Source organism: Nerophis ophidion, linkage group LG28 (genome assembly GCF_033978795.1).
Source record: "Nerophis ophidion isolate RoL-2023_Sa linkage group LG28, RoL_Noph_v1.0, whole genome shotgun sequence".
Taxonomy (NCBI): Eukaryota; Metazoa; Chordata; class Actinopteri; order Syngnathiformes; family Syngnathidae; genus Nerophis; species Nerophis ophidion.
In genome coordinates, this window is record NC_084638.1 from 25,818,975 (window position 1) to 26,046,474 (window position 227,500).

A 227,500-nucleotide genomic window follows, 5' to 3' on the forward strand; every position below is an offset into this window, starting at 1 on the left:
TTCTTTTGTTAGCAGCGTAGACTTGCTTCTCTCTAAACCGCTATTTGTCTCTGTCTCTCTCTTCCGCCTTTTGTTAGCAGCGTAGACTTGCTTCTCTCTAAACCGCTATTTGTCTCTGTCTCTCTCTTCCGCCTTTTGTTAGCAGCGTATACTTGCTTCTCTCTAAACCGCTATTTATCGCTGTCTCTCTCCCTCCTTTTGTTAGCAGCGCAAACTTGCTTCTATCTAAACCGTTCTTTGTCTTTCTCTCTCTTCCTTCTTTCGTTAGCAGCGTAGACTTGCTTCTCTCTAAACTGTTATTTGTCTCCCTCTCTCTTCCTTCTTTTGTTAGCAGCAGACTTGCTTCTCTCTAAACCGCTATTTGTCTCTCTCTCTCTCTTCCTTCTTTTGTTAGCAGCGTAGACTTGCTTCTCTCTAAACCGCTATTTGTCTCTCTCTCTCTTCCGCCTTTTGTTAGCAGCGTATACTTGCTTCTCTCTAAACCGCTATTTATCTCTCTCTCTCTTCCTCCTTTTGTTAGCAGCGCAAACTTGCTTCTCTCTAAACCGTTCTTTGTCTTTCTCTCTCTTCCTTCTTTCGTTAGCAGCGTAGACTTGCTTCTCTCTTAACCACTATTTGTCCATCTCTCGCTTCCTTCTTTTGTTAGCAGCAGACTTGCTTCTCTCTAAACCACTATTTGTCTCTCTCTCTCTTCTTTCTTTTGTTAGCAGCGTAGACTTGCTTCTCTCTAAACCGTTATTCGTCTCTCTCTCTCTCTCTCTTCCTTCTTTTGTTAGCAGCGTAGACTTGCTTCTCTCTAAACCGCTATTTGTCTCTCTTTCTCTTCCTCCTTTTGTTAGCAGCGTAGACTTGCTTTTCTCTAAACCGCTATTTGTCTCTCTCTCACTTCCTTCTTTTGTTAGCAGCGCAAACTTGCTTCTCTCTAAACCCTTCTGTCTTTCTCTCTCTTCCTTCTTTTGTTAGCAGCGTAGACTTGCTTCTCTCTAAACCGTTATTCGTCTCTCTCTCTCTCTCGCCCTTCTTTTGTTAGCAGCGCAAACTTCCTTCTCTCTAAACCGTTCTTTGTCTTTCTCTTTCTTCCTTCTTTCGTTAGCAGCGTAGACTTGCTTCTTTCTAAACTGTTATTTGTCTCTCTCTCTTCCTTCTTTTGTTAGCAGCAGACTTTTTCCTCTCTAAACCGCTATTTGTCTCTCTCTCTCTTTCTTCTTTCGTTAGCAGCGTAGACTTGCTTCTCTCTAAACCGCTCTCTCTCTCTCTCTTTTAAACTTCCTCCTTTTGTTAGCAGCGTAGACCTGCCTCTCTCTCTCTCTCTCTCTTCCTTCTTTTGTTAGCAGCATAGGCTTGCTTCTCTCTAAACTGCTATTTGTCCCTCTCTCTTCCTTCTTTTGTTAGCAGCATAGGCTTGCTTCTCTCTAAACCGTGATTTCTCTCTCTCTCTCTCTCTGTTCCTTCTTTTGTTAGCAGCGTAGACTTGCTTCTCTCTAAACCGCTATTTGTCTCTCTCTCTCTTCCTCCTTTTGATAGCAGCGTAGACTTGCTTCTCTCTAAACCGCTATTTGTCTCTCTCTCTCTTCCTCCTTTTGTTAGCAGCGCAAACTTGCTTCTCTCTAAACCGTTCTTTGTCTTTCTCTCTCTTCCTTCTTTCGTTAGCAGCGTGGACTTGTTTCTCTATAAACTGTTATTTGTCTCTCTCTCTCTTCCTTCTTTTGTTAGCAGCAGACTTTTTTCTCTCTAAACCGCTATTTGTCTCTCTCTCTCTTCCTTCTTTCGTTAGCAGCGTAGACTTGCTTCTCTCTAAACCGCTCTCTCTCTCTCTCTCTTGAACTTCCTCCTTTTGTTAGCAGCGTAGACCTGCCTCTCTCTCTCTCTCTTCCTTCTTTTGTTAGCAGCATAGGCTTGCTTCTCTCTAAACTGCTATTTGTCCCTCTCTCTTCCTTCTTTTGTTAGCAGCATAGACTTGCTTCTCTCTAAGCCGTTATTTCTCTCTCTCTCTCTCTCTGTTCCTTCTTTTGTTTGCAGCGTAGACTTGCTTCTCTCTAAACCGCTATTTGTCTCTCTCTCTCTTCCTCCTTTTGATAGCAGCGTAGACTTGCTTCTCTCTAAACCGCTATTTGTCTCTCTCTCTCTTCCTCCTTTTGTTAGCAGCGCAAACTTGCTTCTCTCTGAACCGTTCTTTGTCTTTCTCTCTCTTCCTTCTTTCGTTAGCAGCGTGGACTTGTTTCTCTCTAAACTGTTATTTGTGTCTCTCTCTCTTCCTTTTGTTAGCAGCAGACTTGCTTCTCTCTAAACCGCTATTTGTCTCTCTCTCTCTCTCTTCCTTCTTTTTTTAGAAGCGTAAACTTGCTTCTCTCTAAACTGTTATTTGTCTCTCTCTCTCTTCCTTGTTTTGTTAGCAGCGCAAACTTGCTTCTCTCTAAACCGTTCTGTCTTTCTCTCTCTTCCTTCTTTTGTTAGCAGCGTAGACTTGCTTCTCTCTAAACCGTTATTTGTCTCTCTCTCTCTCGCCCTTCTTTTGTTAGCAGCGCAAACTTGCTTCTCTGTAAACCGTTCTTTGTCTTTCTCTCTCTTCCTTCTTTTGTTAGCAGCGTAGACTTGCTTCTCTCTAAACTGTTATTTGTCTCTCTCTCTCTTCCTTCTTTTGTTAGCAATAGACTTTCTTCTCTCTAAACCGCTATTTGTCGCTCTCTCTCTTCCATCTTTCGTTAGCAGCGTAGACTTGCTTCTCTCTAAACCGTTATTGGTTTCTCTCTCTCTCTTCCTTCTTTTGTTAGCAGCGTAGACTTGCTTCTCTCTAAACCGCTATTTGTCTCTCTTTCTCTTCCTCCTTTTGTTAGCAGCATAGACTTGCTTTTCTCTAAACCGCTATTTGTCTCTCTCTCACTTCCTTCTTTTGTTAGCAGCGCAAACTTGCCTCTCTCTAAACCGTTCTGTCTTTCTCTCTCTTCCTTCTTTTGTTAGCAGCGTATACTTGCTTCTCTCTAAACCGTTATTTGTCTCTCTCGCCCTTCTTTCGTTAGCAGCGTAGACTTGCTTCTCTCTGAACCGCTCTCTCTCTCTCTCTCTCTTAAACTTCCTTCTTTTGTTAGCAGCTTAGACCTGCCTCTCTCTCTCTCTTCCTTCTTTTGTTAGCAGCATAGGCTTGCTTCTCTCTAAACTGCTATTTGTCCCTCTCTCTTCCTTCTTTTGTTAGCAGCATAGACTTGCTTCTCTCTAAACCGTTATTTCTCTCTCTCTCTCTCTCTCTCTCTCTGTTCCTTCTTTTGTTAGCAGCGTAGACTTGCTTCTCTCTAAACCGCTATTTTTCTCTCTCTCTCTTCCTCCTTTTGATAGCAGCGTAGACTTGCTTCTCTCTAAACCGCTATTTGTCTCCCTCTCTCTTCCTCCTTTTGTTAGCAGCGCAAACTTGCTTCTCTCTAAACCGTTCTTTGTCTTTCTCTCTCTTCCTTCTTTCGTTAGCAGCGTGGACTTGTTTCTCTCTAAACAGCTATTTGTCTCTCTCTCTCTCTCTCTCTTCCTTCTCTTGTTAGCAGCGTAAACTTGCTTCTCTCTAAACTGTTATTTGTCTCTCTCTCTTCCTTCTTTTGTTAGCAGCAGACTTTCTTCTCTCTAAACCGCTATTTGTCGCTCTCTCTCTTCCTTCTTTCGTTAGCAGCGTAGACTTGCTTCTCTCTAAACTGTTATCTGTCTCTCTCTCTCTTCTTTTGTTAGCAGCAGACTTGCTTCTCTCTAAACCGCTATTTATCTCTCTCTCTCTTCCTCCTTTTGTTAGCAGCGCAAACTTGCTTCTCTCTAAACCGTTCTTTGTCTTTCTCTCTCTTCCTTCTTTCGTTAGCAGCGTAGACTTGCTTCTCTCTTAACCACTATTTGTCCATCTCTCGCTTCCTTCTTTTGTTAGCAGCAGACTTGCTTCTCTCTAAACCACTATTTGTCTCTCTCTCTCTTCTTTCTTTTGTTAGCAGCGTAGACTTGCTTCTCTCTAAACCGTTATTCGTCTCTCTCTCTCTCTCTTCCTTCTTTTGTTAGCAGCGTAGACTTGCTTCTCTCTAAACCGCTATTTGTCTCTCTTTCTCTTCCTCCTTTTGTTAGCAGCGTAGACTTGCTTTTCTCTAAACCGCTATTTGTCTCTCTCTCACTTCCTTCTTTTGTTAGCAGCGCAAACTTGCTTCTCTCTAAACCCTTCTGTCTTTCTCTCTCTTCCTTCTTTTGTTAGCAGCGTAGACTTGCTTCTCTCTAAACCGTTATTTGTCTCTCTCTCTCTCTCGCCCTTCTTTTGTTAGCAGCGCAAACTTGCTTCTCTCTAAACCGTTCTTTGTCTTTCTCTTTCTTCCTTCTTTCGTTAGCAGCGTAGACTTGCGTAGACCTACCTCTCTCTCTCTCTTCCTTCTTTTGTTAGCAGCATAGGCTTGCTTCTCTCTAAACTACTATTTGTCCCTCTCTCTTCCTTCTTTTGTTAGCAGCGTAGACTTGCTTCTCTCTAAACCGTTATTTGTCTCTCTCTCTCTTCCTTCTTTTGTTAGCAGCGGAGCCTTGCTTCTCTCTAAACCACTATTTGTCTCTCTCTCTCTCTTCCGCCTTTTGTTAGAAGCGTATACTTGCTTCTCTCTAAACCGCTATTTATCTTTGTCTCTCTCCCTCCTTTTGTTAGCAGCGCAAACTTGCTTCTCTCTAAACCGTTCGTCTTTCTCTCTCTTCCTTCTTTCGTTAGCAGCGTAGACTTGCTTCTCTCTAAACCGTTATTTGTCTCTCTCTCTCTTCCTTCTTTTGTTAGCAGCGTAGACTTGCTTCTCTCTAAACCACTATTTGTCTCTCCCTCTCTCTTCCTTCTTTTGTTAGCAGCAGACTTGCTTCTCTCTAAACCGCTATTTGTCTCTCTCTCTCTTCCTTCTTTTGTTAGCAGCGTAGACTTGCTTCTCTCTAAACCGCTATTTGTCTCTGTCTCTCTCTTCCGCCTTTTGTTAGCAGCGTAGACTTGCTTCTCTCTAAACCGCTATTTGTCTCTGTCTCTCTCTTCCGCCTTTTGTTAGCAGCGTATACTTGCTTCTCTCTAAACCGCTATTTATCTCTGTCTCTCTCCCTCCTTTTGTTAGCAGCGCAAACTTGCTTCTATCCAAACCGTTCTTTGTCTTTCTCTCTCTTCCTTCTTTCGTTAGCAGCGTGGACTTGCTTCTCTCTAAACTGTTATTTGTCTCCCTCTCTCTTCCTTCTTTTGTTAGCAGCAGACTTGCTTCTCTCTAAACCGCTATTTGTCTCTCTCTCTCTCTTCCTTCTTTTGTTAGCAGCGTAGACTTGCTTCTCTCTAAACCGCTATTTGTCTCTCTCTCTCTTCCGCCTTTTGTTAGCAGCGTATACTTGCTTCTCTCTAAACCGCTATTTATCTCTCTCTCTCTTCCTCCTTTTGTTAGCAGCGCAAACTTGCTTCTCTCTAAACTGTTCTTTGTCTTTCTCTCTCTTCCTTCTTTCGTTAGCAGCGTAGACTTGCTTCTCTCTTAACCACTATTTGTCCATCTCTCGCTTCCTTCTTTTGTTAGCAGCAGACTTGCTTCTCTCTAAACCACTATTTGTCTCTCTCTCTCTTCTTTCTTTTGTTAGCAGCGTAGACTTGCTTCTCTCTAAACCGTTATTCGTCTCTCTCTCTCTCTCTCTTCCTTCTTTTGTTAGCAGCGTAGACTTGCTTCTCTCTAAACCGCTATTTGTCTCTCTTTCTCTTCCTCCTTTTGTTAGCAGCATAGACTTGCTTTTCTCTAAACCGCTATTTGTCTCTCTCTCTCTTCCTTGTTTTGTTAGCAGCGCAAACTTGCTTCTCTCTAAACCGTTCTGTCTTTCTCTCTCTTCCTTCTTTTGTTAGCAGCGTAGACTTGCTTCTCTCTAAACCGCTATTTGTTTCTCTCTCTCTCTTCCTTCTTTCGTTAGCAGCGTAGACTTGCTTCTCTCTAAACTGTTATTTGTCTCTCTCTCTTCCTTCTTTTGTTAGCAGCAGACTTGCTTCTCTCCAAACCGCTATTTGTCTCTCTCTCTCTCTTCCTTCTTTTGTTAGCAGCGTAGACTTGCTTCTCTCTAAACCGCTATTTGTCTGTCTCTCTCTCTTCCTCCTTTTGTTAGCAGCATAGACTTGCTTTTCTCTAAACAGCTATTTGTCTCTCTCTCACTTCCTTCTTTTGTTAGCAGCGCAAACTTGCTTCTCTCTAAACCGTTCTGTCTTTCTCTCTCTTCCTTCTTGTTAGCAGCGTAGACTTGCTTCTCTCTAAACCGTTCTTTGTCTCTCTCTCTCTTCCTCTTTCTGTTAGCAGCATAGACTTGCCTCTCTCTCTCCCTCTTGCTTCTCTCTAAACTGTTCTTTGTCTCTCTTCTTTCTCACGCTTCTTTCTCTTGTTAGCAGCATAGACTTGCTTCTCTCTCAACCTTTCTTTGTCTCTCTCTCTCTTCCTTCTTTTGTTAGCAGCTTAGACTTGCTTCTCTCTAAACCGTTCTTTGTCTCTCTCTCTTCCTTCTTTTGTTAGCAGCGTCGACTTGCTTCTCTCTAAACCGCTCTCTCTCTCTCTCTTCCTCCTTTTGTTAGCAGCGTAGACTTGCCTCTCTCTCTTCCTTCTTTTGTTAGCAGCATAGGCTTGCTTCTCTCTAAACTGCTATTTGTCCCTCTCTCTTCCTTCTTTTGTTAGCAGCGTAGACTTGCTTCTCTCTAAACCGTTATTTGTCTCTCTCTCTCTTCCTTCTTTTGTTAGCAGTGTAGACTTGCTTCTCTCTAAACCGTTATTTGTCTCTCTCTCTCTCTTTTCCTTCTTTTGTTAGCAGCATAGACTTGCTTCTCTCTAAACCGTTATTTCTCTCTCTCTCTCTCTCTCTTCCTTCTTTTGTTAGCAGTGTAGACTTGCTTCTCTCTAAACCGTTATTTGTCTCTCTCTCATTTCCTTCTTTTGTTAGCAGCGTAGACTTGCTTCTCTCCAAACCGTTATTTGTCCCTCTCTCTCTCTTCCTTCTTTTTTTAGCAGCGTAGACTTGCTTCTCTCTAAACCGCTATTTGTCTCTCTCTCACTTCCTTCTTTCGTTAGCAGCGTAGACTTGCTTCTCTCTAAACCGCTATTTGTCTCTCTCTCACTTCCTTCTTTCGTTAGCAGCGTAGACTTGCTTCTCTCTAAACCGATGCTATTTAGAGATGTGAAATCAATACTTGACAGACCTGAATTTTCTCTGGACATGTCTTTATTGAACAGGAGGACTCCCGAGTCACTGGTCGTCAGGGTGGAAGGTGAAGGGTTTATCGTAGCCCATCAGGTGGTTGTAGTCCTGGGGGGCGGCGAAGAGGTCGGGGTTGACCAGCAGCCCCGTGTTGTCGGCGCAGAAGGTGGTGAACATCTTGCTGATGGCCGGCACCCGGACCTGGTCCTGACGGAAGACCGTCCGGCGCTCGGTGAGGATGACGCTGTAGGTGACGGCGGTGTAAGTGTCCGTGTCGGGGTTGTGGTAGAGGCGGACCACGTAGCCCTTGGTGATGAAGTGGAGGAACACCGGCGTGAAGAAGGTGAAGAAGCCGATGACGCCGCAGAAGGCCGCCTGCATGGCCAGACTCTGGACTCCCAGGCCGGTCTTTAAGAGGATCTGCGGCATGAGTAAGAGACTCGCCCCACTGGAGCTGTAGGAGAACGCCTTCACACCTGGAGAAACCACAACACTGTTACCTTTAGTATACAAAAATATGTTTGCAACATAATGATAATAATAAATTTTATTTGTAAATTAAAGCTGCAAGCAACGATGGACAGGACCGACTTTTGCTGGTGTTTCCTGCCTTTACCCATTCAACATATCTTTACCTGCACATTACCTACCTTCCCTGCATCCTGGGGTCACACTGGTGCTTCTTTCTTTCACCCAGTCAACATGTCTTTACCCGCACATTACCTACCTTCTCTGCATTGTGTGGTCACGCTGGTGCTTCCTGCTTTTAAGCAGCCATCTTGAAACGGCAGCCGCGCAGCAGCATCGGCGCAACAGTTCTTTGAAGGCTCGTAAAATCAAAACCGGAGCAGTTATTAAAACTCTTTTCTCAACTTTTAATCAGAAGATTTCCATCTCTCTCCTGTGCGAGTTTGAAGCCGACACTACAAATGCGCTCAGAGGAGATAATGTTGGAAAAAAGGTGACATGTTTTAACAAAACATCTGTTTTGAAGGGGTAATTGCCAACTTCCTGTTGATTTTTGCTGAAGGATGTAAATTAATAAAATGTAGGTCTAAGTGAGACCTACATAGAAGTTTTTGTTTCATGTCTCTATGACATTCCTACCGGAAGTTACACACAGTTTTGTCTGTGTTTTCTTCCTAGGAGCAGTTTTGTCTGTGTTTTATTCCTAGGGGGCACTAGAGCGCAATTCAGAGTTTTGGGGTTTGTTTTTTTTATTATATCGCAATTTTTGCCAGCCCTGATGTGTGTGTCCAGTTTGGTGAGTTTTGAAGCATTTCAAGGGGGTCAAATTACATCTCAAAGAGGCAAAGGTGAGTGTTTTTTACAAAACTTTTGTTTTGAAGGGGGAATTGCAAACTTCCTGCTGAAGGATGTCAGTGTATGAAATGTAGGTCTAAGTGAGACCTACATAGATGTTTTTGTTTCATGTCGCTACGACATTCTTACTGGAAGTTGCAGGCAGTTTTGTCTGTGTTTTCTTCCTAGGGGCGCTAGATCGCAATTTTTAGTTTTGGGTTAGGTTTTTTTGGATTAAATCGCAATGTTCGCCAGTCCTGATGTGTGTGTCAAATTTGGTGAGTCTTGAAGCATGTTAAGGGGGTCAAATTACAGCTCAAAGAGGCGGCGATATAATAATAATAAAACCTTAGAAATACAATAGGGTCCTCTGTCCCAAAGGGACAGTCGGTACCTAATAAATAAAATATAAAACTAGAAACAGCCCATTAGCTAGAACCAGCATGCATTATCTATAAAAAAGGCTTTTTTTAAAAAGATGGGTTTTTAAGCCTTTTTTAACAGCATTCACAGTCTGTGGTGCCCTCAGGTGGTCAGGGAAAGAGCGCTCCACTGAGCAGAAAGCCCGGTTTCCCAAAATTCGTTAGGACTTTAAAAAAAAATGTTTTGGGGGCGACACCTACTGGTAACAATAATCCATGAAGTTGAGGGCTATACGGCTAAACCCTTAGCGCGATGTCAGCGTTTTATATGGGTCGATATCAACAATCATTGATATTTTTTTATTACCTTCCAAAGAAAAAGACTGAAGTAGAGGAAAAAAACAAGCGTGGGTGCGGGTGTGTGGGACTCACCACGGACTGCAGCCGCCAGAGAGCCGGTGTAGATCAGGTCCCCGGGGTCAGACCGAGGCGCGGTGGAGAGACTGGCGGTCCATGGCGTGTGGGAGCGGGTGTGCTGTGATACAATGATGATTATTAACACTTTGTTGATGTATCGCTATGGGTACACCCTGGACCAGGACCAGGTCTTCAACCGTAGAACTGGTTACAAAGGCTCTTAGTTTTGGTTGTTGACTTCTGTGATACCATGTTTACCCACTGTAGTATCAACCATATAGTGATACTGTACTTGGTATCATTAATGTCCAATGATGTCTTTTGCAATATATATATTGATATCGTTTGGGCACCCAGTCCTATACAGCTTTGTTCTGTATATTTGTATTAATGTTGATTATACATGTCTATAGAAATCTATATTGATATTGTTTTATCACCCAGTCCTATACAGCTTTGTACTTTATATTTGTATTAATGTCGATTATACATGTCTATCGCAATATATATTGATATCGTGTTATCACCCAGTCCTATACAGCTTTGTTCTGTATATTTGTATTAGTGTCGATTACATGTCTATAGCAATATATATTGATATCGTTTTAGCACCCAGTCCTATACAGCGTTGTTCTGTATGTTTGTATTAATGTTGATTACATGTCTATCGCAATATATATTGATATTGTGTTATCACCCAGTCCTATACAGCTTTGTTCTGTATATTTGTATTAATGTCGATTACATGTCTATCGCAATACATATTGATATCGTTTTATCGCCAACCCCTAAAGTGCTTTTTTCAAAACATTTTTTATTGATATCAATTACGTGTCGATCACAATATATATTGATATCGTGTTATCACCCAGTCCTATACAGCTTTGTACTTTCTATTTGTATTAATGTCGATTATACATGTCTATTGCAATATATATTGATATCGTGTTGTCACCCAGTCCTATACAGCTTTGTTCTGTATATTTGTATTAATGTCGATTACATGTCTACCGCGATGAGGTGGCAACTTGTCCAGGGTGTACACTGCCTTCCGCCCGATTGTAGCTGAGATAGGCACCAGCGCCCCCCGCGACCCTAAAAGGGAATAAGCGGTGGAAAATAGATGGATGGATGGATACATGTCTACCGCAATATGTATTGATATCGTTTTATCACCCAGTCCTATACAGCTTTGTTCTTTACATTTGTATTAATGTCGATTACATGTCTATCACAATTCATATTGATATCGTTTTATCGCCAAGCCCTAAAGTGCTTTTTTCAAAACATTTTTTATTGATATCAATTACGTGTCGATCACAATATATATTGATATCGTTTTATCACCCAGTCCTATACAGCTTGTTGTGTATATATGTTATTAATGTCGATCACTTGTCTATCACAATGTATATTGATATCGTTAATTCACCCAGACCTATACAGCTTTGTTCTTTCTATTTGTATTAATGTCGATTACATGTCTATCGCAATGTATATTGATATCGTTTTATCACCCAGTTCTATTGTTTTGTTTTTTCTTTTTGCATTAATGTCGATTACATGTCTATCGCAATTTATGCTGATATAGATTTAACGTCAAGCCCTAAAGTGCTTTTTTCAAAACATTTTTTTATTGATATCAATTACGTGACCAACACAATATAAATAGTGATATCGTTTTATCACCCAGTCCTATACAGTTTTTTGTTTTTTATATTTCTATTGATGTCGATTACCTGTCTGTTGCAATATATATCGATATTGTATTATTGCCAAGCCCTAAAGTGCTTATAAAAATGTGTCCCAATTTTTTTTTGATATCAGTTATGTGTCTATCACAATATATATTGGTATCGTTTTATCACCCAGTCCTATACAGCTTTGTTCATTATAGTTGTATTAATGTCGATTACATGTCTATCGCAATATATATAGATATCGTTTTATCACCCAGTCCTATACAGCTTTGTTCTTTATGTTTGTATTAATGTCGATTACATGTCAATCGCAATATATATTGATATCATTTTATCACCAAGTCCTATAGTTTTGTTTTTTATATTTGTGTTAAAGTCGATTACATGTCTATCGCAATATATATTGATATCATTTTATCACCAAGTCCTATAGTTTTGTTTTTTAGATTTGTATTAATGTCGATTTCATGTCTATCACTGTATAAATTGATATCGTTTTATCACCGAGCCGTAAAGTGCTTTTTTCAAAACATGTTTCATTGATATCAGTTTGTGAGTATGTTGCAATACATGTTGATATCATCACCAAGCCTTACACTGTCAAGTTAAAAACAGTTTTTTTATTTTATTTTATTGACGTCTCTATCGCAATATATAATGATATCGTTTTATCTCCCAGCCGGATAAAAGCTGTTTTCAGTTCCCTTTTTTGTTGATATCGATTGTCGATGTATAAATATTGTTTCATCATTCATCCGTATCTTTTTTTTAAATTTAAACACAATATTTCTTTATTTTGTATTGATATCAATTATGTGTCTGTCAGTCCTATACAATTTTGTTCTTTACATTTGTATTAATGTTGATTACATGTCTACCATAACATATATTGATACCGTTTGATCACCGAGCCGTAAAGTGCTTTTTTCAAAACATTTTTCATTGATATCAGTTATGAGTATGTTGCAATACATATCGATATCATCACCAAACTTTAACGTACCAAGTTAAAAACTGTTTTTTGTTTTTTTTAATTGATTTTATCGACATCTCTATCGCGATATATAATGACATCGTTCTGTCACCCAGTCGGATAAAAGCTGATTTCAGTTTTCTTTTTTATTTATATCGATTGTCAATGGCGATGTATAGATATTGTTTCATCATTCATCCATATTTTTTAAAAAATTTAAACACAATATTTCTTTATTTTGTATTGATATCAATTATGTGTCTATCACATTACATGTTGATATCGTTTTATCGCCCAGTCCTATACAGCTTTGTTCTTTATATCTTTTATTAATGTCGATTACATGTCTATCGCAATATATATTGATATCGTTTTATCACCCGGTCCTACACAGCTTTGTTCTTTATGTTTGTATTAATGACGATTACATGTCTATCGCAATATATATTGATATCGTTTTATCACCCAGTCCTATACAGCTTTGTTCTGTATATTTTTTATTTATGTCGATTACATGTCTATCGCAATATATATTGATATCATTCTATCACCCAGTCCCATACAGCTTTGTTCTTTATGTTTGTATTAATGTCGATTACATGTCTATCGCAATATATGTTGATATCGTTTTATCGCCAAGGCCTGAAGTGCTTTTTTTCAAAAAAATTAATTGATATCAATGTGTCTATCACTATATACATATTGATATCGTTTTATCACCCACTTTACAGCTTTGTTCATTATAGTTGTATTAATGTCGATTAGATGTCTATCGCAATATATGTTGATATTGTTTTTTGCTTTTTTTCAAACATTTTTTTCCATTGATATCAGTTATGAGTATGTTGCAATACATGTTGATATCATCACCCAGCCTTATAGTGCTAAGTTAAAATAGTTATTTCATCTTTTATTGATTTTATCAACGTTTCTGTATCGCGATATGTAATATCGTTTAGTCGGCCAGCCCATTAAGAGCTGTTTTCACTTTTTTTTATTGATATCAATTTTGTGTCTATCGCAATATATATTAATATTGTTTTATCATGCAGTCCTATACAGCTTTGTTCTTTAATTTTTAATAATGTGGATTACATGTCTATCGCAATATTTATTGATATCATTTTATCACCGCGCTTTTTTTTTTAATTGCAATTTTTATTGATATCATTTATGATTATTTGGCAATATGTATTGCTATTGTTTTATCACCCAGCCTTATTTATTTTTGTATTTTATTGACGTCTCTATCGAGATATATAATGATATCATTTTGTCGCCCAGCACTGTATGAGCTGTTTTTCATTTGTCTTTTTTATTGATATCGATATCTACCACAATATATACTGATATTGTTTTATCACCCAGACTTATACTGATCTGTTCTTTACATTTTTATTAATGTGGATTACGTGTCTATTGCAAAACATATAGTGATATCGTTTTATCGCCCGGTCCTATACAGCTTTGTTCTTTATATGTTTTATTAATGTCGATTACATGTCTATCGCAATCTATATTGATATGGTTTTATCAACCAGTCCTATACAGCTTTGTACTTTCTATTTGTATTAATGTCGATTATACATTTCTATTGCAAAACATATAGTGATATCGTTTTATCGCCCGGTCCTATACAGCTTTGTTCTTTATATTTGTATTAATGTCGATTACATGTCTATCGCAATCTATATTGATATGGTTTTATCAACCAGTCCTATACAGCTTTGTTCTGTATCATTTTTTAAAATGTGGATTACATGTCTATGGCAAAATATATTGATATCATTTTATTGCTTTTTCGAACATTTTTTTTCCATTTTTCATTGATATCAGGTATGAGTATGTCGCAACACATGTTGATATCATCACCCGATCTTTTAGTGCTAATTTTTTTATTTTTGTATTGATTTTATCGACGTCTCTATCGAGATATATATTAATATCGTTTTGTCGCCTAGCACTCTAGGAGCTTTTTCCACTTTTCATTTGTACTGATATCGATTAAGTGTCTATGGCTATGTATCGATATCAGTTCATCGTTTAGCCGTACAGTACTTTTTAAAAACTTAACATTGTTTTAGTGATATCAATTATGTGTCGATCACAATATATGTATTGATATCGTTTTATCGCCCAACCCTATTGTAAGACACAAATGATATCATAATCGATATCGGCCAACAATCAAGCAAACGACACGAGACGAATCACATAAATGCTGCAAGATAAAAAATAAAAAAACACTCCTGTTTTGATTAGTGATCCTGCAGCATTTCTTTCATGCGTTTTTTTTTTTTATTAGATTGTGTGTGTTTTGTTTGTATTTTGCATCATTTTTCTTTCGCTTTTGTTTCTGATCCTGCATCTTTTCTTTCACACTGTTGTTTCTTAGTTTGTGTGCGTTTTGTTTGGCATTTGCAACATTTTTATTTCACTTTTGATTAGTAAACCTGACGCTTTTCTTTCATGCTGTTATTTAATAGTTTGTGTGTGTTTTGTTTGGCATTTGCATTGTTTTTATTTCACTTTTGATTAGTGAAGCTGCAGCTTTTCTTTCACGCTGTTATTTATTAACTTGCGTGTGTTTTGTTTGGCATTTGCATCGTTTTTATTTCGTTTTTGTTTCTGATCCTGCATCTTTTCTTTCACGCTGTTGTTTATTAGTTTTGTTTGGCATTTTCATCATTTTGCTTTTGTTTCTGATCCTGCAGCATTTCTTTCACGCTTTTATTTATTAGTTTACGTGTGTTTTGTTTGGCATTTGCATCTTTTTTTATTTCACTTTTGTTTCTGATCCTGCAGCTTTTCTTTCACGCTGTTTTTTATTAGTTTGGCATTTGCATTGTTTTTATTTCAGTTTTGTTTCTGATCCTGCAGCATTTCTTTCACACTGTTGTTTATTAGTTTGTGTGTGTTTTGTTTGGCATTTGCACCGTTTTTATTTCGCTTTTGTTTCTGATCCTGCAGCATTTCTTTCACGCTTTCTATTTATTAGTTAACATGTGTTTTGTTTGGCATTTGCATCTTTTTTATTTCACTTTTGTTTCTGATCCTGCAGCTTTTCTTTCACGCTGTTGTTTATTAGTTTGTGTGTGTTTTGTTTGGCATTTTCATCATTTTTCATTTCGCTTTTGTTTCTGATCCTGCAGCATTTCTTTCCTTCTGTCATTTATTAGTTTGTGCGTGTTTTGTTTGGCATTTTCACCGTTTCGTTTCGCTTTTGTTTCTGATCCTGCAGCATTTCTTTCACGCTTTCTATTTATTAGTTAACATGTGTTTTGTTTGGCATTTGCATCTTTTTTATTTCACTTTTGTTTCTGATCCTGCAGCTTTTCTTTCATGCTGTTTATTAGTTTGTGTGTGTTTTGTTTGGCATTTGCACCGTTTTTATTTCAGTTTTGTTTCTGGTCCTGCAGCTTTTCTTTCACACTGTTGTTTATTAGTTTGTGTGTGTTTTGTTTGGCATTTGCACCGCTTTTATTTCAGTTTTGTTTCTGATTCCGCAGCTTTTCTTTCAGGCTGTTGTTTATTAGTTTGTGTGTGTTTTGTTTGGCATTTGCACCATTTTTGTTTCTGATCCTGCAGCTTTTCTTTCACGCTGTTTTTTATTAGTTTGGCATTTGCATTGTTTTTATTTCAGTTTTGTTTCTGGTCCGGCAGCTTTTCTTTCAGGCTGCTGTTTATTAGTTTGTGTGTGTTTTGTTTGGCATTTGCACCATTTTTGTTTCTGATCCTGCAGCATTTCTTTCACGCTGTTTTTATTAGTTTGCGTGTGTTTTGTTTGGCATTTGCACCATTTTTGTTTCTGATCCTGCAGCTTTTCTTTCACGCTGTTTTTTATTAGTTTGGCATTTGCATTGTTTTTATTTCAGTTTTGTTTCTGGTCCGGCAGCTTTTCTTTCAGGCTGTTGTTTATTAGTTTGTCTGTGTTTTGTTTGGCATTTGCACCGTTTTTATTTCAGTTTTGTTTCTGATTCCGCAGCTTTTCTTTCAGGCTGCTGTTTATTAGTTTGTGTGTGTTTTGTTTGGCATTTGCACCATTTTTGTTTCTGATCCTGCAGCATTTCTTTCACGCTGTTTTTATTAGTTTGTGTGTGTTTTGTTTGGCATTTGCATCTTTTTTATTTCACTTTTGTTTCTGATCCTGCAGTTTTCTTTCACACTGTTGTTTATTAGTTTGTGTGTGTTTTGTTTGGCATTTTCACCGTTTTTATTTCAGTTTTGTTTGTGATTCCGCAGCTTTTCTTTCAGGCTGTTGTTTATTAGTTTGTGTGTGTTTTGTTTGGCATTTGCACCGTTTTTGTTTCTGATCCTGCAGCATTTCTTTTACGCTTTTATGTATTAGTTTACGTGTGTTTTGTTTGGCATTTGCATTGTTTTTATTTCAGTTTTGTTTCTGATCCTGCAGCTTTTCTTTCACGCTGTTGTTTATTAGTTTGTGTGTGTTTTGTTTGGCATTTTCACCATTTTTATTTCAGTTTTGTTTCTGATTCCGCAGCTTTTCTTTCAGGCTGTTGTTTATTAGTTTGTGTGTGTTTTGTTTGGCATTTGCACCGTTTTTGTTTCTGATCCTGCAGCATTTCTTTCACGCTTTTATGTATTAGTTTACGTGTGTTTTGTTTTGCATTTGCATCTTTTTTATTTCACTTTTGTTTCTGATCCTGCAGCATTTCTTTCACGCTTTTATGTATTAGTTTACGTGTGTTTTGTTTGGCATTTGCATTGTTTTTATTTCACTTTTGTTTCTGATCCTGCAGCTTTTCTTTCACGCTGTTGTTTATTAGTTTGTGTGTGTTTTGTTTGGCATTTGCATCTTTTTTATTTCACTTTTGTTTCTGATCCTGCAGCTTTTCTTTCACACTGTTGTTTATTAGTTTGTGTGTGTTTTGTTTGGCATTCGCACCGTTTTTATTTTAGTTTTGTTTCTGATTCCGCAGCTTTTCTTTCAGGCTGTTGTTTATTAGTTTGTGTGTGTTTTGTTTGGCATTTTCACCGTTTTTGTTTCTGATCCTGCAGCATTTCTTTCACGCTTTTATGTATTAGTTTACGTGTGTTTTGTTTTGCATTTGCATCTTTTTTATTTCACTTTTGTTTCTGATCCTGCAGCATTTCTTTCACGCTTTTATGTATTAGTTTACGTGTGTTTTGTTTGGCATTTGCATTGTTTTTATTTCAGTTTTGTTTCTGATCCTGCAGCTTTTCTTTCACGCTGTTGTTTATTAGTTTGTGTGTGTTTTGTTTGGCATTTGCATCTTTTTTATTTCACTTTTGTTTCTGATCCTGCAGCTTTTCTTTCACACTGTTGTTTATTAGTTTGTGTGTGTTTTGTTTGGCATTTGCACCGTTTTTATTTCAGTTTTGTTTCTGATTCCGCAGCTTTTCTTTCAGGCTGTTGTTTATTAGTTTGTGCGTGTTTTGTTTGGCATTTGCACCGTTTTTGTTTCTGATCCTAAAGCATTTCCTTCACGCTGTTTTTATTAGTTTGCGTGTGTTTTTTTTGGCATTTGCATTGTTTTTATTTCACTTTTGTTTCTGATCCTGCAGCTTTTCTTTCACGCTGTTGTTTATTAGTTTGTGTGTGTTTTGTTTGGCATTTGCATCTTTTTTATTTCACTTTTGTTTCTGATCCTGCAGTTTTCTTTCACACTGTTGTTTTTTAGTTTGTGTGTGTTTTGTTTGGCATTTTCACCGTTTTTATTTCAGTTTTGTTTCTGATTCCGCAGCTTTTCTTTCAGGCTGTTGTTTATTAGTTTGTGTGTGTTTTGTTAGGCATTTGCACCGTTTTTGTTTCTGATCCTGCAGCATTTCTTTCACGCTTTTATGTATTAGTTTACGTGTTTTTTGTTTGGCATTTGCATCTTTTTTATTTCACTTTTATTTCTGATCCTGCAGCTTTTCTTTCATGCTGTTTTTCATTAGTTTGGCATTTGCATTGTTTTTATTTCAGTTTTGTTTCTGATCCTGCAGCATTTCTTTCACGCTTTTATTTATTAGTTTACGTGTGTTTTGTTTGGCATTTGCATCTTTTTTATTTCACTTTTGTTTCTGATCCTGCAGCATTTCTTTCACGCTGTTGTTTATTAGTTTGTGTGTGTTTTGTTTGGCATTTTCACCGTTTTTATTTCAGTTTTGTTTCTGATTCCGCAGCTTTTCTTTCAGGCTGTTGTTTATTAGTTTGTGTGTGTTTTGTTTGGCATTTGCACCGTTTTTGTTTCTGATCCTAAAGCATTTCCTTCACGCTGTTTTTATTAGTTTGCGTGTGTTTTTTTTTGGCATTTGCATTGTTTTTATTTCACTTTTGTTTCTGATCCTGCAGCTTTTCTTTCACGCTGTTGTTTATTAGTTTGTGTGTGTTTTGTTTGGCATTTGCATCTTTTTTATTTCACTTTTGTTTCTGATCCTGCAGTTTTCTTTCACACTGTTGTTTTTTAGTTTGTGTGTGTTTTGTTTGGCATTTTCACCGTTTTTATTTCAGTTTTGTTTCTGATTCCGCAGCTTTTCTTTCAGGCTGTTGTTTATTAGTTTGTGTGTGTTTTGTTTGGCATTTGCACCGTTTTTGTTTCTGATCCTGCAGCATTTCTTTCACGCTTTTATGTATTAGTTTACGTGTTTTTTGTTTGGCATTTGCATCTTTTTTATTTCACTTTTGTTTCTGATCCTGCAGCTTTTCTTTCACGCTGTTTTTCATTAGTTTGGCATTTGCATTGTTTTTATTTCAGTTTTGTTTCTGATCCTGCAGCATTTCTTTCACGCTTTTATTTATTAGTTTACGTGTGTTTTGTTTGGCATTTGCATCTTTTTTATTTCACTTTTGTTTCTGATCCTGCAGCATTTCTTTCACGCTGTTGTTTATTAGTTTGTGTGTGTTTTGTTTGGCATTTGCATCTTTTTTATTTCAGTTTTGTTTCTGATTCCGCAGCTTTTCTTTCAGGCTGTTGTTTATTAGTTTGTGTGTGTTTTGTTTGGCATTTGCACCGTTTTTGTTTCTGATCCTGCAGCATTTCTTTCACGCTTTTATTTATTAGTTTACGTGTGTTTTGTTTGGCATTTGCATCTTTTTTATTTCACTTTTGTTTCTGATCCTGCAGCTTTTCTTTCACGCTGTTTTTCATTAGTTTGGCATTTGCATTGTTTTTATTTCAGTTTTGTTTCTGATCCTGCAGCTTTTTTTTCACGCTGTTGTTTATTAGTTTGTCTGTGTTTTGTTTGGCATTTGCACCGTTTTTATTTCAGTTTTGTTTCTGATTCCGCAGCTTTTCTTTCAGGCTGCTGTTTATTAGTTTGTGTGTGTTTTGTTTGGCATTTGCACCATTTTTGTTTCTGATCCTGCAGCATTTCTTTCACGCTGTTTTTATTAGTTTGTGTGTGTTTTGTTTGGCATTTGCATCTTTTTTATTTCACTTTTGTTTCTGATCCTGCAGTTTTCTTTCACACTGTTGTTTATTAGTTTGTGTGTGTTTTGTTTGGCATTTTCACCGTTTTTATTTCAGTTTTGTTTGTGATTCCGCAGCTTTTCTTTCAGGCTGTTGTTTATTAGTTTGTGTGTGTTTTGTTTGGCATTTGCACCGTTTTTGTTTCTGATCCTGCAGCATTTCTTTTACGCTTTTATGTATTAGTTTACGTGTGTTTTGTTTGGCATTTGCATTGTTTTTATTTCAGTTTTGTTTCTGATCCTGCAGCTTTTCTTTCACGCTGTTGTTTATTAGTTTGTGTGTGTTTTGTTTGGCATTTTCACCATTTTTATTTCAGTTTTGTTTCTGATTCCGCAGCTTTTCTTTCAGGCTGTTGTTTATTAGTTTGTGTGTGTTTTGTTTGGCATTTGCACCGTTTTTGTTTCTGATCCTGCAGCATTTCTTTCACGCTTTTATGTATTAGTTTACGTGTGTTTTGTTTTGCATTTGCATCTTTTTTATTTCACTTTTGTTTCTGATCCTGCAGCATTTCTTTCACGCTTTTATGTATTAGTTTACGTGTGTTTTGTTTGGCATTTGCATTGTTTTTATTTCACTTTTGTTTCTGATCCTGCAGCTTTTCTTTCACGCTGTTGTTTATTAGTTTGTGTGTGTTTTGTTTGGCATTTGCATCTTTTTTATTTCACTTTTGTTTCTGATCCTGCAGCGTTTCTTTCACGCTGTTGTTTATTAGTTTGTGTGTGTTTTGTTTGGCATTTGCATCTTTTTTATTTCACTTTTGTTTCTGATCCTGCAGCTTTTCTTTCACACTGTTGTTTATTAGTTTGTGTGTGTTTTGTTTGGCATTTGCACCGTTTTTATTTCAGTTTTGTTTCTGATTCCGCAGCTTTTCTTTCAGGCTGTTGTTTATTAGTTTGTGTGTGTTTTGTTTGGCATTTTCACCGTTTTTGTTTCTGATCCTGCAGCATTTCTTTCACGCTTTTATGTATTAGTTTACGTGTGTTTTGTTTTGCATTTGCATCTTTTTTATTTCACTTTTGTTTCTGATCCTGCAGCATTTCTTTCACGCTTTTATGTATTAGTTTACGTGTGTTTTGTTTGGCATTTGCATTGTTTTTATTTCAGTTTTGTTTCTGATCCTGCAGCTTTTCTTTCACGCTGTTGTTTATTAGTTTGTGTGTGTTTTGTTTGGCATTTGCATCTTTTTTATTTCACTTTTGTTTCTGATCCTGCAGCTTTTCTTTCACACTGTTGTTTATTAGTTTGTGTGTGTTTTGTTTGGCATTTGCACCGTTTTTATTTCAGTTTTGTTTCTGATTCCGCAGCTTTTCTTTCAGGCTGTTGTTTATTAGTTTGTGCGTGTTTTGTTTGGCATTTGCACCGTTTTTGTTTCTGATCCTAAAGCATTTCCTTCACGCTGTTTTTATTAGTTTGCGTGTGTTTTTTTTGGCATTTGCATTGTTTTTATTTCACTTTTGTTTCTGATCCTGCAGCTTTTCTTTCACGCTGTTGTTTATTAGTTTGTGTGTGTTTTGTTTGGCATTTGCATCTTTTTTATTTCACTTTTGTTTCTGATCCTGCAGTTTTCTTTCACACTGTTGTTTTTTAGTTTGTGTGTGTTTTGTTTGGCATTTTCACCGTTTTTATTTCAGTTTTGTTTCTGATTCCGCAGCTTTTCTTTCAGGCTGTTGTTTATTAGTTTGTGTGTGTTTTGTTAGGCATTTGCACCGTTTTTGTTTCTGATCCTGCAGCATTTCTTTCACGCTTTTATGTATTAGTTTACGTGTTTTTTGTTTGGCATTTGCATCTTTTTTATTTCACTTTTGTTTCTGATCCTGCAGCTTTTCTTTCATGCTGTTTTTCATTAGTTTGGCATTTGCATTGTTTTTATTTCAGTTTTGTTTCTGATCCTGCAGCATTTCTTTCATGCTTTTATTTATTAGTTTACGTGTGTTTTGTTTGGCATTTGCATCTTTTTTATTTCACTTTTGTTTCTGATCCTGCAGCATTTCTTTCACGCTGTTGTTTATTAGTTTGTGTGTGTTTTGTTTGGCATTTTCACCGTTTTTATTTCAGTTTTGTTTCTGATTCCGCAGCTTTTCTTTCAGGCTGTTGTTTATTAGTTTGTGTGTGTTTTGTTTGGCATTTGCACCGTTTTTGTTTCTGATCCTAAAGCATTTCCTTCACGCTGTTTTTATTAGTTTGCGTGTGTTTTGTTTGGCATTTGCATTGTTTTTATTTCAGTTTTGTTTCTGATCCTGCAGCTTTTCTTTCACGCTGTTGTTTATTAGTTTGTGTGTGTTTTGTTTGGCATTTGCACCGTTTTTGTTTCTGATCCTAAAGCATTTCCTTCACGCTGTTTTTATTAGTTTGCGTGTGTTTTTTTTGGCATTTGCATTGTTTTTATTTCACTTTTGTTTCTGATCCTGCAGCTTTTCTTTCACGCTGTTGTTTATTAGTTTGTGTGTGTTTTGTTTGGCATTTGCATCTTTTTTATTTCACTTTTGTTTCTGATCCTGCAGTTTTCTTTCACACTGTTGTTTTTTAGTTTGTGTGTGTTTTGTTTGGCATTTTCACCGTTTTTATTTCAGTTTTGTTTCTGATTCCGCAGCTTTTCTTTCAGGCTGTTGTTTATTAGTTTGTGTGTGTTTTGTTAGGCATTTGCACCGTTTTTGTTTCTGATCCTGCAGCATTTCTTTCACGCTTTTATGTATTAGTTTACGTGTTTTTTGTTTGGCATTTGCATCTTTTTTATTTCACTTTTGTTTCTGATCCTGCAGCTTTTCTTTCATGCTGTTTTTCATTAGTTTGGCATTTGCATTGTTTTTATTTCAGTTTTGTTTCTGATCCTGCAGCATTTCTTTCACGCTTTTATTTATTAGTTTACGTGTGTTTTGTTTGGCATTTGCATCTTTTTTATTTCACTTTTGTTTCTGATCCTGCAGCATTTCTTTCACGCTGTTGTTTATTAGTTTGTGTGTGTTTTGTTTGGCATTTTCACCGTTTTTATTTCAGTTTTGTTTCTGATTCCGCAGCTTTTCTTTCAGGCTGTTGTTTATTAGTTTGTGTGTGTTTTGTTTGGCATTTGCACCGTTTTTGTTTCTGATCCTAAAGCATTTCCTTCACGCTGTTTTTATTAGTTTGCGTGTGTTTTGTTTGGCATTTGCATCTTTTTTATTTCACTTTTGTTTCTGATCCTGCAGCATTTCTTTCACGCTGTTGTTTATTAGTTTGTGTGTGTTTTGTTTGGCATTTGCATCTTTTTTATTTCAGTTTTGTTTCTGATTCCGCAGCTTTTCTTTCAGGCTGTTGTTTATTAGTTTGTGTGTGTTTTGTTTGGCATTTGCACCGTTTTTGTTTCTGATCCTGCAGCATTTCTTTCACGCTTTTATTTATTAGTTTACGTGTGTTTTGTTTGGCATTTGCATCTTTTTTATTTCACTTTTGTTTCTGATCCTGCAGCTTTTCTTTCACGCTGTTTTTCATTAGTTTGGCATTTGCATTGTTTTTATTTCAGTTTTGTTTCTGATCCTGCAGCTTTTTTTTCACGCTGTTGTTTATTAGTTTGTCTGTGTTTTGTTTGGCATTTGCACCGTTTTTATTTCAGTTTTGTTTCTGATTCCGCAGCTTTTCTTTCAGGCTGCTGTTTATTAGTTTGTGTGTGTTTTGTTTGGCATTTGCACCATTTTTGTTTCTGATCCTGCAGCATTTCTTTCACGCTGTTTTTATTAGTTTGTGTGTGTTTTGTTTGGCATTTGCATCTTTTTTATTTCACTTTTGTTTCTGATCCTGCAGTTTTCTTTCACACTGTTGTTTATTAGTTTGTGTGTGTTTTGTTTGGCATTTTCACCGTTTTTATTTCAGTTTTGTTTGTGATTCCGCAGCTTTTCTTTCAGGCTGTTGTTTATTAGTTTGTGTGTGTTTTGTTTGGCATTTGCACCGTTTTTGTTTCTGATCCTGCAGCATTTCTTTTACGCTTTTATGTATTAGTTTACGTGTGTTTTGTTTGGCATTTGCATTGTTTTTATTTCAGTTTTGTTTCTGATCCTGCAGCTTTTCTTTCACGCTGTTGTTTATTAGTTTGTGTGTGTTTTGTTTGGCATTTTCACCATTTTTATTTCAGTTTTGTTTCTGATTCCGCAGCTTTTCTTTCAGGCTGTTGTTTATTAGTTTGTGTGTGTTTTGTTTGGCATTTGCACCGTTTTTGTTTCTGATCCTGCAGCATTTCTTTCACGCTTTTATGTATTAGTTTACGTGTGTTTTGTTTTGCATTTGCATCTTTTTTATTTCACTTTTGTTTCTGATCCTGCAGCATTTCTTTCACGCTTTTATGTATTAGTTTACGTGTGTTTTGTTTGGCATTTGCATTGTTTTTATTTCACTTTTGTTTCTGATCCTGCAGCTTTTCTTTCACGCTGTTGTTTATTAGTTTGTGTGTGTTTTGTTTGGCATTTGCATCTTTTTTATTTCACTTTTGTTTCTGATCCTGCAGCGTTTCTTTCACGCTGTTGTTTATTAGTTTGTGTGTGTTTTGTTTGGCATTTGCATCTTTTTTATTTCACTTTTGTTTCTGATCCTGCAGCTTTTCTTTCACACTGTTGTTTATTAGTTTGTGTGTGTTTTGTTTGGCATTTGCACCGTTTTTATTTCAGTTTTGTTTCTGATTCCGCAGCTTTTCTTTCAGGCTGTTGTTTATTAGTTTGTGTGTGTTTTGTTTGGCATTTTCACCGTTTTTGTTTCTGATCCTGCAGCATTTCTTTCACGCTTTTATGTATTAGTTTACGTGTGTTTTGTTTTGCATTTGCATCTTTTTTATTTCACTTTTGTTTCTGATCCTGCAGCATTTCTTTCACGCTTTTATGTATTAGTTTACGTGTGTTTTGTTTGGCATTTGCATTGTTTTTATTTCAGTTTTGTTTCTGATCCTGCAGCTTTTCTTTCACGCTGTTGTTTATTAGTTTGTGTGTGTTTTGTTTGGCATTTGCATCTTTTTTATTTCACTTTTGTTTCTGATCCTGCAGCTTTTCTTTCACACTGTTGTTTATTAGTTTGTGTGTGTTTTGTTTGGCATTTGCACCGTTTTTATTTCAGTTTTGTTTCTGATTCCGCAGCTTTTCTTTCAGGCTGTTGTTTATTAGTTTGTGCGTGTTTTGTTTGGCATTTGCACCGTTTTTGTTTCTGATCCTAAAGCATTTCCTTCACGCTGTTTTTATTAGTTTGCGTGTGTTTTTTTTGGCATTTGCATTGTTTTTATTTCACTTTTGTTTCTGATCCTGCAGCTTTTCTTTCACGCTGTTGTTTATTAGTTTGTGTGTGTTTTGTTTGGCATTTGCATCTTTTTTATTTCACTTTTGTTTCTGATCCTGCAGTTTTCTTTCACACTGTTGTTTTTTAGTTTGTGTGTGTTTTGTTTGGCATTTTCACCGTTTTTATTTCAGTTTTGTTTCTGATTCCGCAGCTTTTCTTTCAGGCTGTTGTTTATTAGTTTGTGTGTGTTTTGTTAGGCATTTGCACCGTTTTTGTTTCTGATCCTGCAGCATTTCTTTCACGCTTTTATGTATTAGTTTACGTGTTTTTTGTTTGGCATTTGCATCTTTTTTATTTCACTTTTGTTTCTGATCCTGCAGCTTTTCTTTCATGCTGTTTTTCATTAGTTTGGCATTTGCATTGTTTTTATTTCAGTTTTGTTTCTGATCCTGCAGCATTTCTTTCACGCTTTTATTTATTAGTTTACGTGTGTTTTGTTTGGCATTTGCATCTTTTTTATTTCACTTTTGTTTCTGATCCTGCAGCATTTCTTTCACGCTGTTGTTTATTAGTTTGTGTGTGTTTTGTTTGGCATTTTCACCGTTTTTATTTCAGTTTTGTTTCTGATTCCGCAGCTTTTCTTTCAGGCTGTTGTTTATTAGTTTGTGTGTGTTTTGTTTGGCATTTGCACCGTTTTTGTTTCTGATCCTAAAGCATTTCCTTCACGCTGTTTTTATTAGTTTGCGTGTGTTTTGTTTGGCATTTGCATTGTTTTTATTTCAGTTTTGTTTCTGATCCTGCAGCTTTTCTTTCACGCTGTTGTTTATTAGTTTGTGTGTGTTTTGTTTGGCATTTGCACCGTTTTTGTTTCTGATCCTAAAGCATTTCCTTCACGCTGTTTTTATTAGTTTGCGTGTGTTTTTTTTGGCATTTGCATTGTTTTTATTTCACTTTTGTTTCTGATCCTGCAGCTTTTCTTTCACGCTGTTGTTTATTAGTTTGTGTGTGTTTTGTTTGGCATTTGCATCTTTTTTATTTCACTTTTGTTTCTGATCCTGCAGTTTTCTTTCACACTGTTGTTTTTTAGTTTGTGTGTGTTTTGTTTGGCATTTTCACCGTTTTTATTTCAGTTTTGTTTCTGATTCCGCAGCTTTTCTTTCAGGCTGTTGTTTATTAGTTTGTGTGTGTTTTGTTAGGCATTTGCACCGTTTTTGTTTCTGATCCTGCAGCATTTCTTTCACGCTTTTATGTATTAGTTTACGTGTTTTTTGTTTGGCATTTGCATCTTTTTTATTTCACTTTTGTTTCTGATCCTGCAGCTTTTCTTTCATGCTGTTTTTCATTAGTTTGGCATTTGCATTGTTTTTATTTCAGTTTTGTTTCTGATCCTGCAGCATTTCTTTCACGCTTTTATTTATTAGTTTACGTGTGTTTTGTTTGGCATTTGCATCTTTTTTATTTCACTTTTGTTTCTGATCCTGCAGCATTTCTTTCACGCTGTTGTTTATTAGTTTGTGTGTGTTTTGTTTGGCATTTTCACCGTTTTTATTTCAGTTTTGTTTCTGATTCCGCAGCTTTTCTTTCAGGCTGTTGTTTATTAGTTTGTGTGTGTTTTGTTTGGCATTTGCACCGTTTTTGTTTCTGATCCTAAAGCATTTCCTTCACGCTGTTTTTATTAGTTTGCGTGTGTTTTGTTTGGCATTTGCATTGTTTTTATTTCAGTTTTGTTTCTGATCCTGCAGCTTTTCTTTCACGCTGTTGTTTATTAGTTTGTGTGTGTTTTGTTCGGCATTTGCATCTTTTTTATTTCACTTTTGTTTCTGATCCTGCAGCTTTTCTTTCACACTGTTGTTTATTAGTTTGTGTGTGTTTTGTTTGGCATTTGCACCGTTTTTATTTCAGTTTTGTTTCTGATTCCGCAGCTTTTCTTTCAGGCTGTTGTTTATTAGTTTGTGCGTGTTTTGTTTGGCATTTGCACCGTTTTTGTTTCTGATCCTAAAGCATTTCCTTCACGCTGTTTTTATTAGTTTGCGTGTGTTTTTTTTGGCATTTGCATTGTTTTTATTTCACTTTTGTTTCTGATCCTGCAGCTTTTCTTTCACGCTGTTGTTTATTAGTTTGTGTGTGTTTTGTTTGGCATTTGCATCTTTTTTATTTCACTTTTGTTTCTGATCCTGCAGTTTTCTTTCACACTGTTGTTTTTTAGTTTGTGTGTGTTTTGTTTGGCATTTTCACCGTTTTTATTTCAGTTTTGTTTCTGATTCCGCAGCTTTTCTTTCAGGCTGTTGTTTATTAGTTTGTGTGTGTTTTGTTTGGCATTTGCACCGTTTTTGTTTCTGATCCTGCAGCATTTCTTTCACGCTTTTATGTATTAGTTTACGTGTTTTTTGTTTGGCATTTGCATCTTTTTTATTTCACTTTTGTTTCTGATCCTGCAGCTTTTCTTTCACGCTGTTTTTCATTAGTTTGGCATTTGCATTGTTTTTATTTCAGTTTTGTTTCTGATCCTGCAGCATTTCTTTCACGCTTTTATTTATTAGTTTACGTGTGTTTTGTTTGGCATTTGCATCTTTTTTATTTCACTTTTGTTTCTGATCCTGCAGCATTTCTTTCACGCTGTTGTTTATTAGTTTGTGTGTGTTTTGTTTGGCATTTGCATCTTTTTTATTTCAGTTTTGTTTCTGATTCCGCAGCTTTTCTTTCAGGCTGTTGTTTATTAGTTTGTGTGTGTTTTGTTTGGCATTTGCACCGTTTTTGTTTCTGATCCTGCAGCATTTCTTTCACGCTTTTATTTATTAGTTTACGTGTGTTTTGTTTGGCATTTGCATCTTTTTTATTTCACTTTTGTTTCTGATCCTGCAGCTTTTCTTTCACGCTGTTTTTCATTAGTTTGGCATTTGCATTGTTTTTATTTCAGTTTTGTTTCTGATCCTGCAGCTTTTTTTTCACGCTGTTGTTTATTAGTTTGTGTGTGTTTTGTTTAGCAATTGCATCGTTTTTATTTCACTTTTGTTTCGGATCCTGCTGCTTTTCTTTCACGCTGTTGTTTATTAGTTTGTGTGTGTTTTGTTTGGCATTTGCACCGTTTTTGTTTCTGATCCTGCAGCATTTCTTTCACGCTTTTATTTATTAGTTTACGTGTGTTTTGTTTGGCATTTGCATCTTTTTTATTTCACTTTTGTTTCTGATCCTGCAGCATTTCTTTCATGCTGTTTTTTATAAGTTTGGCATTTGCATCGTTTTTATTTCAATTTTGTTTCGGATCCTGCAGCTTTTCTTTCACGCTGTTGTTCATTAGTTTGTGTGTGCTTTGTTTGGAATTTGCATCTTTTTTATTTCACTTTTGTTTCTGATCCTGCAGCTTTTCTTTCACACTGTTGTTTATTAGTTTGTGTGTGTTTTGTTTGGCATTTGCACCGTTTTTATTTCAGTTTTGTTTCTGATTCCGCAGCTTTTCTTTCAGGCTGTTGTTTATTAGTTTGTGTGTGTTTTGTTTGGCATTTTCACCGTTTTTGTTTCTGATCCTGCAGCATTTCCCTCACGCTGTTATTTATTAGTTTGCGTGTGTTTTGTTTGGCATTTGCACCGTTTTTGTGTGGCTTTTGTTTCTGATCCTGCAACATTTCGCTGCTGCAGGTGATCGTTTTGGGAACCTTTGCATCCAAGATTATTTAACAAGGTTGTTGAGGTTTAAAAGTACATTGGAGAAAGTAGTCGAGTTTTAAAAGTAGATAGTTGAGGTTTAGGAGTAGATAGTTGAGGTTTAGGATGAGTACCTGAAGCGGCGTCCTTCTGGCCGGCTGAAGAGCACTTCCGGTCAGTCTGCTGCAAAAAGAAGCCAACGAAGGTGATTCGTGAGTTCGACTCAACAATTTAGGGATAAAACAAACGCGGGCTTTACACAGACTCCTGACTTTAAACATGTCTCTTTTTAAATAAGATTAAAGTATATATAAAACACACGAAGTGAAGTCCGCGGCGGCGAAGCTAAATTCCGACGTGCTACGGAAACACCTGAGGGACATTGGGGACACCCACCCGGAAATGACGTCATTAAGGCTGCCATTTGATTTACCGCCATCTACGGACCTGGAGTGGGAGAGGAGATTACGTAACCTACTAAAAGGAAAATAAAGATATACTAGTAATAATTATAAAAAATTATTATTATCATGTTCAATTGTCGTGTGATGAAAAATACATTTTTTTTAATGCAGATGAAGTGATTAAAAAAAATCAACGAGTGTAACACCAGAGGGACAATTGTACGTCGTTCCGGAAGTGACGTTAGTAAACCCGCCATTTTAAATATGGTATTTATTTTTATTTTTTCCATCCACCCATCCATTTCCTACCGCTTATTCCCATTAGGGTCGCGGGGGTGCTGTTGAACTTCATAAATAAAAGTAAAAAAAATTAAATTAAAATTTATTTATTTTATTTATTTATTTATTTATTAAACTTTTATTTATAAATGTCAACATTTGCGAACAGACGAGAAACAATCATCAAAAAAGGTACAAAAACAGTACAAAATAAAACAGCGCCAGGAAGTTGTAAATTCAAAGTAACTCAAATAAAAGACAAAAAATGTATGTACATATTTACCAGGGGTCAGCAACCTTTTAGAAAGCAAGAGCTACTTCTTGGCTACTGATTCATGCGAAGGGCTACCAGTTTGATACACACTTAAATACATTGACAGAAATAGCCAAATTGCTCAATTTACCTTTCATATATATATATATATATATATATATATATATATATATATATATATATATATATATATATATATATATATATATATGTCTGTCATTCCGTCGTACATTTTTTTTCCTTTTACGGAAGGTTTTTTGTAGAGAATAAATGATGAACAAAACACTTAATTGAACGGTTTAAAAGAGGAGAAAACACGAAAAAAATGAAAATTACATTTTAAAACATAGTTCATCTTCAATTTCGACTCTTTAAAATTCAAAATTGAACCCCCAAAAAAAGAAGAGAAAAACTAGCTAATTCGAATCCTTTTGAAAAAATAAAAAAACTAATTTACGGAATATCATCAGTAATTTTTCCTGATTAAGATTAATTTTAGAATTTTGATGACATGTTTTAAATAGTTTAAAATCCAATCTGCACTTTGTTAGAATATATAACAAATTGGACCAAGCTATATTTCTAACAAAGACAAATCATTATTTCTTCTAGATTTTCCAGAACAAAAATTTTAAAAGAAATTCAAAAGACTTTGAAATAAGATTTAAATTTGATTCTACAGATTTTCTAGATTTTCTAGAATATTTTTTTTTAATTTTAATCATAATAAGTTTGAATAAATATACAAAAAAATATTCTTCGTCGAAAAAACAGAAGCTAAAATGAAGAATTAAATTAAAATGTATTTGTTATTCTTTACAATAAAAAAATAAATTTACTTGAACATTGATTGAAATTGTCAGGAAAGAAGATGAAGGAATTTAAAAGGTAAAAAGGTATATGTGTTTAAAAATCCTAAAACCATTTTTAAGGTTGTATTTTTTCTCTAAAATTGTCTTTCTGAAAGTTATAAGAAGCAAAATAAAAATGAATGAATTTATTTAAACAAGTGAAGATCAAGTCTTTCAAATACTTTCTTGGATTTTCAAATTCTATTTGAGTTTTGTCTCTCTTAGAATTAAAAATGTCCAGCAAAGCGAGACCAGTTTGCTTGTAAATAAATACAATTTAAAAAATGAGGCAACTCACTGGTAAGTGCTGCTATTTGAGCTATTTTTAGAACAGGCCAGCGGGCGACTCATCTGGTCCTTACGGGCGACCTGGTGTTGGTGACCCCTGATATATAAAATAAACAAAGCGCAAAGCATGTCAAGTAGAAGCATTTAAGTCTCAGTAGAAGCATTTAAGTCTCACCTTAAAACTCATCTGTATACTCTAGCCTTTAAATAGACCTCCTTTTTAGACCAGTTGATCTGCCGCTTCTTTTCTTTTTCCTATGTCCCCCCCTCCCTTGTGGAGGGGGTCCGGGCCGATGACCATGGATGAAGTACTGACTGTCCAGAGTCGAGACCCAGGATGGACCGCTCGTCGGGACCCAGGATGGACCGCTCGCCTGTATCGGTTGGGGACATCTCTGCGCTGCTGATCCGCTTGAGATGGTTTCCTGTGGACGGGACTCTCGCTGCTGTCTTGGAGCCACTATGGATTGAACTTTCACAGTATCATGTTAGACCCGCTCGACATCCATTGCTTTCGGTCCCCTAGAGGGGGGGGGGGGGGGGGGGGGGGGTTGCCCACATCTGAGGTCCTCTCCAAGGTTTCTCAAAGTCAGCATTGTCACTGGCGTCCCACTGGATGTGAATTCTCCCTGCCCACTGGGTGTGAGTTTTCCTTGCCCTTTTGTGGGTTCTTCCGAGGATGTTGTAGTCGTAATGATTTGTGCAGTCCTTTGAGACATTTGTGATTTGGGGCTATATAAATAAACATTGATTGATTGATTGAAGTGTGTAAACATGTGTGACAGTCGTCAAGCAGGTCTTGTAAAGAATGTACTTTATAATGTTGTCTTATTGTTATACTGGCACCAAATGTGTAAGTTTCATGTAAATACCTGAATATTGTTGGATGTTTTGTCAATGTGGAACCTTTGACTGCTTGTCCCTCCTACTGCAATAATGACTGTGACACCTGTCTTTTGATATGTGTTGGACACGCCCTCCAACTTCCTTTTTGTCCACCATAACAGGAGATGTAAGCGTCCATGCGAGGACAGAAAATATAATGTCTTCTTAAGCACTTAAGTTCACTTTCTTTCATTTCTTTTCTCTCCTTTTATTTTGAGTTTTAATTGTATTGTATTGTTTTGTTTTATTTATTTTTCTTTTAAACTATCCATTCCATCCCATTCCATCCATTTTCTACTGCTTATTCCCTTTCAGGGTGGCGGGGGGCGCTGGCGCCTATCTCAGCTACAATCGGGCGGAAGGCGGGGTACACCCTGGACAAGTGGCCACCTCATCACAGGGCCAACACAGATAGACAGACAACATTCACACACTAGGGACCATTTGGTGTTGCCAATCAACTTATTCCCAGGTGCATGTCTTTTAAACTATTTTGCTTTCATTATTTTCATTTTATTTAATAATTTATTATTGTTTTTTTCCACTTTTTTATTTTATTGTATGGTATTCTAATGTTTTTTTTATTTGATTTGTTTTCTTTTCTTTTCTATTTGTATTGTTTTATTTTCTTTGGTTTTTATTTTGTTTTTGATTTTCTTTTATAATTGGTTTTATTTTATTTTTTTATTTATTTATTTTTTTTAATTTAATTTTACCTACTTTAAGTTTATTGTATTGTATTGTTTTCTTTTCTTTATATTCTTTAAATTATTTTTTATTTTATTTTCCTTTGCTTTCTAATTTTGTGCTGTTTTGTTTTGTCATTTTTATTTTATTTTATAATTATTTGTTTTTGTAATGGATGGATGGATATTTAGGGACCGAATGTCCCTTTGGGACAGAGGACCCTATTGTATTTCTAAGGTTTTATTATTATTATACTGCCGCCTCTTTGAGCTGTAATTTGACCCCCTTAACATGCTTCAAAACTCACCGAATTTAACACACACATCAGGACTGGCGAAAATTGCCAATTAATCAAAAAATAAACACCCCAAAACTCAAAATTGCGCTCTAGCGCCCCCTAGGAAAAAAACACAGACAAAACTGCTAGTAACTTCCGTTAGGAATGTCGTAGAGACATGAAACAAAAACCTCTATGTAGGTCTGACTTAGACCTAGATTTCATACACTGACTTTCTTCAGCAAAAATCAACAGGAAGTTAGCAAAACACCCTTCAAAACAAAAGTTTCCTAAAAAATGTCATTTTTGCCTCTCTGAGCTGTAATTTGACCCCCTTAAAATGCTTCAAAACTCACCAAACTGGACACACACATCAGGACTGGTGAAAATTGCGATCTAATAAAAAAAAACCTAACCCCAAAACTCAAATTTTCACGCTAGCGCCCCCTGGGAATAAAACACAGACAAAACTGCTCCTAGGATGAAAACACAGACAAAACTGCTTGTAACTTCCGGTAGGAATGTCGTAAAGACATTAACAAAAACCTCTATGTAGGTCTCACTTAGACCTACATTTTAATAATGTACATTCTGCAGCAAAAATCAACAGGAAGCTGGCAAAAACCCTTTCAAAACAAAAGTTTCCTAAAAAATGTTATTTTTGCCTCTTTGAGCTGTAATTTGACCCCCTTCAAACGTTTTAAAACTCACCAAACTGGACACACACATCAGGACTGTTGAAACTTGCAATCTAATAAAATAACCAAACCCCAAAACTCTAATTTGCGCTCTAGCGCCCCCTAGGATTAAAACACTCACTAAACTGCTCCTGGGAAGAAAACACAGACAAAACTGCTTGCAACTTCCAGTAGAAATATCGTAGAGACATGAAACAAAAACCTCTATGTAGGTCTCACTTAGACCTACATTTTAATAATCTACATTCTACAGCAAAAATCAACAGGAAGTTGTCAATTACCCCTTCAAAACAAAAGTTTTGTAAAAACCCGTCACGTTTTTTTCAAACATTATGGGTGACAGAAAGAAGCACCAGTGTGACCCCAGGATGCAGGGAAGGTAGGTAACATACAGGTAAAGATATGTTGAATGGATAAAGGCAGGAAACACCAGCAAAAGTCGGTCCCGTCCATTGCTGTTTGCAGCTTTAATTGTTTTTGTAATTAAATTTTGTTTAATTTAATTTAATCTGATTCAAAAATAATAATAATTTTAGCCCAAGCAGTAAGGAAGCCCCTAAGGGTCATATTTAAATTGTTGTGTTTTTTTTATCCCATACATTCGATACCTTTTTGAAGCCCTGTGTGTCAGGTGTGTCGGGTGTGTCCGATGTGTCCGATGTGTTGGGTGTGTCAGATGTGTCGGGTGTGTCGGGTTTGTCAGGTGTGTCAGGTGTATCGGGTGTATCGGGTTTATCGGGTGTGTCAGGTGTGTCGGGTGTGTCGGGTGTGTCAGATGTGTCGGGTGTGTCGGGTGTGTCAGGTGTGTCAGGTGTGTCAGATGTGTCGGGTGTGTCAGGTGTGTGGGTGTGTCAGGTGTGTCAGGTGTGTCGGGTGTGCCAGGTGTGTCGGGTGTGTCGGGTGTGTCAGATGTGTCGGGTGTGTCGGGTGTGTCGGGTGTGTCAGGTGTATCGGGTGTATCAGGTTTATCGGGTGTGTCAGGTGTGTCAGGTGTGTCAGGTGTATCGGGTGTGTCAGGTGTGTCGGGTGTATCAGGTGTGTCAGGTGTGTCAAGTGTGTCGGGTGTGTCAGGTGTGTCAGGTGTATCGGGTGTATCGGGTTTATCGGGTGTGTCAGGTGTGTCAGGTGTGTCGAGTGTGTCAGGTGTATCGGGTGTGTCAGGTGTATCGGGTGTGTCAGGTGTGTCAGGTGTATCGGGTGTATCAGGTGTGTCGGGTGTGTCGGGTGTATCAGGTGTGTCGGGTGTGTCAGGTGTGTCGGGTGTGTCAGGTGTGTCAGGTGTATCGGGTGTATCGGGTTTATCGGGTGTGTCAGGTGTGTCAGGTGTGTCGAGTGTGTCAAGTGTATCGGGTGTGTCAGGTGTATCGGGTGTGTCAGGTGTGTCAGGTGTATCGGGTGTATCAGGTGTGTCGGGTGTGTCAGGTGTGTCAGGTGTGTCGGGTGTGTCAGGTGTATCGGGTGTGTCAGGTGTATCGGGTGTGTCAGGTTTGTCAGGTGTATCGGGTGTGTCAGGTGTGTCGGGTGTGTCGGGTGTATTAGTTGTGTCAGGTGTGTCAGATGTGTCGGGTGTGTCAGGTGTGTCAGGTGTATTGGGTGTATCGGGTGTATCGGGTTTATCGGGTGTGTCAGGTGTGTCAGGTGTGTCGGGTGTGTCGGGTGTATCGGGTGTGTCGGGTGTGTCAGGTGTATCGGGTGTATCAGGTGTGTCAGGTGTGTCAGGTGTGTCAGGTGTGTCGGGTGTGTCAGGTGTATCGGGTGTGTCAGGTGTGTCAGGTGTATCGGGTGTGTCAGGTGTGTCAGGTGTATCGGGTGTGACGGGTGTGTCAGGTGTGTCGGATGTGTCAGATGTGTCCGATGTGTCAGATGTGTCAGGTGTGTCAGGTGTATCGGGTGTATTGGGTGTGTCAGGTGTGTCAGATGTGTCAGGTGTGTCGGGTGTGTCAGGTGTGTCAGATGTGTCAGGTGTGTCAGGTGTATCGGGTGTATCGGGTGTGTCAGGTGTGTCGGGTGTGTCAGGTTTATCGGGTGTGTCAGGTGTGTCGGGTGTGTCAGGTGTATCGGGTGTGTCAGGTGTGTCAGGTGTATCGGGTGTGACGGGTGTGTCAGGTGTGTCGGATGTGTCAGATGTGTCCGATGTGTCAGATGTGTCAGGTGTGTCAGGTGTATCGGGTGTATTGGGTGTGTCAGGTGTGTCAGATGTGTCAGGTGTGTCGGGTGTGTCAGGTGTGTCAGATGTGTCAGGTGTGTCAGGTGTATCGGGTGTATCGGGTGTGTCAGGTGTGTCGGGTGTGTCAGGTTTATCGGGTGTGTCAGGTGTGTCGGGTGTGTCAGGTGTGTCAGGTGTGTCGGCTGTGTCAGGTGTGTCAGGTGTGTCGGGTGTGTCAGGTGTGTCAGGTGTGTCGGCTGTGTCAGGTGTGTCAGGTGTATTGGGTGTATCGGGTGTGTCAGGTGTGTCGGGTGTGTCAGGTTTATCGGGTGTGTCAGGTGTGTCGGGTGTGTCAGGTGTGTCAGGTGTGTCGGCTGTGTCAGGTGTGTCAGGTGTGTTGGGTGTGTCAGGTGTGTCAGGTGTGTCGGGTGTGTCAGGTGTGTCGGGTGTGTCAGGTGTGTCAGGTGTGTCGGCTGTGTCAGGTGTGTCAGGTGTGTTGGGTGTGTCAGGTGTGTCGGCTGTGTCAGGTGTGTCGGGTGTGTCAGGTGTGTCGGGTGTGTCGGCTGTGTCAGGTGTGTCAGGTGTGTTGGGTGTGTCAGGTGTGTCGGGTGTGTCAGGTGTGTCAGGTGTGTCGGCTGTGTCAGGTGTGTCAGGTGTGTTGGGTGTGTCAGGTGTGTCAGGTGTGTCGGGTGTGTCAGGTGTGTCGGGTGTGTCAGGTGTGTCAGGTGTGTCGGCTGTGTCAGGTGTGTCAGGTGTGTTGGGTGTGTCAGGTGTGTCAGGTGTGTCGGCTGTGTCAGGTGTGTCAGGTGTGTCAGGTGTGTCGGGTGTGTCAGGTGTGTCAGGTGTGTCGGGTGTGCCAGGTGTGTCGGGTGTGTCGGGTGTGTCAGATGTGTCGGGTGTGTCGGGTGTGTCGGGTGTGTCAGGTGTATCGGGTGTATCAGGTTTATCGGGTGTGTCAGGTGTGTCAGGTGTGTCAGGTGTATCGGGTGTGTCAGGTGGGTCGGGTGTGTCAGGTGTGTCAGGTGTGTCAAGTGTGTCGGGTGTGTCAGGTGTGTCAGGTGTATCGGGTGTATCGGGTTTATCGGGTGTGTCAGGTGTGTCAGGTGTGTCGAGTGTGTCAGGTGTATCGGGTGTGTCAGGTGTATCGGGTGTGTCAGGTGTGTCAGGTGTATCGGGTGTATCAGGTGTGTCGGGTGTGTCGGGTGTATCAGGTGTGTCGGGTGTGTCAGGTGTGTCGGGTGTGTCAGGTGTGTCAGGTGTATCGGGTGTATCGGGTTTATCGGGTGTGTCAGGTGTGTCAGGTGTGTCGAGTGTGTCAAGTGTATCGGGTGTGTCAGGTGTATCGGGTGTGTCAGGTGTGTCAGGTGTATCGGGTGTATCAGGTGTGTCGGGTGTGTCAGGTGTGTCAGGTGTGTCGGGTGTGTCAGGTGTATCGGGTGTGTCAGGTGTATCGGGTGTGTCAGGTTTGTCAGGTGTATCGGGTGTGTCAGGTGTGTCGGGTGTGTCGGGTGTATTAGTTGTGTCAGGTGTGTCAGATGTGTCGGGTGTGTCAGGTGTGTCAGGTGTATTGGGTGTATCGGGTGTATCGGGTTTATCGGGTGTGTCAGGTGTGTCAGGTGTGTCGGGTGTGTCGGGTGTATCGGGTGTGTCGGGTGTGTCAGGTGTATCGGGTGTATCAGGTGTGTCAGGTGTGTCAGGTGTGTCAGGTGTGTCGGGTGTGTCAGGTGTATCGGGTGTGTCAGGTGTGTCAGGTGTATCGGGTGTGTCAGGTGTGTCAGGTGTATCGGGTGTGACGGGTGTGTCAGGTGTGTCGGATGTGTCAGATGTGTCCGATGTGTCAGATGTGTCAGGTGTGTCAGGTGTATCGGGTGTATTGGGTGTGTCAGGTGTGTCAGATGTGTCAGGTGTGTCGGGTGTGTCAGGTGTGTCAGATGTGTCAGGTGTGTCAGGTGTATCGGGTGTATCGGGTGTGTCAGGTGTGTCGGGTGTGTCAGGTTTATCGGGTGTGTCAGGTGTGTCGGGTGTGTCAGGTGTATCGGGTGTGTCAGGTGTGTCAGGTGTATCGGGTGTGACGGGTGTGTCAGGTGTGTCGGATGTGTCAGATGTGTCCGATGTGTCAGATGTGTCAGGTGTGTCAGGTGTATCGGGTGTATTGGGTGTGTCAGGTGTGTCAGATGTGTCAGGTGTGTCGGGTGTGTCAGGTGTGTCAGATGTGTCAGGTGTGTCAGGTGTATCGGGTGTATCGGGTGTGTCAGGTGTGTCGGGTGTGTCAGGTTTATCGGGTGTGTCAGGTGTGTCGGGTGTGTCAGGTGTGTCAGGTGTGTCGGCTGTGTCAGGTGTGTCAGGTGTGTCGGGTGTGTCAGGTGTGTCAGGTGTGTCGGCTGTGTCAGGTGTGTCAGGTGTATTGGGTGTATCGGGTGTGTCAGGTGTGTCGGGTGTGTCAGGTTTATCGGGTGTGTCAGGTGTGTCGGGTGTGTCAGGTGTGTCAGGTGTGTCGGCTGTGTCAGGTGTGTCAGGTGTGTTGGGTGTGTCAGGTGTGTCAGGTGTGTCGGGTGTGTCAGGTGTGTCGGGTGTGTCAGGTGTGTCAGGTGTGTCGGCTGTGTCAGGTGTGTCAGGTGTGTTGGGTGTGTCAGGTGTGTCGGCTGTGTCAGGTGTGTCGGGTGTGTCAGGTGTGTCGGGTGTGTCGGCTGTGTCAGGTGTGTCAGGTGTGTTGGGTGTGTCAGGTGTGTCGGGTGTGTCAGGTGTGTCAGGTGTGTCGGCTGTGTCAGGTGTGTCAGGTGTGTTGGGTGTGTCAGGTGTGTCAGGTGTGTCGGGTGTGTCAGGTGTGTCGGGTGTGTCAGGTGTGTCAGGTGTGTCGGCTGTGTCAGGTGTGTCAGGTGTGTTGGGTGTGTCAGGTGTGTCAGGTGTGTCGGCTGTGTCAGGTGTGTCAGGTGTGTCAGGTGTGTCGGGTGTGTCAGGTGTGTCAGGTGTGTCGGCTGTGTCATCTTCTGGTGGCCCTGAAATATTTGCTAGTGCATGAAAGCATCAGGAAGGGGGCGGGGCTTGTTCAAGACTTTCATCTTGGATTTGAGTGTAGTCCTTGAAGGAAGAAAGGACGGAACATAGTTGTGTGTTTCCCCAGCAACAAGCAAAAGGGACTAAGAGAGAGGTCATTGTCAAGGTCATGCACAAGCTTGAAAGAGACCAAGGTTATTTTGTGTCAGAGTCACCAACACAATCTTCTTCCCACCACAAAAATCCTGACTTTGGCCAAAAGCAAAGTGGCAACCTCCTGCCAGGCGTGATGATGTAACTCAGCTGACCTCTTTCTTCCACAGCCGCCTGTCACAGCGTTACCTAACTGACACGCATTCCACTCTTCCATCTCTTCATCAACACATTGACACTGTACTTTTCTTACCTTACAGCCCCACACCGTTAACTTTCAGTTTCGATCCGAGCCCCCCGAGGAGGTTTTTGTGTTGACTTTAACCTGTTGATGCTGGAATGGTTTGAGTGGGAAATCTGGGGATTCTATTTCAATGAGGAAAAAAGGAAAATCATTTCTTGTCTTGAAATTTTACTTTTACCTTAAATTATTTTTTGTCTTGAAAATCAGTTTTTGTCTAGAAAATCAACTTTTACCATAAAAAGACATTTTTTGTTTTGAAAATCATTTTTTTTCTTGAAGATCCACTTTTACCTTGAAATGTTTTTTTTTTGTCTTGAAAATCAACTTTTACCTTGAAAATCAACTTTTACCTTGAAAATAAAATTTTAAGTTGAATATAATTTTTCGTCTTGAAAATCCACTTTTACCATAAAAAAAAATGTTTGGTCCTGAAAATTATTTTTTCTCTTGAAAATCAACTTTTACCTTGAAAACATTTTTGGGCATAAAAATCAACTTTTACCTTGAAAATATTTTTGGGCATAAAAATTAACTTTTACCTTGACAATCAAATTTTAGCTTAAGAATTTTTTTTTTGTCTTGAAAATCAAATTTTACCTTGAAAATCATGTTTTGTCTTTAAAATCAACTTTTACCTTGAAAATCTAATTTTACCTTGAAAATCATTTTTTGTCATGATAATTAACTTTTACTTTGAAAATAAACATTTACCTTGAATATTAACTTATACCTTCAAAATATTTTTTCCTTGAAGATCAACTTTTACCTTCAAAATCAACCTTTACTTTCAAAATATTTTCTCCTGGAAAATCTTTTTTTGTCTTGAAAATCCACTTTTACCTTTAAAATTTTTTTCCTTAAAAATATTTTTGTCATGAAAATCAACTTTTACCTTGAAAATCTAATTTTACCTAGAAAATCATTTTTTGTGATAAAAATCAACTTTTACCTTGAAAATCGAATTTTACCTTGAAAATCCATTTTTGTCTTGAAAATGTACTTTTACCTTGAAAAATCAACTTTTACCTTGAAATTTTTTTTTCATGAAAATCAATTTTTACCTTAAAAATCAACGTTTACCTTGAAAATCATTTTTTGTCTTGAAAATCAACCTTTACCTTCAAAATATTTTTTCCTTGAAAATCATTTTTGTCTTTAAAATATCGACTCTTACCTTGAAAATCAACTTTTACCTTCAAAATATTTTTTTTTCCTCAAATATTTTTGTCATGAAAAGCAACTTTCACCTTGAAATTTGTTTTTGTCATGAAAATCATCTTTTACTTTGAATATCAAATTTTACCTTGAAAATCAACTTTTACTTTCAAAATATTTTTTCCTTCAAAATAAATTTTTGTCTTGAAAATCGACTTTTACCTTGAATATCAACTTTTACCTTCAAAATATTTTTTTTCCTAATAATAATTTTCTGGCATTAAAATTAACTTTCACCTTCAAAATCATTTTTTACCTTGAAATTCAACTTTTACCTTGAAAGTCATTTTTTGTGTTTACAATCAACTTTTACCTTGAAAATCAACCTTTACCTTCAAAATATTTTTTCCTTGAAAATAATTTTTTGTCTTGAAAATCGACTTTTACCTTGAAAATCAACTTTTACCTTCAAAACATTTATATTCTTTGAAAATAATTCTTTGTCATGAAAACCAAATTTCACCTTCAAAATAATTTTTTACCTTGAAATTCAACTTTTAGCTTGAAAATCATTTTTTGTCTTGAAGATCAAATTTTACCTTGAAAATCAATGTTTACTTTGAAAATCTACTTCTACCTTCAAAATAAATGTTTTACTTACAAAAATCAACTTCCATCCATCCATTTTCTACCGCTTATTCCCTTTTGGGGTCACGGGGAAATACTTTGAAAATATTTTTTTTTCTTTAAAATCAAATTTTACCTTGAAAATCAACTTTTAACTTGAAAATCAAATTTTACCTTGAAATTTCATTTGTTGTCTTGAAAATCAACTTTTTACCTTGAAAATCATTTTTTGTCATGAAAATCAACTTTTACTTCGAAAATCAATTTTTACCTTGAAAATCAACGTTTACCTTGAAAATCATGTTTAATCTAGAAAATCTACTTTTACCTTCAAAATGTTTTTTCCTTGAAAATAATTTTTTCTCTTGAAAATCAACTTTTACCTTCAATATATATATATATTTTCCTTGAAAATAATTTTTTGTCATGAAAATCAACTTTTACCTTCAAAATCATTTGTTTACCTTGAAATTAAACTTTTACCTTGAAAATAATTTTTTGTCTTGAAAATCAACTTTTAACTTGAAAATCATTTTTTTGGATAAAAATCAACTTTTACCTTGAAAATCAATTTTTACCTTGAAAATCAACTTATACCTTCAAAATAATAGTTTTTCCTGAAAATCATCTTTTTACCTTGAAAATCAACTTTTACCTTGAAAAACAACCTTTACCTTCAAAATATTTTTTCCTTGAAAATCATTTTTTGTCTTGAAAATCAACTTTTTGCTTCAAAATATTTTTTTACTTGAAAATCATTTTTTGTCATGAAAATCAACTTTTACCTTTAAAATATTTTTTTTACCTTGAAATTCAACTTTTACCTTGAAAATATTGTTTTGTCTTGAAAATCAACATTTACCTTGAAATTCAATTTTTACCTTGAAAATCAAATTTTATCTTGAAAATATTTTTTTGTCATAAAAGTCAACGTTTACCTTGAAAATCTACATTTACCTTGAATTATTTTTTTTCCTTGAAAACGTTTTTTGTCATGAGAATCAACTTTCACCTGGAAAATCTTTTTTTGGGCCTAAAAACAACTTTTACCTTGAAAATAATTTTTTATCTTGAAAATCCATTTTTACCTTGAAAATTAACTTTTACATTGAAAATCGAATTTTACCTTGAAAATCATTTTTTGTCTTGAAAATCATTTTTTGTCTTGAAAATCAACTTTTACCTTGAAATTCAATTTTTACCTTGAAAATCAAATTTTATATTGAATATATTTTTTTGTCATAAAAATCAACTTTTACCTAGAAAATCAACATTTACCTTGAATTATTTTTTCCTTGAAAACATTTTTTGTCTTGAAAATCTTTTTTTGGCCTAAAAACAACTTTTACCTTGAAAATTAAATTTTACCTTGAAATTCAACTTTTACATTGAAAATCGAATTTTACCTTGAAAATCATTTTTTGTCTTGAAAATCAACTTTTACCTTGAAAATCTAATTTTACCTTGAAAATATTGTTTTGTCTTGAAAATATTTTTTTGTCATAAAAATCAACTTTTACCTTGAAAATCTAATTTTACCTTGAAATTCAACTTTTACATTGAAAATCGAATTTTACCTTAAAAATAATTTTTTGTCCTGAAAATCAACTTTTACCCTGAAAATCTAATTTTACCTTGAAAATATTGTTTTGTCTCGAAAATCAACTTTTACCTTGAAATTCATTTTTTACCTTGAAAATCTAATTTTATCTTGAAAATATTTGTTTGTCATAAAAATCAACTTTTACCTTGAAAATCAACATTTACCCTGAATTATTTTTTCCTTGAAAACATTTTTTGTCTTGAAAATCTTTTTTGGGCTTAAAAACAATTTTTACCTTGAAAATCTAATTTTACCTTGAAATTCAACTTTTACATTGACAATCGAATTTTACCTTGAAAATAGTTTTTTGTCTTGAAAATCAACTTTTACCTTGAAAATCTAATTTTACCTTGAAAATATTGTTTTGTCTTGAAAATCAACTTTTACCTTGAAATTCAATTTTTACCTTGAAAATCAAATTTTATCTTGAAAATATTTTTTGGTCATAAAAATCAACTTTTACCTTGAAAATCAACATTTACCCTGAATTATTTTTTCCTTGAAAACATTTTTTGTCTTGAAAATCTTTTTTTGGCCTAAAAAACAATTTTTACCTTGAAAATCAAATTTTACCTTGAAATTCAACTTTTACATTGAAAATGGAATTTTACCTTAAATTATTTTTCGTCTTGAAAATCAAGTTTTACCTTGAAAATCATTCATCATTTAACAGCCCGACACAGTTAACTTTAAGGTTTGATCCTCGCCCGCCAGAGAAAATCTTTGTGATCCGGGAAATTGTTAACTTAAACCTTTCAATGCTAGAACTGTTTTAGTAGAAAATATGGGGATTATATTTCAATAAGGAAAAATTTGAATAAATTACCCCCCGAAATCCACTAAAAATTAAGAAAGCAATGCATTGTGGGTACAGTCTTATGTTTACCTGAAGATAACTTCTCTTGTGTTCTTGACTGTTTTTTATTTTCTCTTTTAAATGTTTTTACACACCGCCATGTTTGTGTTGGGCAACCACGGACATCAAATCATAAAAATATCAAAATTCGTAAAGAAAACCGCGAGTAAACGAGTTTGTCGGGACTCTTCTACTCCTCAGCAGGACTGGGAGGACTGGAAGAAAGACGTGGACCTTCAGACCTTGAGACCTTGAGACCCGGGTGTGCCGGTAGAGTCCACACAAGTCTTTCCCAACAACATGTTTTTGTTGCGCTCTTTGGACAAGTGAGCGGCATTGGCTTGGCAGAAGTCCCGCCCCCCTGCTGAGGAGGAGGACCCCGGGGGACAGTGCTGGCAGGCGAGTACAGTCACGGGGGCTAAAGTGCAAACTCACTTCTTTGTTCACCACAGAATGATTCATAAATGTGAAAGTAGCATGTTTTTTCTTTTTCTAATTTATTATTTAAAAGGTTTTTGTTTTTTTAAATCACTCACCGTGCTAGCTCGCTAACGCGACAGCTGAAGCTAGTCAACAAAGATGTCTCGCTAACAACAAAAATATTTCATCATAATTTATTACATTTTACGAATGATTAGACAGCTAATTCCCTTTTTAAATCTACATCAGTCATGTTTAAAATGTGTGTTTTTTTTATTTTAAAATGACTTAACACTAACAGAGCTATTGCTAGTAAGTTAAAATGTTCGGCCAGACGTTAACAGACTTCACTACAATTTACTACATTTCATGTTCATTAAAAATACTACGCAACTAAACCGCTTTCAAAGTTTATCTTAAAAATGCTTAACATGTTTCTATTTTAAAATCACTCACCGTGCTAGCTCGCTAACGCAACAGCTGAAGCTATTAAACGAAGGTGTCTTTGCTAACAACAAAGATATTTCGCCGCAATTTACAACAGTCTATAAATGACACTTTAAAATCTACATCAGTCATGTTTAAAATGTGTTTTTTAAATTTTAAAATCACTTAACGCTAAAAGAGCTATTTCTAATAAATGAAGATGTCTAACCAGAAATTAGCAGACTTCACTAAAATTTACTACATTTCATGTTCATTAAAATGACTAGACAACAAATCCACTTTCAAAATGTACCTTAAAATTTTTGAAAATGTCTTTATTTTAAAGTCACTCATCATGCTAGCTCGCTAACACGACAGCTGAAGCTAGTAAAGTAAGATGTCTCGCTAACAACAAAGATATTTCATTACAATTTACTACAGTTTATGAATGATTAGACAGTTAATACACTTTTTAAATCTACATCAGTCATGTTTAAAATGTGTTTTTTAAATTTTAAAATCACTTAACGCTAAAAGAGCTATTGCTAATAAATGAAGATGTCTAACCAGAAGTTAGCAGACTTCACTAAAATGTACTACATTTCATGTTTATTAAAATGACTAGACAACCAAACTTCTTTCAAAATTCACCTTTAACATGTTTAAAACGTTATAATTTTTAAATCACTCATCATGGAAGCTAGTAAAGTAAGATATCTTGCTAACCACAAAGATATTTCATCACAATTTACTACATTTTATGAATGATACTTTTAAATCTACATAAGTCATGTTTAAAATGTGTTTTTTTTTTTAACTTTAAAATGACTTAACGCTAACAGAGCTATTGCTAGTAAGTTAAAATGTCCGGCCAGACGTTAGCAGACTTCACTACAATTTACTACATTTCATGTTTATTAAAATGACTACGCAACTAAACCGCTTTCAAAATTTATCTTAAAAATGCTTAACATGTTTCTATTTTAAAATCACTCACCGTGCTAGCTCGCTAACACAACAGCTGAAGCTATTAAACAAAGATGTCTTTGCTAACAACAAAGATATTTCACCGTAATTTACAACATTTTATAAATGATACTTTAAAATCTACATCAGTCATGTTTAAAATGTGTTTTTTAAAATTTTTAAATCACTTAACGCTAAAAGAGCTATTTTTGATAAATGAAGATGTCTAACCAGAAGTTAGCTGACTTCACTAAAATGTACTACATTTCATGTTTATTAAAATGACTAGACAACCAAACTTCTTTCAAAATTCACCTTTAACATGTTTAAAACGTTATAATTTTAAAATCACTCATCATGTTAGCTTGCTAACGCAACAGCAGAAGCTAGTAAAGTAAGATATCTCGCTAACCACAAAGATATTTCATCACAATTTATTACATTTTATGAATGATACTTTTAAATCTACATAAGTCATGTTTAAAATGTGTTTTTTTTTTTTACTTTGAAATGACTTAACGCTAACAGAGCTATTGCTAGTAAGTTAAAATGTCCGGCCAGACGTTAGCAGACTTCACTACAATTTACTACATTTCATGTTTATTAAAATGACTAGACAACCAAACTTCTTTCAAAATTCACCTTTAACATGTTTAAAACGTTATAATTTTAAAATCACTCATCATGTTAGCTTGCTAACGCAACAGCGGAAGCTAGTAAAGTAAGATATCTCGCTGGCCACAAAGATATTTCATCACAATTTATTACATTTTATGAATGATACTTTTAAATCTACAGAAGTCCTGTTTAAAATGTGTTTTTTTTTACTTTAAAATGACTTAACGCTGACAGAGCTATTGCTAATAAGTTAAAATGTCCGGCCAGACATTAGCAGACTTCACTACAATTTACTACATTTCATGTTTATTAAAATGACTACCCAACTAAACCGCTTTCAAAGTTTATCTTAAAAATGCTTAACATGTTTCTATTTTAAAATCAGCTCGCTAACGCAACAGCTGAAGCTATTAAACGAAGATGTCTTTGCTAACAACAAAGATATTTCACCGTAATTTACAACATTTTATAAATGATACTTTAAAATCTACATCAGTCATGTTTAAAATGTGTTTTTTTAAATTTTTAAATCACTTAACGCTAAAAGAGCTATTGCTGATAAATGAAGATGTCTAACCAGAAGTTAGCAGACTTCACTAAAATGTACTACATTTCATGTTTATTAAAATGACAAGACAACCAAACTTCTTTCAAAATTCACCTTTAACATGTTTAAAACGTTATAATTTTAAAATCACTCATCATGTTAGCTTGCTAACGCAACAGCGGAAGCTAGTAAAGTAAGATATCTCGCTAACCACAAAGATATTTCATCACAATTTATTACATTTTATGAATGATACTTTTAAATCTACATAAGTCATGTTTAAAATGTGTTTTTTTTTTTACTTTGAAATGACTTAACGCTAACAGAGCTATTGCTAGTAAGTTAAAATGTCCGGCCAGACGTTAGCAGACTTCACTACAATTTACTACATTTCATGTTTATTAAAATGACTAGACAACCAAACTTCTTTCAAAATTCACCTTTAACATGTTTAAAACGTTATAATTTTAAAATCACTCATCATGTTAGCTTGCTAACGCAACAGCGGAAGCTAGTAAAGTAAGATATCTCGCTAGCCACAAAGATATTTCATCACAATTTATTACATTTTATGAATGATACTTTTAAATCTACAGAAGTCCTGTTTAAAATGTGTTTTTTTTACTTTAAAATGACTTAACGCTGACAGAGCTATTGCTAATAAGTTAAAATGTCCGGCCAGACATTAGCAGACTTCACTACAATTTACTACATTTCATGTTTATTAAAATGACTACGCAACTAAACCGCTTTCAAAGTTTATCTTAAAAATGCTTAACATGTTTCTATTTTAAAATCAGCTCGCTAACGCAACAGCTGAAGCTATTAAACGAAGATGTCTTTGCTAACAACAAAGATATTTCACCGCAATTTACAACAGTCTACAAATGACACTTTAAAATCTACATCAGTCATGTTTAAAACGTGTTTTTTAAATTTTAAAATCACTTAACGCTAAAAGAGCTATTTCTAATAAATGAAGATGTCTAACCAGAAGTTAGCAGACTTCACTAAAATTTACTACATTTCATGTTCATTAAAATGACTAGACAACAAATCCACTTTCAAAATGTACCTTAAAATTTTTGAAAATGTCTTTATTTTAAAGTCACTCATCATGCTAGCTTGCTAACGCGACAGCTGAAGCTAGTAAAGTAAGATGTCTCGCTAACAACAAAGATATTTCACCAAAATTTACTACATTTCATTAAAAATTAGACAGCTAATTCACTTTTTAAATCTACATCAGTCATGTTTAAAATGTGTTTTTTTAATTTTAAAATCACTTAACGCTAACAGAGCTATTGCTCGTAAATGATGTCTGACCAGAAGTTAGCAGCTTTCTCTACAATTTACTACATTTCATGTTTATTAAAATGACTAAAAAACTAATCCGCTTCCAAAATATATCTTAAAAATGCTTGAGATGTTTCTATTTTAAAATCACTCACCAAGCTAGCTCGCTAACGCAGCAGCTGAAGATAACAAACTAAAATGTCTGACCAACAACAAAAATATTTCATTACAATTTACTACATTTCATTAAAAAATTAGACAACTAATTCACTTTTTAAATCTACATCAGTCATGTTTAGAATGTGTTTTTTTGTATTTTAAAATCACTTAACACTAACAGAGCTATTGCTATTAAATGAAGATGTCCGACCAGAAGTTAGCAGACTTCACTACAATTTACTCCATTTCACGTTTATTAAAATGACTAAAAAACTAATCCGCTTTCAAAATATATCTTAAAAATGCTTGAGATGTTTCTATTTTAAAATCACTCACCGTGCTAGCTCGTAAACGCAACAGCTAAAGCTAGTAAACTAAGATGTCTCGCTAACACCAAAGATATGTCACCACAATTTACTACTTTTATAAAATATACTTTAAAATCTACATCAGTCATGTTTAAAATGTGTTTTTTAAATTTTAAAATCACTTAACGCTATCAGAGCTATTGCTAACAAATGAAGATGTCTTACCAGAAGTTAGCAGACTTCACTACAATTTTCTTTATTTCGTGTTTATTAAAATGACTACAAAATTAATCCACTTTCAAAATTCACCTTTAACATGTTTAAAATGTTGTGATTTTAAGATCACTCATCCTGTTTGCTTGCTAACGCAACAGTGGAAGCTAGTAAAGTAAGATGTCTCTCTAACAACAATATTTTATCACAATTTACTACATTTTATTAATGATTAGTCCACTAATCTACTTTTAAATATACATCAGTCATGTTTAAATAGTGTTTTTGATTTTAAAATCACTTGTCATACAAGCTAGCACTTAGCACGCTGGCCAGATAGGGTCAAGTAACACAATGCTAACAAAGCTGTGCTAACATGCTAACAACATCATTCTTACAGTTCGCTTTAGTGAAATACAAAAATATAAGACATTGAAAGTTTTAACCGGCAAAATTAGCTTAAGAAAGCTATATTATTGATGTTAGCATGCTAAAATGATAACTTTAAGCTGCGTCAAGTGCCAAAATATACTACTCTGTGGCGTGTACTTAAAAATGTTCAGAATGCAAGCATTTCAATGTTAGTATATCAAAATACAGAATTACCTTACAAAAAGCTAGCATACCAACAAAAAAATGCTAACAATAACATCATACTTACAGTTAGCTTTAGTGAAATACAAAAATATAACACATTGAGATTTTTAACCTGCAAAATTAGCTAAAAAAGCTATATTATTAATGTTAGCATGCTAAAATGCTAACTGTAACCTGCGTCAAGTGCCAAAATATACTACTCTGTGGCATGTTAGCATGTTAATGTTAGCATCCCAGAATATCACTGAAGTTTTTATCTAACAGAATGACCTCATAAAAGATAGCATTCCAACATTACCATGCTAACAACAACATTCTTACAGTTAGCGTTAGTGAAATACGAAAATATAAGACATGAGATTACTAACCCATCACAATCAGCTAAAAAGGCTATCTTGTTGCTGTTAGCATGCTAAAATGCCAACTGCAACCTGCGTCAAGTGCCAAAATATACTACTCTGTGGCATGTTAGCATGTTAATGTTAGCATACCAAAATATCACTGAGGTGCATACCTACAGAATGACCTAAAAAAGCTAGTATACCAACATTAGCATGCTAACAGTTATCATTCTGTAACCTGTAAAACTAACGTGCTAATATTAAAAATGCTAACAAAAATATACTACTTTGGACACCTTTGGACTACTTTTATAATACAAATGGGACTGAGGGGTGTAAAATATAACAAGCTAACTCATCGCTATCAGCTAACTGCTAAAGTGTAAATAAAAAAGTTGAGATTTTGGTTTTAATTTTTTTTTAAATTGGTATTGTTGGTACTGTGTGGGTTGAAAGATTTTCACCCGCCAAATCATCTAAAAAAAGAAATATCTTGTTGACGTTAGCATGCTAGAATGCTAACTGTAACCTCTGTCAAGAGACAAAATATACTACTCTGTAGTGTGTGTCTGAAAATGCAAGCATGCTAATGTTAGCAAACCAAAATATCACTGAGGTGAATACCTAAAAAAAGCTAGCATACCAACATTAAAATGCTAACAGGTATCATTCGTTTACCTAACCTGAAAAACTAGCCTGCTAATATAAAAATGTTAGCAAAAATAAGCTACTTTTGTCAACTTTGGACTACTTTAATAAAACTAATGAGAATAAGTGGTGACAAGCTAACTTATCCCTATCAGCTAACCGTTAACTTTTTCAGCCAACTTGTTTTTTTTTTATCGTACTTCTCAGCGTTATAAAACTTACTTGTCTTATTTGAACTGTTAGCATGCTAACTTTTTTAAGCAAATTTTGCCATCATACACCTCATATTCTCATTATTTTGTAGGTAGCATATGCTAACTTTTTCAGCCAAGTTTTTTTATCTTACTTCTCACAGTTATAAAATTTAATTTTCATACTTTAACTGTTAGCATGCTAACTTTTTTAGGCAAATTTTGCCATCATACACCTCAGATTCATACAACTTCGTATGTGGCATATGCTAACTTTTTCAGCCAAGGTTTTTTTATCGTACTTCTCAGAGTTATAAAACTTACTTGTCATATTTTAACTGTTAGCATGCTAACTTTTTTAGGCCAATGTTGCCATCATACAACTCAGATTCATATTACTTTTTAGGTGGCATATGCTAACTTTTTGACAAGCTAACTTATCGCTATCCGCTAACTGTTAAAGGGTAGATGAAAAAGTTGAGATTTTGGTTAAAAAAAAAATTTGTTTTTAATTGGTAAGAGTTGAAAGATTTTAACTCACCAAATCATCTTAAAAAAGCTATCTTGTTGATGTTATAATGCTAAAATGCTAACTGTAACCTTCATCAAGCGCCATAATCTGAAAATGCAAGCATGCTAATGTTAGCATACCAAAATATAACTGAGGTGAATACCTAAAAAAAGCTAGCATACCAACATTAAAATGCTAACAGGTATCATTTGTTTACCTAACCTGAAAAACTAGCCTGCTAATATAAAAATGTTAGCAAAAATAAGCTACTTTTGTCAACTTTGGACTACTTTAATAAAACTAATGAGAATAAGTGGTGACATGCTAACTTATCCCTATCAGCTAACTGTTAACTTTTTCAGCCAAGTTTTTTTTATTTCTATCATACTTCTCAGAGTTATAAAACTTATTTGTCTTATTTGAACTGTTAGCATGCTAACTTTTTAAAGCAAATTTTGCCATCATTCACTTCATATTCATATTACTTTGTAGGTAGCATATGCTAACCTTTTCAGCCAAGTTTTTTTTATCTTACTTATCACAGTTATAAAATTTAATTTTCATACTTTAACTGTTAGCATGCTAACTTTTTTGGGCACATTTTGCCATCATACCCCTCAGATTCATATTACTTTGTAGGTGGCATATGCTAACTTTTTCAGCCAAGTTTTTTTTCATCGTACTTCTCAGAGTTATAAAACTTACTTGTCATATTTTAACTGTTAGCATGCTAACTTTTTTAGGCAAATGTTGCCATCATACAACTCAGATTCATATTATTTTTTAGGTGGCATATGCAAACCCTATCAGCTAACTGTTAACTTTTTCAGCCAAGATTCTTTTTTTTTTTATCGTACTTCTCAGAGTTATAAAACTTACTTGTCTTATTTGAACTGTTAGCATACTAACTTTTCAAAGCAAATTTTGCTATCATTCACCTCATATTTATATTACTTTGTAGGTAGCATATGCTAACCTTTTCAGCCAAGTTTTTTTTATCTTACTTATCACAGTTATAAAATTAATTTTCATACTTTAACTGTTAGCCTGCTAACTTTTTTAGGCAAATTTTGCCATCATACACCTCAGATTCATACAACTTCGTATGTGGCATATGCTAACTTTTTCGGTCAAGGTTTTTTTATCCTACTTCTCACAGTTATAAAACTTACTTGTCATATTTTAACAGTTAGCATGCTAACTTTTTTTAGGCCAAGGCTGCCATCATACAACTCAGATTCATATTACTTTTTAGGTGGTATATGCTAACTTTTTGACAAGCTAACTTATCGCTATCCGCTAACTGTAAAAGGGTAAATGAAAATGTTGAGATTTTGGTTAAAAAAAAAAATTGTTTTTAATTGGTAAGAGTTGAAAGATTTTAACTCGCCAAATCAGCTTGAAAAAGCTATCTTGTCGATGTTATAATACTAAAATGTAACCTGCGTCAAGCGCCATAATCTGAAAATGCAAGCATGCTAATGTTAGCATACCAAAATATAACTGAGGTGAATACCTCAAAAAAGCTAGCATACCAACATTAAAATGCTAACAGGTATCATTCGTTTACCTAACCTGAAAAACTAGCCTGCTAATATAAAAATGCTAACAAAAATGAGCTACTTTTGTCAACTTTGGACTACTTCAATAAAACTAATGAGAATAAGTGGTGACAAGCTAACTTATCCCTATCAGCTAACTGTTAACTTTTTCAGCCAAGTTTTTTTTTTTTATCTTACTTATCACAGTTATAAAATTTAATTTTCATACTTTAACTGTTAGCATGCTAACTTTTTTTGGCAAATTTTGACATCATACACCTCAGATTCATATTACTTTGTAGGTGGCATATGCTAACTTTTTCAGCCAAGTTTTTTTTCATCGTACTTCTCAGAGTTATAAAACTTACTTGTCATATTTTAACTGTTAGCATGCTAACTTTTTTAGGCAAATGTTGCCATCAGACAACTCAGATTCATATTACTTTTTAGGTGGCATATAATAACTTTTTGACAAGCTAACTTATCGCTATAAGCTAACTGTTAAAGGGTAAATAAAAAAGTAGAGATTTCGGTAAAAAAAAATTTTTGTTTTTAATTGGTATGAGTTGAAAGATTATAACTCGCCAAATCAGCTTAAAAAAGCTATCTTGTTGATGTTATAATGCTAAAATGCTAACTGTAACCTGCATCAAGCGCCATAATCTGAAAATGCAAGCAGGCTAATGTTAGCATACCAAGGTGTATACCTCAAAAAAGCTAGCATACCAACATTAAAATGCTACCAGGTATCATTCGTTTACCTAACCTGAAAAACTAGCCTGCTAATATAAAAATGCTAACAAAAATGAGCTACTTTTGTCAACTTTGGACTACTTGAATAAAACTAATGAGAATAAGTGTTGACAAGCTAACTTATCGCTATCAGCTAACTGTTAACTTTTTCAGCCAAGTTTTTTTTTTTTTTATCATACTGCTCACAGTTATAAAACTTACTTGTCTTATTTGAACTGTTATCATGCTAACTTTTTAAAGCAAATTTTGCCATCATTCACCTCATATTCATATTACTTTGTAGGTAGCATATGCTAACTTTTTCAGCCAAGTTTTTTTATCTTACTTATCACAGTTATAAAATTTAATTTTCATACTTTAACTGTTAGCATGCTAACTTTTTTAGGCAAATTTTACCATCATACACCTCAGATTCATATTACTTTGTAGGTGGCATATGCTAACTTTTTCAGCCAAGTTTTTTTTCATCGTACTTCTCAGAGTTATAAAACTTACTTGTCATATTTTAACTGTTAGCATGCTAACTTTTTTAGGCAAATGTTGCCATCATACAACTCAGATTCATATTACTTTTTAGGTGGCATATGCTAACTTTTTGACAAGTTAACTTATCGCTATCAGCTAACTGTTAAAGGGTAAATAAAAAAGTAGAGATTTCGGTTAAAAACTTTTTTTGTTTTTAATTGGTATGAGTTGAAAGATTTTAACTCGCCAAATCAGCTTAAAAAAAGCTATCTTGCTGATGTTATAATGCTAAAATGCTAACTGTAACCTGCATCAAGCGCCATAATCTGATAATGCAAGCTTGCTAATGTTAGCATACCAAGGTGTATACCTCAAAAAAGCTAGCATACCAACATTAAAATGCTACCAGGTATCATTCGTTTACCTAACCTGAAAAACTAGCCTACTAGTATAAAAATGCTAACAAAAATGAGCTACTTTTGTCAACTTTGGACTACTTTAATGAAACTAATGAGAATAAGTGTTGACAAGCTAACTTATCCCTATCAGCTAACTGTTAACTTTTTGAGCCAAGATTTTTTTTTTTATCATACTTCTCAGAGTTATAAAACTTACTTGTCTTATTTGAACTGTTAGCATGCTAACTTTTTAAAGCAAATTTTGCCATCATACACCTCATATTCATATTACTTTGTAGGTAGCATATGCTAACCTTTTCAGCCAAGTTTTTTTTATCTTACTTATCACAGTTATAAAATTTAATTTTCATACTTTAACTGTTAGCATGCTAACTTTTTTGGGCAAGTTTTGCCATCATACACCTCAGATTCATATTACTTTGTAGGTGGCATATGCTAACTTTTTCAGCCAAGTTTTTTTTCATCGTACTTCTCAGAGTTATAAAATTTACTTGTCATATTTTAACTGTTAGCATGCTAACTTTTTTAGGCAAATGTTGCCATCATACAACTCAGATTCATATTACTTTTTAGGGGGCATATGCTAAATTTTTGACAAGCTAACTTATCGCTATCAGCTAACTGTTAAAGGGTAAATAAAAAAGTAGAGATTTCGGTTAAAACATTTTTTGTTTTTAATTGGTATGAGTTGAAAGATTTTAACTTGCCAAATCAGCTTAAAAAAGCTATCTTGTTGATGTTATAATGCTAAAATGCTAACTGTAACCTGCATCAAGCGCCATAATCTGATAATGCAAGCTTGCTAATGTTAGCATACCAAGGTGTATACCTCAAAAAAGCTAGCATACCAACATTAAAATGCTACCAGGTATCATTCGTTTACCTAACCTGAAAAACTAGCCTACTAGTATAAAAATGCTAACAAAAATGAGCTACTTTTGTCAACTTTGGACTACTTTAATGAAACTAATGAGAATAAGTGTTGACAAGCTAATTTATTCCTATCAGCTAACTGTTAACTTTTTGAGCCAAGATTTTTTTTTTATCGTACTTCTCAGAGTTATAAAACTTACTTGTCTTATTTGAACTGTTAGCATGCTAACTTTTTAAAGCAAATTTTGCCATCATACACCTCATATTCATATTACTTTGTAGGTAGCATATGCTAACCTTTTCAGCCAAGTTTTTTTTATCTTACTTATCACAGTTATAAAATTTAATTTTCATACTTTAACTGTTAGCATGCTAACTTTTTTGGACAAGTTTTGCCATCATACACCTCAGATTCATATTACTTTGTAGGTGGCATATGCTAACTTTTTCAGCCAAGTTTTTTTTTTATCGTACTTCTCAGAGTTATGAAACTTACTTGTCATATTTTAACTGTTAGCATGCTAACTTTTTTAGGCAAATGTTGCCATCATACAACTCAGATTCATATTACTTTTTAGGGGGCATATGCTAAATTTTTGACAAGCTAACTTATCGCTATCAGCTAACTGTTAAAGGGTAAATAAAAAAGTAGAGATTTCGGTTAAAACATTTTTTGTTTTTAATTGGTATGAGTTGAAAGATTTTAACTTGCCAAATCAGCTTAAAAAAGCTATCTTGTTGATGTTATAATGCTAAAATGCTAACTGTAACCTGCATCAAGCGCCATAATCTGATAATGCAAGCTTGCTAATGTTAGCATACCAAGGTGTATACCTCAAAAAAGCTAGCATACCAACATTAAAATGCTACCAGGTATCATTCGTTTACCTAACCTGAAAAACTAGCCTACTAGTATAAAAATGCTAACAAAAATGAGCTACTTTTGTCAACTTTGGACTACTTTAATGAAACTAATGAGAATAAGTGTTGACAAGCTAACTTATTGCTATCAGCTAACTGTTAACTTTTTGAGCCAAGATTTTTTTTTTATCGTACTTCTCAGAGTTATAAAACTTACTTGTCTTATTTGAACTGTTAGCATGCTAACTTTTTAAAGCAAATTTTGCCATCATACACCTCATATTCATATTACTTTGTAGGTAGCATATGCTAACCTTTTCAGCCAAGTTTTTTTTATCTTACTTATCACAGTTATAAAATTTAATTTTCATACTTTAACTGTTAGCATGCTAACTTTTTTGGGCAAGTTTTGCCATCATGCACCTCAGATTCATATTACTTTGTAGGTGGCATATGCTAACTTTTTCAGCCAAGTTTTTTTTTATCATACTTCTCAGAGTTATAAAACTTACTTGTCATATTTTAACTGTTAGCATGCTAACTTTTTTAGGCAAATGTTGCCATCATACAACTCAGATTCATATTACTTTTTAGGTGGCATATGCTACATTTTATTTTTGACAAGCTAACTTATCGCTATCAGCTAACTGTTAAAGGGTAAATAAAAAAGTAGAGATTTCGGTTAAAAATTTTTTTGTTTTTAATTGGTATGAGTTGAAAGATTTTAACTCGCCAAATTAGCTTAAAAAAGCTATCTTGTTGATGTTATAATGCTAAAATGCTAACTGTAACCTGCATCAAGCGCCATAATCTGAAAATGCAAGCAGGCTAATGTTAGCATACCAAGGTGTATACCTCAAAAAAGCTAGCATACCAACATTAAAATGCTACCAGGTATCATTCGTTTACCTAACCTGAAAAACTAGCCTGCTAATATAAAAATGCTAACAAAAATGAGCTACTTTTGTCAACTTTGGACTACTTTAATAAAACTAATGAGAATAAGTGTTGACAAGCTAACTTATCCCTATCAGGGTAAATAAAAAAGTGCAGACTTTGGTTAAAAAATATTTTTTTTAATTGTTATGAGTGAGAACCGTATGGGTTGAAAGGTTCCTGGTAAGTTCCGGACCATTTTAGTGCGAAAACCCGCTGATTGTGACCTGGTGTTCACGTTAAAATCCAGTCAGCAATGTCAGTATCTTTAAAAACAGGACTAAAAACATTGAAATACTCCAAAGTGTGTACTTTAGCGACAATATACAGTAGAAGCACACAACTATTTACAGACCAGGGATCATGTGACCAAGGTTTTGTTGACACGGTCCAGGGTCAAATCTGCAACCTGTACCTAAAGTCCACGTCGTACGTCGGCTGAAGGATCCCCAGACCGGCGCGCGACTGGTCCAAGGGCGGGACTTTGATGGCGGGGTCCAGGAGCTCCATTTGAAAGTAGGCCAAGGCCAGAGTCAAGAACTGTTTGATCTCGTAGACGGCGAAGAAGCGTCCGGGACATTTGGTGACGCCCGAGCCGAAGGGCATGCAGTAGTAGCGCAGGCGGCGGCCCTGGCGGTGGAAGGTGGTCTTCTCCTGACCCTGCTCGTCCAGGAAGCGGTCGTACTTGTACTCCTGGCGGGGGGGCCAAGGAAAGTCAACACCAGCCGTCTTCTTCAAAATACTTTTCTACAGCATACTCTAAAATACTATCAATGTTTTTCCATCCATCCATTTTCTACCGCTTATTCCCTTTTTGGGGTGGCGGGGGGCGCTGGCGCCTATCTCAGCTACAATCGGGCGGAAGGCGGGGTACACCCTGGGGAAGTCGCCACCTCATCGCAGATCAATATTTTTTTATTTATTTTATTTTTCCATATTTAAAAAAAATAAAATAAATTATATATATATTTTTTTCATTAATCAATTTTTTTTAAGTGGAATAGTTTAAAAAAAGTTTTCTTTTTGAATCTATGATTTATTTTTTTAGATTTTCATGAGTGGGACCCTTTTGGGTGCCCAAAAATTTTAGTTTATCGTTGTTTTTTTCCCGTTATTTTTAAAAATATTTTTATCATTTATTTATTTATTCTTTATATTATATATATATATTTTTTGTGGAATACCTTAAAAAGTTTTTTTTTAAATCTACGATTTACTTTTTTTACATTTTTATGAGTGGGACCATTTTGGGTCCCCAAGAATGTTAGTGTATTGTTTTTGTTTGTTTTTTCTGTTATTTATAAAAATATTTTAATTATTTATTTATTTATTTTTGTATTATTATAATTTTTTTTTTGTGTGGAATAGTTTAAAAAGTATTTAAAAACAATCTATGAATTATTTTTTTACATTTTTGTGAGTGGGAAAGGGTCCCCAAGAATGTTAGTATATGGTTTTTCTGTTAGTTTTTTTTTAAATATATTTTTTAATACTTATCTTTTTATTGTTTTATTTATTTATTTAAGGAGAATAGTCAAAAAAGTAAAAAAAAAAAATCTATGACTTATTTTTTACACATGCATGAGTGGGACCCTTCTGGGTCCTCCAGAATGTTAGTGTATTGTTTTTTTCTTTTTTTTAAATATATTTTTGAATCTATGATTTATTTTTTTAGATTTTCATGAGTGGGACCCTTTTGGGTGCCCAAAAATTTTAGTTTATCGTTGTTTTTTTCCCGTTATTTTTAAAAATATTTTTATCATTTATTTATTTATTCTTTATATTATATATATATATTTTTTGTGGAATACCTTAAAAAGTTTTTTTTTAAATCTACGATTTACTTTTTTTACATTTTTATGAGTGGGACCATTTTGGGTCCCCAAGAATGTTAGTGTATTGTTTTTGTTTGTTTTTTCTGTTATTTATAAAAATATTTTAATTATTTATTTATTTATTTTTGTATTATTATAATTTTTTTTTTGTGTGGAATAGTTTAAAAAGTATTTAAAAACAATCTATGAATTATTTTTTTACATTTTTGTGAGTGGGAAAGGGTCCCCAAGAATGTTAGTATATGGTTTTTCTGTTAGTTTTTTTTTAAATATATTTTTTAATACTTATCTTTTTATTGTTTTATTTATTTATTTAAGGAGAATAGTCAAAAAAGTAAAAAAAAAAAATCTATGACTTATTTTTTACACATGCATGAGTGGGACCCTTCTGGGTCCTCCAGAATGTTAGTGTATTGTTTTTTTCTTTTTTTTAAATATATTTTTATTATATATAAATTTTTATTTTCTTTATTATTATTTTTTTTTAGTGGGATAGTTAAAAAAAATTTTTTTTTTTAAATCTATGATTTATTTTTTTTACATTTTTATTAGGGTTCCCAAAAATGTTAGTGTAGTTTTGTTTTTTTCTTCACTTTCTAAAATTTATTTTTTTATAATTTATTTATATATTTTTTAAATTAATTTTTTTCTTTTAAGTGGAATGGTTAAAAAACATTTTTTAAAGCAATCTATGACCCTTTTTAAAAAGTATTAAAAGAGTATTATTTTTTTGTTTTTTGTTTTTTAAAATATGTTTTAATATTTAATTTTTTATTGTTTTATTTTCTTTTTTTAAGTGGAATAGTTAAAAAAGTTTAAAAAAAAATCTATAGCTCATTTTTTACATTTGTATGAGTGGGACCCTTTTGGGTCCCCAAAAATGTTGGTGTATTATTTTGTTTGTTTTTTCAATATCTTTTTTTTATTATTTATTTATTTAAAAAACTACTTAGCTTTTTTTTTTTTTTTTTTAAAGAAAAGCACAAAAATAAAATAACAAGACATGATTAACAGATTTAGTGCTTAAGCATTGGAAGTAAAAAAATAAAAAGTATGACTTTTTAACATTTTTATGAGTGGGACCCTTTTCAGTCCCCAAGAATGTTAGTGTATTGTTTTTTTCTTGTTTTTAAAAAATATAGATTTCTTATTACTTATTTATTTATTTTTATAATTATTGTTTTTAAAGTGGAATAGTTAAAACAAGATTTAAAAAATCTCTGACTTATTTCTTTAATTTTTATGAGTGGGACCCTTTTGGGTCCCCAGGAATGTTAGTGTATTGTTTTTTCTCTCGATTTTTTAAAATAAATTTTGTATTATTTATTTGTTATTGTTTTATTAATCTTCTTTTTTAAAGTGGAATCGTTAAAAATTATTTTTCGAAAAATGTATTATTACATATTATTATTTTTTTTGCCAAAAAATGCATAAATTTAACAGAAAAAAAAAACATTTGAAAAATGTTTTTATAATTTAATGAATAAATCTGAAGTTGATCTCGAGATTTTAGCGTTGATCGTAAAATGTCAGGCTTATTTTTTATTTTATTTTTTTACATTTTAAAAGTGGGACCCTTTTGCATATTTTTGTTTGCCATTATTTTTTTTTATTTGATTTTTTTCGCAAAAAGTGCATGAATTAACGAGAAAAAATATTATGTGGAATGTTTTTTTATAATCTATGAATTGCTGAGGTTGATCTAGAGATTTTAGCGTTGAATGTATTTTTTTTTTAATTTTTCAATCTCCAAGAATTTTAGTGGGATTGAAAAAAAATTCTCATTACTCAGAAAATATTAATGAATTTAAAAAAAATTTTAATTTCAATTATTGACCTATTTAAGTCTGGAATTATTTCATAGCAAATATTCCACTTTGAGTTATTTTTTTTTTGGATGGTGAGGGGGGGTGTTTTATTTTCCCAAAATGACGAAAAAGGACACAAACTGTAAAAAAAAAAAAATAACGTTAATTTTAGAATTAAATTAAAAAGTCGTTAAATAATGTATGTATGAGTTATTTTTAATATTTTCATGACTGAGATCCTTTCGGGTCCCCGGGACCAAACTAGGGATATTTGGGCCTTTCAGTGGAAAAAGTTAGGACACCCTGGGTTTTAATCAATCAATCAATCAATGTTTACTAGTGTCTCAAAGGGCTGCATAATTAATGACGCTTCTTACGTAAGGGTCTTCGTAGATCTCGGGGTCGTAGTGCAGCATGGGCGGGTAGAGGGCGATGACGTCATCCTTCCTTATATGGTAGGCGTCCTGGTTGTCCAGGTGCAGCAGGAAGTCCTCCTTGGCCACGCGCACGTTCATGGAGGCGCTGGACAGACGCATGGCCTCCTTGATGATGCTGTCTACGGTCCAACACACCAAAGTTCCAGACCAGGAATTGAACGCCGGGGGAAAAAAAAGTCCTCCTCCGACTCACCCATGACCGGCATGTTGTCCAGCTGGGCCCTGGTCAGGTTCAGCGTGGGGCCGCCGGGGTCGGAGGTCAGATCGGAACCCTTCAGCACTTTTTGCACCTCCTCCCGCGCCGCTTTCATGGCGTCTGGACTTCTGCGAGCACCAAGACGAGCGCAAACAACTTTGGAAACAACTTTGAACTCAAAAGTTGGCATGCTAACAGTTCAATTCTGCTGCTCAACCACGCCAACGCTCGATTTGTTCTGTTCCTAATAAAAGGACCTTCTCGCGTGCACATCGCCTGCCGTCTCCGCATCCTGGGGTCACGCTCATAGCCGACATGCCAGTTTGTGACAAGGAACTGTTTACTTTTACTAGAAAGAGTCCATGAAAAACTTGGCTGAAAAAGTTAGCATACGCCACCTACAAAGTAATATGATTCTCAGGTGTATGATGGCAAAATTTGCCTAAAAAAGTTAGCATGCTAACAGTTAAAATATTGAAAGTAAGTTTCATAAACTCCAAGAAGTACTGTGCCAAAATTGACTAAAAAAGTTAGCATGCTTACAGTTAAAATATAAAAAAATATATAAAAATGTAGCATGCTAATGTTAGCAGGCTAACAGTTCCAATATGACAAGTAAGTTTTATAACTCTGAAAAGTACCATAAAAACTTGACTGAAAAAGTTAGCATAAGCCACCTACAAATTAATATGATTCTGAAGTGTATGATGGCAAAATTTGCCTAAAAAAGTCAACATGCTAACATTTCGAATATGACAAGTAAGCTTTATAAGTCTGAGAAGTACGATAAAAAAACTTGACTGAAAATGTTAGCATATTTCACCTACAAAATAACATGATTCTGAGATGTATGATGGCCAAATTTGGCCTAAAAAAGTTAGCATGCTAACAGTTAAAATATTGAAAGTAAGTTTTATAACTCTGAGAAGTGGAGTGGCAAAATGTACTAAGAAAGTTAGCATGCTAACAGTTAAAATATTTAAAAAATATAATAAACATTGTTTAGCATGCTGATGTTTGCAGGCTAACAGTTCCAATATGACAAGTCAGTTTTATAACTCTGAGAAGTGCGATAAAAAACTTGGCTGAAAATGTTAGCATATGCCACCTACAAAAAAAAAATGAATCCAAGGTGTATGATGGCAAAATATTGGCTAAAAAAGTTAGCATGCTAACATTTCAAATATGACAAGTAGGTATTATGCCTCTGAGAAATGCAATAAAAAAAACTTGGCTGAAAAAATTAGCATATGCCACTTACAAAGTAAAATGAATCTGAGGTGTATGATGGCAAAATTGTGCCTAAAATTTTTTAGCATGATAACAGTTAAACTATTACAAGTCAGTTTTAAAACTCTGGGAATTACGATAAAAAACTTGGTTGAAAAAGTTAGCATACGCCACCTACAAAGTAATATGATTCTCAGGTGTATGATGGCAAAATTTGCCTAAAAAAGTTAGCATGCTAACGGTTAAAATATTGAAAGTAAGTTTCATAAACTCCAAGAAGTACTGTGCCAAAATTGACTAAAAAAGTTAGCATGCTAACAGTTAAAATATAAAAAAATATATAAAAATGTAGCATGCTAATGTTAGCAGGCTAACAGTTCCAATATGACAAGTAAGTTTTATAACTCTGAAAAGTACCATAAAAACTTGACTGAAAAAGTTAGCATAAGCCACCTACAAATTAATATGATTCTGAAGTGTATGATGGCAAAATTTGCCTAAAAAAGTCAACATGCTAACATTTCGAATATGACAAGTAAGCTTTATAAGTCTGAGAAGTACGATAAAAAAACTTGACTGAAAATGTTAGCATATTTCACCTACAAAATAACATGATTCTGAGATGTATGATGGCCAAATTTGGCCTAAAAAAGTTAGCATACTAACAGTTAAAATATTGAAAGTAAGTTTTATAACTCTGAGAAGTGGAGTGGCAAAATGTACTAAGAAAGTTAGCATGCTAACAGTTAAAATATTTAAAAAAAAATAATAAACATTTTTTAGCATGCTGATGTTTGCAGGCTAACAGTTCCAATATGACAAGTCAGTTTTATAACTCTGAGAAGTACGATAAAAAACTTGGCTGAAAATGTTAGCACATGCCACCTACAAAAAAAAAATGAATCCGAGGTGTATGATGGCAAAATATTGGCTAAAAAAGTTAGCATGCTAACATTTCAAATATGACAAGTAGGTATTAGGCCTCTGAGAAATGCAATAAAAAAAAACTTGGCTGAAAAAATTAGCATATGCCACTTACAAAGTAAAATGAATCTGAGGTGTATGATGGCAAAATTGTGCCTAACATTTTTTAGCATGATAACAGTTAAACTATTACAAGTCAGTTTTAAAACTCTGGGAATTACGATAAAAAACTTGGTTGAAAAAGTTAGCATACGCCACCTACAAAGTAATATGATTCTCAGGTGTATGATGGCAAAATTTGCCTAAAAAAGTTAGCATGCTAACAGTTAAAATATTGAAAGTAAGTTTCATAAACTCCGAGAAGTACTGTGCCAAAATTGACTAAAAAAGTTAGCATGCTAACAGTTAAAATATAAAAAAATATATAAAAATGTAGCATGCTAATGTTAGCAGGCTAACAGTTCCAATATGACAAGTAAGTTTTATAACTCTGAAAAGTACCATAAAACTTGACTGAAAAAGTTAGCATAAGCCACCTACAAATTAATATGATTCTGAAGTGTATGATGGCAAAATTTGCCTAAAAAAGTCAACATGCTAACATTTCAAATATGACACGTAAGCTTTATAACTCTGAGAAGTACGATAAAAAAACTTGACTGAAAATGTTAGCATATTTCACCTACAAAATAACATGATTCTGAAATGTATGATGGCCAAATTTGGCCTAAAAAAGTTAGCATGCTAACAGTTATAATAGTGAAAGTAAGTTTTATAACTCTGAGAAGTGGAGTGGCAAAATGTACTAAGAAAGTTAGCATGCTAACAGTTAAAATATGACAAGGTTTATAACTCCGAGAAGTACTGTGCCAAAATTGACTGAAAAAGTTAGCATGCTAACAGTTAAAATATTTGAAAAAAATAAAATTTTTAGCATGCTAATGTTTGCAGGCTAACAGTTCCAATATGAAAAGCAAGTTTTATAACTCTGAGAAGTACGATAAAAAACTTGTCTGAAAATGTTTGCTTTTGCCACCTACAAAGTAAAATTAATCTGAGGTGTATGATGGCAAAATTTGGGCTAAAAAAGTTAGCATGCTAACAGTTCAAATATGACAAGTTAGTTTTATACCTCTGAGAAATACAATAAAAAAAACTTGGCTGAAAAAGTTAGCATATGCCACATACAAAGTAAAATGAATCCCAGGTGTATGATGGCAAAATTGTGCCTAAAAAATTTAGCATGATAACAGTTAAAAAATTACAAGTAAGTCTTAAAACTCTGTAAAGTACGATAAAAAACTTGGCTGAAAAGGTTAGCATATGCCACCTACAAAGTAAAATGAATCTGAGGTGTATGATGGCAGAATTGTGCCTAAACAATGTAGCATGCTAACGGTTAAAATATTACAAGTAAGTTTTAAAACTCTGGGAAGTACGATACAAAACTTGTCTGAACAAGTTAGCATATGCCACCTACAAAGTAATATAGATCTAAGGTGTATGATGGTAAAAAATTTGCCCAAAAAGTTAGCATGCTAACAGTTCAAATATGACAAGTCAGTTTTATATCTCTGAGAAAAACGATAAAAAAAACTTGGCTGAAAAAGTTAGCATATGCCACCTACAAATTAAAATTAATCTAAGGTGTATGATCGCAAAATTTGCCTAAAAAAGTTAGCATGCTAATAGTTCAAATATTACAAGTAGGTTTTATAAGTCCGAGAAGTACTGTACCAAAATTGACTAAAAAAGTTAGCATGCTAACAGTTAAAATATAAAAAAAAAATTAAAATTTGCATGCCAATGTTACCATGCTAACAGTTCCAATATGACAAGTAAGTCTTATAACCCTGAGAAGTACCATAAAAAAACTTGCCGAAAAAAAGTTAGCATATTTCACCTACGAAGTAATATGTATCCGAGGTGTATGATGGCAAAATTGGCCTTAAAAAAATTAGCATACTAAAATGCTAATATGACAAGTAAATTTTATAACTCTGAGAAGTACGATGGAACAATTGGCTAAAAAAGTTAGCATATGCTACGTACGAATTAATATGAATAAGAGGTGTATGATGGCAAAATTAGTCTAAAGAAAGGTAGCATGCTAACAGTTAGTATATGAAAAGTAAGTTAGCGAAATACGGTGAAACAACTGGCTAAAAAAGTCAACTATTTGACTGTCCCGAGTTCTGACGAGTCCCTGGCAAACATTTGCGGAAAGAAGCGGTCTTACCTGATCATGTAAAAGAGACTCCAGAAGGTTGCGGGCAAGGTGTTGGCCTGCGAAGCCCAAAGCAGCGCCACGTGAGTCCGGGCCTTGCTCACGTCGTTGAAGGTGGACAAGGAGTCATTCAGGATCATCCTCATCGAGATCAGATCCGAAACGTTCTCCCGCTTGGAGAGGTTTTCGGCATGCATGGTCTTTGCTAGGTTCTTTAGACAGGAGTGTTAAAACAGGAATGGTCAGAGGAATTGTCGGCTACGGATTTCCACTGACCTCTCTGGCGCTGTAGGCGCTCTTGAAGACGTGGATCGGAAGGCCGGCCACCAGAGCCGGGAAGATCTTGTCAAACTCCTTGAAGTTCTCCAAGGCGTTGAGCACCAAGGCTTTCTGGGCGGCTTCCCGGGCTTTGCACTTATCCTCACCAAAGTCTTTACCGAACAAAGTCAGGTAGCCAGACTCGAACATCACCTGAAGAGCAAAATGGGAACAGGGAGTGAGTGGATCTGATCCGAACATTCTGTAGAACCTACGGTTCTTTACCTTGTAGCAGAAAGCGAAAATGCCGTCCACCTCCCAGTGGTCCCTGCTGGGGCTGAGGGTATTGGACCTCAACATGACATCCTGGAGGTGTCCGATCATACTCTCGATCAGGGAAGGCAATGCCTCGCCTTGCAGGGTCTTCAGGAAAGTCTGGTGGAGGTTTTCCGTGGTGTGCCCATGTCGGGGGTCAAAGCTGTCGTGGCCAAACGCCTGATGAATGAATGAAGGAAAGTCCGATGTTAGCAACAGAAGTTATCTTAAGGGACTCCCCTCACTGAACAGTCTTCACGTACATGAACTAAAACCAAATGAATCCGACGGACGGAAAGAAAAACCTGGAACAGAAGTTATCTCAAGAGACTTTCCTCACTGAGCAATCTTCACTTACTTGAACTAAAACCAAATGAATGTGTCGGACGGCAAGAAAAACCTGGAACAGAAGTTATCTCAAGAGTCTCCCTTCACTGACCAATCATCTAGTACATGAACTAAAACCAAATGATTCCAACTGACGAACGGCAAGTAAAACCTGGAACAGAAGTTATCTCAAGGGACTTTTCTCATTGAGCAATCTTCTAATACATGAACTAAAACCAAATGAATCCGACGGACGGCAAGAAAAACCTGGAACAGAAGTTTTTTCAAGGGACTTTCCTTACTCAGCAATCTTTTAACACATGAACTAAAACTAAATAAATCCGACGGACGGAAAGAAAAACCAGGAACAGAAGTTATCTCGAGAGACTTTCCTCACTGATCAATCTTGACTTACTTGAACTAAAACCAAATGAATGTGACGGACGGCAACTAAGACCTAGAACAGACGTTATCGTAAAGGACTCCCCTCACTGAGCAGTCTTCACGTACTTGAACTAAAACCAAATGAATCTGACAGATGGCAAGAAAAACCTGGAACAGAAGTTATCTCAAGAGACTTTCCTCACTGAGCAATCTTCACTTACTTGAACTAAAACCAAATGAATGTGACGGACGGCAAGAAAAACCTGGAACAGAAGTTATCTCAAGAGTCTCCCTTCACTGACCAATCATCTAGTACATGAACTAAAACCAAATAAATCTGAAAAACGGCAAGAAAAATCTGGAACAGAAGTTATCTCAAGGGACTCCCCTCACTGGGCAATCTTCACTTACATGAACTAAAACCAAATAAATCTGAAAAACGGCAAGAAAAACCTGGAACGGAAGTTATCTCAAGGGACTTTCCTCACTGATAAATCTTTTAACACATGAACTAAAACCAAATAAATCCGACGGACGGCGAGTAAAACCTGGACCAGAAGTTATCTTAAGGGACTCCTCTCACTGAACAGTCTTCACGTACATGAACTTAAACCAAATGAATCCGACGGACGGCAAGTAAAACCTGGAACAGAAGTTATCTCAAGGGACTCCCCTCACTCAACAGTCTTCTACTACGTGAACTAAAACCAAATTAATCCAACGGACGGCAAGTAAAACCTGGAACAGAAGTTATCTCAAAGGACTCTCCTCACTGAGCAGTCTTCACGTACATGAACTAAAACCAAATTAATCCGACGGACGGCAAGTAAAACCTGGAACAGAAGTTATTCTAAGGGACTTTTCTCACTGAACAATCTTCTAATACATGAACTAAAACCAAATCAATCCGACGGACGGCAAGAAAAACCTGGAACGGAAGGTATCTCAAGGGACTTTCCTCACTGATAAATCCTTTAACACATGAACTAAAACCAAGTTAATCCGACGGACGGCAACCGAAGTCTGGAAACAGAACCTTGGCTCTAAACCAACCATCCCCCTGAACAATCAATCAAACGGTCAGACTCTATCGACTTACCTTTACAGATGTAGCAAAGTGGAACTTCCTCCAGTCCAGGTGTCTACCCTGCCTGATGACTGAGTGGTAGGAGAAGGGGTCACACAGGAAGTGAATGTACTGGCCCGCGATCTTGCAGGTGAAAATGGGGCCATACTTCTTCTGACGACTGCGGAGGAACTGCAGCGGGTTTGCCCCGAACTGCAGAGCACAGCCGAGATAAGGTATGAGCCCGTTTTCAACCGCAGGCTCCCCCGGCTGCCTGCGGACATCAGAGGCAAGACAAAAATGATTACTTCCATGGTTCCTTATTGTCACATTGTTTCATGACACAGTAGAACTTTGGGATATCAGTGCCCCGGTTGACCAGTTTTTCAAGGTACACACTATTTCATAGCTAATTGATATGCAAAACTGTGGGTTACGAGCCTCCCCGCCGCAGGCAAATATCAGAGTCAAGATCCAACCAAGACAGCCGGTCTTAGCTTGTAGTTCGGGACGGACAGAACTTTGTTTTCCGAGGAGAAGTAAATAGTCAGAAACATGACGGAGCGCGTAGCTTGTTGACTTGGTGTAGCGGCCGGCGCGTAGCCCTTACTGAAGCAGAATGATTTGATAGCGCCAGCCAGAGATTTTCAAATAAGATCTAAACAGTACAAAACCTCTCACTGGATCGGTTTGCAGCCGAGTGTGAAGCGACTGGGATGAGGATCAGCACCTCCGAGTCCATGGTTCTCGCCCGGAAAAGGGTGGAATGCCATCTCCGGGTTGGGGAGGAGACCCTGCCCGAGGTGGAGGAGTTCAAATACTTCGGAGACTTGTTCACGAGTAAGGGAAGTGTGAATTGTGAGGTCGACTGGGATGAGGATCAGCACCTCTGAGTCCATGGTTCTCGCCCGGAAAAAGGTGGAGTGCCATCTCCGGGTTGGGGAGGAGACCCTGCCCCAGGTGGAGGAGTTCCAGTACCTTGGAGTCTTGTTCACGAGTGAGGGAAGTGTGGATTGTGAGGTCGACTGGGATGAGGATCAGCACCTTCGAGTCCATGGTTCTCGCCCGGAAAAGGGTGGAGTGCCATCTCCGGGTTGGGGAGGAGACCCCGCCCCAGGTGGAGGAGTTCCAGTACCTTGGAGTCTTGTTCACGAGTGAGGGAAGTGTGGATTGTGAGGTCAACTGAGATGAGGATCAGCACCTCCGAGTCCATGGTTCTCGCCCGGAAAAGGGTGGGATGCCATCTCCGGGTTGGGGAGGAGACCCCGCCCCAGGTGGAGGAGTTCAAATACTTCGGAGTCTTGTTCACGAGTAAGGGAAGTGTGAATTGTGAGGTCGACTGGGATGAGGATCAGCACCTCTGAGTACATGGTTCTCGCCCGGAAAAGGGTGGAGTGCCATCTCCGGGTTGGGGAGGAGACCCTGCCCCAGGTGGAGGAGTTCCAGTACCTTGGAGTCTTGTTCACGAGTGAGGGAAGTGTGGATTGTGAGGTCGACTGGGATGAGGATCAGCACCTCCGAGTCCATGGTTCTCGCCCGGAAAAGGGTGGAGTGCCATCTCCGGGTTGGGGAGTAGACCCCGCCCCAGGTGGAGGAGTTCCAGTACCTTGGAGTCTTGTTCACGAGTGAGGGAAGTGTGGATTGTGAGGTCAACTGGGATGAGGATCAGCACCTCCGAGTCCATGGTTCTCGCCCGGAAAAGGGTGGAGTGCAATCTCCGGGTTGGAGGAGGAGACCCTGCCCCAAGTGGAGGAGTTCCAGTACCTCGGAGTCTTGTTCACCAGTGAGGGAAGAGTGGATCGTGAGGTCGACAGGTGGATCGGCGCGGCGTCTTCGGTAATGCGGACGCTGTACCGATGATGAAGGAGCTGAGCCGGAAGGCAAAGCTCTCAATTTACCGGTCGATCTACGTTCCCAACCTCACCTATGGTCACGAGCTTTGGGTTATGACTGAAAGGACAAGATCACGGGTTCCCTTTGCCGAGTGGGGGGTCTCTCCTTTAGAGATAGGGTGAGAAGCTCTGCCATCCGGGAGGAACTCAAAGTAAAGCCGCTGCTCCTTCACATGGAGAGGAGCCAGATGAGGTGGTCCGGGCATCTGCTCAGGACGCCACCCAAATGCCTCCCTAGGGAGGTGTTTAGGACACGTCCAACCGGCACGGCCACGCTGGAAAGACTATGTCTCCCGGCTGGCCTGGGAACGCCTCGGGAGCCCCCGGGAGGAACTGGACCAAGTGGCTGGGGAGAGGGAAGTCTGGGCTTCCCTGCTTAGGCTGCTGCCCCCGTGACCCGATCTCGGATAAGCGGAAGAAGATGGATGGATGGATATGGAACCACCTGTGTAGGCATAATAATTTTTTTGATGTTGATATCAGTGATTCCCAAACGGTGGTACGGTGCACGGGCTCCATCTAGTGGTACGCCAAAGACTAACCTACATAAAGTACAGGGTTTTATTTTCCTACATCCAAACACAGTGTTACTGTTCAAAATGTGGCCAAAAATATGAAATACACTTCGACTTTTATTTTTATGGTTCTGCACGTTTCTCTTACGATTAATACGAGACGGATCGGCCAACGGAGCCCCACATATGTTATACCGTCGGAAAGGTCTCACTTGCGCCTACGTTTGTACTTTCGATTGGGAAATTTTCGTGTTGCCATGGGGACGCTATTTACGAATAAGAAAAAAATGGGCCAATTTACTGGGTTAGATTTTAATTCGTTAATTTGGGTTCGTTTTTAGTGTTAGCTACCACTTTTTAGTGGACAATTGCACCGAGACAAACAGCAAAAAGTGAAGAGTACCTCCTCTTGTAGCTCAGCCACACTTTCCCGTGGCTCGGTGCGTAATGTCTCGTTGTGTTCGCGCGTTTGTCTTTTTTCGCCACAAGCTAACTGATAGCATGCTAACGTCAGCTCGCTCGCACGCAAACATAAGTATGATATCTTTGGAGCTAAACTAGCTTCCGTCTACCCCAGTGTCAAATAACTTGGTACGTGACACTTTTCAACTGTTAGCATGCTAATGTTAGCATGCTAACATTTTTTTCTTTTCTGTTTTCTGTTTTTTTTCCGTCCACTTTTTTTTCCTCTACTTCCGCAGCCACGCACCCTACAGCCGTGTCGCTTGATATGGGAGACATCGTTAGCACACATGCTAAGTGTTAGACTTTATGTTTATGTTTTAGGCTAGCTCTATAGCTCATTTTGTACGGTTACGCCCAAAAACTCAGACTCTCTGCACCGTCTTAAAAGCACGGCGGCCTCCGACAAGGTCCAAGGGTGCAGATAGCAGGCCCATCAAAATTTTCGCGGGAATGTTTTAGTTTATTTTATAACACTATTCTAAGAATAATAAAAAATGTTTTTTTTTTTTATATTTATCAATTTCTGTTATCATCGCGGTTGAGTAGGATTTTTATTTATTTTTGTGCACTCAAAGGACTTGTATTTGTTTGTATTTTTTTCTACTATATATTTTAATACAAAATAAATATTGTTTTAGAATTGAGTATAGTCAATATAGTCTTGACTATAGAGATTTTTTTTTTTTTTTTGGAATGATGACAGTTTTTTTCCCCACTAAAATTCTTAGCAATCCATAAGCGGACCACTCATAAAAGTGTTAAAAATAGTTAGAATTAAATTTTTTACATTTTTATTTCCATCTTTTTGTGCACTTAAAAGGACAAAAAAATAGTTTGTATTATATAATTTTTTCTACTATATATTTGCATTCAAAATAAATGTTGTTTTAGAATTGAATACTAAATGTATCCTGACTTCTACTGCCATTTCTTATAAAAATGTTTGTACCTATCTACAACAAAGCATTAATTTAAAAAAAAAAAAATTTTTTTTGATGAAAAGTAAAATAAGCCAAAAGGAATTAAAAATATAGATTTTTTTAATTTTTGGAATGATGACAGTTTTTTTCCCCACTAAAATTCTTAGCAATCCAAGAGCGAACCACTCATAAAAGTGTTAAAAATAGTTAAAATTACATTTTTTACATTTTTATTTCCATCTTTTTATGCACTTAAAAGGACAAAAAATTTGTTTGTATTATATAATTTTTTCTACTATATATTTGCATTCAAAATAAATGTTGTTTTAGAATTGAGTACTAAATGTATCCTGACTTCTACTGCCATTTCTTATAAAAATGTTTGTACCTATCTACAACAAAGCGTTAATTTATTTATTTTTTTATTTTTTTTGATGAAAAATAAAATAAGCCAAAAGGAATTAAAAATATAGATTTTTTTTATTTTTGGTATGATGACAGTTTTTTACCCCACTAAAATTCTTAGCGATCCAAAAGCGAACCACTCATAAAAGTGTTAAAAATAGTTAAAATTTAATTTTTTTACATTTTTATTTCCATCTTTTTGTGCACTCAAAATGACAAAAATTTTGTTTGTATTAGATAATTTTTTTCTACCATATATATGCATTCAAAATAAATGTTTTAGAATTGAGTACTAAATGTATCCAGACTTCTAGTGCCATTTTTTAAATAAAAAATGTTTGTAACTATCTACAACAAAGCGTTAATTTTTTGTTTTTGTTATTGATGAAAAGTAAAAGAAACCAACAAGTATTAAAAATATAAATTTAAAAATTTTTTGGAATGATGACAGTTTTTTTCCCCACTAAAATTCTTAGCAATCCAAAAACGAACCACTCATAAAAGTGTTAAAAATAGTTAAAATTTAATTTTTTATATTTTTATTTCCATCTTTTTGTGCACTCAAAAGGACAAAAATTTTGTTTGTATTATATAATTTTTTCTACTATATATATATGCATTCAAAATAAATGTTTCAGAATTAAGTACTAAATGTATCCAGACTTCTACTGCCATTTCTTATAAAAATGTTTGTACCTATCTACAACAAAGCGTTAATTTTTTTTACATTTTTTTTGATGAAAAGTAAAATAAGCCATAAAGGAATTAAAAATATAGATTTTTTTTATTTTTGGTATGATGACAGTTTTATTCCCCACTAAAATTCTTAGCAATCCAAAAGGGGACCACTCATAAAAGTGTTAAAAATAGTTAAAATTTTATTTTTTACATTTTTATTTTCATCTTTTTGCGCACTCAAAAGAACAAAAATTTTGTTTGTATTAGATAAATTTTTTCTACTATATATATGCATTCAAAATAAATGTTTTAGAATTGAGTACTAAATGTATACAGACTTCTAGTGCCATTTTTTAAATAAAAAATGTTTGTACCTATCTACAACAAAGCGTTAATTTTTTGTTTTTGTTGTTGATGAAAAGTAAAAGAAACCAACAAGTATTAAAAATATAAATTTAAAAATTTTTTTGGGAATGATGACGGGTTTTTTCCCCACTAAAATTCTTAGCAATCCAAAAGCGAACCACTCATAAAAGTGTTAAAAATAGTTGAAATTTAATTTTTTATATTTTTATTTCCATCTTTTTGTGCACTCAAAAGGACAAACATTTTGTTTGTATTATATATTTTTTTCTACTATATATTTGCATTCAAAATAAATGTTTCAGAATTGAGTACTAAATGTATCCAGACTTCTACTGCCATTTTTTTAATAAAAAATGTTTGTACCTATCTACAACAAAGCGTTATTTTTCTGTTGTTGTTGTTGATGAAAAGTAAAATAAGCCAACAAGTATTAAAAATATAGATTTTTTTAATTTTTGGTATGATGACAGTTTTATTCCCCACTAAAATTCTTAGCAATCCAAAAGGGGACCACTCATAAAAGTGTTAAAAATAGTTAAAATTTAATTTTTTACATTTTTATTTCCATCTTTTTGCGCACTCAAAAGGACAAAAATTTTGTTTGTATTAGATAAATTTTTTCTACTATATATTTGCATTCAAAATAAATGTTGTTTTAGAATTGAGTACTAAATGTATCCTGACTTCTACTGCCATTTCTTATAAAAATGTTTGTACCTATCTACAACAAAGCATTAATTTAAAAAAAAAAAAATGTTTTTGATGAAAAGTAAAATAAGCCAAAAGGAATTAAAAATATAGATTTTTTTAATTTTTGGAATGATGACGGGTTTTTTCCCCACTAAAATTCTTAGCAATCCAAAAGCGAACCACTCATAAAAGTGTTAAAAATAGTTAAAATTACATTTTTTACATTTTTATTTCCATCTTTTTGTGCACTTAAAAGGACAAAAAATTTGTTTGTATTATATAATTTTTTCTACTATATATTTGCATTCAAAATAAATGTTGTTTTAGAATTGAGTACTAAATGTATCCTGACTTCTACTGCCATTTCTTATAAAAATGTTTGTACCTATCTACAACAAAGCGTTAATTTATTTATTTATTTATTTATTTTTTTGATGAAAAGTAAAATAAGCCAAAAGGAATTAAAAATATAGATTTTTTAAATTTTTGGTATGATGACAGTTTTTTACCCCACTAAAATTCTTAGCGATCCAAAAGCGAACCACTCATAAAAGTGTTAAAAATAGTTAAAATTTAATTTTTTTAATTTTTATTTCCATCTTTTTGTGCACTCAAAAGGACAAAAATTTTGTTTGTATTAGATAATTTTTTTCTACCATATATATACATTCAAAATAAATGATTTAGAATTGAGTACTAAATGTATCCAGACTTCTAGTGCCATTTTTTAAATAAAAAATGTTTGTAACTATCTACAACAAAGCGTTAATTTTTTGTTTTTGTTGTTGATGAAAAGTAAAAGAAACCAACAAGTATTAAAAATATAAACTTAAAAATTTTTTGGAATGATGACGGGTTTTTTCCCCACTAAAATTCTTAGCAATCCAAAAGCGAAACACTCATAAAAGTGTTAAAAATAGTTAAAATTTTATTTTTTATATTTTTATTTCCATCTTTTTGTGCACTCAAAAGGACAAAAATTTTGTTTGTATTATATAATTTTTTCTACTATATATATATGCATTCAAAATAAATGTTTCAGAATTAAGTACTAAATGTATCCAGACTTCTACTGCCATTTCTTATAAAAATGTTTGTACCCATCTACAACAAAGCGTTAATTTTTTTTTTTTTTTGATGAAAAGTAAAATAAGCCATAAAGGAATTAAAAATATAGATTTTTTTAATTTTTGGTATGATGACAGTTTTATTCCCCACTAAAATTCTTAGCAATCCAAAAGGGGACCACTCATAAAAGTGTTAAAAATAGTTAAAATTAAATTTTTTACATTTTTATTTCCATCTTTTTGCGCACTCAAAAGGACAAAAATTTTGTTTGTATTAGATAATTTTTTTCTACTATATATATGCATTCAAAATAAATGTTTTAGAATTGAGTACTAAATGTATACAGACTTCTAGTGCCATTTTTTAAATAAAAAATGTTTGTACCTATCTACAACAAAGCGTTAATTTTTTGTTTTTGTTGTTGATGAAAAGTAAAAGAAACCAACAAGTATTAAAAATATAAATTTAAAAATTTTTTGGAATGATGACGGGTTTTTTCCCCACTAAAATTCTTAGCAATCCAAAAGCGAACCACTCATAAAAGTGTTAAAAATAGTTGAAATTTAATTTTTTATATTTTTATTTCCATCTTTTTGTGCACTCAAAAGGACAAACATTTTGTTTGTATTATATATTTTTTTCTACTATATATTTGCATTCAAAATAAATGTTTCAGAATTGAGTACTAAATGTATCCAGACTTCTACTGCCATTTTTTTAATAAAAAATGTTTGTACCTATCTACAACAAAGCGTTATTTTTCTGTTGTTGTTGTTGATGAAAAGTAAAATAAGCCAACAAGTATTAAAAATATAGATTTTTTTAATTTTTGGTATGATGACAGTTTTATTCCCCACTAAAATTCTTAGCAATCCAAAAGGGGACCACTCATAAAAGTGTTAAAAATAGTTAAAATTTAATTTTTTACATTTTTATTTCCATATTTTTGCGCACTCAAAAGGACAAAAATTTTGTTTGTATTAGATACATTTTTTCTACTATATATTTGCATTCAAAATAAATGTTGTTTTAGAATTGAGTACTAAATGTATCCTGACTTCTACTGCCATTTCTTATAAAAATGTTTGTACCTATCTACAACAAAGCGTTATTATTTATTTTTTATTTTTTTGATGAAAAGTAAAATAAGCCAAAAGGAATTAAAAATATAGATTTTTTAAATTTTTGGTATGATGACAGTTTTTTCCCCCACTAAAATTCTTAGCAATCCAAAAGGGGACCACTCATAAAAGTGTTAAAAATAGTTAAAATTTAATTTTTTACATTTTTATTTCCATCTTTTTGTGCACTCAAAAGGACAAAAAAATTGTTTGTATTATATAATTTTTTCTACTATATATTTGTATTCAAAATAAATGTTTTAGAATTGAGTACTAAATGTATCCTGACTTCTACTGCCATTTCTTATAAAAATGTTTGTACCTATCTACAACAAAGCGTTAATTAATTTTTTTTTTTTTTTTGATGAAAAGTAAAATAAGCCAAAAGGAATTAAAAATATAGATTTTTTTTATTTTTGGTATGACGTTTTTTTTCCACACTAAAATTCTTAGCAATCCAAAAGGGGACCACTCATAAAAGTGTTAAAAATAGTTAAAATTTAATTTTTTACATTTTTATTTCCGTCTTTTTGTGCACTCAAAAGGACAAAAATTTTGTTTGTATTATATAATTTTTTCTACTATATATTTGCATTCAAAATAAATGTTGTTTTAGAATTGAGTACTAAATGTATCCTGACTTCTACTGCCATTTCTTATAAAAATGTTTGTACCTATCTACAACAAAGCATTAATTTAAAAAAAATAATAATTTTTTGATGAAAAGTAAAATATGCCAAAAGGAATTAAAAATATAGATTTTTTTAATTTTTGGTATGATGACAGTTTTTTACCCCACTAAAATTCTTAGCGATCCAAAAGCGAACCACTCATAAAAGTGTTAAAAATAGTTAAAATTTAATTTTTTTACATTTTTATTTCCATCTTTTTGTGCACTCAAAAGGACAAAAATTTTGTTTGTATTAGATAATTTTTTTCTACCATATATATGCATTCAAAATAAATGTTTTAGAATTGAGTACTAAATGTATACAGACTTCTAGTGCCATTTTTTAAATAAAAAATGTTTGTAACTATCTACAACAAAGCGTTAATTTTTTGTTTTTGTTGTTGATGAAAAGTAAAAGAAACCAACAAGTATTAAAAATATAAATGTAAAAAATTTTTGGAATGATGACAGTTTTTTTCCCCACTAAAATTCTTAGCAATCCAAAAGCGAACCACTCATAAAAGTGTTAAAAATAGTTAAAATTAAATTTTTTATATTTTTATTTCCATCTTTTTGTGCACTCAAAAGGACAAAAATGTTGTTTGTATTATATAATTTTTTCTACTATATATATATATGCATTCAAAATAAATGTTTCAGAATTGAGTACTAAATGTATCCAGACTTCTACTGCCATTTCTTATAAAAATGTTTGTACCCATCTACAACAAAGCGTTAATTTTTTTTACATTTTTTTTGATGAAAAGTAACATAAGCCATAAAGGAATTAAAAATATAGATTTTTTTTATTTTTGGTATGATGACAGTTTTATTCCCCACTAAAATTCTTAGCAATCCAAAAGGGGACCACTCATAAAAGTGTTAAAAATAGTTAAAATTTAATTTTTTACATTTTTATTTCCATCTTTTTGCGCACTCAAAAGGACAAAAATTTTGTTTGTATTAGATAAATTTTTTCTACTATATATATGCATTCAAAATAAATGTTTTAGAATTGAGTACTAAATGTATACAGACTTCTAGTGCCATTTTTTAAATAAAAAATGTTTGTACCTATCTACAACAAAGCATTAATTTTTTGTTTTTGTTGTTGATGAAAAGTAAAAGAAACCAACAACTATTAAAAATATAAATTTAAAAATTTTTTGGAATGATGACGGGTTTTTCCCCCACTAAAATTCTTAGCAATCCAAAAGCGAACCACTCATAAAAGTGTTAAAAATAGTTAAAATTTAATTTTTTATATTTTTATTTCCATCTTTTTGTGCACTCAAAAGGACCAAAATTTTGTTTGAATTATATATTTTTTTCTACTATATATTTGCATTCAAAATAAATGTTTTAGAATTGAGTACTAAATGTATCCTGACTTCTACTGCCATTTCTTATAAAAATGTTTGTACCTATCTACAACAAAGCGTTATTATTATTATTTTTTTTTTTTTGATGAAAAGTAAAATAAGCCAAAAGGAATTAAAAATATAGATTTTTTTAATTTTTGGTATGATGACGTTTTTTTTCCACACTAAAATTCTTAGCAATCCAAAAGGGGACCACTCATAAAAGTGTTAAAAATAGTTAAAATTTAATTTTTTACATTTTTATTTCCGTCTTTTTGTGCACTGAAAAGGACAAAAATTTTGTTTGTATTATATAATTGTTTCTACTATATATTTGCATTCAAAATAAATGTTGTTTTAGAATTGAGTACTAAATGTATCCTGACTTCTACTGCCATTTCTTATAAAAATGTTTGTACCTATCTACAACAAAGCATTAATTTAAAAAAAAAAATTTTTTTTTTTGATGAAAAGTAAAATAAGCCAAAAGGAATTAAAAATATAGATTTTTTTAATTTTTGGAATGATGACAGTTTTTTTCCCCACTAAAATTCTTAGCAATCCAAAAGCGAACCACTCATAAAAGTGTTAAAAATAGTTAAAATTACATTTTTTACATTTTTATTTCCATCTTTTTGTGCACTTAAAAGGACAAAAAATTTGTTTGTATTATATAATTCTTTCTACTATATATTTGCATTCAAAATAAATGTTGTTTTAGAATTCAGTACTAAATGTATCCTGACTTCTACTGCCATTTCTTATAAAAATGTTTGTACCTATCTACAACAAAGCGTTAATTTATTTATTTATTTATTTTTTTTGATGAAAAGTAAAATAAGCCAAAAGGAATTAAAAATATAGATTTTTTTCATTTTTGGTATGATGACAGTTTTTTACCCCACTAAAATTCTTAGCGATCCAAAAGCGAACCACTCATAAAAGTGTTAAAAATAGTTAAAATTTAATTTTTTTACATTTTTATTTCCATCTTTTTGTGCACTCAAAAGGACAAAAATTTTGTTTGTATTAGATAATTTTTTTCTACCATATATATGCATTCAAAATAAATGTTTTAGAATTGAGTACTAAATGTATCCAGACTTCTAGTGCCATTTTTTAAATAAAAAATGTTTGTAACTATCTACAACAAAGCGTTAATTTTTTGTTTTTGTTGTTGATGAAAAGTAAAAGAAACCAACAAGTATTAAAATTATAAATGTAAAAAATTTTTGGAATGATGACAGTTTTTTTCCCCACTAAAATTCTTAGCAATCCAAAAGCGAACCACTCATAAAAGTGTTAAAAATAGTTAAAATTAAATTTTTTATATTTTTATTTCCATCTTTTTGTGCACTCAAAAGGACAAAAAATTTGTTTGTATTATATAATTTTTTCTACTATATATATATATGCATTCAAAATAAATGTTTCAGAATTGAGTACTAAATGTATCCAGACTTCTACTGCCATTTCTTATAAAAATGTTTGTACCTATCTACAACAAAGCGTTAATTTTTTTTACATTTTTTTTGATGAAAAGTAACATAAGCCATAAAGGAATTAAAAATATAGATTTTTTTTATTTTTGGTATGATGACAGTTTTATTCCCCACTAAAATTCTTAGCAATCCAAAAGGGGACCACTCATAAAAGTGTTAAAAATAGTTAAAATTTAATTTTTTACATTTTTATTTCCATCTTTTTGCGCACTCAAAAGGACAAAAATTTTGTTTGTATTAGATAAATTTTTTCTACTATATATATGCATTCAAAATAAATGTTTTAGAATTGAGTACTAAATGTATACAGACTTCTAGTGCCATTTTTTAAATAAAAAATGTTTGTACCTATCTACAACAAAGCATTAATTTTTTGTTTTTGTTGTTGATGAAAAGTAAAAGAAACCAACAAGTATTAAAAATATAAATTTAAAAATTTTTTGGAATGATGACGGGTTTTTTCCCCACTAAAATTCTTAGCAATCCAAAAGCGAACCACTCATAAAAGTGTTAAAAATAGTTAAAATTTAATTTTTTATATTTTTATTTCCATCTTTTTGTGCACTCAAAAGGACAAAAAATTTGTTTGTATTATATAATTTTTTCTACTATATATATATATGCATTCAAAATAAATGTTTCAGAATTGAGTACTAAATGTATCCAGACTTCTACTGCCATTTCTTATAAAAATGTTTGTACCTATCTACAACAAAGCGTTAATTTTTTTTACATTTTTTTTGATGAAAAGTAAAATAATCCATAAAGGAATTAAAAATATAGATTTTTTTTATTTTTGGTATGATGACAGTTTTATTCCCCACTAAAATTCTTAGCAATCCAAAAGGGGACCACTCATAAAAGTGTTAAAAATAGTTAAAATTTAATTTTTTACATTTTTATTTCCATCTTTTTGCGCACTCAAAAGGACAAAAATTTTGTTTGTATTAGATAAATTTTTTCTACTATATATATGCATTCAAAATAAATGTTTTAGAATTGAGTACTAAATGTATACAGACTTCTAGTGCCATTTTTTAAATAAAAAATGTTTGTACTTATCTACAACAAAGCATTAATTTTTTGTTTTTGTTGTTGATGAAAAGTAAAAGAAACCAACAAGTATTAAAAATATAAATTTAAAAATTTTTTGGAATGATGACGGGTTTTTTCCCCACTAAAATTCTTAGCAATCCAAAAGCGAACCACTCATAAAAGTGTTAAAAATAGTTAAAATTTAATTTTTTATATTCTTATTTCCATCTTTTTGTGCACTCAAAAGGACAAAAATTTTGTTTGTATTATATATTTTTTTCTACTATATATTTGCATTCAAAATAAATGTTTCAGAATTGAGTACTAAATGTATCCAGACTTCTACTGCCATTTTTTTAAATAAAAAATGTTTGTACCTATCTACAACAAAGCGTTATTTTTTTGTTGTTGTTGTTGATGAAAAGTAAAATAAGCCAACAAGTATTAAAAATATAGATTTTTTAAATTTTTGGTCTGATGACAGTTTTTTCCCCCACTAAAATTCTTAGCAATCCAAAAGGGGACCACTCATAAAAGTGTTAAAAATAATTCATATTTAATTTTTTTGCACTTTTATTTCCCTCTTTTTGTGTAATCAAAAGGATGAAAATTTGTTTTTATTATATAATTTCTCTCTACTTTATATTTGAATTCAAAATAAATATTGTTTTAGAATTGAGTACTAAATATATCCAGACTTCTACTGCCATTTTTATGAATGTTTTTGTACCTATCTACAACAAAACGTACATTTTTTTTGTTGACATATATAGTAATTGGCGCCTAAAATAAGCCATCAATTCCTAATAATATTTATTTTAAAATTTTTTATTTGGAATGATGACAAATTTTTTTCCCGGTAAAATTTTTAGCGATTTTAGTTAAAAATCATTCATATTTGATTTTTTACATTTCTATTTCCGTCTTTTTGTGCACCGAAAGGACGGAAAATAAGCCAACAAGTCTTAACAATATTTAATTTTTTTTTTTTGTAGTGACCACTAAAATTCTTAGCGATCCATCATAAAATAATTCATTTTGCTATTTTGTTTGCCCTCTTTTAATGCACTCAAAGGATGAAACAAAATTGTTTTTTGTTGATGTAATGTAATTGGAGCCTAAAATAAGCCAAAAATATTGATTTTTTTTTATTTTTGGAAAGATTGTTAGTGATCCAAAAGGGTACCACTCACAAAAATGTTAAAAATGATTCACATTTAATTTTTTAATTTTGTATTTCCCTCTTTGTGCAGTAAAAGGACGTAAAAAAATAAATTTTTCTTACAATATATTTGAATTCAAAATGAATTGAATACTAAAAGTATCCAGACTTCTACTGCCATTTTTTAATAAATGTTTTTATACCTATCTAGAAGACTCCATTTTTATTTTGATTCCTCAACAACATTTCAGAAAAACCCACAACATTAAATTGTCTCCTTGACTTTTGATGATTGATTGGTTGATTCTGTTTTGAATATATATTTTTGCAAGAAAATGCTCCACCGGTTTTTGTGTCGCGTGCCACAAAACCGTTTGCATCCTTCCATTGAATCGTGTGACTAAATATGGAATAAAGTACCAAATTTCTCTATTTTTAAATTATTTACAACGGGGCCAAAGAAAGTTGTGATTGCAAGCGCTTTGATAAAGAAGATGAGAAACAATAGAATGCTCGCCAAAACTCAACTTTGATAAAACGTGTCAATACATGTTTATTTAATGAATCTTTTTTTGTATATTTCATATTGTCTTATGTGTTTGAAACTAGAATTGTTTTACACCGCTGTTCCCTGATTGGCTGAGAGGAGTTAAGCCATGCCGTCTGTTTGCCACCATCCTTAACATGTGCGATGGCTCACTATGTACGGTTTTTGGACTCGCATGCAAACATGTGTGCGCTGAAAAAAAGACTGTCCGACCCCGGGGTGACTAGCGTGCGACGCTACGTTTAGAACTGGTTTTATTGATGACAATAAACTATTAACTCAGAGTCTTCCCTAACCCCAACCCCAACCCCAACCCTGTTTGACACAACATTCAACACCGACTGGGTTTTTTTTTCGTTCAGGGTCTTCAGGGGGTACTGCGTCTGGCGTGGGCCTCAACTTGACAGGTTGTAGACGGACAGTGCACACACACCCCTCCCCCCTAAATCTAACCCCAACCCCAACCACAGTCCCAACCCTAACCTTAACCCTTACACTAACCCTAAACTGGGCCCTGACCCTGACCCATACCTTCACCCTGACCCGTAACCCATACCTTCACCCTAAACCCTATCCCTAACCCTGACGCTAAGCCTAACCCCAACCCTAACCCTTTTTGAAGGTTTTGTGTTTGACACAACATTCAACACCGACTTGGAGTTTTTTCATTTGGGGTCTTCGGGGGTGTTGCCTCTGCCGTTGGCATCACCTTGATGGGTTGTAGACGGACCGCGCATAGCCCTTTATCCATCCCTAACCCTGACACTGACCCTGACCCTGACCCTAACCCTAAATTTGACATTTACTCCAACCCCTACCCTAACTCTAACCCCAACCCCCAACCCTAACACCGACTTGGAGTTTTTTCGTTCGGGGTCTTTGGAGGTTTCTGCCTCTGGCTTGGTTGTCACCTTGACGGGTTGTAGACGTTCGTGCATAGCCCTAACCCTTACCCTAACCCTTACGCCAACCCTTACCCTAAACCCAAACCCAACCCTAACCCTAACCCTAACCCTTACCCCAAACCTAACCCTAACCCTTACCCCAACCCTTACCCTAACTCTAAACCCAACTCTGACTCCAACCCCAACCCCAACCCTTACCCTTAACGTAACCCGTCGTTTAGGGTCTTTGGGGGGGTTCTGCGTCTGGCGTGGGCTTCACCTTGACGGGTTGTAGACAGACCCTGCATAGCCCTTACGCTTACCCTAACCCTGACCCTAACCTTTAGCCTAACCCTTACCCCAACACTTACCTTAACCTTAACCCCAACCCCAATCCCCTTTTCTTTTATCTGGGAGGAGGAGACCACTTGAGCCCGTGCACACCCTCTGAATTTCAGAGGAGTATTTTTATTTTTTTAACCTTACCTAACCCTTACCCAAACCCATCATTTGGGGTCTTTGGGGGGTTTCTGCATCTGCCGTGGGTGTCACCTTGACGGGTTGTAGACGGACCCCCTTACCCGAACTCTAACCCTGACCCTGACCCCAACCTTGACCCTAACCCTTACCCTAACCCTTACCCCAACTGTTGCCTTAACTCTAACAACCCAACTCTAACCCTTAACCTAACCCGCCGTTTGGGGTCTTTGGGGGGTTCTGCATCTGGCGTGGGTGTCACCTTGACGGGTTATAGACGGATCCCGCATAGCCCTTACCCTAAGTCTCACCCTGACCCTGACCCTAACCTTACCCTAACTCTTACCCCAACTCTTACCTTAACTCTAACAACCCCAACCCTAACCCTTAACCTAACCCATTGTTCGGGTTCTTTGGGGGGTTCTGCATCTGGCGTGGGTGTCACCTTGGCGGGTTGTAGACGGACCCTGAATAGCCCTTACCCCAATCCTAACCCTGAACACAACCCTTACCCTTAGCCTAACCCTAAACCTATATCAATAAGCAACTAATTCATGCTTCATATGTCCCCCATTCTAAAGTGTTGCCAAAATAGATTTTGATAAATTTTTATTTTTGGACCATTTAAAATAGTCTCTTTTTTTTATTTGATTAACTTTGTATCTTTTCCTTTCACCTGCTTCCTCTTTTACTCCACTTTTTTTAAACGTTTTTCCTATATCAGTATTTTCAGAACGAAAATGAGCACTTTCGGACACCCCCTGCTTGCGCCCCTCTTCAACAAGCATAATGCCATATAAAAAGGTGCCATTTTGGCCTTAAAACTGAAGAACCGGAGGTCTTACCTGCGTCGTGTCCCCACAGCCAGCCAGAGGATGCAGCAGAAGCCCACCAGCACCGCCCAAATCAGAGCAATGCTCACGATCATGGCCGTGGCGGAATGTTCCAGACGCAAGACGAGCCCCCTCAAACCAAACAAGCGGAGCGATGCGCCTCACTGCGAGTTACCTAATCAACTGGTGTGTGTGCGAGTACAGTGCGAGTGTGTGTGTGTGTGTGTGCATACCAATGAGCAGCTGGAGTGAGAGTAACGACACGCTGCACTCGGGAGGTTTTTATAGGAGTTGTGCGCGTCGGGGTGTGCCGGGAGGTCGATTCAAAGTGGTATCTCATCATGGTGAATGAAGAATATATTTCTTTTTCGACACTAAATCTGCCATGTTTGTGCTTTCCTTTCATTAGTCCAGGGATCGGCAACCCAAAATGTTGAAAGAGCCACATTGGACCAAAAATACAAAAACAAATCTGTCATGAGATATAAATTGAATCGTGAGGACTTAAAGGAAACTAAATAAACTCAAATATAGCTAGAAATGAGGCATAAAGATGCAATATAGCTAGCCTAAATAGCATGTTAGCATCGATTAGCTTATAGTCATGCAGTGACCAAATATTTCTGATTAGCACACTCCACATAAATCAATAACATCAACAAAACTCACTTTTGTGCATGAATGCACAACGTTATAAGTTTGGTGGACAAAAAGAGACAAAAAAAGAAATGGCATAAATCACGTTTTAGAGAGTCGGAGAAAGTTATGCATGGAAACCAGGGGTGTCCAAACTTTTTCCACTGAAAAATCAATCATATTGTTTATGTTAAAAACCAATAAATATACATTTAGGCCTCCACTCAGTTAGGACCCCAAAGGGTTTTGGTCAAAAAAAAAAAAAATTAAATGTGTCATTATTCAGTATTATTATTTTTATTATTATTCAAGTTTTAAATCTCTAGACCAACATTAAGAAAAAAATGGAAAAAATACAAAATATGCAATATGTTCACCCAATATTTGATATTATGTAATAATTGGAGCCTTAATTTTGGATTTTGATTCATTATTATTTTTTGAGCAATGACACTTAAAAACAAATCACACTAAAATAATTGGGGCTCCAAAAGTGTCCTACTCATTAAAGTGTTAAAAAATGTATTATTTTCTTACTGTTTACTTTTGGCACGATAATCTCGAGATCAACTCCAGATATTTCCGTCAATTTTAAGTTTTATTGTTATTTATGTTTGTTTGTTTTTGTTCATCTTAGGCCCTTCTTTTAAAAAAAAAATTAAAAAATCAGTTTTTTACATGGCAAAACACAAAATATGCAACATTTTCCCCCAAAAATATCTCAAAGTGGAATATTTAATGTGACGCAATCGGAGCCTTGAATAGGTCAATTATTCAAAATGACATTGATTTTGATTCATTATTATTTTTTAAAGAAAGAAATAGCCCGCATGGCAGCTTTGTGTTATAAGAGTAAACATTGCAACATGTTCTTGTTACATTTCACCTGTTTGCTCTTTTATACCACTTAAGAATGACCTGCGGGCCACAAATGGCCCCCGGGCCGGACTTTGGACACCCCTGATTTACAGTAAAACAAAATGTGTTTTGCACGTTTGTGGATTTAATAAAAAAAAAAAAATAAATAAATGACTTATTGATGTATTTTTGATGATTAATTATAATCCCAGATATTCTCTGTGGAGGATACACATGCAGTGATTGCGTGTACATGTGTGTGTGTGTGTGTGTGTGTGTGTGTGTGTGTGTGTGTGTGTGTGTGTGTGTGTGTGTGTGTGTGTGTGTGTGTGTGTGTGTGTGTGTGTGTGTGTGGTGGCCTTGACCGGAGTCCATGGACAGTGCTACCTGAAAGTCTTGTTTCTGCATTGGCAAACAGTTTCAAGGTCTCCGCTCGGCTCCTGTTTTTTTTTATTTGTTTTTTTGTGCACAGCTGAGTGTTGTTCCTGCAGATGTGACATTGTCGCCAACCGCCGAGAGCCAACTAATGTGCGGCAGGCGGCGTGCGTGTGTGGCGTCTTTTGCCACCCGCGGGCGGCTGGGTCCTTCAAAAATGAAAAATTAATATTATGAATAATAAAAAAATACATAAAAAAAAAAAGTGACAATCGACAATATTTTTCACTATAAAATAGCAAACAAAAAAGAGACTATTGACAATGTTTTCACTTTAAAATAGCAAAAAATAAAAAAAGAGACAATCGACAATGTTTTTCACTTTAAAATAGCAAAAAAAAATTAAAAAAGAGACAATCGACAATGTTTTTCACTTTAAAATAGCAAAAAAAGAAAAAAACTGACAATTGACAGTGTTTTTCACTTTGAAATAGCAAAAAAAGAGACAATCGACAATGTTTTTCTATATAAAATAGCAAAAAAATTAAAAAAGACAATCGACAATGTTTTTCTATATAAAATAGCAAAAAAATTAAAAAAGAGACAATCGACAATGTTTTTCTATATAAAATAGCAAAAAAATTAAAAAAGAGACAATCGACAATGTTTTTCACTTTAAAAGAGCAAAATAAATTAAAAAAGAGACAATTGATAATGTTTTTCACTTTAAAATAGCATCCCATCCATCCATCCATTTTCTACCGCTTATTCCCTTTCGGGGTTGCGGGGGGCGCTGGCGCCTATCTCAGCTACAATCGGGCGGAAGGCAGAGTACACCCTGGACAAGTCGCCACCTCATCACAGGGCCAACACAGATAGACAGACAACATTCACACTCACATTCACACACTAGGGCCAATTTAGTGTTGCCAATCAACCTATCCCCAGGTGCATGTCTTTGGAAGTGGGAGGAAGCTGGAGTACCCGGAGGGAACCCACGCATTCACGGGGAGAACATGCAAACTCCACACAGAAATATCCCTAGCCTGGATTTGACCACAGGACTGCAGCAGCTTCGTATTGTGAGGCAGACGCACTAACCCCTCTGCCACCGTGAAGCCTCTTTAAAATAGCAAAAAAAGAAAAAAACTGACAATCGACAATGTTTTTCACTTTGAAATAGCAAAAAAAGAGACAATCGACAATGTTTTTCTATATAAAATAGCAAAAAAATTAAAAAAGAGACAATCGACAATGTTTTTCACTTTAAAAGAGCAAAATAAATTAAAAAAGAGACAATTGATAATGTTTTTCACTTTAAAATAGAAAAAAAAGAAAAAAACTGACAATCGACAATGTTTTTCACTTTAAAACAGCAAAAAAAATTAAAAAAGAGACAATCGACAATGTTTTTCACTTTAAAACAGCAAAAAAAATAAAGAAAGAGAAAATCAACAATGTTTTTCACTTTAAAATAGCAAAAAATAAAAAAAGAAACAATCGACAATGTTTTTCACTTTAAAATAGCAAAGAATTTAAAAAAAAGAGACAATCGACAATGTTTTTCACTTTAAAATAGCAACAAAAAAGAGACAATCGACGATATTTTTCACTTTAAAATAGCAAAAAGTTAAAAAAAGAGACAATCGACAATGTTTTTCACTTTAAAATAGCAAAAAATAAAAAAAAGAAACAATCGACAATGTTTTTCACTTTAAAATAGCAAAAAATAAAAAAAAGAAACAATCGACAATGTTTTTCACTTTAAAATAGCAAAAAATAAAAAAAAGAAACAATCGACGATGTTTTTCACTTTAAAATTGTCACGTGCGGGTCGCATTTTAATGCGGGATCGTTCCTCCAACGCAAACATAGACACTCCGGACAACAACTAAAAGGTAAGAATGATTTAATAACAAAACACTGGTACAAAAACAGACGAAAAGAAACACGTGGCGAAAACACAGAAGCTAATGCTAACACTAGCACAGGATCAGGTAACAAGAAATCTAGAATTACCAACGAAACAGTTGCATACCGCAAACAAGGGACCAAGACCGACTGACGGGACAAGGCAGGCTTAAATAAGGAAGTAATTAACAAAAACAGGTGTGCGTCTGGAACCCTCAGCAGGTGAAATTAATATGTTGCCATGGTGACCAAACTGACTCAGAAAAAAGGTACACAAACAACAGAGGGGGTCCAAACTAACAGAAAATAACTAAACTAAACATGATCCAGACTACGGATCATGACAGTACCCCCTCCTCAAGGACAGATACCAGATGTCCATAAACAAAAACAAGCAGGGTCAAGAGTCACGGGAGGGCGGAGGGAGGAATTGGCGGTGGGTCGCCAGGCCAAGTGTCCCCGAATCCACCGAGGCAAAGTCAAGTGGCGGCGGCGAGTGGAACGCCGCTGCAGCCGGCGAGGCGGGCGACCAGGGAGCGGCCACATCCGTGGCCGACAGGGAGGTGGATGCACTTGGCGTGGCGGACGACCAGGGGGCGGCCACATCCATGGTTGACGTGGAAGTTGGCACGTCGGCGCCGTCGTAACAGGCGTGGACGCAGCAGAAGACTTGTCAGGCCTGGACGCAGCAGAAGACGAGGAGTCAGGCGTGGACGCAGCAGAAGACTTGTCAGGCGTGGACGCAGCAGAAGACGAGGAGTCAGGCGTGGACGCAGCAGAAGACGAGTCAGGCGTGGACGCAGCAGAAGACGTGTCAGGCGTGGACGCAGCAGAAGACGTGTCAGGCGTGGACGCAGCAGAAGACGTGTCAGGCGTGGACGCAGCAGAAGACGTGTCTTGGCTTGGTTCTTGGCATGGCGGTGCCGGTACTAGTCGTGGAGCTGGTGCTGGTACTAGTCGTGGAGCTGGTACTAGTCGTGGAGCTGGTACTAGTCGTGGAGCTGGTACTAGTCGTGGAGCTGGTGCTGGTACTAGTCGTGGAGCTGGTGCTGGTACTAGTCGTGGAGCTGGTACTGGTCGTGGAGCTGGTACTGGTACTGGTCGTGGAGCTGGTACTGGTCGTGGAGCTAGTGCTGGTCGTGGAGCTGGTGCTGGTCGTGGAGCTGGTGCTGGTACTGGTCGTGGAGCTGGTGCTGGTCGTGGAGCTGGTGCTGGTCGTGGAGCTGGTGCTGGTCGTGGAGCTGGTGCTGGTACTGGTCGTGGAGCTGGTGGAGGCGGCCTAGGAGGAGGTTGCGGCTTGGCTGGGCGCAGTTGTGCCACTCCCCCCGCACCGCCCCCCTGCCCCAGTCCCCCCCCCAAGGGGCGGATACCAGACGCACTCTAGAAATCTAGAATTACCAACGTAACAGTTGCATACCGCAAACAAGGGACCAAGACCGACTGACGGGACAAGGCAGGCTTAAATAAGGAAGTAATTAACAAAAACAGGTGTGCGTCTGGAACCCTCAGCAGGTGAAATTAATATGTTGCCATGGTGAACAAACTGACTCACAAAAAGGTACACAAACAACAGAGGGAGTCCAAACTAACAGAAAATAACTAAACTAAACATGATCCAGACTACGGATCATGACAAAAATAGCAACAAAAAAGAGACAATCGACGATATTTTTCACTTTAAAATAGCAAAATGTTAAAAAAAGAGACAATCGACAATGTTTTTCACTTTAAAATAGCAAAAAATAAAAAAAAGAGACAATCGACAATGTTTTTCTATATAAAATAGCAAAAAAATTAAAAAAGAGACAATCGACAATGTTTTTCACTTTAAAAGAGCAAAATAAATTAAAAAAGAGACAATTGATAATGTTTTTCACTTTAAAATAGCAAAAAAAGAAAAAACTGACAATCGACAATGTTTTTCACTTTAAAATAGCAACAAAAAAAAAAGACAATCGACAATGTTTTTCACTTTAAAACAGCAAAAAAAATTAAAAAAGAGACAATCGACAATGTTTTTCACTTTAAAACAGCAAAAAAAATAAAAAAAGAGAAAATCAACAATGTTTTTCACTTTAAAATAGCAAAAAATTAAAAAAAGAGACAATCGACAATGTTTTTCACTTTGAAATAGCAAAAAAACTTAAAAAAGAGCCAATTGACAAAGTTTTTCACTTTAAAATAGCAAAAAATTAAAAAAAGAGACAATCGACAATGTTTTTCACTTTAAAATAGCAAAAAAAGAGACAATCGACAATGTTTTTCTATATAAAATAGCAAAAAAATTAAAAAAGAGACAATCGACAATGTTTTTCACTTTAAAATAGCAAAAAATAAAAAAAATAAACAATCGACAATGTTTTTCACTTTAAAATAGCAAAGAATTTAAAAAAAAGAGACAATCAACGATGTTTTTCACTTTAAAATAGCAACAAAAAAAGAGACAATCGACGATATTTTTCACTTTAAAATAGCAACAAAAAAAGAGACAATCGACGATATTTTTCACTTTAAAATAGCAAAAAGTTAAAAAAAGAGACAATCGACAATGTTTTTCACTTTAAAACAGCAAAAAAAATTAAAAAAGAGACAATCGACAATGTTTTTCACTTTAAAACAGCAAAAAAAATTAAAAAAGAGAAAATCAACAATGTTTTTCACTTTAAAATAGCAAAAAATAAAAAAAGAAACAATCGACAATGTTTTTCACTTTAAAATAGCAAAGGATTTTAAAAAAAGAGACAATCGACAATGTTTTTCACTTTAAAATAGCAACAAAAAAGAGACAATCGACGATAATTTTCACTTTAAAATAGCAAAAAATAAAAAAAAGAGACAATCGACAATGTTTTTCTATATAAAATAGCAAAAAAATTAAAAAAGAGACAATCGACAATGTTTTTCACTTTAAAAGAGCAAAATAAATTAAAAAAGAGACAATTGATAATGTTTTTCACTTTAAAATAGCAAAAAAAGAAAAAACTGACAATCGACAATGTTTTTCACTTTAAAATAGCAACAAAAACAAGAGACAATCGACAATGTTTTTCACTTTGAAATAGCAACAAAAAAAAGAGACAATCGACAATGTTTTTCACTTTGAAATAGCAAAAAAACTTAAAAAACAGCCAATTGACAAAGTTTTTCACTTTAAAATAGCAAAAAATTAAAAAAAGAGAAAATCAACAATGTTTTTCACTTTAAAATAGCAAAAAAAAGAGACAATCGACAATGTTTTTCTATATAAAATAGCAAAAAAATTAAAAAAGAGACAATCGACAATGTTTTTCACTTTAAAATAGCAAAAAAATTAAAAAAGAGACAATCGACAATGTTTTTCACTTTAAAAGAGCAAAATAAATTAAAAAAGAGACAATTGATAATGTTTTTCACTTTCAAATAGCAAAAAAAGAAAAAAACTGACAATAGACAGTTTTTCACTTTAAAATAGCAACAAAAAAAGAGACAATCGACAATGTTTTTCACTTTAAAACAGCAAAAAAAATTAAAAAAGAGACAATCGACAATGTTTTTCACTTTAAAATAGCAAAAAATAAAAAAAGAAACAATCGACGATGTTTTTCACTTTAAAATAGCAACAAAAAAAGAGACAATCGATGATATTTTTCACTTTAAAATAGCAAAAAATAAAAAAAAGAGACAATCGACAATGTTTTTCACTTTAAAATAGCAAAAAAATTAAAACTAAAGAGACAATCGACAATGTTTTTCACTTTAAAATAGCAAAAAAATTAAAACTAAAGAGACAATCGACAATGTTTTTCACTTAACATAGCAAAAAAATTTAAAAAAAGAGAAAATCAACAATGTTTTTCACTTTGAAATAGCAAAAAAACTTAAAAAAGAGACAATTGACAAAGTTTTTCACTTTAAAATAGCAAAAAACTAAAAAAAGAGAAAATCAACAATGTTTTTCACTTTGAAATAGCAAAAAAACTTAAAAAAGAGACAATTGACAAAGTTTTTCACTTTAAAATAGCAAAAAATTAAAAAAAGAGACAATCGACAATGATTTTCACTTTAAAATAGCCAAAAAAAAAAAAAGAGACAATCGACAATGTTTTTCACTTTAAAATAGCAACAGAAAAAAGAGACGATCAACAATGTTTTTCACTTTAAAATAGCAAAAAAGATAGACAATTGGCAGTGTTTTTTACTTTAAAATAGCAAAAAAATAAAAAAAAGAGACAATCGACAATGTTTTTCACTTTAAAATAGCAAAGAATTTTTAAAAAAGAGACAATTGACGATGTTTTTCACTTTAAAATAGCAAAAAAAATTAAAAACAAGAGACAATTGACGATGTTTTTCACTTTAAAATAGCAAAGAATTTTTAAAAAAGAGACAATCGACAATGTTTTTCACTTTAAAATAGCAAAAAAGATAGACAATTGGCAGTGTTTTTTACTTTAAAATAGCAAAAAAATTAAAAACAAGAGACAATTGACGATGTTTTTCACTTTAAAATAGCAAAGAATTTTAAAAAAAGAGAAAATTGACGAGGTTTTTCACTTTAAAATAGCAAAAAAATTAAAAACAAGAGACAATCGACAATGTTTATCACTTTAAAATAGCAAAAAATTAAAAACAAGAGACAATCGACAATGTTTATCACTTTAAAATAGCAAAACAATTTAAACGTCAAGTACCACCCCCGCAGGCTCATCGAAGACCGGCAACAAGTCTGAAAGCAAGCCTCTGCAGCCACGTAGGAGGCTCGCAAAATAAGTAGTTTGGCTTTCATCCAGACCTGACCTACTCACCACCAACACCCGCAAACTCTCCATCGGGTTTTTATGCCAACTCCCCAGTGGAAACATACTCAAAAACTTTCATCCCCCCAAGATTCCTCCCTTGTCTGTTTTTATTGCCCCTTTCCTAAGGATCCACCCATCTTAAAAGTCATTTGTATACTTTAGCCTTTAAATAGACCCCCCTTTTAGGCCAGTTGATCTGCCGTTTCTTTTCTGCTCTTTCACCCTCTCGTTGGAGGGAGCTGGGGGCACAGGTTTGGTGGTGGTCGAAAGTCGGGACACGGGGTGGACCGACCACTCGTCTGTGCATGGGTTGGGGACATGTCTGCGCTGCTGACCCGTCTCCCCTCAGGATGGTCTCCTGCTGGACCAAACGGTGGACTGGACTCTCACTATTATGTTAGATCCACTATGGACTGGACTCTCACTAATGTTGGATCCACTATGGACTGGACTCTCACACTATTATGTTAGATCCACTATGGACTGGACTCTCACACTATTATGTTAGATCCACTATGGACTGGACTCTCACACTATTATGTTAGATCCACTATGGACTGGACTCTCACACTATTATGTTAGATCCACTATGGACTGGACTCTCACACTATTATGTTAGATCCACTATGGACTGGACTCTCACACTATTATGTTAGATCCACTCGGCGTCCACTGCACCAGTCGCCCAGGGTTGCGGGGGTTTGCCCCACATCTGCGGTCCCTTCCAAGGCCTCTCATTGTCCAATTGGGTTGAGTTTTTCCTTGCCCTGATGTTGGATCTGAGCCCAGGATGTCGTTGTGGCTTGGGCAGCCCTTTGAGACACTTGTGATTTAGGGCTATATAAGTCAACATTGATTGATTGATTGACCCTAATGTGGGATCTTTGTCTCCTTAAAAGGATCTCTCAGATTTGTCCAATCTCTCCCAGGCAACATTTTTTGGAACTTTTCAGTGTTCAAGTAAAACCGAATCCCCGTTCTTAAACACCTGATTTCCCGGGCACTTCTTACAGAGTGATTGACAAAACCCACAAGGGATTGTCCCCAACCCCAGCCCACAAACTCCGGTTGACTGCATTCTTGTCTTTACCCTACTCTGAAGTGTCTTCCTTTTGGAGTTGAGTCCATGGTCCCGGAGCCACCCCGTGTTGCAGGTCTGTCAAACGGCAGACTTAGTTGTTTATTTTGGAACCGGTTGGTGCTGTTCCACCAACGCAGTCCAACAACTCCCTGCAAGACTAGAATCATAAAACAGCCAGTATTGGAATTTGTAGTACAAAGTCCTCAGTCAAATATTCTCCGCGTTGTAGTACCATCCATCCATCCATCTTCTACCGCTTATCCGAGGTCGGGTCGCAGGGCCAGAACCCTTAGCAGAGAAGCCCAGACTTCCCTCTCCCCGGCCACTTGGTCCAGCTCCTCCCAGGGGATCCCGAGGCGTTCCAGGAGAGCCGGGAGACATAGTCTACCCAACGTGTCCTGGGTCTTCCCCGTGGCTTCCTACCAGTCGGACGTGCTTGAAACACCTCCCTCGGCGGTGTGGTAGCATATTCGAAAATTCCTTTATCCAGGTGTTGGTTGGTATGAACCCTCAAAGTCTAATCACTCGTTCCTTAGCCCATCTCGGACATTTCCAGAAAGTTTTGTCCGAATCAGACCGTAAAACTTTGAGCTATGTTGCTAACTTACTCTCAGCCGAGTTCAATCCATCAATGTCCAGTCCATAGTGGATCTAACATAATAGTGAGAGTCCAGTCCATAGTGGATCTAACAGGATAGTGAGAGTCCAGTCCATAGTGGATCTAACATGATAGTGAGAGTCCAGTCCATAGTGGATCTAACATAATAGTGAGATTCCAGTCCATAGTGGATCTAACATAATAGTGTGAGAGTACAGTCCATAGTGGATCTAACATAATAGTGAGAGTCCAGTCCATAGTGGATCTAACATAATAGTGAGAGTCCAGTCCATAGTGGATCTAACATGATAGTGAGAGTCCAGTCCATAGTGGATCTAACATGATAGTGAGAGTCCAGTCCATAGTGGATCTAACATGATAGTGTGAGAGTCCAGTCCATAGTGGATCCAACATAATAGTGTGAGAGTACAGTCCATAGTGGATCTAACATAATAGTGAGAGTCCAGTCCATAGTGGATCTAACATGATAGTGAGAGTCCAGTCCATAGTGGATCTAACATAATAGTGAGATTCCAGTCCATAGTGGATCTAACATAATAGTGAGAGTCCAGTCCATAGTGGATCTAACATAATAGTGTGAGAGTACAGTCCATAGTGGATCTAACATAATAGTGAGAGTCCAGTCCATAGTGGATCTAACATGATAGTGGGAGTCCAGTCCATAGTGGATCTAACATGATAGTGAGAGTCCAGTCCATAGTGGATCTAACATGATAGTGAGAGTCCAGTCCATAGTGGATCTAACATAATAGTGAAATTCCAGTCCATAGTGGATCTAACATAATAGTGTGAGAGTACAGTCCATAGTGGATCCAACATAATAGTGAGAGTCCAGTCCATAGCGGATCTAACATAATAGTGTGAGAGTCCAGTCCATATTGGATCTAACATAATAGTGAGAGTCCAGTCCATAGCGGATCTAACATAATAGTGTGAGAGTCCAGTCCATAGCGGATCTAACATAATAGTGTGAGAGTCCAGTCCATAGTGGATCTAACAAAATAGTGTGAGAGTCCAGTCCATAGTGGATCTAACATAATAATGTGAGTGTCCAGAGTAGAAAAGAAAAGAAACAGCAGATCAACTGGTCTAAACAGGGGGTCTATTTAAAAGACTACAGTATACAAATAGGTTTTAAAATGGGACTTAAATGCTTCAACTGAGGTAGCATCTCTAACTGTTACTGGTTGGAAAAACCGGAACCCAGCTGAAGTACCCGCTAAACCAATTCAACCAAGTTAAAAGTTAAAATGACACTTAAGTGATGTTGATGTTTAGGCCGTGGAATTGTCTTTTCACTAATAGGAATTAAAAAAATATAAATATGTATTTTTTTAATTTACATTTTATTTTAAAATGTGGGTTATTTTGGTTTGGTGTCGACCAGCAATAACTCGATCTAAATGTTTTTCTAATTTTAAGTATATATTTTAGACAACATTAATCGTCATCGCCAAGTCAGCAACACCCGAAAAGCTGAGAAAACAGCAGTTCTGGTAAACATATCTAAAAAATAAACCATAAAACTATCTGTTTTTTTTTTTTTTTTACCGACTGTTTATTTTTAATTTTACTATTATGAAATATGAAATAAAAAAAACAAACCCTTTTTTTTAGATCTAAAAAAAATAAAATTAGAAAAAATAAAAATATATCTAAAAAAAATACAAATGTTTCTTGAATTACTGTAATATGCTGTTAGCATACATTTTGTGTGTCGTTAAATGTCCTGTATTTAAAAATTCTATGGTAAAAACTCACTCCTGTTACTTTCAGTCCTGTTACCAAGATATTTATAATTGTTTTTTGTTGAATTACTGTAATATCCTTAGTGTCAACATGCTATTAACATATATTTTGCGTAGTCAAATGTCATGCATTTAAACATTCTAAGATAGAAACTCACACCTGTTACTTTCAGTCCTGTTACCTGCATATTCATAATCATTTTTAGTCGAATGACTGTAATATTCTTAGTGTCAACAACTATTAGCATACATTTTGTGTGGTCAAATATAATGTATTTTAAAATGTAAATTTTAAAATCGCACTCCTGTTACTTTCAGTCCTGTTACTTGCATATTTATAAATGTTTTTAGTCGAATGACTGTAATATTGTTAGTGTCAACATGCTATTGGTTTTTAATTGTGTGTGGTTGAATGTCATTTGTTTAAAAATGCTATGATTAAAAACTCACTCCTGTTACTTTCAGTCCTGTTACCTGCATATTTATAAATGGCTTTTGTCGAATGACTGTAATATTGCTGGTGTCAACATGCTATTAGCATACAAGTTGTACGGTTAAATGTTTTGTATTTAAAAATGCTATGATAGAAACTCACTCCTGTTACTTTCAGTCCTGTTACCTGTATATTTATAATCGGTTTTAGTTGAATGACTGTAATATTGTTAGTGTCAACATGCTATTAACATATATTTTGCGTGGTCAAATGTCATGTATTTAAACATTCTAAGATAAAAACTCACACCTGTTACTTTCAGTCCTGTTACCTGCATATTCATAATCTTTTTTTTTCGAATGACTGTAATATTCTCAGTGTCAACAACTATTAGCATACATTTTGTGTGGTCAAATATAATGTATTTTAAAATGCACATTTTAAAATCGCACTCCTGTTACTTTCAGTCCTGTTATTTGCATATTTATAATCGTTTTTAGTCGAATGACTGTAATATCCTTAGTGTCAACATGCTATTACAATACATTTTGCGTGGTCAAATGTCATGTATTTAAACATTCTAAGATAAAAACTCACACGTGTTACTTTCAGTCCTGTTACCTGCATATTTATAATCGTTTTAGTCAAATGACTGTAATATTCTTAGTGTCAACATGCTATTACAATACATTTTGTGTGGTCAAATGTCATGTATTTGAACATTCTATGATTAAAAACTCACTCCTGTTACTTTCAGTCCTGTTACCTGCATATTTGTGTGGGTTTTTAGATGAATGACTGTAATATTCTTAGTGTCAACATGCTACTAGCATATACTTGTGTATGGTTAAATGTCGTGTATTTAAAAATAACATGATAAAAACTCACTCCTGTTACTTTCAGTCCTGTTACCCGCATATTTATAATCGTTTTTAGTCGAATGACTGTAATGTACTTAGTGTCAACATGCTATTAGCACACACTTGTGCATGGTTTAATGTCCTTTATCTAAAAAATAACATGATAAAAACTCGTTCCTGTTACTTTCAGTCCTGTTACCTGCATATGTGTGTTGGTTTTAGTCGAATGACTGTAATATTGTTAGTGTCAACATGCTCTTAGCATACATTTTGTGTGGTCAAATGTCATGTATTTGAACATTCTATGATTAAAAACTCACTCCTGTTACTTTCAGTCCTGTTACCTGCATATTTGTGTTGGTTTTAGATGAATCACTGTATTGTGCTTAGTGTCAACATGCTATTAGCACACACTTTTGTGTGGTTGAATGTCATTTGTTTAAAAAGGCTATGATTAAAAACTCACTCCTGTTACTTTCAGTCCTGTTACCTGCATATTTGTGTTGGTTTTAGATGAATCACTGCATTGTGCTTAGTGTCAACATGCTATTAGCACACACTTTTGTGTGGTTGAATGTCATTTGTTTAAAAATGCTATGATTAAAAACACTCCTGTTACTTTCAGTCCTGTTACCTGCATATTTGTGTTGGTTTTAGATGAATGACTGTATTGTGCTTAGTGTCAACATGCTATTAGCACACACTTTTGTGTGGTTGAATGTCATTTGTTTAAAAAGGATATGATTAAAAACTCACTCCTGTTACTTTCAGTCCTGTTACCTGCACATTTGTGTTGGTTTTAGATGAATCACTGTATTGTGCTTAGTGTCAACATGCTATTAGCACACACTTTTGTGTGGTTGAATGTCATTTGTTTAAAAATGCTATGATTAAAAACTCACCCCTGTTACTTTAAGTCCTGTTACCTGCATGCTTATAATTTTTTTTAGTCCAATGACTGTAATATTCTTAGTGTCAACATGCTATTAGCATACATTGTGTGGTCAAATTTCATGTATTTAACATTATATGATTAAAAACTCATTTGTGTTACTTTCAGTCCTGTTACCTGCATATTTGTGTTGGCGTTAGTCGAATGACTGTAATTTGCTTAGTGTCAACATGCTATTAGCATACACTTGTGTGTGGTTACATGTCCTGTATTTAAAAATAAGATGATAAAACTGACTCCTGTTACTTTCAGTCCTGTTACCTGCATATGTGTAGTGTTTTTTTAGTCAAATGGCTGTAATGTGCTTAAGTGGTGTTTTCTTGAAGGTGTTATGGACTCCAGCAGACTACTTTACAACTCCACTTGCGGGAGAAGTGCTGAGTCGTAAAAAGTGATAAGTGATAGTCTCAGGATTATCCTGATCAGTGTGGCTAGTTGACAAGGTCAAGGTCAAGGTTGTCTTCTTTCCTCTGACCTTTGCACCCTAATCATTTCTTACATAAATGAGGGCTTTGACTACACACTGAGTTATGTACTGGTCTACTAGTTGACTAACTTTAACTACACACTGAGCTTAGTACCCGTCTACTAGTTGACCAACTTTAAGGACATACTAAGTTTAGTACCGGTCGACTAGTTGATTAACTTTACGGACATTCTAAGTTTGGTACTGGTCTACTAGTTCACCAACTTTAAGGACATAGTAAGTTTAGTACTGATCTACAAGTTGACTAACTTTAAAGACATATTAAGTTTAGTACTGGTCTGCTAGTTGACTAACTTTAACTACACATTAAGTTTAGTACTGGTCTACTAGTTGACTAACTTTAACTACACACTAAGTTTAGTACCAATCTACTAGTTGACCAACTTTAAGGACATACTAAGTTTAGTACCGGTCGACTAGTTGATTAACTTTACGGACATTCTAAGTTTGGTACTGGTCTACTAGTTCACCAACTCTAAGGACATAGTAAGTTTAGTACTGATCTACAAGTTGACTAACTTTAAAGACATATTAAGTTTAGTACTGGTCTACTAGTTGACTAACTTTAACTATATACTAAGTTTAGTACCAGTCTACTAGTCGACAAACTTTAAAGACATACTAAGTTTAGTACCGGTCGACTAGTTGATTAACTTTACGGAAATTCTAAGTTTGGTACTGGTCTACTAGTTCACCAACTTTAAAGACACAGTAAGTTTGGTACTGATCTACTGGTTGACTAACTTTAAAGACATATTACGTTTAGTACTGATCTACTAGTTGACTAACTTTAAGGACATAGTAATTTTAGTACTGATCTACTAGTTGACTAACTTTAAAGACCTATTAAGTTTAGTACTGGTCTACTAGTTGACTAACTTTAACTATATACTAAGTTTAGTACCAGTCTACTAGTTGACAAACTTTAAAGACATACTAAGTTTAGTACCGGTCGACTAGTTGATTAACTTTACGGACATTCTAAGTTTGGTACTGGTCTACTAGTTCACCAACTTTAAGGACATAGTAAGTTTAGTACTGATCTACAAGTTGACTAACTTTAAAGACATATTAAGTTTAGTACTGGTCTACTAGTTGACTAACTTTAACTACACATTAAGTTTAGTACTGGTCTACTAGTTGACTAACTTTAACTACACACTAAGTTTAGTACCAATCTACTAGTTGACCAACTTTAAGGACATACTAAGTTTAGTACCGGTCGACTAGTTGATTAACTTTACGGACATTCTAAGTTTGGTACTGGTCTACTAGTTCACCAACTCTAAGGACATAGTAAGTTTAGTACTGATCTACAAGTTGACTAACTTTAAAGACATATTAAGTTTAGTACTGATCTACTAGTTGGCTAACTTTAAAGACATATTAAGTTTAGTACTGGTCTACTAGTTGACTAACTTTAACTATATACTAAGTTTAGTACCAGTCTACTAGTCGACAAACTTTAAAGACATACTAAGTTTAGTACCGGTCGACTAGTTGATTAACTTTACGGAAATTCTAAGTTTGGTACTGGTCTACTAGTTCACCAACTTTAAGGACACAGTAAGTTTGGTACTGATCTACTAGTTGACTAACTTTAAAGACATATTACGTTTAGTACTGATCTACTAGTTGACTAACTTTAAGGACATAGTAATTTTAGTACTGATCTACTAGTTGACTAACTTTAAAGACCTATTAAGTTTAGTACTGGTCTACTAGTTGACTAACTTTAACTATATACTAAGTTTAGTACCAGTCTACTAGTTGACAAACTTTAAAGACATATTAAGTTTAGTACCGGTCGACTAGTTGATTAACTTTACGGACATTCTAAGTTTGGTACTGGTCTACTAGTTCACCAACTTTAAGGACACAGTAAGTTTAGTACTGATCTACTAGTTGACTAACTTTAAAGACATATTACGTTTAGTACTGATCTACTAGTTGACTAACTTTAAGGACATAGTAATTTTAGTACTGATCTACTAGTTGACTAACTTTAAAGACCTATTAAGTTTAGTACTGGTCTACTAGTTGACTAACTTTAACTATATACTAAGTTTAGTACCAGTCTACTAGTTGACAAACTTTAAAGACATACTAAGTTTAGTACCGGTCGACTAGTTGATTAACTTTACGGACATTCTAAGTTTGGTACTGGTCTACTAGTTCACCAACTTTAAGGACACAGTAAGTTTGGTTCTGATCTACTAGTTGACTAACTTTAAAGACATATTACGTTTAGTACTGATCTACTAGTTGACTAACTTTAACTACATACTAAGTTTAGTACCAGTCTACTAGTTGACAAACTTTAAGGACATACTAAGTTAAGGACCGGTCATCTAGTGGATTAACTTTACGGACATTCTAAGTTTGGTACTGGTCTACTGGTTCACCAACTTTAAGGACATAGTAAGTTTAGTACTGATCTACTAGTTGACTAACTTTAAAGACATATTAATATTAGTACTGGTCTACTAGTTGACTAACTTTAACTATATACTAAGTTTAGTACCAGTCTACTAGTTGACTAACTTTAAAGACATATTAAGTTTAGTACTGGTCTACTAGTTGACTAACTTTAACTATATACTAAGTTTAGTACCAGTCTACTAGTTGACAAACTTTAAAGACATACTAAGTTTAGTACCGGTTGACTAGTTGATTAACTTTACGGACATTCTAAATTTGGTACTGGTCTACTAGTTGACCAACTTTAAGGACATAGTAAGTTTAGTACTGATCTACAAGTTGACTAACTATAAAGACGTATTAAGTTTAGTACTGGTCTACTAGTTGACTAACTTTAACTGTATACTAAGTTTAGTACCGGTGGACTAGTTGACAAACTTTAAAGACATACTAAGTTAAGTACCGGTCGACTAGTTGATTAACTCTACGGACATTCTAAGTTTGGTACTGGTCTACTAGTTCACCAACTTTAAGGACATAGTAAGTTTAGTACTGATCTACTAGTTGACTAACTTTAAAGACATATTAAGTGTAGTACTGGTCTAGTAGTTGACTAACTTTAACTATATACTAAGTCTAGTACCAGTCTACTAGTTGACAAACTTTAAAGACATACTAAGTTTAGTACCGGTTGACTAGTTGACCAACTTTAAGGACATACTAAGTTAAGTACCGGTCGACTAGTTGATTAACTTTACGGACATTCTAAGTTTGGTACTGGTCTACTAGTTGACCAACTTTAGGGACATAGTAAGTTTAGTACTGATCTACTAGTTGACTAACTTTAAAGACATATTAAGTTTAGTACTGGTCTACTAGTTGACTAACTTTAACTACACACTAAGTTTAGTACCAGTCTACTAGTTGACCGACTTTAAGGACATAATAAGTTTATTACCGGTCGACTAGTTGAATAACTTTACGGACATTCTAAGTTTGGTACTGGTCTACTAGTTCACCAACTTTAAGGACATAGTAAGTTTAGTACTGATCTACAAGTTGACTAACTTTAAAGACATATTAAGTTTAGTACTGGTCTACTAGTTGACTAACTTTAACTATATACTAAGTTTAGTGCCAGTCTACAAGTTGACAAACTTTAAAGACATACTAAGTTTAGTACCGGTTGACTAGTTGACAAAATTTAAAGACATACTAAGTTAAGTACCGGTCGACTAGTTGATTAACTTTACGGAACGGACATTCTAAATTTGGTACTGGTTTACTAGTTCACCAACTTTAAGGACATAGTAAGTTTAGTACTGATCTACTAGTTGACTAACTTTAAAGACATATTAAGTTTAGTACTGGTCTACTAGTTGACTAACTTTAACTACACACTAAGTTTAGTACCAATCTACTAGTTGACCAACTTTAAGGACATACTAAGTTTAGTACCGGTCGACTAGTTGACAAACTTTAAAGACATACTAAGTTTAGTACCGGTTGACTAGTTGACAAACTTTAAGGACATACTAAGTTAAGTACCGGTCAACTAGTTGATTAACTTCACGGACATTCTAAGTTTGGTACTGGTCTACTAGTTCACCAACTTTAAGGACATAGTAAGTTTAGTACTGATCTACTAGTTGACTAACTTTAAAGACATATTAAGTTTAGTACTGGTCTACTAGTTGACTAACTTTAACTATAGACTAAGTTTAGTACCAATCTACTAGTTGACCAACTTTAAGGACATACTAAGTTTAGTACCGGTCGACTAGTTGATTAACATTACGGACATTCTAAATTTGGTACTGGTCTACTAGTTGACTAACTTTAAGGACATAATAAGTTTAGTACTGATCTACTAGTTGACTAACTTTAAAGACATAGTAAGTTTAGTACTGGTCTAGTAGTTGACTAACTTTAACTATATACTAAGTTTAGTACCAGTTTACTAGTTGACAAACTTTAAAGACATACTAAGTTTAGTACCGGTTGACTAGTTGACAAACTTTAAGGACATACTAAGTTAAGTACCGGTCAACTAGTTGATTAACTTTATGGACATTCTAAGTTTGGTACTGGTCTACTAGTTCACCAACTTTAAGGACATAGTAAGTTTAGTACTGATCTACTAGTTGACTAACTTTAAAGACATATTAAGTTTAGTACTGGTCTACTAGTTGACTAACTTTAACTATATACTAAGTTTAGTACCAATCTACTAGTTGACCAACTTTAAGGACATACTAAGTTTAGTACCGGTCGACTAGTTGATTAACTTTACGGACATTCTAAATTTGGTACTGGTCTACTAGTTGACTAACTTTAAGGACATAGTAAGTTTAGTACTGATCTACTAGTTGACTAACTTTAAAGACATAGTAAGTTTAGTACTGGTGTAGTAGTTGACTAACTTTAACTATATACTAAGTTTAGTACCAGTCTACTAGTTGACAAACTTTAAAGACATACTAAGTTTAGTAACGGTTGACTAGTTGACAAACTTTAAGGACATACTAAGTTAAGTACCAGTCACCTAGTTGATTAACTTTATGGACATTCTAAGTTTGGTACTGGTCTACTAGTTCACCAACTTTAAGGACATAGTAAGTTTAGTACTGATCTACTAGTTGACTAACTTTAAAGACATATTAAGTTTAGTACTGGTCTACTAGTTGACTAACTTTAACTATACACTAAGTTTAGTTCCAATCTACTAGTTGACCAACTTTAAGGACATACTAAGTTTAGTACCGGTCGACTAGTTGATTAACTTTACGGACATTCTAAATTTGGTACTGGTCTACTAGTTGACTAACTTTAAGGACATAGTAAGTTTAGTACTGATCTACTAGTTGACTAACTTTAAAGACATAGTAAGTTTAGTACTGGTCTAGTAGTTGACTAACTTTAACTATATACTAAGTTTAGTACCAGTCTACTAGTTGACTAACTTTAAAGACATACTAAGTTTAGTACCGGTTGACTAGTTGGTTAACTTTAAGGACACACTAAGTTTAGTACCCATCAATTAGTTGACCAACTTTAAGGACATAGTAAGTTTAGCAAGTTTACTAACTTTAAGGTTGTACTATGTTCAGTATAAGTTTACTAGTTCTATTCTCTTCTCCTCTACGTCTCAAAAATCATGTAATAGTCCTGCATGTAATATTTCAGGAGAGTGACTAAGACAAATTGAATGTGGTAGTAGTGACCTCCTGCTGGTCACGTGTCTTCTAGTTAACCTCAGTTCACACTTTAGTAACCTGCAGCACCCCTCCCCCCTCAGGTCACAGGCGGCTGAATGAAAACTTTTACACTGTATTTAAACATACACATATATATATATATATATATATATATATATATATATATAATGTATGTATGTATGTATGTATGTATGTGTGTGTGTGTGTGTGTATATATATATATATATATATATATATATATATATATATATATATATATATATATATATATATATATATATATATATATATATATATATACATACACACACATATTATAATATATATATACACACACACATATATATGTGTATATATATATATATGTGTGTGTGTGTGTGCAATGGGTTTAGAAAGAGGACAGCATTTCACATTTTTTGCACTTGATTTCTTTATTTTGTCCTCATGTGACTTCGCTAACAAGACAAGACTTCATTTGTCTTCTCAGACTGGAAACAAGATGATGCAAATGTTGGCCAACACAAAAAATAAAAATGATAAAATGGACGGTGGGAATCACTCTGTGGCGCCAAAGACATTTGATATCATCGACCGGTATCAGATACTTTGTTGCATCCTCATACAAGGACGGTATCGTCTCCTGAGAAGTCCTGCAGTTCAGCTCAGGACGCGCTAAAGTGAGACCAAACTTCCTTTTATAAACCCTATTTTTTTTAACGGCCCTCTGTCCAATAGTTAGCATTCTGATATTAGCATGCTAACATTTTTTTGTGTCAAATATTGTGTTACTTGAAAAGTGATACCTGTTAGCATGTTGTCGTTGATATGCTATCTTTCTTTTCGCTAAATGTGTAGGCATACACCTCAGTCTTCACACATGCTAACATTAGCATGTTAGTATGCTATTTTTTTTTAGCTAATTTACTTCTAAGCATCAAATATTGTGTTACTTGACAAATGATACTTGTTAGCATGTAGTGGATATGCTATCTTTCTTGAAACGTGCTAACATTAGCACGCTAGCATTTTAAACAATATTTTTTCAGGTAAACACCTCAGAGTGATATATTTTGGTTCCTGACGCATGTTAAGGTTGGCGTTTTAGCATCCTAACGCTAGCATGCAAACTTTTTTGGGCTAATTTACACCTCAGCGTCAAATATTTTGTTACTTGACAAGTGATACCTGTTTGCATGTTGATGTTGATATGCTATTTTTTTGTTTGCTAATTGTGTAGACATACACCTCAGTCTTGACATATGCTAACATTAGCATGCTAGCATTTTAAACTTTTGTTTTACAGGTACACACTTCAGAGTAACGTATTGGTTGGTATTTTAGCATGCTAATGGTAGCATGCTAACTTTTTTAGCTAATTTACACCTCATTACCAAATATTTTGTTACTTGACAAATGACACCTATTAGCATGTCAATGTGCTATCTTTTTGTTTGCTACAGTTGGCATTTTAGCATGCTAATGTTAGCAAGCTAACTTTTTTAGCAAATTTACCCCTCAGTGTCAAATATGTTGTTACTTTTGACAAATGATACCTGCTAGCATGTTGATGTTAATATGCTATCTTTTTCATTTGCTACAGTTGGCGTTTTAGCATGCTAGCGCTAGAATGCTAACTTTTTTTCAGCTAATTTATCCCTCAGCGTTAAATATGTTGTTACTTTTGACAAATGATACCTGCTAGCATGTTGATGTTAATATGCTATCTTTCTGTTTGCTACGGTTGGCGTTTTAGCATGCTAATGCTAGAATGCTAACTTTTTTTCAGCTAATTTACCCCTCAGCGTCAAATATGTTGTTACTTTTGACAAATGATACCTGCTAGCATGTTGATGTTAATATGCTATCTTTCTGTTTGCTAAGGTTGGTGTTTTATTATGCTAATGCTAGAATGCTAACTTTTTTTCAGCTAATTTACCCCTCAGCGTCAAATATGTTGTTACTTTTGACAAATGATACCTGCTAGCATGTTGATGTTAATATGCTATCTTTCTGTTTGCTAAGGTTGGTGTTTTAGCATGCTAATGCTAGAATGCTAACTTTTTTTCAGCTAATTTACCCCTCAGCGTCAAATATGTTGTTACTTTTGACAAATGATACCTATCAGCATGTCAATGTTAATATGCTATCTTTTTGTTTGCTAAGGTTGGTGTTTTAGCATGCTAATGCTAGAATGCTAACTTTTTTTTAGCTAATTTACCCCTCAGCGTCAGGTATTTTGTTACTATTGACAAATGATACATGTTAGCATGTTGATGTCGATATGCTATCTTTCTGTTTGCTACGGTTGGCGTTTTAGCATGCTAACGCTAGCATGCTAACTTTTTTAAAGCTAATTCAGCAGGTATACTCCTCAGTGTCATATATTTTAATGTAATTTCTCCGGTCCGACTCAGTTCTGGTCGGACACAGTCGGTCTCCCGAAGACGTTCGCCAGGGACTTGAAAGGCTGGACCAAGTCCCCGAGGGAACTGAAACCCCCCAGGTCCTCAAACCCCCACAAGTCCTCCAAGGAACGGAGCGAGGCGCCCACTTCAGAGGGCGAGGCTGGCGAGTCAAAAGGAGAAACCTCATACCTGTCCCGACTCTCCCCCAGTCCCCGGTCCGTGAAGTCCCCGAGCGTTCCCGCGGCGTGCCGGTGGATGTCGGGCGACCTGATGTCGTCATGGCGACCGCTCAGATGCAGCAAGACGCCGTCGCCGTAGCGACCGGCCTCCTTCACAAGGGGCGTGGCCCGCAGCGCGCCCATGTCGAAGGCGTGCGTGTCCTCCTCGCCGCCGCCTTCGTGGTCGTAGTGGAGGACGTTGTCTCGCACGTCTTCCTTGGACGCGGGAGGAGGGGCCGGGAGTCGGCGGCGACTTCGGGCGGCGTACAAGCCGGAGAGGACTGTGGGCGGGGAGACTTAGTTACAAAATGATTGCTCATTGAAAAAAATATACTTATAAAATATTTATATAAAAAAAATATTTCTTTAATGAGATTTGTCATTGTATACAATTGTAAACATGAACAAATAACTCAAATTTATTGACATTTTTGTATCTTTCTTTAGTTTTGATTGATTGATTGATTGATTGATTAAAACTTCTATTAGTAGATTGCACAGTACAGTACATATTCCGTACAATTGACCACTAAATGGTAACACCCCAATAAGTTTTTCAACGTGTTTAAGTCGGGGTCCACGTTAATCAATTCATGGTAGTTTTAGTTTTCTAATAAATAATTATAAATTTATATTTCTAATGGGATTTTTCATTATACAATAATTTCATAGAATATACTGAAAAAAAAAGTCAACTTACCTATGATTTTTTATTATTTATTTATTTTTTGTTTTATTTTTTTAGATTTTTTTTTTCTATGTTGTGTTTTTTGGATTTTTCCTTCAGCCATTTTCGAATATATATATATATATATATATATATATATATATATATATATATATATATATATATATATATATATATATATATATATATATATATATATATATATATATATATGGTTTATATGTTTATGTATTTACTTTTTTATTTTGTTTTGTAATTTTTTTTAATGGAGTTTTTAATCAAACCATAATTTTATATATACTAATGAATAGGAAAAAAATCAGGTTACCTAATTTGTTTTAATGTTTTCTATTTTATTTTATTATTTTAGATAGTTTTTCTATTTTCCTTCAACCATTTGTTTTGTGTGTGTGTGTGTGTGTGTTAATTTATTTATATTTTAATGTATTTACTCTATTTATTTTTAATCCATTTTATTTTATAATTTTTTTAATGGAATTTTTAACCAAACCATAATTTTATAGAATATAATGAATAGAAAGAAAATCATTTTACCTAATTTTTTCAAAATGTTTTTATTTTATAGATATTTTTTTCCTTTTTCCATCAAGCATTTGTTTTATATATATATATATATATATATATATACATATATATGTATATATATATATATATATATATATATTACACAGTTGTATATATATAATTTTGGAATTGTTCTCTTTTTTTAATTTATTTATATTTTTATGTATTTACTTATATATGTTGTATATATATACTACATATACATATATGTGAATATAAATATATATTTGTGAATATATATATATATAAATATATATATATATATATATATATATATATATATATATATATATATATATATATATATATATATATATATATATATATACTGTAAATATTTTAATTTTTTTAATTTTTTGGGGGGCCTTTTTAAGGCCAGATTGTGGGATTTGGGGACCCCTAATTCAGCTCACAACCAAAATCTAATGAATCGATTTTATTTTATTTTATTTTTTTCATTATTTCATAGTAATTTTTTTTTGCAATTTTCTCTTTTTTTGTTGCCATTTTCATGTTTTTGTCTTGTCGTCTAAGCCCCTCCCCCCAATCTGCTTGTGGCCCACCTGTACAACGACTAGAAAGGTGAATGCCAATCCATATAAAATGTCACGAATTAAAAAAAAACAACTTTGTTCTTGTATTGTTTGGTTTGTTTTTATGATCTTTTTTTACATACCTATTTATTCTTTACGAGTAAGATTTTTTTAATTCTATATAAATGCATTAAAAATTTTAACAAAAACTGCCTACCTACTTTTGCATTTTTTTTATTTTTTTTATTCTGATTGATATATTTTTGATGGGATACTGGAACAAAAATGACGATCGGCACGTGTCGAACGATATCAAATCTGCTTGCCTATCAGCAGAGTGACGCACAGCCCGGTTGCCGTGGCAACGCCAGCGCCCAGCGCCGCGGGCAGGGCGACGACTCGGGCGGAGCAGGCGAGCGGCGAGCCCTCCGAGGAGCAGGCGCACACTCGGACGGCGACCGTCGCCGTGCTGCTGCGGACGGGGTAGCCGCTGTCTTCAACCACAACCGGGAGGGCATACGTGTCCTGCGCCTCCCGCCGGAAACCAGAGCGCCGGGTCACGATGCCGGCCGTGTTGTCTGGAATAAAAACAACATGTTAGTCATCAAGTGTGTGGAATATTGCACACTATAATTCTGGTGCAGCTGGGATAGGCTCCAGCCTGGTTTTTATCTCTATAAGTCATAATAAAATATAGTTAATATTCAAAAAACAGTACAGCAACTTGAAAATAAGCTCTGTCTTAAGTCAACTTTTAACTAATTGGTTCAAAACTTGACCGTGGTAAAAAAAAAAAAAAACGGCAAATAGGAATTATTCATAATAAATTACTAAAAAAATGTTTTTTAAATACCTAAAAAGGTTTTTAAACCATATAAGAGACTCTATTAGATGCATTGCCATCCATACAAAATGTATTTAAATAGAAATGTATGCATTGAAGTTGCGCCTTAAAACTCATCTATGTACTCTTTTTAGACCAGTTGACCTGCCGCTTCTCTGTTTGGCCCAACTCTCCCGCAAGGAGAGGGTACCAGAAAGGCCACGAGTAATTCCTGGAGAGATACCAGTCTGAAAGAGGTGCGACCTTGGTAGAAGCATTGAAGTTGAGCCTTAAAACTCATGTAAGTACTCTGTTTTAGACCAGTTGACCTGCCGCTTCTCTGTATTGCCCGACTCTCCCGCGAGGAGGGGTCACCAGAAAGGCCACAAATAACCCCTTGAGAGATACCAGTCTGAAGGAGGTGCGACCTTGGTAGAAGCATTAAAGTTGCGCCTTAAAACTTATCTATATACTCTTTTTTTAGACCAGTTGACCTGCCGCTTCTCTGTTTGGCCCAACTCTCCTACAAGGAGAGGGTACCAGAAAGGCCACGAATAATCCCTGGAGAGATACCAGTCTGAAGGAGGTGCGACCTTGGTAGAAGCATTGAAGTTGCGCCTTAAAACTTATCTATATACTCTTTTTTTAGACCAGTTGACCTGCCGCTTCTCTGTTTGGCCCAACTCTCCTACAAGGAGAGGGTACCAGAAAGGCCACGAATAATCCCTGGGGAGATACCAGTCTGAAAGAGGTGCGACCTTGGTAGAAGCATTGAAGTTGCGCCTTAAAACTCATCTATGTACTCTGTTTTGGACCAGTTGACCTGCCGCTTCTCTGTATTGCCCAACTCTCCCGCAAGGAGAGGGTACCAGAAAGGCCACAAATAATTCCTGGGGTGATACCAGTCTGAAAGAGGTGCGACCTTGGTAGAAGCATTGAAGTTGCGCCTTAAAACTTATCTATGTACTCTGTTTTAGACCAGTTGACCTGCCGCTTCTCTGTGTTGCCCGACTCTCCCGCAAGGAGAGGGTACCAGAAAGGCCACGAATAATTCCTGGGGAGATACCAGTCTGAAGAAGGTGCGACCTCGGTAGAAGCATTGAAGTTGCGCCTTAAAACTCATCTACGTACACTGCTTTAGACCAGTTGACCTGCCGCTTCTCTGTGTTGCCCAACTCTCCCGCAAGGAGAGGTCACCAGAAAGGCCACGAATAACCCCTGGGGAGATACCAGTCTGAAGGAGGTGCGACCTCGGTAGAAGCATTGAAGTTGCGCCTAAAACTCATCTGTGTACTCTGTTTTGGACCAGTTGACTTGCCGCTTCTCTGTATCGCCCAACTCTCCCGCAAGGAGAGGGTACAAGAAAGGAAACGAATAACCCCTGGAGAGATACCAGTCTGAAGGAGATGCGACCTTGGTAGAAGCATTGAAGTTGCGCCTTAAAACTCATATACGTACTCTGCTTTTGACCAGTTGACCTGCCGCTTCTCTGTATTGCCCGACTCTCCCGCAAGGAGAGGGTACCAGAGAGGCCACGAATAACCCCTGGAGAGATACCAGTCTGGAGGAGGTGGTTGTTGTTCTAAGCCATGCCCCTAAGACCTGAATGGAGACCTCCTCCAGTCTTCTGCTTGCCCCAATGGACTAGAATCTCGCATAATCAGTAATCATTTGCAATAACTGGACCCACTTGGCATTGATAGTCTGTCACAAAGGATGTGGTTTCAGACCGGTGATGTCATTATGAATTGTGCAGCCCTTCCAAGCACCAGGGATTCTGGACTATAGAAATAAACTTTGATTGGTTGAAACTGTGATTACCGCTAGTACAGAGTTTATCTTCGTCATTAATCAAGGTTGCAAGCTTCTTCCCGTTCTTACTTCCATAATCGCGAATAGTGAAGTTTCTGTGGCGAATGCCTTTGGGGAACTTGAAGAAAAACCTCTGGCTGACGGGCGGGAGATCCAAGTCCACAGCGCTGACCGTCTGGATCACCTGTAAACAACAGATTTACAAAGTTCTTTTTATCGGAAGTTGTGGTCAGAAGTTTCCAAAGGTTCATCTTGGGCGTCAATGTTTGGTGGGCCCCTGTTGACCGATTTGTAGCCACGGACTGGGAGGTCTTGCAGAACCCACAGGTTCGGGACCTGAGAGGTTACCTCGACGTCATGAATGTCGTCCCCGTAACGGCAAAGTTAATATGTCAATATTGTAGTAATCTCTTGTCTAATCACAATTTTAGCCTAACTGTTTGTGTAGTACCCAGACACCCCTGTCCCCGCAACCCCCCCACAGGTTCGGTGGCCACGGGTGAAGCGCTGGCTGTCCAAAGTCGGGACCCAGGCTGCAGCGCTCGTCTGTGCATCGGTTGGGGAGGTCCCTGCATTGCTGACCTGTCTCTGCTTGGGAGCTGGCCCCACTATGGACTGGACTCTCACTATTATTTTAGATCCACTATGGACTGGACTCTCACTATTACGTTAGATTCACTATGAACTGGACTCTCACTATTAGGTTAGATCCACTATGGACTGGACTCTCACACTATTATGTTAGATCCACTCGACGTCCAATGCCCACATCTGCAGTCTTTTCCAAGGTTTCTCATTGTCCCATTGGGTTCAGTTTTTCCTTGCCCTGGTGTGGGATCTGAGCCGAGGATGACGTTGTGGCTTGTGCAGCCCTTTGAGACACTCGTGATTTAGGGCTAAACAATGATCGATCGATTGAGTGATAGTGGTTCTTCTCTTTGGCTGCCTGTGCCCTGGTTTTGGCCGAGATGCATTGTTGGAGACCATTGGAGATGTCCCCAAACCCTCACCTTCTCTGTGAGAGTTTGGGAACCACCTGGATCAGACCTAAAAGAAGAATTTAAGGGAGCCACTTCAACCTGTCTTGAATCCGAGTCCCCAGCATGGGAGCATACCCACCTTCTGGAAGACATTCTGCCTCGTTCAAGTTCCCAGAAGGACTTGGCTCAAGGATCTGAACGACTTCTGACAATCACACTTGAACCAAGGGATCGGCACAGTCCAGATCCTGTTTCTGAACTTTTAAGCGCCTACATATAAATGCAGCCCAGCATGCTCAAAGACAAACTGACACAGATGCGAGTGAAAATCTGGTCTGGTATGTCCTGGCAGGGATTCACTACCAGGTACACCTTGGCAAAGCGGTGGAATATACGGAAAACTTGTAATTACAAGGAAGTTCTGGGTGTCCCTGCAAGTTTCATCCTCCTGGTGAAACACCTGGTAAGTCCGTCTTGACAGGGTCTCAAACAGATGTTGGTAGCAGGCTTGTTCTGGTTGATGATCACCCGGAGACTTCTGAAGGCCGGGTTTCAGGTTTAAGGTTTTACAGCCATATAAGAGCGAAGACTCCCCAGTTGCTTGGAAGAAGCTGATCTCGATGTGCTGAGAGAGGAGCTACCTCTCAATTTACCGGTCAAGCTACGTTCCCATCCTCGCCTATGGTCATGAGCTTTGGGTTTTGACCAAAAGGACAAGATCACGGGTTTCCTCTGCCGGATAGAGATAGGGTGAGAAGCTCTGCCATCCGGGAGGTGTTTAGGGCACGTCCGACCGGTAAGAGGCCAGGGGGAAGACCCAGGACACGTTGGGAAGACTATGTATCCCGGCTGGCCTGGGAATGCCTCGGGATCCTCTGGGAAGAGCTGGGGAGAGGGGAGTCCGGGCTTCCCTGATGCACCCGCAACCTGACCTCAGATACGTGGAAGAAGATGGATGGATGGTGCCACCAAACCACAAAAGATCCCATGACGTGATTAAAAACTGGTACGGACACGTTTTGAAGACCTTCAGACTGTCAATATAGGTTGTTTATTTACCTGTCCAACGGGAGACGTTTCGCACACGAAGGTGTCCGGCGGAAAGGCCAGCTGAGGAGGAAACTCGTTGACATCCAGGACGTTGACCGTCACCAAGACTTTGGCGGACAGCAAAGGGTTTACTGAAACGGTCAACAAGAAGTCATCATTCCTTTATTCAATGTTTGGATTCAATGCTTTGGGTGTTGTTGGTGTCAACAGACAGTTTCATGGTCAACAGTCCCCCATTCTTGACAGACATTAACTTAAAAGCAACTTTTCCTACCTCTTTTCATCTATTTGGGGTCTGCATCAGTCCCGAAAATATGAACTCAAACCACGGAGGCAAGGCAGAGATGTTTATAAAACAATCTTGCCTAACCTCCATACTTCCTCATTCTACCCATACGTCCATATATGGAAGAAATGTACCCGGAAAGCTTTCAGGCTTATGGACAATAAAACGCACCCCTGGACTACTATGCACATAAACACACATACCCCCCCAAGTTTGAGTTTTGGTGTGGCGTAACATGTTCTTATGTGCTTATTTTTTTTGTACTTACCGATTTTGAACGCCAGCACAGTAATGTTGTGCTGAAGCGTGTCCTCTCTGTCCAAGTAGTCATTGGTGGAGATGGAGCCATCGACTGCGTCGACGTCAAAACAGCCGTCGTACTCGTTTCGCCATTCCAGCGAGTACCTGCAGAAATGAGACATTTGTTCATAATAATATTAACAACAAACACTATGATGATGGTAAGCTACATTTATTAATCATAATACTAATAATAAACACACTGATGGTGGTCAGCTACATTTATTAATCATAATATTAACAATAAACACATTGATGGTGGTAAGCTACATTTATTAATAATGATATTAACAATAAACATTATGATGGTGGTAAGCTACATGTATTAATCATATTAACAATAAACACCTGGTGGTAGTAAGCTACATTTATTAATAATAATATTAACAACAAACTCTTTAATGGTGGTAAGCTACATTCAATAATAATAATAAAATATAAAATAAACACACTTTAGTGGTAAGCTATATTGATTAATAATAACAATAAACACTATGATGGTGGTCAGATACATTTATCATTATTAATATTAAAAATAACACTGTGATGGTGGTAAGCTACATTTATTAATATTAATATTAACAATAAACACTGATGGTGGTAACCTACATGTTTTTAAGGTAATATTAAGAATAAACACTTTGATGGTGGTAAGCTACATTTATTCATAATAACATGAACAATAAACACTATGATGGTGGTATGCTACATTTATTAATGATAATACGAACAGTAAACACTATGATGTGGTAAGCTACATTTATTAATAATAATATTAACAACAATCACATAATGGTGGTAAGCTACATTTAATAATAATAATAATATCAACAATATACACACTTCAGGGGTAAGCTACATTGATTAATAATAATAATAACAATAAACACTATGATGTGGTAAGATACATTTATTATTATTAATATTAACAATAACACTATGATGGTGGTAAGCTACATTTATTAATAATTGTTGGGATGACGCATGGCTGCAGTTGTGTGTCCCCGAGTATGCAAGAATCCAGGAGAGTAGCGTGGAGGTAAGATGAATTTAATACACAAAAGAAAATAACAAAAGCAAACATAAAGCAGTCGTGCAGATAAACGTTCTCAACATAATATTATCATCGAGCACTGAGGAGTGCTCGAGTGAAACATAAATAGACACTAGTGTGATTGACAGCAGGTGTGAACCGCTGCCAATCAACGAAAAGAGAAAAATAGTGCTCCGTGAATAAAAACAGGAAATACAACAAAATAAGAGCACTGAACCGGAAGTAAATACAAAGACACAAAAAACTAACAGAAATGAAGTGACACATCGTTACAGGACCTCCCCCTCAAGGAACAGATACCAGATGTTCCCTGGGAAAGAAAAAAAAATGGAAAAAAGTCCAAAATGTAAGGGAGGGTGGAGGGAGGATTTGGTGGAGGGTTGCCAAACCTCGTGTCCCCGCAGCCAGCGAGGGAAAGTCAGGTGGCGGCGCCGCGTAGAGCGCCGCTGGAACTGGCGAGGCGGGCGGCCAGGGAACGGCCAAATCACTGGCCGAAAAAGAGGAGAGTGCGCAGGGCACGGCCACATCCACGGCCGACGTAGAAGCGGGCGCGCTGAAGCAGGCCGGGAAGCAGAAGACGTAACCGGCGGCGTGGAAACCGCAGGCGTCATCAACGGCGTGGAAGTGGCAGATGTCATCGGCGGCGTGAAAGCGGCGGACGTCATCGGCGGCGTGAAAGCGGCGGACGTCATCGGCGGCGTGAAAGCGGCAGACGTCATCGGCGGAGTGAAAGCGGCAGACGTCATCGGCGGCGTGAAAGCGGCAGACGTCATCGGCGGCGTGAAAGCGGCAGACGTCATCGGCGGCGTGAAAGCGGCAGACGTCATCGGCGGCGTGAAAGCGGCGGACGTCATCGGCGGCGTGAAAGCGGCGGACGTCATCGGCGGCGTGAAAGCGGCGGACGTCATCGGCGGCGTGAAAGCGGCGGACGTCATCGGCGGCGTGAAAGCGGCGGACGTCATCGGCGGCGTGAAAGCGGCGGACGTCATCGGCGGCGTGAAAGCGGCGGATGTCATCGGCGGCGTGAAAGCGGCGGACGTCATCGGCGGCGTGAAAGCGGCGGACGTCATCGGCGGCGTGAAAGCGGCGGATGTCATCGGCGGCGTGAAAGCGGCGGATGTCATCGGCGGCGTGAAAGCGGCGGATGTCATCGGCGGCGTGAAAGCGGCAGATGATGACGCCGGGCGAGGAGCAGCAAATGCCGGCCGAGGAGTAGCGGATGCCGGCGGTGACGAAGCCCGGCGTGGTGCTGCTCTTGGCGGTGGAGCCGTGCGTAGTGCTGCTGATGTCAGCGTTGCAGCTGTGCGTGGAGCCGGCGTTGGAACTCGGCGTGGAGCCGGCGTTGGGGCTAGGCGTGGAGCCGGCGTAGGGGCTAGGCGTGGAGCCGGCGTAGGGGCTAGGCGTGGAGCCGGCGTAGGGGCTAGGCGTGGAGCCGGCGTAGGGGCTAGGCGTGGAGCCGGCGTAGGGGCTAGGCGTGGAGCCGGCGTAGGGGCTAGGCGTGGAGCCGGCGTAGGGGCTAGGCGTGGAGCCGGCGTTGGGGCTGTGCGAAAGCCCGCCAGGCACGTAGATGTCTCCGTGGAAGGAGACGCTTGCGAAGATGACAGCGGTGTGTGCCTGGCTGCACCGCAGTGTATTGTGGGCCCCCCTCCACTAGGCGGCTGCCAGAAACCGTCCACACTTGCGGGAAGACATGCCTGCTCGTCGGCGTCCCCCGGTGCGAAAACCAGGGACGGGCGGGAGGAGGCCAGGAAGAGGGACGAAGACACGTCCCGCGCCGAGTCCCAGCAGGAGGACAAAAGTGACCTCACTGTGGGCTCCACTGGAGCTCTCGGCGATCCAAAAAAGAGAGCGGGAGCTGGCAGAAAGAGCAGCCGGGGAGCAGCCGCTGGAAGCTGCGTAGGAGCAGGGAGAAGCAGCTCAGCAGACGACGGGAAGGATGGCGGCGGCGGACGTGCCGGTCGGAGAGCCGCAGTAGGCGACGGAGCCGCAGGAGCCGCGAGACGTGAAGGAGGAGGTGGGCGCGCCGGTCGGTGAGACGTAGCCGGCAGCGTTGCCGAGATGAAGGATGGCGGCGGAGGACGCGCCGGTCGGAGAGCCGTAGCCGGTAGCGTTGCCGCGGGAGCCGCGAGGCATGCAGGAAGTGGCGGACGTGCTGGTCGGAGAGCCGTAGCCAGTCGTTGAGCCGAGAGGAAAGATGGCGGCGGGGGACGCGCCGGTCGGAGAGCCGAAGCCGGTGGCGTTGCCGCGGGGAGAGGGTCCGCATCTGTTGGCTGGGACCGCACAAACCTGGCCTTCAAGTCCTCCAGGAATTGTGCGGTCCAGAACGTCGGCTGAGGATTGCCGACAGGGATTCTCGCGAGGACACTTTCTTCTGGCTCGATGATACTGTTGGGATGACGCATGGCTGCAGTTGTGTGTCCCCGAGTATGCAAGAATCCAGGAGAGTAGCGTGGAGGTAAGATGAATTTAATACACAAAAGAAAATAACAAAAGCAAACATAAAGCAGTCGTGCAGATAAACGTTCTCAACATAATATTATCATCGAGCACTGAGGAGTGCTCGAGTGAAACATAAATAGACACTAGTGTGATTGACAGCAGGTGTGAACCGCTGCCAATCAACGAAAAGAGAAAAATAGTGCTCCGTGAATAAAAACAGGAAATACAACAAAATAAGAGCACTGAACCGGAAGTAAATACAAAGACACAAAAAACTAACAGAAATGAAGTGACACATCGTTACAATAATAATATTAACAATAAACACATTTTAGGGGTAAGCTACATTGATTAATAATAATAATAACAATAAACACTATAATGGTGGTAAGATATATTTATTAATAATAATATTAACAATAAACACATTGATGGTGGTAACCTACATGTTTTTAAGGTAATATTAAGAATAAACACTTTGATGGTGGTAAGCTACATTTATTCAAAATAATATGAACAATAAACACTATGAGGGTGGTATGCTACATTTATTAATAATAATACAAACAATAAACACTATGATGTGGTAAGCTACATTTATTAATAATAATATTAACAACAATCACATAATGGTGGTAGGCTACATTTTACCGATTTTTAATGATATTAATTAACACATTTTAGGGGTAAGCTACATTGATTAATAATAATAATATTACCTATAAACACAATGATGTGGTAAACTACATTTATCATTAATAATAGTAAAAATAATTACTATGATGGTGGTAAGCTACATTTATTCTTAATAATATTAACAATAAACACTATGATGGTGATAACTTACATTTATTAATAATAATATTAACAATAAACACTATGATGGTGGTAAGCTACATTTATTAATAATAATTTTAACAACAAACACTTTAATTGGGGTAATAATAATATTAACAATAAACACATTTTAGGGGTAAGCTGCATGTACTAATAATATCAACAACAAACACATTGATGATGGTAAGCTACATTTATTAATAATAATAATATTACCTATAAACACAATGATGTGGTAAACTACATTTATCATTAATAATAGTAACAATAATTATTATGATGGTGGTAAGCTACATGTATTCTTAATAATATTAACAATAACACTATAATGGTGATAACCTACATTTATTAATAATAATATTAACAATAAACACTATTATCGTGGCAAGCTACATTTATTGATAATAATTTTAACAACAAACACTTTAATTGTGGTAATAGTAATATTAACAATAAACACATTTTAGGGGTAAGCTGCATTTACTAATATTATCAACAACAAACACATTGATGATGGTAAGCTACATTTATTCTTAATAATATTAACAATAACACTATGATGGTGATAACCTACATTTATTAATAATAATATTAACAATAAACACTATGATGGTGGTACATTAATTAATAATAATTTTAACAATAAACATTTTAACTGTGGTAATAATAATATTAACAATAAACACATTTTAGGGGTCAGCTGCATGTACTAATAATATCAACAACAAACACATTGATGATGGTAAGCTACATTTATTAATAATAATATTAACAATAAATTCAATGATGCTGGTAAGCAACATTCATTTATAATAATATTAACAATAAACACATTTTAAGGGTAAATTACAAAGTTAATAATGATAACATTAAACACTATGATGATGGTGAGCTACATTTACTAACAATAATATTAACAATAAACACTATGATGGTGGTAAGCTACATTGATTAATAATGATGTAACAAAAATCACATTGATGGTGGTAAGCTAAATTAATTATATATGTTTTTTAAAGCTTGTTTCGGGTAATAAAATATAACTTTTATCTGGTGCTGATTAAAATTTTACCTGACTGCGCTGCTGCTGGCGTCGAGGTCGTGTGCCGTAACAGAAGCCACCACGGTCCCTGGCGGCGTGTCTTCATACGTGTCCACGCGGTACCAGGTTCTGCTGAAGACCGGAGGCTCGTCCATGTCCGTGACCTGGACCTTGACGGTCGCCCAATCCAAAAAGGGACCGAGGTGCAGGAAACGGGGATCCGTCTGCGCGTTGAACGCCTCGACCTTGAACGTGTACGAGGTCTTGGTTTCATAGTCCAGCGGCTGAAACGTGGGGACGAACACACAAAAAAACAAACTTTTTTTTAAATTGAGTTATGTAAGGAACCGTGAACTTAATAGAGTTATAGGTACAACACCGCAACCTCAATCTAGGTAAGTACGGAACCATGATCTTAAATCGAGTTAGGTAAGGAACCATGAACCTAAATCAAGGTAGGTACCAGATGGTAACCTTACATCGAGGTATGTATGGAACCATGACCTTAAATTGAGTTTTTTAAGGAACCATGAACTTAATAGAGATAAAGGTACAAGACCATGACCTTAAATGTAGGTATTCACGGAACCGTGACCTTAAATCGAGTTATGTTAAGAACCATGAACTTAACTAGAGGTAGGTAGAAGTCGGTCATCTTAAATCGAGGTATGTTTGGAACCATGACCTTAAATTGAGTTAATTAAGGGACTGTGAACTTAAGAGAGTTTCAGGTACAAAACGGCAACCTTAGTCTAGGTAAGTACGGAACCATGATCTTTAATTGAGTTAAGTAAGGAACCATGTCCTTGATAGACGTAGGTACAAGACCATGACCTTAAATCGAGTTATTTGAGGAACCATGAACTTAATAGAGCAATAGGTACAAGACCATGACCTTAAATCGAGTTGTGTAAAAAACCATGAACCTAAATCGAGGTAGGTACCAGATGGTAACGTTAAATCAAGGTATGTATGGAACCATGACCTTAAATTGAGTTAATTAATGGACTGTGAACATAACAGCGTTTCAGGTACAACACCGCAACCTTAATCTAGGTAAGTACAGAACCATGACCGTAAATCGAGTTATGTAAAGAACCATGAACTTAAATCGAGGTAGGTACCAGATGGTAGCCTTAAATCAAGGTATGTATGCAACCATGACCTTAAATTGAGTTAATTAATGGACTGTGAACTTAATAGAGTTTCAGGTACAACACCGCTACCTTACTCTAGGTAAGTACAGAACCATGATCTTAAATTGAGTTAGGTAAGGAACCATGCCGTTGATAGAAGTAGGTACAAAACCATGACCTAAAATCAAGTTATTTAAGAAACTATGAACAAAATAGAGATATAGCTACAAGACAATGACCTTAAATCGAGTTATGTAAAGAACCATGGACTTAAATCGAGGTAGGTACCAGAGGGTAACCTTTAATCGAGGTATGTATGGAACCATGACCTTAAATTGAGCTAATTAAGGAACCGTGAAATTAATAGAGTTATCGGTAAGACATTGCAACCTTTATCGAGGTGAGTACGGAACCATGATTTTAAATTGAGTTAGGTAAGGAACCATGTCCTAGGATAGACGTAGGTACAAGACCATAACCTTAAATTGAGTTATTTAAGGAACTAGGAACTTAATAGAGATACAGGTACAAGACCATGACCTTAAATGTAGATATTTACGGAACCATGACCTTAAATCGAGTTATGTAAAGGACCATGGACTTAAATAGAGGTAGGTACCAGATGGTAACCTTAAATGGAGGCATGTATGGAACCATGACCTTAAATTGAGTTTTTTAAGGAATCATGAACTTTTAGTAGAGTTATAGGTACAACACCGGAACTTTAATCTAGGAAAGTACGGAACCATGATCTTAAATTGAGTTAGGTAAGGAACCATGTCCTTGATAGACGTACGGACAAGACCATGACCTTAAATCGCGTTATTTGAGGAACCATGAACTTAATAGAAATATAGGTACCAGACCGTGACCTTAAATGTAGGTTTGTACGGAACCATGACCTTAAATCGAGTTATGTAAAGAACCATGGACTTAAATCGAGGTAGGTACCAGAGGGTAACCTTTAATCGAGGTATGTATGGAACCATGACCTTAAATTGAGCTAATTAAGGAACCGTGAAATTAATAGAGTTATCGGTAAGACATTGCAACCTTTATCGAGGTGAGTACGGAACCATGATTTTAAATTGAGTTAGGTAAGGAACCATGTCCTAGGATAGACGTAGGTACAAGACCATGACCTTAAATCGAGTTATTTAAGGAACTAGGAACTTAATAGAGATACAGGTACAAGACCATGACCTTAAATGTAGATATTTACGGAACCATGACCTTAAATCGAGTTATGTAAAGGACCATGGACTTAAATAGAGGTAGGTACCAGATGGTAACCTTAAATGGAGGCATGTATGGAACCATGACCTTAAATTGAGTTTTTTAAGGAATCATGAACTTTTAGTAGAGTTATAGGTACAACACCGGAACTTTAATCTAGGAAAGTACGGAACCATGATCTTAAATTGAGTTAGGTAAGGAACCATGTCCTTGATAGACGTAGGGACAAGACCATGACCTTAAATCGCGTTATTTGAGGAACCATGAACTTAATAGAAATATAGGTACCAGACCGTGACCTTAAATGTAGGTTTGTACGGAACCATGACCTTAAATCGAGTTATGTAAAGAACCATGAACTTAACTACAGGTAGGTAGAAGTCGGTCACCTTAAATCAACGTATGTATGGAACCATGACCTTAATTTGACTTTAATAGGGAACCGTGAACTTAATAGAGTTATAGGTAAACCATTGCGATCTTAATGTAGGTAAGTACGGAACCATGATCTTAAATTGAGTTAGGTAAGGAACCATGTCCTTGATAGACGTAGGTACAAGACCATGACCTTAAATCAAGTTATTTGAGGAACCATAACCTTAATAGAAATATAAGTACCGGACCGTGACCTTAAATGTAGGTTTGTACGGAACCATGACCTTAAATCGAGTTATGTAAAGAACCATGAACTTAACTATAGGTAGGTAGAAGTCGGTCACCTTAAATCGAGGTATGTATGGAACCATGACCTTAAATTGACTTGATTAGGGAACCGTGAACTTAATAGAGTTATAGGTAAACCATTGCAACCTTTATCTAGGTGAGTAAGGAAACCATGATTTTAAATTGAGTTAGGTAAGGAACCATGTCCTTGATAGACGTAGGTACAAGACCATAACCTTAAATGTAGGTATGTACGGAACCGTGACCTTAAATCGAGTTATGTAAAGAACCGTGAACTTAAATCGTGGTTGGTTCGGAACAATGACTTTAAATCGAGTTATGTAAAGAACGATGGACTTAAATCGAGGTAGGTACAAAACCGTGACCTCAAATCTAATTATGTAAAGAACGAGGAACTTCAATCGAAGTAGGTAGAAGACCGTAGCCGAAGTACGTACAGAACCCTGATTATGCCATACTTTTAAACCTCTTTGGTCCTCTAACCAGACTTCCTCAAAAGTGATCAAAACAAACACTGAAAAGGTTGGCTTGTCTTCTTGTCTGATCACAAATGGACCAAAGGCGTCAGATTCGGACTTATTTCCGCAAGTAGCCGATACCAACGGGGAAACAAAGTACCTTTTTCAGGACAACAACTCCTTCTTGACTTTGGCCGGCAGATAGGATGTCAAACACGGCGCCCTCGTCCCCTGGTAGGGCGCGATAGTCCACCTCGGCATTTCTGCCTGCGTCGAGATCACGGGCCAGAATCCGACCCACCGTCGAATCCACCAATGCCGTCTCCGGCACCCGCAGATGGAAAACCCCTGCCAGTCACAAATATACGTATAGCACGTTAGACCAACTTGCAACCGCCGATGACTCGGAATCAACCGTGACCTTACTCTTGACAAAACGCGGTGGGTTGTCGTTGACGTCCCCGAGGCTGATGTTGATGGTGACCGTGGATGCGAGTCCCCCCAATTGGCCGCCCATGTCCTGGGCCTGCACTATAATCTGGTACCGCTCCTTCTCTTCGCGATCCATGTCGGCCGAAGCTGTCCTGATGACCCCTGAGTATCGAGAATTGTTGAAACAAATTCATGATCTGATTCGTGGATTCAGTTTTTGACTGACATGGGCATACGGAATTTAGAGGTGTTGGAATCACCAAACCAAAATGCTAAAACTTATCAGGAGCATATGGAAATATGGTTGGATTTTACCCAAACTGGTACCAGATAGTGCCGAGGTTATTCGGTCGGTCCCTATAAGAGTACAGAGTTTGGTACCCATGCCTGGTTACAGTTCACCAAGACTTGGAAGGTATCTCAGCATCAAAAGTTGACATACACTTGTCCATCTATCCATCCATCCATTTTCTACCGATTGTCCCTTTTTGCTTCCATGTCCCTTGGCAAGTTTCACTGCAATAAGGCTCTTTTGGTAGCCATCCACAAGCTTCTTCTTGAATTTTTGACCACTCCTTTTTACCTGGACTTGTGTCTTCAGCATTGTCCACACGTTGAAGTCAGGACTAAAACCTTCATCCTAGCCTGATTTAGCCACTTTTGACGGGTGTTCGGGGTCATTGCCCTGTTGGAACACCCGACTGTGCCCAAGACCCAACCTCCGGGCTGATGATTTTAGCTTGTCCTGAAGAATTCGGAGGTAATCCTCCTTTTTCTGTTGTCCCTTTTACTCTCATTGGCAGCAAAACAGGCCAAGAGCAAAATACTACAACCACCACCATGCTTGACGGTGGGTATTGTGTCCCTGGGATTCTCCTCCAAACATATTGCTGGGTATTGTAGCCAAACAGCTCCATTTTTGTTTCATCTGACCACAGAACTTTCCTCCAGAAGGTCTTATCTTTGTCCATGTGGTGTCAGGTGAAACAAAAATGGAGCTGTTTGGCCACAATATGTTATGTCTTGACTAAGAGGAGGTGACGGCAAACAGACACCAGAGAGAAGGAATGTTTGGTAATTTGTTATATGTATATAGTAAATTTATATATAATAAGAATAATTAAAGCTGCAAGCAGCGATGGACGGGACCGACTTTTACTGGTGTTTCCTGCCTTTACCCATTCAACATGTCTTTACCTGCACATTACCTACCTTCCCTGCATCCTGGGGTCACACTGGTGCTTCTTTCTGTCAGCCATACACGCTGGTGTTTCCTGCCATCACCCAGACAACATATCTTTACCTGCACATTACCTACCTTCTCTGTATCCTGGTGTCACACTGGTGCCTCCTTCTTTCACCCAGTCAACATAGCTTTACCCGCACAGTACCTACCTTCTCCGCATTGTGTGGTCAGGCTGGTGCTTCCTGCTTTTAGCGGCCATCTTGAGACGGCAGCAGCGCAGCTGTTCTTTGAAAGTTCGTAAAATCAGAACCGGAGCAGTTAGAAAAACTCTTTGCGCAACTTTTAATCAGAATGGTTCAATCTCTTTCAATCTCTAGCGCCACCTAGGAATAAAACACAGACAAAACTGGTCTTGGGAAGAAAACACAGACAAAACTGCTGGTACCTTCTGATAGGAATGTCGTAGAGACATGAAACAAAAACCTCTATGTAGGTCTCACTTAGACCTACATTTCATAGAATAACATCCTTCAGCAAAAATCAACAAAAAGTTGGCAAAAACGCCTTCAAAACAAAAGTTTCCTACAAATTTTTCATTTTTGCCTCTTTGAGCTGTAGTTTGACCCCCTTAAAATGCTTCAAAACTCACCAAACTGGACACACACATCAGGACCCGTGAAAATTGCGATGTAATAAAAATTAAAAAAAAACTCAAAATTGCGCTCCAGTGCCCCCTAGGAATAAAACACTGACAAAACGGCTCTTGGGAAGAAAACACAGACAAAACTGCTTGTAACTTCCGGTAAGAATGTCGTAGAGACATTAAACAAAAACCTCTATGTAGGTCTCACTTGGACCTACATTTCATTCATCGACACCCTTCAGCAAAAATCAACAGGAAGTTTGCAACTACCCCTTCAAAACAAAAGTTTTGTAAAAACCCGTCACCTTTTTTCAAACATTATCTCCTCTGAGCGCGTTTGTTGTGTCGGCTTCAAACTCGCACAGGAGAGGGATTGAGCCCTTCTGATTAAAAGTTGACGAAAGAGTTTTTCTAACTGCTCCGGTTTTGATTTTACAAGCCTTCAGAGAACAGCTGCGCTGATGCTGCTGCGCTGCTGCTGTCTCAAGATGGCCGCTTAAAAGCAGGAAACACCAGCGTGACCACACAATGCAGAGAAGGTAGGTAATGTGCGGGTAAAGATATGTTGACTGGGTGAAAGAAGGAGGCACCAGTTTGACACCGGGATGCAGAGAAGGTAGGTAATGTGCGGGTAAAGATATGTTGACTGGGTGAAAGAAGGAGGCACCAGTTTGACACCAGGATGCAGAGAAGGTAGGTAATGTGCAGGTAAGGATATGTTGAATGGGTAAAGGCAGGAAACACCAGCAAAAGTCAGTCCCGTCCATCACTGCTTGCAGCTTTAATCTTTTGTTTGTTTCTGTCAACGGCACAGTGTATGATTTTTGGTTATTGGACCACCTCCTACCTGCACGTTTTCGTCCGGACTGGTCCGTTTTGCATCTGGAGGAAGGACCCCGCATAGAGATGCCACCCACACATGACAAGAAACACCATGCCTACTGCAAAGCATGGTGGTGGTAGTATTATGCTGTGGGCCTGTTTTGCTTCCAATGGAACTGCTGCTTTAAACGGGACAATGAAAAGGGAGGATGACCTCCAAATTCTTCAGGACAACCGAAAATGATGTTCTATATAGGTGTATGTCAACTTTTGAGCACGCCCGTAACTTTTTATTTATTCCACCCCGAGCAAATGTTCTGACCTGACTTGGTGTCCACGGAAAAGTACTGTTGGCCGTAAAGGATGCTGTAGACGATCTGCGCGCTGTTGCCATACGTGGGGTCGTCCGCGTCTGTGGCCGTGACCTGTGTTACAAACGTCCCTGGGAAAATATTGCATATTTTTGTGAGTTCCTTTGACAAAATTAGCATAAAGCAAACAAACGCACCAAAAAATTACAATAATAACAATAAAAAATTTAAATCGACGGATAGTGTTTTAGTTTATTCCTCTCCATTTGTCTGTTTCCTCTGTCTTTAGTATCTCCTGTCATTAGTTCCTGTCTAGTGCTCTTATTTTGTCAGCTTCCTGTCTTGTTCCCTGAGTGCTGTTTTTCTCCTCAGCTGCGGCTGATTGGCACCTGGCCACACCTGTTGCCAATCAGCCCGCTCCTATTTGTACCTGCTTTGTCTTGTGTCAGTTGCTGGATCATTGTATTGTCGTTGCCACATGTCACTCTTGTCGTTGCTATCGTGTCATGTTGTTTTGTTACAGCTACTACCTGTCGTGCTACATTTTGTCCTGGTCGTCGTAGCGGTAAGCTGTTTCTGTTAGCATTAGCTATTCCCAGTTTTTCTGTTTGTTTTCCACAAGCTTCCATGCTAAAGTTCCATTTTGTTTCTCTAGCTTCCAGTGCTAGCTCCCTTCGTTTGTTATTCGGCCCACGTGCGTGCTTTTTGTTTGTTCTTGTTTTCATATCCAATGCCTGCCTCCATCTCTGCATCTTGGGGTTCGACAACAAATACCTCTGACAGATAGATCTGAAGTTGATCTAGAGATTTAGGCGTTGAAAGTAAAAAAATATATATTCATGATTTTTTTTCTTTTAGCACATTTTTAAGTGGGACCTTTTTGGGTCCCTGAGAGTTTGAGTGGTTGTATTTTTGTTTCTTAAATCAGGCGTTGAAATAAAAAAAAGGAAAAATAATAATAATTAATGACCTATTTTTAACAATGAGTAGGACCCTTTTGGGTCCCTGAGGATTTTAGTGTTCATTTTTAACGGTCATTGCTGAAAAAATAATAATGAATAAAAATCAATGTTGTTATGAATTATTGACATATTTAATGCTTCAATTGATTCATATCAAATATTACACTTTTAAATATTTTTAGGTGAAAATATTGCATTTTTTTAGTTCATTTGACAAAATTAGCATAAAGCAAAAAAATAAACAAAAAACTTAAAATAATAACAATAAAAACTTTAAATCGACGGATGGATCTGAAGTTTATCTAAAGATTTAAGCGTTGAAAGTAAAAAAAAATACATATTTGTAATTTTTTTTTTTTTTTGCACATTTTTAAGTGGGACCTTTTTGGGTCCCTGAGAGTTTGAGTGTTTGTATTTTTGTTTTTTAAACCAGGCGTTGAAATGTTAAAAATAATAATAATATTTCATTACTTATTTTTAACAATTTTATGAGTAGGACCCTTTTGGGTCCCTCATGATTTTAGTGTTTATTCTTAACTGTAATGGCTCGAAAAAAAATTAATGAATCAAAATCAATGTTGTTATGAATTATTGACCTATTTAATGTTACAATTAATTCACATCAAATATTGCACTTTGAAATATTTTTAGGTGAAAATATTGCATATTTTTTTAGTTCATTTGACAAAATTAGCATAAAGCAAAAAAAACGCACAAAAAACTTAAAATAATAACAATAAAAACTTTAAATCGACGGATAGATCTGAAGTTGATCTAAAGATTTAAGCGCTGAAAGTAAAAAAAATACATATTTATGATTTTTTTTTTTTTTTGCACATTTATAAGTGGGACCTTTTTGGGTCCCTGAGAGTTTGAGTGTTTGTATTTTTGTTTTTTAGACCAAGCGTTGAAATTTAAAAAAATTAAAAGTAATAATAATATTTAATGACTTATTTTTAACAATTGTACGAATGGGACCCTTTTGGGTCCCTGAGGATTTTAGTGTTAATTTTTAACTGTAATTGCTCAAAAAATAATAATCAATCAAAATCAATGTTGTTATGAATTATTGACATTCACCAGCGCCCCCCGCAACCCCAAAAAAAGGGAATAAGCGGTAGGAAATGGATGGATGGACATATTTAATGCTTCAATTGATTCATATTAAATATTACACTTTTAAATATTTTTAGGTGAAAATATTGCATATTTTGTGAGCTCATTTGACAAATTTAGCATAAAGCAAACAAACAAACAAACAAACAAAAAATTTAAATAACAATAAAAACTTAAAATCGACGAATAGATCTGAAGTTGATCTAGAGATTTAAGCGTTGAAAGTAAAAAAAAAATATATTTATGATTTGTTTATTTTAGCACATTTATAAGTGGGACCTTTTTGAGTCCCTGAGAAATTGAGTGTTTGTATTTTTGTTTTTTAAACCAGGCGTTGAAATAAAAAAAAATTTAAAAATAATAATAATATTTAAAGACTTATTTTTAACAATTTTATGAGTGGGACCCTTTTGGGTCTCTAAGGATTTTAGTGGTCATTTTTAACCGTCATTGCGCAAAAAATAATAATGAATCAAAATCAATGTTGGTATGAATATTTGACATATTTAAAGCTCCTATTACTTCATTGAATATTACATTTTAAAAACATTTTAGCTGGGGGGGGGGCAGGGGGGGGGGGGGGAATATTATTTAAAAAAGAACAAAAAAACAGGGTTGATCTCAAGATTTAAGTGTTGACAATTTTTTTTTTTTTTTATGAGTAAGACTCATCTTGGTCCAGACTTAAGGGGAGCCCCAAAGGTACAAAAAAAATCTAAATAATTCTAAATGAAAAACACAAAAATGGCCCCCGCATGCTGTGATTCTTCAGTGTGGGGCCCTCGGGTTCGGACCCCTTCCGTCCTATCTAGTCGTTGGCCAAAAAAGATAGACGGTACCTGTTGGGGACATCTCAGGGACCGTGGCCCCGTACGGTCCGTCTGTAAACCGAGGCTCGTTGTCGTTGATGTCCTGCACCTTGATGATGAACTCCGACTCGGGTTCCAGAGGGAGACTTGTACTGAGGTCCACGGCTCGGGCTCGGAGCATGTAGTGGGACTTTTCCTCCCTGCAACACACATCGAAACCCCACTGCCTTCAGGTAAACCGGAAAGATCAGAAGGTCGAGTATTTCAGTTGTGGGGGTCTGGAGTGGACTCTGGCGCCCCTGGTTAAAAGTTAAAGGACAAAAACAATCATAGCGCCGGTACGGTCCAAGAACTCAACAGGACCAGAATTCCGTACTTTAAAACATTAATTGTCTTTGATGATAAAATCTCTGATTAGTGGTCGGGTAAGTTTTAAATACCTGTGTCCATTGTTCGCTTACACGTCTTTCAGGTTAGCGTTGACTGTTTTGGGTTTCTTGTTAGCTGTACGCTAATGTTATGTCCTGGGCATGACATTAAAGTGCTTCCGGCAGTGAAGGATCCTCTAAAGGGTCTTGGGCCACTAGGAGGTTAACCCCTTGTGGAGAGGCAGAGCCGGCGAACAAGCAGCGGGGCAGGACACGCCGGAGCCCGGCCCAAGATGGCGGCGAGGAGACGGGGACGGCGACCAAGCGGAGAGGCGGGGCGTGCTGGGAGCAACGCTACAAGCGAGATCAGGTGCGTGGACCGCGCATCGGGACTCAATTAATCTATCTCCTCTCGAGGTAAAAAAGGGGAGAAGGAGGATAGAAAGGGGCAGAAGGAGTTGGAGAGCCCGCAGCAGTGCAGGAGGAGCGAAAGCGACAGAGAGCGAGCCGCAGACGACGACGACGACGTGGGCGGCTAAAGAGTGGACCGAGGAGCGAGCAGGGGAGGAGGAGCTGAAAAGCGACACGACCGCAGACAAGCTTGTATTGTGAAATAAACAAGAGTCAAACCTGCTCAAGCATGTCCTTCCTTGATGGTCTTGGGAACCCGCACGACGGCATGAGACTGTCACACCCCTTTACTACGGTTACCCGAAGTGGTCCTTGGGAAAGGCTTAGTACCTGACTGCCCCCTAGCCAGGGATACGGTGAATGTAAGAACTACCAAAATGAATGCAATGGCGGAAGAAGGCACTCCCACACCCATGTGGGCTATTTATGGGGAAATAACGACGTAAGACTCCAACGGTGTAACCGGCGGAGGATGATTGCTAACCCTATGGAGCGTCACAACGGCTGGAAAGCGGCGTGGATGGCGCACCTAGGGCCAATTAAGTAACACTCTCGCACTGTATAAAAGGGCGACAGCCATGAACGTCAGAGAGAGAGGCGAAGAGACGAGAAGGGGCCGGAGGGAAGCTGACGCTGAGAGAGCGAGAGAGGCGACGACGCCAGAAGCAAAAAGAGAAACGGAACAGCGAGCGGCAGACGGAACAGCTGAAAAGCAGTCTTTATTGAAAAATAAAGAAGTCTAAATGTGCCGCCCCTATGTCCTTCCTTGACGGTCCTCGGAACTCGCACGACAGCTTGAGAAGTCTGTCAACCCAGGTATCGTACCATGGCACCATTGAGTTTTACGTGAATGGGGTGGATTCGGTCCGTGCCAAAAAAAGTACCGGATTCTGTAGCCTAATGACTTTACTGTCGATAGTCACGACTGTGGTAGTACTCCTCACCTGTCAAGCCTCGTCACAGCATGGATGTCTCCGGTCATTTCGTCGATGGTGAAGATGGAGCCGACTCCTTCTCCTGAAAGCGTGTACTTAACGGCACCGTCACCGTAGTCCGAGTCAGTGTGGAGCTAAAGAAACAAAATGCCGGGGCACAATTAGTGATTGAGGTGGGAACAATTAGAACTTTAAAGATACACTACAACAACAACATGAAACTCACTTCCAAGTAGGGATGACTTAGAATAGTCCGCGATTCAATTCAGAGGAGTTTCGTGCGACATTGAACCCCCTTCTAATCCGGTTTTGTAAGTACTTCCATCAATCAGTCTGTCCAGAGTCGTGTATAGAGAGAGTTTGATCAACTCCGTGTCAGAGTTGGTCCTAAACATGGCACCCTTGTGGTCACATGAGGGGCTTTTGACCAAATAGACCATCGGTGCACGTAGGGATGTCTTGGAATAGTCGACGATTCGATTCAGAGGAGTTTAATTCGACGATCAAACACTTAGTCGAATCAAGATTGAAGGTACTCTGTCGTAATTTTTCCCTACCTTAACCCTCACCTGGTTTTCAAAGTACCTTCATCATTCCATCTGTCCAGAGTCGTGTATAGAGACAACTCAGTTTCAGAGTTGGTCCTGAACATGGCGTCCTGTGGTCACATGAGGGGCTTGGGACCAATCTATACTGTCTCTGATTGGTCGAAAGCCCCTCACGTGATTATCAAACTTGCAGTAGAATCAACATTAAAAACCTCTTCTCAAAGTAGGGTCGGAAGGTACTCTGATGCCAGTTTTCTTCGTACTTTCATCATCCGGTCTGTACGGAACCGTCTGTAGAGAGAGATGTCTCACAATGGGGTTAAAAGGTACTGTGTGGTTATTTTTACCAACCCTAACCCTAATCCAGTTTTCTTAGTACCTTCATCATTCAGTCTGTCCAGAGCTGTGTATCGAGTTTCAGAGTTGGTTTTGACCAATCATTTAAAAGATTGTCTGGCCATACTCTCATGTTTGGGACAATACTCTCTCTATATACACGGCTCCGAGTCTGTCCTGTGTACCTCCATCCCTGTCTGGTTAGGATCTGCACCCAAGCTGGACATTAACAGACTGCAGAGGACAATCAGGACCGCAGAAAAGATCATCAGTGTCGACCTTCCCTCCTGTCCAGGGCTTGTACTGGTCCAGGGTTAGGAAACGGGCAAGGTAGCATTACTGGATACCCCTCTGTGGAGAGGCGGAGCCGGCGAACGACCAACAGGGCAGGGCATGCCGGGGCCCGGCCCAAGATGGTGGCGAGGAGGCGGGGACGGCGAGCGAGCGGAGAGGCGGGGCACGCTGGGAGCGACACCGCAATCATGATCAGATGTGTGGGCCGCCCAGATGGGCGGAATCATCTAATCTCCTCGCAAGGTGTAAAAGGGCTGCAGCGGAGAGAAGGGGGGAGAAGTAGGCGGATGCTGAACGCGAGAGGAAAAGAGCGAGAGGCAGACAACGATACGGCAAAGTGAAAACGGAAGCTGAAAGGTTTTATTGAAAGAATAAAACAAAAAGTTAAACTGCTCAAGCCATGTCGTTCCTTGGTGGTCCTGGGAACCCGCACAACATTGAGAGTCTGTCACATTTGGCGTCCAACCGGAAAGAATAAAACAAAAAGGCAAACTGCTCAAGCCATGTCCTTCCTTGGTGGTCCTGGGAACTCGCATGACGGTGAGAGTCCGTCACATTTGGCGCCCAACGGGGAAGGACGATCTCTTGTGGGCTCTTGTGGGCGTGTTCACGGAGCTGGTGGCAGGCAGCCGGCAGCGGCTCGAGGAGTCCGGCCAACAGTTGCGGCTCCTGCAGGTGCTGGCGGACCAGGTGTGTGGGGGCGGCGATTGCCCCCCCTCCCCCAAAGAAGTGGTGGTGGAAGAAGAAGTGGTGCTAGAAGAAGAAGAAGTGGTGGTGGTGGTGGTGGAAGGAGAAGAAGAAGTGGTGGAAGAAGAAGGAGTGGTCGAAGAAAAAGACAAAAAAGACAAGGAAAAAGACAAAGACAAGGAGAAAGACAAGGAAGAAGACAAAGACGAAATGGAAGAAGAAAATGAAGAGAAGACAGGTGGCCGTGGCGGTTTTCATTTCCCGCCCCTTCAAAAAAGGGAGGGGGAGTTGGCTTAGCCGGTTGGCGTTACGGCTTGCGTCTGGTGATGGAGGTATGTGGAAAGGCAGAGCTGGCGAACGTGCAGCGGGGCAGGGCACGCTGGAGCCCGGCCCAAGATGGCGGCTGGGAGGCGGGGACGGCAAGCGAGCGGAGAGGCGGGGCACGCTGGGAGCAACGCCGCAGTCAAGTGCAGGTGTGTGGATCGCGCACCGGTAGACATTTAACATCTCTCCTCTTCTCCCCTTTTATACAATCTCGACCATTCGACCCCCGTCCAGGGCTTGTACCGGTCCAGGGTTAGGAAACGGGCAAGGTAGCATTACTGGATACCCCTCAAACCCTGATCACAAACTGTTCAAACTCTTCTATTCCAGCAAGCGTTACAAACCAGCGTACACGAAACAAGTCGGCATAAGAACAGTTTCTTCACATAGGTTCTCAATCAGATGAACACCAAACCGTCACGAATGCCAGACCTGTTTCTGGAACTAATCTGCCATTCTGACTATGGCCTGGTCCCATAAGAACCCAAGTTGACTAACCGTCAACTTTGTGTAGAATCTAAAGAGCCAGATCCGACTATGAAAATCCAGAGTCCAAGACAACCCCGGTTGTGTCTAAGTAAATCACGTGGGTACTGCCAGGAGTCTTTCTCTGGGTCCGGCTTTAGGGGACAATGGATAATCCTAATAAGCACATTAAGACTAAAACCTCAAACCTGAAGTGGCAGAAGGTCATTCATTTCCTTTTTGGGCCACCACTTCCCGTCCTCGGGGGACAATCATGCTGTGATTCACTTGTCAGGATCAACACCGCATTAATCCGGGATCATCCCAGTGTTTCCACTATCTTGGGATGGGAAGGGGGTCAGGGCGCCCTTCAACCACAACACGGGGTGCGCCAGAAATGTACCGTAAATTTTACCGATCTTTTTTCCCCAGTTGCCAGAACTTTACCGTAAAAATAGGAGAGACTAGAGAATTCCGGCGAAAATTTGGATGGACCCGCTATCTGTGCTGTGAACCCGTCCATCCATCCATTTTCTACCGCTTATTCCCTTTTGGGGTCGCGGGGGGCGCTGGCGCCTATCTCAGCTACAATCAGGCTGAAGGCGGGGTACACCCTGGACAAGTCGCCACCTCATCGCAGGGCTGTGCTGTGAACCTCGATCCAAAATAAACAAACCAGCATAAAACCAACTGGGCACCAATTAGCATCCTTGCAAGGTGGCGCCAAATATCAAAATCCAGGATTCGTAGGTTTGTACGAAGGAAATTAGCAAAAGTGCTAGCATAAAATGTTGCTAATATAGGAGGAGTTAGCATACTTGTGTGATGGCGTCAAGTATCAGAAACCACGATTTGTGTGTTCGAACAAAATAAATTAGCTAAAATGCTAACAGTAACTGTGGATTTTACGGTAAAAAAAAACTGATAGATCTGTCGCTAGTGGTACAGTTTTTCCCTTTACAGTAATCCATCCATCTTCTTCCGCTTATCAGAGTTTGGGTCGCGGGGTCAGCAGCCTAAGCAGAGATTCCCAGACTTCCCTCTCCCCAGCCACTTGGTCCAGCTCTTCCCGGGGGATCCCGAGGCATTCTGTTAGAATAATTATGTATATATTATCACATTAACTTTCTAATCTATGCAAGGAAAAAACTTCTTGTCTGAGAGGTGGCCTCTGCCACAGATGTTATCTTTGTGTTAGCCCGCTAACAGCCAAGGACTTCAAAGACTTCAATGAAGATAAGATGACAGCACGCAGACTAGACAGAGACTTCAAGGACCTCAACGAAGATAAGATGACGACACGCAGACGAAGCAGGGACAAGGCGAAATCACAAAGCCCCCAGCCCATTCCGTCACGTTCTGTGCGTCCTGGACCTGCTTTGCGTAATATATGTGACCACTCCTTCTAGAGGCGGCCTCAGTGACGTTGACTATGGGACTCTGAATAAAAAGAGGGACGCGGGAGCTGAAACTCAGAGCGTAGGGCGAGAATGTGACTAAGTGTTCAGCGCCGTGCGTTCTCCTCATGAGCTAAATTGAAGTCTGTCTCTGCATGATTCCTTGCTTCTTGTCTGATTAATAGATGTCATTAGTGTTTAAACGTGACAGTAGAGGAGCGAAGTAGAGGAGTAGGTAGAGGAGTTTGCGTGTCCCAATGACTCTAGGAGCTATTTTGTCTGGGGGCTTCTATGCCCCCTGTTAGGGTCTCCCAAGACAAACTGGTCCTAGGTGAGGGATCAGACAAAGAGCAGCTCGAAGACTTCCATGGAAATACAAGAACCAAGACTCCGATTTCCCTCGCCCGGACACGGGTCACCGGGGCCCCCCGCTACGGAGCCAGGCTCTCGGGACGTGGAACGTCACCTTTATAATAATACTTTTTTTTTTAAAGTAAACACACAAAAATTGCAATATTTTCCCTGAAAATTTTTAAAAGTAGAATATGAAGTCAATCGGTCAATTATTAATAGAAAATAAAACATTGATTAACACTGATGAGCATTATTATTTTTGGAACAATTAAAATAAAATAAAAAAAAAATCCAACAAAAATTCTCAGGGTCCCAAAAGGGTCCCACTCATAAAAGTGTTAAAAATAAGAAATAATTTATTATTTTATTGCAAACGCTTATATCTGTAGTTCAAATTAAAATCCGTCAATATGAAGTTTATGTTAATATTATTATTAGTAGTAGTAGTTTTTGTTTGTTTTTCTCTTATGTTGTTTCTATGGCAAACACAATTTTTTTTAATATTTTACCCCCCCCCCCCCCCCCCCAAAATACTAATATTTGTTGTGAAGTATTTGGAGCTTTAAACATTGGTTGCAATTTATTATTATTTTTTTTTCGAGCAATGATGGATTAAAAAAAAAAAATCACACTAAAATTCTCAGGGACCGAAAAGGGTCCCACTGATAAAAGTGTTAAAAATAAGAAATTATTATATTTTATTATTTTGCTGTCAACGCTTACATCTGTAGTTCAAATTCAAATCTGTCACTATAAAGTTTATTTCATTACATCTTATTTTTTTGTTTGTTTTTGGCTTTAATCGTTTTTGTTAAACCCCTTTTTTTTTTGGCAAACACACAATTTATGAATAATTTTACCCCCCAAAAAATGTTGTATTGTAATAATTGGTGTGAAGTAATTTGAGTTTTAAACATTGATTTCAATTTATTATTATTTTTTTGAGAAGTGACAGATTAAAAAAATTAAAATAAATCACACTAAAATTCTCAAGGACCCAAAATGGTCCCACTCATAAAAGTGTTAAAAATAAGAAACTATTATATTTTATTCTTTTACTGTCAACGCTCACAACTGTACTTCAAATACAAATGATTTTATTATTATTATTATTATTTTGGCTTTTTCCATTTTTGTTGAAAAACCCCTGTTTTTTTTTTGGGCAAACACACGATTTTTGAAATATTTTATCCCCCAAAAATATATTTTTGTAATATTTGATGTGAAGTAATAGTAGCTTTAAACATTGATTTCGATTCATTATTATTTTTTTGAGCAATGACAGATTTTAAAAAAAAAATCACACTAAATTTCTCAGGGACCCAAAAGGGTCCCACTCATAAAAGTGTTAAAAATAAGATATGAGTTTCTATTTTATTGTCAACGCTTACATCTGTAGTTCAAATTCAAAATCGATCCGTCAATATGAAGCTTATATTGTTATTATTATTATTATTATTATTAGTAGTAGTAGTAGTAGTAGTAGTAGTGGTAGTAGTATTGTCGTATGTCGTTTTTGTTAAAGAAACCCTTGTTTTTGGGGAAAACACAATTTAAAATATTTTCAATTGTAATATTTGATGTGACTTAATTGGAGCTTCAAACATTGATTTCAATTCATTATTAGTTTTTTTGAGTAATGACAGATTAAAGAAAAATGATCACACTACAATTCTCAGGGACCCAAAAGGGTCCCACTCAAAAAAGTGTTAAAAATAAGAAATTATTGATTATTTTATTGTCAACGCTTACATCTGTACCTAAAATTTAAAATCCATCCGTCAATATAAAGTTTTTCTTCTTATTATTATTAATATTGTTGTTGTTGTCGTATGTCGTTTATGTTAAAGAAACACCTGATTTTATGGCAAAAACACAATTTAAAAACAAATTCAATTGTAATATTTGAAATTTTGAAGTAACTGGAGCTTTAAACATTGATTTCAATTTTAGAAATTTTTTACGAGCAATGACAGATTTAAAAAAAAAAATCACACTAAAATTCCCAGGGACCCAAAAGGCCCCACTCATAAAAGTGTTAAAAATAAGAAATAATTTAATATTTTACTGTCAACACTTACATCTAAAGTTCAAACTCAAGTCCGTCTGTCAATATGAAGTTTATATTATTATTATTATTAATATTATTATTATTATTATTATTATTTGTAATTTTTGTTGAAAAAAAACTATTTTTTTGGGCAAACACACAGTTTCAAAAATATTTTCAATTGTAATATTTGAAATTTTGAAGTAATTGGAGCTTTACACATTGATTTCGATTTATTATTATTTTTTTGAGAAATGACAGATTAAAAAAAAAAATCACACTTAAGTCCTCAGGGACCCAAAAGGGTCCCACCCATAAAAGTGTTAAAAAATGAGTCAAACAGTTTGTTTTCCTTTCAGTCCTATTCCAAGGACTTAGGACCATACCTTTCCAACATACTGCGGGACAACACCCGTGTATTCTTCCAGAACGAAGAACTGGTTCCACACCCATCCTCGTTTCATACGCGGCGTCCCGTGTCCCAGCCTGGTCCGGCCCTGGAAACGTGTCCCCCCGCTTCCCGTCCTGAAGCGGCGCCAAGACCGAAGAGGACTTGGGAGACTTTGGTCCAGCAGTAAACCGGAGCACAGCAGGAATACGACTGTATGTTTCCATGCGCTCATCGGGGACCAAAGGGTGTGCGGGGAAGTCCGGAAGTGTTCCAAGGTCCCAGTCGTCTTTGTCCGGCACCTTCGGAGAAACGGCCAACAAGTAAGTTGGAGTCAGTTTTCGCTTTTCTTTCAAAAAAAGTCAATGTTTTCCTTGCTAATGCTAACCACTTGCCAGCATGCTACAATTAGCAAGCGACATGCTAACATTAAAAGGCATTTTAACACACATTTTACATGGTCACACCATTTGTTCCTTTACACATGCCAAAATTAGCATGCTAACATGTCATATATTGGTGTATCAAGCATGTTGCTACCATGTTAATGCTAGCATGCTAACATGCTAACATGCTAACATGCTAACATTAGCATGTTGGCTTTTTTTTGCAAATTATGCATGTAAACTCATTAAGGTCATACTTAATGCATGGTAATTGTTAGCATGCTAACTTTTCCTACATTAATATTTTTTTAGCTTAGGCTAATATTGACATATAAGTTTTTTAAGGTAATATACAGGTATACATTTCATATTCATAACATTTTTTACTAGACCTATGCTCACGTACAGAAGGCTAACATGCAAACATTGGCATGCTATTAGTTTAGCTTATTTTATAGGTATACACGTAATAGTCATAACATTTCTTACTTGACCTATGCTAACGTATAGAATGCTAGCATGCTAACATTGGCATGATATTTTTTTAACTTATTTTATAGGTATACACTTAATAGTCATAAAATTTGTTACGTGACCCATGCTAACGTATAGAAAGCTAGCATGCTAACATTGGCATGCTATTAGTTTAGCTTATTTTATAGGTATACATGTAATAGCCATAACATTTCTTACTTGACCTACGCTAACGTATAGAAGGCTAACATGTTAACATTGGCATGATATTAGTTTAGCTTATTTCATAGGTATACACATAATAGTCATAACATTTGTTACCTTACCTATGCTAACAAATAGAAGGCTAACATGCTAACATTGGCATGCTATTTGTTTAGCTTATTTTATAGGCATACACATAATAGTCGTAACGCTTTTTTACTTTAACCTATGCTAACGTATAGAATGCTAACATGCTAACATTGGTATGCTATTTGTTTAGCAAATTTAAGCTGCAAGCATCGATGGACAGGACCGACTTTTGCTGGTGTTTCCTGCCTTTACCCCATTAAACATACCTTTACCTGCACATTACCTACCTTCCCTGCATCCTGGGGTCACGCTGGTGCTTCTTTCTGTCACCCATACACGCTGGTGCTTCCTGCCCTCACCCAGACAACATATCTTTACCTGCACATTACCTACCCTCTCTGTATGTTGGTGTCAAACTGGTGCCTCCTTCTTTCACCCAGTCAACATATCTTTACCCGCACATTACCTACCTTCTCTGCATTGTGTGGTCACACTGGTGCTTCCTGCTTTTAAGCTGCCATCTTGAGACGGCAGCAGCGCCGCGGCATCAGCGTAGCGGTTGTTTTAAGGCTCGTAAAATCAAAACCGGAGCAGTTATTAAAACTATTTCATCAACTTTTAATCAGAAGGGTTCAATCTCTCTCCTGTGCGAGTTTGAAGCCGACACAACAAACGTGCTCAGAGGAGATAATGTTTGGAAAAAGGTGACGGGTTTTTACAAAATGTTTGTTCTGAAGGGGTAATTGCCAACTTCCTGTTGATTTTTGCTGAAAGACGTCAATTAATCAAATGTAGTTAAAAGTGAGACCTACATAGAGGTTTTTGTTTCATGTCTCTACGACATTCCTGCCGGAAGTTACAAGCAGTTTTGTCTGTGTTTTCTTCCCAAGAGCAGATTTGTATGTGTTTTATTCCTAGGGGGCGCTAGAGCGCAATTTTGAGTTTTGGGGTTTGTTTTTTATTAGATCGCAATTTTTGCCCATCCTGATGTGTGTGTCGAGTTTGGTGAGTTTTGAAGCTTTTTAAGGGGGTCTAATTACAGCTCAGAGGCAAAATTTTTATTTTTTAGGAAACTTTTGTTTTGAAGGGGGTTTTGCCAACTTCCTGTTGATTTTTTGCTGAAGGATGTCAGTGTATGAAATCTAGGTCTAAGTCAGACCTACATAGAGGTTTTTTTTTCATGTCTCTGCGACATTCCTAACAGAAGTTACAAGCAGTTTTGTCTGATATTTCCTAGGGGGCGCTAGAGCGCAATTTCGAGTTTTGGTTTTTTTGATCAGATGGCAATTTTTGCCAGTCCTGATGCGTGTGTCAAATTTGGTGAGTTTTGAAGCATGTTAAGGGGGTCAAATTACAGCTCAAAGAGGCGGTGGTATAATAATAATAAAACCTTAGAAATACAATAGGGTCCTCTGTCCCAAAGGGACATTCGGTCCCTAAGAACCCGGTCTCCCATTGTTTTTAGCTTTGTCCTGGGAGTTTGGAGGAGGTTAGTCCGCCCGGAGCGGAGGTGTCGTGTGGAGGATTTGGGGGGTGAGCAGTTCTGGGAGGTAGGGGGTGGGGGTGTGGGGGGTTTGGGCATTTCCCTGGAGGGACTGGTGGGTTAGTAGGGAGACTTTACATTCAGGAAGCCAGTAAAGGGGGTTGAGAATTGGTGTGGTGTGGTGGTATTTCCGCACTAACTAAGTTGAACAAAGGAAGTCACATCCATAAATCACATGACCAAAACGACGAGGACTCCGAGGGGTGCCCTGCCGTTAAAAAAAAAATGTCATTTTGAAACATTTTAAAAAGTCAAGAAAAGATAGAAGTTATGATCATTAAACACAATTCATGATTTTAGCAGTTTTGTTTACCTTCAAAAAGAGAAACCTCTCAGCTGCTCCTTGGTCCAAATATATCAAATAATGTCAGATCCTTCCGGAACATTCTCTTCGGTGCTCGTGACGGGTCTCTCCCTCTCTCTCTCTCTCTCTCCTTCCTTCTGCCCCAGTTCTCTCGCCCCGCACCTTTTTTTTTGCCGGAGCTCATCCCCCGAGACCCCCGGCCCCCACCTTTCCCCCCCTACCCCCAGGTTGCCACGCTCATCCGCTCCACTTCCTGTCTTCCTTTTTTTTTTAACTTTCATTTTGCCAAAAAAGGTAAACACGCCGGGTTATAATTTACCCAGGAGCTGGCGGATACACAACAGCTAAGCACGCAATAGCACGCAAGATAGACATACATAATCTCGTTTTGACAATAAAACAAACAAAACTAGAATCAAATAATCACTTGTGTGAAATCTCCGGGGCGCACCAAAAAAGTATCCAGTAACAAACGTGTCCGCAGCATCCAACTTGGCGAGTTGTTGACAGTGTCAGTGTAAACATTTACCACTCCCCCTTCATTATTCACCGCAAGGTGGGACTTGTCTAGCTTGTGTGCTACTGTGTGCTTAGCTGATGTGTAGCTGCTAGCTCCTAGTAGCCTATAAATCTTAAGATCTAAATGTGTGAATAACAAAATCTTAAAAATTAAATGTTTGAATAATACATCTTAAGATCAAAATGTGTGAATAGTAAAATCTTAAAATCTAAACGTGTAAATAAATCAATCTTAACATCTTAATGTTTGAAAAATAAATTCTTGAAATCTAAATGTGTGGATAATAAAATCTTAAAATGTAAATGTGTGACTAAATACGTCTTAAGACCAAAATGAGTGAATAAATAAACCCTAAGATCAAAATGTGTCAATAATAAATCTTAAGATCTAAATGCGCGAATAATTAAAAAAAAAAAAGATCTACATCTGTGAATATTTTTTTTTTCAAGATCTAAATGTGTGAATAAATACATCTTAGGATCTAAATGTTTGGATGAATACATCTTAAGATCTAAATGTGTTAGGAAATACATCTTAAAATCTAAATCTGTGAATAAATAAATCTTAAGATCTAAATGTGTGAATGAAAAAATCTAAATGTGTGAAAAATAACATTTTAAAATTTAAATGTGTGAATGCATAAATCTTAAGATCTAAATGTGTGAATAAAAAAAATGTTAAGATCTAAATGTGTGAATATATAAATCTTAAGATCTAAATGTGTGAATAATCAAATCTTACGATCAAAATGTGTGCGTAGTATAATCTTACAATCTGAAAGTTTGATTAAAAAATCTTGAAATCTAAATGTGTGAATAAATAAATCTTAAGATCTAAATGTGTGAATAAATACATCTTAAGATCAAATGAGGAAATAAATGAATCTTAGGATCTAAATGTGTGAATAATGACATTTTAAGATCTAAATGTGTGAATAAAAACATTTTAAAATCTAAATGTGTGAATAATAAATCTTAAGATCTAAATGTGTGAATAATGAAATTTTAAGAATAAGATCTAAATGTGTGAATAATAACATTTTAAAATCTAAATGTGTGAATAATAAATCTTAAGATCTAAAAGTGTCAATAAATAAATCTTAAGATCTAAATGTGTGGATAATAAAATCTTACAATCTAAATGTTTGGATAAATACATCTTAAGATCTAAATGTGTTAGGAAATAAATCTTAAAATCAAAATGAGTAAATAAATAACTCTTAAGGTCTAAATGTGTGAATAATAAAATCTTAAAATCCAAATGTCTGAATAAATACATCTTAATATCCAAATGTGTGAATAATGAAAAAAATCATATCTAAATGTGTGAATAATAAAAATAAAAAAAAGATCTAAATGTGTGAATACATACAGTTTAGGATCTAAATGACTGAATAATAAATCTTAAAATCTAAATGTGTGACTAAATAAATTTTAAGATCTAAATGTGTGAATAATAACATCTTAAAATCTAAATGTGTGATTAAATTAATCTTAAGATCTAAATGTGTAAATGATAAAGCTTAAGATCTAAATGTGTGAATAATAACATTTTAAAATCTAAATGTGTGAATACATAAATCGTAGGATCTAAATGTGTGAATACATAAATTTTAGGATCTAAATGTGTGAATAATAAAATCTAAAGATCAAAAGTATGAATGATAAAATCTTAAGATCTAAATATGTGAATAAAAAAATCTTAAGATCAAAATGAGTGAATAAATAAATCTTAAAATCTAAATGTGTGAATAATAAAATCTTAAAATCTAGATGTGTGAATAAATAAATCTTACGATCTAAATGTATGAATAATAAAATCTTAAAATCTAGATGTGTGAATAAATAAATCTTACGATACAAATGTGTGAATAATAAAATCTTAAAATTTAAATGTGTGGGTAAATAAATCTTAAGATCTAAATGTGTGAATAATAAAATCTTAAAATCTAAATGTCTGAGTAAATAAATCTGAAGATAAAAATGTGTGTATCAATAAATCTTAAGCTTAAAATGTGTAAATAATGAAATCTTACGATAAAATGTTTGGATAATCTTTTACAATCTGAAAGTTTGATTTAAAAAATCTTAAAATCTAAATGTGTGAATAATGAAATTTTAGGATCTAAATCTGTGAATAATAACATTTTAAAATCTAAATGTGTGAATAATAAATCTTAAGATCTAAATATGTGAATAAAAAATCTTAAGATCTAAATGTGTGAATAAATCTTAAGATCTAAATGTGTGAATAATAAAATCTTGAAATCAAAATGTATGAATAATATTATGAAATCTAAGTGTGTGAATACATAAATCTTAAGATCTAAATATGTGAATAAAAAAATCTTAATGTCTAAATGATTGAATAATAACATTTTAAGATCCAAATGTGTGAATAATAAAAAAATAAGATCCAAATGTGCGAATAAATACATTTTAGAATCTAAATGTCTGGATGATAAAATCTTACAATCTAAATGTGGGAATAATAAATCCTAAAATCTAAATGCGCGAATAAATACATCTTAGGATCTAAATGTGCGAATAAATACATCTTAGGATCTAAATGTTTGGATGATAAAATCTTACAATCTAAATGTGGGAATAATAAATCCTAAAATATAAATGTGTGAATAAATCAATCTTAGGATCTAAATGTGCAAATAATGAATTCCAAAAATTTAAATCTGTGAATGATAATATGTTAAGATCTAAATGTGTAAATAAAAAAATCTTAAGATATAAATGTGTGAATAATAAATCTTAAGATCTAAATGTGTAAATAATAAAATCTTAAAATATACATGTGTGAATAATAAATCTAAAGATCGAAATGAGAGAATAAATAAATATTAAGATCTAAATGTGTGACTAATAAAATCTTAAAATATAGATGAGTGAATAAATAAATCTTAAGACTTAAATGTGTGAATAATGAAATATTAAGATCTAAATGTGTGAATAATAACATTTTAAATCAAAATGTGTGAATAATAAATCTTAAACTCTAAATGTGTGAATACATAAATCTTAAGATCTAAATGTGTGAAGAAGGAAATCTTAAGATCTAAATGTGTCAATAATAACATTTTAAAATCTAAATGTGTGAATAATACAATCTCAAGATCTAAATGTGTGACTAATTAATATAGTAGTTTTTAAAAGTCAATTACATTTGAAATGATTAAGGAGATTTAAAAGCTTTATTCTCCTTTGCACAGATGGTGCGGCCCCCCTGCAACACGCTTAATCCTCCAATTTAATCTCTCCCAGTGTGTGTGTGTGTGTGTGTGTGTGTGTGTGTGTGTGTGTGTGTGTGTGTGTGTGTGTGTGTGCGTGTTGTTCTCCACTAGATAGTTAAAAGTCAATCACTGATGACTTATGTTGTCCTAATTAGGGAAGGACAATGTCCAGAGACATCCAACCTGATGGAGGTTGAGGATTGAGCAAAGTGTCCCAATATTTATGTACATCTCATGTTTGTGGGTCTTCTCTTTAAGAAGGGGACCCGGATGAGAATCAGCACCTCCAAGTCTGAGTCCGTGGTTCTCGCCCAGAAAAGGGTGGAGTGCCGGGAGGAGTTCAAGTACCAGGGAGTCTTGTTCACGAGTGAGGGAAGAGTGGATGGTGAGGTCGACAGGCGGATCGGTGCGGCGTCTTCTGTATCGATCCATTGTGGTGAAGAAGGAGCTGAGCCGGAAGGCAAAGCTCTCAATTTACCGGTCGATCTACGTTCCCATCCTCACCTATGGTCATGAGCTTTGGGTTATGACCGAAAGGACAAGATCACGGGTACAAATAAGGCAGATGAGGTGGGTTGGGCATCTGCTCAGGATGCCACCCGAAGGCCTCCGTAGGGAGGTGTTCCGGGCACGTCCGACCAGAGGCCACGGGGAAGACCCAGGACACGTTGGGAAGGCTATTGTGGAGAGGCGGAGCCGATGGTCCGACGGCAGGGCGCGCTGGAGCCCTGCCCAAGATGGCGACAAGGAGGCGGCAAGGAGGCGGCAAGGAGGCGGCAAGGAGGCGGAGAATGCAGCGGAGCGGAGAGGCGGGGCGTGCCGGGAGCGACTCCACCGCAATCTAATTCAGGTGCGTGGCCCACACACCGGGAAACGATTAACCCATCTCCACATGCTGTATAAAAGGGGTGAGGGAGGAGAGATCGAAAAAGGAGTAAAATAGCCGGCAGCAGCGACTAGGAAACAAGAGCAGCCAAAAAGCAGACAACGACGACGACGGCAGCTGAAAAGCAGACCGGGAACGAGCAGTGGAGGAAGGAGCTGAAAAGCGATCCAAACTCCAGTCCAGCTATATTGCAAAATAAAGAAGTCAAACCTGCTCAAAAGCATGTCCTTCCTGGGTGGTCTATTGAACCCGTACGACGACAGCAAGAGACTGTCACAGCTATCTATCCCGGCTGGCCTGGGAACGCCTCAGGATCCCTCGGGCTGGGGAGAGGGAAGTCTGGGCTTCTCTGCTTAGGCTGCTGCCCCCGTGACTTGACCTCGGATAAGCGGAAAAAGATGGACAGATATACTGTAAGTAAGTATGTATATATATATATATATATATATATATATATATATATATATATATATATATATATATATATATATATATATATATATATATATATGTAGGTGTGGGAAAAATCACAAGACTACTTCATCTCTACAGATCTGTTTATGAGGGGTTCCCTCAATCATCAGGAGATTTTAATGGAAGCATTCACATACAATGGTTTATATAGAGCACAGAGTGGGTGGGTACAGGCAGGCGTAGGGTGTGGTGATTGGCTCATGTGTTACCTAGGAGGTGTTTCCGTCTGTGGCGGCATGTTGAAATGATTTCACTGCGCTTGTTGAGGGATGATAGATCTGGATGATATATAATAAACAGTTTCTCTTTTAAGCATAGGTTGCATCTTTTATTACCACTGTTGTAAGGTGTGCTGGATGCAAGAATTTGCCATGTTATTGAATATTCAACATTATTGTCTTTGAGGTTCCAAATGTGTTTGCTGAGTTCTGTAGAATTCTGCAAAGTCTGGTTTCTAAAGGAGGCGTTGTGATTATTCCATCTTGTTTTGAACGCTCCTTCGGTTAATCCTACGTACGTGTCGGATGTGCTAATGTCCTTGCGTATTACCTTTGCTTGGTAAACGACTGATGTCTGTAAGCACCTTCCGTTGAGAGGGCAATCAGGTTTCTTGCGACAGTTACATTCATTATTGGTTTCAGAGTCGTTTAGTCTGGGGGTAGGCAGTCCTTTTGCAATTGCTTTGTTGTGGTTTGATATGATTTGTTGCATGTTATTCATACAGCTGTAGCTCAATTTAATGTTGTTCTCGTTGAATATTTTTCTTAGGGTGTTGCCTTTGGGGAAGTGTTTGTCGATCAGAGTGAGGAACTTGCGGCCGATGTTGGTTGAGACGTCTTTGCTGAATGGCGGATTGTACCAGACGATGTTGTTTCGTTTTCTGCTCTTTTTTGGTTGGTTTCCTGGAGTGGGTTCATAGGTGGGGGTGAAGTTGATTCCGCTTTCATCAAGTGCTTTCTGGTACGGGGGGGTTGCTTGGTCGAATTCAGCTCTGCTGGATGACAGCATCGATAGCCTTTTATTAATTCCGGTAGGTATTCTTTTCGTGGTGGTGGGTGGGTGGTTGCTGTCGTGGTGCACGTATTGGAGTGTTGTGTTGGGTTTCGTGAATGGTTGGTAGTTGTTATTTCTCAGGTTGAAAGTGACGTCGAGGAAGTTGACGGTTTGCTTGTTGGCTTCAATCGTGATCCGTAGGCCGTTTTCTTTGAAGATTTGGCATATGCGCTTCTTGGTGTTCTCGCTGCTCCCTGGCGAGGCGCGGCACACTGCCAGTCCGTCATCACGGTAAATACCAAGGTTCAGGTTGAGGCTAGCAAGCTGGGAGAGGAGGAAACTCCCAACGAGTTCGCACGTTTCTGCTCCGTCAAAACTCCCCATAGTAACGTCAAATGTTGAATTGTTCTTTTTTTGCCATGGAGTACTGTTGTGGATGAGTATGGAGTTCTTTGCGTGGATGATGATGTTTCTTTCGTTGCCTGTGATTGAGTCGTAGTCCGAGGCAAAGTTTAGTGCTTGGGTCAGTAGGTCTTGCGTGATGGAAGGGTAAAATTCTTCGATGTCGAAGGAGATAAAGTTGTGTTGTTGTTTGTCTTGGATGTTGTTAAACCATTTGATTACTGCTGCTGTATTTCTCCATTGGTTGAGTGGTATATATATATATATATATATATATATATATATATATATATATATATATATATATATAAAACGGTGTAAAAAACAGAAGTTCATTATGCTTGTTTAAATTATGAATGGAGTGTTGCAACAGCGCCTGTTGCTGGCGAGAAGTGGTATGTACGGTAGTGATGGGTTGATGAGGCTTCATGAAGCGTTTGGAAACGTTGCACAACTGTATTGATACTGTGTCGATTCTGTGTCACTAAATACTGACATCTGCTGGACATTAAAAATCCCTACAGGCAACTTATGGACCGACTCAACTGACACGGATTTTATGTCCTAGTTCAGGGGTCGGGAACCTTTTTGGCTGAGAGAACCATACAAGCCAAATATTTTTAAAAAGTATTTCCGTGAGAGCCATATAGTTTGTTTTTTTTAATCACTGAATACAACTAAATGCGTGCATTTTTAAGAAAGACCAACATTTTAGAGTATAATAAGTCTCTTATTCTTATTAATAACATTGTTATTCTGAGGCTAACCAGAAATAAATAAAACTTCTTACCAATAGTGCGACTTCTTGAACAGGTGCGGTAGAAACCGGATGGATGGATGAAAATGCATGAGAATGTTTTATATTTTGAACGTTATTTTTGGACATATTATTCATTACTTATCGTCTTAAGCAATGTCAGCTAAGATTTATCTGAGAGCCAGATGTATTCATCAAAAGAGCCACATCGGGCTCTACATCAGGGGTCAGCAACCTTTTTGAAAGCAAGAACTACTTCTTGGGTACTGATTAATGCGAAGGGCTACCAGTTTGATACACACTTAAATAAATTGCCAGAAATAGCCAATTTGCTCAATTTACCTTTAATAAATAATATATATATATATATATATATATATATATATATATATATATATATATATATATATATATATATATATATATATATTATTTATATATATTATATATATTATTTATATATTCAAAAAATTGGTATTTCTGTCTGTCATTCCGTCCTACATTTTTTTTCCTTTTACGGAAAGTTTTTTGTAGAGAATAAATGATGAAAAAAACACTTAATTGAACGGTTTAAAGGAGGAGAAAACAGGGAAAAAAATGAAAATTAAATTTTGAAACATAGTTTATCTTCAATTTCGACTCTTTAAAATTCAAAATTCGACCGAAAAAAAAGAAGAGAAAAACTATCTAATTCGAATCTTTTTGAAAATATATTAAAAAATAATTTATGGAACCCATCCACCCATCCATTTTCTACCGCTTATTCCCTTTCGGGGTTGCGGGGGGCGCTGGCGCCTATCTCAGCTACAATCGGGCGGAAGGCGGGGTACACCCTGGACAAGTCGCCACCTCATCGCAGGGCCAACACAGATAGACAGACAACATTCACACACTAGGGCCAATCATTAGCAATTTTTCCTGATTCAGATTAATTTTTGAATTTTTATGACATGTTTTAAATAGTTTAAAATCCAATCTCCACTTTGTTAGAATATATAACAAATTGGACCACGCTATATTTCTAACAAAGACAAATCCTTATTTCTTCTACATTTTCCAGAACAAAAATTTTAAAAGAAATTCAAAAGACTTTGATATAAGATTTAAATTTGATTCTAAAGATTTTCTAGATTTGCCAGAATAATTTTGGGGAATTTTAATCATAATATGTTTGAAGAAGGGCTTCACGGTGGGAGAGGGGTTAGTGCGTCTGCCTCACAATACGAAGGTCCTGCAGTCCTGGGTTCAAATCCAGGCTCGGGATCTTTCTGTGTGGAGTTTGCATGTTCTCCCCGTGACTGCGTGGGTTCCCTCCGGGTACTCCGGCTTCCTCCCACTTCCAAAGACATGCACCTGGGGATAGGTTGATTGGCAACACTAAATGGTCCCTAGAGTGTGAATGTTGTCTGTCTATCTGTGTTGGCCCTGCGATGAGGGGGCGACTTGTCCAGGTTGTACCCCGCCTTCCGCCCGATTGTAGCTGAGATAGGCGCCAGCGCCCCCTGCGACCCCGAAAGGGAATAAGCAGTAGAAAATGGATGGATGGATGTTTGAAGAAATATTTCACAAATATTCTTCGTCGAAAAACAGAAGCTAAAATGAAGAATTAAATTAAAATGTATTTATTATTCTTTACAATAAAAAAATAAATAAATACTTGAACATTGATTTAAATTGTCAGGAAAGAAGAGGAAGGAATTTAAAAGTCAAAAAGGTATATGTGTTTAAAAATCCTAAAATCATTTTTAAGGTTGTATTTTTTCTCTAAAATTGTCTTCCTGAAAGTTATAAGAAGCAAAGTAAAAAAAATAAATGAATTTATTTAAACAAGTGAAGACCAAGTCTTTCAAATATTTTCTTGGATTTTCACATTCTATTTGAGTTTTGTCTCTCTTAGAATTAAAAATGTCGAGCAAAGCGAGACCAGCTTGCTAGTAAATAAACACAATTTAAAAAATAGAGGCAGCTCACTGGTAAGTGCTGTTATTTGAGCTATTTTTAGAACAGGCCAGCGGGCAACTCATCTGGTCCTTACGGGCGACCTGCTGTAAACTAAATAGTGATTGTTTGAAATGTTTTATATTTTTGAGTAATCACAGTGAAAAAATAAATAAAATACCACTAAGTATATTTGGAATCCAAAAGGTGCCCCACTCAGAAAGTGATACATTTTTATTAGTGAAGTGAATTATATTTATATAGCGCTTTTTCTATAGTGACTCAAAGCGCTTTACATAGTGAAACCCAATATCTGCATTCAAACCAGTGTGGGTGGCACTGGGAGCAGGTGGGTAAAGTGTCTTGCCCAAGGACGCAACGGCAGTGACTCGGATGGCGGAAGCGGGAATCGAACCTGCGACCCTCAAGTTGCTGGCACGGCCGCTCTACCAACCGAGCTAAACCGGTTGGTTGCAAACAGCCCCTTAAAGGCTCCAGCTGCTTCACCGTGAAATTGTGAAATGAATTATATTTATATAGCGCTTTTTCTCTAGTGACTCAAAGCGCTTTACATAGTGAAACCCAATATCTAAGTTACATTTAAAGCAGTGTGGGTGGCACTGGGAGCAGGTGGGTAAAGTGTCTTGCCCAAGGACACAATGGCAGTGACTAGGATGGCGGAAGTGGGAATTGAACCTGCAACCCTCAAGTTGCTGGCACGGCCACTCTACCAACCAAGCTAAACCGCCCCTAGTTTTAATAGTGTAAGAATTAGGGTTTTTTTTATACTTTTTTTTACGTTTAAACTATTATTTTGTGTGTTTTATGCTCTTTTGTCAAAGAAAACTTTGTTTTTATATGGAAACTGCAATATTTACCACATAAAACATTTTAAAATGAAATATTTGAACTAATTGGAGCTTTGAAAATAATTCATTATAACATGGATTTTTTTTTTTTGTCATTTTTTTTTTTAACAATGGCAAAAAAGTAAAAAATAAATAATTGATTGATTGAAATTTGTAATTATTAGATTGCACAGTACCGTACATATTCCGCACAATTGACCACTAAATGGTAACACCCCAATAAGTTTTTCAACTTGTTTAAATCGGGGTCCACGTTCATCAATTCATGGTAAAGATGTTTTTTACATGGTAAAATAAAGACAAAAGAAAAAAAAACGGCCTGCATGGCAGCTTTTTGTCACTTTTTCTCGATAGATTTCACCTCATTCCAATATTTTTAATGTTCTTTTTTATTTTTGGAGTAGCATTTCCGGTAAACAATTAGCTTCGGGCCACAAATGGCCCCCCGGGCCGCACTTTGGACACCCCTGGTTTAAACACCATGAGATCACACCCAAATGGAACATGTTGTTTGTACAATGAGACTGTGGTTTATTATGTCAAACATCAGAACTGTGAAGCCTTCCAAAGTGAGAATCTCGTGACCCAAATGGACTCACAGTCTCACAATTTGCACTGTTTTGCAGGACACTGGAATAAAAGACATCCATAATGTTGAAGCGACAGCAGTGTATAGCTGCATTTTGCAGTGAACGCTTAAATGACGTCATGACGCGACGGTCCTCTGACACTCCCGCGCATTTCACATCTCGCGAGAACAGCGCAGCGCTGCCTTGTGACGTCATGTGCGTTAACCCTCGTGGAAGCACGTCGACGGAGAAAAGAAGGGAGCCGAACGCTAATAACTCAGTCTTGTTACTTTTTCTCCAGTTTGTAAACATTCACGTCGTATAAAATACATATTTGAGTCTTCATTTAGGGATAAGATCGTCTCGGTGCGCGAGAAGCATTTTGCCGCGTTTCGTGCTGACTTAGCTTAGCTCGCTAGTTAGCTTAGCTTGTTAGCTGCTAACAAAGACGCAGGAGTTGTCAACACATCGCTAAGTAGAGATTAAGTGTGAGTGTCAAAGTGTTGGCATTGTGTGAAAATGAGTAAATTACACATGTTGAGAGAGTTGGTGGACCAGCGACTAACTGCTGCCGCCCAAGAAATATTTGTAGTGTTAGAAAGAACAATAGCAGAATACGAGGCGGAACTTTCTAGAACAAAGGAGGAGAATAATCAACTACTGGACGCTGTCTTCAAGAAACATCAAGTTGTGCTGCACAGAACAGGTTTGTTGACTTCTTACTCTCACATCTTTACTAACTTTATGACATTTGGAATATAAAGCGTGCTCACAATGACAGACAACAAAGTGTCGGTTTGCAACTTGCAAAGTTAAATTTATTTATTTTTTATAAAAACATCAACGACTAGTTTGTTACCATTAGTGATCTAACAGAACACACACATATATATATCTATATCCATCCATCTTCCTCCACTTATCCGAGGTTGGGTTGCGGGGGCAGCAGCCTAAGCAGAGAAGCCCAGACTTCCCTCTCCCCAGCCACCTGGTCCAGTTCCTTCCAAGGGATCCCGAGGCGTTCTCATGCCAGCCGGGAGGGATAGTCCTCCCAACGTGTCCTGGGTCTTCCCCGTGACCTCCTACCGGTCAGACATGCCCAAAACACCTCCCTAGGGAGGCGTTTTGGATTCAACATAATAGTGGAAGTCCAGTCCATAGTGGATCTAACATAATAGTGAGAGTTCAGTCCATAGTGGATCTAACATAATAGTGAGAGTCCAGTCCATAGTGGATCTAACATAATAGTGAGAGTCCAGTCCATAGTGGATCTAACATAATAGTGCGAAAGTCCAGCCATTAGCGGATCTAACATAATAGTGTGAGAGTCCAGTCCATAGTGGATCTAACATAATAGTGTGAGAGTCCAATCCATAGTGGATCTAACATAATAGTGTGAGAGTCCAATCCATAGTGGATCTAACGTAATAGTGAGAGTCCAGTCCATAGTGGATCTAACATAATAGTGAGAGTCCAGTCCATAGTGGATCTAACATAATAGTGCGAGAGTCCAGCCATTAGTGGATCTAACATAATAGTGTGAGAGTCCAGTCCATAGTGGATCTAACATAATAGTGTGAGAGTCCAATCCATAGTGGATCTAACATAATAGTGTGAGAGTCCAATCCATAGTGGATCTAACGTAATAGTGAGAGTCCAGTCCATAGTGGATCTAACATAATAGTGTGAGAGTCCAATCCATAGTGGATCTAACATAATAGTGTGAGAGTCCAATCCATAGTGGATCTAACGTAATAGTGAGAGTCCAGTCCATAGTGGATCTAACATAATAGTGAGAGTCCAGTCCATAGTGGATCTAACATAATAGTGCGAGAGTCCAGCCATTAGTGGATCTAACATAATAGTGTGAGAGTCCAGTCCATAGTGGATCTAACATAATAGTGTGAGAGTCCAATCCATAGTGGATCTAACATAATAGTGTGAGAGTCCAATCCATAGTGGATCTAACATAATGGTGAGAGTCCATTCCATAGTGGATCTAACATGATAGTGAGAGTCCAGTCCGTAGTGGATCTAACATAATAGTGAGAGTCCAGTCCATAGTGGATCTAACATAATATTGTGAGAGTCCAGTCCATAGTGGATCCAACATAATGGTGAGAGTCCAGTCCATAGTGGATCTAACATAATAGTGTGAGAGTCCAGTCCGTAGTGGATCTAACATAATAGTGAGAGTCCAGTCCATAGTGGATCTAACATAATAGTGTGAGAGTCCAGTCCATAGTGGATCTAACATAATAGTGAGAGTCCAGTCCATAGTGGATCTAACATAATAGTGAGAGTCCAGTCCATAGTGGATCTAACATAATAGTGCGAGAGTCCAGCCATTAGTGGATCTAACATAATAGTGTGAGAGTCCAGTCCATAGTGGATCTAACATAATAGTGTGAGAGTCCAGTCCATAGTGGATCTAACATAATAGTAAGAGTCCAGTCCGTAGTGGATCTAACATAATAGTAAGAGTCCAGTCCATAGTGGATCTAACATAATAGTGTGAGAGTCCAGTCCATAGTGGATCTAACATAATAGTGAGAGTCCAGTCCATAGTGGATCTAACATAATAGTGTGAGAGTCCAGTCCATAGTGGATCTAACATAATAGTAAGAGTCCAGTCCATAGTGGATCTAACATAATAGTGTGAGAGTCCAGTCCATAGTGGATCTAACATAATAGTGCGAAAGTCCAGCCATTAGTGGATCTAACATAATAGTGTGAGAGTCCAGTCCATAGTGGATCTAACATAATAGTGTGAGAGTCCAATCCATAGTGGATCTAACATAATAGTGTGAGAGTCCAGTCCATAGTGGATCTAACATAATAGTGAGAGTCCAGTCCATAGCGGATCTAACATAATAGTGCGAGAGTCCAGCCATTAGTGGATCTAACATAATAGTGTGAGAGTCCAGTCCATAGTGGATCTAACATAATAGTGTGAGAGTCCAATCCATAGTGGATCTAACATAATAGTGTGAGAGTCCAATCCATAGTGGATCTAACATAATGGTGAGAGTCCATTCCATAGTGGATCTAACATGATAGTGTGAGAGTCCAGTCCATAGTGGATCTAACATAATAGTGTGAGAGTCCAGTCCATAGTGTATCTAACATAATAGTAAGAGTCCAGTCCGTAGTGGATCTAACATAATAGTAAGAGTCCAGTCCATAGTGGATCTAACATAATAGTGTGAGAGTCCAGTCCATAGTGGATCTAACATAATAGTGAGAGTCCAGTCCATAGTGGATCTAACATAATAGTGTGAGAGTCCAGTCCATAGTGGATCTAACATAATAGTAAGAGTCCAGTCCATAGTGGATCTAACATAATAGTGTGAGAGTCCAGTCCATAGTGGATCTAACATAATAGTGAGATTCCAGTCCATAGTGGATCTAACATAATAGTGTGAGAGTCCAGTCCATAGTGGATCTAACATAATAGTGAGAGTCCAGTCCATAGTGGATCTAACATAATAGTGAGAGTCCAGTCCATAGTGGATCTAACATAATAGTAAGAGTCCAGTCCATAGTGGATCTAACATAATAGTGAGAGTCCAGTCCATAGTGGGTCCAGCAGGACACCATCTGGAGCGGAGACAGAGTCAGCAGCACAGAGATGTCCCCAACCGATGCACAGGCAAGTGGTCCACTCCGGGTCCCGAGTCTGGTCAGCCAGACATCAAACACTATCTCAAAACAAAATATTAACAATGCAGTGCAACATGATCAAATAATAAATTGTTGTAATACACAAATAGCAACAACAAAAAAACAAACGACAAGTATGTGTGTGTATATATATATGTACATATATATATATATATATATATATATTTATATATACAAAATTGTTTCCATATGAGTAAGGAAAATGTGTTAGATGTAAATACAAACGGAATACAATGATTTGCAAATCATTTTCAACCCATATTCAATTGAAAGCACCACAAAGACGGCGGCGATGACCAAGAAGAACGCAGAGTAGGAATATAATTACAACACTTTATGTACATATTTATATAATATTCACATATTCATATAATATGTAACTACAAGCTCCATTCACAGACAGAGTGCCATTGCTTTTATGAGCGGTCGAGCGAGTCAAAAGCCGAAAAAAAAATATATATATATATTTTTTTTTTGTCTCTTATTTGTGGCGGCCGTATTTCTTTCGTGGCTGGCCGCCACAAATAAATGAATGTGTGGTAAACCCTGCACTTTAAGTTAATAATACAAACACAGGCACTCGTAAATTTGTTAACATATTAGCTAATGATGTTAGCTTCGTTACATTGCGATAGCACGTACAAATATGCATGACAACACTCTTACAGACATCACACGTGGGATGGTTTCTTAAGTAAGAGTTGTTTTAGTTATATTGTAAAACTTACAAACCTTGCTTAGAGTGATGGATGAAGAATCCATACGAGTAGAAACGCTATGGATGACTAGAAGACTCAATGGCATTCTAGCTTCCTGGTCAAAGCTCCGTCTAAACAGAAGAGCAATAAAGTCATCTAAAAATGACGCCATGGCACAAACAATAACACACTTATTCAGTGTCTGCTTGTTTAAAAGAAGAAACTAGTTGCATGATGGCCGTCAGCAAAGAAAAATACATAAATCAGCCGCACTGTTTTTTAAGCCACAGAGTTCAAAGTGTAGGGAAAAAAGAGCGGCTTAATGTCCGCAATGTTAATATTTGCTTCCATGTCCCTTGGCAAGTTTCACTGCAATAAGGCGCTTTTGGTAGCCATCCACAAGCTTCTGCTTACATTGTTTGACCACTCCTCTTGACAAAATTGGTGCAGTTCAGCTAAACGTGTTGGTTTCTGACATGGACTTGTTTCTTCAGCATTGTCCACATGTTTAAGTCAGGACTTTGGAAGGCCATTCTAGCCTGATTTAGCCATTGTTTTATCACTTTTCACGTCACTGTCCTGTTGGAACACCCAACTGCGCCCAAGACCCGTCCCCATGATTTTGGGTTGTCCTGAAGAATTTGGAGGTAGTCCTCCTTTTTCATTGTCCCGTTTACTCTCTGTAAAGCACCAGTTCCATTGGCAGAAAAACAGCCCCAGAGCATAATACTACCACCACCATGCTTGACAGTAGGTGTGGTGTTCCTGGGATTTAAGGCCTCACCCTTTCTCCTCTAAACATATTGCTGGGTATTGTGAGAAGTTGTGGCCTGCTTCAAAACATCAAATAGTTTTCTCCTTCGCTGTATACTTTGAGTGTGGGGACAAGTGTCTCCAATATTGTCCACACCTGTCTCCATCTAAACACAGCAGCGTCTCTTAAACACACGGCAGGAAGTGAGGGAAAATGAGCTTAAACCAAGCGCTTGGCTCCGTTTACTCCGAGGGGAAATCTCCGCAGCAAAGTCTGTGTCGTTGGTCCGCCATGATTATCAAGCCAAACACCGCTAGACTTCCACTTGCCCAAAATGCAATAATAAACGACGGCTTTTTTGGTCATTAAAAAAATTAACCATTTTCAATAAATAGAATCATTATGTCTGAACTAAACACTTATAAGATATTAAGAGTTGTACTATCTGTTTGAGACCCCTGTAGTGTCACTATGATAGAGTGTAGTGTCTAGATCATTAAGTGTAGTTTCACTATTATTAATTGTAGTGTCACCGTCAATAAATGTAGTATCACAATTATAAAGTGTAGTGTCATCAAGTGTAATGTCACTATCACAAAGTATAATGTCACTATCACAAAGTCTATTGTCACCATCATAAAGTGTAGTGTCACCATCATAAAGTGAAATGTCACTATCATAAAGTGAAATGTCACTATCACAAAGTGTAGTGTCACCATCGTAAACTAGTGTAACTATCACAAAATGTTGTGTGACTATCACAAAATGTAATGTCACCATCATAAAGTGTAGTGTCACCATCACAAAGTATAGTGTCATGATCACAAAGTGTAGTGTCACCATCGTAAACTATCTGTCACTATCACAGTGTGGAGTCATACCAAAGACTATAAACATGGGAGCCATTACCTCCCTGCTTGGCACTCAGCATCAAGGGTTGGAATTGGGGGTTAAATCACCAAAAATGATTCCCGGGCGAGGCCACACCTGCTGCTCACTGCTCCCCTCACCTCCCAGAGGGTGATCAAGGGTGATGGGTCAAATGCAGAGAATAATTTCACCACACCTTGTGTGTGTGTGACAATCATTGCTACACGTTACTATCATAAGGTGTAGTGTCACTAGCATAAATTGTAGTGTCACCATCATAACGTTTAGTATCACCATCACAAAAGTGTAGTGTCACTATCAGACATTTTAGTGTCACCATCATAAAGTTTAAAGTCACTATCACAAAAGTGTAATGTCACTATCATAAAGTGTAGTGTCACTATCATAAAGTGTAGTGTCACTATCATAACGTTTAGTGTCACCATCACAAAAGTGTAGTGTCACTATCACAAATTTTAGTGTCACCATCATAAAGTTTAAAGTCACTATCACAAAAGTGTAGTGTCACTATCATAAAGTGTAGTGTCACCATCATAACGTTTAGTATCACCATCACAAAAGTGTAGTGTCACTATCACAAATTTTAGTGTCACCATCATAAAGTTTAAAGTCACTATCACAAAAGTGTAGTGTCACTATCATAAAGTGTAGTGTCACCATCATAACGTTTAGTATCACCATCACAAAAGTGTAGTGTCACTATCACAAATTTTAGTGTCACCATCATAAAGTTTAAAGTCACTATCACAAAAGTGTAGTGTCACTATCATAAAGTGTAGTGTCACTATCATAACGTTTAGTATCACCATCACAAAAGTGTAGTGTCACTATCACAAATTTTAGTGTCACCATCATAAAGTTTAAAGTCACTATCACAAAAGTGTAGTGTCACTATCATAAAGTGTAGTGTCACTATCATAACGTGTAGTTTTACTATCAAAGTTTATTGTCACTATCATAAAGTGTAGTGTCACTGTCATAAAGTGTAGTGTCACTGTCATAAAGTGTATTGTCTCCATCATAAAGTTTAGTGTCACTATCACAAGTTTAATCTCACTATCATAAAGTTTAATGTCACTATCATAAAGTGTACTGTTGCTATTATAGAGTTTAGTGTCACCGTCATAAAGTTTAGTGTCACTATCGCAAAAGCGTAGTGTCACTTTCAAAGTTTAGTGGCACTATCATCAAGTGTAGTGTCACTATCATAAAGTTTAATGTCACTCATTAAGTGTAGGGTCACTATCATAAAGTTTAGTGTCACCATCAAAGTGTAATGTCACTGTCACAATTGTGTAGTGTCACTATCAGAAAGTGTAGTGTCACTATCATAAAGTGTAGAGTGACTATTAAGTGTAGTGTCACTATCATTGAGTGTAGTGCATTAAGTGTAGTGTCAGCATGGATTAGTGTAGTGTCACTATCATTAAGTTTAGTGGCACCATCATAAAGTGTTGTGTCACTATCATCAAGTGTAGTTTCACTATCATTAAGTGTAGTTTCACTATCATAAAGTGTAGAGTGACTATTAAGTGTAGTGTCACTATCATTGTGTAGTGTCACTATCATTGAGTGTAGTGTCACTATCATAAAAGTGTAGAGTGACTATTAAGTGTAGTGTCACTATCAAAGTGTAGTGGCACTATCATTAAGTGTAGTGTCACTATCATAAAGTTTAATGTCACTCATTAAGTGTAGGGTCACTATCATAAAGTTTAGTGTCACCATCAAAGTGTAATGTCACTGTCACAATTGTGTAGTGTCACTATCAGAAAGTGTAGTGTCACTATCAGAAAGTGTAGAGTGACTATTAAGTGTAGTGTCACTATCATTGAGTGTAGAGTGTATTAAGTGTAGTGTCAGCATGAATTAGTGTAGTGTCACTATCATTAAGTTTAGTGGCACCATCATAAAGTGTTGTGTCACTATCATCAAGTGTAGTTTCACTATCATTAAGTGTAGTTTCACTATCATAAAGTGTAGAGTGACTATTAAGTGTAGTGTCACTATCATTGAGTGTAGTGTCACTATCATAAAAGTGTAGAGTGACTATTAAGTGTAGTGTCACTATCATTGAGTGTAGTGTCAGTATTATAAAGTGTAGTGTCACTATCATAAAGTGTGGAGTGACTATTAAGTGTAGTGTCAGCATGAATAAGTGTAGTGTCACTATCATTAAGTTTAGTGGCACCATCATAAAGTGTATTTTCACTATCATTCAGTGTAGTTTTACTATCATTAGGTGTAGTTTCACTATCATAAAGTGTAGAGTGACTATTAAGTGTAGTGTCACTACCATTATGTTTTGTGGCACCATCATAAAGTGTAGTGTGACTATTTTTAAGTGTAGTTTCACTACCATCAAATGTAGAGTGACTATTAAGTCACTCTACATTTGACTACTACTTGACTGCTAGCCTGGCTGCAGTAGCTAACCTAGTTGAATGAAGAAGTAAACAAGCTAGTTTCAAACTTTCATCTGTGAGCGCTCTAAGAGTCTAGAAAAGTGCTAAATTACTTCATCCATCCATCCATTTTCTACCGCTTATTCCCTTTTGGGGTCACGGGGGGCGCTGGCGCCTCCCTCAGCTACAATTGGGCGGAAGGTAGGGTACACCCTGGACAAGTCGCCACCTCATCGCAGGGCCAACACAGATAGACAGACAACATTCACACACTTCCAAAGGCATGCACCTGGGGATAGCTTGATGGGCAACACTAAATTGGCCCTAGTATGTGAGTGTGAATTACTTCAGCTTCTGCTTGAATTTCTGACTACTCCTTTTGACAAAATTGGTGCAGTTCCGCTAAATGTGTTGCTTTTCTGACATGGACTTGTTTCTTCAGCATTGTCCACACGTGTATTAAGTCAGGACTTTGGGAAAGCCATTCTAAAACCTTCATTCTAGTCTGATTTAGCCATTTCTTTACCACTTTTGATGTGTATTTGGGGTCATTGTCCTGTTGTGCCCAAGCTAATGATTTTAGCTTGTCCTGAAGAATTTGGAGGGAATCTTCCTTTTTCATTGTCCCATTCACTCTCTGTAAACCACCAGTTCCATTGGCAGCAAAACAGCCCCAGAGCATAATACTACCACCACCATGCTTGGCGGTAGGAATGGTGACCCTGGGGTTAAAAGCCTCACTTTTTCTCTTCCAAACATATTCTTGGGTATTGTGGACTTTATGCTGTGCTCAGTGTGTCCTGGCCTTTTTCCTCTGCTGACCACTGAGGAACTTGTTTTTATTTTTAATTCATGGTGTGTACTTCTGCCCCATCGCCTTTTGTTGTTTTTTATAATTCTACCTTGCCTCCCGTCTCTGCATCCTGGTGTTACCTTCTTGATCGGTTCTTAGCAAAAACTGTCCCAGAGCATAATACTACCACCATGCTTGACGGTAGGAATGGTGTTCCTGGTCTAAACATATTGCTGGGTATTGTGGCCAAACAGCTCCATTTTTGTTTCGTCTGACATCACATGGACAAAGATCAGACCTTCCGAAAGAAAGTTCTGTGGACCGAATTATGTTCCTTACAAGTAAGTGTATGTAAACTTTTGATCACAACTGTATGTTGGTGCCAGACAATGTCTCATGTGACTGAGCAAAACTGGCCTTCTCTAAAGCACGCGTTTGTCTTCTCGTGTCCCGCAGACGTCGCTGATGAACATCTTGTCCACCTGCGGGAGGAAGAACCACCACCCTTGTGCATAAAAGAGGAAGAAGAGGTCCCACAGCCCCCGAACATTAAAGAGGAAGTGGAGGAACACGGCATCAGTCAGGAGGGAGAGCATATTGAAGGACGGGCGGAGTCCCCAGCGACTGGTGTCCCTGTGAAGGGTGACGATGACGAGGTCAAAGGTGAAAGTGAGGAGAAGAGGGAGGCGGAGCCTCCAACTCAACACATGACAACAGAAGCTGATGGAGACCACTGTGGAGGATCACAAGCAGACAAGATCTCAGCTCCACCATCAGATAGTGAGGACACCACCTCACACTCTTCTAAAACTGATAGTGAGGACACGTTTTACTCTCCTGACACTGATGATGAAGACTCTACAGACGACAAGACATGGGACCCGGACAGCCCTCCCTGGAAATGTCCTCACTGTGACAAAAGTTTTGGCCTCAAAAAGTCCCTAAACAGACACATAAAAATTCACACTCAAGAGAAACCGTTCCCGTGCTCGGCGTGCAGTCAAGTATTCAGCGTAAAAGCAGACCTGATAAAACACGCAAAAATTCACACTCAAAAGAAACCTCTTTCTTGCTCATTAAGCTTGAAAAGACACATGAGAGAGCACACTGAAGTGAAACTATTTTCCTGTTCGGTGTGCGGGATGGGCTTTTCTAGAAAGGACAGATTGAACAGCCACATGACAACACACACGGGAAAAAAACCTTTTTCCTGCGCAACCTGCGGCAAGGGTTTCTCAAGGAAGAACAGTTTGACAGATCACACAAAGAAACACACTGGGGAAAAACTTTTTTCCTGCTCAACCTGTGGCTTATGTGTGTCCCGGAGGAACCAATTGAGAGAGCACATCAGAACGCACACCGGAGAAAAACCCTTTTCCTGTTCTGTGTGTGATTCCAACTTCATCCGAAAGAGTGATTTGACTTTCCACATGAAAACGCACACCGGGGAAAAACCGTTCTCTTGTGCAACCTGCGGTCAGAGTTTTACAAAGAGGAGCAGTTTGAAATATCACACGAGAATACACACTGGGGGGAAAGTGCTGAGTTGCAGTGTGTGCGACGAAACATTCTATCACCAGAACCAACTCCACAATCACCAGTGTGCTGGCAGTAAAAGAGAAAAGCGCACCGCGGCCCTCCACCAGGATCCAGATGCTGATCAGGACCAACACCGAAATGTGATCACTTGTTCTTTAACCAATTTCTGACATGTCCTGGTACTGATATTCAACCAGACTTTAGTTTTATCTTGTTATAACGCAAACTACCTACCTGAGAGTCAAAGTTCCTTTTAGTCACTTTTCAATCACTTTAATAGCAAACTTGAAAATATGTAAAATAGTCCTGCACCTGGCAGCTGCGGTCAATCCCTCGGCAATCGGCACACCTGAAGTTGATCAGAGGTTCTGCCTTCAAAAGCCTGCACAACCTGCTTTTCCGTGCCGGAACGTAGTCTTCTGTTCAAGTACACTACCCCCTCGTTCCCAAATTTCCAGCTGTGCGCCTCCTCTCACCCCACCTTTCCTCTGCTTCCCTGACTGCCTCTTGGATCTCGACCTTCCGCTTGGACACGGACCTTCTTCACCCCTCTTTAGCCCCCCCGACTTTGACCCAGAGTAAAGTGAACCACCGAACGTAACAATAAGAATGTACAGTATTTACCTTGGAGACTGGCCTTCTACGGTCTCTCCCTCCAGCTGCTTCTTTGTCATACACGCCGTCAGCAGCTTGTACATACTTTCATGGATAAATGTTTGCCTTTTAAACGTCTGCTCTGTCAGGACAAGAAAACTTGCAATGTTGTGTTAGTAAGTCTTGAGTCAGATGATCGAAGTGATATTTGATAATCAGACACTGTTTTTATGCTAATAGGCCATTGCATTCTTAAATGAGCAAATAAATTAAATTCACGGCACAGCATGTGTATATATGTGTGTGTGTGTGTATATATGTATGTGTATATGTATATATATTTATACATACATGAATGTATATAAGTATGTGTATATAGATGTGTGTGTATCTATATAGATGTATGTATATATATTTATATATGTGTATATATATATATACATACATATATCTATATATATGTTCATACATATATATACCCATATATACATATATATGTAGATATACATACATTAATGCATATATACACACATTTTATATATAAATATGTATATATATACACATATGTATTTGTGTATCTATATATGTGTGTATGTATATATATATATATATATGTATATCTAGTGTGTGTGTGTATACATATATATAATATAAATATGGATATATAGATGTGTATATATATTGATACATAAATGTGTGTATATATATATATATTTCTATATATATATATATATATATATATATATATATATACACCCACATTTACCTGTTATATATATTTTATTAGACTTAGACAAACTTTAATGATCCACAAGGGAAATTGTTCAACAGAGTAGTTCAGTTACAATGATGGAAAGTGTAAGGATGGAAAGGAAAATGTAGGTATAAAGAGACTAGATATAGCAATGTAAAATATAACATATCTGCGAATATACACACTTAACGTGTACAGTATATTATTTATACAGATATAATATGTATATAACATAAATACAATATATACCAATTACTATGTATAATATTACAGCCCTAGCATAAGAAAGAGAGTAAATCCAGCAGAAAAATAGAATATAGACATTAAAACCAAAGAGAAGTAGCTGACATGTCAGGTGTCAGGTAATAGACGGATATTATCTATTGCTGTATGGGGAGTGATTATACAGCTGGATGGAGTGTGGAATGAAGGAGTTCTTGAATGGCACAGTGCGGGAAGGAAGCTGAAGGAGCCTGTTGGAGTATGAACTCCGCTGTCCCTCAATTGTTGCTGGAGTGGGTGGGCAGGATAGTCCATGATGGCCAGCAGTTTGTCCAGTGTCTTCCTGTCCCTCACGGACACAAACGCCTCCAACTGCCAGCCAATAGTTTGGCTGGCTTTCCGGCTCACTTCATCAAGATGGTTTGAGTCTCTTTTGCTGGTGCTGCTCCCCCAACATTATTCTAATTCTATACATAATATTAATAAATATCAATCAATTAATGTTTATTTATACAGCCCTAAATCACCAGTTTCTCAAAGGGCTGCACAAACCACTACGACATACTCGGAAGAACCCTTATAAGGGCAAGGAAAACTCACACCCAGTGGGACGCCGGTGACGATGATGACTCTGAGAACCTTGGAGAGGCACCCCCCCCCCCATCCTGGGTCCCGACTCTGGACAGCCAGTACTTCATCCATGGCAATCGGACTGGACCCCCTCCATAAGGGAGGGGGGGACAGAGGAGAAAAAGAAAAGAAGCGGCAGATCAACTGGTCTAAAAAGGTCTATTTAAAGGCTAGAGTATACAAATGAGTTTTAAGGTGAGACTTAAATGCTTTTACTGAGATAGCATTTCCAACTGTTACCGGGAGGGCATTCCAGAGTACTGGAGCCCGAAATGAAAACGCTCTATAGCCCGCAGACTTTTTTTGGGCTTTGGGAATCACTAATAAGCCGGAGTCCTTTGAAGGCAGATTTCTTGCCGGGACATATGGTACAATACAATCGGCAAGATAGGATGTAGCTAGACCGTGTAGTATTTTATACGTAAGTAGTAAAACCTTAAAGTCACATCTTAAGTGCACAGGAAGCCAGTGCAGGTGAGCCAGTATAGGTATATATGTATGTATATATGTATATAAAGGTATATACAGTATAGGTATATATGTATGTATATAAAGGTATATACATTATAGGTATATATGTATATAAAGGTGTATACAGTATAGGTATATATGTATGTATATATGTATATAAAGGTATATACAGTATAGGTATATATGTATGTATATAAAGGTATATACATTATACGTATATATGTATATAAAGGTATATACAGTATAGGTATATATGTATGTATATATGTATATAAAGGTATATACAGTATAGGTATATATGTATATAAAGGTATATACAGTATAAGTATATATGTATATAAAGGTATATACAGTATAGGTATATATGTATGTATATATCTATATAAAGGTATATACAGTATAGGCGTAATATGATCAAACATTGTAGTTCTTGTCAAAAGTCTAGCAGCCGCATTTTGTACCAACTATAATCTTTTAATGCTAGACATGGGGAGACCCGAAAATAATACGTTACAGTAGTTGAGGCGAGACGTAACAAACACATGGATAATGATCTCAGCGTCTTTAGTGGACAAAATGGGGAGAAATTTTAGCGATATTACGGAGATGAAAGAAGGCCGTTTTAGTAACGCTTTTAATGTGTGGCTCAAAGGAGAGAGTTGGGTCAAAGATAATACCCAGATTCTTTACCGTGTCGCCTTGTTTAATTATTTGGTTGTCAAATGTTAAAGTTGTATTATTAAATAGAGGTCGGTGTCTAGCAGGACCGATAATCAGCATTTCCGTTGTTTGGGCGTTGAGTTGCAAAAAGTTACAAAAATACTTTGTTATTGTTGTACATAATTCTGTTTGGATACGCAAACAGCAGGTTTTCAATGATCTCGCACACGCTCACACTGAATCTTTATTTTGGTATGAAAACCTGCATTTTAATCTTTAATTTAAACACGTACGATAAATATGTGTCTGGCATTATTAGTCAAGCAAAAAGCTTGAAATTCGTTTTAAAAATGAGTCAATTATAGTAATTTTTAATCAATGATAGACTTCATTGGACGAGTGCAGTAAATATGCAGTAAACGCTTAAATGACGTCATGACGCGTAGTTCCTCTGACACTCCCGCACTTTTCACATCTCGCGAGAACAGCGCAGCGCTGCCTTGTGACGTCATGTGCGTTAACCCTCGTGGAAGCACGTCGACGGAGAAAAGAAGGGAGCCGAACGCTAATAAGTCAGTCTTGTTACTTTTTCTCCAGTTTGTAAACATTCACGTCGTATAAAATACATCTTTGAGTCTTTATTTAGGGATAAGATCGTCTCGGTGCGCGAGAAGCATTTTGCCGCGTTTCGTGCTGACTTAGCTTAGCTCGCTCGTTAGCTTAGCTTGTTAGCTGCTAACAGAAGTTGTCAACACATCGCTAAGTAGAGATTAAGTGTGAGTGTCAAAGTGTTGGCATTGTGTGAAAATGTCTACATTACACATGTTGAGAGAGTTGGTGGACCAGCGACTAACTGCTGCCGCCCAAGAAATATTTGTAGTGTTAGAAAGAACGATAGCAGAATACGAGGCGGAACTTTCTAGAACAAAGGAGGAGAATAATCAACTACTGGACGCTGTCTTCAAGAAACATCAAGTTGTGCTGCACAGAACAGGTTTGTTGACTTCTTACTCTCACATCTTTACTAACTTTATGACATTTGGAATATAAAGCGTGCTCACAATGACAGACAACAAAGTGTCGGTTTGCAACTTGCAAAGTTACATTTATTTATTTTTTATAAAAACATCAACGACTGGCTTATGTTACCATTAGTGATCTAACAGAACACACACATATATATCTATATCCATCCATCTTCCTCCACTTATCCGAGGTCGGGTTGTGGGGGCAGCAGCCTAAGCAGAGAAGCCCAGACTTCCCTCTCCCCAGCCACTTTATCCAGCTTTTTCCAAGGGATCCCGAGGTGTTCCCAGGCCAGCCGGGAGAGATAGTCCTCCCAACATGTCCTGGGTCTTCCCTGTGGCCTCCTACCGGTCGGACGTGCCCGAAACACCTCCCTAGGGAGGCGTTCGAGTGGCATCCTGAGCAGATTCCTGAACCACCTCATCTCAGCCGCTGCTCTGAGCTCCTCCCGGATGACAGAGCTTCTCACCCTATCTCAAAAAATCAATCAATGTTTATGTATACAGCCCTAAATCAAAATAATCTCAAAGGGCTGCAAAAAAGCCTAAACGACATCCTCGGTTCAGATCCCACAAAAGGGCAAGGAACAACTCACAACCCAGTGGGATGTCAATGTGAGTGACTATGAGAAACCTTGGAGAGGACCGTGGATGTGGGGGACCTCACATCTGGTGTCCACCTCTAGTGGACACCAGACGTAATAGACGTCGATTGGGTCTAGCATAATATTGTGAAAGTCCAGTCCGTAGTGTGTCTATCATAATAGTGAGAGTGCAGTCCATAGTGGATCCAACATAATAGTGTGAGAGTCCAGTCCGTAGTGGATCTAACATTATATTGTGAAAGTCCAGTCCGTAGTGGATCTAACATAATATTGTGAAAGTCCAGTCCGTAGTGTGTCTATCATAATAGTGAGAGTGCAGTCCATAGTGGATCCAACATAATAGTTTGAGAGTCCAGTCCGTAGTGGATCTAACATTATATTGTGAAAGTCCAGTCCGTAGTGGATCTAACATAATATTGTGAAAGTCCAGTCCGTAGTGGGTCTAACATAATAGTGAGAGTCTAGTCCATAGTGGATCTAACATAATAGTGAGAGTCCAGTCCATAGTGGATCTAACATAATAGTGAGAGTCCAGTCCATAGTGGATCTAACATAATAGTGAGAGTCCAGTCCATAGTGGATCTAACAATAGTGTGAGAGTCCAGTCCATAGTGGATTTAACATAATAGTGTGAGAGTCCAGTCCATAGTGGTGCCAGCAGGAGACCATCCGGAGCGACGCAGAGATGTCCCCAACCGATGCACAGGCAAGCGGTCCACACCGGGTCCCGACTCTGGATAGCCAAGCACTCCATCCATGGTCTCTCTAAGACCCATGTAGTTTAGTTTATTAAGGATCCCCATTAGTCTACACCGCAGTGGAGACTATGTGTTCTGGGGTCCAGGCAAAAAAACATCAAACACTATCACAAAACAAAATATTACAATGCAGTACAACATGATCAAATAATAAATTGTTGTAATACAAAAATAGCAACAACAAAGAACAAAAAAAAACTACTTCGAGTTTACATAATAATGTTCATACCAAAGATAAAACCAGCAATATAAAAAAATATATATCTGAGCTGCTACCTTACCGTGGTAGAGGAGTTTGCGTGTCCCAATGATCCTAGGAGCTATGTTGTCTGGGGGTTTTCATGTCCCCTGGTAGGGTCTCCCAAGACAAACAGGTCTTAGGTGAGTGATCAGACAAAGAGCAGCTCAAAGACTTCTATGGAATTACAACGAAATGAACCCAGATTTCCCTCGCCCGGACGTGGGTCACCGGGGCCCCGCTCTGGAGCCAGGCCCGGAGTTGGGGCACGATGGCGAGCGCCTGGTGGTCGGGCCTGTTCCCATGGGGCCCGGCCGGGCACAGCCCGAAGAGGCAACGTGGGTCATCCCTCCAATGGGCTCACCACTCATAGGAGGGGCCATAGAGGTCGGGTGCATTGTGAGCTGGGCGGCAGCCGAAGGCAGGGCACTTGGCGGTCCGATCCTCGGCTACAGAAGCTAGCTCTTGGGACGTGGAACGTCACCTCACTGGGGGGGAAGGAGCCTGAGCTAGTGCGCGAGGTAGAGAAGTTCGGGCTGGATATAGTCGGACTCACCTCGACGCACAGCAAGGGCTCTGGAACCAGTTCTCTCGAGAGGGACTGGACCCTCTTCCACTCTGGCGTTGCCGGCAGTGAGAGGCGACGGGCTGGGGTGGCAATTCTCGTTGCCCCCCGGCTCAAAGCCTGCACGTTGGAGTTCAACCCAGTGGACGAGAGGGTAGCTTCCCTTCGCCTTCGGGTGGGGGGACGGGTCCTGACTGTTGTTTGTGCTTACGCACCAAACAGCAGTTCAGAGTACCCACCCTTTTTGGGTACACTCGAGGGAGTACTGGAAAGTGCTCCTCCGGGTGATTCCCTTGTCCTACTGGGAGACTTCAACGCTCATGTTGGCAACGACAGTGAAACCTGGAGAGGCGTGATTGGGAAGAATGGTCGCCCGGATCTAAACCCGAGTGGTGTTTTGTTATTGGACTTTTGTGCTCGTCACAGTTTGTCGATAACAAACACCATGTTCAAACATAAGGGTGTACATATGTGCACTTGGCACCAGGACACCCTAGGCCGCAGTTCCATGATCGACTTTGTAGTTGTGTCATCGGATTTGCGGCCTTATGTTTTGGACACTCGGGTGAAGAGAGGGGCGGAGCTTTCTACCGATCACCACCTGGTGGTGAGTTGGCTGCGATGGTGGGGGAGGATGCCGGACAGACCTGGCAGGCCCAAGCGCATTGTGAGGGTCTGCTGGGAACGTCTGGCAGAGTCTCCTGTCAGAGAGAGTTTCAATTCACACCTCCGGGAGAACTTTGAACATGTCACGAGGGAGGTGCGGGACATTGAGTCCGAGTGGACCATGTTCCGAACCTCTATTGTCGAGGCGGCTGATTGGAGCTGTGGCCGCAAGGTTGTTGGTGCCTGTCGTGGCGGTAATCCCAGAACCCGTTGGTGGACACCAGCAGTGAGGGATGCCGTCAAGCTGAAGAAGGAGTCCTATCGGGTTCTTTTGGCTCATAGGACTCCGGAGGCAGTGGACGGGTACCGACGGGCCAAGCGGTGTGCAGCTTTAGCGGTCGCGGAGGCAAAAACTCGGACATGGGAAGAGTTCGGGGAAGCCATGGAAAACGACTTCCGGACGGCTTCGAAGCGATTCTGGACCACCATACGGCGCCTCAGGAAGGGGAAGCAGTGCACTATCAACACCGTGTATGGTGCGGATGGTGTTCTGCTGACTTCGACTGCGGATGTTGTGGATCGGTGGAGGGAATACTTCGAAGACCTCCTCAATCCCACCAACACGTCTTTCTTTGAGGAAGCGGTGCCTGGGGAATCTGTAGTGGACTCTCCTATTTCTGGGGCTGAGGTCGCTGAGGTAGTTAAAAAGCTCCTCGGCGGCAAGGCCCCGGGGGTGGATGAGATCCGCCCGGAGTTCCTTAAGGCTCTGGATGCTGTGGGGCTGTCTTGGTTGACAAGACTCTGCAGCATCGCGTGGACATCGGGGGCGGTACCTCTGGATTGGCAGACCGGGGTGGTGGTCCCTCTCTTTAAGAAGGGGGACCGGAGGGTGTGTTCCAACTATCGTGGGATCACACTCCTCAGCCTCCCCGGTAAGGTTTATTCAGGTGTAATGGAGAGGAGGCTTCGCCGGATAGTCGAACCTCGGATTCAGGAGGAACAGTGTGGTTTTCGTCCTGGTCGTGGAACTGTGGACCAGCTCTATACTCTCGGCAGGGTTCTTGAGGGTGCATGGGAGTTTGCCCAACCAGTCTACATGTGCTTTGTGGACTTGGAGAAGGCATTCGACCGTGTCCCTCGGGAAGTCCTGTGGGGAGTGCTCAGAGAGTATGGGGTATCGGAATGTCTTATTGTGGCAGTCCGCTCCCTGTATGATCAGTGTCAGAGCTTGGTCCGCATTGCCGGCAGTAAGTCGGACACGTTTCCAGTGAAGGTTGGACTCCGCCAAGGCTGTCCTTTGTCACCGATTCTGTTCATAACTTTTATGGACAGAATTTCTAGGCGCAGTCAAGGCGTTGAGGGGTTCCGGTTTGGTGGCCACGGGATTAGGTCTCTGCTTTTTGCAGATGATGTGGTCCTGATGGCTTCATCCGGCCGGGATCTTCAGCTCTCACTGGATCGGTTCGCAGCCGAGTGTGAAGCGACCGGAATGAGAATCAGCACCTCCAAGTCCGAGTCCATGGTTCTCGCCCGGAAAAGGGTGGAGTGCCATCTCCGGGTTGGGGAGGAGACCCTGCCCCAAGTGGAGGAGTTCAAGTACCTAGGAGTCTTGTTCACGAGTGGGGGAAGAGTGGATCGTGAGATCGACAGGCGGATCGGTGCGGCGTCTTCAGTAATGCGGACGTTGTATCGATCCGTTGTGGTGAAGAAGGAGCTGAGCCGGAAGGCAAAGCTCTCAATTTACCGGTCGATCTACGTTCCCATCCTCACCTATGGTCATGAGCTTTGGGTCATGACCGAAAGGATAAGATCACGGGTACAAGCGGCCGAAATGAGTTTCCTCCGCCGGGTGGCGGGGCTCTCCCTTAGAGATAGGGTGAGAAGCTCTGCCATCCGGGAGGAGCTCAACGTAAAGCCGCTGCTCCTCCACATCAAGAGGAGCCAGATGAGGTGGTTCGGGCATCTGGTCAGGATGCCACCCGAACGCCTCCCTAGGGATGTGTTTAGGGCACGTCCAGCTGGTAGGAGGCCACGGGGAAGACCCAGGACACGTTGGAAAGACTATGTCTCCCGGCTGGCCTGGGAACGCCTCGGGATCCCCCGGGAAGAGCTAGACGAAGTGGCTGGAGATAGGGAAGTCTGGGCTTCCCTGCTTAGGCTGCTGCCCCCGCGACCCGACCTCGGATAAGCGGAAGATGATGGATGGATGGATATATGTGTGTGTGTATATATATATATATATATATATATATAAACCCCTTTTCCATACGAGTTGGGAAATTGTGTTAGATGTAAATATAAACAGAATATAATGATTTGCAAATCCTTTTCAACCCATATTCAGTTAAATATGCTACAAAGACAACATATTTGATGTTCAAACTCATAAACTTTATTTATTTTTTTGCAAATAATAATTAACTTAGAATTTCATGGCTGCAACACGTGCCAAAGTAGTTGGGAAAGGGCATGTTCACCACTGTGTTACATCCTTCAACAGTCCGGGGTCTCCGCTGTCGTATTTTACGCTTCATAATGTGCCACACATTTTCCATGGGAGACAGGTCTGGACTGCAGATGGCCCACGTAGGTACCCGAACTCTTTTTTTGCAAAGCCACGCTGTTGTAACACGTGGCTTGGCATTGTCTCGCTGAAATAAGCAGGGGCGTCCATGAAAAAGACTACGCTTGGATGGCAGCATATGTTGTTCCAAAACCTGTATGTACCTTTCAGCATTAATGGTGCCTTCACAGATGTTTAAGCTACCCATGCCTTGGGCACTAATGCACCCCCATACCATCACAGATGCTGGCTTTACAACTTTACGTGGATAACAGTCTGGATGGTTCGCTTCCCCTTTGGTCCGGATGAAACAATGTTGAATATTTTCAAAAACAATTTGAAATGTGGACTCGTTAGACCACATAACACTTTTCCACTTTGCATCAGTCCATCTTAGATGATCTCGGGCCCAGAGAAGCCGGCGGCGTTTCTGGATGTTGTTGATAATTGGCTTTGGCTTTGCATAGTAGAGCTTTAACTTGCACTTACAGATGTAGCGACCAACTGTATTTAGTGACAGTGGTTTCCTGAAGTGTTCCTGAGCCCATGTGGTGATATCCTTTAGAGATTGATGTCGGTTTTTGATACAGTGCCGTCTGAGTGATTGAAGGTCACGGTCATTCAATGTTGGTTTCCGGCCATTACTTGGAGTGATTTCTCCAGATTCTCTGAACCTCTTGATGATATTATGGACTGTAGATGTTGAAATCCCTAAATTTCTTGCAATTGCACTTTGAGAAAGGTTGTTCTTAAACTGTTTGACTATTTGCTCACGCACTTGTGGACAAAGGGGTGTACCTCGCCCCATCCTTTCTTGTGAAAGTCTGAGCATTTTTTGGGAAGCTGTTTTTATAGCCAATCATGGCACCCACCTGTTCCTAATTAGCCTGCACACCTGTGGGATGTTCCAAATAAGTGTTTGATGAGCATTCCTCCACTTTTATCGGTGTTTGCCACCTTTCCCAACTTCTTCGTCACGTGTTGCTGGCATCAAGTTAATGGTTATTTGCAAAAAAGTTGTATGAACATCAAATATGTTGTCTTTGTAGCATATTCAACTGAATATGGCTTGAAAGGGATTTGCAAATCATTGTATTCTGTTTATATTTACATCTAACACAACTCCTATGGAAACGGGGTTTGTATAGAACTACTTTTTTTGCCATAGACCAGGGGTGTCCAAACTTTTTCCACTGAGGGCCGCACACTGAATCATCAAAGCAAGCGGGGTCATTTATTTAAAAAAACTATACAATATATGTATAAAAAATATACATTTAGGCCTCCACTCAGAATTGATCCCGGTGACCCTGGTAAAAATAAAATGTTAAAAATGTGTCATTATTCAGTATTATTATTTTTATTATTATTCAGGTTTTAAATCTCTAGATCAACATTAGGTCTATCTGTCAATATGATGTTTTTAAAGATTTAAGTTGTATGCTCTTTTTGTCAAAGAAAAACATGTTTTTTAATTGGAAAGAAAACACACAATATGCAATATTTTCACCCAATAAAATTTATAAGTAGAATGTTTGAGATTAAATAATATTTGGAGCCGTAAAGAAGTAAACAACTCATAACACCATTGATTTTAATTCACTATTATTTTTCGTGCAATGACACTTAAAAACAAAACACACTGATCCAAAAGGGTCCTACTCATTAAAGTGTTAAAAAAAATTATATATATATTTTTTTTACTGTTTACTTTTAACACAATGGCCTCGAGATGAACTTCAGATCTATCCGTCAATTATAATTTTTTTTTTTTGTTTGTTTTTTTTTGTTTTAGGCCATTCTTTAAAAAAAAAAAACAGCTCCGTTTTTTATATGGCAAACACAAAATATCCAACATTTGCCCCCAAAAATATCTCCAAGTGGAATATTTAATGTGAGGTAATTGGAGCCTTGAATAGGTCAATAATAGATTTTGATTCACTATTTTTTAAAGAAAGAAACAGCCTGCATGGCTGCTTTGTGTTATTAGAGTAAACATTGCAACATGTTCTTGTTACATTTCACCTGTTTGCTCTTTTATATTACTTTTATGTTTTTAATTTTTTTCCAAAGTGTATTTAAAATGTGTTGTGGGGCCGTTAAAAAATGACCTGCGGGCCGCACTTTGGACACCCCTGCCATGGACAGTTGGCCGCTAACACAGGATTGACTGTGTTATAGCTTTTATATTCACGTGTTAATTTATCGTGTCAAAATCTCCCCAATCTTGTTCCGTACATATATATATAATATATATTATTGATATTTGTGCTGGATTGTGATGCAAAAATGTGTTTGTCCAATTATATTTCTAATGTTAATAATGTTTCATAATTTATTACCTGCCCCAAAACCTCCCCAAACTTGTCCCTATCGTTTGTGCTACCTCTGTGCTGCAAACATTTTTAATCAAACGATATTTTTCACGTTAACGTTTTAGAATTATCAATTTAGTTATTATCCATAACCAGCACCCTTCACCCCCCCACCACTTTGTCAAAATCTCAACTTCTACTTGTATAGAATATTTTCACAGAGCATTAAAAACTGTTCACAACCTTTGAAAAATATATATTATCATTTATAATTAGAGCCTTCAAAACATGAAATAACAGCCATTTAGTCACCATTTCAGTGGCCTGTAGTTATGTTCTTCCGTAGATTACAGTACTCACTCATAGCATCACCCGGCCACCACAACATGAACACTATGCGGAAATAACCAGACAATACATCTAAATGCGACAACAAATATCTATATTTCATATGCATAATTTAGTGTATTCTGCGGACTATATAGTGTGCTGCTATTTAAGTGACACCCATAATATTTTAGACATGTTCGTTGTGAAATGAGGTATTTACGCATAAATATTTTGTAAATGTACTTACATGCCTTATTTCCTGTAACGCGGCAGTAAAACGGCCGATTAAACAAAACAGAAGTCATCGTCATGGACCCACGAGCTGCGCAAGCTAGCTCTCCAATCAGCTAAACAGACTGAATAACTCCACGGTGGCGTTTTGGCAAATTTACTGAGGAATTTGTGAAACTGACACAATACGAAAATAATGCCGTTGTAAGTTAATAATACAAACAAAGGCGCTCTTAACTTTGTTAACATATTAGCTAATGATGTTAGCTTCGTTACATTGCGATAGCACATACAAATATGCATGACAACACTCTTACAGACATCACACGTGGGATGGTTTCTTAAGTAAGAGTTGTTTTAGTTATATTGTAAAACTTACAAACCTTGCTTAGAGTGATGGATGAAGTATCCACACGAGTAGAAACGCTATGGTTGACCAGAAGAGACAAGTTACATTCTAACTTCCTGGTCAAAGCTCAGTCTAAACAGAAGGACAATGAAGTCATCTAAAAATGACGCCATGGCACAAACAATAACACACTTATTCAGTGTCTGCTTGTTTTTTTTAAAGTATTTGCATGATGGCCATAAGCAAAGAAAAATCCATAAATTAGCCGCACTGTTTTTAAGCCACAGGGTTCAAAGTGTAGGGAAAAAAAGTGCGGCTTAAAGTCCGCAATGTTAATATTAGCTTCCATGTCCCTTGGCAAGTTTCATTGCAATAAGGCGATTTTGGTAGCCATCCACAAGCTTCTGCTTACATTGTTTGACCACTCCTCTTGACAAAATTGGTGCAGTTCAGCGAAATGTGTTGGTTTCTGACATGGACTTGTTTCTTCAGTATTGCCCACACGTTTAAGTCAGGACTTTGGGAAGGCCATTCTAAAACTTTCATTCTAGTCTGATTTAGCCATTCCTTTACCACTTTTGACGTGTGTTTGGGTTCCTGTTGGAACACCCAACTGCGCCCAAGACCCGTCCCCATGATTTTGGGATGTCCTGAAGAATTTGGAGGTAGTCCTCCTTTTTCATTGTCCCATTTACTCTCTGTAAAGCACCAGTTCCATTGGCAGCAAAACAGCCCCAGAGCATAATACTACCACCACCATGCTTGACAGTAGGCATGGTGTTACTGGGATTTAAGGCCTCACCCTTTCTCCTCTAAACATATTGCTGGGTATTGTGAGAAGTTGTGGCCTGCTGCAAAACATCAAATAGTTTTCTCCTTCGCTGTATACTTTGAGTGTGGGGACAAGTGTCTCCAATATTGTCCACACCTGTCTCCATCTAAACACAGCAGCGTCTCTTAAACACACGGCAGGAAGTGAGGGAAAATGAGCTTAAACCAAGCGCTTGGCTCCGTTTACTCCGAGGGGAAATCTCCGCAGCAAAGTCTGTGTCGTTGGTCCGCCATGATTATCAAGCCAAACACCGCTAGACTTCCACTTGCCCAAAATGCAATAATAAACGACGGCTTTTTTGGTCGTTAAAGAAATAAACAGTGTTTCTAACCGTCGGTGAGTAACTTCCTTCTTAATAAATGGAAGCATTATGTCTGAACTGAACACTTATAAGATACTAAGAGTTGTACTATCTGTTTGAGACCCCTGTAGTGTCACTATGATAGAGTGTAGTGTCACTATGATTGATAATATAATAATAATACGATATGTAACTACGAGCTTCATTCACAGACAGAGCGGTCGAGCGAGTCAAAAGCCGGAAAAAATAAATAAATATATATATATATATATTTTTTTTTTTTACACATTTGTGGAAGCCGTAATTCTTTCGTGGTGGGCCGCCACAAATAAATGAATGTGTGGGAAACCCTGGATTTCCTCCTGCAGCTCAAAAAGGCAGCTGTGATCTTGGCTCCTCCATTGGCTTCTGTCAGAGACACTGGCGGTCACCTCAGCCATCCGACCTCGAGGTATGTCTTTAAAATCTCAATAAAACACTATTAAAACAACAAGCAGATAAGAGATCTTCCAGAATTATCCTAGTAAATGTGTCTAATTACATCTGAAACGCTCACACTGCCGCCTCCCGGAGCCGTCGCTTTTTTTTTTTTTTTTCTAGTCCTTCACTATCAATATCCTCACACACAAATCTTTCATCCTCGCTCGAATTAATGGGGAACTTGTCGCTTTGGTACGATTTGCTCTTACTGCTGGTGGCTCCCATTATAAAAAATGTTCAGATGTGAGGAGCCCTACAACCCGTGACGTCACGCATACATCATCTGCTACTTCCGGTACAGGCAGGGCTTTTTTATTAGCGACCAAAAGTTGAAAACTTTATCGTGGATGTTCTCTACTAAATCCTTTCAGCAAAAATATGGCAATATGGCCAAATGATCAAGTATGACACATAGAATGGACCTGCTATCCCCGTTTAAATAAGAACATCTCATTTCAGTAGGCCTTTAAGTGTAGTGTCACTATCATAAAGTGTAGTGTCACTATCATACAGTGTAGTGTCACTATCATAAAGTATAGTGACACTATCAAAGTTTAGTGTACCATCATAAAGTTAGTGTCACTATCACAAAAGTGTAGTGTCACTATCTTATTAAAGTTTAACGTCACTATCATTAAGTGTAGATTCACTATCATAAAGTGTAGTGTCACTATCATAAAGTTTAATGTCACCCATAAAGTGTACTGTCACTATCATCAAGTGTAGTGTCCCTATCATAAAGTGTAGTGTCACTATCATACAGTGTAGTGTCACTATCATAAAGTATAGTGACACTATCAAAGTTTAGTGTACCATCATAAAGTTAGTGTCACTATCACAAAAGTGTAGTGTCACTATCTTATTAAAGTTTAACGTCACTATCATTAAGTGTAGATTCACTATCATAAAGTGTAGTGTCACTATCATAAAGTTTAATGTCACCCATAAAGTGTACTGTCACTATCATCAAGTGTAGTGTCCCTATCATTAAGTGTAGTTCCATTATCATAAAGTGTAGTGTCACCATCATAAAGTTAATGTCCTTATCATAAAGTTTAGTGTCACCAACATAAAGTTTAGTGTCACCATCATAAAGTTTAGTGTCACTATCACAAAAGTGTAGTGTCACTATCTTAAAGTTTAATGTCACTATAATAAAGTTTAGTGTCACTATCATTAAGTGTAATGTCACTGTCATAAAATGTAGTGTCACATCATAAAGTTAAGTGTCACATCATAAAGTTAAGTGTCACATCATAAAGTTAAGTGTCAGTACCATTAAGTGTAGTGTCACTATCATAAAGTTTAGTGTCTCTATCATAAAGTGTAGAGTCACTATTAAGTGAGTGTCAGCATGAATAAGTGTGGTGTCACTGTGATAAAGTGACACTACATTTGTTCTCACTGCAGAGCACTCTGAGTGTCTGGAAAAGTGCTAAATTACTTAAGCAACTCTTTGAATTTTTGACCACTCTTGACAAAATTGGTGCAGTTCAGCTAAATGTGTTGGTTGACATGCACTTGTTTCTTCAGCATTGTCCACACGTTTATTAAGTCAGGACTTTTGGAAGGCCATTCTAAAACCTTCATTTTCGCCTGATTTAGCCATTCCTTTACCACTTTTGATGTGTGTTTGGGGTCATTGTCCTGTTGGAACACCCAACTGCGCCCAAGACCCAACCTCTGGGCTGATGATTTTGGAGGTAATCCTCCTCTTTCATTGTCCCATTCACTCTCTGTCCCATTAGCAGCAAAACAGGCCCAGAGCATAATACTACCACCACCATGCCTAACGGTAGCCCTGGTGTTCCTGGGATTAAAGGCCTCTCTTTTTCTCCTCCAAACATATTGTTGGGTATTATGGACTTTATGCTGTGCTCAGTGCGCCCTGGCCTTTTCCCCTGCCGACCACTGAGGGACCTGTTTTTATTTGTAATTCATGGTGTGTACTTCTGCCCCATCACCTTTTGTTGTTTTTTATAATTCTACCTTGCCTCCCGTCTCTGCATCCTGGAGTTGCATCCTTGATCGGTTGTAAACAAAAACAGGCCCAGAGCATAATACTACCACCACCATGCTCGACGGTAGAAATGGTGTTCCTGGTCTAAACATATTGCTGGGTATTGTGGCCAAACAGCTCCATTTTTGTTTCATCTGACATCACATGGACAAAGATCACACCTTCCGAAAGAAAATTCTGTGGACAGAATTATGTTCCTTACAAGTGTTTGTAAACTTTTGATGGCGACTGTATGTTGGTGCCGGACAATGTCTCATGTGACTGAGCAAAACTGGCCTTCTCTAAAGCACGCGTTTGTCTTCTCGTGTCCCGCAGACGTCGCTGATGAACATCTTGTCCACCTGCGGGAGGAAGAACCACCACCCTTGTGCATAAAAGAGGAAGAAGAGGTACCACAGCCCCCGAACATTAAAGAGGAAGTGGAGGAACACGGCATCAGTCAGGAGGGAGAGCATATTGAAGGACGGGCGGAGTCCCCAGCGACTGGTGTCCCTGTGAAGGGTGAAGATGACGAGGTCAAAGGTGAAAGTGAGGAGAAGATGGAGGCGGAGTCTCCAACACAACACATGACAACAGAAGCTGATGGAGACCACTGTGGAGGATCACAAGCAGACAAGATCTCAGCTCCACTATCAGATAGTGAGGACACCACCTCACACTCTTCTAAAACTGATAGTGAGGACACGTTTTACCCTCCTGACACTGATGATGAAGACTCTACAGACGACAAGACATGGGACCCGGACAGCCCTCCCTGGAAATGTCCTCACTGTGACAAACGTTTTGGCCTCAAAAACTCCCTAAACAGACACATAAAAAATCACACCGGAGAGAAACCGTTCCCGTGCTCGGCGTGCAGTCAAGTATTCAGCCTAAAAGCAGACCTGATAAAACACGCGAAAATTCACACTCGAGAGAAACCTCTTTCTTGCTCATTGTGCGGCGTACGTTTCACACAGAGTGTAAGCTTGAAAAGACACATGCTAAGGCACACTGGAGTGAAACCATTTTTCTGTTCGGTGTGTGGGACGGGCTTCTCTAGAAAGGACAGATTGAACAACCACATGACAACACACACGGGAGAAAAACCTTTTCCCTGCGCAACCTGCGGCATGCGTTTTTCAAGGAAGGACTATTTGAAAGAGCATACAAGGAAACACACCGGGGAAAAACCTTTTTCCTGCTCAACCTGTGGTTTATGTTTTATTCGGAGGATCCAATTGAAAGAGCACACCAGAACGCACACCGGAGAAAAACCCTTTTCCTGTTCTGTGTGTGATTCCAACTTCGTCCGAGAGGGTAGTTTGAAAATCCACATGAGAATGCACACCGGAGAAAAACCGTTCTCCTGTGCAACCTGTGGTCGGAGTTTTTCAAGGAAGGGCCATTTGAGTTGTCACACGAGAATACACACTGGGGGGAAAGTGCTGAGTTGCAGTGTGTGCGACGAAACATTCTATCACCAGTACCAACTCAACAAACACCAGTGTGCTGGTGGGAACAGCGGCACTAAAATAAAAAAGCGCTCCGCGGCCCTCCACCAGGATCCGGATGCTGATCAGGACCAACATCGAAATGTGATCACTTGTTCCTTAACCAATTTCTGACATGTCCCGGCACTGATATTCAACCAGACTTAAGTTTTATTTTGTTATGACACAAAGTACCTACCTGACAGTCAAACAAAGTTCCTTTTAGTTACTTTTCACTTCAATAGAAAACTTGAAAATATGTAAAATAGTCCTGCACCTGGCAGCTGCGGTCAATCCCCCGGCAATCGGCACACCTGAAGTTGATCAGAGGTTCTGCCTTCAAAAGCCTGCACAACCTGCTTTTCCGGGCCAGAACGTAGTCTTCTGTTCAAGTACACTAGCCCTTCGTTCCCGAATTTCCAGCTGTGCGCCTCGTCTCACCCCGCGTTTCCTCTGCTTCCCTGACTGCCTCTTGGATCTCGACCTCCCGCTTGGACACGGACCTTCTGTGAAGACCTCAACGGCGGAGCAGGCGTCAGACGGTAGATGTATGAACCACCCCCTTACCCCCTGGCTGCGATGGCGGAAGAAGGCACCCCCACATACATGTGGGCCCAGTTACGGGGAAATAACGACCCAAAACATGAACGAATAGAATAGGGTCCACAGTTGTCTTCGACTCCATGCCACTGGACCCTGACCAAGGATCGTGTGGTGACTGCACCATCTCCCCACAAATACTCACACTCGCTTACAGTGACTGCCGATGATGATATATGATACTTCATAAAGTTAAATAATATGGCCCCTTGTGGTCTGTGCCGTCTACTCCCCTTCACCCCTTGTACACAACACTTCTTTATGATAGACATTTTTGTTTGTACGAGCAATTTTAAACCAGTGCTGTACCCTTTGCATGTGACCTTGTCGAATAAGATTTCTGTTTTTTCATAAATAATTGCTCTGAATCCTTGAGACGGTCAATCTGGGCACCCCAGTTCCAAGTTGCCAGTCGGGCTCCTTTTTATGCCAGCCCTGCCCCTTCTGTCAGTGCTGGATCATTCCTTTCCCTTGCTTCGTGATCGTTGTTTCGCTTGCGCCTGTATTGGCAGGTTTCCCGTGCACTCCCCAGCTGCACCGTTTCTACCTTGCTTTTCACGTAGAGTAAAGTGAACCACCGAACGTAACAATAAGAATGTACAGTATTTACCTTGGAGACTGGCCTTCTACGGTCTCTCCCTCCAGCTGCTTCTTTGTCATACATGCCGTCAGCAGCTTGTACATACTTTCATGGATAAATGTTTGCCTTTTAAACATCTGCTCTGTCAGGACAAGAAAACTTGCAATGTTGTGTTAGTAAGTCTTGAGTAAGATGATCAAAGTGATGTTTGACAATCAGACACTGTTATTATGCTAATAGGCCATTTTATTCTTAAATGATCAATTAAATTAATTTCATGGCACAGCATGTCTATATATGTATGTGCATATATATATATATATATATATATATATATATATATATATATATATATATATATATATATGTATATATATGTATATGTAATATATATCATTATATATATGTATGTATATATATATATATATATATAATTACCATGTATTGATTAACGTGGACCCCGACTTAAACAAGTTGAAAAACTTATTCGGGTGTTACCATTTAGTGGTCAATTGTACGGAATATGTACTGTACTGTGCAATCTACTAATAAAAGTATCAATCAATCAAAAATCAATATGTATATGTGTGTGTGTGTGTGTTAGGGCTGTGAATCTTTGGGTGTCCCACGATTCGATTCAATATCAATTCTTGGGGTCGCGATTCGATTTTATATCGATTTTTTTCGATTCAACGCGATTCTCGATTAAAAAATGATATTCAAAAGGATTGTGTATTCATTCAATACATAGGATTTCAGCAGGATCTACCCCAGTCTGCTGACATGCTGGCAGATTAGTAGATTTAAAAAAAAAGAAGAAGAAGCTTTTATTATTGTAAAGGACAATGTTTTATCAACTGATTCCAATAATGTAAATTTGTTTGAACTATTAAACATTGGACACAGTGTGTTGTCAAGCTTATGAGATGCCATGCAAGTGTAAGCCACTGTGACATGAGGGATTTTTTATCACTGCTATGCTGAAATGATAACTAATATTGATACTGTTGTTGATAATATTCATTTTTGTTTCACTACTTTTGGTTTGTTCTGTGTGGTGTTTGTGTCTCCTCTTAATTGCTCTGTTTATTGCAGTTCTGAGTGTTGCTGGGTAAGGTTTGGTTTTGGAATTGGATTGCATTGTTATGGTATTGTTGTGTAGTGCTTTGTTGGATTGATTAAAAAAATAAATCAATTTAAAAAAAAAAAGAGAATCGATTCTGAATCGCACAACACGAGAATCGCGATTCGTATTCGAATCAATATTTTCCCACACCCCTAATATATATATAAAAATGTGTTTATATATATGTATGTATATCTAGTGTGTGTGTGTATATTCATCCATTTTCTACCGCTTATTCCCTTTGGGGTCACGGGGGGCGCTGGTGCCTATCTCAGCCACAATCAGGCGGAACGCGGTGTACACCCTGGACAAGTCGCCACCTCATCGCAGGGCCAACACAGACGGACAACATTCACACACTAGGGACCATTTGGTGTTGCTAATCAACCTATCCCCAGGTGCATGTCTTTGGAGGTGGGAGGAAGCCGGAGTACCCGGAGGGAACCCACGCAGTCACAGGGAGAACATGTGGGTTCCCTCCGGGTACTCCGGCGTTCCGACCTCAAAAGACAGGCACCTGGGGATAGGCCCCTCCCACCTCCAAAGACATGCACCTGGGGATAGGCCCCTCCCACCTCCAAAGACATGCACCTGGGGATAGGCCCCTCCCACCTCCAAAGACATGCACCTGGGGATAGGCCCCTCCCACCTCCAAAGACATGCACCTGGGGATAAGTTGATTGGTAACACTAAATTGTCCCTAGTGTGTGAATGTTGTCTGTCTATCTGTGTTGGCCCTGCGATGAGGTGGCGACTTGTCCAGGGTGTGCCCCGCCTTTCGCCCGATTGTAGCTGAGATAGGCGCCAGCGACCCCAAAAAGGGAATAAGTGGTAGAAAATGGATTGATGGATATATATATATTTAATGCATACACTTCCTTTACCTGATATATAAATTTATTTTAATACAATACATAATATTAATAAATACTTTATTGTTGTACATAAAAAGTTAAAGTAGCAATGATTGTCACACACACACTAGGTGTGGCGAAATTAATGCCTGCATTTGACCCATCACCCTTGATCACCCTCTGGGAGGTGAGGGGAGCAGTGAGCAGCAGCGGTGGCCGCGCCCGGGAATCATTTTTGGTGATTTAACCCCCAATTCCTACCCTTGATGCTGAGTGCCAAGCAGGGAGGTAATGGCTCCCATTTTTATAGTCTTTGGTAAGACTCGGCCGTTCTGTTTGGATACGCAAACAGCAGGTTTCCAATGATCTCGCACACTCTCACACAGAATCTTTATTTTGCCATGAAAACCTGAATTTAATCTTTAATTTAAACACGCTGTATGATAAATATGCGTCTGGCATTATTAGTCAAGCAGAAAGCTTGAAGCTTGTTTAAAAATGAGTTAATTATAGTCATTTTTAATCAATGATAGACTTCATTGGACGAGTGCAGTAAATATACAGTAAACGCTTAAATGACGTCATGACGCGTCGTTCCTCTGACACTCCCGCGCTTTTCACATCTCGCGAGAACAGCGCAGCGCTGCCTTGTGACGTCATGTGCTCTAACCCTCGTGGAAGCACGTCGACGGAGAAAAGAAGGGAGCCGAACGCTAATAACTCAGTCTTGTTACTTTTTCTCCAGTTTGTAAACATTCACGTCGTATAAAATACATCTTTGAGTCTTTATTTAGGGATAAGATCGTCTCGGTGCGCGAGAAGCATTTTGCCGCGTTTCGTGCTGACTTAGCTTAGCTCGCTAGTTAGCTTAGCTTGCTAGCTGCTAACAGAAGTTGTCAACACATCGCTAAGTAGAGATTAAGTGTGAGTGTCAAAGTGTTGGCATTGTGTGAAAATGAGTACATTACACATGTTGAGAGAGTTGGTGGACCAGCGACTAACTGCTGCCGCCCAAGAAATATTTGTAGTCTTGGAAAGAACGATAGCAGAATACGAGGCGGAACTTTCTAGAACAAAGGAGGAGAATAATCAACTACTGGACGCTGTCTTCAAGAAACATCAAGTTGTGCTGCACAGAACAGGTTTGTTGACTTCTTACTCTCACATCTTTACTAACTTTATGACATTTGGAATATAAAGCGTGCTCACAATGACAGACAACAAAGTGTCGGTTTGCAACTTGCTAAGTTACATTTATTTATTTTTTATAAAAACATCAACGACTAGCTTATGTTACCATTAGTGGTTTAACAGAACACACACATGTATATCTATATCCATCCATCTTCCTCCACTTATCCGAGGTCGGGTCGTGGGGGCAGCAGCCTAAGCAGAGAAGCCCAGACTTCCCTCTCCCCAGCCACTTCATCCAGCTCCTTCCAAGGGATCCCGAGGTGTTTCCAGGCCAGCCGGGAGAGATAGTCCTCCCAACATGTCCTGGGTCTTCCCTGTGGCCTCCTACCGGTCGGACGTGCCCGAAACACCTCCCTAGGGAGGCGTTCGAGTGGCATCCTGTGCAGATTCCTGAACCACCTCATCTCAGCCGCTGCTCTGAGCTCCTCCCGGATGACAGAGCTTCTCACCCTATCTCAAAAAATAAATCAATGTTTATGTATACAGCCCTAAATCAAAATAATCTCAAAGGGCTGCAAAAAAGCCTAAACGACATCCTCGGTTCAGATCCCACAAAAGGGCAAGGAACAACTCACAATCCAGTGGGATGCCAATGTGAGTGACTATGAGAAACCTTGGAGAGGACCGTGGATGTGGGGGACCTCACATCTGGTGTCCACCTCTAGTGGACACCAGATGTAATAGACGTCGATTGGGTCTAGCATAATATTGTGAAAGTCCAGTCCGTAGTGTGTCTATCATAATAGTGAGAGTGCAGTCAATAGTGGATCCAACATAATAGTGTGAGAGTCCAGTCCGTAGTGGATCTAACATTATATTGTGAAAGTCCAGTCCGTAGTGGATCTAACATAATATTGTGAAAGTCCAGTCCGTAGTGGGTCTAACATAATAGTGAGAGTCCAGTCCATAGTGGATCTAACATAATAGTGAGAGTCCAGTCCATAGTGGATCTAACTTAATAGTGAGAGTCCAGTCCATAGTGGATCTAACAATAGTGTGAGAGTCCAGTCCATAGTGGATTTAACATAATAGTGTGAGAGTCCAGTCCATAGTGGTGCCAGCAGGAGACCATCCGGAGCGACGCAGAGATGTCCCCAACCGATGCACAGGCAAGCGGTCCACACCGGGTCCCGACTCTGGATAGCCAAGCACTCCATCCATGGTCTCTCTAAGACCCATGTAGTTTAGTTTATTAAGGATCCCCATTAGTCTACACCGCAGTGGAGACTATGTGTTCTGGGGTCCAGGCAAAAAAACATCAAACACTATCACAAAACAAAATATTACAATGCAGTACAACATGATCAAATAATAAATTGTTGTAATACAAAAATAGCAACAACAAAGAACCAAAAAAAACTACTTCGAGTTTACATAATAATGTTCATACCAAAGATAAAACCAGCGATATAAAAAAATATATATGTGTGTGTATATATATATATATATATATATATATATAAACAAACCCCTTTTCCATACGAGTTGGGAAATTGTGTTAGGTGTAAATATAAACAGAATACAATGATTTGCAAATCCTTTTCAACCCATATTCAGTTAAATATGCTACAAAGACAACATATTTGATGTTCAAACTCATAAACTTTATTTATTTTTTTGCAAATAATAATTAACTTAGAATTTCATGGCTGCAACACGTGCCAAAGTAGTTGGGAAAGGGCATGTTCACCACTGTGTTACATCAGTCCTTCAACAGTCCGGGGTCTCCGCTGTCGTATTTTACGCTTCATAATGTGCCACACATTTTCCATGGGAGACAGGTCTGGACTGCAGGTGGCCCACGTAGGTACCCGAACTCTTTTTTTGCAAAGCCACGCTGTTGTAACACGTGGCTTGGCATTGTCTCGTTGAAATAAGCAGGGGCGTCCATGAAAAAGACTACGCTTGGATGGCAGCATATGTTGTTCCAAAACCTGTATGTACCTTTCAGCATTAATGGTGCCTTCACAGATGTGTAAGTTACCCATGCCTTGGGCACTAATGCACCCCCATACCATCACAGATGCTGGCTTTACAACTTTACGTGGATAACATTCTGGATTGTTCGCTTCCCCTTTGGTCCGGATGACACAATGTTGAATATTTTCAAAAACAATTTGAAATGTGGACTCGTTAGACCACATAACACTTTTCCACTTTGCATCAGTCCATCTTAGATGATCTCGGGCCCAGAGAAGCCGCCGGCGTTTCTGGGTGTTGTTGATAATTGGCTTTGGCTTTGCATAGTAGAGCTTTAACTTGCACTTACAGATGTAGCGACCAAATGTATTTAGTGACAGTGGTTTCCTGAAGTGTTCCTGAGCCCATGTGGTGATATCCTTTAGAGATTGATGTCGGTTTTTGATACAGTGCCGTCTGAGTGATTGAAGGTCACGGTCATTCAATGTTGGTTTCCGGCCATTACTTGGAGTGATTTCTCCAGATTCTCTGAACCTCTTGATGATATTATGGAGCGTAGATGTTGAAATCCCTAAATTTCTTGCAATTGCACTTTGAGAAAGGTTGTTCTTAAACTGTTTGACTATTTGCTCACGCACTTGTGGACAAAGGGGTGTACCTCGCCCCATCCTTTCTTGTGAAAGAATGAGCATTTTTTGGGAAGCTGTTTTTATAGCCAATCATGGCGCCCACCTGTTCCTAATTAGCCTGCACACCTGTGGGATGTTCCAAATAAGTGTTTGATGAGCATTCCTCCACTTTTATCAGTGTTTGCCACCTTTCCCAACTTATTCGTCACGTGTTGCTGGCATCAAGTTAATGGTTATTTGCAAAAAAGTTGTATGAACATCAAATATGTTGTCTTTGTAGCATATTCAACTGAATATGGCTTGAAAAGGATTTGCAAATCATTGTATTCTGTTTATATTTACATCTAACACAACTCCTATGGAAACGGGGTTTGTATAGAACTACTTTTTTTGCCATAGACCAGGGGTGTCCAAACTTTTTCCACTGAGGGCCGCACACTGAATCATCAAAGCAAGCGGGGTCATTTATTTAAAAAAACTATACAATATATGTATAAAAAATATACATTTAGGCCTCCACTCAGAATTGATCCCGGTGACCCTGGTAAAAATAAAATGTTAAAAATGTGTCATTATTCAGTATTATTATTTTTATTATTATTCAGGTTTTAAATCTCTAGATCAACATTAGGTCTATCTGTCAATATGATGTTTTTAAAGATTTAAGTTGTATGCTCTTTTTGTCAAAGAAAAACATGTTTTTTTATTGGAAAAAAAACACACAATATGCAATATTTTCACCCAATAAAATTTATAAGTAGAATGTTTGAGATTAAATAATATTTGGAGCCGTAAAGAAGTAAACAACTCATAACACCATTGATTTTAATTCACTATTATTTTTCGTGCAATGACACTTAAAAACAAAACACACTGATCCAAAAGGGTCCTACTCATTAAAGTGTTGAAAAAAATTATATATATTTTTTTTTTACTGTTTACTTTTAACACAATGGCCTCGAGATGAACTTCAGATCTATCAGTCAATTATAAAAAAAATGTTTTTTTTGTTTTAGGCCATTCTTTAAAAAAAAAACAGCTCAGTTTTTTATATGGCAAACACAAAATATCCAACATTTGCCCCCAAAAATATCTCCAAGTGGAATATTTAATGTGAGGTAATTGGAGCCTTGAATAGGTCAATAGTAGATTTTGATTCACTATTTTTTAAAGAAAGAAACAGCCTGCATGGCTGCTTTGTGTTATTAGAGTAAACATTGCAACATGTTCTTGTTACATTTCACCTGTTTGCTCTTTTATATTACTTTTATGTTTTTAATTTTTTTCCAAAGTGTGTTTAAAATGTGTTGTGGGGCCGTTAAAAAATGACCTGCGGGCCGCACTTTGGACACCCCTGCCATGGACAGTTGGCCGCTAACACAGGATTGACTGTGTTATAGCTTTTATATTCACGTGTTAATTTATCGTGACCAGCCCCCTAAAACCATGTCAAAATCTCCCCAATCTTGTTCCGTACATATATATATAATATATATTATTGATATTTGTGCTGGATTGTGATGCAAAAATGTGTTTGTCCAATTATATTTCTAATGTTAATAATGTTTCATAATTCATTACCAGCCCCAAAGCCTCCCCAAACTTGTCCCTATCGTTTGTGCTACCTCTGTGCTGCAAACATTTTTAATCAAACGATATTTTTCACGTTAACGTTTTAGAATTATCAATTTAGTTATTATCCATAACCAGCACCCTTCACCCCCCCACCACTTTGTCAAAATCTCAACTTCTACTTGTATAGAATATTTTCACAGAGCATTAAAAACTGTTCACAACCTTTGAAAAATATATATTATCATTTATAATTAGAGCCTTCAAAACATGAAATAACAGCCATTTAGTCACCATTTCAGTGGCCTGTAGTTATGTTCTTCCGTAGATTACAGTACTCACTCATAGCATCACCCGGCCACCACAACATGAACACTATGCGGAAATAACCAGACAATACATCTAAATGCGACAACAAATATCTATATTTCATATGCATAATTTAGTGTATTCTGCGGACTATATAGTGTGCTGCTATTTAAGTGACACCCATAATATTTTAGACATGTTCGTTGTGAAATGAGGTATTTACGCATAAATATTTTGTAAATGTACTTACATGCCTTATTTCCTGTAACGCGGCAGTAAAACGGCCGATTAAACAAAACAGAAGTCATCGTCATGGACCCACGAGCTGCGCAAGCTAGCTCTCCAATCAGCTAAACAGACTGAATAACTCCACGGTGGCGTTTTGGCAAATTTACTGAGGAATTTGTGAAACTGACACAATACGAAAATAATGCCGTTGTAAGTTAATAATACAAACAAAGGCGCTCTTAACTTTGTTAACATATTAGCTAATGATGTTAGCTTCGTTACATTGCGATAGCACATACAAATATGCATGACAACACTCTTACAGACATCACACGTGGGATGGTTTCTTAAGTAAGAGTTGTTTTAGTTATATTGTAAAACTTACAAACCTTGCTTAGAGTGATGGATGAAGTATCCACACGAGTAGAAACGCTATGGTTGACCAGAAGAGACAAGTTACATTCTAACTTCCTGGTCAAAGCTCAGTCTAAACAGAAGGACAATGAAGTCATCTAAAAATGACGCCATGGCACAAACAATAACACACTTATTCAGTGTCTGCTTGTTTTTTTTAAAGTATTTGCATGATGGCCATAAGCAAAGAAAAATCCATAAATTAGCCGCACTGTTTTTAAGCCACAGGGTTCAAAGTGTAGGGAAAAAAAGTGCGGCTTAAAGTCCGCAATGTTAATATTAGCTTCCATGTCCCTTGGCAAGTTTCATTGCAATAAGGCGATTTTGGTAGCCATCCACAAGCTTCTGCTTACATTGTTTGACCACTCCTCTTGACAAAATTGGTGCAGTTCAGCGAAATGTGTTGGTTTCTGACATGGACTTGTTTCTTCAGTATTGCCCACACGTTTAAGTCAGGACTTTGGGAAGGCCATTCTAAAACTTTCATTCTAGTCTGATTTAGCCATTCCTTTACCACTTTTGACGTGTGTTTGGGTTCCTGTTGGAACACCCAACTGCGCCCAAGACCCGTCCCCATGATTTTGGGATGTCCTGAAGAATTTGGAGGTAGTCCTCCTTTTTCATTGTCCCATTTACTCTCTGTAAAGCACCAGTTCCATTGGCAGCAAAACAGCCCCAGAGCATAATACTACCACCACCATGCTTGACAGTAGGCATGGTGTTACTGGGATTTAAGGCCTCACCCTTTCTCCTCTAAACATATTGCTGGGTATTGTGAGAAGTTGTGGCCTGCTGCAAAACATCAAATAGTTTTCTCCTTCGCTGTATACTTTGAGTGTGGGGACAAGTGTCTCCAATATTGTCCACACCTGTCTCCATCTAAACACAGCAGCGTCTCTTAAACACACGGCAGGAAGTGAGGGAAAATGAGCTTAAACCAAGCGCTTGGCTCCGTTTACTCCGAGGGGAAATCTCCGCAGCAAAGTCTGTGTCGTTGGTCCGCCATGATTATCAAGCCAAACACCGCTAGACTTCCACTTGCCCAAAATGCAATAATAAACGACGGCTTTTTTGGTCGTTAAAGAAATAAACAGTGTTTCTAACCGTCGGTGAGTAACTTCCTTCTTAATAAATGGAAGCATTATGTCTGAACTGAACACTTATAAGATACTAAGAGTTGTACTATCTGTTTGAGACCCCTGTAGTGTCACTATGATAGAGTGTAGTGTCACTATGATTGATAATATAATAATAATACGATATGTAACTACGAGCTTCATTCACAGACAGAGCGGTCGAGCGAGTCAAAAGCCGGAAAAAATAAATAAATATATATATATATATATTTTTTTTTTTTACACATTTGTGGAAGCCGTAATTCTTTCGTGGTGGGCCGCCACAAATAAATGAATGTGTGGGAAACCCTGGATTTCCTCCTGCAGCTCAAAAAGGCAGCTGTGATCTTGGCTCCTCCATTGGCTTCTGTCAGAGACACTGGCGGTCACCTCAGCCATCCGACCTCGAGGTATGTCTTTAAAATCTCAATAAAACACTATTAAAACAACAAGCAGATAAGAGATCTTCCAGAATTATCCTAGTAAATGTGTCTAATTACATCTGAAACGCTCACACTGCCGCCTCCCGGAGCCGTCGCTTTTTTTTTTTTTTTTCTAGTCCTTCACTATCAATATCCTCACACACAAATCTTTCATCCTCGCTCGAATTAATGGGGAACTTGTCGCTTTGGTACGATTTGCTCTTACTGCTGGTGGCTCCCATTATAAAAAATGTTCAGATGTGAGGAGCCCTACAACCCGTGACGTCACGCATACATCATCTGCTACTTCCGGTACAGGCAGGGCTTTTTTATTAGCGACCAAAAGTTGAAAACTTTATCGTGGATGTTCTCTACTAAATCCTTTCAGCAAAAATATGGCAATATGGCCAAATGATCAAGTATGACACATAGAATGGACCTGCTATCCCCGTTTAAATAAGAACATCTCATTTCAGTAGGCCTTTAAGTGTAGTGTCACTATCATAAAGTGTAGTGTCACTATCATACAGTGTAGTGTCACTATCATAAAGTATAGTGACACTATCAAAGTTTAGTGTACCATCATAAAGTTAGTGTCACTATCACAAAAGTGTAGTGTCACTATCTTATTAAAGTTTAACGTCACTATCATTAAGTGTAGATTCACTATCATAAAGTGTAGTGTCACTATCATAAAGTTTAATGTCACCCATAAAGTGTACTGTCACTATCATCAAGTGTAGTGTCCCTATCATAAAGTGTAGTGTCACTATCATACAGTGTAGTGTCACTATCATAAAGTATAGTGACACTATCAAAGTTTAGTGTACCATCATAAAGTTAGTGTCACTATCACAAAAGTGTAGTGTCACTATCTTATTAAAGTTTAACGTCACTATCATTAAGTGTAGATTCACTATCATAAAGTGTAGTGTCACTATCATAAAGTTTAATGTCACCCATAAAGTGTACTGTCACTATCATCAAGTGTAGTGTCCCTATCATTAAGTGTAGTTCCATTATCATAAAGTGTAGTGTCACCATCATAAAGTTAATGTCCTTATCATAAAGTTTAGTGTCACCAACATAAAGTTTAGTGTCACCATCATAAAGTTTAGTGTCACTATCACAAAAGTGTAGTGTCACTATCTTAAAGTTTAATGTCACTATAATAAAGTTTAGTGTCACTATCATTAAGTGTAATGTCACTGTCATAAAATGTAGTGTCACATCATAAAGTTAAGTGTCACATCATAAAGTTAAGTGTCACATCATAAAGTTAAGTGTCAGTACCATTAAGTGTAGTGTCACTATCATAAAGTTTAGTGTCTCTATCATAAAGTGTAGAGTCACTATTAAGTGAGTGTCAGCATGAATAAGTGTGGTGTCACTGTGATAAAGTGACACTACATTTGTTCTCACTGCAGAGCACTCTGAGTGTCTGGAAAAGTGCTAAATTACTTAAGCAACTCTTTGAATTTTTGACCACTCTTGACAAAATTGGTGCAGTTCAGCTAAATGTGTTGGTTGACATGCACTTGTTTCTTCAGCATTGTCCACACGTTTATTAAGTCAGGACTTTTGGAAGGCCATTCTAAAACCTTCATTTTCGCCTGATTTAGCCATTCCTTTACCACTTTTGATGTGTGTTTGGGGTCATTGTCCTGTTGGAACACCCAACTGCGCCCAAGACCCAACCTCTGGGCTGATGATTTTGGAGGTAATCCTCCTCTTTCATTGTCCCATTCACTCTCTGTCCCATTAGCAGCAAAACAGGCCCAGAGCATAATACTACCACCACCATGCCTAACGGTAGCCCTGGTGTTCCTGGGATTAAAGGCCTCTCTTTTTCTCCTCCAAACATATTGTTGGGTATTATGGACTTTATGCTGTGCTCAGTGCGCCCTGGCCTTTTCCCCTGCCGACCACTGAGGGACCTGTTTTTATTTGTAATTCATGGTGTGTACTTCTGCCCCATCACCTTTTGTTGTTTTTTATAATTCTACCTTGCCTCCCGTCTCTGCATCCTGGAGTTGCATCCTTGATCGGTTGTAAACAAAAACAGGCCCAGAGCATAATACTACCACCACCATGCTCGACGGTAGAAATGGTGTTCCTGGTCTAAACATATTGCTGGGTATTGTGGCCAAACAGCTCCATTTTTGTTTCATCTGACATCACATGGACAAAGATCACACCTTCCGAAAGAAAATTCTGTGGACAGAATTATGTTCCTTACAAGTGTTTGTAAACTTTTGATGGCGACTGTATGTTGGTGCCGGACAATGTCTCATGTGACTGAGCAAAACTGGCCTTCTCTAAAGCACGCGTTTGTCTTCTCGTGTCCCGCAGACGTCGCTGATGAACATCTTGTCCACCTGCGGGAGGAAGAACCACCACCCTTGTGCATAAAAGAGGAAGAAGAGGTACCACAGCCCCCGAACATTAAAGAGGAAGTGGAGGAACACGGCATCAGTCAGGAGGGAGAGCATATTGAAGGACGGGCGGAGTCCCCAGCGACTGGTGTCCCTGTGAAGGGTGAAGATGACGAGGTCAAAGGTGAAAGTGAGGAGAAGATGGAGGCGGAATCTCCAACACAACACATGACAACAGAAGCTGATGGAGACCACTGTGGAGGATCACAAGCAGACAAGATCTCAGCTCCACTATCAGATAGTGAGGACACCACCTCACACTCTTCTAAAACTGATAGTGAGGACACGTTTTACCCTCCTGACACTGATGATGAAGACTCTACAGACGACAAGACATGGGACCCGGACAGCCCTCCCTGGAAATGTCCTCACTGTGACAAACGTTTTGGCCTCAAAAACTCCCTAAACAGACACATAAAAAATCACACCGGAGAGAAACCGTTCCCGTGCTCGGCGTGCAGTCAAGTATTCAGCCTAAAAGCAGACCTGATAAAACACGCGAAAATTCACACTCGAGAGAAACCTCTTTCTTGCTCATTGTGCGGCGTACGTTTCACACAGAGTGTAAGCTTGAAAAGACACATGCTAAGGCACACTGGAGTGAAACCATTTTTCTGTTCGGTGTGTGGGACGGGCTTCTCTAGAAAGGACAGATTGAACAACCACATGACAACACACACGGGAGAAAAACCTTTTCCCTGCGCAACCTGCGGCATGCGTTTTTCAAGGAAGGACTATTTGAAAGAGCATACAAGGAAACACACCGGGGAAAAACCTTTTTCCTGCTCAACCTGTGGTTTATGTTTTATTCGGAGGATCCAATTGAAAGAGCACACCAGAACGCACACCGGAGAAAAACCCTTTTCCTGTTCTGTGTGTGATTCCAACTTCGTCCGAGAGGGTAGTTTGAAAATCCACATGAGAATGCACACCGGAGAAAAACCGTTCTCCTGTGCAACCTGTGGTCGGAGTTTTTCAAGGAAGGGCCATTTGAGTTGTCACACGAGAATACACACTGGGGGGAAAGTGCTGAGTTGCAGTGTGTGCGACGAAACATTCTATCACCAGTACCAACTCAACAAACACCAGTGTGCTGGTGGGAACAGCGGCACTAAAATAAAAAAGCGCTCCGCGGCCCTCCACCAGGATCCGGATGCTGATCAGGACCAACATCGAAATGTGATCACTTGTTCCTTAACCAATTTCTGACATGTCCCGGCACTGATATTCAACCAGACTTAAGTTTTATTTTGTTATGACACAAAGTACCTACCTGACAGTCAAACAAAGTTCCTTTTAGTTACTTTTCACTTCAATAGAAAACTTGAAAATATGTAAAATAGTCCTGCACCTGGCAGCTGCGGTCAATCCCCCGGCAATCGGCACACCTGAAGTTGATCAGAGGTTCTGCCTTCAAAAGCCTGCACAACCTGCTTTTCCGGGCCAGAACGTAGTCTTCTGTTCAAGTACACTAGCCCTTCGTTCCCGAATTTCCAGCTGTGCGCCTCGTCTCACCCCGCGTTTCCTCTGCTTCCCTGACTGCCTCTTGGATCTCGACCTCCCGCTTGGACACGGACCTTCTGTGAAGACCTCAACGGCGGAGCAGGCGTCAGACGGTAGATGTATGAACCACCCCCTTACCCCCTGGCTGCGATGGCGGAAGAAGGCACCCCCACATACATGTGGGCCCAGTTACGGGGAAATAACGACCCAAAACATGAACGAATAGAATAGGGTCCACAGTTGTCTTCGACTCCATGCCACTGGACCCTGACCAAGGATCGTGTGGTGACTGCACCATCTCCCCACAAATACTCACACTCGCTTACAGTGACTGCCGATGATGATATATGATACTTCATAAAGTTAAATAATATGGCCCCTTGTGGTCTGTGCCGTCTACTCCCCTTCACCCCTTGTACACAACACTTCTTTATGATAGACATTTTTGTTTGTACGAGCAATTTTAAACCAGTGCTGTACCCTTTGCATGTGACCTTGTCGAATAAGATTTCTGTTTTTTCATAAATAATTGCTCTGAATCCTTGAGACGGTCAATCTGGGCACCCCAGTTCCAAGTTGCCAGTCGGGCTCCTTTTTATGCCAGCCCTGCCCCTTCTGTCAGTGCTGGATCATTCCTTTCCCTTGCTTCGTGATCGTTGTTTCGCTTGCGCCTGTATTGGCAGGTTTCCCGTGCACTCCCCAGCTGCACCGTTTCTACCTTGCTTTTCACGTAGAGTAAAGTGAACCACCGAACGTAACAATAAGAATGTACAGTATTTACCTTGGAGACTGGCCTTCTACGGTCTCTCCCTCCAGCTGCTTCTTTGTCATACATGCCGTCAGCAGCTTGTACATACTTTCATGGATAAATGTTTGCCTTTTAAACATCTGCTCTGTCAGGACAAGAAAACTTGCAATGTTGTGTTAGTAAGTCTTGAGTAAGATGATCAAAGTGATGTTTGACAATCAGACACTGTTATTATGCTAATAGGCCATTTTATTCTTAAATGATCAATTAAATTAATTTCATGGCACAGCATGTCTATATATGTATGTGCATATATATATATATATATATATATATATATATATATATATATATATATATGTATATATATGTATATGTAATATATATCATTATATATATGTATGTATATATATATATATATATATAATTACCATGTATTGATTAACGTGGACCCCGACTTAAACAAGTTGAAAAACTTATTCGGGTGTTACCATTTAGTGGTCAATTGTACGGAATATGTACTGTACTGTGCAATCTACTAATAAAAGTATCAATCAATCAAAAATCAATATGTATATGTGTGTGTGTGTGTGTTAGGGCTGTGAATCTTTGGGTGTCCCACGATTCGATTCAATATCAATTCTTGGGGTCGCGATTCGATTTTATATCGATTTTTTTCGATTCAACGCGATTCTCGATTAAAAAATGATATTCAAAAGGATTGTGTATTCATTCAATACATAGGATTTCAGCAGGATCTACCCCAGTCTGCTGACATGCTGGCAGATTAGTAGATTTAAAAAAAAAGAAGAAGAAGCTTTTATTATTGTAAAGGACAATGTTTTATCAACTGATTCCAATAATGTAAATTTGTTTGAACTATTAAACATTGGACACAGTGTGTTGTCAAGCTTATGAGATGCCATGCAAGTGTAAGCCACTGTGACATGAGGGATTTTTTATCACTGCTATGCTGAAATGATAACTAATATTGATACTGTTGTTGATAATATTCATTTTTGTTTCACTACTTTTGGTTTGTTCTGTGTGGTGTTTGTGTCTCCTCTTAATTGCTCTGTTTATTGCAGTTCTGAGTGTTGCTGGGTAAGGTTTGGTTTTGGAATTGGATTGCATTGTTATGGTATTGTTGTGTAGTGCTTTGTTGGATTGATTAAAAAAATAAATCAATTTAAAAAAAAAAAGAGAATCGATTCTGAATCGCACAACACGAGAATCGCGATTCGTATTCGAATCAATATTTTCCCACACCCCTAATATATATATAAAAATGTGTTTATATATATGTATGTATATCTAGTGTGTGTGTGTATATTCATCCATTTTCTACCGCTTATTCCCTTTGGGGTCACGGGGGGCGCTGGTGCCTATCTCAGCCACAATCAGGCGGAACGCGGTGTACACCCTGGACAAGTCGCCACCTCATCGCAGGGCCAACACAGACGGACAACATTCACACACTAGGGACCATTTGGTGTTGCTAATCAACCTATCCCCAGGTGCATGTCTTTGGAGGTGGGAGGAAGCCGGAGTACCCGGAGGGAACCCACGCAGTCACAGGGAGAACATGTGGGTTCCCTCCGGGTACTCCGGCGTTCCGACCTCAAAAGACAGGCACCTGGGGATAGGCCCCTCCCACCTCCAAAGACATGCACCTGGGGATAGGCCCCTCCCACCTCCAAAGACATGCACCTGGGGATAGGCCCCTCCCACCTCCAAAGACATGCACCTGGGGATAGGCCCCTCCCACCTCCAAAGACATGCACCTGGGGATAAGTTGATTGGTAACACTAAATTGTCCCTAGTGTGTGAATGTTGTCTGTCTATCTGTGTTGGCCCTGCGATGAGGTGGCGACTTGTCCAGGGTGTGCCCCGCCTTTCGCCCGATTGTAGCTGAGATAGGCGCCAGCGACCCCAAAAAGGGAATAAGTGGTAGAAAATGGATTGATGGATATATATATATTTAATGCATACACTTCCTTTACCTGATATATAAATTTATTTTAATACAATACATAATATTAATAAATACTTTATTGTTGTACATAAAAAGTTAAAGTAGCAATGATTGTCACACACACACTAGGTGTGGCGAAATTAATGCCTGCATTTGACCCATCACCCTTGATCACCCTCTGGGAGGTGAGGGGAGCAGTGAGCAGCAGCGGTGGCCGCGCCCGGGAATCATTTTTGGTGATTTAACCCCCAATTCCTACCCTTGATGCTGAGTGCCAAGCAGGGAGGTAATGGCTCCCATTTTTATAGTCTTTGGTAAGACTCGGCCGTTCTGTTTGGATACGCAAACAGCAGGTTTCCAATGATCTCGCACACTCTCACACAGAATCTTTATTTTGCCATGAAAACCTGAATTTAATCTTTAATTTAAACACGCTGTATGATAAATATGCGTCTGGCATTATTAGTCAAGCAGAAAGCTTGAAGCTTGTTTAAAAATGAGTTAATTATAGTCATTTTTAATCAATGATAGACTTCATTGGACGAGTGCAGTAAATATACAGTAAACGCTTAAATGACGTCATGACGCGTCGTTCCTCTGACACTCCCGCGCTTTTCACATCTCGCGAGAACAGCGCAGCGCTGCCTTGTGACGTCATGTGCGTTAACCCTCGTGGAAGCACGTCGACGGAGAAAAGAAGGGAGCCGAACGCTAATAACTCAGTCTTGTTACTTTTTCTCCAGTTTGTAAACATTCACGTCGTATAAAATACATCTTTGAGTCTTTATTTAGGGATAAGATCGTCTCGGTGCGCGAGAAGCATTTTGCCGCGTTTCGTGCTGACTTAGCTTAGCTCGCTAGTTAGCTTAGCTTGCTAGCTGCTAACAGAAGTTGTCAACACATCGCTAAGTAGAGATTAAGTGTGAGTGTCAAAGTGTTGGCATTGTGTGAAAATGAGTACATTACACATGTTGAGAGAGTTGGTGGACCAGCGACTAACTGCTGCCGCCCAAGAAATATTTGTAGTCTTGGAAAGAACGATAGCAGAATACGAGGCGGAACTTTCTAGAACAAAGGAGGAGAATAATCAACTACTGGACGCTGTCTTCAAGAAACATCAAGTTGTGCTGCACAGAACAGGTTTGTTGACTTCTTACTCTCACATCTTTACTAACTTTATGACATTTGGAATATAAAGCGTGCTCACAATGACAGACAACAAAGTGTCGGTTTGCAACTTGCTAAGTTACATTTATTTATTTTTTATAAAAACATCAACGACTAGCTTATGTTACCATTAGTGGTTTAACAGAACACACACATGTATATCTATATCCATCCATCTTCCTCCACTTATCCGAGGTCGGGTCGTGGGGGCAGCAGCCTAAGCAGAGAAGCCCAGACTTCCCTCTCCCCAGCCACTTCATCCAGCTCCTTCCAAGGGATCCCGAGGTGTTTCCAGGCCAGCCGGGAGAGATAGTCCTCCCAACATGTCCTGGGTCTTCCCTGTGGCCTCCTACCGGTCGGACGTGCCCGAAACACCTCCCTAGGGAGGCGTTCGAGTGGCATCCTGTGCAGATTCCTGAACCACCTCATCTCAGCCGCTGCTCTGAGCTCCTCCCGGATGACAGAGCTTCTCACCCTATCTCAAAAAATAAATCAATGTTTATGTATACAGCCCTAAATCAAAATAATCTCAAAGGGCTGCAAAAAAGCCTAAACGACATCCTCGGTTCAGATCCCACAAAAGGGCAAGGAACAACTCACAATCCAGTGGGATGCCAATGTGAGTGACTATGAGAAACCTTGGAGAGGACCGTGGATGTGGGGGACCTCACATCTGGTGTCCACCTCTAGTGGACACCAGATGTAATAGACGTCGATTGGGTCTAGCATAATATTGTGAAAGTCCAGTCCGTAGTGTGTCTATCATAATAGTGAGAGTGCAGTCAATAGTGGATCCAACATAATAGTGTGAGAGTCCAGTCCGTAGTGGATCTAACATTATATTGTGAAAGTCCAGTCCGTAGTGGATCTAACATAATATTGTGAAAGTCCAGTCCGTAGTGGGTCTAACATAATAGTGAGAGTCCAGTCCATAGTGGATCTAACATAATAGTGAGAGTCCAGTCCATAGTGGATCTAACTTAATAGTGAGAGTCCAGTCCATAGTGGATCTAACAATAGTGTGAGAGTCCAGTCCATAGTGGATTTAACATAATAGTGTGAGAGTCCAGTCCATAGTGGTGCCAGCAGGAGACCATCCGGAGCGACGCAGAGATGTCCCCAACCGATGCACAGGCAAGCGGTCCACACCGGGTCCCGACTCTGGATAGCCAAGCACTCCATCCATGGTCTCTCTAAGACCCATGTAGTTTAGTTTATTAAGGATCCCCATTAGTCTACACCGCAGTGGAGACTATGTGTTCTGGGGTCCAGGCAAAAAAACATCAAACACTATCACAAAACAAAATATTACAATGCAGTACAACATGATCAAATAATAAATTGTTGTAATACAAAAATAGCAACAACAAAGAACCAAAAAAAACTACTTCGAGTTTACATAATAATGTTCATACCAAAGATAAAACCAGCGATATAAAAAAATATATATGTGTGTGTATATATATATATATATATATATATATATAAACAAACCCCTTTTCCATACGAGTTGGGAAATTGTGTTAGGTGTAAATATAAACAGAATACAATGATTTGCAAATCCTTTTCAACCCATATTCAGTTAAATATGCTACAAAGACAACATATTTGATGTTCAAACTCATAAACTTTATTTATTTTTTTGCAAATAATAATTAACTTAGAATTTCATGGCTGCAACACGTGCCAAAGTAGTTGGGAAAGGGCATGTTCACCACTGTGTTACATCAGTCCTTCAACAGTCCGGGGTCTCCGCTGTCGTATTTTACGCTTCATAATGTGCCACACATTTTCCATGGGAGACAGGTCTGGACTGCAGGTGGCCCACGTAGGTACCCGAACTCTTTTTTTGCAAAGCCACGCTGTTGTAACACGTGGCTTGGCATTGTCTCGCTGAAATAAGCAGGGGCGTCCATGAAAAAGACTACGCTTGGATGGCAGCATATGTTGTTCCAAAACCTGTATGTACCTTTCAGCATTAATGGTGCCTTCACAGATGTGTAAGTTACCCATGCCTTGGGCACTAATGCACCCCCATACCATCACAGATGCTGGCTTTACAACTTTACGTGGATAACATTCTGGATTGTTCGCTTCCCCTTTGGTCCGGATGACACAATGTTGAATATTTTCAAAAACAATTTGAAATGTGGACTCGTTAGACCACATAACACTTTTCCACTTTGCATCAGTCCATCTTAGATGATCTCGGGCCCAGAGAAGCCGCCGGCGTTTCTGGGTGTTGTTGATAATTGGCTTTGGCTTTGCATAGTAGAGCTTTAACTTGCACTTACAGATGTAGCGACCAAATGTATTTAGTGACAGTGGTTTCCTGAAGTGTTCCTGAGCCCATGTGGTGATATCCTTTAGAGATTGATGTCGGTTTTTGATACAGTGCCGTCTGAGTGATTGAAGGTCACGGTCATTCAATGTTGGTTTCCGGCCATTACTTGGAGTGATTTCTCCAGATTCTCTGAACCTCTTGATGATATTATGGAGCGTAGATGTTGAAATCCCTAAATTTCTTGCAATTGCACTTTGAGAAAGGTTGTTCTTAAACTGTTTGACTATTTGCTCACGCACTTGTGGACAAAGGGGTGTACCTCGCCCCATCCTTTCTTGTGAAAGAATGAGCATTTTTTGGGAAGCTGTTTTTATAGCCAATCATGGCGCCCACCTGTTCCTAATTAGCCTGCACACCTGTGGGATGTTCCAAATAAGTGTTTGATGAGCATTCCTCCACTTTTATCAGTGTTTGCCACCTTTCCCAACTTATTCGTCACGTGTTGCTGGCATCAAGTTAATGGTTATTTGCAAAAAAGTTGTATGAACATCAAATATGTTGTCTTTGTAGCATATTCAACTGAATATGGCTTGAAAAGGATTTGCAAATCATTGTATTCTGTTTATATTTACATCTAACACAACTCCTATGGAAACGGGGTTTGTATAGAACTACTTTTTTTGCCATAGACCAGGGGTGTCCAAACTTTTTCCACTGAGGGCCGCACACTGAATCATCAAAGCAAGCGGGGTCATTTATTTAAAAAAACTATACAATATATGTATAAAAAATATACATTTAGGCCTCCACTCAGAATTGATCCCGGTGACCCTGGTAAAAATAAAATGTTAAAAATGTGTCATTATTCAGTATTATTATTTTTATTATTATTCAGGTTTTAAATCTCTAGATCAACATTAGGTCTATCTGTCAATATGATGTTTTTAAAGATTTAAGTTGTATGCTCTTTTTGTCAAAGAAAAACATGTTTTTTTATTGGAAAAAAAACACACAATATGCAATATTTTCACCCAATAAAATTTATAAGTAGAATGTTTGAGATTAAATAATATTTGGAGCCGTAAAGAAGTAAACAACTCATAACACCATTGATTTTAATTCACTATTATTTTTCGTGCAATGACACTTAAAAACAAAACACACTGATCCAAAAGGGTCCTACTCATTAAAGTGTTGAAAAAAATTATATATTTTTTTTTTACTGTTTACTTTTAACACAATGGCCTCGAGATGAACTTCAGATCTATCCGTCAATTATAAAAAAAAAATTTTTTTTTGTTTTTTTTTTTGTTTTAGGCCATTCTTTAAAAAAAAAACAGCTCAGTTTTTATATGGCAAACACAAAATATCCAACATTTGCCCCCAAAAATATCTCCAAGTGGAATATTTAATGTGAGGTAATTGGAGCCTTGAATAGGTCAATAATAGATTTTGATTCACTATTTTTTAAAGAAAGAAACAGCCTGCATGGCTGCTTTGTGTTATTAGAGTAAACATTGCAACATGTTCTTGTTACATTTCACCTGTTTGCTCTTTTATATTACTTTTATGTTTTTAATTTTTTTCCAAAGTGTGTTTAAAATGTGTTGTGGGGCCGTTAAAAAATGACCTGCGGGCCGCACTTTGGACACCCCTGCCATGGACAGTTGGCCGCTAACACAGGATTGACTGTGTTATAGCTTTTATATTCACGTGTTAATTTATCGTGTCAAAATCTCCCCAATCTTGTTCCGTACATATATATATAATATATATTATTGATATTTGTGCTGGATTGTGATGCAAAAATGTGTTTGTCCAATTATATTTCTAATGTTAATAATGTTTCATAATTTATTACCTGCCCCAAAACCTCCCCAAACTTGTCCCTATCGTTTGTGCTACCTCTGTGCTGCAAACATTTTTAATCAAACGATATTTTTCACGTTAACGTTTTAGAATGATCAATTTAGTTATTATCCATAACCAGCACCCTTCACCCCCCCACCACTTTGTCAAAATCTCAACTTCTACTTGTATAGAATATTTTCACAGAGCATTAAAAACTGTTTACAACCTTTGAAAAATATATATTATCATTTATAATTAGAGCCTTCAAAACATGAAATAACAGCCATTTAGTCACCATTTCAGTGGCCTGTAGTTATGTTCTTCCGTAGATTACAGTACTCACTCATAGCATCACCCGGCCACCACAACATGAACACTATGCGGAAATAACCAGACAATACATCTAAATGCGACAACAAATATCTATATTTCATATGCATAATTTAGTGTATTCTGCGGACTATATAGTGTGCTGGTATTTAAGTGACACCCATAATATTTTAGACATGATCGTTGTGAAATGAGGTATTTACGCATAAATATTTTGTAAATGTACTTACATGCCTTATTTCCTGTAACGCGGCAGTAAAACGGCCGATTAAACAAAACAGAAGTCATCGTCATGGACCCACGAGCTGCGCAAGCTAGCTCTCCAATCAGCTAAACAGACTGAATAACTCCACGGTGGCGTTTTGGCAAATTTACTGAGGAATTTGTAAAACTGACACAATACGAAAATAATGCCGTTGTAAGTTAATAATACAAACACAGGCGCTTTTAAATTTGTTAACATATTAGCTAATGATGTTAGCTTCGTTACATTGCGATAGCACGTACAAATATGCATGACAACACTCTTACAGACATCACACGTGGGATGGTTTCTTAAGTAAGAGTTGTTTTAGTTATATTGTAAAACTTACAAACCTTGCTTAGAGTGATGGATGAAGTATCCACACGAGTAGAAACGCTATGGTTGACCAGAAGAGACAAGTTACATTCTAACTTCCTGGTCAAAGCTCAGTCTAAACAGAAGGACAATGAAGTCATCTAAAAATGACGCCATGGCACAAACAATAACACACTTATTCAGTGTCTGCTTGTTTTTTTTAAACTATTTGCATGATGGCCATAAGCAAAGAAAAATCCATAAATTAGCCGCACTGTTTTTTAAGCCACAGGGTTCAAAGTGTAGGGGAAAAAAGTGCGGCTTGAAGTCCGCAATGTTAATATTAGCTTCCATGTCCCTTGGCAAGTTTCATTGCAATAAGGCGCTTTTGATAGCCATCCACAAGCTTCTGCTTACATTTTTGACCACTCCTCTTGACAAAATTGGTGCAGTTCAGCGAAATGTGTTGGTTTCTGACATGGACTTGTTTCTTCAGTATTGTCCACACGTTTAAGTCAGGACTTTGGGAAGGCCATTCTAAAACTTTCATTCTAGTCTGATTTAGCCATTCCTTTACCACTTTTGACGTTTGTTTGGGTTCCTGTTGGAACACCCAACTGCGCCCAAGACCCGTCCCCATGATTTTGGGATGTCCTGAAGAATTTGGAGGTAGTCCTCCTTTTTCATTGTCCCATTTACTCTCTGTAAAGCACCAGTTCCATTGGCAGCAAAACAGCCCCAGAGCATAATACTACCACCACCATGCTTGACAGTAGGCATGGTGTTACTGGGATTTAAGGCCTCACCCTTTCTCCTCTAAACATATTGCTGGGTATTGTGAGAAGTTGTGGCCTGCTGCAAAACATCAAATAGTTTTCTCCTTCGCTGTATACTTTGAGTGTGGGGACAAGTGTCTCCAATATTGTCCACACCTGTCTCCATCTAAACACAGCAGCGTCTCTTAAACACACGGCAGGAAGTGAGGGAAAATGAGCTTAAACCAAGCACTTGGCTCCGTTTACTCCGAGGGGAAATCTCCGCAGCAAAGTCTGTGTCGTTGGTCCGCCATGATTATCAAGCCAAACACCGCTAGACTTCCACTTGCCCAAAATGCAATAATAAACGACGGCTTTTTTGGTCATTAAAGAAATAAACAGTGTTTCTAACCGTCGGTGAGTAACTTCCTTCTTAATAAATGGAAGCATTATGTCTGAACTGAACACTTATAAGATACTAAGAGTTGTACTATCTGTTTGAGACCCCTGTAGTGTCACTATGATAGAGTGTAGTGTCACTATGATTGATAATATAATAATAATACGATATGTAACTACGAGCTTCATTCACAGACAGAGCGGTCGAGCGAGTCAAAAGCCGGAAAAAATAAATAAATATATATATATATATATTTTTTTTTTTTACACATTTGTGGAAGCCGTAATTCTTTCGTGGTGGGCCGCCACAAATAAATGAATGTGTGGGAAACCCTGGATTTCCTCCTGCAGCTCAAAAAGGCAGCTGTGATCTTGGCTCCTCCATTGGCTTCTGTCAGAGACACTGGCGGTCACCTCAGCCATCCGACCTCGAGGTATGTCTTTAAAATCTCAATAAAACACTATTAAAACAACAAGCAGATAAGAGATCTTCCAGAATTATCCTAGTAAATGTGTCTAATTACATCTGAAACGCTCACACTGCCGCCTCCCGGAGCCGTCGCTTTTTTTTTTTTTTTTCTAGTCCTTCACTATCAATATCCTCACACACAAATCTTTCATCCTCGCTCGAATTAATGGGGAACTTGTCGCTTTGGTACGATTTGCTCTTACTGCTGGTGGCTCCCATTATAAAAAATGTTCAGATGTGAGGAGCCCTACAACCCGTGACGTCACGCATACATCATCTGCTACTTCCGGTACAGGCAGGGCTTTTTTATTAGCGACCAAAAGTTGAAAACTTTATCGTGGATGTTCTCTACTAAATCCTTTCAGCAAAAATATGGCAATATGGCCAAATGATCAAGTATGACACATAGAATGGACCTGCTATCCCCGTTTAAATAAGAACATCTCATTTCAGTAGGCCTTTAAGTGTAGTGTCACTATCATAAAGTGTAGTGTCACTATCATACAGTGTAGTGTCACTATCATAAAGTATAGTGACACTATCAAAGTTTAGTGTACCATCATAAAGTTAGTGTCACTATCACAAAAGTGTAGTGTCACTATCTTATTAAAGTTTAACGTCACTATCATTAAGTGTAGATTCACTATCATAAAGTGTAGTGTCACTATCATAAAGTTTAATGTCACCCATAAAGTGTACTGTCACTATCATCAAGTGTAGTGTCCCTATCATAAAGTGTAGTGTCACTATCATACAGTGTAGTGTCACTATCATAAAGTATAGTGACACTATCAAAGTTTAGTGTACCATCATAAAGTTAGTGTCACTATCACAAAAGTGTAGTGTCACTATCTTATTAAAGTTTAACGTCACTATCATTAAGTGTAGATTCACTATCATAAAGTGTAGTGTCACTATCATAAAGTTTAATGTCACCCATAAAGTGTACTGTCACTATCATCAAGTGTAGTGTCCCTATCATTAAGTGTAGTTCCATTATCATAAAGTGTAGTGTCACCATCATAAAGTTAATGTCCTTATCATAAAGTTTAGTGTCACCAACATAAAGTTTAGTGTCACCATCATAAAGTTTAGTGTCACTATCACAAAAGTGTAGTGTCACTATCTTAAAGTTTAATGTCACTATAATAAAGTTTAGTGTCACTATCATTAAGTGTAATGTCACTGTCATAAAATGTAGTGTCACATCATAAAGTTAAGTGTCACATCATAAAGTTAAGTGTCACATCATAAAGTTAAGTGTCAGTACCATTAAGTGTAGTGTCACTATCATAAAGTTTAGTGTCTCTATCATAAAGTGTAGAGTCACTATTAAGTGAGTGTCAGCATGAATAAGTGTGGTGTCACTGTGATAAAGTGACACTACATTTGTTCTCACTGCAGAGCACTCTGAGTGTCTGGAAAAGTGCTAAATTACTTAAGCAACTCTTTGAATTTTTGACCACTCTTGACAAAATTGGTGCAGTTCAGCTAAATGTGTTGGTTGACATGCACTTGTTTCTTCAGCATTGTCCACACGTTTATTAAGTCAGGACTTTTGGAAGGCCATTCTAAAACCTTCATTTTCGCCTGATTTAGCCATTCCTTTACCACTTTTGATGTGTGTTTGGGGTCATTGTCCTGTTGGAACACCCAACTGCGCCCAAGACCCAACCTCTGGGCTGATGATTTTGGAGGTAATCCTCCTCTTTCATTGTCCCATTCACTCTCTGTCCCATTAGCAGCAAAACAGGCCCAGAGCATAATACTACCACCACCATGCCTAACGGTAGCCCTGGTGTTCCTGGGATTAAAGGCCTCTCTTTTTCTCCTCCAAACATATTGTTGGGTATTATGGACTTTATGCTGTGCTCAGTGCGCCCTGGCCTTTTCCCCTGCCGACCACTGAGGGACCTGTTTTTATTTGTAATTCATGGTGTGTACTTCTGCCCCATCACCTTTTGTTGTTTTTTATAATTCTACCTTGCCTCCCGTCTCTGCATCCTGGAGTTGCATCCTTGATCGGTTGTAAACAAAAACAGGCCCAGAGCATAATACTACCACCACCATGCTCGACGGTAGAAATGGTGTTCCTGGTCTAAACATATTGCTGGGTATTGTGGCCAAACAGCTCCATTTTTGTTTCATCTGACATCACATGGACAAAGATCACACCTTCCGAAAGAAAATTCTGTGGACAGAATTATGTTCCTTACAAGTGTTTGTAAACTTTTGATGGCGACTGTATGTTGGTGCCGGACAATGTCTCATGTGACTGAGCAAAACTGGCCTTCTCTAAAGCACGCGTTTGTCTTCTCGTGTCCCGCAGACGTCGCTGATGAACATCTTGTCCACCTGCGGGAGGAAGAACCACCACCCTTGTGCATAAAAGAGGAAGAAGAGGTACCACAGCCCCCGAACATTAAAGAGGAAGTGGAGGAACACGGCATCAGTCAGGAGGGAGAGCATATTGAAGGACGGGCGGAGTCCCCAGCGACTGGTGTCCCTGTGAAGGGTGAAGATGACGAGGTCAAAGGTGAAAGTGAGGAGAAGATGGAGGCGGAGTCTCCAACACAACACATGACAACAGAAGCTGATGGAGACCACTGTGGAGGATCACAAGCAGACAAGATCTCAGCTCCACTATCAGATAGTGAGGACACCACCTCACACTCTTCTAAAACTGATAGTGAGGACACGTTTTACCCTCCTGACACTGATGATGAAGACTCTACAGACGACAAGACATGGGACCCGGACAGCCCTCCCTGGAAATGTCCTCACTGTGACAAACGTTTTGGCCTCAAAAACTCCCTAAACAGACACATAAAAAATCACACCGGAGAGAAACCGTTCCCGTGCTCGGCGTGCAGTCAAGTATTCAGCCTAAAAGCAGACCTGATAAAACACGCGAAAATTCACACTCGAGAGAAACCTCTTTCTTGCTCATTGTGCGGCGTACGTTTCACACAGAGTGTAAGCTTGAAAAGACACATGCTAAGGCACACTGGAGTGAAACCATTTTTCTGTTCGGTGTGTGGGACGGGCTTCTCTAGAAAGGACAGATTGAACAACCACATGACAACACACACGGGAGAAAAACCTTTTCCCTGCGCAACCTGCGGCATGCGTTTTTCAAGGAAGGACTATTTGAAAGAGCATACAAGGAAACACACCGGGGAAAAACCTTTTTCCTGCTCAACCTGTGGTTTATGTTTTATTCGGAGGATCCAATTGAAAGAGCACACCAGAACGCACACCGGAGAAAAACCCTTTTCCTGTTCTGTGTGTGATTCCAACTTCGTCCGAGAGGGTAGTTTGAAAATCCACATGAGAATGCACACCGGAGAAAAACCGTTCTCCTGTGCAACCTGTGGTCGGAGTTTTTCAAGGAAGGGCCATTTGAGTTGTCACACGAGAATACACACTGGGGGGAAAGTGCTGAGTTGCAGTGTGTGCGACGAAACATTCTATCACCAGTACCAACTCAACAAACACCAGTGTGCTGGTGGGAACAGCGGCACTAAAATAAAAAAGCGCTCCGCGGCCCTCCACCAGGATCCGGATGCTGATCAGGACCAACATCGAAATGTGATCACTTGTTCCTTAACCAATTTCTGACATGTCCCGGCACTGATATTCAACCAGACTTAAGTTTTATTTTGTTATGACACAAAGTACCTACCTGACAGTCAAACAAAGTTCCTTTTAGTTACTTTTCACTTCAATAGAAAACTTGAAAATATGTAAAATAGTCCTGCACCTGGCAGCTGCGGTCAATCCCCCGGCAATCGGCACACCTGAAGTTGATCAGAGGTTCTGCCTTCAAAAGCCTGCACAACCTGCTTTTCCGGGCCAGAACGTAGTCTTCTGTTCAAGTACACTAGCCCTTCGTTCCCGAATTTCCAGCTGTGCGCCTCGTCTCACCCCGCGTTTCCTCTGCTTCCCTGACTGCCTCTTGGATCTCGACCTCCCGCTTGGACACGGACCTTCTGTGAAGACCTCAACGGCGGAGCAGGCGTCAGACGGTAGATGTATGAACCACCCCCTTACCCCCTGGCTGCGATGGCGGAAGAAGGCACCCCCACATACATGTGGGCCCAGTTACGGGGAAATAACGACCCAAAACATGAACGAATAGAATAGGGTCCACAGTTGTCTTCGACTCCATGCCACTGGACCCTGACCAAGGATCGTGTGGTGACTGCACCATCTCCCCACAAATACTCACACTCGCTTACAGTGACTGCCGATGATGATATATGATACTTCATAAAGTTAAATAATATGGCCCCTTGTGGTCTGTGCCGTCTACTCCCCTTCACCCCTTGTACACAACACTTCTTTATGATAGACATTTTTGTTTGTACGAGCAATTTTAAACCAGTGCTGTACCCTTTGCATGTGACCTTGTCGAATAAGATTTCTGTTTTTTCATAAATAATTGCTCTGAATCCTTGAGACGGTCAATCTGGGCACCCCAGTTCCAAGTTGCCAGTCGGGCTCCTTTTTATGCCAGCCCTGCCCCTTCTGTCAGTGCTGGATCATTCCTTTCCCTTGCTTCGTGATCGTTGTTTCGCTTGCGCCTGTATTGGCAGGTTTCCCGTGCACTCCCCAGCTGCACCGTTTCTACCTTGCTTTTCACGTAGAGTAAAGTGAACCACCGAACGTAACAATAAGAATGTACAGTATTTACCTTGGAGACTGGCCTTCTACGGTCTCTCCCTCCAGCTGCTTCTTTGTCATACATGCCGTCAGCAGCTTGTACATACTTTCATGGATAAATGTTTGCCTTTTAAACATCTGCTCTGTCAGGACAAGAAAACTTGCAATGTTGTGTTAGTAAGTCTTGAGTAAGATGATCAAAGTGATGTTTGACAATCAGACACTGTTATTATGCTAATAGGCCATTTTATTCTTAAATGATCAATTAAATTAATTTCATGGCACAGCATGTCTATATATGTATGTGCATATATATATATATATATATATATATATATATATATATATATATATATATATATATGTATATATATGTATATGTAATATATATCATTATATATATGTATGTATATATATATATATATATATAATTACCATGTATTGATTAACGTGGACCCCGACTTAAACAAGTTGAAAAACTTATTCGGGTGTTACCATTTAGTGGTCAATTGTACGGAATATGTACTGTACTGTGCAATCTACTAATAAAAGTATCAATCAATCAAAAATCAATATGTATATGTGTGTGTGTGTGTGTTAGGGCTGTGAATCTTTGGGTGTCCCACGATTCGATTCAATATCAATTCTTGGGGTCGCGATTCGATTTTATATCGATTTTTTTCGATTCAACGCGATTCTCGATTAAAAAATGATATTCAAAAGGATTGTGTATTCATTCAATACATAGGATTTCAGCAGGATCTACCCCAGTCTGCTGACATGCTGGCAGATTAGTAGATTTAAAAAAAAAGAAGAAGAAGCTTTTATTATTGTAAAGGACAATGTTTTATCAACTGATTCCAATAATGTAAATTTGTTTGAACTATTAAACATTGGACACAGTGTGTTGTCAAGCTTATGAGATGCCATGCAAGTGTAAGCCACTGTGACATGAGGGATTTTTTATCACTGCTATGCTGAAATGATAACTAATATTGATACTGTTGTTGATAATATTCATTTTTGTTTCACTACTTTTGGTTTGTTCTGTGTGGTGTTTGTGTCTCCTCTTAATTGCTCTGTTTATTGCAGTTCTGAGTGTTGCTGGGTAAGGTTTGGTTTTGGAATTGGATTGCATTGTTATGGTATTGTTGTGTAGTGCTTTGTTGGATTGATTAAAAAAATAAATCAATTTAAAAAAAAAAAGAGAATCGATTCTGAATCGCACAACACGAGAATCGCGATTCGTATTCGAATCAATATTTTCCCACACCCCTAATATATATATAAAAATGTGTTTATATATATGTATGTATATCTAGTGTGTGTGTGTATATTCATCCATTTTCTACCGCTTATTCCCTTTGGGGTCACGGGGGGCGCTGGTGCCTATCTCAGCCACAATCAGGCGGAACGCGGTGTACACCCTGGACAAGTCGCCACCTCATCGCAGGGCCAACACAGACGGACAACATTCACACACTAGGGACCATTTGGTGTTGCTAATCAACCTATCCCCAGGTGCATGTCTTTGGAGGTGGGAGGAAGCCGGAGTACCCGGAGGGAACCCACGCAGTCACAGGGAGAACATGTGGGTTCCCTCCGGGTACTCCGGCGTTCCGACCTCAAAAGACAGGCACCTGGGGATAGGCCCCTCCCACCTCCAAAGACATGCACCTGGGGATAGGCCCCTCCCACCTCCAAAGACATGCACCTGGGGATAGGCCCCTCCCACCTCCAAAGACATGCACCTGGGGATAGGCCCCTCCCACCTCCAAAGACATGCACCTGGGGATAAGTTGATTGGTAACACTAAATTGTCCCTAGTGTGTGAATGTTGTCTGTCTATCTGTGTTGGCCCTGCGATGAGGTGGCGACTTGTCCAGGGTGTGCCCCGCCTTTCGCCCGATTGTAGCTGAGATAGGCGCCAGCGACCCCAAAAAGGGAATAAGTGGTAGAAAATGGATTGATGGATATATATATATTTAATGCATACACTTCCTTTACCTGATATATAAATTTATTTTAATACAATACATAATATTAATAAATACTTTATTGTTGTACATAAAAAGTTAAAGTAGCAATGATTGTCACACACACACTAGGTGTGGCGAAATTAATGCCTGCATTTGACCCATCACCCTTGATCACCCTCTGGGAGGTGAGGGGAGCAGTGAGCAGCAGCGGTGGCCGCGCCCGGGAATCATTTTTGGTGATTTAACCCCCAATTCCTACCCTTGATGCTGAGTGCCAAGCAGGGAGGTAATGGCTCCCATTTTTATAGTCTTTGGTAAGACTCGGCCGTTCTGTTTGGATACGCAAACAGCAGGTTTCCAATGATCTCGCACACTCTCACACAGAATCTTTATTTTGCCATGAAAACCTGAATTTAATCTTTAATTTAAACACGCTGTATGATAAATATGCGTCTGGCATTATTAGTCAAGCAGAAAGCTTGAAACTTGTTTAAAAATGAGTTAATTATAGTCATTTTTAATCAATGATAGACTTCATTGGACGAGTGCAGTAAATATACAGTAAACGCTTAAATGACGTCATGACGCGTCGTTCCTCTGACACTCCCGCGCTTTTCACATCTCGCGAGAACAGCGCAGCGCTGCCTTGTGACGTCATGTGCGTTAACCCTCGTGGAAGCACGTCGACGGAGAAAAGAAGGGAGCCGAACGCTAATAACTCAGTCTTGTTACTTTTTCTCCAGTTTGTAAACATTCACGTCGTATAAAATACATATTTGAGTCTTCATTTAGGGATAAGATCGTCTCGGTGCGCGAGAAGCATTTTGCCGCGTTTCGTGCTGACTTAGCTTAGCGCGCTAGTTAGCATAGCTTGTTAGCTGCTAACAAAGACGCAGAAGTTATCAACACATCGCTAAGTAGAGATTAAGTGTGAGTGTCAAAGTGTTGGCATTGTGTGAAAATGAGTAAATTACACATGTTGAGAGAGTTGGTGGACCAGCGACTAACTGCTGCCGCCCAAGAAATATTTGTAGTGTTAGAAAGAACGATAGCAGAATACGAGGCGGAACTTTCTAGAACAAAGGAGGAGAATAATCAACTACTGGACGCTGTCTTCAAGAAACATCAAGTTGTGCTGCACAGAACAGGTTTGTTGACTTCTTACTCTCACATCTTTACTAACTTTATGACATTTGGAATATAAAGCGTGCTCACAATGACAGACAACAAAGTGTCGGTTTGCAACTTGCTAAGTTACATTTATTTATTTTTTATAAAAACATCAACGACTAGCTTGTTACCATTAGTGATCTAACAGAACATACACACATATATATCTATATCCATCCATCTTCCTCCACTTATCCGAGGCCGGGTCGTGGGGGCAGCAGCCTAAGCAGAGAAGCCCTGACTTCCCTCTCCCCAGCCACTTTATCCAGCTCCTTCCAAGGGATCCCGAGGTGTTCCCAGACCAGCTGGGAGAGATAGTCCTCCCAACATGTCCTGGGTCTGCCCTGTGGCCTCCTACTACTCGGACGTGCCCGAAGCACCTCCCTAGGGAGGCGTTCGGTTGGCATCCTGAGCAGATGCCCGAACCACCTCATCTGGCTCCTCCTTGTGGAGGAGCAGCGGCTTTACTCTGAGCTCCTCCCGGATGGCAGAGCTTCTCGCCCTATCTCAATCAATCAATAAATGTTTACTTATATAGCCCTAAATCAAAATAGTCTCAAAGGGCTGCAAGAAAGCCAAAACGACATCCTCGGTTTAGATCCCAAGTAAGGGCAAGGAAAAACTCACAACCCAGTGGGATGTCAATGTGAATGACTGTGAGAAACCTTGGAGAGGACCACAGATGAGGGTACTTGAACTCCTCCACTATATCATATACAGTCCTGGTCAAAAGTTTACATACACTTGTAAAGAACATGATGTCATGGCAGTCTTGACTTTTCCAATAATTTCACAAAAAACAGCCATGAAGTTTGGCTTCTTTTATGAATTTACTATGGGTCTTGCACTGGACTTTTATTTTATTTTTTTTAACACGCAATGACAAATGTATAAGCTATGTGATTCAATCAACATACTGAAATGTAATACACAATATGTAAATATTAGCTTCACACAAATATACAGCATTATCAAACAAATACTTCTGAGTGTTGAAACTATTTCCATCCATTTTCTACCGCTTATTCCCTTTCGGGGTCGCGGGGGGCGCTGGCGCCTATCTCAGCTACAATCGGGCGGAAGGCGGAGTACACCCTGGACAAGTCGCCACCTCATCGCAGGGCCAACACAGATAGACAGACAACATTCACACTCACATTCACACACTAGGGCCAATTTAGTGTTGCCAATCAACCTATCCCCAGGTGCATGTCTTTGGAGGTGGGAGGAAGCCGGAGTACCCGGAGGGAACCCCCGCATTCATGGGGAGAACATGCAAACTCCACACAGAAAGATCCCGAGCCTGGATTTGAACCCAGGACTGCAGGACCTTCGTATTAGTGCACAAAACTCGTTTTTCAATAAACATCTTACTATCAAACTTAACCACTTTCCACCTTAATATTGAGTTACATAAACAAGTTAAACAGTTTACTTACGGACTTATCTTTTCCAGGGCTTGTAAGAGCTAACACAACTTGTCTACTTCTCAACCCAGAAGTGCCCAAAATAATGACGTGTAGTATTTTCATATCGCCACAAGGTGTCAGTAAGAGTCCACAATCAAATGGGAATAACATTGCAGGTCCCACAAGGCATTTCCTGTACGTGGGAAGGGATTTGAATAAAGAACCAACTCTTTTTCTTTACTATAGTGGCCTCAATAATGGGAACCGGTTCTCAAATGGGGATTCGAGTCCATGGAATCAGTTCTTATTGAACAACTGGGAGAACAGATTTCGATTTCATCCCAATGTGTGTGTGTGTGTGTGTGTGTGTGTGTGTGTGTGTGTGTGTGTGTGTGTGTGTGTGTGTGTGTGTGTGTGTGTGTGTGTGTGTGTGTGTGTGTGTGTGTGTGTGTGTGTGTGTGTGTGTGTGTGTGTGTAAAAAATCACAAGACTACTTCATCTCTACAGAACTGTTTCATGAGCGGAAAATCACAAGACTACTTCATCTCTACAGAACTGTTTCATGGGGGGTTCCCTCAATCTCCTGACAAATGAGGGAACCCCTCATGAAACAGTTCTGTAGAGATGAAGTAGTCTTGTGATTTTCCCACACATACATATTGCACTCTACCACTGTTTCGAGCACTATTCTCTGGATAATCCAATTAAGACATATATATATATAAATAGCGCTTTTCTCTAGTGACTCAAAGCGCTTTACATAGTGAAACCCAATATCTAAGTTACATTTAAACCAGTGTGGGTGGCACTGGGAGCAGGTGGGTGGATTGTCTTGCCCAAGGACACGGCGGCAGTGAGTAGGATGGCGGAGGCGGGGGTCGGGCCTGCGGCCCTCGGGTTGCTGGCACGGCCGCTCTACCAACCGAGCTATGCCGCCCCAAATGAGATGTTCTTATTTAAACAGGGATAGCAGGTCCATTCTATGTGTCATACTTGATCATTTCGCCATATTGCCATGTTTTTGCTGAAAGGATTTAGTAGAGAACATCCACGATAAAGTTTGCAACTTTTGGTCGCTAATAAAAACGGCGACGGCGTGGCGCAGTGGCAGGGTGGCCGTGCGCAGCCCGAGGGTCGCTGGTTCGAGTCCCGCCTAGAACCGGCCTCGTCACGTCCGATTTGTCCTGAGCAAGACACTTCACCCTTGCTCCTGATGGGTGCTGGTTGGCGCCTTGCATGGCAGCTCCCTCCATCAGTGTGTGAATGGGTAAATGTGGAAGTAGTGTCAAGGCGCTTTGAGTACCTTGAAGGTAGAAAAGCGCTATACAAGTACAACTCATTTATATATATATATATTAGGGATGCACAGAAATGAAAATTTGTGGCCGAAGCCGAAACCGAATAAAATTTGAGCGCTTGGCCGAATACCGAATAATAAATGCAGTTTTTCACAACTTTTTTATATTGCATAAATAGCCTACAATAAATTTTTAGACATGTTTTTCAAATAAAGTACATTTTTATTGAATATTGACATTTTTTAATATTCCAGTAGCCTTTGCTTTTCAAAAAATGCACAATTTTTCATTTATATTAGGCCTTCAAACAAAACATGCATTCCCCCCCAAAAAATAAAGAGCATTAAAGTGGATACAAATTATTGTCCTTTTAGCAAAAGTCTGCTTAGCCACAGTAGATATGCTAATAATGTAAACAGAAGGCTCAAGTAAATCTCAATTAAGTGTGTGCTTGTAACCTCATACACTTATACAGGTAGCCTACACAACAGGCTAATAATGTAAACAGAGGCCCCACTAAATCTCAATTAAGTGTGTGCTTGTAACCTCATACACTTATACAGGTAGCCTACACAACAGGCTAATAATGTAAACAGAGGCCCCACTAAATCTCAATAAGTGTGTGCTTGTAACCTCATACACTTATACAGGTACACAACATATCCCAGGCCAGAACAGATTTGTCAATAACAGTACTTCAGCTTCAGAATAAAAAGAAGGAAACTAACTATGTATAAAACAATTCAAATTTAACACTGCACGTTGGTTGATTGCGTCACCGCGTCAAAAAATTGCGTCTTTGCGTCACACGCCACTATTCGGCCTTGCTTTTAACTCATTCCACCGAAGGCCGAATGTGGCTTTTTTGCCATATTCGGCCGAATATATTCGGTTACCGATTAATCGGTGCATCCCTAATATATATATGTATATGTATATATATATATATATGTATATATATATATATATATATAGGCCGCTTCTTTTCTTTCTCCTATGTCCCCCCCTCCCTTGTGGAGGGGGTCCGGTCCGATGACCATGGATGAAGTACTGACTGTCCAGAGTCGAGACCCAGGATGGACCGCTCGTCGGGACCCAGGATGGACCGCTCGCCTGTATCGGTTGGGGACATCTCTACGCTGCTGATCCGCTTGAGATGGTTTCCTGTGGACGGGACTCTCACTGCTGTCTTGGAGCCACTATGGATTGAACTTTCACAGTATCATGTTAGACCCGCTCGACATCCATTGCTTTCGGTCCCCTAGAGGGGGGGGGTTGCCCACATCTGAGGTCCTCTCCAAGGTTTCTCATAGTCAGCATTGTCGCTGGCGTCCCACTGAATGTGAATTCTCCCTGCCCACTGGGTGTGAGTTTTCCTTGCCCTTTTGTGGGTTCTTCCGAGGATGTTGTAGTCGTAATGATTTGTGCAGTCCTTTGAGACATTTGTGATTTGGGGCTATATAAATAAACATTGATTGATTGATTGATATATTAGGGGTGTAACGGTACGTGTATTTGTATCGAACTGTTTCGGTACGGGGGTTTCGGTTCGGCACGCGGACGTATCGAACAAGTTCGGAAGCAGAAGTCTTCAAAAGCTGCTCTGCTTTCTGCCTCTATCTCTGCCTCGTTGTCCCGCCCACACAACCATCTGATTGGTTACATACAAAGCCAATCAGCAGTGCGTATTCAGACTTCAGAGCGATGTTGTCTATGCTTTAGCGTCGGGCAGATATTCGTCTAGCAGGGGAGGAGCGGACTCTACCCAAATTATACTAAACACTTCCCAGTCACAACTATTACTAACATCACTATGAGCCCGTTGACCTTCTAGAAACTTAAGCTGCAGCTCAGCTAGCTCACAGTATAGGCTTCAAATGAAGGCTAATTAGCTTTTAGCGTAACGTTAGCTCATTTTTCTCTCTCTCTCTCTGTGTGTGTGTGTGTGTGTGTGTCTTTGTTAGGGGCTGCAAAGCCCTGTCTGTCTGTTATTTCATTGAACTCCATTGTGTTTAGGGATGAATAGTCTCTCCTATTGCAATTTTAGTATTTTTCAGCTATAGTTACATGAATCATTAGTAATGTAGCAGCCTAGTTTTGAATAGCAGGGTCCCTGCTATCACATGTCGATAAAAATACAACATTTACATAATAAAAGTCAACTACAGGCTTCCCAAATAGTGTAATAAATTAAGCATGATGAGTTGACATCAAATAGTTTCAATGGAAACTGTTTAATGTTGCACTTTTTATATGTAGAAGAAAGGTTTTGTCATTTTATTTAATCAAAGCAACAACTTGAGGCAGTTTAATGTGGATTCACGTGGGCAGAATTATTATAGTGTTCCCAATGTTAAAAGGATAAAGCCATTGTTTACAAATTTGGTAAATAAATAACCAAAACATTTATATTTTGTTGATTTCTTACTGTACCGAAAATGAACCGAACCGTGACCTCTAAACCGAGGTATGTACCGAACCGACATTTTTGTGTACCATTACACCCCTTATATATATATATATATATATATATATATATATATATATATATATATATATATATATATATACATATATATATTAGAGCTGTGGATCTTTGGGTGTCCCACGATTCGATTTAATATCGATTCTTGGGGTCACGATTCCATAATATATCGATTTTTTTCGATTCGATTCAAAAACGATATTTTTCCGATTCAAAAGGATTCTGTAGTTATTTAATACATAGGATTTCAGCAGGATCTACCCCAGTCTGCTGACATGCTAGCAGAGTAGTAGATTTAAAAAAAAAGCTTTTATAATTGTGAAGGACAATGTTATCAACTGATTGCAATCATTTAAACACAAAAATGTAAATACAAGACAACAATATGTTATTTATTCATGCTTTCACAAATTTGAAATAAAACAAAACGTTTTAACATCTGACTGAATTTGACACTCAGTCACGAATCACTCAGTTACCAGAACAATAAAATACAGTATTATAACTCTTGTGACTGTAACATCAATATAATACAATTGGTAGGCTAGGTTAGCTGCCAGTCTGTGCCAGAACTTGGCCAAACATTACCATTCTTTATACAAAAATACTTTAACTGTTCATTATGAACTACTTCTTTGTGTAAAACAACAAAATAAATGATTCCTAAATCAAACGAGCTTAGGCTTGCTGCCTTTATATTTCTGAGAACATGCTACTTCCAAAAGTAAAATTACACAAATACTTGTTAGTTATGTCTCTATTTTTTTTAACAAAACACAAAAGCTGTAATAAAGTGTCCGTAACATAAATAAAATTGGTAGGCTTAGGCAAGCTGCCTTTACATTTCTGAGAACTTCTGAGAACCAAAAATAAAATTAAACAAATAGTTATTTCTCTTTTTTTTTAAAGGCCTACTGAAAGCCACTACTAGCGACCACACAGTCTGATAGTTTATATATCAATGATGAAATATTAACATTGCAACACATGCCAATACGCCCGCTTTAGTTCACTAAATTACAATTTCAAATTTCCCGGGAGTTCGGTCTTCGAAACGTCGTGTAATGATGACGTGTACGCAAGACGTCACAGGTTTTTAGGAAGTATGAGCGCTGCACACACACACACAGCTAAAAGTCGTCTGCTTTAACGGCATAATTACACAGTATTTTGGACATCTGTGTTGCTGAATCTTTTGCAATTTGTTCAATTAATAATGGAGACGTCAAAGAAGAATGTTGTTGGTGGATTTCAGCTGCCTTTAGCAACCGAAACACAGCCGGTGTTTCTTTGTTTGTTGGGAAGCTTTAACACAGAGCGGTCAAGCGGACATGTTTCTCTACGTCAACCAGCATGTTTTTGGATGGGAAAATTGTGATGTTAAGACGGCTCTAACCGGAGACATCAGTGGATTACTGGACCTCCTGCCAAAAAGGCAGCTGTGATCTTGGCTCCTCCATGGCTTCCATCAAAGACACTGGCGTTCACCGCAGCCATCCGACTTTGAGGTACGACTTTACAATCTCACTAAAACACTATTAAATCAATAAGCAAATAAGGGATCTTCCAGAATTATCCTAGTAAATGTGTCTAATTACATCTAAAACGCTCACACTGCTACTGCCCAGAGCCGTCGCTTTTTTTTTTTGTGCTTCACTAACTTTCCTCATCCACAAATCTTTCATCCTCGCTCAAATTATTCTCGGTCCGAATAGCTCTTGCTGCTTGAGGCTATGATTGTAAACAATGTGAGGAGCCCTACAACCAGTGACGTCACGCGCACATCGTCTGCTACTTCCGGTAAAAGCAAGGCTTTTTTATTAGCGACCAAAAGTTGCCAACTTTATCGTGGATGTTCTCTACTAAATCCTTTCAGCAAAAATATGGCAATATCGCAAAACGATCAAGTATGACACATAGAATGGACCTGCTATCCCCGTTTAAATAAGAACATCTCATTTCAGTCGGCCTTTAACAGCAAATCACAAAAGTGCTTGACACAACTTTGTCAGTTTAGGATAGGAGGATTATTGTCATCATTCAGCAATCACTGATCAGTAGGTTCTTTTGTAGGAAAATAAGCTGATCAACATGTTGTGGAGATAGACAGCAGTGGAGACTACTCTCTCTGCTGCAACACTTGTACCTGGGATACATAGAAACCCTTTAGCTAATTTGGCTAGTAGAGGAAAATCTCTCTCTTTAAAGGGGAACATTATCACAATTTCAAAAGGGTTAAAAACAATAAAAATCAGTTCCCAGTGGCTTGTTGTATTTCTGGAAGTTTTTTTCAAAATTTTACCGGTCTCGGAATATCCCTAAATAAAGCTATAAAGTGCCTTATTTTCGGCTCTCTGCAAAGACACTGGCCATTTCCATGTGACGTCATACAGTGCTGCCAATGTAAACAAACAATGGGAATACCACAGCAAGATATAGCGACATTAGCTCCGATTCAAACTCGGATTTCAGCGACTTAAGCGATTCAACAGATTACGCATGTATTGAAACAGATGGTTGGAGTATGAAAATATTGAAGAAGAAACTGAAGCTATTGAGCGAATAGCTATTGACGCTATTCATAGCCATAGCATGGCCGAATAGCTGCGTTAGCATCGCCGGTAAAATGTGCGGACCAAACGATCAGGACTTTCGCATCTTTTGACACTGGAGCAACTTAAATCCGTCGATTGGTAAGTGTTTGTTTCGCATTAAATGTGGGTGGAAGGAAACGTAATATAGTTGCAAATGCATCTACAGGTTATCCATACATCTCTGTGCCATGTCTGCTTTAGCACCGCCGGTAAATAGCATGTTAGCATCAATTAGCGTAGCATGTTAGCATCGATTAGCTGGCAGTCAACATCAACAAAACTCACCTTTGTGATTTCGTTGACTATCGTTGCAAATGCATCTGCAGGTTATCCATACATCTCTGTGCCATGTCTGCTTTAGCACCGCCGGTAAATAGCATGTTAGCATCAATTAGCGTAGCATGTTAGCATCGATTAGCTGGCAGTCAACATCAACAAAACTCACCTTTGTGATTTCGTTGACTATCGTTGCAAATGCATCTGCAGGTTATCCATACATCTCTGTGCCATGTCTGTCTTAGCATCGCCGGTCAAATGTGGAGACACTCTGGCACATTCAATGGGGGTCTGGCGGCAGATTTCTTGCCAGTGGTGCAACTTGAATCCCTCCCTGTTAGTGTTGTTACACCCGCCGACAACACACCCACCAGGCATGATGTCTCCAAGGTTCCAAAAAATAGTCAAAAAAACGGAAAATAACAGAGCTGAGACCCGGTGTTTGTAATGTTTTGAAAATGAAAATGGTGGGTGTGTTACCTCGGCGACGTCACATTCTGACGTCATCACCTCCAGCGCGATAAACAGAAAGGCGTTTAATTTGCCAAAATTCACCCATTTAGAGTTCGGAAATCGGTTAAAAAAAATAGAAGGTCTTTTTTCTGCACCATCAAGGTATATATTGACGCTTACATAGGTCTGCTGATAATGTTCCCCTTTAAACTTCCAGCAGTCAAGGGGTTCTTCTGTGAGAGAGAGTGCAGGTTCTTCTAAATACTTCTTCAGCTGCTCCTCAGCACTGATACTGACTGATTTGGTAGCAACTCTGACCTCAGTGAATGTCTTCCCCGGCAGATTCACCAGTGTGGCAGATGTTGTTCTTCTTTTTGGGGCCTTCTTCTTGGCCTGATTCCGGCTCCACAGGACTGCTGTTAGCCTCTCCAGGCTTCACCTGTTCCTGCAGGAAAATCAGGTTTTATTTTTGTAAACAAATGTCCATAAGAAGATCATAGGTAGGTATTAATAGGCAGGCATGACATCACATGATTCAGTGTAGTTTTAACAGATGTATAACATACTGTGCACACAGGTGTGTTTTAAAGGGGAACATTATCACAATTTCAGAAGGATTAAAACCAATAAAAATCAGTTCCCAGTGGCTTATTTTATCTTTCGAAGTTTCTCAAAATTTTACCCATCATGCAATATCACGTAAAACGGCTTCAAATTGCCTGATTTTCACCATCGGTATATCCACCCGTCTATTGTCCTGTGACGTCACTGCGTGAAGCCACCAGAAACAAACATGGCGGATAGCAAAGAACGGTATGGCGATAATAGCTCGGATTCAGACACGGATTTCAGCGCCGTAAGCGATTCAACAGATTACGCATGTATTGAAACGGATGGTTGGAGTGTGGAGGCAGATAGCGAAAATGAAATTGAAGAAAAAACTGAAGCTTTTGAGCCATATCACGACGGACAGCGGCAACGAGGACGAATTCAGCGATCACTTTCCAACCAACGATTGCATCTTTTGACCACTGGTGCAACTTGAATCTGTCGATTGGTATGTGTTTGTTTGGCATTAAATGTGGGTGGAGGGAAAGGCTGGATGCAAATATAGCTACAAATGAGGCATAATGATGCAATATGTACATACAGCTAGCCTAAATAGCATGTTAGCATCGATTAGCTTGTAGTCATGCCGTGAACAAATATGTCTGATTAGCACATAAGTCAATAACATCAACAAAACTCCCCTTTGCCATCTCTCTCCTAGCGTAGCTGTCGTCGGTAAAATGTGCGTCCAATTTCTTGCCACTCTCGCATCTTTTGGCCAGTGGTGCAACTTGAATCCGTGCCTGATGGTGTTGTTACACCCTCCGACGAGGCATGATGTCTCCAAGGTACGGAAAACAGTCGAAAAAACGGAAAATAACCGAGCTGATTTGACTTGGTGTGTGTAATGTGTTTGAGAAAATGGCGGATTGCTTCACGTTGTGACGTCATCACTCCGACAGCGAACAATTGAAAAAGAGTTTACATCGCCAAATTCACCCTCTTAGAGTTCTGAAATCGGTTAAAAAAACATATGGTCTTTTTTCTGCAACATTAAGGTATATAATAATAATAATAATAATAATAATAATAATAATAATGGATTAGATTTATATCGCGCTTTTCTATTGTCATATACTCAAAGCGCTCACAGAGAAGTGGGAACCCAGCATTCATTCACACCTGGTGTGAATGAATATTATATTTATGCTATATTTAATATATTGACGCTTACATAGGTCTGGTGATAATGTTCCCCTTTAATGCCAAACAAACACATACCAATCGTTGGTTGGAAGGCGATCGCCGTATTCGTCTTCGCTTCCTCCCGTGCCGCTTGTCGTGATATCGTTTAATAGCTTCAGTTTCTTCTTCAATTTTGTTTTTGCTACCTGCCTCCACACCCCAACCATCCGTTTCAATACATGCATAATCTGTTGAATCGCTTAAACCGCTGAAATCCAAGTCTGAATCCGAGCTAATATCGCTATACCTTTCTGTTCTATCCGCCATGCTTGTTTCTATGTGGTCACGCTGTGACGTCACAGGACAATAGACGGGTGGATATAATGACGGTTAAAATCAGGCACTTTGAAGCCGTTTTTCGGGATATTGCGTGATGGGTAAAATTTTACATATACATATATTTGTATATGTATGTACATATATATGTATATGTTTGTATGTATGTATGTGTGTGTGTGTGTGTATATATATATATATATATATATACATATATATATATATATATATATATATACATACATATGTGTGTGTGTGTGTATGTATATATATATATATATATATATATATATATATATATATATATATATATATATATATATATATTAGGGGTGTAACGGTACACAAAAATTTTGGTTCTGTATGTACCTCGGTTCAGAGGTCACGGTTTGGTTAATTTTCGGTACAGTAAGAAAACAACAAAAGATACATTTTTTGGGTTATTTATTTACCAAATTTACAAAATCTTCCACCAAAAATATTTTTCTTAGTGGAATATTTGATGTGAAGTAATGGGAACCTCTGTTAGTCAATAATTCATAATAACATTGATTGTGAGTCAATATTATGTTTTGAGCAATGACAGTTTGAAAAAAAAACAGCTTTGTTTTATTAGTCAACAGTGCAACTTTTTCTAAATGACATTTAGCCTTTAAGCTTTTTTATTTGACTTTTGTTTGTTTTTGTTTTGTTTTTTTAGTATTTTTAGAATGTGTCGTGGGCCTTTAAAACATTAACTGTGCTCCGCAAATGGCGTCCGGGGCACACTTTTGACACCGATGCTATAGATGATTAAAAAAAAATGTAATAAATCTATGGGTAAAAAGCAGAGCTTGGCGACGCATGCGCGTTTATCATAACTCTCTCGCTCTCTGCCCCTCCCTCACAAATGTTGCTGCGCATAATGTGTTTTGTTTTTAACGCCTTCTTAACCCTGAACGTACATTGAAAATACACGCAACCCTAACTTAAAATGCCGGACATTCAAAGCATTTAAGAAACTCCACCCAGACAGCCCCGCAAAAGAGGACCTATCCGGTGAAAAGAGGAGGTGTGGTCAGTCTATCGTAGCCTGGTCGCTGCTAGCATGACGTGTGTTGTTTTTTTTTTTTGATTGATTGATTGAAACTTTTATTAGTAGATTGCACAGTACAGTACATATTCCGTACAATTGACCACTAAATGGTGACACCCGACTAAGTTTTTTAACTTGTTTTAGTCGGGGTCCATGTAAATCAATTCATGGTGCCTCGGTATGCATTGTTTACAGCAGGGGTGCCCATTACGTCGATCGCGAGCTACCAGTCGACCGCGGGGGGTGTGTCAGTCGATCTCGAGCCAGACTTTAAAAAAAAATAGACCTAAAAATGAGTGATCATCAATCTTCACCAAGACGTCACTTAAATGACATTCACGGTACCGGAGGGTCTTGTGAGATGACGCTGGCTGCTGCAAGATCATTATTATGAAAATATGACCGAGAGGAAGGCGAGAAACACTTTTTATTTCAACAGACTCTCGCGCCGTACCTTCCGTCAAAACTCTAAAGGCCGACTGCACATTTCCTATCTTCACAATAAAAGCCCTGCTTCATGCTGCCTGCGCTAACTAAATACAGAGTCTGGGAAAACTGGCGTGCACAAGCGATCCCTCAGAAAGCTGGCGTGCACATCACTTGTGCACGCCAGCTTTCCGAGACTCTTATTTTGTTAGCGCAGGCAGCATGAAGCAGGGCTTTTATTGTGAAGATAGGAAATGTGCAATCGGCCTTTAGAGTTTTGACGGAAGTGACGGCGCGAAAGTCTGTTGAAATAAAAAGCGTTTCTCGCCTTCCTCTCTGTCATTTGTTCATAATAATGAACTGGCAGCAGCCAGCGTCATCTCACAAGACCCTCGGGTGCCGTGAATGTCAATCAAGCAAGCTACGGAATTTGCCGCCAATGTTTTTCTTGTAAAGTGTATGGAAGCTGGATGAATTAGATGCCAAAAAGCAACCACTTTCATGTGGTATTGTACAGAAAGGACAACTTTTTTTCTCCTCCATTTGAAAATGTGGGCGTTGTCATCATTACTGTCTGATTCCAATCAATGCAAGTCATCAGAATCAGGTAATACACCAACTTATATTCTTGTCTTTGTGAAAGAAAGACATCTATATGTGTTACACATGCTTGTATTATCATTAAACACATTTAACTTGTTTACAAAAATGTCTCTTTCATAAATAAATACATATAAATGATATATATAAATGAGGTAGATCCCCTCGAGTATGTCAATTGAAAAGTAGCTCGCCTGCAGAAAAAGTGTGGGCACCCCTGGTTTACACAATATAATATATACATATATTTTTCTGCTAGATTGTGATGCAAACATTTGTTTGTCCAATTATATTTGGTATGTTATTAATGCTTCATAATTCATTACCAGCCCCAAAACCTCCCCAAACTTGTCCCTATTGTTTGTGCTACCTCTGTGCTGCAAACATTTTTAATCGGAACAATATTTTTCACGTTGACGTTTTAGAATGATCAATTTAGTTATTATCCATATCCAGCACCCTTCGCCCACTTGTATAGAATATTTTCATAGAGCATTAAAAACTGTTTACAGTCTTCGAAAAATATATATTATTATCTATAATTAGAGCCTTCCGAACATGAAATAACAGCCATTTAGTCACCATTTCAGTGGCCTGTAGTTATGTTCTTCCGTAAATTACAGTACTCACTCATAGCCCGGAGCATCCTCCAAGCATCACCCGGCCACCACAACATGAACACTATGCGGAAATAACCAGACAATACATCTAAATGCGACAACAAATATCTTTATTTCATATGCGTAATTTAGCGTATTCTCCGGACTATATAGTGTGCTGGTATTTAAGTGACACCCGTAACATTTTAGAAGAAAATATTTTTTTTCCCCATGAATTAGCTGCACCACTGACATGTTCCTTGTGAAATGAGTTATTTACGCATAAATATTTAGTAAATGTGTACTTACATGCCTGATTTACTGTAGCGGGCAGTAAAACGGCCGATTAAACAAAACAGAAGTCATCGTCATGGACCCACGAGCTGCGCAAGCTAGCTCTCTAATCAGCTAAACAGACTGAATAACTCCACGGTGGTGTTTTGGCAAATTTACTGAGGATTTGTGAAACTGACCTAATACAAAAATAATGCCGTTGTAAGTTAATACAAACACAGGCGCTTGTAAAATTGTTAGCATATTAGCTAATGATGTTAGCTTCCTTTCATTGCGATAGCACGTACAAATATGCATGAAAACACTCCAACAGACATCACACATGGGATGGTTTCTTAAGTAAGAGTTGTTTTAGCTATATTGTAAAACTTACAAACCTTGCTTAGAGTGATGGATGAAGAATCCATACGAGTAGAAACGCTATGGTTGACCAGAAGAGACAAGTTACATTCTAACTTCCTGGTCAAAGCTCAGTCTAAACAGAAGGGCAATGAAGTCATGTAAAAATGACGCCATGGCACAAACAATAACACACTTATTCAGTGTCTGCTTGTTTTTTTGTTTTTTTTAAATATTTGCATGATGGCCGTCAGCAAAGAAAAATCTATATATAAGCTGCACTGTTTTTTAAGTCACAGGGTTCAAAGTGTAGGGGAAAAAGTGCTGCTTAAAGTCTGCAATGTTAATATTAGCTTCCATGTCCCTTGGCAAGTTTCACTGCAATAAGGCGATTTTGGTAGCCATCCACACGCTTCTGCTTACATTGTTTGACCACTCCTCTTGACAAAATTGGTGCAGTTCAGCTAAACGTGTTGGTTTCTGACATGGACTTGTTTCTTCAGCATTGTCCACACGTTTAAGTCAGGACTTTGGGAAGGCCATTCTAAAACCTTCATTCTAGTCTGATTTAGCCATTCATTTACCTCTTTTGATGTGTATTTGGGGTCATTGTCCTGTTGTGCCCAAGACCCAACTTCCGGGCTAATGATTTTAGATTGTCCTGAAGAATTTGGAGGCAATCTTCCTTTTTCATTGTCCCATTCACTCTCTGTAAAGCACCAGTTCCATTGGCAGCGAAACAGGCCCAGAGCATAATACTACCACCACCATG

At 38.2% G+C, this 227,500-nt stretch overlaps 6 protein-coding genes across 7 annotated transcripts in view; 3 read left to right on the forward strand and 3 right to left on the reverse strand.

Moving 5' to 3' along the window:
- Positions 1-7,179: 7,179 nt before the first annotated feature.
- Positions 7,180-28,640, reverse strand: tmem70 (transmembrane protein 70). Its single transcript, XM_061891391.1, has 3 exons — positions 28,366-28,640; positions 9,270-9,372; positions 7,180-7,649 (listed from the first exon to the last, which is right to left on the reverse strand). The coding sequence occupies exons 1-3, from the start codon at positions 28,510-28,512 to the stop codon at positions 7,222-7,224; spliced, it is 678 nt and encodes a 225-aa protein (XP_061747375.1). The 5' UTR covers positions 28,513-28,640; the 3' UTR covers positions 7,180-7,221.
- Positions 28,641-55,860: 27,220 nt separating this feature from the next.
- On the reverse strand, positions 55,861-83,577 carry LOC133545120 (cytochrome P450 7A1). Its single transcript, XM_061890473.1, has 8 exons — positions 83,352-83,577; positions 66,782-67,022; positions 64,942-65,151; positions 64,675-64,869; positions 64,411-64,610; positions 60,015-60,145; positions 59,762-59,940; positions 55,861-56,434 (listed from the first exon to the last, which is right to left on the reverse strand). Exons 1-8 carry the CDS (start codon positions 83,432-83,434, stop codon positions 56,138-56,140), a joined length of 1,536 nt encoding a protein of 511 aa, XP_061746457.1. The 5' UTR covers positions 83,435-83,577; the 3' UTR covers positions 55,861-56,137.
- Positions 83,578-104,155: 20,578 nt separating this feature from the next.
- On the reverse strand, positions 104,156-140,267 carry LOC133545161 (cadherin-12-like). 2 transcript variants are annotated; one of them, XM_061890532.1, is made up of 13 exons: positions 140,131-140,267; positions 137,119-137,422; positions 130,287-130,411; positions 128,594-128,763; positions 125,688-125,807; positions 122,709-122,876; positions 122,443-122,630; positions 118,799-119,052; positions 113,365-113,501; positions 112,820-112,941; positions 110,850-110,964; positions 108,472-108,723; positions 104,156-106,620 (listed from the first exon to the last, which is right to left on the reverse strand). In XM_061890532.1, the coding sequence occupies exons 2-13, from the start codon at positions 137,353-137,355 to the stop codon at positions 106,127-106,129; spliced, it is 2,382 nt and encodes a 793-aa protein (XP_061746516.1). In that variant the 5' UTR covers positions 137,356-137,422; positions 140,131-140,267; the 3' UTR covers positions 104,156-106,126. The 2 variants fall into 2 exon arrangements, with proteins under 2 accessions (XP_061746516.1, XP_061746517.1); XM_061890533.1 differs by lacking the exon at positions 140,131-140,267 and having other exon boundaries at positions 137,119-137,925.
- Positions 140,268-150,961: 10,694 nt separating this feature from the next.
- Positions 150,962-227,500, forward strand: part of LOC133544942 (zinc finger protein 142-like) — a 79,161-nt gene continuing 2,622 nt past the window's right edge. Inside the window, exons 1-11 of the mRNA XM_061890189.1 lie at positions 150,962-151,479; positions 160,455-161,701; positions 161,857-161,948; positions 161,996-162,115; positions 165,648-165,862; positions 178,402-179,688; positions 192,874-193,086; positions 193,195-193,329; positions 207,326-207,538; positions 207,647-207,873; positions 212,584-212,788. Of these exons, the coding sequence (XP_061746173.1) occupies positions 151,293-151,479; positions 160,455-161,701; positions 161,857-161,948; positions 161,996-162,115; positions 165,648-165,862; positions 178,402-179,688; positions 192,874-193,086; positions 193,195-193,329; positions 207,326-207,538; positions 207,647-207,873; positions 212,584-212,788 (4,141 nt within the window). The 5' untranslated portion in view covers positions 150,962-151,292. The remainder of the gene's footprint in view (positions 151,480-160,454; positions 161,702-161,856; positions 161,949-161,995; positions 162,116-165,647; positions 165,863-178,401; positions 179,689-192,873; positions 193,087-193,194; positions 193,330-207,325; positions 207,539-207,646; positions 207,874-212,583; positions 212,789-227,500) is intronic.
- Positions 183,381-195,511, forward strand: LOC133545296 (zinc finger protein 260-like). The gene is made up of 2 exons (XM_061890726.1): positions 183,381-183,860; positions 192,874-195,511. The coding sequence occupies exons 1-2, from the start codon at positions 183,674-183,676 to the stop codon at positions 194,163-194,165; spliced, it is 1,479 nt and encodes a 492-aa protein (XP_061746710.1). The 5' UTR covers positions 183,381-183,673; the 3' UTR covers positions 194,166-195,511.
- On the forward strand, positions 197,802-209,963 carry LOC133545295 (zinc finger protein 260-like). Its single transcript, XM_061890725.1, has 2 exons — positions 197,802-198,322; positions 207,326-209,963. The coding sequence occupies exons 1-2, from the start codon at positions 198,136-198,138 to the stop codon at positions 208,615-208,617; spliced, it is 1,479 nt and encodes a 492-aa protein (XP_061746709.1). The 5' UTR covers positions 197,802-198,135; the 3' UTR covers positions 208,618-209,963.

Coding starts and splice junctions, on each gene's coding strand:
- LOC133545295 (XM_061890725.1), top strand. CDS start 198,136: ATGAGTACATTACACATGTTGAGAGAGTTGGTGGACCAGCGACTAACT. Junction 198,323..207,325: donor AGTTGTGCTGCACAGAACAG/GTTTGTTGACTT, acceptor CGTGTCCCGCAG/ACGTCGCTGATGAACATCTT.
- LOC133545296 (XM_061890726.1), top strand. CDS start 183,674: ATGAGTACATTACACATGTTGAGAGAGTTGGTGGACCAGCGACTAACT. Junction 183,861..192,873: donor AGTTGTGCTGCACAGAACAG/GTTTGTTGACTT, acceptor CGTGTCCCGCAG/ACGTCGCTGATGAACATCTT.
- tmem70 (XM_061891391.1), bottom strand. CDS start 28,512: ATGTTTAAAGTCAGGAGTCTGTGTAAAGCCCGCGTTTGTTTTATCCCT. Junction 9,373..28,365: donor CCAGAAGGACGCCGCTTCAG/GTACTCATCCTA, acceptor ATTGTATCACAG/CACACCCGCTCCCACACGCC. Junction 7,650..9,269: donor TCTGGCGGCTGCAGTCCGTG/GTGAGTCCCACA, acceptor TGGTTTCTCCAG/GTGTGAAGGCGTTCTCCTAC.
- LOC133545161 (XM_061890532.1), bottom strand. CDS start 137,355: ATGAGCGCATGGAAACATACAGTCGTATTCCTGCTGTGCTCCGGTTTA. Junction 128,764..130,286: donor GCTGTGACGAGGCTTGACAG/GTGAGGAGTACT, acceptor TGTGTGTTGCAG/GGAGGAAAAGTCCCACTACA. Junction 119,053..122,442: donor GAGTTGTTGTCCTGAAAAAG/GTACTTTGTTTC, acceptor CCCACGTTTCAG/CCGCTGGACTATGAAACCAA.
- LOC133545120 (XM_061890473.1), bottom strand. CDS start 83,434: ATGATCGTGAGCATTGCTCTGATTTGGGCGGTGCTGGTGGGCTTCTGC. Junction 60,146..64,410: donor AGTCTCTTTTACATGATCAG/GTAAGACCGCTT, acceptor TGGTGCTCGCAG/AAGTCCAGACGCCATGAAAG. Junction 59,941..60,014: donor GGACAACATGCCGGTCATGG/GTGAGTCGGAGG, acceptor GTTGGACCGTAG/ACAGCATCATCAAGGAGGCC.